This window comes from Bombina bombina, chromosome 1 (genome assembly GCF_027579735.1).
Source record: "Bombina bombina isolate aBomBom1 chromosome 1, aBomBom1.pri, whole genome shotgun sequence".
Classification (NCBI taxonomy): domain Eukaryota; kingdom Metazoa; phylum Chordata; class Amphibia; order Anura; family Bombinatoridae; genus Bombina; species Bombina bombina.
The window spans coordinates 1367318683-1367607040 of record NC_069499.1 but is presented as its reverse complement, the minus strand read 5'-3'; the positions used below and the strand labels follow the sequence as shown (position 1 = coordinate 1367607040).

Below are 288358 nucleotides of genomic sequence, written 5' to 3'. Positions count from 1 at the left end.
GCAGATTAGGGGTACATAAGGATAACGTAGGTGGCGGCGCTTTGTGGTCGGCAGATTAGGGGTTAATTATTGTAAGTAGCTGGCGGCGACGTTGTGGGGGGCAGATTAGGGGTTAATAAATGTAATATAGGGGTCGGCGGGGTTAGGGGCAGCAGATTAGGGGTACATAAGTATAACGTAGGTGGCGGTCGGCAGATTAGGGGTTAAAAATTTTTTAATCGAGTGGCGGCGATGTGGGGGGACCTCGGTTTAGGGGTACATAGGTAGTTTATGGGTGTTAGTGTACTTTAGAGTACAGTAGTTAAGAGCTTTATGAACCGGCGTTAGCCCAGAAAGCTCTTAACTCCTGCTTTTTTCAGGCGGCTGGAGTTTTGTCGTTAGAGCTCTAACGCTCACTTCAGAAACGACTCTAAATACCAGCGTTAGAAAGATCCCATTGAAAAGATAGGATACGCAATTGACGTAAGGGGATCTGCGGTATGGAAAAGTCGCGGCTGAAAAGTGAGCGTTAGACCCTTTAATCACTGACTCCAAATACCGGCGGTAGCCTAAAACCAGCGTTAGGAGCCTCTAACGCTGGTTTTCACGGCTAACGCCAAACTCTAAATCTAGCCGTAATTGAGGAAACAATGAACTCATGTGAATACAAATAGATTTGTACTTTGTCAATTAGAATTTAAAAATCAGATTGTTTGGGTCCATGGCCTGATTTGTATTAATGATATCCAATCCTCATTGAATATTTTACAGATATGGATGTTGGTGCTGGAACCTCAAGCCAGGGTTCGTCACAGCATGGTATGTCTCATTTTAATTTACCTTAGTCTTACAAACCTGGACATAACATTACATAATACATTCACATTGATCAATATTTATATGGATACTCTAATTCTCTTTTCTTGTTATTTTGAAATAAGAATCACAAATCAAAGTTGGGATTACACTGTAATACAAATCTCAAATTCTGAGTATTTGAAGATATCCCTTCTATTCTTGATATCTTCATTTTAATGTAATCTTAGGTTCCTGGTCAATTTATATTCTGTCCCTGTGTAGTGCTTGACATTTTTTGAATACATTTAGACAACACTAACACATTTTTGCATATGTGCAGATTAGAAAAATATACATCTCATATGTTTTGATTTTTTATTCTTATCAGTAAAGGGACATGAAAACAAACATTTCACTTTTAGGATTTAGACACGTGATTTACCACAAATTTCAAAGTTGATTTGATTATATAAATTGCTTCAGTCTATTATTATCCTTATTAGAAAATCATATCTAGGTAGGCTCAGGATCAGCAATTCATTACTGGGAGTAACCAGCTGATTATTTGATGCAGAAAATTGCCTATTTTCATTGGTTCAACTCATGTGTTAAAGGCTAATACTAAATAGCCAATTTTTGCTGAAGCTTTATACGAGTTTTTAAATAGCAAACTTTTGCTGAACCTCTGCTGAAGCTTTATTTGATTGAGTCAACCACATAAGGGAGTGGGTACAAGCCTGTCGGAGGGATGGAAAGAAAATTCCACCCCCACGGAAACTGTACCTACTCACTTATGAGGTGACTTTATGCAACCTCCTCAATCTCCAGGTCCCCCGCAGATTTAGATCATATCTCTCCTAGGCTTCTTCTTCTTCCCTCCCAGCTGCTGGATCTGAAAGTCCTGACCCGGGGGCCAGTGCAGCTGCTTCTGCGTCCGGTGGCCTGGGAGAAGAAGATAGAGACTCTGAACCAGGTAAATATCCGACTTCATATAATATATTAATATTTGAGTAGATTTTTAGGAAATGTGTATATAGTCATATATTCAACCTATATAGATCTCACAACACACGCTACATATGATGTTTAGATATCTGAATTTAGATTTGTCACACATGAAATAGGAATGATGTTTCTTGCGCTCTCCAGAATATGCGTCACAGAGCGAAAATGGTATTGCGCATCCGTGAAATCCCTATCATACCCCAGTTCTAAATATTAATTGTTATTGTTCAATATTAACAAATATCCGATTGGAATCTCGTAATACACCCAATTGCAAATATATTTGAAGTCTATATAAATGATACTCATCACACTACTATATCCAAATCAATTCTGAATCACGGATGCGCAATTCCGCTTTGAATTATTGCGCAATGATCACGAAAGATAGAATTGCGCACACACGTGAACATGTGTTTGCTGTAACTGGCATCGCTTTAGACATGTTGGTTAAATCACGGATGCGTAATTCCGCTTTGACTCTGCGCAATGATCATGAAAGATAGAATTGGGCACACACGTGAATATGTGTTTGCTGTAACTGGCATCGCTTTAGACATGTTGGTCAAATCTTGGATGCGCTATTCCGCTTTGAATCATTGCGCAATGATCATGAAATATAGAATTGCGCACACACGTGAACATGTGTTTGCTGTAACTGGCATCTCTTTAGACATGTTGGTCAAATGTATAAGTTAATTAGTATATATGGGAAGAATACAGTATCCTTATTTACAATCTTCTACATTATAAAAGCTATACTAGCAAGATCAAAATAAACAATGAACTATCTCTATCAATTGTTGAGAATACAAGAAGACACAAAATTAATTAAAGCTACAGTCAACAACATAAAAGATTGAAAATAAGAATACAGGATCTCTTTATTTAGACATTAATTGAGGAAACAATGAACTCATGTGAATACAAATAGATTTGTACTTTGTCAATTAGAATTTAAAAATCAGATTGTGTCCATGGCCTGATTTGTATTAATGATATCGAATCCTCATTGAATATTTTACAGATATGGATGTTGGTGCTGGAACCTCAAGCCAGGGTTTGTCACAGCATGGTATGTCTCATTTTAATTTACCTTAGTCTTACAAACCTGGACATAACATTACATAATACATTCACATTGATCAATATTTATATGGATTCTCTAATTCTCTTTTCTTGTTATTTTGAAATAAGAATCACAAATCAAAGTTGGGATTACACTGTAATACAAATCTCAAATTATGAGTATTTGAAGATATCCCTTCTATTCTTGATATCTTCATTTTAATGCAATCTTAGGTTCCTGGTCAATTTATATTCTGTCCCTGTGTAGTGCTTGACGACATTTTTTTAATACATTTAGACAACACTAACACATTTTTGCATATGTGCAGATTAGAAAAATATACATCTCATATGTTTTGATTTTTTATTCTTATCATTAAAGGGACATGAAAACAAACATTTCACTTTTAGGATTTAGACACGTGATTTACCACAAATTTCAAAGTTGATTTGATTATATAAATTGCTTCAGTCTATTATTATCCTTATTAGAAAATCATATCTAGGTAGGCTCAGGATCAGCAATGCATTACTGGGAGTAACCAGCTGATTATTTGATGCAGAAAATTGCCTATTTTCATTGGTTCAACTCATGTGTTCAGATAACAGTAGTACATAGTTGCTCCTTTAAAAAAAAGATTATAAGACAATGAAGCAAAGTAGACAAAAATAAGTCTATTTGAAAGGTTTTTTAAATCACAGACAGGATTTGAAAAATGAAAATTAATACAATTACACATTTTGAGCTTCATGTCCCTTTAAGAGAGAAGGATAATTAAAGAATCTTGATGATATCCTTAAATTACATATTTGATTGTAATTGCATGCTCCATCTCATTCATTACATCAACTTATGGACTAGACAATTCATTAACAGCGACCTTGTCAAATAAAGATATTTTAATATTAAAGGGACACTGAACACAAAATATTTATTTTGTCATTCAGATAGAGCATGCAATATTAATTAAACTTTCTCATTTACTCCTATAATCATATTTTCGTTATTCTCTTGGTATCTTTATTTGAAAAGCAAGAATGTAAGTTGAGATGCAGGTCCATTTTTTGGGAACAACCTGGGTTGTTCTTGCTTATTGGTGGATACATTCACCGACCAATATTTTCTGAACCAAAATATTGCTTAGCTGCCTTATTTTTTAAATAAATAAAGCAAGAGAACGCAGACAAATTTATAATAGGAGTAAATGTTAAATTTGCTTAAAATTGCATGTTCTATTTGAATTAATGAATTAAAAATTGTGGTCAGTGTCCCTTGATTAAAATAAATATCTTCATTCATCCTTACATTGTTTTGATGAAACAATATTGATATCTAAATCACATATTCACTCTTGGACTTACTTTATAGATATAAGCATACTCTAACAGCACCATGATGACATATTTTTACTAATAACTTCTGTTTTGCATTGTGATCAATATGTGTTGTGTCCTAAAAAAGATTACTGGACATTCCACAAATGGATCTATGTTTCACATGGCTTCAGTTCGATTTGTCACCAGTTGTTATTCAAAGTGTTGTTTGTGTGTATTATTTTAAAAACATTGATCAATAGGTATATTTAGATATGCCATAGAATCATATGAGATGAATTGTCTGTCTAATATAGTAAGAAATTAAACATATGTGAAAGACATCATTTTCTTTAGAATCACCTGATTAACTCATGCATTTATTGTTCATATTAATGCTCTATTCTTCACATTTATAAGTATATTATTTAGAATATTCTATACTGATGGGATTTAGTGATGTCAAAACTGTGTTCACTAATATATATCTATATCATTAATAGATGTAGTTGTTGTGGGGAGCCCAGAGGGATCCAGCACCAATGGTGACCTGCCTTTGTAGGCTTCGGGTAAGTCCATTGACTCATTCATATGTCATTGAAGGTGTATTTTTAATAAATATTATGATCATAATTCTGATGAAGCATTCCATTTGAATAAAACATATAATTTACTCCTCTGATTATATATCTATTTTTTTTTTAAGATTAAGATCTCAAAGCTTCTTAGTCTACACCTTTGTGCTTCAGAACATGGATAGCATATGTTTCTTTTTAGTATAAATTTAGACAACAATCATCAAGTGATTGTAACAATTCAGACATAAACATTTCAATATTGTTGTCTTGATATACATGAATAGCTGGAGTCATTCAGTAAATAAATATGTTATCCCAATTTGCACATATAAATAATGACTTGTATATATATGTATAACATATCAGGATGTTAATATAGTTAAGGATAGCTCAGCATATAGGTCTGTAAATATGCTTAGCTATCTGGTAACTTGAGATACAGATATGAACAACAGTATGAAATAGGAAGTAAATAGTAAACGAATAATGCTAATTCGTATGTAATTCAAATAGGTAAATGTTACAGGACAATGAAACAAATGGAAACGCTTACCAAGCGTAGGTAAAGGATATGTGGAAAAGATGAAGATTGTTTTTAGTAAAAAAGCAGATACTTGCAGAGCTGGTTTAAGCAGCGGTAGCAGCCAGAGAGGAAGTCAGTAGCGTGGCGTGAGCGGAGGAACACAACGGCCGTCGGTGACGTCACCCGCCTGTCAGCTGAGATCTCCGATGCTTGTACAGAAGAGCCAGGAGAATGGAGAGACGAATTAGGATGCAGCAGAGGAGTAGTTACAAGACACTCTCAGGTTCAGTAAACAGGGAGTCCTGGTGGCAGAAACTGAGTGGCTAGTACTTAGAGTAAGATCATCAATACCAAGCAAGGATAAGATGCAGAGGTGTGCCTTATAAAGCATAATGAGAATGAGAGAGAGGCTACAGACGTTAACCCTATAGTGCAGAGGAAGGATGTTACAGTGATACACACATGAGAACTCTTAAATGTTCCATGTACTCAGCTTTTGAGAAAAATTTTAAAAATACAGACACTAAAATGTAATTATTACTCATCGAAAATTACAAATCTAATTTCATTTGTATGCTCCATCAAAATTTTGTAATTCCTAACTTTAGTTCAGTATATCTTTAATGCAACATTGATGTGTGTCCTTGAGCAACAGTAGCATATGTTAGAATATTTGTTTTTAATATGTACACAACATATTATGTTTTACAGATATTGATGGAGCATGTGGGATGGAGGAGGAAGTGGCTCCCTTGGAGTCTAATGGTATGTGAAATATATATAACATGTATCGAACATGTGTAAGAAAAACAAAGTCTACAGCTTTGGCACTTTAAAAAATATTATTCCATTATTTTTACAATACACTACTGCCCCCTTTCTATATCATGCAGCATGAACATATGTTTTTATTTTTCTTTCATTTATGTATGATTTGTCATTAATGACATCATGATGTCACATGCATATTCCATGCAAAACCACAATAATCATCCTCTGATTGTACATACAGTCATTTCTATTCATCTGAGTGCCTATATGCATACCATATCCTTATGTCATCATTAAATTCAAAACCACTTCTAAGTATACATAAAACATAATCATGTTTAAATGCCTTGATTTGATTTCATGATGTATGAGATGTTAATATATTTTTATTATATTTATGTGTAGACTGTCCATTTCAATACATAAAACATTAATTTCTCCAACATTGGTGTGTCCGGTCCACGGCGTCATCCTTACTTGTGGGATATTCTCTTCCCCAACAGGAAATGGCAAAGAGTCCCAGCAAAGCTGGTCACATGATCCCTCCTAGGCTCCGCCCACCCCAGTCATTCTCTTTGCCGTTGCACAGGCAACATCTCCACGGAGATGGTTAAGAGTTTTTTGGTGTTTAAATGTAGTTTTTATTCTTCTATCAAGTGTTTGTTATTTTAAAATAGTGCTGGTATGTACTATTTACTCTGAAACAGAAAAGGATGAAGATTTCTGTTTGTAAGAGGAAGATGATTTTAGCAGACAGTAACTAAAATCGATTGCTGTTTCCACATAGGACTGTTGAGATGAAGTAACTTCAGTTGGGGGAAACAGTTAGCAGACTTTTTCTGCTTAAGGTATGACTAGCCATATTTCTAACAAGACTGTGTAATGCTGGAAGGCTGTAATTTCCCCTCATGGGGACCGGTAAGCCATTTTCTTAGTCAAACAAACAGAATAAAGGGCTTAATATGGGCTAAAAAACTGGTAGACATTTTTATGGGCTAAATCGATTGCTTTATTTGGGCATATTATTCAGATTTAGGCTAACAATTGGCATTTATAATCTTGGGGAACGCTTACAAAATGGCAGGCACTGTGTTGGTCACCTTTTTCAGTCAGGGGGCTTTGCTAGTTTTAGACTGAGCCTCATTTTCGCGCCATTAATGCGCAGTTGTTTTTTGAGAGCAGGGCATGCAGATGCATGTGTGAGGATCTAAAAATCTCTGAAAAAGCTTCTAGAAGGCGTCATTTGGTATCGTATTCCCCTCAGGGCTTGGTTGGGTCTTAGCAAAGACTATAGCTGGGACTGTATAGGGGTTAAATTTAAAAACGGCTCCGGTTCCGTTATTTTAAGGGTTAAAGCTCTGAAATTTGGTGTGCAATACTTTTAAGGCTTTAAGACACTGTGGTGAAATTTTGGTAATTTTTGAACGATTCCTTCATACTTTTTCACATATTCAGTAATAAAGTGTTTTCTGTTTGAAATTTAAAGTGACAGTAACGGTTTTATTTTAAAACGTTTTTTGTGCTTTGTTGACAAGTTTAAGCCTGTTTAACATGTCTGTACCTTCAGATACGCTATGTTCTATATGTATGAAAGCCAATGTGTCTCCCCATTTAAATTTATGTGAAAATTGTGCCATAGCGTCCAAACAAAGTAAGGACAGTACTGCCACAGATAATGATATTGCCCAAGATGATTCCTCAAATGAGGGGAGTAAACATGATACTACATCATCTCCTACTGTGTCTACACCAGTTTTGCCCATGCAGGAGGCCCCTAGTACATCTAGTGCACCAATACTTATTACCATGCAACAATTAACGGCTGTAATGGATAACTCCATAGCAAATCTTTTATCCAAAATGCCTACTTATCAGAGAAAGCGCGATTGCTCTGTTTTAAACACTGAAGAGCAAGAGGGCGCTGATGATAATTGTTCTGTCATACCCTCACACCAATCTGAAGGGGCCATGAGGGAGGTTTTGTCTGATGGAGAAATTTCAGATTCAGGAAAAATTTCTCATCAAGCTGAACCTGATGTTGTGACATTTAAATTTAAATTAGAACATCTCCGCACACTGCTTAAGGAGGTGTTATCTACTCTGGATGATTGTGACAATTTGGTCATTCCAGAGAAATTATGCAAGATGGACAGGTTCCTAGAGGTTCCGGTGCCCCCCGACGCTTTTCCTATACCCAAGCGGGTGGCAGACATAGTAAATAAGGAGTGGGAAAAGCCCGGCATACCTTTTGTTCCCCCCCCTATATTTAAGAAATTATTTCCTATGGTCGACCCCAGAAAGGACTTATGGCAGACAGTCCCTAAGGTCGAGGGGGCAGTTTCTACTCTAAACAAACGCACTACTATTCCTATCGAAGATAGTTGTGCTTTCAAAGATCCTATGGATAAAAAATTGGAAGGTTTGCTTAAAAAGATTTTTGTACAGCAAGGCTACCTTCTACAACCAATTTCATGCATTGTTCCTGTCACTACGGCAGCGTGGTTCTGGTTCGAGGAACTAGAAAAGTCGCTCAGTAGAGAAACTCCATATGAGGAGGTTATGGACAGAGTTCACGCACTTAAATTGGCTAACTCTTTTATTTTAGATGCCGCTTTGCAATTAGCCAGATTAGCGGCGAAAAATTCAGGGTTTGCTATCGTGGCGCACAGAGCGCTTTGGCTAAAGTCTTGGTCAGCGGATGTGTCATCCAAGACAAAATTGCTTAACATCCCTTTCAAAGGTAAAACTTTATTTGGACCAGAATTGAAAGAGATTATTTCAGACATCACTGGGGGAAAGGGCCACGCCCTTCCACAGGATAGGTCTTTTAAGGCTAAAAATAAGCCTAATTTTCGTCCCTTTCGCAGAAAAGGACCAGCCTCTAATTCTGCATCCTCTAAGCAAGGCTGGAACAATGGTAAGCAGGCCAAGAAGCCTGCCACTGCTAACAAAACAGCATGAAGGAGTAGCCCCCGATCCGGGACCGGATCTGGTGGGGGGCAGACTCTCTCTCTTTGCTCAGGCTTGGGCAAGAGATGTTCAGGATCCTTGGGCGCTAGAAATAGTTTCTCAAGGTTATCTCCTGGAATTCAAGGAACTACCCCCAAGGGGAAGGTTCCACAAGTCTCACTTATCCTCAAACCAAATAAAGAGACAGGCATTCTTACATTGTGTAGAAGACCTGTTAAAGATGGGAGTGATACACCCAGTTCCAATAAAGGAACAAGGAATGGGTTTTTATTCCAATCTGTTCGTCGTTCCCAAAAAAGAGGGAACGTTCAGACCAATTTTGGATTTGAAGATCCTAAACAAATTTCTCAGGGTACCATCGTTCAAAATGGAAACTATTCGAACGATTCTACCCACCATCCAGGAAAGTCAATTTATGACTACCGTGGATCTAAAGGATGCGTACCTACATATTCCTATCCACAAAGAACATCATCAGTTCCTAAGGTTCGCTTTTCTGGACAAACATTACCAGTTTGTGGCCCTCCCATTCGGATTAGCCACTGCTCCAAGGATTTTCACAAAGGTGCTAGGGTCCCTTCTAGCGGTTCTAAGACCAAGGGGCATTGCAGTAGTACCTTACTTGGACGACATTCTAATACAAGCGTCGTCCCTGTCAAAAGCAAAGGCTCATACGGACATCGTTCTAGCCTTTCTCAGATCTCACGGATGGAAGGTGAACAAAGAAAAAAGTTCTCTGTCTCCGTCAACAAGAGTTCCCTTCTTGGGAACAATAATAGATTCCTTAGAAATGAGGGTTTTTCTGACAGAGGTCAGAAAATCAAAACTTCTAAGCTCTTGTCAAGTGCTTCATTCTGTTCCTCGTCCTTCCATAGCGCAGTGCATGGAAGTAGTAGGATTGATGGTTGCAACAATGGACATAGTTCCTTTTGCACGAATTCATCTAAGACCATTACAACTGTGCATGCTCAAACAGTGGAATGGGGATTATACAGACTTGTCTCCAATGATTCAAGTAGATCAAAAGACCAGAGATTCACTCCGTTGGTGGCTGACCCTGGACCATCTGTCCCAGGGAATGAGCTTCCGCAGGCCAGAGTGGGTCATTGTCACGACCGACGCCAGTCTAGTGGGCTGGGGCGCGGTCTGGGAATCCCTGAAAGCTCAGGGTCTATGGTCTCGGGAAGAGTCTCTTCTTCCCATAAACATTCTGGAACTGAGAGCGATATTCAATGCTCTCAGAGCTTGGCCTCAACTAGCAAAGGCCAAATTCATAAGGTTCCAATCAGACAACATGACGACCGTTGCATATATCAATCATCAGGGGGAAACAAAGAGTTCCCTGGCGATGAAAGAAGTGACCAAAATAATTCAATGGGCGGAGGATCACTCCTGCCACTTGTCTGCGATCCACATCCCAGGAGTGGAAAATTGGGAAGCGGATTTTCTGAGTCGTCAGACATTCCATCCAGGGGAGTGGGAACTCCATCCGGAAATCTTTGCCCAAATAACTCAATTATGGGGCATTCCAGACATGGATCTGATGGCGTCTCGTCAGAACTTCAAGGTTCCTTGCTACGGGTCCAGATCCAGGGATCCCAAGGCGACTCTAGTAGATGCACTAGTAGCACCTTGGACCTTCAACCTAGCTTATGTATTCCCACCGTTTCCTCTCATTCCAAGGCTGGTAGCCAGGATCAATCAGGAGAGGGCCTCGGTGATCTTGATAGCTCCTGCGTGGCCACGCAGGACTTGGTATGCAGACCTGGTGAATATGTCATCGGCTCCACCATGGAAGCTACCTTTGAGACAGGACCTTCTTGTTCAGGGTCCATTCGAACATCCAAATCTGGTCTCCCTCCAACTGACGGCCTGGAGATTGAACGCTTGATTCTATCAAAGCGTGGGTTTTCAGATTCTGTTATAGATACTCTGGTTCAGGCCAGAAAACCTGTAACTAGAAAAATTTACCATAAAATATGGAAAAAATATATCTGTTGGTGTGAATCCAAAGGATTCCCATGGAATAAGATAAAAATTCCTAACATTCTCTCCTTTCTACAAGAAGGTTTGGAGAAAGGATTATCTGCAAGTTCTCTAAAGGGACAGATCTCTGCTTTATCTGTCTTATTACACAAAAGACTGGCAGCTGTGCCAGATGTTCAAGCTTTTGTTCAGGCTCTGGTTAGGATCAAGCCTGTTTACAGACCTTTGACTCCTCCCTGGAGTCTAAATCTTGTTCTTTCAGTTCTTCAAGGGGTTCCGTTTGAACCTTTACATTCCATAGATATTAAGTTACTATCTTGGAAAGTTTTGTTTTTAGTTGCAATTTCTTCTGCTAGAAGAGTTTCAGAGTTATCTGCTCTGCAGTGTTCTCCGCCCTATCTGGTGTTCCATGCAGATAAGGTGGTTTTGCGTACTAAGCCTGGTTTTCTTCTTAAGGTTGTTTCTAACAAAAATATTAACCAGGAGATAGTTGTACCTTCTTTGTGTCCGAATCCAGTTTCAAAGAAGGAACGTTTGTTACACAATTTGGACGTTGTCCGTGCTCTAAAGTTCTATTTAGAGGCTACTAAAGATTTCAGACAAACATCTTCCTTGTTTGTTGTTTATTCTGGTAAAAGGAGAGGTCAAAAAGCGACTTCTACCTCTCTTTCCTTTTGGCTTAAAAGTATTATCCGATTGGCTTATGAGACTGCCGGACGGCAACCTCCTGAAAAAATTACAGCTCACTCCACTAGGGCTGTGGCTTCCACATGGGCCTTCAAGAACGAGGCTTCTGTTGACCAGATATGTAAGGCAGCGACTTGGTCTTCACTGCACACTTTTGCCAAATTTTACAAATTTGATACTTTTGCTTCTTTGGAGGCTATTTTTGGGAGAAAGGTTTTGCAAGCTGTGGTGCCTTCTGTTTAGGTAACCTGATTTGCTCCCTCCCTTCATCCGTGTCCTAAAGCTTTGGTATTGGTTCCCACAAGTAAGGATGATGCCGTGGACCGGACACACCAATGTTGGAGAAAACAGAATTTATGCTTACCTGATAAATTACTTTCTCCAACGGTGTGTCCGGTCCACGGCCCGCCCTGGTTTTTTAATCAGGTCTGATGAATTGTTTTCTCTAACTACAGTCACCACGGTACCATATGGTTTCTCCTATATATATTTCCTCCTGTCCGTCGGTCGAATGACTGGGGTGGGCGGAGCCTAGGAGGGATCATGTGACCAGCTTTGCTGGGACTCTTTGCCATTTCCTGTTGGGGAAGAGAATATCCCACAAGTAAGGATGACGCCGTGGACCGGACACACCGTTGGAGAAAGTAATTTATCAGGTAAGCATAAATTCTGTTATTCCACAAAATTAAAGCATGCATTGATAAATGTCTCTTAATATTGTGATGACATACATTTAATGTAAAAGAGAGATTCACAACATTAATCTGAAAATTGAATCAGATGATAGAGAAGATTATATTATTAATAGATAATATGAATGGTAGTATCTACTGTGTAAATATTTTGAAGAGTAATTGATTGAAGCATCAAGCTTTAAATTAGAACATTAAAGATTACAAAGGCAATGCCGGAAATATATATGTCAATCAGTGTGTACCTGGTTTAAAAGGTTAGGTGGAGTGGACATTTCAATTTCAGAATATTACACACTACCATATTATTCAAATTTAAAATTTTCAGAAATCAATCCACGGGCATGTGTCTAACAGAACTCTATTGCATTTCAATATCAAATGCATACATGCATACCAAAATATTATCCAAAAGATAAATATATTATCAAATCCTAAATATTAGCACATAATGTTGCCTTTGATAAATATGATTTGTAATGTATTTATGAAATGTTACATGAAAAATAACAGGGAAGATTCAGAGTTGAAAGGATCAATGAAATCGTCAAAGTAATTATATTTGAGTCCAATCAATCAATAACTTAAAACATAGTAATTATTGTGACCTTGTATCAATATTTTATGAAAACAAGAATCCAGACTTTAACTAATGTTGAATCGTTGTTTCTTTAAAGATACTAATATTTTTTGATATCATATATGTTTATATATTTTTGTTATATATTTCAGATTGACCTTCCACTTCTGGGCATCAGCCTCCAGCCCCTCCCCAGGCAGAAGCCTCTCCCCAGGCAGTAGCCCCTCCCTAGGCAGAAGCCACTCCCGGCCCTTCCCATTCCTCCTGTCCCTCCCAAAAATCGCCCCTTTTCCCCCCCTCGCGACTCTGCCCGTATTTCCGCCTGTACAGCTCCCCCATCTGCCCAGACCCCAACTCACCAGGCCCCTGACTCCCCAGCTGTACGGGCTACCCCAGAGTGGCAGCCCAATCCCATCCCTCCCCCCTTCCCTCCCCAGCCAGACTTTCCCCCCAGTCCCCACCTTCATTGTCCTGGGTGTCGGATTGTCCATCCCAGCCACAGATGTAAATATCATTCGAAATCCACATTATAACATGAGATAACAGTTTATCTCATATAACTCCATATACCAATCACCACTACTTGGATAGAACAATAGAAAATTTACTTTTTAGTACCTTATCTCTTCTATAACCCATTGGGAGTGTAATTTCTTCTGCTTGCTGTGTTTACACAGCTTGGCTTCAAGGCCAAATGGTTTAAGGATAGGTGTGGATACCACAGGCAAAATAAACTATTTCCAATGCCAATGTAAGGACAATGTAAATACTAATAAACAATTTAATACACTCAAGCAGGTAAAGTGTATCACTGTGAACCAATTAAAGGGGAGATTATTTTTGAGTAAACTGTCCCTTTAATGGTTTATGTCTGAAGAACATATTTAATGTATAAATCTTCTATATAGAATATTTAATTATAATAATGATTAGTCTTGATTATTACAATGTCTCTTTGCTCTCTTTTTATTATATTCTGTAATTATCAATAATTTTCTTTATTTTAGGTTGTGACTCAGCATGGTTAACGCTAGAGGCTCTAGCACGTATAGAGCAGACCATGCTGAGGAACAGTCTGTTTCTGGGAAGGATGCATGACACCATGCATGCCCAGCTACGGATTCAGTGCTTGACTCTACTTCGTATGATGCGTTTAGAGTCAATGCTTGAATCCGCAGCTGGAAATGCACAGGATGATGAGGGTGATGCTGATGCCCCATAAGTGGAGGATCCGGAGATGCTCCGAGGGCGCAGATACAAATCTTCCATCCATGTGTTACTTTGTTTGTATTTATTGTTGCCATTTGGCCTTTTTTGTTTTTTGTTGTTGTGCCTGTTGCACTCTTTCGCCTTGTCAGATGGCTCCAATGGGTCTGTGTTGGCCCTTATCAACTCCCTCCAAGGACTGTGATGCACTATGGCACCTTGTCAAATGGCTCCAATGGGTATGTGTTGGCCCTTGTCAACTCCCTCCAAGGACTCTGATGCACTATGACACCTTGTCAAATGGTTCCAATGGAGCTGTGTTGGCCCTTGTCAACTCCCTCCAAGGACTCTGATGCACTCTTTCACCTTGTCAAATGGCTCCAATGGGGCTGTGTTGGCCCTTGTCAACTCCCTCCAAGGACTGTGATGCACACTTTCACATTGTCAGATGGCTCCAATGGGGCTGATTTATCAATATGACTTTTTTTAACGTTATCTTATTTCTTTCTTTTTCATGACATCATAATCAAATAAATGTCATTAAGATATTATTTGTCCTCTTTATTCATGTCCCTGATTAAAATCTATATTTTATGTGGTTAATCCTTAAAGGGACATGAATCAGATATATAATACATTTTTTAATAAATATATTATTTACATCTCTTATTTAATATGCTTAATTTTGTTGATATACTTTGCAGAAAGGTTTATTTTAGCAAGATCATGATTAGCAGAGAAGTGAGGTTCTAGATGTTGATTGTTGTTTGTGTGTATATATATATATATATATATATATATATATATATTGGTTGTTGTTGGCTCATCCATGTGTTCATTTCTAAATAATTTGTGAATTGATGCACCTTTAACAAATGATCCCAAGTTTATTAAACTGATATAATCTATGTAAATTATGAATTTGATCCTGAACTTAATTCTTTGTATTTCATGTCCCTTTAAGTGATGATGACCACAATTCTTTATGAATGGATATGCATTTATAAATGTTTTTGGTCCTTTTGACATCAACAATGACATATATTAATTTTTAAAAGACTATTTTTGAATGTTGACAGCACATGTATTCCAATTTCACTTATATCTTATAGTAGTAGTCTAACAAAAGCAATCACTGTGTGTAATGTGCAAATGTTAGCTGATTAATATATTTCTCTTATTATTGTTTCTCTTTAATTATCCAACGAGATATTGCTATAAGGTAGGCTGACCATATTTCAACTTGAACAAGTGACACATATGATAAATACATGTCATTATTCTTATTCAAAATAAATCTTAAAACATATCTGAAAACATCCCTGACATATGTATTTCTCATGTGTCCCTTTTTAAAGCGTAAAGATGGACACCATAGCTATAGTTAACATATAATGTATACCCAATCCCTATTTTCATAATGTATCTCATAGCATTATTTCTCATTTATGTCTAGTCTAACATACGATTATTTAGAATTTTTATTTACATAACTTCTAAAATTTTCAGAAGTCTCTTTGTATCATTGGTTTAAGGAGCAGCAGGGCACTACTGGTCTCTAAATGAACACATAGGTGAACCAATGACAATCGGTATCTATGTAGCCACCAATCAGCAGTTAGAACATCTTATTTTTCTGCTCTTGAGATTACCTCTAAACACATTTCATCAAAAGATAACAAGAAAAAGAAGCAAATTTAAATAATATACTTACATTTTCAAAAGTAGTTCAAATTTCAATCTCGTACATAATCGTGGAACATAAAATGTGTGTTTTATGACCATTTAAACCCTGCTGCTTCATAAATGGTTAATAATCCTCTTATTCTAATAAAATATATGCCTGTTACCAAGAATGGATTCTATTTCATATATCACAGAATTACGTTATCTAGCGTGATATTCATAGATAACAATATAGCACATACAAGTTTTTAAAATATAAATACGTTTCTTATTGACATGCAAAGCTGTAAAAGGAGTCCAAGTATTGGCTGACGTTTTCACGCGATATCAGATGCGCCATGTTGGTTAAGACGTCACATGCCAAGCTGTAAAATGTCAAGGATTGGGTGGCGTTTTTACGCAACCTCAGATGCGCCTTGGCTTGGCTGACATTTTTAAGCAATCTCGGATGTGCCATGTTGGTTAAGACGTCACATGCCAAGCTGTAAAATTTCAAGGATTGGCTGACGTTTTTACGCAACCTCGGATACGCCTTGGATTGACTGACGTTTTAACGCAATCTCAGATGTGCCATGTTGGTTAAGACGTCACATGCCAAGCTGTAAAATTTCAAGGATTGGCTGACGTTTTTGCGCAACCTCGGATGTGCCTTGGATTGGCTTTACGCAATCTCGGATGCGCCATGTTGATTAAGACGTCACATGCCAAGCTGAAAAATTTCAAGGATTGGCTGATGTTTTTATGCAACCTCGGATGCGCCTTGGATTGGCTGACATTTTACACAATCTCGGATGCGCCATATTGCTTAAGACGTCATATGCCAAGGTATTAAATCCGTCTGATTGGCTTACGTAGTCCCTCAATATTTGATTTTGCACGTAAACCACGTTTGTGAATGAGAATCCAAGTTTAAAACCATGGCGAGTATGGATTGTGTCAATCATGTACATTGTTGAACCACAGCTGATGAAGAACACAAAAATCTCTTTTGATGGCTGTCTCATTGAAGAAACGAATGTAGGCAATATGTTTTCATGTATAATATATTCCGAGGCAAGTGCAAATCCATGAATATAGTCCATCTTGTTTAATGTTTGTCAACAATAATTTCATTTTTATAAAAAATTACTGTGTTGTGTTGAATTTTCTACATATCGAATTGCTAAAGATGCGCTATTGTATTTGAATCAAGTAATCAATATGCATTGACCTTTATCATATGCTAAATATATGAGATGCCTACTTATTCTAGATGTTATGTCATGTTATTTTTTCTTAATGGGACATTATACACTCATTTATTCTTAGCATATATGTTTTGTACATGATCTATTTATATAGTCCTTATTTCTCTTAAATGTTTAGTTTTGCGTATTTTAAATACCATTGCTGTGATTTTCTGACTCCTAACCAAGCCTCAAAGTTTGATGTGAGTACCACCAGCTACCTTCTCCAGCTTGCTCCTGTTTGTGTAAAGGGTCTTTTCATATGCAAAAGAAGGGAATTGTATTATTTCCAACTTGCAATGGGCTTTCCAGCTAACTTTTCAACATAGCTAAAGTGAGAGTTTCTAAGTAAGTCTTTAAACCGTTTTATCATGGATTTTTATATCAGTATGTGGGCATCTTGTTCTTTATAGTAGTGTCTATTACATGCAGTTCTCTGAAAATGAGTGTATACTGTCCCTTTAATATAAATGCTCAGTATTGTGTCATGTATGAGTTCCACATTGTTAATCTCCAAATATATTACTGTGAGCATATATTTCTAATGTAACTCTTAAAATGACATGAAACCAGATTCCTTCTAAATGAAATGTCTTTATTTAATATGTCAATAGAAATATGGCATACAGGCTTAGTATCCTATTCAAATATTTTCTTGCTTGAACAAGTACATGTAGATATACCAACAATCCCTAATGATTAGTATATGTTAGCATATGTTCTTATTTAAAGGGACAGTCAAGTAAAGCAAAACAGTAATGATTTTAATCTCCAAAAATGCAATTTGTATAAAATATATCTCAAACGTTTATCACCAATTATTCTTATTTCTCTTGGTATTCTTAGTTGATAGTTAAACCTAGGAGGTTCATCTGCTCATTTCTTAGACCTTGAAGAGTGCATCTAATCTGAATGCATTTTGACCACTAGAGGGCATTATTTTTGTGTTTCATATAGTAAACATTGAGCTTATGCCGTATAGTTACCCTGGATTTATCAGTGATTGGCTGAAATGGCGGTCTGTCAAAAGAACTGAAATAAGTGGTCATTTTTCAGAGGCATAGATACAAGGTTAATCACAGAAGTAAAACGTTTATTTCTATAAGTCTGGTTTTTCCAAACGTGATAATTTGTAATAAAGTGTTTTCTTTGTAACCAACAATAATTAATGTTCTGAATGTCCCTTTAAGCTGTGTTGTTGGCATCAAAACAGTGATATGCCATCATGTATAATTGTAATGGTCATTTTGTTTGAGATTGGGGAAACAGTTTGGGCATCACATCACAGAAACCAATCAATGTAATGAACAAGGATATGTATGTGATGATGTGGTGTCCACACACTTGTAAAACACACTCTGCAAACAATCTGCCTCCATGGACTCCATGCGCTTCCCAGAGGACCTGCAATATATCTCTCAGAGTATGCAAGATCTCTCTTTGGTCATGTCATTAATTGCTTCTGTCAGCTGGATTCTGCTTTCCACATTTTCCCTCCGGGAGGCACGCATCTCTTCCAAAAAATCTCTTAATATCTGTACCTCTGCTATCTCCTCCTGAGAGGCTGCTGGTGCACGGTGGGCTGCTGGTGCAGGAGGGGCTGCTGGTGCATGGCCGGGCTTGCTGGTGCAGGAGGGGCTGTTGCAGGGATCTTTTCTGCAGTGGGGGCTTCTTCCGAGGATGAGGATAGAGGGATGTCTTCCATGTCTCCCAGAGGTGGCGAGTCATCTCCACCACTCTCATACCTGGGTGAAGGAGGAGCCTGTGGGTGCTTTGCTGCCTCCTCCCCAGGCTTAGACTCTGTATATTGTAAAAAGAAAGAAATTGAGATATTAGCACAGTTCCAAATAAAGATGTAAAAGCTTTTGCTTACAATAGAATTACAAAGGCAGCCTCATTAATACACTTTCATATACATACAACAATCAATACGATTTCCGCATTTTCCAAACCATGTTTCTGATATCTATCTGGTCAATCTGAATGTTTTTTTGCATTTGTTTTCAGTCTGATTAAATACACACCTAACCTGTAGCCTAGATACTAATGTGATGGCTTTTCGTGAAATGCAACTTTCGCAAGGTAATTGTGAATGCGTTTACGTAATAATGTCTAAAAATGCGTAATAGTGTTAATCATATCCTTAAATACATTAATTATTTTTGATGTAAAGAGATTATTAAATGAGCTTACCGGCAGATGAGAGTGGCAGATTCCTGGTATCGACTCCTCCGATACCTACTACGGCCACCTCGGAGATGCTGGGATGCAACATTTCCTTCCATCGGGAATACTCCACAATCATTTCAGGACCGCCACCGGTCCCTGTTAGATATTGGTTCTCCCTCGAGAGCTTTCTTTTGAGTTCCATTTTGCAGTCCCGGTAACGATGCTGTATGGACTTGATATCCCTGTTATGGACCCACACTGCATTAACGGCATCCATGATCTCCAGCCATAGCTTCCTCTTCTCCCTAGGGGTAACCTTCTGAGCCTGCAGCCTCCTAGCCCTCTCCATATAAGCCTCTATGAGGCCTCCTTCTCCTCCATAGTATATCTCGCCTCCCAAGTCAGCTTGGCTTTCCCCTGTGATGTGAGCCTCTGTTTCCCGGACTGTGAAGCTCTATGCTGGCCGCCACTGAACCCAGCCACTTGTTCATCTTGAACAAAGTGGCCGGGTCCACCCACCGCTTCCTCCCCCCTTCCTGTCCTGTTCCTCTCCCTCTCCCCCTCTCCTGCCTAACCTCCTCTACAATCTCCTCTCTACACTCCTAAAAGTAAGAAAGTTCCATCACCAAGATAACTCCCAATGTGGGACTCAGCAATATATGCAGGTATGCACGCTGCCCAAGACCAGCACCTTAGTCTCCAAATGTCAGTATTAAAAAAAAAATGGATAGCAGCACCACCATTGAAAGAGTTATAAATCTTTATTTAAGCCATCATAGCCCAATAAAATGACAACGTTTCGGTTAAACAACCTTAATCATGATTAAGGTTGTTTAACCGAAACGTTGTCATTTTATTGGGCTATGATGGCTTAAATAAAGATTTATAACTCTTTCCTTGGTGGTGCTGCTATCCATTTTCTTTGAATACTCTCTAAACTCCTGCCTAATCAGCTCTAATAGCTGCGGGCTAATCTGCCCCCTATCCAAACCTCCCGACATACTCCAACAAAAAGTGAATGTGCCCAAATGAAAGGGGGTCAAAATAAATAACAAAAATGAAAAAAAAAGAAAGTGCTCAAAGTGTGAAAGGGATATAAATAAAAGAGGGTAAGGCTTCTTAAACAGACACAAATGTATAAAAAGACTAAAATGAGGATATGTAAACCAAATCTAACTATGGGATGGGTATGGGCTTACAGGGAATGAGGTATGGGATTACAGGGAATGGGATGAAAGGGAATGGAATTACAGGGAATGGGGTATGGAGTGTAGTATGAGAGGGTATGGGGTATGGAGTGTATGTAGTGTTATTGATAAGTGTATGTATGTATTGAATGTGTTTGCGTGTAAATGTGTTAAGTATTCAGAAAAATCACTCGCACACTCACCCAAACAAACTCTCGTTCACTACTGCTCTCTCACTATCTCACACTACCACTAACTAACTCACGAAATCTCACACTACCACTAACTAACTCACTAAATCTCACAATGCCACTAACTATCTCACTCTCTCACACTACCACTACCTAACTCACTCACTAAATCGCACAATACCAACTCTCTAACTCTCTAATCTCCAAAAATTCTCCAGCAACACAGTCAAGGAAGCCATGCTTGTGGCGTGCTTATATACCCTATGTAAATGTTTAATGATTTACTGGTTTGCCAAGTAAAGTATATTCAGGTGTGCTTTGTTAGTAATTAGTATGTGTGCAATGTGTATTAGTTGTGTGAATTTGGGCAAGCTCATATTGAGTTAGTATTTGTGGAATGTGTATAATGTGATGATGTCATAGTGATCGTTTTCCATAACATTGTCCCCAAAAATTATCAGTAAATGTAAATCCATATTTGTGATGGTGTCGTATTTGTGAAGTGGTGTAAATGTTTCTTTGTACTAATGTTCCGTAATCTTGAATGCAAATGTTTTGTTTGTGTATGAGTGTGCAAATCTTTTTTCGTGTTGTTTTGTTCCGTGTTAAAAGATCGTAAGGTATTTCTGTATTCCTTGTTTAGTGTAAATCATGTTTATTGTTTTTCTTTTCTGATTGTGAATGTGTAATGCATATGTGCTATGTTGCTTGATTGTTGTTAGTACATTTGCTGTGTGTTTTTGTTGTGCATTATGTGGTATACGCAATATGACAGAGCAGTGCGTATTTCTCGCGAGATCGAGTGTTAGCTGAAAAATGCGTGCTTCTTTGATTTATCATTGATCTCTATGGGAGAATGTTTAACGCTGCCGTGATTACGCGTATAAAATAAACGCGGTAGTCATGTTACCGCGATGCGTTACAAGGTTGTTTTGAGACTCGTAATACCTACGTTAAGAAAAGTGCGCAAAGGAAATAAAGTACACGTAACTAACGCACCCCTCCTAACGCACAACTCGTAATCTAGGCAAGAGTCTTTTGACAAATGCTATCTTACAAGGGTAAGACCTTGTTTGGATAAAAAAAATTAAGAAGAAAAACAGAGACCCCACAACAGCACTCTAGTCAAATCAAACCTGATTAATCACAAAGGGAGATACCCCTTATAAAAGTGAATACAGACACCATCAACTAGTGATAAATCAAATCAGCAGTAGTGAATAAACAAACATGTGTGACAATACATAAAATATATTAAGAACACAATAGCTCAAGATAGGAAGGTACTCATGAAGTATTACACTTCAAAGCAAGATAATACTATCCAGGTATACTGTGTCATCCAAGATAGTTCTTTTAACACAAGGATAGTGCACTTTCCAAAGTTGTGTGGTCACAGTTCTTGAAATGAGATCTTTTAAAAGGAATCCGTCCGATTTGCATGAAGAGAATCCAACCGATGCTGGAAATAAGCAGGCACTGAAGAGATTGAAATATCCACTACTACCAAGGGCCGAAACCGGTAACATACACTGGTCTAGTACCCGCTTGTGTTATTTGTACTGAGGGGAGTGTGCTAATCTCAAACACAGTCAGTAGCCAACTCACCTCGGTCAATCCTAGCTGCAGAGAAATCAGGAAGTCTTACCCGATGCCTGCTCCCTGGAATACGGAACACAATATGCGGTACGTTCTAACAACCAGTGACAAAAGACACATACTTCCCTTCGGCATTGAATAAGTAGTAGGATTAGTCCTTCAGGGGACTCTTGTCTGTCGTCAGTGTCCTTAAAGGGACATGAAACCCAAATTTTTTCTTTCATGATTTAGAAAATAAATAACTTTCTAATTTACTCCTATTATCTATTTTGCTTCATTCTCTTGATATTCTTTGCTGAAAAGCATATCTAGATATGCTTAGTAGCTGCTGATTGGTAGCTGCACATAGATGCCTCCTGTGATTGGTCCACCTTGTGCATTGCTATTTCTTCATTAAAGTATATCTAAAGAATGAAGCAAATTAGATAATAGAAGTAAATTGGAATGTTGTTTAAAATTATATTCTCTACCTTAATCATGAAAGAAAATGTTTAGGTATAGTGTCCCTTTAAAGCTGAGAAAAGTCAACGTACGTTTCACCTGTAATAAGCTTCACCCGGGCATATATAACTTGCAGATAACACTTCCTGTTTTAAGGGAATTATCTGTGTAACGTCCTTCGGAAACTTTAGCCAGTGAATATAGGTTCCCCTCATTGCTTAGGGAAAAGTGACTATTTACATTTTTCATAGTTGCTAGTTTCATTGTATCGGTTATATACTTAGAAAAAATTAAGGGTTACATATAAATCACACTATAACAACAGTGGCATCATGGCTGTATAATATAAATACAATATACACAAATATTATATTAGATTTTGACAATAGAAAGCATGAGCAATTAACAATATAAATTAAATCTTTGCTGACATATACATGTGTATAGGTTACTCGAAGTGTAAATTAGTCTATAATCAAACAAAGCTTATTAGAGGAAGTGACCTAGATTGATTTGAATGCCTAGACGTGCTCGGTCAATTCCTATTACCTTTAAAACTCTTGTAGAGGAATTATGACAGAGTTTGAAATGTCTCGCTATATCTCTCAATATCTCTGAGGTGTTCAAGAACCCTATCGCGTAGTGCTCTCGCAGTTTTACCTACGTAATAAAGGGAACAACTGCATTTTGCTAAATACACTAAACCCTCAGTTCTACACGTTATACACTTTTCCTGTTCTGTCTGAAAAGAATCTAATTTTTTCAATATGGTTACAAGCCTTACATTGTTTAAATGGATAGCAGCCTAGTTCCATATTCACACTCTGTAACCAGTTTTGGAGGTTTGGGATTCTGACAAAATGACTGTGTACTAGACTGTTACGCAGGTTTGGTGCCCTGCGTGCTGTCATGTGTGGCTGTACTGTGAAAATAGAACTTAATTTGGCATCTGTATGTAGAATATGCCAATATTGTTTCATAATGTTACGTATGTCCTCCCAACCCTCATTGTACTGTGTAATATATCTCACTATAGATTGTTTGTTACCCTGTCTTTGTTTCTTATTAGTATGTGATATGAGTCTAATGAGACTATCCTGTTGGGACCTCTCATTTATACATTGAAGCATTACTAATGAGTTTCTTCGGGTAGCCTTGATCTTTAACCCTTTGAGTGTAAAGTACTTTCCCACCTGGGTGCTAAGATTTTTAAATGTTTTAAAAAATTTTGAACAAATTTTTTTAAACTTTTTTCTTCTACAAGATACGACGAGTCCACGGATTTCATCCTTACTTGTGGGATATTAACCTCCTGCTAACAGGAAGTGACAAAGAGCACCACAACAGAGCTGTATATATAGCTCATCCCTTCCCTCCAGCCCCAGTCATTCTCTTTGCCTGTGTTATTAATAGGAAGAGGTAAAGTGAAGTGTTAGTTTTAGATTATTCAATCAAGAAGTTTTTCTCCAACATTGGTGTGTCCGGTCCACGGCGTCATCCTTACTTGTGGGATATTCTCTTCCCCAACAGGAAATGGCAAAGAGTCCCAGCAAAGCTGGCCATATAGTCCCTCCTAGGCTCCGCCCACCCCAGTCATTCTCTTTGCCGTTGCACAGGCAACATCTCCACGGAGATGGTTAAGAGTTTTTTGGTGTTTAAATGTAGTTTTTAGTCTTCTATCAAGTGTTTGTTATTTTAAAATAGTGCTGGTATGTACTATTTACTCTGAAACAGAAAAGGATGAAGATTTCTGTTTGTAAGAGGAAGATGATTTTAGCAGACAGTAACTAAAATCGATTGCTGTTTCCACATAGGACTGTTGAGATGAAGTAACTTCAGTTGGGGGAAACAGCAGACTTTTCTGCTTAAGGTATGACTAGCCATATTTCTAACAAGACTGTGTAATGCTGGAAGGCTGTCATTTCCCCTCATGGGGACCGGTAAGCCATTTTCTTAGTCAAACAAACAGAATAAAGGGCTTATTATGGGCTAAAAAACTGGTAGACATTTTTATGGGCTAAATCGATTGCTTTATTTGTGCATATTATTCAGATTTAGGCTAACAATTGGCATTTATAATCTTGGGGAACGCTTATAAAACGGCAGGCACTGTATTGGACACCTTTTTCAGTCAGGGGGCCTTTCTAGTCATAGACTGAGCCTCATTTTCGCGCCATTAATGCGCAGTTGTTTTTGAGAGCAGGGCAGGCAGATGCATGTGTGAGGATCTAAGAATCTCTGAAAAAGCTTTTAGAAGGCGTCATTTGGTATCGTATTCCCCTCAGGGCTTGGTTGGGTCTTAGCAAAGACTATATCTGGGACTGTATAGGGGTTAAATTGAAAAACGGCTCCGGTTCCGTTATTTTAAGGGTTAAAGCTCTGAAATTTGGTGTGCAATACTTTTAAGGCTTTAAGACACTGTGGTGAAATTTTGGTAATTTTTGAACAATTCCTTCATACTTTTTCACATATTCAGTAATAAAGTGTTTTCTGTTTGAAATTTAAAGTGACAGTAACGGTTTTATTTTAAAACGTTTTTTGTGCTTTATTGACAAGTTTAAGCCTGTTTAACATGTCTGTACCTTCAGATAAGCTATGTTCTATATGTATGAAAGCCAATGTGTCTCCCCATTTAAATTTATGTGATAATTGTGCCATAGCGTCCAAACAAAGTAAGGACAGTACTGCCACAGATAATGATATTGCCCAAGATGATTCCTCAAATGAGGGGAGTAAACATGATACTACATCATCTCCTACTGTGTCTACACCAGTTTTGCCCATGCAGGAGGCCCCTAGTACATCTAGTGCGCCAATACTTATTACCATGCAACAATTAACGGCTGTAATGGATAACTCCATAGCAAATCTTTTATCCAAAATGCCTACTTATCAGAGAAAGCGCGATTGCTCTGTTTTAAACACTGAAGAGCAAGAGGACGCTGATGATAATTGTTCTGTCATACCCTCACACCAATCTGAAGGGGCCATGAGGGAGGTTTTGTCTGAGAGAGAAATTTCAGATTCAGGAAAAATTTCTCATCAAGCTGAACCTGATGTTGTGACATTTAAATTTAAATTAGAACATCTCCGCGCACTGCTTAAGGAGGTGTTATCTACTCTGGATGATTGTGACAATTTGGTCATTCCAGGGAAATTATGCAAGATGGACAGGTTCCTAGAGGTTCCGGTGCCCCCCGACGCTTTTCCTATACCCAAGCGGGTGGCGGACATAGTAAATAAAGAGTGGGAAAAGCCCGGCATACCTTTTGTTCCTCCCCCTATATTTAAGAAATTATTTCCTATGGTCGACCCCAGAAAGGACTTATGGCAGACAGTCCCCAAGGTCGAGGGGGCAGTTTCTACTCTAAACAAACGCACTACTATTCCTATCGAAGATAGTTGTGCTTTCAAAGATCCTATGGATAAAAAATTGGAAGGTTTGCTTAAAAAGATTTTTGTACAGCAAGGCTACCTTCTACAACCAATTTCATGCATTGTTCCTGTCACTACGGCAGCGTGGTTCTGGTTCGAGGAACTAGAAAAGTCGCTCAGTAGAGAAACTCCATATGAGGAGGTTATGGACAGAGTTCACGCACTTAAATTGGCTAACTCTTTTATTTTAGATGCCGCTTTGCAATTAGCAAAATTAGCGGCGAAAAATTCAGGGTTTGCTATAGTGGCGCGCAGAGCGCTTTGGCTAAAGTCTTGGTCAGCGGATGTGTCATCCAAGACAAAATTGCTTAACATTCCTTTCAAAGGTAAAACTTTATTTGGACCTGATTTGAAAGAGATTATTTCAGACATCACTGGGGGAAAGGGCCACGCCCTTCCACAGGATAGGTCTTTTAAGGCTAAAAATAAGCCTAATTTTCGTCCCTTTCGCAGAAATGGACCAGCCTCTAATTCTGCATCCTCTAAGCAAGAGGGTAATGCCTCACAACCCAAACCAGCCTGGAAACCAATGCAAGGCTGGAACAAGGGTAAGCAGGCCAAGAAGCCTGCCACTGCTAACAAAACAGCATGAAGGAGTAGCCCCCGATCCGGGACCGGATCTGGTGGGGGGCAGACTCTCTCTCTTTGCTCAGGCTTGGGCAAGAGATGTTCAGGATCCTTGGGCGCTAGAAATAGTTTCTCAAGGTTATCTCCTGGAATTCAAGGAACTACCCCCAAGGGGAAGGTTCCACAAGTCTCACTTATCCTCAAACCAAATAAAGAGACAGGCATTCTTACATTGTGTAGAAGACCTGTTAAAGATGGGAGTGATACACCCAGTTCCAATAAAGGAACAAGGAATGGGATTTTATTCCAATCTGTTCGTAGTTCCCAAAAAAGAGGGAACGTTCAGACCAATTTTGGATTTGAAGATCCTAAACAAATTTCTCAGGGTACCATCGTTCAAAATGGAAACTATTCGAACGATTCTACCCACCATCCAGGAAAGTCAATTTATGACTACCGTGGATCTAAAGGATGCGTACCTACATATTCCTATCCACAAAGAACATCATCAGTTCCTAAGGTTCGCTTTTCTGGACAAACATTACCAGTTTGTGGCTCTTCCATTCAGATTAGCCACTGCTCCAAGGATTTTCACAAAGGTGCTAGGGTCCCTTCTAGCGGTTCTAAGACCAAGGGGCATTGCAGTAGTACCTTACTTGGACGACATTCTAATACAAGCGTCGTCCCTGTCAAAAGCAAAGGCTCATACGGACATCGTTCTAGCCTTTCTCACATCTCACGGATGGAAGGTGAACAAAGAAAAGAGTTCTCTGTCCCCGTCAACAAGAGTTCCTTAGAAATGAGGATTTTTCTGTCAGAGGTCAGAAAATCAAAACTTCTAAGCTCTTGTCAAGTGCTTCATTCTGTTCCTCGTCCTTCCATAGCGCAGTGCATGGAAGTAATAGGATTGATGGTTGCAACAATGGACATAGTTCCTTTTGCACGAATTCATCTAAGACCATTACAACTGTGCATGCTCAAACAGTGGAATGGGGATTATACAGACTTGTCTCCAATGATTCAAGTAGATCAAAAGACCAGAGATTCTCTCCGTTGGTGGCTGACCCTGGATCATCTGTCCCAGGGAATGAGCTTCCGCAGGCCAGAGTGGGTCATTGTCACGACCGACGCCAGTCTAGTGGGCTGGGGTGCGGTCTGGGAATCCCTGAAAGCTCAGGGTCTATGGTCTCGGGAAGAGTCTCTTCTCCCGATAAACATTCTGGAACTGAGAGCGATATTCAATGCTCTCAGAACTTGGCCTCAACTAGTAAAGGCCAAATTCATAAGGTTCCAATCAGACAACATGACGACTGTTGCTTATATCAATCATCAAGGGGGAACAAAGAGTTCCCTGGCGATGAAGGAAGTGACCAAAATAATTCAATGGGCGGAGGATCACTCCTGCCACTTGTCTGCGATCCACATCCCAGGAGTGGAAAATTGGGAAGCGGATTTTCTGAGTCGTCAGACATTTCATCCGGGGGAGTGGGAACTCCATCCGGAAATCTTTGCCCAAATAACTCAATTATGGGGCATTCCAGACATGGATCTGATGGCGTCTCGTCAGAACTTCAAGGTTCCTTGCTACGGGTCCAGATCCAGGGATCCCAAGGCGACTATAGTAGATGCACTAGTAGCACCTTGGACTTTCAACCTATCTTACGTATTCCCACCGTTTCCTCTCATTCCCAGGCTGGTAGCCAGGATCAATCAGGAGAGGGCCTCGGTGATCTTGATAGCTCCTGCGTGGCCACGCAGGACTTGGTATGCAGACCTGGTGAATATGTCATCGGCTCCACCATGGAAGCTACCTTTGAGACAGGACCTTCTTGCTCAAGGTCCATTCGAACATCCAAATCTGGTTTCCCTCCAACTGACGGCTTGGAGATTGAACGCTTGATTCTATCAAAGCGTGGGTTTTCAGATTCTGTGATAGATACTCTGGTTCAGGCCAGAAAACCTGTAACTAGAAAAATTTACCATAAAATATGGAAAAAATATATCTGTTGGTGTGAATCCAAAGGATTCCCATGGAATAAGATAAAAATTCCTAAGATTCTCTCCTTTCTTCAAGAAGGTTTAGAGAAAGGATTATCTGCAAGTTCTCTAAAGGGACAGATCTCTGCTTTATCTGTCTTACTACACAAAAGACTGGCAGCTGTGCCAGATGTTCAAGCATTTGTTCAGGCTCTGGTTAGGATCAAGCCTGTTTACAGACCTTTGACTCCTCCCTGGAGTCTAAATCTAGTTCTTTCAGTTCTTCAAGGGGTTCCGTTTGAACCCTTACATTCCATAGATATTAAGTTACTATCTTGGAAAGTTTTGTTTTTGGTTGCAATTTCTTCTGCTAGAAGAGTTTCAGAGTTATCTGCTCTGCAGTGTTCTCCTCCTTATCTGGTGTTCCATGCAGATAAGGTGGTTTTGCGTACTAAGCCTGGTTTTCTTCCTAAAGTTGTTTCTAACAAAAATATTAACCAGGAGAGATAGTTGTACCTTCTTTGTGTCCGAATCCAGTTTCTCCTCCTTATCTGGTGTTCCATGCAGATAAGGTGGTTTTGCGTACTAAGCCTGGTTTTCTTCCTAAAGTTGTTTCTAACAAAAATATTAACCAGGAGAGATAGTTGTACCTTCTTTGTGTCCGAATCCAGTTTCAAAGAAGGAACGTTTGTTACACAATTTGGACGTTGTCCGTGCTCTAAAGTTCTATTTAGAGGCTACTAAAGATTTCAGACAAACATCTTCCTTGTTTGTTGTTTATTCTGGTAAAAGGAGAGGTCAAAAAGCGACTTCTACCTCTCTTTCCTTTTGGCTTAAAAGCATTATCCGATTGGCTTATGAGACTGCCGGACGGCAGCCTCCTGAAAGAATCACAGCTCACTCCACTAGGGCTGTGGCTTCCACATGGGCCTTCAAGAACGAGGCTTCTGTTGACCAGATATGTAAGGCAGCGACTTGGTCTTCACTGCACACATTTGCCAAATTTTACAAATTTGATACTTTTGCTTCTTCGGAGGCTATTTTTAGGAGAAAGGTTTTGCAAGCTGTGGTGCCTTCCGTTTAGGTAACCTGATTTGCTCCCTCCCTTCATCCGTGTCCTAAAACTTTGGTATTGGTTCCCACAAGTAAGGATGACGCCGTGGACCGGACACACCAATGTTGGAGAAAACAGAATTTATGCTTACCTGATAAATTACTTTCTCCAACGGTGTGTCCGGTCCACGGCCCGCCCTGGTTTTTTAATCAGGTCTGATGAATTATTTTCTCTAACTACAGTCACCACGGTACCATATGGTTTCTCCTATATATATTTCCTCCTGTCCGTCGGTCGAATGACTGGGGTGGGCGGAGCCTAGGAGGGACTATATGGCCAGCTTTGCTGGGACTCTTTGCCATTTCCTGTTGGGGAAGAGAATATCCCACAAGTAAGGATGACGCCGTGGACCGGACACACCGTTGGAGAAAGTAATTTATCAGGTAAGCATAAATTCTGTTTTTATTTTAAATGGTACCGGAAAGTACTATTTTCCTCAGGGAGATATGGAAGAAGAAGATTTCTGCCCTGAGGTTGATGATCTTAGCAGATGTAACTAAGATCCATGTTGGTTCCCACGGAGCTTCTGAAGGTAGTGAAAGAGAAATCTTCAGTGTTGAGAACGGTTTCATGCTACAAGCAGCATTGAGGTATGTTCAGTCTTTTATTTCTGAGGAGACTTGGTATATCAGAACTGGCTGACATTTTCTCCCTGCAAGGGAAGGGGTAAGCAGTAGACCTGTACACAGAGGGTATTACTGAAAATCCTGTGTTTGAAAATATTTTTACTTGACATTGTATTGGGCTAAGAAATATTCTATGGGACACTGGGAGAGGCAGCTTGACATTTTTTTTATATTTTATTTCAAAAGAGTCAATAGGGCTGCAGTGTTTTTAACAGTGTTTAAGGGGACAACATGGCTTAGTTTTCAAACCGCTTCCCATGCGGTTATACAGACTGTAAGGATGACGTCCATATATTTTTTGCTATAAAATGTCTCTTAGAGAGTAAATTCACTCTTTGCTTATAGGGTGCAATACTTTTTGGGCCAATTGAATCAGTATATTTAATTGTGTAGTGTTATTTAACATTTTAGGCAGTATAGGAAAAATTGTGCGCTTTTTTATTTCTTAAAGGCGCAGTACACATTTTTAAAAAAGTTGTTGAAATCTATAAATAAGGTGTTCTACGACTACGTGGAACCCCCTCTTACTTTGTGTACCTCTTGTACTGAAAGGGCCTTACAATGTAAAAAGCATATTTTAGGTAAAGAAAGGATGCCTAAGGATGATTCTCAGTCTGAAAAGAATCAGGATATGCCATCTAATTCTCCCCAAGTGTCACAACCTTTAACGCCCACATAAGTGACGCCAAGTATCTCAAGTGCGTCTAATTCTTTTATATGTCAACTACCCTTACAGAGGTATTATCTAAGTTACCAGTGTTACAGGGTAAACGCAGTAGGTCAGGTATTAATGTGAATACTGAATCCTCTGATGCTTTATTGGCTATTTCCGATGTACCCCCACAGGGCTCTGAGTTGGGGGTTAGGGAATTGTTGTTGTCTGAGGGAGAACTTTCAGACTCAGGAAATATGTTACCTCAGACAGAACACCTCCGCCTGTTACTTCGGGAGGTTTTAGCGACTCTGGATGATTGTGACCCTATTGTGATACCACCAGAGAAATTGTGTAAAATGGACAAATATCTAGAGGTACCTACTTACACTGATGTTTTTCCGGTTCCTAAAAGAATTTCAGAAATTATAAAAAAGGAATGGGACAGACTGGGTATACCGTTCTCCCCCCCTCCTAATTTCAAGAAAATGTATCCCATATCAGACACCATTCAGGACTCTTGGCAGTCGGTCCCTAAGGTGGAGGGAGCTATTTCTACCCTGGCTAAGCGTACAACTATAGCTATTAAAGACAGTTGTGCTTTCAGAAGTTAGAGGGTCTTCTAAAGAAATTATTTATTCATCAGGGTTTTCTTTTACAACCTACAGCTTGCATTGTTCCAGTTACTACTGCAGCAGCTTTTTGGTTTCATGCTCTAGAAGAATCTCTGAATGTTGAGACCCCTTTAGAGGACATTTTGGATAGAATTAAGGCTCTCAAGCTAGCTAATTCTTTTATTACAGATGCCGCCTTTTAAATTGCTAAATTGGCGGCGAAAAATGCAGGATTTGCCATTTTAGCTTGTAGAGCGTTATGTCTAAAATTATGGTCTGCTGATGTGTCATCAAAATCTAAGCTATTAGCTATTCCTTTCAAGGGTAAGACCCTATTCGGGCCTGAATTGAAGGAAATCATTTCTGACATTACTGGAGGTAAAGGTCACGCCCTACCTCAGGATAAGTCTGTTAAGATGAGGGGTAAACAAAATAATTTTCGTTCTTTTCGAAATTTTAAAGGAGTACCCTCTGCTTCCTCTTCCTCCACAAAGCAGGAAGGGAATTTTGCTCAGTCCAAGTCCGTCTGGAGACCCAACCAGGCTTGGAACAAAAGTAAACAACCCAAGAAGCCCACTGCTGCTACAAAGACAGCATGAAGGGGCGGCCCCCGATCTGGGATTGGATCTAGTAGGGGGCAGACTTTCTTTCTTTGCCCAGGCTTGGGCAAGAGATGTTCAGGACCCCTGGGCATTGGAAATCATGACCCACGGGTATCAACTGGAATTCAAGGATTTTCTCCCAAGAGGGAGATTTCTTCTTTCACGATTATCTGTAGACCAGATAAAAAGAGAGGCGTTCTTACGTTGTGTAAAAGACCTCTCTACTATGGGAGTAATTCATCCCATTCCAAGACTGGAACAGGGACAGGGGTTTTACTCAAATCTTTTCGTGGTTCCCAAAAAAGAGGGAACTTTCAGACCCATTTTAGATCTTAACTGTCTAAACAAGTTTCTCCGAGTCCCATCGTTCAAGATGGAGACTATCCGAACAATTTTACCAATGATCCAGGAGGGTCAATATATGACTACCATGGACTTGAAGGATGCATACCTTCATATCCCTATTCACAAGGATTATCATCAGTTCCTAAGGTTTGCCTTCCTGGACAAACATTTTCAGTTTCTGGCTCTTCCCTTCAGGTTGGCTACAGCACCCAGGATCTTCACAAAGGTTCTAGGGTCCCTTCTGGCAGTTCTCAGACCGTGGGGCATAGCAGTGGTGCCTTATCTGGATGATATTTTGATTCAGGCGTCAACTTCTAACGAAATCTCATACAGACACAATGTTGTCTTTTCTGATAACTCACGGTTGGAAGGTGAACCTAGAAAAGAGTTTACTAGTTCCATGGACAAGGGTTCCCTTTTTGGGAACTCTGATAGACTCGGTAGACATGAAAATTTTTCTGATGGAGATCAGAAAATCAAAGATTCTAAATACTTGCCCAAGCCCTTCAGTCCATTCCTCGGCCATCAGTGGCTCAGTGTATGGAGGTAATTGGATTAATGGTAGCGGCAATGGACATCATTCCGTTTGCTCGCTTTCATCTCAGACCACTGCAGCTGTGCATGCTCGGACAGTGGAATGGGGACTATGCAAATTCTCTTCTTTGGTGGTTGTCGCCGGATCATCTGTCCCAGGGGACATGTTTCCGCAGACCCTCGTGGGTGATAGTGACAACAGATGCCAGCCTCCTGGGCTGGGGTGCAGTCTGGAATTCCCTGAAGGCTCAGGGTGTATGGACTCAGGTGGAGTCTCTACTTCCAATCAATATTCTGGAATTGAGAGCAATATTCAATGCGCTTCAGGCATGGTCTCAGTTGGCTTTGGCCAAATTAATCAAATTCCAGTCAGACAACATAACGACTGTGGCTTATATAAATCATCAGGGGGGAACGAGGAGTTCCTTAGCGATGACAGAAGTATCCAAGATAATTCAATGGGCGGAGGCCCACTCTTGTTATCTGTTGACAATCTGCATCCCAGGAGTAGAGAACTGGGAGGCGGATTTTTTAAGTCGACAGACTTTTCATCCAGGGGAGTGGGAACTCCACCCGGAGGTGTTTGCCACACTGATTCTCCAATGGGGCAGACCGGAATTGGATCTGATGGCATCTCGACAGAATGCCAAGCTTCCAAGATACGGATCCAGGTTGAGGGTTTCCTCTTCTTCCACGCGTGATTGCTCAGATCAAACAGGAGAGAGCTTCGGTAATCTTGATCGCGCCTGCGTGGCCACGCAGGACTTGGTATGCGGATCTAGTGGACATGTCCTCTCTACCACCGTGGAAACTTCCTTTGAGACAGGACCTTCTCATTCAAGGACCTTTCCAACATCCAAATCTAAATTCTCTACAGCTGACTGCTTGGAGATTGAAAGCTTGATTTTATCTAAGCGGGGATTCTCAGATTCGGTCATTGATACTTTGATACAGGCACGTAAGCCTGTCACTCGAAAGATCTATCATAAGATATGGCGGCGTAAATATATTTTTTGGTGTGAATCCAAGGGCCACTCATGGAGTAAAGTTAGGATTCCCAGGATTCTGTCTTTTCTCCAAGAAGGATTGGAGAAAGGGTTATCAGCGAGTTCCTTAAAGGGACAGATTTCTGCTTGGTCAATTTTGCTTCACAAATGTTTGGCAGATGTTCCAGATGTTCAGTCTTTTTGTCAGGCTCTAACCAGAATAAAGCCTGTATTTAGACCAATTACTCCTCCCTGGAGTTTGAATTTAGTTCTTCGAGTTCTTCAAGGGGTTCCGTTTGAACCCATGCATTCCATAGATATTAAATTGTTATCTTGGAAAGTTTTGTTTTTGGTTGCTATTTGTTCTGCTCGTAGAGTTTCTGAGCTTTCAGCATTACAATGTGATTCGCCTTATCTTATATTTCATTCTGATAAGGTGGTTTTGCGTACCAAACCTGGATTCCTTCCTAAGGTTGTTTCAAATAAGAATATTAATCAGGAAATTGTTGTTCCTTCCTTGTGTCCTAATCCTTCTTCTAAGAAGGAGCGTCTGTTACATAACCTGGACGTGGTCTGTGTCTTGAAGTTTTACTTACAGGCGACTAATGATTTCCGTCAATCATCTTCATTATTCATTGTTTATTCTGGAAAGCGTAGGGGTCAGAAAGCTACGGCTACCTCTCTTTCTTTTTGGCTGAGGAGTATCATCCGCCTGGCATATGAGACTCCTGTTAGCAGGAGGTTAATATCCCACAAGTAAGGATGAAATCCGTGGACTTGTTGTATCGTAGAAGAAATTAATTTATCAGGTAAGCATAAATGTACTTTTTTTTTTCCCAGACCCCCAAGATTGACACTGTTAGGCGATTATCTTTCCAATGGTGGGTCTTGGAGGTCTGTAGCTGCTTAGATGCCTGAGATACAGGCTTCTAAGCAGCATGCCCCCTGCTCCTATGCTGAACATTGTTAAGTATAAATAAAGTTGCACGGTGACGTCATCACGTTATTGCGCGTGACGTCACCAGGCAAAACGGGAAGCCCTGGCGATGTTTGTCTCTCTACAGGCACAATCGCCGGGGTAGGAGCGGTTGGGAGCCCCCAGATCTCCCTCAAGGTGGGAGAGTGCTAGTGACGGCTCTGAGCCATCATTAGCATTCAAAGGGTTAAATCTCTGTGTCAGATTTTGGGATTCATTACGAAAGTCATGGTCAGTTGTGCAATTTCTGCATGCTCGGAAGAATTAAGAGACTGGGATCCGTCTAAATTGGTGTTTAGGATGAAAGCTTTCCGCTCTCAGCAAACTATTAGTTGATGTCGGTTTGCGATAAATTTTTGTCCGTAGTCCCTGTGGTGTTTAAATTATAGATAGATCCAAAAAATTGATCTCGCTTTCATCAAAGGTTAGAGTAAATTTTAAATTAAATTCCTCATTGTCCAGTGATTAAACAAATTCATACAAAATGATGAAAATTACCCAGCCACATCAGGAACACATAATCTATATAGCGTAGCCATACAGATATGTGTCGCTACTGTGGTGGAGTCCTGGACATAGATATGTTCCCAGAAACCAAGATAGAGGCAAGCATAGGAGGGGGCGAATTTTGCCCCCATCTCTGTGCCCCTAACCTGGAGGAAGTATCTATCATCGAATACAAATAAATTATTAGGGCAAATTCAAGAAGGTCACAAATAAAAGTCGTATGTTGCTGGAAATAATACCTAATTGCTTGTATCCCTTTTGCATGGGGGATACTTACACCCCTCCTTATGGACCTGTGGGTATCTTGGGTAATAGAAATTCATTTTAAGACCACACATTATTCGATCTAAGGGATTAGATTCTAATCTTTTGTATTGTATCTTGTAATTGCCTATAGCATTCCTCAATATATCTGGAGGTGTCCTGAATTACAATGTTGCCCCCCTTATCAGACGGCTTGATCACTATATTCTTGTTAGTACCAAGTTTGAATAGGGCTTTTCTTTCCCCTATTGTGAAATTGTCAGAAAGAGGGCCCTCATTGTTAAGACGTTTTATATCAGATTCAAGCAGTTTAACAAAAGTGTTACCTACAGGTACTTTACTTAGGTTAGGCATAAAAAATGATCGCATTCTAAGACCACTATTGAGTGTGATTTGCTCACGACATTCATCAGTGTCACCAGATTCTTTTTCTAGTGAAACTAGAGCATCAAGGACATCATCAGTGTGTGTATCTGGGGTTATATCTACCTCTCCAGCAAACGACTTATGACATGCTAGCTTCCTGGCAAATAGAGGTCTTTAATTGCTTCAACTTTGTCAAGACATTTAACTGGAGAGAATGATAGAACATTTCTGAGAACATTAGTCTGGTCATTTGTGAGGTTTGTGGAGGACAGATTGATTATCGTCAGTCTGTAGCTGTTGTTTCTCGTATTTATGCTCTTTTTCCTTTTCCCTCTCCCCCTTCTAGTTTTTGGGTGGATGTTACTCCCTCTTGTTGTTTCCCCAAAGGGGATGATCTTTTGTTTTAGTACCTGTTTTAGATGTCTGTTTCTTATCACCCTCATCCGAGTCACTGTTAGTGTTTCTATTTTTATTAAATGTATATACCTGTTTGGATTGATAATCTTTATCATTCCTAATATATTTCTTTTTCTTTTTGATTTAAATTTCTGATTGAGTACGTAAGATTTCATTTCTTTTACAAGATATGACGAGTCCACGGATTTCATCCTTACTTATGGGCTATAGCCTCCTGGTCAGCAGGAGGAGGCAAAGAGCACCACAGCAGAGCTGTATATATAGCTCCTCCCTTTCCTCCCACCCCAGTCATTCTCTTTGCCTGTGTTAGTGATAGGAAGAGGTAAAGTGAGGTGTTAGTTTAGATTCTTCAATCAAGAGTTTATTTTCAAATGGTGCCAGTGTGTACTATTTTACTCAGGGTACAGCTATAGGGTCTGTGCAGATTACATCCATTCCTCTGTGACTCCTAATAGGGGCTGCACTGATGAATATGGTCTTAGCAAATTTTATCTAAGACCCAGTTTGTTCCCACAGATTCCTGGAGGAGATGAAGGACCTCTTGCAGTGTGGGACGGGTCATGTTGTTACTCAACATGAAGGTATGTGCAGTTTTTTATTTTCAGTGACACTTGGTACTTCAGAAAAGGACTGGCTTTCTCTCTATAAGCTGACCTATGTCTGTGCGCTATTATTCTCGGAGCAGGATATGGCTGGGGGTAAACAGAGTAGGCTGCTATCATTATGGGACATAATGAAAATAGGGTGCGGTAGTATTGTAAGATACACTATTGTAACCTTTTCATGTGTGGGCTGATGCTGGGGGTTCTCGGAGCTCTTTGGATCGCATTAGTTTTATTATGTTTGCGGCATTAGGATGTGACATTAACAGGGGGACTGGCTTAATGTGGGGCACTTTTATGAGGTGCAACGCTACTCCGGCGACTCCATTTTTGTTTTTACTATAGAGTAATGAGCCGTGCGGGAGTTCCACTCTGTTACGCCCACGATGGGTGAGGCTATCTTTCGCGCGCAAGTAGAGGCAGTGCAGTGTCTGTCTGGGAGCCGGTTGGATACTTGACTCCGGTGTTCTGTCTGGACCGCATGGGTAGTTAGAACTCAGGCAGTCTAGACACTCTGCTGCACGGGTGACGTTCTTTTGTCTCAGAGAGGGGGCAGGTAAGCACCATAGCAGAGCTGTGGCGAGGTGTTTAAATTTGAAGTGAAATTTGAGGTGCATTTATCCTTTAAAAGTTAGTTAACTGTTCAGGGGTTACGTATAACTGCGACTTTTATTTTTCAAGGCCACAATTATAAAAGAGTTTTTTTCATTCACACAGAGTGCTGTGCAAAAGTTTTTATTTTTTAAAGGCCCAGTTGTTTATTCTATAACGAGTTTGTGCATAAAAAGTGTTTGATATAACTGAATACAATTTTCAGTTTTTTACTATGGATGACCTGGAAGCCAGTACTTGTTCCATGTGTTTAAATGCCGTTGTGGAACCCCCGCTTACTTTTTGTCCCTCATGTACCGAGAGGGCATTGCAATGTAGAGAGCAAATTTTCTTTAACAAAGATATAGCTCAGGATGTTTCTCAGACTGATGAGACTCAGGGTATGCCAATTGTTTCTCCCCAAGCATCACAGCCTTTAACACCCACTCAAGCGACACCATGTTCTTCAACTGCGTCCACTTCGTTTACTCTGCCGGATATGGCTGCAGTTATGTCATCCACTCTTACAGAAGTTTTATCTAAGTTGCCGGTGTTGCAAGGCAAACGCAGCAGGACAGAAGCCACTTTGGTTCCTGTGACTTCTGATGCTTTGATGACTATCTCCGATGTGCCCTCCCAGGGATCTGATTTTGGGGGTAGGGAGCTTCTGTCTGAGGGGGGAACTTTCTGACTCAGGGAGTTTCTGTCTGAGGGGGAACTTTCTGACTCAGGGAGTGCGTTACCTCAGACAGACTCGGACGTCATGTCCTTCAGATTTAAGCTTGAACACCTCCATCTGTTACTTCGGGAGGTTTTAGCAACTCTGGGTGGCTGTTCCTTCTTATTCTGACATTTTTCCGGTTCCTAAGAGAATTTCGGAAATTATTACGCGGGAATGGGAAAGACTGGGTATCCAGTTCTCACCTTCTCCTAATTTTAAGAAAATGTACCCTATAGCTGACTCTATTCGGGATTCTTGGCAAACGATCCCTAAGGTGGAGGGCGCTATCTCTACTCTGGCTAAGCGTACGACTATCCCTATTGAGGACAGTTGTGCTTTTAAAGACCCTATGGATAAGAAGCTGGAGGGTCTTCTGAAAAAGCTGTTTGTTCATCAAGGTTTTCTATTACAGCCGACAGCCTGTATTGTACCAGTTACAACTGCGGCTGCCTTTTGGTTTGATGCCTTGGAAGAGTCTCTTAAGACTGAGACTTCTTTAGAGGAAATACTGGATAGAATTAAGGCCCTTAAGCTGGCTAATTCGTTTGTTACGGATGCTGCCTTTCAGATCGCCAAACTGGCAGCTAAGAATGCAGGATTTTCCATTTTAGCGTGCAGAGCCTTATGGTTAAAATCTTGGTCTGCGGACGTGTCCTCTAAATCCAAGCTTTTGGCTATTCCTTTCAAAGGAAAGACCCTGTTCGGGCCTGACCTGAAAGAAATCATTTTGGGAGGTAAGGGTCAGGAACAGGAAAAAATATCTCTGAAGTCAAAAGTCACTGTGTCCAATACAAAACTATATATATGTTTGAGCGGATTAGCCCCAGAACCTGCAAACATCCATGCACACCAATATAATGTGAATAACAATATTCCAGGAGAGCACTTGTTACTGGCAAAGTGATGTGTGTAAGAGTCCACAAGCTTTGATTGTAAACAAAGCAGCACAATATGCTAGCACATTCTCCCCACCAGACTTCAAATCATACCTGGCCTCCAAGTACATCACATACAGCACTATTCGTAAATATGGCTCAATCATCCGGGTGAACCGCAGCTCCGGTGCGGGGTTATTCACTAGATGAGACTCTGTTCCGCTGTGTACACTGCATGCATGGCATTGAGTATGGCGTCTGACGTCATCAAGGGGGTGTGTGGTAACGAGGGTGTGTGAGTATACACCAATCAGCTCCGTATTCCAGTGCCGTATCTTCAGCTCTTTCCGGAAAGCAGGTAAAAGACTTCCCACATCAAAGTAGAGGCTGCTGAGGCTCCTTAAAGAAACTGGGATCCAAGTAGCCCAATAGAAATATACCAAAAAATGAGGAAAAGAGTCTCTTGGCAGATAAAAAATCTTCAAACTTTATTACAAAAATAGGATAAAAATACAATTGCACCAGCACAACAAACAGGAGACAGCTGATCCTACTAGTTTCGGCGTAGTGCCGTAATCTAAGACCTGCTGGATACTAAAACAAGAGGAGTTTAAAAGTATTACTCCAGACAGGCATTGGCTACTGGGGAACACAAATTAACTCCCACTTAACCCATTAGACAAGTAAAGGTGCAAAGTGAGGGAAGAGGAGGATTCTATTAGGAGAAAATATATACAAGGGGACATATCATAATAAACATCAATAAAATGTGATACTAGAAAAAGCCTTAAACATACAGATATAGTTAAATGGCAGCAAGGGCAATAAAATGTGCATAGTAAATGATTAATAAATAAATTGATTAAATAAATAAATTAGAAACCAATTAATAAATGATACATCAGAGCACTATGAAATCAAAAATATGTTACTTCATATCTGTAAGAACATGTGTAATATAAGACCAAAATAATTCCTAGTACCATGTGTCATAAGCTAACACGTGTCCAATACAACATGTTATGTAATATACCGATACATATGTGTATAAAAAGAGACAGAACAAATTCCGTAGCAAATGGCTTATCAATAAGAGAAACCAGTAACACTTAGAACAAGAGATCATGAAACTATGGAATAGATGGTCAAATATTAAAGCACCATAGGTTAGATAAATAAACTGCAATTCAAATATAATGTTGCATTAAACCATATATGTTAAGTTATACAAATAGAAATACATAGAAACAAACTGATGTAAATGAATAACAGATGCACACATAACCCTAAATACCCATCTAGTAATCATAGGGGTAGATAACATATAATGCCAGGTATATTCAAAACACGTTCTTGGCATGCTAGAATAACATTCTTATCGCCACCCCTATATTAGTATAATAAGGACAAATTCTAACTAACAGATGGAAATATAGAGATATTTGTATTCAACACCAATGGTTGATGAGGTAAAACTCAGAGTTGAAGACATTAGGAGTCTGGGTGCAGAGCTTAAAAATCCAAAAAGCTTCTTGACGTGCTAGAATAGCATTCTTCTCGCCACCCCTAGGAGGTCTCCTAATGGCTTCAACTACCCGCCACTTAAATGACCTGACATCACCCCCATGAACCTCAATAAAATGTCTGGATAATTCAGAGCAAGTCTTCTCATTCTTAATATAACCAAGATGTTCATGTATTAGTGTACGAACATCTCTAGTAGTCATACCAATGTATTGAAGATGATTATCAGTACATTCAATGAGATAAATCACGTAATGAGTGGAACATTTAATACAGCCACTGGTCTCATAAGTTTTGTTAGTGACACATGAGTGAGATAATCACAAGCCTTACACCTTGATACTCCACATTTGTAGGTACCATTTACCGACAGCCAAGTAGTGGCTCTCTGCTTGTGAGGTAACTGACTGGGGGAAAGAATATTACCCAATGTTTTGTTCCTAGAATAAACACATTTGAAGTCTTTTTCCACAATAGGCTTCAATTGTTTATCCCCATACAAAATGGGAAAATACTTTTTAAGAATATTGCAAACCTTATAGTAATCTGATGAATACTGAGTTATAAAATTAGTACGCTTATCAATGGTTTTTGAGGGGTTGCTTTGTAATGCATCTTCTCTTTTTGTTTTACTTACTTCATCTACATCATTATTAACTAATATGTGACTATAGCCTCTTTCTAGTAGCCTGTGTTTGATCTCATGGCTTTCCTGCCTAAAGTCAGATTCTTTGCTGCATATTCTCCTGGCCCTGAGCAGTTGCCCTTTTACAATGCCCTTGAAGACGTGTTTTAGATGAGAACTTTTACTGTGTAGAAGGGTGTTTCCTGCTATGGGTTTCAGATATAATTTGGAGATAATAGTACCTGTATCTACATCACCCACAAGGGTAACATCCAAAAAATTGATTTCCAACTTGTGCCATTCATTGGTAAAGTTTACTCCATTGTCACTTACATTAAGGTAGTCTATGAATGTATTTGCTGTTAAATCATCAGAGGACCAGATGATTAGCAAATCATCAATGAAACGCTTATACAGCTGGATATGTCTAACATAGGGGTTTCTGTCTACATAAACATAGTTAGTCTTGAGCCACCCCAAGAAAATATTTGCATATGAGGGGGCAAATTTTGCCCCCCATGGCTGTGCCCTGTTTTTGCAGGTAGAAAACCCCCTCAAACACAAAATAATTGTGTTTGAGTAAAGAAATGGTGACTCTGATGATAAATTCAATAGTGGTATCATTCATTGAATAAAAAGACTCCAAAAAATGTCTGATAGCCTGAATACCTAGATCATGGGGTATACTCGAGTATAAGGACACCACATCAACTGTGAGCCAACTCATAGTTAAAGTCCAAACAACTTCATCCAGAAGTTTAAGTACATGTGTGGTATCCTTAATGTGACTGTACAAAGATGACATAATAGATTGTAAGATGGCGTCCAACCATTCGGACAGTGGCTCTAACAAAGAGCCTGTCATGACCCAGCCTGGAATTGAACCTGGGACCTGTTTCTATTTCTGCTGCTGTTCGTTCTCAGCCTGTTGTCTTGCCTGTCTGCCACCAGATGGCTTGATCACACGCTAAGAATATTGGGTTTATCTGTTTGCTGCAACTTTGGCTCTCTGGCTCCACCTGCTTACCAGCTGAAACAAATCATTTAATCAGCAGCCTGCTATATCTGGGAGATTTGCTGGCAGTTCTGGGTCTTGACATTGAGTGTTATACTCTGAAAGACCCTCTGGTCCTGTTTCCTGAGTGAAATACAGATTTGTTGGATTTCCTGGTTCCTAATTTCTGCTTCATTTCCTGACTACTCTTCTGGATATTCCCTTGGCATTGTGTTTCATTTTTGGACTGATTTCCTGGCAATTGATCTTGCCTAATTCTCTATTTCCTAAAGACTGACTCAGGTACTTTTGCTTGCTTGTTACCTGATACCATAGAGTTCCAGTTTGCAGTATATGCAAGTTTCCTGTTTGTTTTTACACAGTTCCAGTCTACAGCATATGCAAGTATCCTGCCTGTTATACAAAGTTCTGCATTCCTGCCTGTTATTACACAGTTCCAGTCTACAGCATATGCAAATATCCTGCCTGTTATTACTCAGTTCCAGTCTACAGCATATGCAAGTATCCTGCCTGTTATACAAAAGCGTTGCATTCCTGCCTGTTATTACACAGTTCCAGTCTACAGCATATGCAAGTATCCTGCCTGTTATTACAAAGATCTGTATTCCTGCCTAATACTACAGCCTATAGACATTGTCTTATCTAATTGCATATCTCTGCATTGCTAATTATCCTATAAATAAAACCATCACCTTTTATTTCCTAAAACCTTGTACCTGTTTAATTATGCCAAAAAGGAAAGACACACACAGTCAAAACACAACTTTAACCCCAGAACCTGACACCTCTGCACAATAGCTCCCTTGCAGAGTATGACAGAATGTCAAGGCCTTACACCGGAGCTTGCAGAGGTGATTCACTCTTTGACTGAAATGTCAGAGAGAATTTTGTCTGTGGACTCTCATCTACTACAACTTAACCAAATTCTAAAATCCCTTCCGGATGCATTGAAGTCACTTATCCAAGATTTCACTGCAGGATTCCAGACTTTACAGGATAGCCTGAAAGACTTTATCAATAAAAACATTTCTGGGTTTGGCACTCCTACTCCTGTGTCCACTACCCCAAAGGCTGTATCCTTATCAATCCAAAGGAGGATATCAACCCCTCTTACCACTGATGAAATGGCCAGAAGGAGAACTAATGGCTTATGTTTCTATTGTGGAGCTACTGGGCATGTACAATCCTTTTGTCCAGTGAGACCCCCTAAGAAGTCTGTTCCGGGGTCTCCACCTCTAAATCCTAAATCATCAAGTGGACAGGATACAGAGAGGAAGTAAAACTTTAATGCCACTTCGGATTCCTCTGGCGATGAGCTCTGCATAGGTTCTATTTTACACCCCCACTTTGATCAGCCTAGGACTGCATCTTCCAAAGACTCTGATTCCTGTGAAGTACTAACATGTCATCCACAGAATCCTAGTACTACGAATCCAAAGATTTGCCTACCAAATGCAGCTACATTCTCATCTTTGTGCATTTCAGAAGAAATGTCTAACTATTCAACCATTGAAGATGATACTGATTCTGACACTGAAGGGACAGTGCTTCAAACTGCTGTTCGGTCAAAAGGTCCTTTACCTCCTCTTCCTCAGACCCACCTCTTCAGAACCTACAAGCCTAGAACTGCACAGAAACCAAAGATCAGTCCTGTTGGAGCCCTCTTTACTAATTCCAGTCCGCAGAATCCTCTTCTGGAGAGCCCTTCAAAAAAAGATAATACCCCCTGATTGTACTTATGCCTCTGATGGCACGGTAGTATGCATTAAACATCTGGAGCTATATGAGAATGCTAAGTCTGCCCAGAGGTCGTCCTTGAGGAGGGGGTACTGTCATGACCCAGCCTGGAATTGAACCTGGGACCTGTTTCTATTTCTGCTGCTGTTCGTTCCCAGCCTGTTGTCTTGCCTCTCTGCCACCAGATGGCTTGATCACAGGTTAAGAATATTGGGTTTTTCTGTTTGCTGCAACTTTGGCTCTCTGGCTCCACCTGCTTACCAGCTGAAACAAATATTTAATCAGCAGCCTGCTATATCTGGGAGATTTGCTGGCGGTTCTGGGCCTTGACATTGAGTGTTATACTCTGAAAGACCCCCTGGTCCTGTTTCCTAAGTGAAATACATATTTGTTGGATTTCCTGGTTCCTGATTTCTGCTTCATTTCCTTTATACAAAGCACTGCATTCCTGCCTGTTATTACACAGTTCCAGTCTACAGCATATGCAAGTATCCTGTCTGTTATACAAAGTGCTGCATTCCTGCCTGTTATTACACAGTTCCAGACTACAGCATATGCAAGTATCCTGCCTGTTATTACACAGTTCCAATCTACAGCATATGCAAGTATCCTGCCCGTTATTACAAAGATCTGTATTCCTGCCTAATACTACAGCCTATAGACATTGTCTTATCTAATTGCATATCTCTGCATTGCTAATTATACTATAAATAAAACCATCACCTTTTATTTCCTAAAACCTTGTACCTGTTTAATTATACCAAAAAGGAAAGACACACGCAGACAAAACACAACTTTAATGCCAGAACCTGACACCTCTGCACAACAGCTCCCAACTCCTGAACCTGCTCCCTTGCAGAGTATGACAGAGCCAATACCCGAAACGATTGGACGCCCCTTAACATTTAAGAGGCTCTTATGAACTTTAGGTAGGTGGTGGAAAATAGGGACCACCGGGTAATCAACAAATAGATACTTAACAGTATCATCATCAAGTAGGTCCAAATATTTTCCATCATCTAGCAAATTCAAAAGTTCTGTCTGAAATCTGATAGTGGGATCAGTGGACAAGATTGTGTAAGTAGCTGAATCATCTAGTTGTCTTTTCGCTTCAGTAATGTACATATCTTTATCTAAAAGAACCACGCTCCCACCCTTGTCAGAATTTCTGATGACCAAAGATTCATCCTTCTTAAGGGCACTAAGAGCCTCTTTTTCTCTCAATGACAAGTTGTGGTTGCCAGGTCTTTTAGAATGATACAGTGTACTAAGATCTTCAACTACCCTCTTATGGTAAAGTTCCAATGACTTCCCTCTACTCTGTAGGGGATATAAATTTGGATGCTTGTTTAAACTTGGGTAAAATATTAGATGTTGGATCAGCAGACATATTTGATTCAGCTTGTAGACTCTCCAACACAGTGATGTCATATACATCTTGAAAATCACTTAAACTAGGAATGGGAGCAACAGAATGTGTCATAGGGTTAATATTATCAACCTGTTCAAAAGCATGGTAGTTTTCACTTCTTAGAAAATGTTTTTGCAAGGTGAGTTTTCTAATAAATTTGTTTACATCGACTATTGTGCCAAACAGGTTAAAACCACTATTAGGGCAAAAGCCCAAACCATAATTTAACACCTTGGTTTCAATGGGAGTAAGTACATGTGAAGACAGATTTATAACACTGCCTAAACTGGTCATTTTATCTCTCTGAGTGAATATCTGTGTTTGCTCACAAGTTCTGTTCCTCCCCCTGTTGGTTGTTTCAGAACAGACCGAAAAACCTGACTGTTAATGGTGTTAGAACTACTAGACATAGCGTAGCACCTTCATCTTTGGTGTTTGTTTCAGTGTGTATAGAACTCTCACCTGTTTGATTCTTTACTACTTTAGGTCTGGCTCCCTGATCTCCCCCAGTAGGTGTGTTAGATATATTATCATAAACAAACTGGTTGGTATACTGGTGTCTGTGGATCAATAGATATAATCTGGGAGGTGACTTCATTTTTAGAACCTGAATTATCCTCACCAGATGTAGAAGCCATAAAGGATGATTGTTCATCAGTAGTGTCTATATCTGCGAAACTGACCTTTTTCTTATGTTTGTTTTTATTTTTATTATTATTTTTCCTGTGTTTGCGAGGAATACCACTTGATTCATCACTCCCTGAAGCTTCACTACCTTCTACATTGTTTGTGATTATGCTGTTAGATTTGTTTTTTCTGTTGGAGTTTCTACCCCTAAACCTAGCCTGTTTTTGCCAGATAAAGACCTTACCCTCATGGTAATCCCTTTGGTCCCGCAAAAATTTTGTATGTTTAGTTGAGATAAGTGTTTTCCTAGTATTTTCTACCACTTCAGCTAACAATTTGTCAAAGCTACTATACTCCTGAAGTTCCCTATATTTGGAAAGGTCATTTTGCAATTTAATTATGTCATTTCTCACTAATTGGAGTTGTGTGGATTTATATTTATCTAGCATAACCATCAACCTTAGGGAACATTCAGACAACACATCATTCCATTTACTGATAAAATCACTATCAGTGATTAAAAAAATTGGAAATTTCTTAACTCTCAGACCCCTAGGGATCATTTTGAGATCCAAATATTTGTTAATAATCCATGTGTCCAATTTTAGACATATCTCTTTTAATCTCAGAATTTCCAAGCTGTAAAACATGTCACCCAGTTTTATATCTCCAGATTCATTGATAAAGAAATCCTCCAGCTCCAACCCTTCAAGATCACAGTCACTTGTGGGTAGCAGTGAATAAAACTGTGTTGTTATATGTTCTTCCATTATGAATATGGTGTCAGTCACAAGTAAAAAGTTCAAGATTCAGCCCCCTTGGGGCCAATGACAGACTAAAGGGATCAAGGAAATAAAGCACAGGAACAAGAAAAAAGATCCCTGAAGTCAAAAGTCACTGTGTCCAAGACAATGAAAAAAAAATATATATGTTTGATTATCCCCAGAACCTGCAAACATCCATGCACACCAATATAATGTGAATAACAATATTCCAGGAGAGCACTTGTTACTGGCAAAGTGATGTGTGTAAGAGTCCACAAACTTTGATTGTAAACAAAGCAGCACAATATGCTAGCACATTCTCCCCACCAGACTTCAAATCATACCTGGCCTCCAAGCAGATCACAGACAGCACTATTCGTAAGTATGGCTCAATCATCCGGGTGAACCGCAGCTCCGGTGCGGGATTATTCACTAGATGAGCCTCCGTTCCGCTGTGTACACTGCATGCATGGCGTCGAGTATGGCGTCTGACGTCATCAAGGGGGTGTGTGGTAACGAGTGTGTGTGAGTATACACCAATCAGCTCCGTATTCCAGTGCTGTATCTTCAGCTCTCTCCGGACAGCAGGTAAAAGGCTCATCTCCTTCCTCAGGATAAAACATCTAAGCAAAGGGGTAAACAGAGTAATTTTCGTTCATTTCAAAATTTCAAGGGAGTCCCCTCTTCTTCTTCCGCTAAACAGGAAGGGAATTTTGCACAAGCCAAGTCCATCTGGAGACCCAACCAGTCTTGGAACAAGGGTAAACAACCCAAGAAGCCCGCTGCTGCTCCCAAGACAGCATGAAGGGGCGGCCCCCGATCCGGGACCGGATCTAGTGGGGGCAGACTTTCTCTCTTTGTCCAGGCTTGGATAAGAGACGTCCAGGATCCCTGGACACTAGAAATCGTGTCCCAAGGGTATCAGCTGGAGTTCAAAAATTCCCTCCCAAGCGTTCTTACGTTGTGTAAAAGACCTCTCCACTATGGGAGTAATTTGTACCGTTCCAATACAGGAACAGGGGCAGGGATTTTACTCAAATCTTTTCGTGGTTCCCAAAAAAGAGGGAACATTCCTACTCATTTTAGATCTCAAGAGTCTAAACAAGTTTCTCAGAGTCCCATCCTTCAAGATGGAGACTATTCGGACAATTCTTCCATTGATCCAGGAGGGTCAAGATAGGACTACCGTGGACTTATAGGATGCATATCTTCATATTCCTATCCATAAAGATCATCACCAGTTTCTAAGGTTTGCCTTCCTGGACAAACATTTCAGTTCGTGGCTCTTCCTTTCGGGCTGGCCACAGCACCCAGGATCTTCACAAAGGTTCTAGGGTCTCTACTGGTGGTTTTCAGACTGCGGGGCATTGCAGTGGCGCCTTATCTGGACAATATTCTGATCCAGGCGGTGTCTTACCAATTGACAAGATCTCATACAGACATGGTTCTGTCCTTTCTAAGGACTCATGAGTGGAAGGTGAATCTAGAAAAGAGTTAATTAATTCCACAGACAAGGGTTCCTTTCCTGGGAACTATAATAGATTCTATATCCATGAAAATCTCCTTGACGGAAGTCAGGAAGTTAAAGATTCTGAATACATGCCGAGCCCTTCAGTCCAATCCTCGGCCATCAGTGGCTCAGTGCATGGAGGTAATTGGATTGATGGTGGTGGCAATGGACATCATTCCGTTTGCACGTTTTCATCTCAGACCGCTACAACTGAGCATGCTCAGGCAGTGGAATGGAGATTATGCAAATTTGTCTCCTCAGATAGATCTGGATCAGGAGACAAGAGACTCTCTTCTTTGGTGGTTGTCGCCAGATCATCTGTCCCAATGGACGTGTTTCCGCAGACCCTCATGGGTAATAGTGACGACGGACAACAGTCTACTAGGTTGGGGTGCTGTCTGGAATTCCCTGAAGGCTCAGGGTGTGTGGACTCAGTCGGAGTCTCTACTTCCAATCAATATTCTGGTATTGAGAGCAATATTCAATGTGCTTCAGGCTTAGCCTCTGTTGGCTGCGGCCAAATTTATCCTTTTTCAGTCGGACAACATCACGACTGTGGCTTACATCAATCATCAGGGAGGAACAAGGAGTTCCTTAGCAATGACAGAAGTTTCCAAGATAATTTGTTGGGCGGAGGCTCACTCTTGTTATCTGTCAGCAATCTACATCCCAGGAGTGGACAACTGGGAAGCAGATTTTTTTGAGCAGACAGACGTTTCATCCGGGGGAGTGGGAACTCCACCCGGAGGTCTTTTCCACCCTGATTCGCAGATGGGGCAGACCGGAGCTGGATCTTAAGGCATCTGCCATAAGAATGCCAAGCTCCCGAGATACGGGTCCAGGGACTGGATAGATGCTGATAGATGCCTTGGCAGTGCCTTGGTCGTTCAACCTAGCTTATGTGTTTCTACCGTTTGCTCTCCTTCCTCGGGTGATTGCTCGGATCAAACAGAAGAGGGCTTCGGTGATTCTCATTGCTCCTGCGTGGCCTTGCAGGACTTGGTATGCGGATCTGGTGGACATGTCCTCTCTGCCACCGTGGAAGCTTCCATTGAGGCAGGACCTTCTCATTCAGAGACCCTTCCATCATCCGAATCTAGTTTCTCTGCAGCTGACTGCTTGGAGATTGAACGCTTGATTTTATCTAAGCGAGGGTTCTCTGACTCGGTTATTGATACCTTGATTCAGGCACGTAAGCCCGTTACTAGAAAGATTTACCATAAGATACGGCGTAAATATCTTTGTTGGTGCAAATCCATGGGCTACTCATGGAGTAGGGTTAGGATTCCCAGGATTTTATCTTTTCTGCAAGAAGGATTGGAGAAAGGGTTGTCAGCAAGTTCCTTAAAGGGACAGATTTCTGCTTTGTCTATTTTGCTACACAAACGTCTGGCAGACGTTCAATCTTTTTGACTAGAATCAAGCCTGTGTTTAGGCCAATTGCTCCACCTTAGAGTTTGAATTTAGTTCTTAATGTTCTTCAAGGGGTTCCATTTAAACCCATGCATTCCATAGATATTAAGTTGTTATCTTGGAAAGTCTTATTTTTGGTTGCTATTTCTTTTTTTTTTTTTTTTTTAATTGAATTTTTATTCAAGGTTTTGCAAATCCATAACATAGCAATTGGGGACTCGCAGGACCCCTTTTTCAACATTATAAACAGATAGAATAAAGGGTCAGCTGACCCTACACAAAATGTAAAGGAAATAATACAAACAAGAAGGACAATACAAATCCATTCGGATTCAGATACATCAAGTTATCTTCACCCTGCCTAGAGTCAGTTTACATGTTATTTCTTGTGTGGGTGAGCAGATCAGTGGTAGTACAGTAGAGCACTTCAGCTTAGATGTATTGAGTGTAGAGGGGAGCAAGGGGGGGAGGGTAGGGGGGGGCACATATGTGTGAGGTAGGGAGGGGTGGGGGGGAGGTATGTTACAGTCAGTACTTCTAGGTGACTGTACATGTTATCCAACAGGGAAAGTAGTCAGGTCATTAACTGTCTGTTGGGACGTCATTTATCAAGACCTGTGGGTGCCACATAGTATCATGGTTGTTCTTCCAGTCAGCCCAAGCCATCTCGAACAGGTCAGATTTGTTAAGATCGAAATATATCACCTTTTCAATAGTGTACAGATAGGCCATTGTGTGGGTAATGTCTTGCCAACTGGGGGGAGTATCTCTTTTCCAAGCCCGGGCTATATTAGTTTTAATCGAGGCCAAAAGATAGATTCCAAAGATTCCTTGGTGTTTGGGAAGGGTGTGAAGGCCTAGATGGAGGAGAGCAAGCGCTGGACCAGCAGAGACTCTAAAGCCGTAAGCAGAGAGGATACGTATTGCTCTTTCCCACAGAAGTCTAATAATGGGACACTCCCACCATATATGTAGCAAACTACCATGGAGGCCACAGCCTCTCCAACATAATGGAGACGTTCCTGGGAACATTTTAGACAAACGGGTAGGAACAAATTACCAGTGTGAGAGAACTTTGTAGTACGTCTCAAACATGGTTACGCAATGCAGAGTCTTCTTAGTCAGCTGGATGGCTCTTTGCCAAGAGTCGATAGGGGTATCAGAGCCTAGGAGGGCGTCCCATCTTAGAAGATGCGCAGCCAGAGTAGGCGGGGAGGTGCTGTCTAGTAAACAATAGTGTCTCGATAGTGGCCTGACGAGTTTACGTCCTCCCTGCCAGGTAGACTCCCAAGGAGTGGAAGGACGGGAGGTGGTCGGAAGAAAGCTCCAGCTTCTCAGAAAGCTCTGTATCCTAGTGATTTCAAAAGTGAGGTACTTAGGGGCGGCTACTTGCTGGCCCAGCTGTGTTAAAGTTATGAATTCGTCTGGTTGTGTGGCAGACCAAAAGTCTGAGACTTTGGTAACTCCTAACCGGGCCCACGTGTTCGGATGAGTATCAGGCAAGCTCGTAAGCAGTCCGGCTACCGGGGTTATAGGGGAAGGATGGGGAGCAATGAGTTGACGATGCCTGAGCCTGTCCCAGACCGATAGGCACTCTAGGATGACCAGATTACCAATACCCAGCGTTCTGCGGCTATATGGCGGGATCCATATAACATCTCAAAGAAGAACATTGGATGGCAGTGACGCCTGTTCAAGTTCTCTCCATCTGTCGCAAGACTGGAGTACTCCCCATTGGGAGATATGCATTAGCATAGCTCTTTCGTAGTATTTCACTACTGATGGTGATGCAAGTCCGCCTAAGGGAACAGGGAATTGCAACGTCTTCTGAGCTATTCGGGGGGTTTTGCCTTGCCAGATGAACTTTGTGATCTCACTCTGAAATTGGAGGAGGAGATGCATAGGGACTTTTATTGGTAGACAGCGGAATAAATATGTCAACTTAGGGAGGAAGGACATTTTAAGCGACGCTATTCTTCCCATCCATGAGATGGACTTATGGTCCCATGTATTTTTCAGGTTGTGTAATTCTCTTAGTAGAGGGGAGTAGTTGTCCTTTATCATTTGTTGGGCATTAGAAGACAGCTTTACTCCTAAATGGGTAATCTGCTCAGTCAACCACTTGAATTTATATTTATCTTTCAAATCCCGAATATAGGGTTGTGGGTATCCCCACCAAAAGATTTCGGTTTTATGCGAGTTAAGTTTGTAGAAGGAGAGATCTCCAAATATCTTCAGGTTCTCCATCAATCTAGGGATGGCTCTGGCGGGGTCTGCAGTGAATACGGTAACATCATCCGCAAACAGTGCTATTTTGTGCAGTGTGCCCGAAAGCCTGATCCCTGGAAGAGACGCGTCTGAACGGATTGTTGTGGCCAGAGGTTCAATCGCTAGGGCAAACAACAGGGGTGAAAGTGGACACCCCTGTCTAGTGCCGTTGGATATACTGAACGGTGGGGTCCGAAATCCTAAGCCTCTGACATATGCCGTGGGAGCCGAGTACAAAGCTTTAATAGCCACACAGGTTTCTGGTGGGAAATTAAAAGCTTGGAGTGTTTCCCAAAGATATTCCCATCGAACTCGATCAAAAGCTTTCTCAGCATCTAGGGAGATAACTGAGAAGGGCTTATTCATCCTGGTTGACTCGCTCATGATATTAATGAGACGTCTGGTGTTATCAGGACCCTCTCTGTTGTAAATAAACCCCACCTGATCAGGGCCAATTAGATCTGGCAGCAGTTTACCGATACGGGTGGCTAAAATCTTGGAATAAATCTTGATGTCCAAGTTAATCAGGGAAATCGGTCTATAATTTAAACAAAGAGATGGGTCCTTAGCCGGTTTGGGTATCGTAACAATAGCATCTTGTAGGAATTCTGCTTTGAGAGACCCGTCTCTGCTTGCGAAGTCGAAAAACCTGAGTAAATATGGAGCCAGTTCATGGACATACTGTTTGTAAAACTGGGCAGGGAACCCATCAGGGCCCGGAGCCTTAAAAGGCTTTAGGCGTTTGATGGTTTGCTTAATTTCGAGCAACGAGAATGGCATGGTAAGCGCGGTTTGCTGCTCTGTATTGAGCGCGGGCAGATTCAAAGAGGACAGGTACTTTTTAATTTCAGATATGGGGGATGGTTTTGAGAATTCCGCCGTGCCGATGTTATATAATTTGGAGTAGAAATCTGCAAAGCTTTCACCTATCAAAGATGGTTTGTTGTGTAGCTTATTATTATGAAGGATTTGTGATACGCGGGTTGCACTGTGTTTGTTCCGTAGTTTGTTGGCTAAAAGAGTATCAGCCTTGTTTCCCTTATGGTAAAATAATTGTTTTAGTTTGGAAAGGGTGCATTGAGTTCGCTTCAATTCTAGCTGGTTGATATGGTCTCTAATCACTCTGATCTGCTCGGCCAGGTCTGCTGAGACAGAGGCCCGATTACATGATTCTAGATGCCCGAGTTTAGTATGTGCCTGCGCAAGTGTTAGGCCGGCCTGCTTCCTCAGTTGGCTCTGTTTGCGGATTATAAGCCCTCGAGCCATTGCTTTGATGGCTCCCCATAGGATATCATCTGAAGTCTGCCCATTATCGTTTTGTCTGAGCAATTCAGATAGGTCGCATCTCAGTTCCTCTCTAAACACGATGTCTGTCAGGATATAGCGTGGAAGTCTCCAATCTGCCTGAGGAAATGGCTTGTCCGAGGGGTGCAAGTCAGTTAGTAGTAAGTCGTGATCTGACCAGGAGCTTATAGCAATCTCCGATCGAGTGACGGAGTCAAAGGTCTCCGCTTGACAGAACATGTGGTCTAGTCGAGAATAAGTTTTGTGGGAGTGTGAGTAATGGGTAAAGTCTCTTTCTCTTGTATGTAAGGCTCTCCATATGTCAAAATAGCCATAGTGAGACATGACACTCCGAAACCTAGCGGAGATGCTGCTTGCCTGGGGGTTGATCTTGTCGGGAGTCTTAGTTTTACGGTCTAAGAAGGGATCTCAAGTCATGTTGAAGTCGCCCGCCAGAATAACTCGTCCCTGTCTGTACTGGTCAACTAATTGAAGGATTTTGCGGAGGCATGCGGGTTGGTGAGAATTAGGGAGATAGATGGATACTAGAGTGTGTAGTACGTGATTTCGCTTACAAACTAAGATAGTGTACCTGGCCTGCGGGTCTCTAAGAGCCTGAATGGGTTCATAAGCCACTCTATTGTGTAGAAGTATGGCCGTGCCTCTAGCTTTTTTGGTAAAGGGAGAATGGTCAGGTATCCAGTAGGAATGGGATTGAAAGCGTTGAGGGGAATCTAGCTTCCAGTGAGTCTCTTGCATGAAAACAACATCAGGGTTATGATGTTTGAGCTCTCTGACCAAGAGACTCCGTTTGTGAGGAGAGTTAAGACCTCTCACATTATGAGTAAGGAGTCTAAATCGGTTCGCCATTGTCATGGGGGGGGGGGAGGGGAAGGAAGGATGGGAATACAGTTATGTGGGAAATTAGAATTAAATTTTATGTTATTGAGTGTCGTACTGGGTTTTGGGGTGGAAAACATAATTTATGCTTACCTGATAAATTCCTTTCTTCTGTAGTGTGATCAGTCCACGGGTCATCATTACTTCTGGGATATTACTCCTCCCCAACAGGAAGTGCAAGAGGATTCACCCAGCAGAGCTGCATATAGCTCCTCCCCTCTACGTCACTCCCAGTCATTCGACCAAGGACCAACGAGAAAGGAAAAGCCAAGGGTGAAGTGGTGACTGGAGTATAAATTAAAAAATATTTACCTGCCTTAAAAACAGGGCGGGCCGTGGACTGATCACACTACAGAAGAAAGGAATTTATCAGGTAAGCATAAATTATGTTTTCTTCTGTTAAGTGTGATCAGTCCACGGGTCATCATTACTTCTGGGATACCAATACCAAAGCAAAAGTACACGGATGACGGGAGGGATAGGCAGGCTCTTTATACAGAAGGAACCACTGCCTGAAGAACCTTTCTCCCAAAAATAGCCTCCGATGAAGCAAAAGTGTCAAATTTGTAAAATTTGGAAAAAGTATGAAGCGAAGACCAAGTTGCAGCCTTGCAAATCTGTTCAACAGAGGCCTCATTCTTGAAGGCCCAAGTGGAAGCCACAGCTCTAGTAGAATGAGCTGTAATTCTTTCAGGAGGCTGCTGTCCAGCAGTCTCATAAGCTAAACGAATTATGCTACGAAGCCAAAAAGAAAGAGAGGTAGCGGAAGCTTTTTGACCTCTCCTCTGCCCAGAGTAAATGACAAACAGAGAAGACGTTTGTCGAAATTCCTTAGTTGCCTGTAAGTAAAATTTTGGGCATAAAGAAGGAACAACAATCTCTTGATTGATATTCCTGTTAGTAACTACCTTAGGTAAGAACCCAGGTTTAGTACGCAGGACTACCTTATCCGAATGAAAAATCAAATAAGGAGAATCACAATGTAAGGCTGATAATTCAGAGACTCTTCGAGCCGAGGAAATAGCCATTAAAAATAGAACTTTCCAAGATAACAACTTTATATCAATGGAATGAAGGGGTTCAAACGGAACGCCCTGAAAAACGTTAAGAACAAGGTTTAGACTCCATGGTGGAGCAACAGTTTTAAACACAGGCTTAATCCTGGTCAAAGCCTGACAAAAAGCCTGGACGTCAGGAACTTCTGACAGACGTTTGTGTAACAGAATGGACAGAGCTGAGATCTGTCCCTTTAATGAACTAGCAGATAAACCCTTTTCTAAACCTTCTTGTAGAAAAGACAATATCCTAGGAATCCTAACCTTACTCCAAGAGTAACCTTTGGATTCACACCAATATAGGTATTTACGCCATATCTTATGGTAAATCTTTCTGGTAACAGGTTTCCTAGCCTGTATTAAGGTATCAATAACTGACTCAGAAAACCCACGTCTTGATAAAATCAAGCGTTCAATTTCCAAGCAGTCAGCTTCAGAGAAGTTAGATTTTGATGTTTGAAGGGACCCTGTATCAGAAGGTCCTGTTTCAGAGGTAGAGACCAAGGTGGACAGGATGACATGTCCACCAGGTCTGCATACCAAGTCCTGCGTGGCCACGCAGGTGCTATTAGAATCACTGATGCTCTCTCTTGTTTGATTCTGGCAATCAATCGCGGAAGCAACGGGAAGGGTGGAAACACGTAAGCCATCCTGAAGTCCCAAGGTGCTGTCAGAGCATCTATCAGGACTGCTCCTGGATCCCTGGATCTGGACCCGTAACGAGGAAGCTTGGCGTTCTGTCGAGACGCCATGAGATCTATCTCTGGTTTGCCCCAACGTCGAAGTATTTGGGCAAAGACCTCCGGATGAAGTTCCCACTCCCCCGGATGAAAAGTCTGACGACTTAAGAAATCCGCCTCCCAGTTCTCCACTCCCGGGATGTGGATTGCTGACAGGTGGCAAGAGTGAGACTCTGCCCAGAGAATTATCTTTGATACTTCCATCATAGCTAGGGAGCTTCTTGTCCCTCCCTGATGGTTGATGTAAGCTACAGTCGTGATGTTGTCCGACTGAAACCTGATGAACCCCCGAGTTGTCAACTGGGGCCAAGCCAGGAGGGCATTGAGAACTGCTCTCAATTCCAGAATGTTTATTGGCAGGAGACTCTCCTCCTGACTCCATTGTCCCTGAGCCTTCAGAGAATTCCAGACGGCACCCCAACCTAGAAGGCTGGCGTCTGTTGTTACAATTGTCCAGTCTGGTCTGCTGAATGGCATCCCCCTGGACAGATGTGGCCGAGAAAGCCACCATAGAAGAGAATTTCTGGTCTCTTGATCCAGATTCAGAGAAGGGGATAAGTCTGAGTAATCCCCATTCCACTGACTTAGCATGCACAGTTGCAGTGGTCTGAGGTGTAAGCGTGCAAAGGGTACTATGTCCATTGCCGCTACCATTAAGCCGATTCCCTCCATGCATTGAGCCACTGACGGGTGTTGAATGGAATGAAGGGTGCGGCAAGCACTTTAAAGGCTTGTTAGCCTGTCCTCTGTCAGGTAAATCTTCATTTCTACAGAATCTATAAGAGTCCCCAGGAAGGGAACTCTTGTGAGTGGAACGAGTGAACTTTTCTTTTCGTTCACCTTCCATCCATGTGAACTTAGAAATGCCAGCACTAACTCTGTATGAGACTTGGCAGTTTGAAAGCTTGAAGCTTGTATCAGAATGTCGTCTAGGTATGGAGCTACCGAGATTCCCCGCGGTCTTAGTACCGCCAGAAGAGCACCCAGAACCTTTGTGAAGATTCTTGGAGCTGTAGCCAATCCGAATGGAAGAGCCACAAACTGGTAATGCCTGTCTAGGAAGGCAAACCTTAGGTACCGATAATGATCTTTGTGAATCGGTATGTGAAGGTAAGTATCTTTTAAATCTACAGTGGTCATGTACTGACCCTCTTGGATCATAGGTAAAATTGTCCGAATAGTCTCCATCTTGAACGATGGAACTCTTAGGAATTTGTTTAGGATCTTTAAGTCCAGGATTGGTCTGAAAGTTCCCTCTTTTTTGGGAACCACAAACAGATTTGAGTAAAACCCCTGTCCCTGTTCCGATCGTGGAACTGGATGGATTACTCCCATTAACAAGAGCTCTTGTACGCAGCGTAGAAACGCCTCTTTCTTTGTCTGGATTGTTGACAATCTTGACAGATGAAATCTCTCTCTTGGAGGAGAGTATTTGAAGTCCAGAAGGTATCCCTGAGATATTATCTCTAGCGCCCAGGGATCCTGAACATCTCTTGCCCAAGCCTGGGCGAAGAGAGAAAGTCTGCCCCCCAATAGATCCGATCCCGGATCGGGGGCCCTCAATTCATGCTGTCTTAGGGGCAGCAGCAGGTTTCCTAGTCTGCTTGCCCTTGTTCCAGGACTGGTTAGGTTTCCAGCCTTGTCTGTAGCGAGCAACAGCTCCTTCCTGTTTTGGTGCAGAGGAAGTTGATGCTGCTCCAGCTTTGAAATTACGAAAGGAACGAAAATTAGACTGTCTAGTCTTGGCTTTGGCTTTGTCCTGAGGCAGGGCATGGCCTTTACCTCCTGTAATGTCAGCGATAATCTCTTTCAACCCGGGCCCGAATAAGGTCTGCCCTTTGAAAGGTATATTAAGCAATTTAGACTTAGAAGTAATATCAGCTGACCAGGATTTTAGCCACAGCGCCCTGCGTGCCTGAATGGCGAATCCTGAATTCTTCGCCGTAAGTTTAGTAAGATGTACTACGGCCTCCGAAATGAATGAATTAGCTAGTTTAAGGACTCTAAGCCTGTCCGTAATGTCGTCCAGAGTAGCTGAACCAATGTTCTCTTCCAGAGACTCAATCCAGAATGCCGCTGCAGCCGTGATCGGCGCAATGCATGCAAGGGGTTGCAATATAAAACCTTGTTGAACAAACATTTTCTTAAGGTAACCCTCTAACTTTTTATCCATTGGATCTGAAAAAGCACAGCTATCCTCCACCGGGATAGTGGTACGCTTAGCTAAGGTAGAAACTGCTCCCTCCACCTTAGGGACCGTTTGCCATAAGTCCCTTGTGGTGGCGTCTATTGGAAACATTTTTCTAAATATCGGAGGGGGTGAGAACGGCACACCGGGTCTATCCCACTCCTTAGTAACAATTTCAGTAAGTCTCTTAGGTATAGGAAAAACCTCAGTACTCGTCGGTACCGCAAAATATTTATCCAACCTACACATTTTCTCTGGTATTGCAACTGTGTTACAATCATTCAGAGCCGCTAACACCTCCCCTAGTAATACACGGAGGTTTTCCAGTTTAAATTTAAAATTTGAAATATCTGAATCCAGTCTGTTTGGATCAGAACCGTCACCCACAGAATGAAGTTCTCCGTCCTCATGTTCTGCCACCTGTGACGCAGTGTCTGACATGGCCCTAATATTATCAGCGCACTCTGTTCTCACCCCAGAGTGATCACGCTTACCTCTTAGTTCTGGTAATTTAGCCAAAACCTCAGTCATAACAGTAGCCATATCCTGTAATGTGATTTGTAATGGCCGCCCAGATGTACTCGGCGCTACAATATTACGCACCTCCCTCTGAGCGGGAGATGTAGGTACTGACACGTGAGGCGAGTTAGTCGGCATAACTCTCCCCTCGTTGTTTGGTGAAATTTGTTCAATTTGTACAGATTGACTTTTATTTAAAGTAGCATCAATACAGTTAGTACATAAATTTCTATTGGGCTCCACTTTGGCATTGCAACAAATGACACAGGTATCATCCTCTGAATCAGACATGTTTAACACACTAGCAAATAAACTTGCAACTTGGAAATACAATTCAATTAGAATAATATTAAAACGTACTGTGCCTTTAAGAAGCACAGAAGATCTATGACAGTTGAAAATTAATAAATTGAAACAGTTATAGCCTCAATCCTTGTAAACAACACAACTTTAGCAAAGGTTTAATCCCATTAGCAAAGATAACAAATTCTGAAAGCAGGAAACAAATTACAGAATAAACGTTTTTTATCTCAGTCAAACTATAATTCTCACAGCTCTGCTGAGAGAAATTACCTCCCTCAAAATAAGTTTTGAAGACCCCTGAGCTCTGTAGAGATGAACCGGATCATGCAGGGAATACAATGAGTTGCTGACTGAAATATTTGATGCAGTAAAAGCGCCAAAAAAACGGCCCCTCCCCCTCACACACAGCAGTGAGGGAGAACAGAAACTGTCAGAAAAACAGATTAAGCAACTGCCAAGTGGAAAAATAGTGCCCAAACATTTATTCACTCAGTACCTCAGTAAATGAAAACGATTTTACATTCCAGCAAAAACGTTAAACATAATCTCTAGTTATTAAACAGCTTTATGTATTTCTTACAGTGTAATTCTAGTGAAGTACCATTCCCCAGAATACTGAAGTGTAAAGTATACATACATGACATTATATCGGTATGGCAGGATTTTCTCATCAATTCCATTGTCAGAAAATAAAAACTGCTACATACCTCTATGCAGATTCATCTGCCCGCTGTCCCCTGATCTGAAGTTTACCTCTCCTCAGATGGCCGAGAAACAGCAATATGATCTTAACTACTCCGGCTAAAATCATAACAAAAACTCTGGTAGATTCTTCTTCAAACTCTGCCAGAGAGATAATAACACACTCCGGTGCTATTTTAAAATAACAAACTTTTGATTGAAGATATAAAACTAAGTATAATCACCATAGTCCTCTCACACATCCTATCTAGTCGTTGGGTGCAAGAGAATGACTGGGAGTGACGTAGAGGGGAGGAGCTATATGCAGCTCTGCTGGGTGAATCCTCTTGCACTTCCTGTTGGGGAGGAGTAATATCCCAGAAGTAATGATGACCCGTGGACTGATCACACTTAACAGAAGAAATAGTCCACCTAGTTGGAACCCTGGTGTGGGCTACCTATATGGGGGGGGAGCTATATGAGAAGGGGCCGGGTTTTCTGGCCCCACTCCATGTATTGATAGAATAAATCTCGTGTGTTTCTGCGGTAACGAGGCATCTAATTACTGGTGCCCTAAGAGATTAGTGTAATGTTTGTGTGTCTCTATGATGTGGAGGCATCCAAGTAGTAGTGCCCTGGTGAAGCAATGTGTAAGCATAAACAACAAAAATAAAACATTAGCTAACTCAACTAGAACAGCATTAACTGTATCATCATCATTAACAGTTTTTCTCCCCCAGCGGGGAATAGACGCTCAACCTGTGCTAGGGTGACCCTTCTTGACCTTTTAGTGAAACATAGCCAAAAAGCAATCAACAACAAAAAATAAGATATCTAGATACATCAGCAACAGCTTGTTGTTAATTTGGGTAGTACAAGAGAGTGAGGTCAGTTTTTATTTAGGTTGAATTAGACGCTGCTTATGTCAGAGGTTTCCTTCTCTGACTGCGCTGGAGAGAGAGAGCAGAAAAAAAGAAGAAGCAGATATTCAAGTAAGGGGCAACATTACTCACTGGTGCTGTCCAATGGTCAGGATAGAGCTTCCGGAGGTTCTTGAGAGTCCTGTACTGCTTGGGTTTTCAATCTTTTGACCAGCTGATCTCTGGGAGGCCAGTCGGGCGCCGTAGCTCTCAGTCTTGCCTTGACGGGAGCAGGTTCTATTGTACTACCTTTTGTGAGGCCCCATTGTGCAAGTAGAGTTGAGCCTTGGGCTAGTGAGGATACAATATGAGTTTGATTGTCCTTGGTGATAATCAGCTTGGCTGGGTAGCCCCATCGGTATTTAAGACCCGCCTTTCTCAGCTCAGAGGTGACTGGTTGGTATAGTCTGCGACTTTGCAAAGTATGAGCCGATAGATCAGGTAATAATTGGAGATTTTGGAATTTCTCTGCCAGTGGTGGTTTACGGAAGGCGGCCTGCATGAGCTTATCTTTAAATAGGAAACTGTGAAAGCAAACAATAACGTCTCTAGGTTTGTCTTGCGAGACAGATCTTGGCCTTAGAGCTCTGTGGGCTCTCTCCATTGTGGTAGTCATACCTTCAGTAGAATCCAACAGATTATTGAAAAGTTCTGACAGGTAGCTCTGCAGGTCCGCGGGAGAAACATCTTCTGGGATGCCCCGGAATCTAATATTATTCAGCCGGGCGCGATCCTCGACATCCGCCAATTTGAATTCAAGTTGGCTCAACTGGTCAGCTAGTGACTCAGAGTATGCAAGTAAATTTGATCTGTGGTGATATCGTCTTGTCTTCTTTCTAGGGAGTCTACTCTGTCACCAATTTCTCCAATATCTTTTTTTGAGCTCGGCATGGCTTATTTGGATATCTTTTGTAATGGAGCGTGTTTGCTGCGCAAACATTTTTTTAAGAGTCTCCTCTGTAATGTAATGCTGGGATCTGGATTGTGTAGTAGCATCAGGTTGGGACCTCTCCTCAACTGATTCTGGTTCACTAAGGTCATCATGTGAATCCTCCTCCGGTCTCCTAACTGAGTAAAATGGTCTAAGACTGTTTTCTTAGTTGGACCTGGGGTTTTAGACTGTCGCCTAGCAGTATGAGGCATTTTCGCTATGTGTGAGCGACCGTCTGGTCACCCAAGGAGCAATCCTAGAAGCAAAATATTAAACAGACCAGGTAGTGAGCGGTTAAGTTAGGCTGTCAAATTTAGCTATGTTACATTGATATGCATTAGTTACAAGTACAAACAAGAATAAGTATGTACTTAAGGAGTGAGGCCTAGAAGTTCCATCTGGCCCCTACCCCCGCATGTTTATGGTCTAAATCAGACCAGAACACTTCCTACAATAGAGGGAGCAAAGAAGATCGCTACGCGAAGGCAGGAGCCCGCCAGAACTCCCCGGCACAGGTTGAGCAACCTGATTACAAGCACCTACACACCTCCAGCTGGCCCAGGAACAGTGGATACAACCCGGAGGAAGGGAAAAAGGAAAGGGGAGGTGACCAACTCAGACAAACTGAGTCGGAAAGGGTGGGCCAACTGGTGGTCTTCTTGCAGTAAATACCAAAGATGTGTGGCCACAGACAGTAAAGTTTGTTTGAGTAATTATACAGAGACAAATAGTACACAAAAATCTGGTTACAGCACCTTTGTAGGAGAAGGTTAAGATTAGACACCAGGTTAATATTACAGCTTAGTGAAATAAACCAATTGTATAGAACTGGTGTGGTAACTATATAATTAGAGAGTTTATGAGGTATGGTAGGTAGGGCATCAGGTTACTATTTCTTCTGCTCGCAGAGTTTCTGAGCTTTCAGCTTTACAATGTGATTCTCCTTATCTTATTTTCCATTCTGATAAGGTGGTGTTACGTACCAAACCTGGTTTCCTTCCTAAGGTTGTTTCTAATAAGAATATTAATCAGGAAATTGCTGTTCCTTCCTTGTGTCCTAATCCTTCTTCTAAGAAGAAGCGTCTGTTGCATAACTTGGATGTGGTCCGTGCCCTGAAGTTTTACTTGCAGGCGACTAAAGAATTTTGTCAATCATCTTCATTATTTGTTGTTCTTTCTGGAAAACATAGGGGCCAGAAAGCTACGGCTACCTCTCTTTCTTTTTGGCTGAAGAGTATCATCCGTTTTGCATATGAGACTGCTGGACAGCAGCCTCCTGAAAGAATTACGGCTCATTCTACTAGGGCTGTGGCTTCCTCATGGGCATTTAAAAATGATGCTTCTGTTGAACAGATTTGCAAGGCTGCAACTTGGTCGTCTCTTCACACTTTTTCCAAATTTTACAAATTTGATACTTTTGCCTCGGCAGAGGCTGTTTTTGGGAGAAAGGTTCTTCAAGCAGTGGTGCCTTCCGTTTAGGTTCCTGTCTTGTCCCTCCGTTTCATCCGTGTCCTATAGCTTTGGTATTGTATCCCATAAGTAAGGATGAAATCCGTGCACTCGTCATATCTTGTAAAAGAAAACAGAATTTATGCTTACCTGATAAATTACTTTCTCCAACGGTGTGTCCGGTCCACGGCGTCATCCTTACTTGTGGGATATTCTCTTCCCCAACAGGAAATGGCAAAGAGTCCCAGCAAAGCTGGTCACATGATCCCTCCTAGGCTCCGCCCACCCCAGTCATTCGACCGACGGACAGGAGGAAATATATATAGGAGAAACCATATGATACCGTGGTGACTGTAGTTAGAGAAAATAATTCATCAGACCTGATTAAAAAACCAGGGCGGGCCGTGGACCGGACACACCGTTGGAGAAAGTAATTTATCAGGTAAGCATAAATTCTGTTTTCTCCAACATTGGTGTGTCCGGTCCATGGCGTCATCCTTACTTGTGGGAACCAATACCAAAGCTTTAGGACACGGATGAAGGGAGGGAGCAAATCAGGTCACCTAAACGAAAGGCACCACAGCTTGCAAAACCTTTCTCCCAAAAATAGCCTCCGAAGAAGCAAAAGTATCAAATTTGTAAAATTTGGCAAAAGTGTGCAGTGAAGACCAAGTCGCTGCCTTACATATCTGGTCAACAGAAGCCTAGTTCTTGAAGGCCCATGTGGAAGCCACAGCCCTAGTGGAGTGAGCTGTGATTCTATCAGGAGGCTGCCGTCCGGCAGTCTCATAAGCCAAACGGATAATGCTTTTAAGCCAAAAGGAAAGAGAGGTAGAAGTCGCTTTTTGACCTCTCCTTTTACCAGAATAAACAACAAACAAGGAAGATGTTTGTCTGAAATCTTTAGTAGCCTCTAAATAGAACTTTAGAGCACGGACAATGTCCAAATTGTGTAACAAATGTTCCTTCTTTGAAACTGGATTCGGACACAAAGAAGGTACAACTATCTCCTGGTTAATATTTTTGTTAGAAACAACTTTAGGAAGAAAACCAGCCTTAGTACGCAAAGCCACCTTATCTGCATGGAACACTAGATAAGGAGGAGAACACTGCAGAGCAGATAACTCTGAAACTCTTCTAGCAGAAGAAATTGCAACCAAAAACAAAACTTTCCAAGATAGTAACTTAATATCTATGGAATGTAAAGGTTCAAACGGAACCCCTTGAAGAACTGAAAGAACTAGATTTAGACTCCAGGGAGGAGTCAAAGGTCTGTAAACAGGCTTGATCCTAACCAGAGCCTGAACAAATGCTTGAACATCTGGCACAGCTACCAGTCTTTTGTGTAGTAAGACAGATAAAGCAGAGATCTGTCCCTTTAGAGAACTTGCAGATAATCCTTTCTCCAAACCTTCTTGAAGAAAGGAGAGAATCTTAGGAATTTTTATCTTATTCCATGGGAATCCTTTGGATTCACACCAACAGATATATTTTTTCTATATTTTATGGTAAATTTTTCTAGTTACAGGTTTTCTGGCCTGAACCAGAGTATCTATCACCGAATCTGAAAACCCACGCTTTGATAGAATCAAGCGTTCAATCTCCAAGCCGTCAGTTGGAGGGAGACCAGATTTGGGTGTTCGAATGGACCTTGAACAAGAAGGTCCTGTCTCAAAAGGTAGCTTCCATGGTGGAGCCGATGACATATTCACCAGGTCTGCATACCAAGTCCTGCGTGGCCACGCAGGAGCTATCAAGATCACCGAGGCCCTCTCCTGATTGATCCTGGCTACCAGCCTGGGAATGAGAGGAAACGGTGGGAATACGTAAGCTAGGTTGAAAGTCCAAGGTGCTACTAGTGCATCTACTAGAGTCGCCTTGGGATCCCTGGATCTGGACCCGTAGCAAGGAACCTTGAAGTTCTGACGAGACGCCATCAGATCCATGTCTGGAATGCCCCATAATTGAGTAATTTGGGCAAAGATTTCCGGATGGAGTTCCCACTCCCCCGGATGAAATGTCTGACGACTCAGAAAATCCGCTTCCCAATTTTCCACTCCTGGGATGTGGATCGCAGATATAAGCAACAGTCGTCATGTTGTCTGATTGGAACCTTATGAATTTGGCCTTTGCTAGTTGAGGCCAAGCTCTGAGAGCATTGAATATCGCTCTCAGTTCCAGAATGTTTATCGGGAGAAGAGACTCTTCCCGAGACCATAGACCCTGAGCTTTCAGGGATTCCCAGACCGCACCCCAGCCCACTAGACTGGCGTCGGTCGTGACAATGACCCACTCTGGCCTGCGGAAGCTCATTCCCTGGGACAGATGGTCCAGGGTCAGCCACCAACGGAGTGAATCTCTGGTCTTTTGATCTACTTAAATCATTGGAGACAAGTCTGTATAATCCCCATTCCACTGTTTGAGCATGCACAGTTGTAATGGTCTTAGATGAATTCGTGCAAAAGGAACTATGTCCATTGTTGCAACCATCAATCCTATTACTTCCATGCACTGCGCTATGGAAGGACGAGGAACAGAATGAAGCACTTGACAAGAGCTTAGAAGTTTTGATTTTCTGACCTCTGTCAGAAAAATCCTCATTTCTAAGGAATCTATTATTGTTCCCAAGAAGGGAACTCTTGTTGACGGGGACAGAGAACTCTTTTCTTTGTTCACCTTCCATCCGTGAAATGTGAGAAAGGCTAGAACGATGTCCGTATGAGCCTTTGCCTTTGACAGGGACGACGCTTGTATTAGAATGTCGTCCAAGTAAGGTACTACTGCAATGCCCCTTGGTCTTAGAACCGCTAGAAGGGACCCTAGCACCTTTGTGAAAATCCTTGGAGCAGTGGCTAATCCGAATGGAAGAGCCACAAACTGGTAATGTTTGTCCAGAAAAGCGAACCTTAGGAACTGATGATGTTCCTTGTGGATAGGGATATGTAGGTACGCATCCTTTAGATCCACGGTAGTCATAAATTGACTTTCCTGGATGGTGGGTAGGATCGTTCGAATAGTTTCCATTTTGAACGATGGTACCCTGAGAAATTTGTTTAGGATCTTCAAATCCAAAATTGGTCTGAACGTTCCCTCTTTTTTGGGAACTACGAACAGATTGGAATAAAATCCCATTCCTTGTTCCTTTATTGGAACGGGGTGTATCACTCCCCTCTTTAACAGGTCTTCTACACAATGTAAGAATGCCTGTCTCTTTATTTGGTTTGAGGATAAGTGAGACTTGTGGAACCTTCCCCTTGGGGGTAGTTCCTTGAATTCCAGGAGATAACCTTGAGAAACTATTTCTAGCACCCAAGGATCCTGAACATCTCTTGCCCAAGCCTGAGCAAAGAGAGAGAGTCTGCCCCCCACCAGATCCGGTCCCGGATCGGGGGCTACTCCTTCCTGCTGTCTTGTTAGCAGTGGCAGGCTTCTTGGCCTGCTTACCCTTGTTCCAGCCTTGCATTGGTTTCCAAGCTGGTTTGGGTTGTGAGGCATTACCCTCTTGCTTAGAGGATGCAGAATTAGAGGCTGGTCCATTTCTGCGAAAGGGACGAAAATTAGGCTTATTTTTAGCCTTAAAAGACCTATCCTGTGGAAGGGCGTGGCCCTTTCCCCCAGTGATGTCTGAAATAATCTCTTTCAAATCAGGTCCAAATAAAGTTTTACCTTTGAAAGGAATGTTAAGCAATTTTGTCTTGGATGACACATCCGCTGACCAAGACTTTAGCCAAAGCGCTCTGCGCGCCACAATAGCAAACCCTGAATTTTTCGCCGCTAATTTTGCTAATTGCAAAGCGGCATCTAAAATAAAAGAGTTAGCCAATTTAAGTGCGTGAACTCTGTCCATAACCTCCTCATATGGAGTTTCTCTACTGAGCGACTTTTCTAGTTCCTCGAACCAGAACCACGCTGCCGTAGTGACAGGAACAATGCATGAAATTGGTTGTAGAAGGTAGCCTTGCTGTACAAAAATCTTTTTAAGCAAACCTTCCAATTTTTTATCCATAGGATCTTTAAAAGCACAACTATCTTCGATAGGAATAGTAGTGCGTTTGTTTAGAGTAGAAACTGCCCCCTCGACCTTGGGGACTGTCTGCCATAAGTCCTTTCTGGGGTCGACCATAGGAAATAATTTCTTAAATATAGGGGGAGGAACAAAAGGCCAGGCTTTTCCCACTCTTTATTTACTATGTCCGCCACCCGCTTGGGTATAGGAAAAGCGTCGGGGGGCACCGGAACCTCTAGGAACCTGTCCATCTTGCATAATTTCTCTGGAATGACCAAATTGTCACAATCATCCAGAGTAGATAATACCTCCTTAAGCAGTGCGCGGAGATGTTCTAATTTAAATTTAAATGTCACAACATCAGGTTCAGCTTGATGAGAAATTTTTCCTGAATCTGAAATTTCTCCCTCAGGCAAAACCTCCCTCATGGCCCCTTCAGATTGGTGTGAGGGTATGACAGAACAATTATCATCAGCGTCCTCTTGCTCTTCAGTGTTTAAAACAGAGCAATCGCGCTTTCTCTGATAAGTAGGCATTTTGGATAAAAGATTTACTATGGAGTTATCCATTACAGCCGTTAATTGTTGCATGGTAATAAGTATTGGCGCACTAGATGTACTAGGGGCCTCCTGCATGGGCAAAACTGGTGTAGACACAGTAGGAGATGATGTAGTATCATGTTTACTCCCCTCATTTGAGGAATCATCTTGGGCAATATCATTATTTGTGGGTTTACTGAATATGTGAAAAAGTATGAAGGAATTGTTCAAAAATTACCAAATTTTCACCACAGTGTCTTAAAGCCTTAAAAGTATTGCACACCAAATTTCAGAGCTTTAACCCTTAAAATAACGGAACCGGAGCCGTTTTTCAATTTAACCCCTATACAGTCCCAGATACAGTCTTTGCTAAGACCCAACCAAGCCCTGAGGGGAATACGATACCAAATGACGCCTTCTAAAAGCTTTTTCAGAGATTCTTAGATCCTCACACATGCATCTGCATGCCCTGCTCTTAAAAAACAACTGAGCATTAATGGCGCGAAAATGAGGCTCAGTCTATGACTAGAAAGGCCCCCTGACTGAAAAAGGTGTCCAATACAGTGCCTGCCGTTTTATAAACGTTCCCCAAGATTATAAATGTCAATAGTTAGCCTAAATTTGAATAATATGCACAAATAAAGCAATCGATTTAGCCCATAAAAATGTCTACCAGTTTTTTAGCCCATAATAAGCCCTTTATTCTGTTTGTTTTTGACTAAGAAAATGGCTTACCGGTCCCCATGAGGGGAAATGACAGCCTTCCAGCATTACACAGTCTTGTTAGAAATATGGCTAGTCATACCTTAAGCAGAAAAGTCTGCTAACTGTTTCCCCCAACTGAAGTTACTTCATCTCAACAGTCCTATGTGGAAACAGCAATCGATTTTAGTTACTGTCTGCTAAAATCATCTTCCTCTTACAAACAGAAATCTTCATCCTTTTCTGTTTCAGAGTAAATAGTACATACCAGCACTATTTTAAAATAACAAACACTTGATAGAAGAATAAAAACTACATTTAAACACCAAAAAACTCTTAACCATCTCCGTGGAGATGTTGCCTGTGCAACGGCAAAGAGAATGACTGGGGTGGGCGGAGCCTAGGAGGGATCATGTGACCAGCTTTGCTGGGACTCTTTGCCATTTCCTGTTGGGGAAGAGAATATCCCACAAGTAAGGATGACGCCGTGGACCGGACACACCAATGTTGGAGAAAAGGAAATTTATGCTTACCTGATAAATGTATTTCTTTTACGATATGACGAGTCCACGGCCCACTCTGTCATATTTAAGACAGGTATTTATTTTTGTTTAACTTCAGTTACCTCTGCACCTTTGCCTTTTCCTTTCTCTTCCTAACTTCGGTCGAATGACTGGAGTGGGAGGGAAGGGAGGAGCTATATATACAGCTCTGCTGTGGTGCTCTTTGCCTCCTCCTGCTGACCAGGAGGCGATATCCCATAAGTAAGGATGAAATCCGTGGACTCGTCATATCGTAAAAGAAATAAATTTATTAGAAGCATAAATTTCCTTGTTTCATATTATCATTCAATTCTTTGAATTCACTATTATCTTCCCACTTATTTAAGGTCTCTGTCAAGTCTTTGTTAATCTTCTCTAGTTTAAGTCGATCCTCTTTAAGTATAAGTGTCATTATGTTATTGGAGCACTCTGTCAGTATCTCCTCCCAATGCTCCCTAAAATAAGGAATGATAGTCTCTCGTAGGCTGCTCCCAGGAAGTTTAAGAAATCTTAGTCCCCTAGGGATCATCTCTGCTGTCTGATAGATAAACTAGAGGTTTCCCATTTAACTCTTCGCTGTTTATATAGTAGCGTTTTTTGTTCTTTAAATGCTTTCTATATGTTAGTGTCTGCAAATGATCCCTCCTCCCCTGTTTCATTAAGAGAAAACGTATCTTTAACATCTGAATCCCAATCGCTGTCACTAAAAGTAAACGCCACTGGATATATAAACATCACACAGAAGATAGTGTCTTGAAGTAAATATATATATATATATATAGATTAAGTCCGAGCCAGAGTTAAAAGAAAAAGCAGCATATCAATGTTGCTTAGAATAAAGTAAGTGATAAAAAAATTAAACTCTATTTTGGACATTACAGGTTAGACTATAGGTATATGGTAATACCGGTGCTAGGGTCTAGGTATGTAATAATAAAAAAAGGAATAAGAACAACAGAGACCCCACAACAGTACTCTAGTCAAATCAAACCTGATTTAATCACAAAGGGAGATAGCCCTAATAAAAGTGAATACAGACACTATAAACTAGTGATAAATTAAATCAGCAATAGTGAATAAACAAACATGTGTGACAATACATAATACAATACAATACATAAGACTTTGTTTTGACCTGTTCTGGCAGAAATAATTTCTGATATTACTGATGGGAAAGGGGTCTTTTCTACCACAAGACAAGAAGAACAGACGTAAAGGATGTCAGTCATTTTCGTTCCTTTCGTAACGTCAAAAGTCTTCCTCTCCCTTTTCCAAGCAGGAACAGTCCAAGTCTTCTTGGAAGCCCAATCAATCTTTGAATAAGGGGAAGCAATTAAAGAAATCCTCAGCTGAGTCTAAGTCAGCTGAAAAGATACAAGGGAGACAGCGCAATCCTCGATTCCAGGTAGTATTTATTTATTCCAGATGAACACAAGTCACGCAAGTAGAAATATACTCACTAGATAATAAAAAACAATATGCCCATAAGTGTTGATGAATCCGACCTGGATGCACAGCGATCGCATAGGTAAAGTCAGCTTCCAATGAAGCTGACGTCACAGCACCTTCCTACGGATCCTCAGCAAGGTCAATAACTGTAAGGATTCCACTCCTGGTTTTCCTTTTTTCTTATACAGCTCACCTTACACCTCTATTTAAGTCATGTCTCCGCCCCAAACAAGTGCTTAGTTATTAACTTCATATCAGCTAAGCTCTATGCATCCATTTCTTAAACCTGTGCATTATTTCATGAATTGAAGATATTTGCTACTACAAGTTATTGGATTACAATTACCAGCAGGAACTGTTACTACAAGCTGCTACCCAGTGAACGAATTTAATTCATCTAAGTTACTTTTACCCTGAGGATTGGATCTGTTTCATCAGACACCTGCAAGCAGTACAAACCGGGACTTTCAAGGAGTAACCGCAAGTAACATAAAATCTTAAGTTGCTGCCACACAGTTAACTGATCTAATTGCTGCATATATTATAATATCGCTACTTCTGTTTCAATATAACATTTGTAACAAACCAGTTTCACTGTAACGCTACGGATCAGCTCTGACGTCATCTGCAGGGGAACTCCTGTGTACTTGACACGCCCCTGTCAGCAGCTGCAGCTTTCTGTGTTCTCTCTCACTACATATTACTCAGTTACTACTACAATCAGGTTTAACGCTGGTTAGTCCACATATCACTTGCTCCCTAACTAAACAAAAAGTATCAATACTGGAATTTACTGCTTATCTTTCCTGAATATTAATTCAAAGTTCTTGTACTTCCTTTTCAGTTATAGTTTGGAATATTGCTACACATTAATTGTAGCTTATCACTACAAATATATACTCATACTTCAATTCATCATATATTAAAACTCACTCTGAATCATCACAGCCTATGCTGAAATAATAGTCTGTATTTTAGAGTGAAACATTCACACTTTACGGCAGTTGAGATCCAACAAAATAAAACACATTACAATAACTCAACGCGTTTCGCTGGTAGAACGCCCCGGCTTTCTCAAGAGTGAATACACTTACTTGGAGAGTATCTGCATACAGCTGGCGAGACAAATCAGTGAGACCAGACTTGTGAAAGAGCTTCAGGACCTCCCAATTTCTGAGTCAGTACATAAATGGATAACTGGGGACACATTTTTTAGTTGTAAACATTTTTTTTTTTATTGTCAAAGAAGTCTCAACATTTGCTAAACAAAGCATTTGCAACAAATAGTTAGGTTACATCACATAATTGAGCAATACATATTAGCCGCCCACCACATAACAGACATGGAATGGTGGTACTGTATACAATATTGTTGCTAAAAGACAATATATATTGGTCTTCTGGCTTTTTATGATAAGCATGAAAAGACCTCCCCAACAATCAATCGCGTTTATAATATAAAGGAGAAGAGACGTAGTGGTAAGAGGACCTCTGGAGAAGAGGAGGAAAGAAGAGAGAGAGAGAGGAGGAAAAGGGGTTTGAGCACCTGAGGGGTAGTTTACCCAGAGAGTCTGGTATTTTATAATACTAGGGATCTCCTGGTTTGCATTCTGACTGAGTCTTCCCATACTGTCCACTCCTCCCATATCTGCAGGAATTCCTGCCTTTTATCTAATAGATTAGATGCTATGCTTTCCATCTGATGGTAGAATCTGATTTTATTTAATATGATATCATAGTGGGGTACAGTTGTTTTCCAATGGGGACACATTTTTTAACGTGCCCCCAGTTATCCATTTATGTACTGGCTCAGAAAGTGGGAGGGACAGGGGAGTTTCCTGGACTGAACAGTGGAGTTCCTGAAGTATGTCTGAAGCTCTTTCACAAGTCTGGTCTCACTGATTTGTCTCGCCAGTTGTATGCAGCTACTCTCCAAGTAAGTGTATTCACTCTCTTGAGAAAGCCGGGGCGTTCTACCGGCGAAACGCATTGAGTTTATTATTGTCCTTGCTGAGGATCCGTAGGAAGGTGCTGTGACGTTAGCTTCATTGGAATCGTCGTTGGCTGTGATTTTGAAATGGATCCGTCTCATTGTGCTCCAATAGAGAACTTTACCTGTGCGATCACTGTGCATCCCAGTCGGATTCATCAATACTTATGGGCATATTGTTTTTTATTGTCTAGTGAATATATTTCTACTTGCGTGACTTGTGTTAATCTGGAATAAATAAATACTACCTTGAATCGAGGATTGCTCTGTCTCCCTTGTATCTTTTCAACTTCTACATGTTTTCCTATCGGTGGCAAGAAACCCACGGATTACTGAACAGCTGCATTCTATACTGATTGAACTGATTGATTCACTACCATTCACATGGTTTTTATCATACTTCAAGGTATACGTCGGCAATTGTCATTAGCGCTGCATTCATTTTTCTGTTTTAATTTGAGTCTAAGTCAGCATGAAGGGTCGGCCCCCGATCCAGGATCGGATAAAGTGGGGGGCAAACTTTCCCTGTTCTGTCAAGCGTGGATACGAGATGTGCCAGATCCTTGGGCTGTGGACATAGTATCTCAGGGTTACAAAATAGAATTCAAAACTTTCCCTCCCAGGGGCAGATTCCTCCTCTCAAGATTATCTGCAGACCAGGTAAAAAGAGAGGCATTCTTAAACTGCGTTCAGGACCTTTCCTCCCTGGGAGTGATTGTTCCAGTTCCAGTAAGGGAACAGGGTCTAGGATTCTATTTGAATCTGTTTGTGGTTCCTAAAAAAAAGAGGGAACCTTTCTACCCATTTTAGACCTAAAGTGTCTCAACAAGTTTCTCAGGGTACCGTCCTTCAAAATGGAAACCATTCGTTCCATTCTTCCTTTGGTCCAAGAGCGTCAGTTCATGACGACCATAGACCTGAATGATGAGTATCTTCATGTTCCCATCCACAGGGTTCCTGAGATTTGCCTTTCAAGACAAACACTTTCAGTTTGTGGCTCTTCCGTTTGGCCTTGCCACAGCTCCCAGAATTTTCTCAGAGGTTCTGGAGGCTCTCTTGGCACTGATTAGGTCTCGGGGAATTGCAGTAGCGCCCTACCTGGACGATATATTGGTTCAGGCGCCATCTTTTCAACAACAAACTCTCATACAGAGATCTTGATGTCTTTTCTACATTCCCACAGATGGAAAGTGAAACTGGAGAAGCGTTACCTTGTTCCAGCTACAAGGGTGATTTTCTTAGGACCATAATATATTGCCTATCTATGAAAAATTTTCTGACAGAGGTCAGAAAATCCAAGATTCTTTCCTCTTGCCTCTCTCTTCAGTCTACTTTTCGGCCATCAGTAGCTCAATGTATGGAGGTAATTGGTCTGATGGTCGCTTCTATGGACATCATTCCTTTTTGTTCGATTCCATTTGAGAGCTCTGCAGTTATGCATGCTCAGAGAATGGAACAGAGACAATTCGGAGGTGTCTCAGAGGATAGATCTAGGATAGATCTAGACCAGAGACTCTCTCCCGTGGTGGCTTGCTCAGGAGCATCTGTCTCAGGGCACATGCTTCCGGAGACCTTCCTGGGTGATTGTAAACACGGACGCCAGCCTGCTAGGCTGGGGAGTAGTCTGGGACTCGTTGAAGGCGCAGGGACTATGGACTCGGGAAGAGTCTGCTTTCCCCAGAAACATCTTGGAGTTGAGAGCGATTTACAATGTTCTGATGGGTTGGCCTCAATTGTCTTTAGCCCGGTTTATCAGGTTTCAATCAGACATCACCTCAGTGGTTTACATCAACCACAAGGGAGGAACTCTGAGTTCCTTAGCCATGAAGGAGTGTGCACGGATTATTCAGTGGGCGGAACACAATTGTTGTCTATCTGCCATCCACATTACTGGAGTGGACAACTGGGAAGCGGATTTCCTGAGCAGACAGCCATTTCATCCCGGGGAGTGGTCTCTCCATCCGGAGGTGTTCTCCAGGTTAATCCTCAAATGGGGGGTGCCAGAGTTGGATCTGATGGCGTCTCGGCAGAACGCCAAGCTTCCAAGGTACGGTTTAAGGTGAAGAGATCCTCAGGCCGCTCTGATAGATGCTCTGGCAGTTCCTTGGGATTTCGGTCTAGCATACATGTTTCCTCCGTTTATGCTCCTTCCATGAGTTATTGCTCATATCAAACAAGAGAGAGCATCGGTAATTCTAATGGTTCCTGCATGGCCTTGCAGGATCTGGTGTGAAGACCTTCTCAGAGTCCATTACTCCATCAAAATCTCGTTTCTCTGAAGCTGACTGCTTGGAGATTGAACGCTTAGTTCTGTCTAAACGTGGATTTTTGTGAGTCGGACATTGAGACCATGATGCAGGCTCGCAAGCATGTTATTGGAAAAATGTACCATAAGTTATTGCATAAATACCTTTATTGGTGTGAATCTAAGGGCTACTCTTAGAGTAGGGTCAGGATTCCTATAATTTTGTCTTTTCTCCAGGAAGGTCTGGAGAAAGGGTTGTCAGTCAGTTCTCTGAAAGGTCAGATTTCGGCATTATCTATTTTGTTACACAAAGCATCTGGTGGATGTGCCAGATGTTAAATCATTTTGTCAGGCTTTGGTCAGACTCAAGCCTGTGTTTAAACCTGTTGCTCTCCTCCTTGGTGCCTTAATTTTGTTCTTAAAGTTTTGCAGCAGGCTCCGTTTGAGCCAATGCATTCCATAGATATTAAGTTTCCTGCGTCTTTGTTGACGCTAGTTGTTTTGGCGTGCAATCGTGTTTGTTATGACGCAAGTTGTGTCATTTCCTGGTGTTAGTTTTGCGGCAAAATTTTTTTAAACTTTTTGCGTAATCCGTTATTCTTGCCGCCAAATTTTAGTTATTTTACCCCTCTCCCTCTATTGTTCGCTGATTTCATGAAGTTTGAAAGCTATTATGCCTGCTTTTGTTTTTCTCTACTGAAACGGTTACATTGTGGAAATTGAATGTTTTGCCTAATGTTATTTTTCTTTTTCTGTTACATTTTGCGAGATGTCTCATTCTGATTCTGACTCTGATGTTACTGTAGAAACTATAATGCCCTGGAACACAATTCTACAAAGCTAAGTGTGTTCTTTTCATTTTTATGCTGTTGTTATTTCTTCAGCTCAATTATGTGGCATTTATTTATCATGTTTTATGCTAGCAATGTGTCAGGGTGCCAGGAATCAGACTGAGACGGGAAGTGCAAAAATAATCACACCTTTATTAAAAGCAAAAAATAATAAAAAGTCCACAAGTCAAATAACAAGCTGGGAATCAAAACCAGAGCTGGTAGTCAGACGAGCCGAGTCAGGAGCCAAAGCGAGTAGTCAGACGAGCCGGAATCAGGAACAAGGAGAACAGCAGAGTCAGGAACAAGCCAGGGATCAGGAACCAGTAGGAACGTCAGACAGCCAGGTAATACACAGGAGCTCTCCCAAACAGGTCTGAGACAAAGCAAGTGCAAAGCATACTGAACAGAGGCCCTTTAAACAGTAAGTGATGACATCACAATTTTGAGACTGCATCCTGTCTCACACGGATGATGTACACCAGTCTGGCCATAAAAGGAAGTGCAGGAAATGAGCAGCATCACACAGTATGCACCAGAGTCAGCAAGAGAGGTGAGTAAAATGGCTGCCAGCAGCACATGGCAAACAAAACAGGGAAAAAACCCTGACACAATGTTTCTACATGTACAATAAAATGTACTGTTTTTTTATATATTCAGTTCATGTACTTGATTTCATCTGCAAACATCACATGTTGTTGCTTATATCATAAAAGGTTATGACTGCTATTATGCTTTTAAGTAAACTTACGAGGTCTTTTCAAAATTGTTAAGATTTAATTAATTTTGCACTGACCGACAGCATACTTTAGTTTATTCTACTGATGAAGGTTTCTTTGGCACAAAGGATCTGTATCAGACAGTTTGTTAAAAAATCTCCTTATTTTCAATTTGAACATTTTTTGTTCTTTGTTAAGGAAATTTATTTATTTATAGTTTTTAGGAGTCTAGTCCTCCTATTAACTATCGCCTAGATTTAGAGTTTTGCGGCCAAAGGGGTGCGTTAGCTATGCATGTTTTTTTTTCCCCTGCACCTTATAAATAACGCTGGTATTTAGAGTTCTCTGAAGGGCTGCGTTAGGCTCCAAAAAGGGAGTGTACAGGCATATTAACCGCAACTTCAACTCTCAATACCAGCGTTGCTTACGGTAGCGGCTAGCTGGAAAAACGTGCTTGTGCACGATATCCCCATAGGAAACAATGGGGCAGTTTGGGCTGAAAAAAAACCTAACACCTGCAAAAAAGCAGCGTTAAGCTCCTAACGCAGCCCCATTCTTTCCTATGGGGAAACACTTTCTAAGTCTACACCTAACACCCTAACATGTACCCCGAGTCTAAACACCCTTAACCTTACACTTATTAACCCCTAATCTGCCGCCCCCACTATCGTTGACCCCTGCATTATATTATTAACCCCTAATCTGCCGACCGGACACCGCCGCAACCTACATTATACCTATGTACCTATAATCTGCTGCCCCTAACATCGCTGACCCCTATATTATATTTATTAACCCCTAATCTGCCGCCTCCAATGTCGCCGCTACCTACCTACACTTATTAACCCCTAATCTGCCGACCGGACCTCGCCGCCACTATGATAAATGTATTAACCCCTAAACCGCCGCACTCCCGCCTCGCAAACCCTATAATAAATAGTATTAACCCCTAATCTGCCCCCCCTAACATCGCTAACACCTAACTTCAAGTATTAACCCCTAATCTGCCGACCGGACCTCGCTGCTACTCTAATAAATGTATTAACCCCTAAAGCTAAGTCTAACCCTAACACCCCCCCTAAGTTAAATATAATTTTAATCTAACTAAATAAATTAAATATTATTAACTAAAGTCTTCCTATTTAAAACTAAATACTTACCTGTAAAATAAACCCTAATATAGCTACAATATAACAAATAATTATATTGTAGCTATTTTAGGATTTATATTTATTTTACAGGCAACTTTGTATTTATTTTAACTAGGTACAATAGCTATTAAATAGTTATTTACTATTTAATAGCTACCTAGTTAAAATAATTACAAAATTACCTGTAAGATAAATCCTAACCTAAGTTACAATTAAACCTAACACTACACTATTAATAAATTAATTAAATCAATTAACTACAAGTACCTACAATTAAATAAACTAAACTAAATTACAAAAAAAAACAAACACTAAATTACAAAAAATAAAAAAAGATTCAATTTCTTGTAATCTAATTACACCTACTCTAAACCACCTAATAAAATAACAAAGCTCCCCAAAATAAAAAAATTCCCTACCCTAATCTAAATTAAAATAGTTAACAGCTCTATTACCTTACCAGCCCTTAAAAGGGCTTTTTGCAGGGCATGCCCCAAAGAAATCAGCTCTTTTTCCTGTAAAAAAAACAACACAATACCACCCCCAACATAACAATCCACCACCCACATACCCCTACTCTAACCCAAACCCCCCTTAAATAAACCTAACACTACCCCCCTGAAGATCTCCCTACCTTGAGTCATCTTCACTCAGCCGAGCACCGATGGACAAAAAGAAGACATCCGGAGCGGCAGAAGTCTTCATCCTATCCGGGCAGAAGAGGACATCCGGACCCGCAGACATCTTCATCCATCTTCTATCTTCATCCATCCGACGAGGAGCGGCTCCATCTTCAAGACCTCCGGCGCGGAACATCCTCTTCCTACCGACGACTACCGACGAATGAAGGTTCCTTTAAGTGACGTCATCCAAGATGGCGTCCCTCGAATTCCGATTGGCTGATAGGATTCTATCAGCCAATCAGAATTATGGTAGGAAAAATCTGAAAAAATTGAATCAGCCAGTCAGATTCAAGTTCAATCGGATTGGCTGATCCAATCAGCCAATCAGATTGAGCTTGCATTCTATTGGCTGTTCCGATCAGGGTTTGGGTTAGAGTAGGGGTATGTGGGTGGTGGGTTGTAATGTTGGGGGGTGGTATTGTGTGTTTTTTTACAGGCAAAAGAGCTGATTTCTTTGGGGCATGCAACGCAAAAAGCCCTTTTAAGGGCTGGTAAGGTAATAGAGCTGTTAACTATTTTAATTTAGATTAGGGAATTTTTTTATTTTGGGGGGCTTTGTTATTTTATTAGGGGGCTTAGAGTAGGTGTAATTAGCTTAAATTTCTTGTAATCTTTTTTTATTTTTTGTAATTTAGTTTAGTTTATTTAATTGTAGGCAAAGATTTTTCAACACCTCTTCAGTGAAACAAAATAGAACCCAATACTCGAAAGAACAGTAAGGCTGATGAGATACGTTTAAAACTTCACCTTTATTTAGACTCCGTGAGTAAAAAGACAAAGGCACAGTACACAGACCTGACTAACGCTGACGCGTTTCCTGCCCTATTGGGCACTTCATCAGAGCTACCTGACAGGTGTGTGAAGGCTCCTTAAAACAGGATATGAGCCCTACACAACTGTTGCATAATTAAATATAACAACAGAAAAATAATATAAATAAACACCAAATCTAATGTGTGAAATAATAATATAAATTATGCATGTTAAATAAACTTGAAAAAATTATATACATAAGAAAAAAAAAAATATATATACAATTGTAAATACTAAGAAAAAATGATGCCTGAGGAAACGGTTGATTCCGAGAAACGCGTTGCATGTCACTTACATATTGCACATGAGGGATATATGTATTTTTAATTGTTTTTATTTTTATTAAATCATATATCCTCATTTCAATCGATTATTTCTGAGCTACCTGTCTAATCCTGAGTATTGCGGAGGCTCCTGCTTCATACCCCACACAGCCAGCTGGTTTGCTGAGAAAGCCAGCCTGCCTCCATTGGCACAATTGAGTGCCGCCACAGAATGTGAGTACACTGCACAGATTGTAAATTTACCAGTGTACTCCTACAGATTCACACAGTGGTGTGCCTTTGTTTGCACCTAGCTCCTGTCTCCATATCGTTGGACCCAGATTCAGAGTCTCTCACCTTGGTTATCCTGGATTGCCTGTCCAGCCAGCTGGTTTGCTGTCAATACCAGCCTGCTCCTATAGGCACATTGGAGTGCCTTTCCATATTGTGAGTACCCTGCACATGTTTTATATCTGACGTCACACACCTGTCAGGTAGCTCTGATGAAGTGCCCAATAGGGCAGGAAACGCGTCAGCGGTAGTCAGGTCTGTGTACTGTGCCTTTGTCTTTTTACTCACGGAGTCTAAATAAAGGTGAAGTTTTAAACGTATCTCATCAGCCTTACTGTTCTTTCGAGTATTGGGTTCTATTTTGTTTCACTGAAGAGGTGTTGAAAAATCTTTGTTTACTTATTGTCTTAATCGAGGGCTTAGCAGGGGAGCCCTTCCCAACACTTGTGAGACAATCCGGGATGCTGCTGTGAACTCAGGCAGTATCTGTAACTGTTGCAACTGACTGCACTACTAAAGAGTGGATACAACAGTTCCGTTTTCCTGGATCTCATCGAATATTGGACATCATTCTCAGAATCAAGTGAGTTTGTTTACATATTTTATATTTGCTAGAATTGTCTGGCTTATGTTCATTTATTTCCAAAGATGAGTCTTGCAAATGTAAGGGGTTAACGGATCTTGCAACCAGCTGCTACAGTATAACACAGGTTTATTACAATTGTTTCTAAACTGGACAAAGCGATACATTGTCTCAGCCAGTACTCATCGATATATTGTGCTGTCTATTCACCATTGCTATTTGCTTTTGATCCTCACATTGAATTACACAGTCTAAATTGTTTGTATTTAATTGTAGGTACTTGTAGTTAATTGATTTAATTAATTTATTGATAGAGTAGTGTTAGGTTTAATTGTAACTTAGGTTAGGATTTATTTTACAGGTAATTTTGTAATTATTTTAACTAGGTAGCTATTAAATAGTAAATAACTATTTAATAGCTATTGTACCTAGTTAAAATAAATACAAAGTTGCCTGTAAAATAAATATAAATCCTAAAATAGCTACAATATAATTATTTGTTATATTGTAGCTATATTAGGGTTTATTTTACAGGTAAGTATTTAGTTTTAAATAGGAAGACTTTAGTTAATAATATTTAATTTATTTCGTTAGATTAAAATTATATTCAACTTAGGGGGGTGTTAGGGTTAGACTTAGCTTTAGGGGTTAATACATTTATTAGAGTAGCGGCATGGTCCGGTCGGCAGATTAGGGGTTAATACTTGAAGTTAGGTGTCGGCAGTTTTAGTGAGGGCAGATTAGGGGTTAATAATATTTATTATATGGTTTTTGAGGTGGGAGTGAGGCGGTTTAGGGGTTAATACATTTATTAGAGTAGCGGCTAGGTCCGGTCAGCAGATTAGGGGTTAATAAGTGGAGGTAAGGTAGCGGCGACGTTGGGGGGGCAGATTAGGGGTTAATAAATATTATGTAGGTGTTGGCGATGTTAGGGGCAGCAGATTAGGGGTACATAGGGATAATGTAGGTGGCGGCGGTGTGCGGTCGGCAGATTAGGGGTTAAAAAAAATTATTATAGTGGCGGCGATGTGGGGGGAGCTCGGTTTAGGGGTACATAGGTAGTTTATGGGTGTTAGTGTACTTTAGAGCACAGTAGTTAAGAGCTTTATAAACCGGCGTTAGCCCAGAAAGCTCTTAACTACTGACTTTTTTCTGCGGCTGGAGTCTTGTCGATAGAGGCTCTACCGCTCACTTCAGCCAAGACTCTAAATACCGGGGTTAGAAAGATCCCATTGAAAAGATAGGCTACGCAATTGGCGTAAGGGGATCTGCGGTATGGAAAAGTCGCGGCTTAGAAGTGAGCGTTAGACCATTTCCTGGCTGACTCTAAATACCAGCGGGCGGTAAAAAGCAGCGTTAGGAGCCCTTAACGCTGCTTTTGACGGCTAACGCAGAGCTCTAAATCTAGGCGTATGTTAATAATCCTTTTCAAATCTGGATTTTAACATTTTTGCTTTTGAGGTTTTTTTCCTATGCAATATACTATCTGTATTATGTTCTAGAGAATGGTTATTCTGATTCCCTCTTGGGACTGTACTACTATTTCTATGGAAATTGGTACTTATTTTCAGGATTCTTTAGAATTTGAATATAACCTTAGTGAAGCAAATTCATGTACTGTTTATATTTTTAGCTCAGCTTTATCTGTGGCTGTTCAACCTTTGTTGAACAGTTAGCATAAGCAGTTTCAGATTCTCAAGTATATAACTCTGTTTATTTACTTTAGATGTATTTATTTAATTGTTTACTATATCTATTATTATGATTTCAAATATATTTTATTATTTGTATCTTGTTAGGATAATAATTTGTTTGATTTGTATTATCTCCACTATTTCTGGAGGATTAGAGTTTTTTTCTGCCCTACTTTTAGTCCGGTGATGTAGATCAGTTGGTGAATGTCCTAACTACAAACACTTGTTCTAGATCCAAGGGTCATAGATTAATTTCCTGGAAGCGTTAATAAAGACCTTTTGGCCTTTGAGGTCAATTTATTGTGTACCATTTATTTGGGTAATAATAACTGGTTTTATCAGCTACTAATTTGGTTAACTCCGAGTGTAAGCACTGAAGAAGCGGTTTTTGGTATCCTTCTGGGAGAAAAACGCTATATAATTACTAGTTATTAGACTGCATGAAGATGCGGTTCTCAAACCAGTTCTTCTGGTGGGGGGGGGGGGAGGGGGCAGATTAAATTGTTTTTGGATGAACTCCAAATTCTATATTATTCTTAGGGTTTGAATAGATTTTTAGAATGAGACCGCCTATGGGAAGAATCTTTCTTTCTCAGTACACTCTGATTTTTTTTTCACGAGTAATTATGCCAGTTCTTTTTGCAGGAACAGGATTTGGGTTTCTATTCAATTCTATTCTTTGTCCCAAAGAAGAAAGTCCATTTTTGGATCTGAAGACTTTTTATATTGTTTTGTTAGAGTCTCAACTTTTAAGTTGGCGATTATAAGGACTATTATGCCTTTTTGTTAAGGTCATTTCATGTCCACTACATTTTTCATGATGTTTAAAGCTGGAAAAAAGTTACCCTGGAAAAAATTCTATTATTGTATCAATGTGCTTTATTTAAAATACAAACACTGTTACATTTATGGGGATTGTATTTATCATTTTTTATTTATTAGACTATGTTGTAACATTTATTGTGAAAGTGTTTTGTTACGCACTATATTATTATTATTATCATTTATTTGTATAGCGCCGCCAAATTCCGTAGTGCTGGGTACAATGATAGGGGTATACAGTGACAAAGATTTGTGATAAAATACAAAACATAACAAGATTAAACAAATCTAGCACAGGAGGAAGAGGGCCCTGCTCCGGAGAGCTCACAGTCTATAGGTTTAGGGTGCAGAGACATAAGGTTGGGGTAGCTTGTTACATCGGTTGTATTTGCAGCAGTGAGTCAGGCAGTTCATGTACATGTATTAGCTTGGTTCAGATGCGGGATGGAGGAGAGATGGTAAGCCTCTCTGAATAGGTGGGTTTTCAAGGATCGTCTGAAGCTATAAATGGTTGGAGACAGTCTGATGGAGCGGGGTAGAGAGTTCCAGAGAACAGGAGCAGCACGTGCGAAGTCTTGGAGGCGGGGGTGGGATGTAGAGATAACAGGAGTGTAGAGACGTAGGTCAGAGGTTGATCGAAGAGGACGGGATGGGGAGTATTTCACGATGAGAGACGAAATATAGTTGGGAGTTAGACTGTTGAGTGCTTTGTAGGTTAGGGCTAATACTTTAAATTGTATTCTTGAGTGTATGGGGAGCCAGCGTAGAGACTGGCAGAGGGGAGCAGCTGATGTAGATCGTCGACTTAGGTGGATGAGTCTAGCAGAAGCATTCATAATAGATTGGAGGGAGGAGAGGCAGTGTTTTGGAAGGCCATAAGAGTAGATTGCAATAATCAATGCGTGACAGGATGAGGGAATGAATAAGTATTTTTGTAGTTTTTTGAGTAAGGAAGGGACGAATTCTGGAAATGTTGCGTAGGTGTGAACGGCAGGATTTGGTAAGCGTTTGTATATGTGGGTTGAATGTGAGTTCTGAGTCTATATTATGTATAGTAGTTTCATAAGTTGCCAGTACTAATGCCTTATATTATATCTGACTACTGTATATAAGTTGTTGATGTTAATGCTCTCGAGACACGAGTCCCATTATCATTAATTTTATGATGTTTTGTACTATTTGATGTTATGTATCTATCCCAACCTGGGGGCCGTCCCTTCACACATCTCTATACCAGATATTGGATGAGATATTTTGGGTTATTATAGCCCCGCCTGAGTCATTACTGCCCCTTGATACTACTTAGGGTATTTAATGAGTAAAAGGTGTGAGATAATTACAGTCTAATGAAACAGCTTTTAATGAGCTGAGAAACGCGTTGCTGTGTGTTCTTAAACTTTTAATAAATGGTCTTTTATATTATATTATACACACCTACTTTGTGACTTTTGTTACTACCCTACTGCTTGAGGCATCTTTGCTCTCTCTCTTGGAGTTTGTGTACCTATACCGGTACTCTTAGCGGAACACCATCAGTGCAGGAACCGGAGGATTGTGGATCCCTTGGATTGGCTGATCTTCCGTGACGATATCAGTGACGTATCTGACGTTCCAGTGTGTCTGTCGGGCGACTCATAGTCCCGATCAGCTGTGTCTGGCAGCCTGGCTGTGCCGCTGCCCCTGTCCTGTGGACTCTCTCCTTTGGTGTCTAGTTGTCTCAGACGATATTGTCCTATGGTGGCGCCTCTCTTTTTCTGTTTCTCATAGGAAATTTCACCACATATAAATTGCGATTGCGGAAAGAAAAGCTCTGTAACGCAGCCCCATTGATGTCTATGGGGAAAGAAAACTACTGTGTAAACCTAACACAAACTCCACGTCTAAACATCCCTAATCTGCTGTCCCCGACATTGCCGAGGCCTGCCTAGTTATTAACCCCTAATCTGCCGCTCCCGATATCACCGCCACTATACTAAAGTTATTAACCCCTATTCCGCCGCACCCCAAAATCGCTGACACTATATTGAAGTTATTAACCCCTATTCCACTGCTCCCTGACATCGCCGCAACTAAATAAAGCTATTAACCCATAAACCTCTGGCCTCCCACATCACTACCTCTAAATAGACCTATTAACCCCTAAACCGCCAGCCCGCAACATCGCAACAACCTAAATTAAGCTATTAACCCTTAACCCTAAGGTAACACTAACAACCCCTCACTTTAACATAATTAAAATAGAGCTAAATTAAAGTTACAATTATTAACTAAATAATACCTATTTAAAACTAAATACTTACCTGTGAAATAAAACCTAAGCTAGCTACAATATAACTAATAATTATAATGTAGCTAGTTTAGGTTTTATTTTTATTTCACAGGTAAGTTTGTATTTATTTTAACAAGGTAGACTAGTTAGTAGTTATTAACTATTTACTAACTACCTAGTTAAAATAAAGTCAAAATTACCTGTCAAATAAAACCGAAGCTACTTTACACTAAAATCTAAAATGACAAAAAATAAAAAACCTACCATTACAAAAAATAAAAAAACAATACAAAATTATCCAAAAAAATTAATTATTCCTATTCTAATACCCTTTAAAATAAAAAACACCCCAAAATAAAAAAGACTAATCTAAAATAAACTACCAAGGGCCCTTAAAAGGGCATTGCCCTAAGTTAAACAGCTCTTTTGCTACAAAAAAAACCCAAACCGTATACAAACCCCCACCCCCCAAACTACCCAGGGCCCTTTAAAGGGCCTTTTGGGGAGCCCTTAAAAGGGCCTTTTGTAGGGCATTGCCTACAAAAGAAAAACAAACACCCCCTAAAAAAATACATTACACAAAATAACAAATTATCAAAAATAATAAAAATTATTCCTATTCTAATAACCATTAAAAAAGAAACACCCCAAAATAAAAAACCCTTTGTAGGGCATTGCCCTAAGTTAAACAGCTCTTTTACCTGGAAAAAATACAAAGTCCCACTAACATTACAACCCCCCCCCCCCAAACCCACAAAATAAAAAAAACCTATCTAAAACACCTAAGCTACCCATTATCCTGAAAAAGGCATTTGGATGGGCATTGCCCTTAAAAGGGCATTTAGTTCTTTTACTGCCCAAATCCTAATCTAAAAATAAAACCCACCCAAAAACCCTTTAAAAAACACTAACCCTAAGACTATCCACTTACAGTTTTTGAAGTCCCACTTGAACGATCTTCATCCCGGCGTAAAAGTTTTCAACCAGGCGGACTCTTCAATCTTCATCCCGGCGGAGAAGTCCTCATCCAAGTGGCGAGAAATCTCCATCCAGGCGACCTCTTCAATCTTCATCCAGGTCAATAGAATGAGAGCTTCTTAAATCCTATTGGCTGATTTGAACAGCCAATAGGATTTTATCAGCTCTAATTCCTATTGGCTGATTCAAATTTTTCAGCCAATAGGAATGCAAGGGACGCCATCTTGGATCGCGTACCTTGCATTGAAAATTTAGTATACAGCGGCGACCGTATGAAGAGGATGCTCCGCGCCAAATGTCTTCAGGATGGACCCGCTCCGCACCCCCGGGATTAAGATAGAAGATGCCCCCGGGATGAAGATCGTTCAAGCGGGACTTCAAAAACTGTAAGTGTATCTGTTTATGGGGGTATTTGAGGAAAAGTACATCTATTCCACTCCTCATAGGGCAAGCCTGGTCTTCCATGGCCGTTTCATAGACGATTTGCTATTTATCTGGGAGGGAAAAAAACTAGAAGCAGTTAATTTTGTTAATTCACTTAATAAGAATGATATGGGAATTGATTTCACCTGTCAGATGGATGACCAATCCATTGAATTTTTAGATTTGGTCCTAGGATGGGACACATATGGGAATATTGTCACAAAGAAACACTTTAAAACTGTAAACACCAACAGCTACCTCAATTATAATAGCAACCACTATAAACCTTGGAAACATAACATTCCATTCAATCCGTTTTGTAGAATAAGAAGGAATTGTACCGATCTAGAAACTTTTGATGAACAATCAATGCTTTTGAAAGAAAGATTTGTGGAGAAACAATATCCAAGAGAATTAATTGAGGAAAGCTATATTAGAGCCCGAGATAAAGATAGAAATTATTTGATAAATAAGAATATGATACATAATAACAATAATAGGGAAACTATGGTGTCAAATGATATCAACAATGAAGACCTTATAAAGTCTATAAACAACAAGAAGGAGGGAAATAATATAAATTTAAATAAAAACAACAACAAGAATGGCTTGAGATTTATTACTCAATATAATAACTTTAGAAAAATTAAAAATATACTCAATAAATATTGGTTTATTCTTAAAGGAGACCCACTATTAAAAAACTGTCTAGATGAAAGACCGATTTGTACTTTTAAAAGAGCTCCAACTATTAAAAACAAATTGGCCCCCAGTAAGATCCTGATGAAAAAACGACAAATAGGATCCAGAGTGAATAATAAAAGTAAGAATAGTATGGTTAAATTTGTTTTTTATCAATGTAAAAGAGCCCTATGTGGTCTCTGTGAGTTTACATTAGGGAAAAAAGTGAATGTGACCTCCTATACTACTAAAGAGACATTCAAGATAGATACACATTTCACTTGTGATTCGTGTTTTGTTGTATATCTTTTAGAGTGTAAATGTGGGGTCCAATATATTAGAAGGACCTCTAGACCCATCAAAAAGAGATGGGGGGAACATATGAGAAACCTCAAAAATAAAATAAAAAACCATAGTATTCCTAGACATGGAAATAAATGCCATTTAGGGGAAACCAATATTTTTAGAATTTACCCACTTGAACAGATTCTTCCTAAATGGGGTAGAAATAGATTTCTCTACCTCAGACAGAGAGAAACATATTGGATCTGTAGGATGAAGACTCAGAGTCCATATGGGTTAAATGAGAATATCGATATGGCTGCTTTTAACCACTAGGGGTATATGATACGACTCTCATTCAGAAGGGTATACACACTTTCTCTTGTAAGGTGTATCCAGTCCACGGATTCATCCATTACTTGTGGGATATTCTCCTTCCCAACAGGAAGCTGCAAGAGGATCACCCACAGCAGAGCTGTCTATATAGCTCCTCCCCTAACTGCCACCTCCAGTCATTCTCTTGCAGCTCTCGACAAGGGAAGTAGCTAGAGAGATGTGGTGAATTAGTGTAGTTTATCTTCAATCAAAAGTTTGTTATTTTTAAACGGTGCCGGCGTTGTACTGTTTTTTTACCTCAGGCAGAAATTAGAAGAAGAATTTGCCTGAGGTTTTTGATGATCTTAGCAGGTTGTAACTAAGGTCCACTGCTGTTCTCACACATAACTGAAGAGTATGGGGAAACTTCAGCTGGGAGAACGGCCTGCAGAATTAACTGCCCTGAGGTATGTTCAGTATATTTTTTTCTAGAGGATGATAAGAACTAGAAAATGCTGACAGTGCCTGATATAGTTAAGGTAAGCCTGATTGCAGTGATTTAATAACGACTGGCATCATGCTTGCAGTAAAGGGTAATTTTCATATTACTTTCTATTATGGCTTAGTATGTAAAACATTATATATATAAGGAACGTTTTTTACTGTGGTGATAAATCTTTATTTGGGGCCTAGTTCTCCACATGGCTGTTATTTTACTCCTAGGAATAGTTTTTTAAGGCCCTCTGACTTTGAGTGCATGGTGGGAGGGGCCTATTTTCACGCTCTAATTGCGCAGTTGTTTCTTACATTTGAGACATCCAGCTTCCCTGAAGGAGTCCCCTGACATATTGGACCTCTGTAAAGGGTTTTTGTGCCTAAAAAAGTAGTTTTATGGGAAGGTAGGAACCACAGTAGAGCTGTGGCAGTTTGCTTGTGAGTGTTATAACGTTTTTTACCGTTTTTTTGCTTCGTTTTTGAACCTGAGGGGTTAATCATCCATTTGCAAGTGGGTGCAATGATATTTTAGTCTATTATATACACTGTAAAAATTTCATAGAGTTAACTGCTTTTTTCACTGTTTTTGTGTTTGTTTTTCTCCCTTAAAGGCACAGTACCGTTTTTTATATTCTGCTTTTTCACATTAAAGTGTTTTCAAAGCTTGCTGGTCTCATTACTAGTCTGTTAAACATGTCTGACATAGAGGAAACTCCTTGTTCATTATGTTTAGAAGCCATTGTGGAACCCCCTCTTAGAATGTGGACCAAATGCACTGATCTTACTATAAGTTATAAAGACCATATTCTGGCTTTAAAAGATTTATCACCAGAGGAAATTGACAAGGGGGAAGTTATGCCGACTAACTCTCCCCACGTGTCAGAGCCTTTAACTCCCGCTCAAGAGGCGCCAAGTACATCTAGCGCGCCCATTGCGTATACTTTACAAGACATGGCGGCAGTTATGAATCATACTCTTACAGAAGTATTGTCCAAACTGCCAGGGTTACAAGGAAAGCGAGACAGCTCTGGGACTAGAAAAAATACAGAGCTCTCTGACGCTTTAGTAGCTATGTCCGATATACCCTCACAATGTGCAGAAGCCGAATAAGGAGAGCTTCTATCTGTGGGTGATTTTTCTGACTCAGGGAAAACACTTCAACCTGATTCTGATATGTCTACATTTAAATTTAAGCTTGAACACCTCCGCATGTTGCTCAGGGAGGTTTTAGCAACTCTGGATGACTGTGACGCCATTGTAGTCCCAGAGAAATTGTGTAAATTGGATAAATACTACGCAGTGCCTGTTTTACACTGATGTTTTTCCAATCCCTAAGAGGTTTTCAGAAATTATTACTAAGGAATGGGATAGACCAGGTGTACTGTTCTCTCCCCCTCCTGTTTTTAAAAAGATGTTTCCCATAGATGCCGCTACACGGGACTTGTGGCAAACGGTCCCTAAGGTGGAGGGAGCAGTCTCTACTCTAGCGAAGCGTACAACTATCCCTGTCGAGGACAGTTGTGCTTTTCTAGACCCAATGGATAAAAAATTAGAGGGTTACCTTAAGAAAATTTTTATTCAACAAGGTTTTATTCTCCAGCCCCTTGCATGCATTGCCCCTGTCACTGCTGCTGCGGACTTCTGGTTTGAGTCTTTAGAAGAGGCTCTACAGGTAGAAACCCCATTGGATGATATCCTTGACAAGCTTAAAGCTCTTAAGCTAGCCAATTCATTTGTTTCTGACGCCGTTGTTCATTTAACCAAACTAACGGCTAAGAACTCAGGTTTTGCTATTCAGGCGTGTAGGGCGCTATGGCTTAAATCCTGGTCAGCTGACGTTACTTCAAAGTCTAAGCTTCTCAACATTCCCTTCAAGGGGCAGACCCTATTCGGGCCTAGACTGAAGGAGATCATTTCTGATATTACTGGATGAAAAGGTCACGCCCTACCTCAGGATAGGTCCAACAAATTAAGGAACAAAAAGCCTAATTTTCGTGCCTTTCGAAACTTCAAGAGTGGCGCAGCTTCAACTTCCTCTAATGCAAAACAAGAGGGAAATTTTTCCCAGTCCAAGCTGGTCTGGAGACCTAACCAGGCTTGGAACAAAGGAAAGCAGGCCAAAAAACCTGCTGCTGCCTCTAAGACAGCATGAAAGATCAGTCCCCGATCCGGTAACGTATCTAGTAGGGGGCAGACTTTCTCTCTTCGCTCCAGGCTTGGGCAAGAGATGTCCAGGATCCCTGGGCGTTGGAAATTGTGTCCCAGGGATATCTTCTGGACTTCAAAGCTTCTTCCCCAAAAGGAAGATTTCATCTCTCACAATTATCTGCAAACCAGATAAAGAGAGAGGCATTCTTACATTGTGTTCAAGACCTCCTAGTTATGGGAGTGATCCACCCAGTTCCAAAGGAGGAACAGGGGCAAGGCTTCTATTCAATCTGTTTGTGGTTCCCAAGAAAGAGGGAACCTTCAGACCAATCTTAGATCTCAAGATCCTAAACAAATTTCTCAGGGTCCCATCCTTCAAGATGGAGAATATTCGAACCATCCTACCTATGATCCAGGAGGGTCAATATATGACTACCGTGGACTTAAAGGATGCTTATCTGCACATTCCGATACAGAGATCATCATCGGTTTCTCAGGTTCGCCTTCCTAGACAGGCATTACCAGTTTGGTGGCTCTTCCCTTTGGGTTAGCTACGGCACCAAGAATCTTTACGAAGGTTCTGGGGTCACTCCTAGCTGTCCTAAGGCCGCGGGGTATAGCAGTAGCCCCTTAAAAAAACGTATTTTTTAAGAGTGTGGTACTGGCGTTGCGTTACAGGCTAAAAGGTTTGCGGTACACCTATACCGACAAGGCTCGTAATGGCTGCGATGCCGTTTTAACGCTGAAATTACCATATTTCTCCAACATTGGTGTGTCCGGTCCACGGCGTCATCCTTACTTGTGGGATATTCTCTTCCCCAACAGGAAATGGCAAAGAGTCCCAGCAAAGCTGGTCACATGATCCCTCCTAGGCTCCGCCCACCCCAGTCATTCTCTTTGCCGTTGCACAGGCAACATCTCCACGGAGATGGTTGAGTTTTTTGGTGTTTAAATGTAGTTTTTATTCTTCTATCAAGTGTTTGTTATTTTAAAATAGTGCTGGTATGTACTATTTACTCTGAAACAGAAAAGGATGAAGATTTCTGTTTGTAAGAGGAAGATGATTTTAGCAGACAGTAACTACAATCGATTGCTGTTTCCACATAGGACTGTTGAGATGAAGTAACTTCAGTTGGGGGAAACAGTTAGCAGACTTTTCTGCTTAAGGTATGACTAGCCATATTTCTAACAAGATTGTGTAATGCTGGAAGGCTGTCATTTCCCCTCATGGGGACCGGTAAGCCATTTTCTTAGTCAAACAAACAGAATAAAGGGCTTAATATGGGCTAAAAAACTGGTAGACATTTTTATGGGCTAAATCGATTGCTTTATTTGGGCATATTATTCAGATTTAGGCTAACAATTGGCATTTATAATCTTGGGGAACGCTTATAAAACGGCAGGCACTGTTTTGGACACCTTTTTCAGTCAGGGGGCCTTTCTAGTTATAGACTGAGCCTCATTTTCGCGCCATTAATGCGCAGTTTTTTTTTTTAGAACAGGGCATGCAGATGCATGTGTGAGGGTCTAAAAATCTCTGAAAAAGCTTCTAGAAGGCGTCATTTGGTATCGTATTCCCCTCAGGGCTTGGTTGGGTCTTAGCAAAGACTATAGCTGGGACTGTATAGGGGTTAAATTTAAAAACGGCTCCGGTTCCGTTATTTTAAGGGTTAAAGCTCTGAAATTTGGTGTGCAATACTTTTAAGGCTTTAAGACACTGTGGTGAAATTTTGAACGATTCCTTCATACTTTTTCACATATTCAGTAATAAAGTGTTTTCTGTTTGAAATTTAAAGTGACAGTAACGGTTTTATTTTAAAACGTTTTTTGTGCTGTTGACAAGTTTAAGCCTGTTTAACATGTCTGTACCTTCAGATAAGCTATGTTCTATATGTATGAAAGCCAATGTGTCTCCCCATTTAAATTTATGTGATAATTGTGCCATAGCGTCCAAACAAAGTAAGGACAATACTGCCACAGATAATGATATTGCCCAAGATGATTCCTCAAATGAGGGGAGTAAACATGATCCTACATCATCTCCTACTGTGTCTACACCAGTTTTGCCCATGCAGGAGGCCCCTAGTACATCTAGTGCGCCAATACTTATTACCATGCAACAATTAACGGCTGTAATGGATAACTCCATAGCAAATCTTTTATCCAAAATGCCTACTTATCAGAGAAAGCGCGATTGCTCTGTTTTAAACACTGAAGAGCAAGAGGGCGCTGATGATAATTGTTCTGTCATACCCTCACACCAATCTGAAGGGGCCATGAGGGAGGTTTTGTCTGATGGAGAAATTTCAGATTCAGGAAAAATTTCTCATCAAGCTGAACCTGATGTTGTGACATTTAAATTTAAATTAGAACATCTCCGCACACTGCTTAAGGAGGTGTTATCTACTCTGGATGATTGTGACAATTTGGTCATTCCAGAGAAATTATGCAAGATGGACAGGTTCCTAGAGGTTCCGGTGCCCCCCGACGCTTTTCCTATACCCAAGCGGGTGGCGGACATAGTAAATAAGGAGTGGGAAAAGCCCGGAATACCTTTTGTTCCCCCCCTATATTTAAGAAATTATTTCCTATGGTCGACCCCAGAAAGGACTTATGGCAGACAGTCCCCAAGGTCGAGGGGGCAGTTTCTACTCTAAACAAACGCACTACTATTCCTATCGAAGATAGTTGTGCTTTCAAAGATCCTATGGATAAAAAATTGGAAGGTTTGCTTAAAAAGATTTTTGTACAGCAAGGCTACCTTCTACAACCAATTTCATGCATTGTTCCTGTCACTACGGCAGCGTGGTTCTGGTTCGAGGAACTAGAAAAGTCGCTCAGTAGAGAAACTCCATATGAGGAGGTTATGGACAGAGTTCACGCACTTAAATTGGCTAACTCTTTTATTTTAGATGCCGCTTTGCAATTAGCCAGATTAGCGGCGAAAAATTCAGGGTTTGCTATCGTGGCGCGCAGAGCGCTTTGGCTAAAGTCTTGGTCAGCGGATGTGTCATCCAAGACAAAATTGCTTAACATCCCTTTCAAAGGTAAAACTTTATTTGGACCAGAATTGAAAGAGATTATTTCAGACATCACTGGAGGAAAGGGCCACGCCCTTCCACAGGATAGGTCTTTTAAGGCTAAAAATAAGCCTAATTTTCGTCCCTTTCGCAGAAACGGACCAGCCTCTAATTCTGCATCCTCTAAGCAAGAGGGTAATGCCTCACAACCCAAACCAGCCTGGAAACCAATGCAAGGCTGGAACAAGGGTAAGCAGGCCAAGAAGCCTGCCACTGCTAACAAAACAGCATGAAGGAGTAGCCCCCGATCCGGGACCGGATCTGGTGGGGGGCAGGCTCTCTCTCTTTGCTCAGGCTTGGGCAAGAGATGTTCAGGATCCTTGGGCGCTAGAAATAGTTTCTCAAGGTTATCTCCTGGAATTCAAGGAACTACCCCCAAGGGGAAGGTTCCACAAGTCTCACTTATCCTCAAACCAAATAAAGATACAGGCATTCTTACATTGTGTAGAAGACCTGTTAAAGATGGGAGTGATACATCCAGTTCCAATAAAGGAACAAGGAATGGGATTTTATTCCAATCTGTTCGTAGTTCCCAAAAAAGAGGGGACGTTCAGACCAATTTTGGATTTGAAGATCCTAAACAAATTTCTCAGGGTATCATCGTTCAAAATGGAAACTATTCGAACGATTCTACCCACCATCCAGGAAAGTCAATTTATGACTACCGTGGATCTAAAGGATGCGTACCTACATATTCCTATCCACAAAGAACATCATCAGTTCCTAAGGTTCGCTTTTCTGGACAAACATTACCAGTTTGTGGCCCTCCCATTCGGATTAGCCACTGCTCCAAGGATCAGTCAGGAGAGGGCCTCGGTGATTTTGATAGCTCCTGCGTGGCCACGCAGGACTTGGTATGCAGACCTGGTGAATATGTCATCGGCTCCACCATGGAAGCTACCTTTGAGACAGGACCTTCTTGTTCAGGGTCCATTCGAACATCCAAATCTGGTCTCCCTCCAACTGACGGCTTGGAGATTGAACGCTTGATTCTATCAAAGCGTGGGTTTTCAGATTCTGTTATAGATACTCTGGTTCAGGCCAGAAAACCTGTGACTAGAAAAATTTACCATAAAATATGGAAAAAATATATCTGTTGGTGTGAATCCAAAGGATTCCCATGGAATAAGATAAAAATTCCTAAGATTCTCTCCTTTCTACAAGAAGGTTTGGAGAAAGGATTATCTGCAAGTTCTCTAAAGGGACAGATCTCTGCTTTATCTGTCTTACTACACAAAAGACTGGCAGCTGTGCCAGATGTTCAAGCTTTTGTTCAGGCTCTGGTTAGGATCAAGCCTGTTTACAGACCTTTGACTCCTCCCTGGAGTCTAAATCTAGTTCTTTCAGTTCTTCAAGGGGTTCCGTTTGAACCTTTACATTCCATAGATATTAAGTTACTATCTTGGAAAGTTTTGTTTTTAGTTGCAATTTCTTCTGCTAGAAGAGTTTCCGAGTTATCTGCTCTGCAGTGTTCTCCGCCCTATCTGGTTTTCCATGCAGATAAGGTGGTTTTGCGTACTAAGCATGGTTTTCTTCCTAAAGTTGTTTCTAACAAAAATATTAACCAGGAGATAGTTGTACCTTCTTTGTGTCCGAATCCAGTTTCAAAGAAGGAACGTTTGTTACACAATTTGGACGTTGTCCGTGCTCTAAAGTTCTATTTAGAGGCTACTAAAGATTTCAGACAAACATCTTCCTTGTTTGTTGTTTATTCTGGTAAAAGGAGAGGTCAAAAAGCGACTTCTACCTCTCTTTCCTTTTGGCTTAAAAGTATTATCCGATTGGCTTATGAGACTGCCGGACGGCAACCTCCTGAAAGAATCACAGCTCACTCCACTAGGGCTGTGGCTTCCACATGGGCCTTCAAGAACGAGGCTTCTGTTGACCAGATATGTAAGGCAGCGACTTGGTCTTCACTGCACACTTTTGCCAAATTTTACAAATTTGATACTTTTGCTACTTCGGAGGCTATTTTTGGGAGAAAGGTTTTGCAAGCTGTGGTGCCTTCCGTTTAGGTGACCTGATTTGCTCCCTCCCTTCATCCGTGTCCTAAAGCTTTGGTATTGGTTCCCACAAGTAAGGATGACGCCGCGGACCGGACACACCAATGTTGGAGAAAACAGAATTTATGCTTACCTGATAAATTACTTTCTCCAACGGTGTGTCCAGTCCACGGCCCGCCCTGGTTTTTTAATCAGGTCTGATGAATTATTTTCTCTAACTACAGTCACCACGGTACCATATGGTTTCTCCTATATATATTTCCTCCTGTCCGTCGGTCGAATGACTGGGGTGGGCGGAGCCTAGGAGGGATCATGTGACCAGCTTTGCTGGGACTCTTTGCCATTTCCTGTTGGGGAAGAGAATATCCCACAAGTAAGGATGACGCCGTGGACCGGACACACCGTTGGAGAAAGTAATTTATCAGGTAAGCATAAATTCTGTTTTTTAGCGTTAGAAGACGAATGCACAAACTTGTAATCAAGCTGATTGTTAATTAAAATAAAAAGTTTAATTTAATATGTGAATATTTAATGAATTCTTATGCTTTTAAATTGTATTGTGTTAGCTTCTTTACAGGTTGTGCACTGCTATTCTAAATAAAACATTTATAGAGTAAGATGGTGGTGCTGATAGTGAGTTTATGGAACTAGGGGGACAGGTGCCGGAAAAAGTTTGGGGACCACTGCTCTAAATCATTAGAGCACCTCATTTTAGCACTACTGACCCTGCAAGTCTATGTAATTTAAGCCTTTGTGAGTAATTTAAGCCTAGTCGTGAGTCAGAACACTGCATGGCTTGTGATAGTTTGGGGTTGTGAGACTGCCAGAGCGGATTTTCTCACAGGCTGTATCTTTTCAGAATCAACAGGTCTCTGCAGCTTCCAGGCAGGACTTCAACTAAGTGTTTAACCCATTTTTGGGAGTTAAAACACACATACTTATAGGATCAATAGTGCTAAAATGGCACACCCTAAAGAATTAGAGCACGTCCTTTTTTGCACTGCAATATCCCTTTAAAGGTTTCCTATAGTTCATCTTGTGTGCTGCTTGTTGATCTTATACATCAAAGACTTCACTCTTAACAAAACACGAGAAAAAAATGAAACCTCCAACTCAGAATTGATTCGGTGTTCTAATGTTTAATCCCTATGTAATTTACTTCACATTTGTATATATTTTTTTATTTTAAAAATTGCATGCATTTTAAACCTCCCATACAAAACAAGACACCTAACTTTTCTCTGCAAAAAACAGAATTTATGTTTACCTGATAAATTACTTTCTCCAACGGTGTGTCCGGTCCACGGCGTCATCCTTACTTGTGGGATATTCTCTTCCCCAACAGGAAATGGCAAAGAGCCCAGCAAAGCTGGTCACATGATCCCTCCTAGGCTCCGCCTTCCCCAGTCATTCGACCGACGTAAAGGAGGAATATTTGCATAGGAGAAATCATATGATACCGTGGTGACTGTAGTTAAAGAAAATAAATTATCAGACCTGATTAAAAAACCAGGGCGGGCCGTGGACCGGACACACCGTTGGAGAAAGTAATTTATCAGGTAAACATAAATTCTGTTTTCTCCAACATAGGTGTGTCCGGTCCACGGCGTCATCCTTACTTGTGGGAACCAATACCAAAGCTTTAGGACACGGATGAAGGGAGGGAGCAAATCAGGTCACCTAGATGGAAGGCACCACGGCTTGCAAAACCTTTCTCCCAAAAATAGCCTCAGAAGAAGCAAAAGTATCAAATTTGTAAAATTTAGTAAAAGTGTGCAGTGAAGACCAAGTCGCTGCCTTACATATCTGATCAACAGAAGCCTCGTTCTTGAAGGCCCATGTGGAAGCCACAGCCCTAGTGGAATGAGCTGTGATTCTTTCAGGAGGCTGCCGTCCGGCAGTCTCGTAAGCCAATCTGATGATGCTTTTAAGCCAAAAGGAGAGAGAGGTAGAAGTTGCTTTTTGACCTCTCCTTTTACCAGAATAAACAACAAACAAGGAAGATGTTTGTCTAAAATCCTTTGTAGCATCTAAATAGAATTTTAAAGCACGAACTACATCCAAATTGTGCAACAAACGTTCCTTCTTTGAAACTGGATTCGGACACAAAGAAGGCACGACTATCTCCTGGTTAATGTTTTTGTTAGAAACAACTTTCGGAAGAAAACCAGGTTTCGTACGCAAAACCACCTTATCTGCATGGAACACCAGATAAGGAGGAGAACACTGCAGAGCAGATAATTCTGAAACTCTTCTAGCAGAAGAAATTGCAACCAAAAACAAAACTTTCCAAGATAATAACTTAATATCAACGGAATGTAAGGGTTCAAACGGAACCCCCTGAAGAACTGAAAGAACTAAATTGAGACTCCAAGGAGGAGTCAAAGGTTTGTAAACAGGCTTGATTCTAACCAGAGCCTGAACAAATGCTTGAACATCTGGCACAGCCGCCAGCTTTATGTGAAGTAACACAGATAAAGCAGAAATCTGTACCTTCAAAGAACTTGCAGATAATCCTTTCTCCAAACCTTCTTGAAGAAAGGATAGAATCTTAGGAATTTTTATCTTGTCCCAAGGGAATCCTTTAGATTCACACCAACAGATATATTTTTTCCATATTTTGTGGTAGATTTTTCTAGTTACAGGCTTTCTGGCCTGAACAAGAGTATCAATGACAGAATCTGAGAACCCTCGCTTTGATAAGATCAAGCGTTCAATCTCCAGGCAGTCAGTTGGAGTGAGACCAGATTCGGATGTTCGAACGGACCTTGAACAAGAAGGTCCCGTCTCAAAGGTAGCTTCCATGGTGGAGCCGATGACATATTCACCAGGTCTGCATACCAAGTCCTGCGTGGCCACGCAGGAGCTATCAAGATCACCGATGCCCTCTCCTGATTGATCCTGGCTACCAGCCTGGGGATGAGAGGAAACGGCGGGAATACATAAGCTAGTTTGAAGGTCCAAGGTGCTACTAGTGCATCTACTAGAGTCGCCTTGGGATCCCTGGATCTGGACCCGTAGCAAGGAACCTTGAAGTTCTGACGAGAGGCCATCAGATCCATGTCTGGAATGCCCCACAACTGAGTAATTTGGGCAAAGATTTCCGGATGGAGTTCCCACTCCCCCGGATGAAATGTCTGACGACTCAGAAAATCCGCTTCCCAATTTTCCACTCCTGGGATGTGGATTGCAGACAAGTGGCAGGAGTGAGTCTCCGCCCATTGAATGATTTTGGTCACTTCTTCCATCGCCAGGGAACTCCTTGTTCCCCCCTGATGGTTGATGTACGCAACAGTCGTCATGTTGTCTGATTGAAACCGTATGAATTTGGCCTTTGCTAGCTGAGGCCAAGCCTTGAAAGCATTGAATATCGCTCTCAGTTCCAGAATATTTATCGGGAGAAGAGATTCTTCCCGAGACCAAAGACCCTGAGCTTTCAGGGGTCCCCAGACCGCGCCCCAGCCCACCAGACTGGCGTCGGTCGTGACAATGACCCACTCTGGTCTGCGGAAGCTCATCCCCTGTGACAGGTTGTCCAGGGACAGCCACCAACGGAGTGAATCTCTGGTCCTCTGATCTACTTGTATCGTCGGAGACAAGTCTGTATAATCCCCATTCCACTGACTGAGCATGCACAGTTGTAATGGTCTTAGATGAATTCGCGCAAAAGGAACTATGTCCATTGCCGCTACCATCAAACCTATCACTTCCATGCACTGCGCTATGGAAGGAAGAGGAACAGAATGAAGTACTTGACAAGAGTTTAGAAGTTTTGATTTTCTGGCCTCTGTCAGAAAAATCCTCATTTCTAAGGAGTCTATTATTGTTCCCAAGAAGGGAACCCTTGTTGACGGAGATAGAGAACTTTTTTCTACGTTCACTTTCCACCCGTGAGATCTGAGAAAGGCCAGGACAATGTCCGTGTGAGCCTTTGCTTGTGGAAGGGACGACGCTTGAATCAGAATCTCGTCCAAGTAAGGTACTACTGCAATGCCCCTTGGTCTTAGCACCGCTAGAAGGGTCCCTAGTACCTTTGTGAAAATTCTTGGAGCAGTGGCTAATCCGAACGGAAGTGCCACAAACTGGTAATGCTTGTCCAGAAATGCGAACCTTAGGAACCGATGATGTTCCTTGTGGATAGGAATATGTAGATACGCATCCTTTAAATCCACCGTGGTCATGAATTGACCTTCCTGGATGGAAGGAAGAATTGTTCGAATGGTTTCCATTTTGAACGATGGAACCTTGAGAAACTTGTTTAGGATCTTGAGATCTAAGATTGGTCTGAATGTTCCCTCTTTTTTGGGAACTACGAACAGATTGGAGTAGAACCCCATCCCTTGTTCTCCTAATGGAACAGGATGAATCACTCCCATTTTTAACAGGTCTTCTACACAATGTAAGAATGCCTGTTTTTTTATGTGGTCTGAAGACAATTGAGACCTGTGGAACCTCCCCCTTGGGGGAAGCCCCTTGAATTCCAGAAGATAACCTTGGGAGACTATTTCTAGCGCCCAAGGATCCAGAACATCTCTTGCCCAAGCCTGAGCGAAGAGAGAGAGTCTGCCCCCCACCAGATCCGGTCCCGGATCGGGGGCCAACATCTCATGCTGTCTTGGTAGCAGTGGCAGGTTTCTTGGCCTGCTTTCCTTTGTTCCAGCCTTGCATTGGCCTCCAGGCTGGCTTGGCTTGAGAAGTATTACCCTCTTGCTTAGAGGACGTAGCACTTGGGGCTGGTCCGTTTCTGCGAAAGGGACGAAAATTAGGTTTATTTTTGGCCTTGAAAGACCTATCCTGAGGAAGGGCGTGGCCCTTGCCCCCAGTGATATCAGAAATAATCTCTTTCAAGTCAGGGCCAAACAGCGTTTTCCCCTTGAAAGGAATGTTAAGCAATTTGTTCTTGGAAGACGCATCCGCTGACCAAGATTTTAGCCAAAGCGCTCTGCGCGCCACAATAGCAAACCCAGAATTTTTCGCCGCTAATCTAGCCAATTGCAAAGTGGCGTCTAGGGTGAAAGAGATAGCCAATTTGAGAGCATGAATTCTGTCCAAAATCTCCTCATAAGAAGAATCTTTATTGAGCGCCTTTTCTAGTTCATCGAACCAGAAACACGCTGCTGTAGTGACAGGAACAATGCATGAAATTGGTTGTAGAAGGTAACCTTGCTGAACAAACATCTTTTTAAGCAAACCCTCTAATTTTTTATCCATAGGATCTTTGAAAGCACAACTATCTTCTATGGGTATAGTGGTGCGTTTGTTTAGAGTAGAAACCGCCCCCTCGACCTTGGGGACTGTCTGCCATAAGTCCTTTCTGGGGTCGACCATAGGAAACAATTTCTTAAATATAGGGGGAGGGACGAAAGGTATGCCGGGCCTTTCCCATTCTTTATTTACAATGTCCGCCACCCGCTTGGGTATAGGAAAAGCTTCGGGGGGCCCCGGGACCTCTAGGAACTTGTCCATTTTACATAATTTCTCTGGAATGACCAAATTCTCACAATCATCCAGAGTAGATAACACCTCCTTAAGCAGGGCGCGGAGATGTTCCAATTTAAATTTAAATGTAATCACATCAGGTTCAGCTTGTTGAGAAATTTTCCCTGAATCTGAAATTTCTCCCTCAGACAAAACCTCCCTGGCCCCCTCAGACTGGTGTAGGGGCACTTCAGAACCAATATCATCAGCGTCCTCATGCTCTTCAGTATTTTCTAAAACAGAGCAGTCGCGCTTTCGCTGATAAGTGGGCATTTTGGCTAAAATGTTTTTGATAGAATTATCCATTACAGCCGTTAATTGTTGCATAGTAAGGAGTATTGGCGCACTAGATGTACTAGGGGCCTCCTGTGTGGGCAAGACTGGTGTAGACGAAGGAGGGGATGATGCAGTACCATGCTTACTCCCCTCACTTGAGGAATCATCTTGGGCATCATTTTCTCTAAATTTTGTGTCACATAAATCACATCTATTTAAATGAGAAGGAACCTTGGCTTCCCCACATACAGAACACAGTCTATCTGGTAGTTCAGACATGTTAAACAGGCATAAACTTGATAACAAAGTATAAAAAACGTTTTAAAATAAAACCGTTACTGTCACTTTAAATTTTAAACTGAACACACTTCATTACTGCAAATGTGAAAAAGTATGAAGGAATTGTCCAAAATTTCACCACAGTGTCTTAAAGCCTTAAAAGTATTGCACACCAAATTTGAAAGCTTTAACTCTTAAAATAACGGAACCGGAGCCGTTTTTATATTTAACCCCTTTACAGTCCCTGGTATCTGCTTTGCTGAGACCCAACCAAGCCCAAAGGGGAATACGATACCAAATGACGCCTTCAGAAAGTCTTTTCTGTGTATCAGAGCTCCTCACACATGCATCTGCATGTCATGCTTCCCAAAAACAAGTGCGCAATAGAGGCGCGAAAATGAGGCTCTGCCTATGATTAGGGAAAGCCCCTAGAGGATAAGGTGTCCAATACAGTGCCTGCCGGTTATTTTACATAATTCCCAAGAATAAAATAATTCCTCAAAGCTATGAAGTATTAAAATATGTTTATATATCAATCGTTTTAGCCCAGAAAATGTCTACAGTCTTAAAAGCCCTTGTGAAGCCCTTTTTTTCTTATGTAATAAAAATGGCTTACCGGATCCCATAGGGAAAATGACAGCTTCCAGCATTACATCGTCTTGTTAGAAATGTGTCATACCTCAAGCAGCAAAAGTCTGCTCACTGTTTCCCCCAACTGAAGTTAATTCCTCTCAACAGTCCTGTGTGGAAACAGCCATCGATTTTAGTAACGGTTGCTAAAATCATTTTCCTCTTACAAACAGAAATCTTCATCACCTTTCTGTTTCAGAGTAAATAGTACATACCAGCACTATTTTAAAATAACAAACTCTTGATTGAATAATAAAAACTACAGTTAAACACCAAAAAACTCTAAGCCATCTCCGTGGAGATGTTGCCTGTACAACGGCAAAGAGAATGACTGGGGAAGGCGGAGCCTAGGAGGGATCATGTGACCAGCTTTGCTGGGCTCTTTGCCATTTCCTGTTGGGGAAGAGAATATCCCACAAGTAAGGATGACGCCGTGGACCGGACACACCTATGTTGGAGAAATGTACTTTTTTAATTACCAACAAGTAACAAATGTTGGTCTTTGCAGAGTTAGCTCAGAGCCACATAACACTATTTCATATAAGAATACATATTTAAAATGGTAGAACAGGATATAATCTTTAAATTCTCTTCAAAAAGATGACAGCTTGTTTTGTGGTATCAAGTCTGCTTTAAAACTGTGCAGATTTTATTTTTATAGTTCAGCTACAGACATCTTTTAATACAGGTTCCTGTAATCTATTTTATAAATCTATTTATAACCTACTTATTATGGAATATTGTGCATTTGTTAAAATAAATCGAAAAACCCTCTTGACATTATAGTAAGGCACCAATCTTTTTGAATAATGTTCAGTCATTTCTAATCTAAAACTCAGCTGTGATATTTTGAAAATAATTACTGAATTCCATTAGTATTAAACAGAGTATGAAAAATATAATTGTTATAGAGGACGGACTTTGATTTCCACTTCTTTTACACGCCTCAAAATGATCAAAATATAAAAAACACTCAAACACATATACGTATAAACATACAAAGGCATACACAACTGGAAGTAGAAAAAACAGAATTTATGTTTACCTGATAAATTTCTTTCTCCAACGGTGTGTCCGGTCCACGGCGTCATCCTTACTTGTGGGATATTCTCTTCCCCAACAGGAAATGGCAAAGAGCCCAGCAAAGCTGGTCACATGATCCCTCCTAGGCTCCGCCTACCCCAGTCATTCGACCGACGTTAAGGAGGAATATTTGCATAGGAGAAACCATATGGTACCGTGGTGACTGTAGTTAAAGAAAATAAAATATCAGACCTGATTAAAAAAACCAGGGCGGGCCGTGGACCGGACACACCGTTGGAGAAAGAAATTTATCAGGTAAACATAAATTCTGTTTTCTCCAACATAGGTGTGTCCGGTCCACGGCGTCATCCTTACTTGTGGGAACCAATACCAAAGCTTTAGGACACGGATGAAGGGAGGGAGCAAATCAGGTCACCTAAATGGAAGGCACCACGGCTTGCAAAACCTTTCTCCCAAAAATAGCCTCAGAAGAAGCAAAAGTATCAAACTTGTAAAATTTGGTAAAAGTGTGCAGTGAAGACCAAGTCGCTGCCCTACATATCTGATCAACAGAAGCCTCGTTCTTGAAGGCCCATGTGGAAGCCACAGCCCTAGTGGAATGAGCTGTGATTCTTTCGGGAGGCTGCCGTCCGGCAGTCTCGTAAGCCAATCTGATGATGCTTTTAATCCAAAAAGAGAGAGAGGTAGAAGTTGCTTTTTGACCTCTCCTTTTACCTGAATAAACAACAAACAAGGAAGATGTTTGTCTAAAATCCTTTGTAGCATCTAAATAGAATTTTAGAGCGCGAACAACATCCAAATTGTGCAACAAACGTTCCTTCTTTGAAACTGGTTTTGGACACAGAGAAGGTACGATAATCTCCTGGTTAATGTTTTTGTTAGAAACAACTTTTGGAAGAAAACCAGGTTTAGTACGTAAAACCACCTTATCTGCATGGAACACCAGATAAGGAGGAGAACACTGCAGAGCAGATAATTCTGAGACTCTTCTAGCAGAAGAAATCGCAACTAAAAACAAAACTTTCCAAGATAATAACTTAATATCAACGGAATGTAAGGGTTCAAACGGAACCCCCTGAAGAACTGAAAGAACTAAATTGAGACTCCAAGGAGGAGTCAAAGGTTTGTAAACAGGCTTGATTCTAACCAGAGCCTGAACAAAGGCTTGAACATCTGGCACAGCTGCCAGCTTTTTGTGAAGTAATACCGACAAGGCAGAAATCTGTCCCTTCAGGGAACTAGCAGATAATCCTTTGTCCAATCCTTCTTGAAGGAAGGATAGAATCCTAGGAATCTTAACCTTGTCTGCCGATATTATTATATCAAAATACCCAGATAAAATGATTCCTCAGGGCTAAATATGTGTTAATAATCAATCGATTTAGCCCAGAAAAAGTCTACAGTTTAAATAAGCCCTTGTGAAGCCCTTATTTACAATCGTAATAAACATGGCTTACCGGATCCCATAGGGAAAATGACAGCTTCCAGCATTACATCGTCTTGTTAGAATGTGTCATACCTCAAGCAGCAAGAGACTGCAAACTGTTCCCCCAACTGAAGTTAATTGCTCTCAACAGTCCTGTGTGGAACAGCCATGGATTTTAGTTACGGTTGCTAAAATCATTTTCCTCATACAAACAGAATTCTTCATCTCTTTTCTGTTTCTGAGTAAATAGTACGTACCAGCACTATTTGAAAATAACAAACTCTTGATTGAATAATGAAAAACTACAGTTAAACACTAAAAAACTCTAAGCCATCTCCGTGGAGATGTTGCCTGTACAACGGCAAAGAGAATGACTGGGGTAGGCGGAGCCTAGGAGGGATCATGTGACCAGCTTTGCTGGGCTCTTTGCCATTTCCTGTTGGGGAAGAGAATATCCCACAAGTAAGGATGACGCCGTGGACCGGACACACCTATGTTGGAGAAATTCCTAGTAAGGAATTCAACTTTTCCTTAAGTTTAACACTGAATTGACTAGTAACTTTTTTCTCCTAACAAGTAATATATAGTGTAGCTATAGTATACAGTGATGGTAAATGCAAGCTTAAAAAAAAAAAATGCTATGATTCACCATCACTGAAAATAAAGTGGACTTTCAGTAATGAAAAGGGTGCTAAACTCACTTGCTCTTTACCAATGAGGCGAGACTTCCACCTCTAAACCAATAGCTGTGCTACCATACAGAACAGATGAATAGCACGGCTATTGGTTTAAAGGTGGAAACGTCACCTGATAGAAAGAAGAGCACTTTTTTTTTTTTTTTTAGAAACTCATTACTGAAAGTCCACTTTATTTTTAAAGATAGCAAACCCTAGTGTTTTTTAAACGCTTGGATTTACCATCACTTTAAATCAAAATTAAACTTGCAGGCTTCATATCAGGCATGCCCTTCTGAGCAGCGCAAGAGGGGATTCAGCCCCAGGCCCACACTGTTATCAGGATGTAAGGGTATGAGAAGGTGCAATATACATCCTGTATTTAGTTCATGAAGAAGTGTTTATAGTATCAGGTGGGTGATATTTATATATATCTATCTTAATTTATATTGTTTATATAGGACACATAGTAGGGTAATAAATTGGCTGGGCTGAGGGACCCCACAAATGCACTGGTCATTTTAAGAGACTTTTCAATTGACTTCTATTTGTGCTTTTGGTATCCTCAGGTACTACTGGGATTTAGCTGGTATTGGTGTATACACATATTTTTCATTGGCTCAATGGATGTGTTCAGCTAGGTCCCAGTAGTAGATTGCTGTTGAGGTGGACTTTAACTATTTTTTGCAGGATTTAAACACATTGTAATATGCAAACGATGGTGCAATAAGAAAATGCTACAACACGGAGCATTTTCGTTTTGTACTTTATCTCTCTTTAAAATAGACAGTTAAGTCACAATCAAACAGTCAGGGTTCCGATATAGCATGCAATTTAAAACAACTTACCAATATCCTTTTATTATCAAATTTTTTTCTCTCCTCTTGTTATTCATTGTTGAAGAGTAAAGCTAGGTAGGTTGATAGGAGCACAGGAACATGCACAAGTCTTCAGCAGTCTATGGCAGCAGTTTGTGCAACTACGTATAATATTGCTATAAACATTGTTGGAAACTCTGCTGCCAGATGGCTAGACACGTGCACTCTCCTAAGCTCTCCTAGGATTACTATTTAACAAAGGATATCAAGAAAAAGCAAAATTGATAACAAAAGTAAATTGGGAAGTTGTTTAAAATGTTATGCTCCATCCACTCCATTAAAGTTTAATTTTGACTTTACTGTTCCTTAAGTTTGTTGAGATCATATACAAATACAGTAGCATTGCAAATTAACAAATGCATATTAAAAAGACAATGCAATAACACTAAGTTCAAAGTTACCTTTGCTTTACCTGTACCCTGTATCATGTGAGAGCCACCAGCCAATCATAGACTAACATACATAAATAAGCTGTGAACATGCAACAGCTGGTGCCTTAGAAAGTGTGCACATAAAGACCTCTAAGAATGAGCAGCAGTTTCTTTACAATGGTTTGTTTGCATTAGCACTTGTACAGACAAAAACTTCAACAACTAAACTAAACTCCTCTAAGTGTATTAGGTGTGATGAAACTTTCATGATTCAGATAGAGCATGCAATTTTAACCCCTTCACCCAAATAGACGTATTTATACACATCATGAGGTACTTTGGCTATCAAACAGCATGGCTTACATATATATATATGTCTGAGCTCCAGGCATCTGCCACCATATGTAACCAGAGCGCGATTGGTGCTCCGGTTCCATATGAGGGTAGATGCCTAATTATCCCCTTCGCTTCTGGGAATAATAGAAGCAGACTTCTAATTACCAAAAAGCAATGGCAAAGCCAAATATGTCTGCTATTTCTGAACAAAAGGGATCCCAACTAAGATTTTACAACCATTTGTGCCATGATTGCACAAGTGGTATGTATTTAATTTCAGTGAGAAACCCAAAGTTTGTGAATTTTTTTTTTTTTTTTTTTATTTGATAGCATTTGACGGTGAAATGGTGGCATTAAATATACCAAAATGCTCCTAGATCAATACCTTGGGTTGTCTACTTATATATAGTTCTGACAGGTAAATAGAAAAAGAAACAAGGCTCTATTTCTGTTTAAAAGGAGTGATAGCAAAAATACGCAAAATTCTCGGGTATTTTGGGCACGTTTTTCTCTGAAAGTACCAGTAGTGAAGAGGTTAAACAACTTTCCAATTTACTTTTATCATCAAAATTGTTTTGTTCTCTTGGTATTCTTTGCTGATTTCTAAGCCCTTGAAGGCCACCTCTTATCACAGTACATTTCCACAGTTTTTTCTAGCTAGACAGTGCTAGTGTGCCATATAGATAACATTGTGCTCACTCTCATGGAGTTATCTAGGAGTCAGCAACATGCAAGTCTGTCAAAAACTGAAATAAGGGGGCAGTCTGCATAGATCCAAGGTAATCACAGAGGTAAAAAGTATATTAATATAACTGTGTTGGTTATGGAAACTGTGGAATGGTTAATAAACATGAACTCTCCTAATCCTTCAAAAAAGGATGCCAAAAAAACAAAAGTACTTTTGATAACAGAAGTAAATTAGCATGTTTTTTAAATACTGAATATTCTGAACCAGGAAAATTTCAATCAATTTTAACTTTAACACCACCTTTTTTCCAGGTGCTTGTAACTTTGGGTTTAGTAAACAAATTTCAAAATTGGTTAAATAATGTGAAATTATACCTATTTCTTAAAATTGAAGATGATTAGCCAAACCCCCAGCAAAAAGTGCTGCACTAATGGTCATTAAACAATAAAATCTATTTGTATGCCGAATTTCATAAGTACTTTTTTTGCGGACATAAACCGGTTTAAAAACATAGGTAAAGACATGCTCAGTAGCTGCGTTTGGCAGCAGAGGATTGCGAGTTGTACTCCCAGATTTTGGTCTGTAAGGTACTATAGTTGTGCCTGTGTGCTTGGCTTACTGTTCAAATTTTTTTCAGTCAAAAAGGTAGGTAAAACAGTTGTGTAATCCATCAAGACTACATCTTCATGAAGAGGATGCCAGTAATTACAGAGAAGCCGCAGAGCTGGACAATAACCTTAGGAATCCTCTGTTTAGAAGAGCCAAGGTCATGTGGTAGAATCTCCATGAATGTGATATAAACAAATGTTCCTGTAACCATTCCTGAAATAACACTGTGAGCAAGCTGGTACACAGGATCAACAATAGCGGTTTGAACCAGTCCTAACCCAATGCCAAGGGGTAACATGAAGGAGAAGAATAGGAGGCAGCAAAGCACTGCCCGTGGCTTAAGGTGACCTTGACCAAGTTTTAGGGTCATGCTAAAGGAGAGAATGCACTTGTGAAGAAGAAGCGCAAAGCACATCTCAAGGACCTTGCTGCTCTCCTGCTGTTGCCCTACCTTCAAGCCCTCTAGAACTGCATGTAGCGAGAGGGAGAGAACCAGAATCATACACCGCATTGCAGAATGAGAGTTTATGTCAACATGGATATGAGGTGAATCTTGACGCCACTGAGACGAGTGAGAGAAACTTGGGCCAACATGTCCATCCTTAGAAGATCCCAGTAGAGCATGCGTGTCCTCAGAGGAACTGGATGAATCCTTGTAGCTCTGAACAATCTGCTCCAAAGCCAGAAACAGAAATAAGCCCATAGACAAAATGAACTCCTGCAAGGGAAACTGGAGCTGTGAATAAAGAGCAGATACAAAATGGGTAGAAAGCCAGCAACATGGATACGGTCAAAGGCAAACGTAGAAAGCAGACAGAAAAAGGATGCCACATCTACATTTTTTTCATTGAGTCAGGCAGTTTTTTTTATAGGGTTAAAACACAATTATATGCAAGTAACAGTGCAATAACACAATGCTATAACACATTAGACCATTTTCTTTTTACACATTTCATTTTAATTTGCACCAGCATTGCTGCTCTGGGGCTTATGTTAACTATGTTAAACACATAGTTATATGCAACCAACAGTGAAATCATAACTGATGGAACACATTTTCTTTTTACCCTTTTATGTCCCTTTCATTGCTTTTTTATAGCGCTTATGATATCACCTGTATCAATATCATTACACATCAAAGGTGGCATCAGGGACATAACTGTTGACATCACATATGAAAACTACTAAAATAAAAAATAAAAATAAAATTAAAAAAAAGTTATGTTTTGGAAATATTTTTGTGAACGCAAATATGAAACAAGCTTAAAGGGCCATTATAGTAAAAATCTAAATAAATACATGCTATAATCTGTCAGAGCCTGTCATTTTAAAACTATCGACCCTAGACTTCTGTGTGTTTACTGCATACCCCCCCACCCCTGCAAAGGAGTTAAACACACATTAGAAATACCACTCGCAGAGCGCTGCTGGCCCTGATTCGAAAAAGCAGCTAATCTAATCAACATCGCTAGTTGCAAAACTCAGATGTGGAACTAGCCTTTTCTCTTGTAAGGTGTATCCAGTCCACGGATCATCCATTACTTGTGGGATATTCTCATTCCCAACAGGAAGTTGCAAGAGGACACCCACAGCAGAGCTGTAATATAGCTCCTCCCCTAACTGTCATACCCAGTCATTCTCTTGCAACTCTCAACAAGCTAGGATGTTGTAGGAGAGAGTGGTTAAATATAGTTAGTTTATTTTCTTCAATCAAAAGTTTGTTATTTTTAAATAGTACCGGAGTTGTGCTATTTTATCTCAGGCAGTAAATAGAAGAAGAATCTGCCTGAGGTTTCTATGATCTTAGCAGGTTGTAACTAAGATCCATTGCTATTCTCACATATGTCTGAGGGGATTACACAGATGAGGTAACTTCAGCGAGAGAATGGCGTGCAGTTTATTCTGCTATCAGGTATGTGCAGTTATATTTTTTTCTAGAGATGGAAAACACTAGAAAATGCTGCTGATACCGGATTAATGTAAATTAAGCCTGAATACAGTGATTTAATAACGACTGGTATCATGCTTACTCCCAGGGGTAATACCCTTATGATATTGCAATATAAACGTTTGCTGGCATGTTTAATTGTTTTTATATATGCATTGGTGATAAAACTTTATTGGGGCCTAGTTTTTTTCCACATGGCTGGCTTAAATTTTGACTAGAAACAGTTTTACTGAGGCTTTCCACTGTTATAGTATAAAAGTTACAGTTGGTGCAGTTAAAATTACAAACTGTGACATCCAGCTTCCCTCAGGAGTCCCCTGTATGCTATAGGACATCTCTAAAGGGCTCAAAGGCTTTCCAAAGTCGTTTATTGGGGAAGGTAGGACCACAGCTTGCTGTGGCAGTTGGTTGTGACTGTAAAAAACCCCAAAAAACCCCCCCAAAAAACCCCGTCTATTTCGTTTTTTGGATCCGTTTTTTGAACTAAGGGGTTAATCATCCATTTGCAAGTGGATGCAATGCTCTGCTAGCCTATTACATACACTGTAAAAAACAGAATTTATGCTTACCTGATAAATTACTTTCTCCAACGGTGTGTCCGGTCCACGGTGTCATCCATTACTTGTGGGATATTCTCCTACCCCACAGGGAAAGGCAAGGAGAGCACACAGCAAGAGCTGTCCATATAGTCCCTCCCAGGCTCCGCCCCCCCAGTCATTCAACCGACGGTTAGGAGAAAAAAAGGAGAAACTATAGTGTGCCGTGGTGACTGTAGTGTATAGAGAAAGAAATTCTTCAAACCTGATTAAAAAACCAGGGCGGGCCGTGGACCGGACACACCGTTGGAGAAAGTAATTTATCAGGTAAGCATAAATTCTGTTTTCTCCAACATTGGTGTGTCCGGTCCACGGTGTCATCCATTACTTGTGGGAACCAATACCAAAGCATTAGGACACGGATGAAGGGAGGGAGCAAATCAGGTTACCTAAACAGAAGGCACCACGGCTTGCAAAACCTTTCTCCCAAAAATAGCCTCAGAAGAAGCAAAAGTATCAAATTTGTAGAATTTGGACAAAGTGTGCAGAGAAGACCAGGTCGCTGCCTTACATATCTGATGAACAGAAGCCTTGTTCTTGAAGGCCCATGTGGAAGCCACAGTCCTAGTAGAGTAAGCTGTGATTCGTTCAGGAGGCTGCCGTCCGGCAGTCTCGTAAGCCAATCGTATGATGCTTTTCAGCCAAAAGGAAAGAGAGGTAGCAGTAGCTTTTTTGGCCTCTCCTCTTGCCAGAATAAACTACAAACAGAGAAGACGTTTGTCTGAAATCCTTCGTTGCTTCTAAATAGAACTTTAAAGCACGGACTACATCTAAATTGTGTAACAAGCGTTCCTTCTTTGAAACTGGATTCGGACACAAAGAAGGCACAACTATTTCCTGGTTAATATTCTTGTTGGAAACAACCTTTGGAAGGAAACCAGGTTTAGTACGCAAAACAACCTTATCTGAATGGAACACCAGATAGGGCGGATTACACTGCAGAGCAGATAATGCAGAAACTCTTCTAGCAGAAGAATAGCAACCAAAAACAGAACTTTCCAAGATAACAACTTGATATCTATGGAATGTAAGGGTTCAAACGGAACCCCTTGAAGAACTGAAAGAACCAAATTTAGACTCCAGGGAGGAGTCAAGGGTCTGTAAACAGGCTTGATCCTGACCAAAGCCTGAACAAAAGCTTGAACATCTGGCACAGCTGCCAGTCGTTTGTGTAACAAGACAGATAAAGCAGAAATCTGTCCTTTTAGAGAACTCGCTGATAATCCCTTATCCAAACCTTCTTGGAGAAAGGAAAGGATCCTAGGAATTTTAATCTTACTCCATGAACAGATATATCTTTTCCATATTTTATGGTAATCTTTCTAGTCACAGGTTTTCTGGCATGTACCAGAGTATCTATCACAGAATCCGAAAACCCACGCTTAGACAAAATCAAGCGTTCAATTTCCAAGCAGTCAGCTGGAGAGAAACTAGATTTGGATGTTCGAATGGACCTTGTACTAGAAGATCCTGTCTCAAAGGTAGCTTCCATGGTGGAGCCGATGACATATTCACCAGGTCTGCATACCAAGTCCTGCGTGGCCACGCAGGAGCTATCAAAATCACAGAGGCCTTCTCCTGTTTGATCCTGGCTACCAGCCTGGGAATGAGAAGGAACGGTGGAAACGCATAAGCTAGGTTGAAAGTCCAAGGCGCCACTAATGCATCCACTAGAGTCGCCTTGGGATCCCTGGATCTGGACCCGTAGCAAGGAACCTTGAAGTTCTGACGAGACGCCATCAGATCCATGTCTGCCCAGTTGACCCAATTATGGGGCATTCCAAACACCTCCGGGTGGAGTTCCCACTCCCCCGGATGAAAGGTCTGACGACTCAGATAATCCGCCTCCCAGTTTTCCACTCCTGGGATGTGGATCGCAGACAGGTGGTAGGAGTGATCCTCCGCCCATTTGATGATCTTGGTCACCTCTCTCATCGCCAGGGAACTCCTTGTTCCCCCCTGATGGTTGAAGTAAGCAACAGTCGTCATGTTGTCTGATTGGAATCTTATGAATCTGGCCTTTGCTAATTGAGGCCAAGCCCGGAGAGCATTGAATATCGCTCTCAGTTCCAGGATGTTTATCGGGAGAAGAGACTCTTCCCGAGACCATAGACCCTGAGCTTTCAGGGAATCCCAGACCGCGCCCCAGCCTAATAGACTGGCGTCGGTCGTGACAATGACCCACTCTGGTCTGCGGAAGCTCATTCCCTGGGACAGGTGATCCTGAGTCAGCCACCAACGGAGTGAGTCTCTGGTCTTCTGATCTACTTGAATCACTGGAGACAAGTCTGTATAGTCCCCATTCCACTGTTTGAGCATGCACAGTTGTAATGGTCTTAGATGAATTCGCGCAAAAGGAACTATGTCCATTGCTGCAACAATCAACCCTACTACTTCCATGCACTGAGCTATGGAAGGCCGTAGAACAGAGTGAAGAACTTGACAAGCGTTTAGAAGCTTTGACTCTCTGACATCTGTCAGGAAAATCTTCATTTCTAAAGAATCTATTATTGTTCCCAAGAAAGGGACTCTTGTTGACGGAGACGGGGAACATTTTTCTATGTTCACCTACCACCCGTGAGATCTGAGAAAGGCTAGAACAATGTGTGAGCCTTTGTCTTTGAAAGAGACGACGCTTGAATTAGGATGTCGTCCAAGTAAGGTGCCACTGCAATGCCCCTGGGTCTTAGAACCGCTTGAAGGGACCCGAGCACCTTTGTCAAAATCCTTGGAGCAGTGGCTAGTCCGAATGGGAGAGCCACAATAGGTAATGTTTGTCCAGAAAGGCGAACCTTAGGAACTGATGATGATCTTTGTGGATAGGAATATGCAGATACGCATCCTCTAGATCCACGGTAGTCATAAATTGACCCTCCTGGATTGTAGGTAAAATCGTTCGAATAGTTTCCATTTTGAACGATGGCACTCTGAGAAATTTGTTTAGAATTTTTAAATCCAGAATTGGTCTGAAAGTTCCCTCTTTTTTTTTTTTTTTGGGAACTACAAACAGATTTGAGTAAAACCCCTGACCTTGTTCCACAGTTGGAACTGGGAGTATAACTCCCATCTTTAACAGGTCTTCTACACAATGTAAGAATGCCTGTCTCTTTACTTGGTTTGAAGATAAGTGAGACATGTGGAACCTTCCCCTTGGGGGTAGTTCCTTGAATTCTAGAAGATAACCCTGAGAGACTATTTCTAGTGCCCAGGGATCCTGAACATCTCTTGCCCAAGCCTGAGCAAAGAGAGAGAGTCTGCCCCCTACTAGATCCGGTTCCGGATCGGGGGCTACCTCTTCATGCTGTCTTGGTAGCAGCAGCAGGTTTCTTGGCCTGTTTACCCTTGTTCCAGCCTTGCATTGATTTCCAAGCTGGTTTAGTCTGGGAAGCGTTACCCTCTTGTCTAGAGACTGCCGAGTTGGAAGCCTTTCCGTTCCTGAAATTGCGAAAGGAACGAAAATTGGACTTATTCTTAGCCTTGAAAGGTTTATCTTGTGGGAGGGCATGGCCCTTTCCCCCAGTGATGACTGAAATAATCTCTTTCAATTCTGGCCCAAAAGGGGTCTTACCTTTGAAAGGGGTATTAAGCAATTTTGCCTTGGAAGATACATCCGCCGACCAAGACTTTAGCCAGAGCGCTCTGCGCGCCACAATTGTAAACCCTGAATTTTTTGCCGCTAACCTCGCTAACTGCAAAGCGGCGTCTAAAATAAAGGAATTAGCTAACTTAAGTGCGTAAATTCTGTCCATGACTTCCTCATACGGAGTCTCCCTACTGAGCGACTTTTCCAGTTCCTCGAACCAGAACCACGCCGCTGTAGTGACAGGAATAATGCACGAAATAGGTTGAAGGAGGTAACCTTGCTGTACAAAAATCTTTTTAAGCAAACCCTCCAATTTTTTATCCATAGGATCTTTGAAAGCACAATTGTCCTCAATAGGAATGGTTGTGCGCTTGGCTAGAGTAGAAAACTCCCCCTCGACCTTAGGGACTGTTTGCCATGTGTCCTTCCTGGGGTCGACCATAGGGAACAATTTCTTAAATATAGGAGGAGTGACAAAAGGTATGCCTGGCTTCTCCCACTCCTTATTCACTATGTCCGCCACCCGTTTAGGTATCGGAAAAGCATCAGGGTGCACCGGGACCTCAAGGAACTGTCCATCTTGCACAATTTTTCTGGGTTGACCAGATTGTCACAATCATCCAGAGTAGATAGTACCTCCTTAAGTAATGCGCGGAGATGCTCTAATTTAAATTTAAATGTCACAACATCAGGTTCTGCCTGCTGAGAAATTCTTCCTGTATCAGAAATTTCCCCATCTGACAAACCCTCCCTCACTGCCACTTCAGATTGGTGTGAGGGTATGACAGAAAAATTATCATCAGCGCCCTCCTGCTCTACAGTGTTTAAAACAGAGCAATTGCGCTTTCTCTGAAATGCTGGCATTTTGGATAAAATATTAGCTATGGAGTTATCCATTACTGCCGTCAATTACTGCATAGTAACAAGCATTGGCGCGCTAGAAGTACTAGGGGTCGCCTGCGCGGGCATAACTGGTATAGACACAGAAGGAGATGATGTAGAACTATGTCTACTCCCTTCATCTGAGGAATCATCCTGGGCAACTTTACAATTTGTGACAGTTCTGTCCTTACTTTGTTTGGACGCAATGGCACAATTATCACACTATATTTGAATGGGGAACCACATTGGCTACCATACATACAGAACATGATCTATCTGAAGGTACAGACATGTTAAACAGGCTTAAACTGGTTAATAAAGCACAAAAACCGTTTTAAAACAAAACCGTTACTGTCTCTTTAAATGTTAAACAGGGCACACTTTATTACTGAATATGTGAAAAACTATGAAGGAATTATCCAATCTTTACCAAATTTTCACCACAGTGTCTTAATACATTCAAAGTATTGCACCCCAATTTTCAAGCTGTTAACCCTTAAAATGTGGAAACCGGAGCCGTTTTTAATTTTAACCCCCTTACAGTCCCAGCCACAGCCTTTGCTGCAACTTCACCAATCCCAGGGGGGTATAAGATACCAAATGAAGCCTTCTAAGAACGTTTTTAGTGGATTCCAGACCCTCACACATGCAGCTGCATGTATTGAACTCAAAATTAACTGCACAGTAATGGCGCGAAAATGAGGCTCTGCCTACTACAGAGAAAGGCCCTTCCTGACTGGGAAGGTGTCTTAACAAGTGCCTGGTGCTAAAAACGTTCCCCAATGTTATAAAAGTGTGAAATACAACTTCAAACTGCATATAATACTTAAATAAAGCAATCGATTTAGCCCCTAAAAGTGTCTACCAGTTTATAGCCCATAATAAGCCCTTTATTCTGTTTGAGACTAAGAAAATGGCTTACCGGTCCCCATGAGGGGAAATGACAGCCTTCCAGCATTACACAGTCTTGTTAGAAAATGGCTAGTCATACCTTAAGCAGAAGAGCCTGCTAACTGTTTCCCCCAACTGAAGTTATCTCATCTCAACAGTCCTATGTGGGAAACAGCAATCGATTTTAGTTACTGTCTGCTAAAATCATATTCCTCTCACAAACAGAACTCTTCATCTCTTTCTGTTTCAGAGTAAATAGTACATACCAGCACTATTTTAAAATAACAAACTCTTGATAGAAGAATAAAAAAACTACAACTAAACACCACAAACTCCTCACCATCCCCGAGGAGATGCTACTTGTTCAGAGCGGCAAGGAGAATGACTGGGGGGGGGCGGAGCCTGGGAGGGACTATATGGACAGCTCTTGCTGTGTGCTCTCCTTGCCTTTCCCTGTGGGGGAGGAGAATATCCCACAAGTAATGGATGACACCGTGGACCGAACACACCAATATTGGAGAAATTTCATTTGATTTACTGCATTTTTTCACTGTTTTTCAAATTCTGACAAAATTTGTTTCTCTTAAAGGCACAGTACCGTTTTTTATATTTGCTTGTTAACTTGATTTAAAGTGTTTTCCAAGCTTGCTAGTCTCATTGCTAGTCTGTATAAACATGTCTGACATAGAAGAAACTCCTTGTTCATTATGTTTAAAAGCCATGGTGGAACCCCCTCTTAGAATGTGTACCAAATGTACTGATTTCATTTTATGCAATAAAGATCATATTCTGTTTTTAAAAAAATTATCACCAGAGGAATCTGACGAGGGGAAAGTTATGCCGACTAACTCTCCCCACGTGTCAGACCCTTTGACTACCGCCCAAGGGACTCACGCTCAAATGGCGCCAAGTACATCTAGGGCGCCCATAGCGTTTACTTTACAAGACATGGCGGCAGTCATGGATAATACACTGTCAGCGGTATTAGCCAGACTACCTGAACTTAGAGGTTAGCGAGATAGCTCTGGGGTGAGACAAAATGCAGAGCATACTGACGCTTTAAGAACCATGTCTGATACTGCCTCACAATATGCAGAAGCTGAGGAAGGAGAGCTTCAGTCAGTGGGTGATGTTAATGACTCAGGAAAGATACCTGATTCTAATATTTCTACATTTAAATTTAAGCTTGAACACCTCCGCGTGTTACTTAGGGAGGTTTTAGCTGCTCTGAATGACTGTGATACCATTGCAGTGCCAGAGAAATTTTGTAGACTGGATAAATGCTTTGCAGTGCCGGTGTGTACTGATGTTTTTCCAATACCTAAAAGGTTTACAGAAATTATTAATAAGGAATGGGATAGACCAGGTGTGCCGTTCTCTTCCCCTCCTATTTTTAAAAAAATGTTTTCCAATAGACGCCACCACACGGGACTTATGGCAGACAGTCCCTAAGGTGGAGGGAGCAGTTTCTACTCTAGCAAAGCGTACTACTATCCCTGTCGAGGACAGTTGTGCTTTTTTAAGAGCCAATAGATAAAAAATTAGAAGGTTACCTTAAGAAAATATTTATTCAACAAGGTTTTATCCTACAGCCCATTGCATGCATTGCCCCTGTCACTGCTGCTGCGGCGTACTGGTTTGAGTCTCTGGAAGAGGCTTTACAGGTAGAGACTCCATTGGATGACATACTTGGCAAACTTAGAGCACTTAAGCTAGCCAATTATTTTATTTCTGATGCCATTGTTCATTTGAATAAACTAACGGCTAAGAATTCTGGTTTTGCTATACAGGCGCACAGAGCGCTATGGCTTAAATCATGGTCAGCTGACGTGACTTTAAAATCTAAGCTACTTAACATTCCCTTTAAGGGGCAGACCCTATTCGGGCCTGGTTTGAAGGAGATTATTGCGGATATCACGGGAGGAAAAGGTTGTGCCCTTCCTCAGGACAGGTCCAAATCTAGGGCCAAACAGTCTAATTTTCGTGCCTTTCGAAACTTCAAGGCAGGTGCGGCATCAACTTCCTCTAATAATAAACAAGAGGGAACTTTTGCTCAATCCAAGACGGTCTGGAGACCAAACCAGACCTGGAAAAAAGGTAAGCAGGTCAAAAAGCCTGCTGCTGCCTCTAAGACAGCATGAAGGAACGACCCCCTATCAGGTAACGGATCTAGTAGGGGGCAGACTTTCACTCTTCGCCCAGGCGTGGGCAAGAGATGTTCAGGATCCCTGGGCGTTGGAAATTATATCCCAGGGATATCTTCTGGACTTCAAAGCTTCCCCCCCCAAAAGGGAGATTTCACCTTTCACAATTATCTGCAAACCAGATAAAGAGTGAGGCATTCTTACACTGTGTACGAGACCTCCTAGTTATGGGAGTGATCCATCCAGTTCCAAAGGAGGAACAGGAACAGGGTTTTTACTCAAATCTGTTTGTGGTTCCCAAAAAAGAGGGAACCTTAAGACCGATTTTGGATCTAAAGATCTTAAACAAATTCCTCAAAGTTCCGTCGTTCAAGATGGAAACTATTCGTACCATCCTACCACTGATCCAGGAGGGTCAATATATGACTACAGTGGATCTAAAGGATGCTTATCTTCACATTCCGATACACAAAGATCATCATCGGTTTCTCAGGTTTGCCTTTCAAGACAGGCATTACCAGTTGTAGCTTTTCCCTTTGGATTAGCTACAGCCCCAAGAATCTTTACAAAGGTTCTAGGGTCGCTTTTGGCGGTCCTAAGGCCGCGGGGCATAGCAGTAGACCCTTATTTAGACGACATCCTGATACAGGCGTCAAACTTCCAAATTGCCAAGTCTCATACGGACGTAGTACTGGCATTTCTGAGGTCGCATGGGTGGAAAGTGAACGAGGAAAAGTGTTCTCTATTCCCACTCACAAGAGTTTCCTTTCTAGGGACTCTGATAGATTCTGTAGAAATGAAAATTTACCTTGACGGAGTCCAGGTTATCAAAGCTTCTAAATTCCTGTCAGGTTCTTCATTCCATTCCACGCCCTTTGGTGGCTCAGTGTATGGAAGTAATCGGCTTAATGGTAGCGGCAATGGACATAGTGCCGTTTGTACGCTTACATCTCAGACCGCTGCAACTATGCAGGCTCAGTCAGTGGAGCGGGGATTACACAGATTTGGCCCCTCAACTGAATCTGGACCAAGAGACCAGGGATCCTCTTCCCTGGTGGCTATCTCGGGTCCATCTGTCCAAAGGTATGACCTTCGCAAGCCAGATTGGACTATTGTAACAACAAATGCCAGCCTTCTAGGTTGGGGTGCAGTCTGGAACTCCCTGAAGGCTCAGGGATCGTGGACTCAGGAGGAGTCTCTCCTTCCAATAAATATTCTGGAACTAAGAGCGATATTCAAGGCTCTTCAGGTTTGGCCTCAGTTAGCAACTCTGAGGTACATCAGATTTCAGTTGGTCAACATCACGACTGTAGCTTACATCAACCATCGAGGGGGAACAAGAAGTTCCCTAGAGATGTTAGAAGTTTCAAAAATAATTCACTGGGCAGAGATTCACTCTTACCACCTATCAGCTATCCATATCCCAGGTGTAGAGCACTGGGAGGCGGATTTTCTAAGTCGTCAGACTTTTCATCCGGGAGAGTGGGAACTCCATCCGGAGGTATTTGCACAGCTGATTCTCCGTTGGGGCAAACCAGAACTGGATCTCATGGCGTCTCGCCAGAACGCCAAGCTTCCGTGTTACGGATCCAGGTCCAGGGATCCCAAGGCGACACTGATAGATACTCTAGCAGCGCCCTGGTCTTTCAACCTGGCTTATGTGTTTCCACCATTTCCTCTGCTCCCTTGACTGATTGCCAAGATCAAGCAGGAGAGAGCATCGGTGATTCTGATAGCACCTGCGTGGCCACGCAGGACCTGGTATGCAGATCTAGTGGACATGTCATCCTTTCCACCATGGTCTCTGCCTCTGAGACAGGACCTTCTACTTCAGGGTCCTTTCAGCCATCCAAATCTAATTTCTCTGAGGCTGACTGCCTGGAGATTGAATGCTTGATTTTATCAAAGCGTGGCTTCTCCGAGTCAGTTATTGATACCTTAATACAGGCACGAAAGCCTGTCACCAGGAAAATTTACCATAAGGTATGGCGTAGATATCTTTATTGGTGTGAATCCAAAGTTTACTCATGGAGTAAGGTCAGGATTCCTAGGATTTTATCTTTTCTCCAAGAAGGTTTGGAAAAAGGATTGTCAGCTAGTTTCTTAAAGGGACAGATTTTTGCTCTGTCTATTCTTTTGCACTAGCGTCTGGCAGATGTTCCAGACGTTCAGGCATTTTGTCAGGCTTTAGTTTGAATCAAGCCTGTGTTTAAACCTGTTGCTCCACCATGGAGCTTAAACTTGGTTCTTAAGGTTCTTCAAGGAGTTCCGTTTGAACCTCTTCATTCCATAGATATCAAACTTTTATCTTGGAAAGTTCTTTTTTTTTTTTTTGGTAGCTATTTCCTCGGCTCGTAGAGTCTCTGAGCTATCTGCCTTACAATGTGATTCTCCTTATCTGATTTTTCATACGGATAAGGTAGTCCTGCGTACCAAACCTGGGTTCTTACCTAAGGTGGTATCTAACAAGAATATCAATCAAGAGATTGTGGTTCCATCCTTGTGTTCCACAATCTGGACCTGGTCTGTGCTTTAAAGTTTTACTTACAAGCTACAAAGATTTTCGTCAAACATCTGCTTTGTTTGTTGTCTACTCTGGACAGAGGAGAGGTCAAAAGGCTTTGGCAACCTCTTTTTCTTTTTGGCTAAGAAGCTTAATCCGCTTACCCTATGAGACTGCTGGACAGCAGCCTCCTGAAAGGATTACAGCTCATTCCACTAGAGCTGTGGCTTCCACTTGGGCCTTTAAAAATGAGGCTTCTGTTGAACAGATTTGCAAAGCGTCGACTTGGTCTTCGCTTCATACTTTTTCAAAATTTTACAAATTTGATACTTTTGCTTCGTAGGCTATATTTGGGAGAAAGGTTTTACAGGCAGTGGTTCCTTCCATTTAAGTTCCTGCCTTGTCCCTCCCTTCATCCGTGTACTTTAGCTTTGGTATTGGTATCCCACAAGTAATGGATGATCCGTGGACTGGATACACCTTACAAGAAAAAACACAATTTATGCTTACCTGATAAATTTATTTCTCTTGTGGTGTATCCAGTCCACGGCCCGCCCTGTCATTTTAAGGCAGGTAATTTTTAAATTTAAACTACAGTAACCACTACACCCTATGGTTCCTCCTTTCTCGGCTTGTTTTCGGTCGAATGACTGGCTATGACAGTTAGGGGAGGAGCTATATTACAGCTCTGCTGTGGGTGTCCTCTTGCAACTTCCTGTTGGAAATGAGAATATCCCACAAGTAATGGATGATCCGTGGACTGGATACACCACAAGAGAAATAAATTTATCAGGTAAGCATAAATTGTGTTTTCTTCTCCGGACCAGCACTGCTCTGCAAGTCCAGAGAGGTATTTCTACTGTGTATTTAACCCCTTTGCAGTGTTTAAACACACAGCAATATAGGGTTGATCGTCTTAAAATTACATGCACTACCGGATTAGATCATGTAGTTATTTTTTAATATAATATTTGTGCAACCTATGTAGTTACTAGCATGATATTATTTTATTAAGGTATTTAGCCGGAAAATCCCACACAATGGTTGTAATATAGCACCCACACTTATGACAGTTAGTTGTTTTTTGGTGGAGCATTGGAGGGAAAGAAGAATACACTTTGAAAACAATCACTGCCCTTTACATGCAACAACATACAGTAATTACCATCATTCAAGTAATTAAACTTTTTAAGTGTCCGTTTACTATTTACTCCGTGGGTTCATGAATGCAGAGAAAGCTAGCTATTAGTAGCTAACATACATTAGCGCTGAGAGTTTATGATTAGACATAACAAGATGATCTAAGCAGAGCACAGACGCATCCAGTCTGTTTGTTACTAAGACCTGCAATAAGCACTGCGCTCGCAGACCCACCACAGCTGACAAGAGAAGGCAGCATATCGGCACAAGGTCTTCTCCAGCCTCACCTTGTAAGCATATCCATGGGAAAATTTCTCACCAAGAACGCTTCCACTGCAAAAATGCTGGCGGCTCTAAATGAAGCTATGGTTTAAAGGAGCACTGCCTGTGAGGAGCGACATTAATCAGTGCACGTGCCTTGTCTTCTCTGTAAAAGCCTGCACTTTATCGCACACTGTACTGTGTGTTAGAGAGAGGATAGGGCAGATGTGCTGCCCCTCCCAAATCTGCTGCCCTAAGCACCGACCTTAATGGCCTAGGCCACAATACAGCCCCTGATATAAGTGCATTGGAACCCCTATGCACTCAAGTAGCTGAAAACATCAAAAATCCTTTTTATGCAATATTCATTTTAAATAGTGTTTAACTATGTATTTACTGTAAATATTTCACATTCCATTATTCTTCAGAGAGAAAGAGATTTCACCAAAAAAAAATCATGAAATATATAAATAAATATGTATTTAAGAATAAAAAAACATTCTTCTATGTGAAGAACATTGGAATGTGAAATATTCATACTGGGTTAGCGTACTTTGGTTAAACTCTATCGGGTTTGCACGCAAGTAGGGTGTTTGGTCCCCCCCCACTTTTCCTGCTCCATTGAAGTCTATTTTGTAATACGTTAATGTGGTTGCAATATTCAAAGTACTGCTTTTTGCATGCATCAGGTTAGCATTTGGGTGAAAACATTTTACTTTGAACGCATACAAAAAGCTTACTTCAAGCAAATTTATTGTTCGAGCGGGAGTGCTAAAGAGCGCTTTATTTGTAATCTAGCCCTAAATGTAAAATGTATTAATTTATTCTTTAGAAAAATCTACCGCATTTAACTATTCCGTTACTATAGGTAAAGGTGTGCGCATGCACACTTCCCCCCCAAGACAGCGCACACAAGTGTTTGAAGTGTGCAAAGCTAATTCTGAAGCCTGCCAAGAGTTTCCTGAAAACTAGCTACTGATCAAATGGGGACGGCCTGGGAGCTACAGCAGCCTACAGAGTTCCTCAGAGGGAGAGGGTGTTGCAAGTAGTGCCTTGCGTGCAGGCAGCACAACAGTCATAAAGTGTTAGTCATAAAGTGTTTTTTGTGGAGGGAGCAGAGTAGGGAGGAAATTAACCGTAAAATGCAGCTATTTTTTATGTGGAGCAGAAGAGCACAACAGTACAGGCAGACTGATAGAATACAATGATAAAGCGTGCTTACAAAAACACAGATGCTTAGATAAATGTAGAATGCAAAGAACTCTACAAATACAGGAAGCTAATCTAACCATCTAAGGTTCAGTTAAATAATATATAACATAACGATGCAATGTTATATATGTCACTTTCTCTTTCATTCCTTGGCCTCTAGTTATCAAAGTCTGGCGGACCTGAATACGCTCGCCGTATTCAGCATTGCACCAGCAGCTGACAAGAGCTGCTGGCGCAACGCCGCCCCCTGCTGACTCGCGGCCAATAGGATGCCAGCAGGGGGGTGTCAATCAACCCGATCGTACTAGATCGGGTTGATTTGCGGCGATGTCTGTCCGCCTGCTCAGAGCAGGCGGACAGGTTATGGAGCAGCAGTCTTTGTGACCGCTGCTTCATAACTGCTGTTTCTGGCAAGCCTGCAGTCTCGCCAGAAACACGGGGCATCAAGCTCCATACGGAGCTTGATATATATGGCCCCTAATCTCTTATTTCTCTCTCTATATTTCTCTTTATTTTCCTCTCTCTATTTTCCTTTTTTTCTTTGTCTTTTTTCTCATTTTCCTTTATCTTTTTCCTCTTCTTCCCCCCTCCTCGTGTCTCTTTTCCTCTCTCCTGTTGTCTCTGTTTCTATTTTTATATTTCTCTCACATTCTCCCTATACCATCTCTTTGTATTTCTCTCTCTCTATTTTCTATCCTTTTTTTCTCTTTCATGCTTTCATTTCTCAATTTTTTCGAAATGCTTCTAATAATAGCGTCATTCTTGGCGCAGTTTTTTTTGGGCGCAAAGGTTGCGTTTGTTGTGACGTGAGTCACGTCATTTCTTGCGTCTATGACGCGATTTGTGTCATTTCCTATTAACCCTTGGCGCCAAAAGTTTTTTTCTCAGCATTTGTGTCATCTTTGTTGGCGTCATTTTTGGCGCCAAATTTTTATTGTTATATTAAGTCTCTCCCTCTTTTGCTCTCTGCTTTCATTTTTTTCAGAGGGATATGATATTTGCTTTTGTTTTTCATATAAGCATTTTTTTCCATTCCTGAAACTGCTATTTTGTGGAAATTGGATATTTTGTTTAAATGTTATTTTTTCAAGATGTCTCAAACTGATCCAGCATTTGATGTTACTGTAGAAACTATGCTGCCTGTACACAATTTCTATCAAATATGTGGCACTTGTTATGTTTTATTATTCATACTGATAATGTTTCTATAGTACATATACATCTACTGTTTTACTTTCACAGTCTAATGTACATGAAATTACTGTTGATATAAAGGACTATATTGCAAAAGATATAAAGAAGGCTATGACTGCTATTCCGCCTTCAAATTAACATAAACAATCTCTCTTAACTTCTCATAAACCTTTGAAGTTTGTAATAAAAAGAATTCAGATATTTATATTAATTTTATTGTCTTAGTAGATGCATATTGATTGAGGGCTTATTTTAAAGGATAATTATTTAAATATATTGTGTTATAACCCTGCCATAGGCTGATATATTATTTGGAGAGCACTACTGAAGATTTTTTATAAATATACTGACATACTGTATGGAGGCACTTGCATGAGATCTATTAATATTTATCATATTGATATCATATATTTGTAGTAAATAGAAATTATTATAAAAGAGAGAAAAAAAATTCATATTTCAAAATTAATATTTTGAAAGATTGAAATATTGATGTTCAGATTTCGAGATTGATATTGATATTTTCAAATATTGTTAGATTAATTTTTGAAAAATTAATAAAAAATATTAATTTTTCATATATCAAAATTAATCAAAAATATTTTTCAAATTTCAAAATTCATAAAAATATGAATTTTTTTCATATTTCAAAATTAATATTAATTTTTTTTTGAAAATTATTTTTTTCTTCTATCTTTTTATTGGTAAAAATTGTATTAGCGTTTTAATTTAACTAAATACTAAACCAATATAATAATGTCTGTAGCCAGAAGTGACTCATTTAATTCTTTACATAGCATTGAAAATGGTCTCATCACAATACCCCTTACTAAAGGTCAGGTCCTTAAAAAAGACATTATAGGCCACATTAAAGAGAATTTTAATATTCCGGGTGAAATAAATGATTTTATGGATATGCTTGAAAACAGAATTTATGCTTACCTGATAAATTTCTTTCTCTTGTGATGTATCGAGTCCACGGATTCATCCATACTTATGGGATATTCTCCTTCCCTACAGGAAGTGGCAGAGAGAGCACACACAGCAGAGCCGTCCATATAACTCCTCCCTTAGCTCCACCCCCCAGTCATTCGACCGAAGGCTAGGAAGAAAAAGGAGAAACTATAGGGTGCAGTGGTGACTGAAGTTTTTTTAAATAAAAATATACTACCTGTCTTAAATAGACAGGGCGGGCCGTGGACTCGATACATCACAAGAGAAAGAAATTTATCAGGTAAGCATAAATTCTGTTTTCTCTTGTAAGATGTATCGAGTCCACGGATTCATCCATACTTATGGGATACCAATACCAAAGCTTAAGGACACGGGTGAAGGGAGGGACAAGACAGGTACCTTAAACGGAAGGCACCACTGCTTGTAGAACCTTTCTCCAAAAAATTTGGAAAAAGTATGAAGTGAAGACCAAGTCACCGCCTTACAAATCTGTTCAACAGAAGCCTCATTTTTAAAAGCCCATGTGGAAGCCACTGCTCTAGTAGAATGAGCAGTAATTCTTTCAGGAGGCTGCTGGCCAGCAGTCTCATAAGCCAAACTGATGATGCTTTTCAGCCAAAAGGAAAGAGGTAGCCGTAGCCTTTTGACCTCTCCGTTTACCAGAATAAACAACAAACAATGAAGATGACAGTTGCTTGTAAGTAGAACTTTAAAGCACGAACTACATCAAGATTGTGCAACAGACGTTCCTTCTTTGATGAAGGATTAGGACACAGAGAAGGAACAACAATCTCCTGATTGATATTCCTATTAGAAACAACCTTAGGAAGAAACCCAGGTTTGGTACGCAAAACCACCTTATCTGCATGGAAAACTAGGTAAGGTGAATCACACTGTAAAGCAGATAACTCAGAAACTCTTCGAGCCGAAGAGATAGCTACTAAAAACAAAACTTTCCAAGATAGAAGCTTAATATCTATGGAATGCATAGGTTCAAACGGAAACCCTTGAAGAACATTAAGAACCAAATTTAGGCTCCATGGTGGAGCAACAGGTTTAAATACAGGCTTGATCCTGACCAAGGCCTGACTAAACGCTTGAACGTCTGGGACATCTGCCAGACGTTTGTGTAAAATAATAGACAAAGCAGATATTTGTCCTTTTAAGGAACTAACTGATAATCCCTTCTCCAATCCTTCTTGGAGACTAGGAATCCTAATCTTACTCCATGAGTAACCCTTGGATTCACACAAACAAAGATATCTGCACCAAATCTTATGATAGATTTTCGAGAAATCATGCTTTGATAGAATCAGGCGTTCAATCTCCAAGCAGTCAGACGCAGAGAAGTTAGATTTGGATGCTTGAATGGACCTTGGATTAGAAGGTCCTTTCTCATTGGCAGAGTCCACGGTGGAACAGTTGACATGTCCACCAGGTCTGCATACCAAGTCCTGCGTGGCTAAGCAGGCGCTATCAGAATCACCGAAGCTCTCTCCTGCTTGATTCTGGCAACCAGACATGGAAGGAGAGGAAACGATGGAAATAAATAAGCCAAATTGAAGGACCAGGGCACTGCTAAAGCATCTATCAGTACCGCCTGGGGATCACGGGACCTGGACCCGTAACAAGGAAGTTTGGCGTTCTGTCGGGACGCCATCAGATCCAATTCTGGTGTGCCCTATAGCCGAGTCAGCTGGGCAAATACCTCCGGATGGAGCTCCCACTCCCCCGGATGAAAAGTCTGACGACTTAGGAAATCCGCCTCCCAGTTCTCTACCCCTGGGATATGGATTGCTGAGAGATGGCAAGAGTGATCCTCCGCCCATCGGATTATTTTGGTTACCTCCATCATCGCTAGAGAACTCCGTGTTCCTCCTTGATGATTGATATAGGCTACAGTCGTGATGTTGTCCGACTGAAATCTGATGAATTTGGCCGCAGCTAGCTGAGGCCATGCCTGAAGCGCATTGAATATCGCTCTCAGTTCTAGAATGTTTATCGGGAGGAGAGATTCCTCCTGAGACCATAAGCCCTGTGCTTTCAGGGATTTCCAGACTGCACCCCAGCCTAGCAGGCTGGCATCTGTCGTTACTATGAGCCACTCTGGCCTGCGTATACACATTCCCTGAGACAGGTGGTCCTGAGACAACCACCAGAGAAGAGAATCTCTGGTCTCTTGGTCCAGATGCAGTTGAGGAGATAAATCTGCATAATCCCCATTCCACTGTTTCAGCATGCATAGTTGCAGTGGTCTGAGGTGTAGGCGGCCATAAGGAACTATGTCCATTGCCGCTACCATGAGTCCGATTACCTCCATACACTAAGCCACTGATGGCCGAGGAATGGAATGAAGAGCTCGGCAAGTGATTCAAAGTTTTGATTTTCTGACCTCTGTCAGAAATATTTTCATTTCTACCGAGTCTATCAGAGTCCCTAGGAAGGAAACTCTTGTGAGAGGGACGAGAGAACTCTTTTTTTATGTTCACCTTCCATCCGTGAGATCTCAGAAAAGCCAACACAATGCCCGTGTGAGACTTGGCTAGCTGGAAAGTCGACGCCTGAATTAAGATGTCGTCTAGATAAGGCGCCACTGCTATACCCTGCAGTCTTAGAACCGCCAAAAGGGACCCTAGCACCTTTGTGAAAATTCTGGGAGCCGTGGCCAACCCGAAAGGAAGGGCCACAAACTGGTAATGCCTGTCCAGAAAGGCGAATCTGAGGAATTGATGATGATCTCTGTGAATAGGGATGTGTAGATACTCATCCTTTAAATCCACGGTAGTCATATATTGACCCTCCTGGATCAGAGGAAGAATAGTCTGAATAGTCTCCATCTTGAAAGAGGGTACTCTGAGGAATTTGTTTGGAATTTTGAGATCCAAGATTGGTCTGAAAAGTTCCCTCTTTTTTGGGAACCACAAACAGGTTGGAGTAAAAACCTAGCCCTTGTTCCGCTCTTGGAACTGGGCGGATCACTCTCATGGTATGTAGGTCTTCTACACAGCGTAAGAACGCCTCTCTCTTTGTCTGGTTTGCAGACAATTGAGAAATGTGAAATCTCCCCCTTGGGGGGGGGGGGGGAGTCTTTGAAGTCCAGAAGATATCCTTGGGACACAATTTCTAAAGCCCAGGAATCGTGAACATCTCTTGCCCAAACCTGAGCGAAGAGAGAGAGTCTGACCCCTACTAGATCCGGTCCCGGATTGGGTGCTACCCCTTTATGCTGTCTTAGAGGCAGCAGCAGGCTTCTTGGCCTGTTTACCTTTGTTCCAAGCCTGGTTAGGTCTCCAGACTGACTTGGGTTGGACAGAATTCCCCTCTTGCTTTGCTGCAGGGGAAGCTGAAGCGGGACCTTTGAAGATCCGAAAGGAACGAAAATTATTTTGTTTGGTCCTCATCTTATTTGTTTTATCCTGAGGGAGGGCATGGCCTTTCCCTCCAGTGATGTCTGAAATAATTTCTTTCAGTGTAGGCCTGAATAGGGCCTTTCCTTTGAAAGGGATTTTCAACAACTTAGATTTTGATGACACATCAGCAGACCAGGACTTAAGCGATAACGCCCTGCGTGCTAAAATGGCAAAACCTGAATTCTTTGCCGCTAATTTAGCCATTTGGAAAGCGGCATCTGTAATGAAAGAATTAGCCAACTTAAGGGCCTTAATTCTATCCATAATATCCTCTAATGGAGTCTCCACCTGGAGAGCCTCTTCTAGAGCCTCAAACCAGAAAGCAGCTGCAGTAGTTACAGGAACAATGCATGCAATAGGTTGGAGAAGAAAACCTTGATGAACAAAAATTTTCTTTAGGAGACCCTCTAATTCTTTATCCATAGGATCTTTGAAAGCACAACTGTCTTCGATAGGTATAGTTGTACGCTTAGCAAGAGTAGAAATAGCTCCCTCCACCTTAGGAACAGTCTGCCACGAGTCCTGTATGGTGTCAGATATGGGAAACATTTTCTTAAAAACAGGAGGGGGAGCGAACGGAATACCATGTCTATCCCACTCTTTAGTAACAATAGTCACAATCCTCTTAGGGACTGGAAAAACAGAATTTATGCTTACCTGATAAATTAATTTCTATTGCGGTGTATCCAGTCCACGGATTCATCCTTACTTGTGGGATATTCTCATTCCCTACAGGAAGTGTCAAAGAGAGCACACAGCAGAGCTGTCCATATAGCTCCCCCCCTAGCTCCACCCCCCAGTCATTCGACCGAAGGTTAGGAGAAAAGGAGAAACCATCGGGTGCAGTGGTGACTGTAGTTTAAAACAAAAAAATTTAGTAACCTGACCTAATTGCCAGGGCGGGCCGTGGACTGGATACACCGCAAGAGAAAGTAATTTATCAGGTAAGCATAAATTCTGTTTTCTCTTGCAAGGTGTATCCAGTCCACGGATTCATCCTTACTTGTGGGATACCAATACCAAAGCTTTAGGACACGGATGAAGGGAGGGATGAAGGGAGGGAACAAGACAGGTAACCTAAATGGAAGGCACCACTGCTTGCAAAACCTTTCTCCCAAAAATAGCCTCCGAAGAAGCAAAAGTATCGAAGTTGTAAAATTTGGCAAAAGTATGCAGTGAAGACCAAGTCGCTGCCTTACAAATCTGTTCAACAGAAGCCTCATTCTTGAAAGCCCATGTAGAAGCCACAGCTCTGGTGGAATGAGCTGTAATTCGTTCAGGAGGCTGCTGTCCAGCAGTCTCATAAGCCAATCGGATGATGCTTTTCAGCCAGAAGGAAAGAGAGGTAGCAGTAGCTTTCTGACCTCTCCTCTTATCAGAAAAGACAACAAACAAGGATGATGTTTGTCTGAAATCCTTAGTTGCTTGCAAATAGAATTTCAAAGCACGAACCACATCAAGATTGTGTAATAGCCGTTCCTTCTTTGAAGCTGGATTAGGACACAGGGAAGGAACAATGATTTCCTGGTTAATATTCTTATTAGAAACAACTTTAGGAAGAAAACCAGGTTTGGTACACAAAACTACCTTATCTGCATGGAACACCAGATAGGGTGAATTACACTGCAAAGCAGACAATTCTGAAACTCTTCGAGCAGAAGATATAGCTACCAAAAACAAAACTTTCCAAGATAATAACTTAATATCTATGGAATGTAAAGGTTCAAACGGAACCCCTTGAAGAACTGAAAGAACTAAATTTAGACTCCATGGCGGAGCCACAGGTTTATAGACAGGCTTGATTCTGACTAAAGCCTGAGCAAACGCTTGAACGTCTGGTACCTCTGTCAGACGCTTGTGTAAAAGGATAGACCGAGCAGATATCTGTCCCTTTAAGGAACTAGCTGACAAGCCTTTCTCAAATCCTTCTTGGAGAAAAGACAATATCCTTGGAATCCTAATCTTACTCCACGAGTAACCCTTGGATTCACACCAACAAAAGATATTTCCGCCATATCTTATGGTAAATTTTCCTGGTGACAGGCTTTCTAGCCTGGATCAGAGTATCTATAACTGATTCAGAAAAACCACGCTTAGATAGAATTAAGCGTTCAATCTCCAAGCAGTCAGCTGCAGAGAAACTAGATTTGGATGCTTGAATGGACCCTGTATTAGAAGATCCTGCCTCGTTGGCAGTGTCCAAGGTGGGACAGATGACATGTCCACTAGGTCTGCATACCAAGTTCTGCGTGGCCACGCAGGCGCTATCAGAATTACCAAAGCCTTCTCCTGTTTGATTCTGGCTACCAGACGAGGGAGAAGGGGAAACGGTGGAAAGACATAAGCCAGGTTGAAGGACCAAGGCGCTACTAGAGCATCTATCAATGCCGCCTTGGGGTCCCTGGACCTGGATCCGTAGAGAGGAAGTTTGGAGTTCTGACGGGACGCCATCAGATCCAATTCTGGAATGCCCCATAGTTGGGTCAGCTGAGCAAAACCTCTGGGTGGAGTTCCAGTCTGACGACTTAAAAAATCCGCCTCCCAGTTGTCTACACCTGGGATGTGAATTGCAGATAGATGGCAGGAGTGATCCTCCGCCCACCTGATTATTTTGGTTACTTCCTTCATCGCTAGGGAACTCTTTGTTCCCCCCTGATGATTGATGTACGCCACAGTCGTGATGTTGTCCGACTGAAATCTGATGAACTTGGCCGCCGCTAGTTGAGGCCATGCCTGAAGCGTGTTGAATATCGCTCTCAGTTCCAAAATGTTTATCGGGAGAAGAGACTCTTCCCTAGACCATAGGCCCTGAGCTTTCAGGGAGTCCCAGACCGCGCCCCAGCCTAACAGACTGGCGTCGGTCGTGACAATGATCCACTCCGGTCTGGGGAAGCACATTCCCTGAGACAGGTGATCCTGAGACAACCAACAGAGAAGAGAATCTCTGGTTTTCTGGTCCAGTTGTATCTGAGGAGACACATCTGCATAATCTCCATTACACTGTTTGAGCATGCACAGTTGCAGTGGTCTGAGATGTATTCGAGCAAAAGGGACCATTGCCGCTACCATTAATCCAATTACTTCCATGCACTGAGCTACAGACGGCCGAGGAATGGAATGAAGAACTCGGCAAGTAGTTAAAAGCTTTAACTTTCTGACCTCCGTCAGAAATATTTTCATTTCTACCGAGTCTATTAATGTTCCCAGGAAGGGAACCCTTGTGAGCGGGGACAGAGAACTTTTTTCGATGTTCACCTTCCACCCGTGAGACCTTAGAAAGGCCAGAACAATCTCTGTATGAGCCTTGGCTCTGTGAAAAGACGACATCTGTATTAAGATGTCGTCCAAATAAGGTGCTACTGCAATGCCCCACGGTCTTAAAACCGCCAGAAGGGACCCTAGCACTTTTGAGAAAATTCTGGGAGCGGTGGCCAACCCGAAGGGAAGGGCCATGAACTGGTAATGCTTGTCCAGAAAGGTGAACCTTAGGAACTGATGATGATCTTTGTGTATAGGAATATGTAGGTATGCATCCTTTAGATTCACGGTAGTCATATATTGACCTTCCTGGATCATAGGTAAGATTGTCCGGATGGTCTCCATCTTGAATGATGGAACTCTGAGGAATTTGTTTAGAATTTTTAGATCCAGGATTGGCCTGAAAGTTCCTTCCTTTTTGGGAACCACAAACAGGTTTGAGTAAAAACCCAGTCATTGTTCTGCAATTGGAACTGGATATATCACTCCCATCTTGAGTAGAACTTCTACACAGCATAAGAACGCCTCTTTTCTGGTCTGTAGACAGACGAGAAATGTGGAACCTTCCCCTTGGAGGGGAGTCCTTGAATTCTAGAAGATATCCCTGAGTAACGATCTCTAATGCCCAGGGATCGGGAACATCTCTTGCCCAAGCCTGAGCGAAGAGAGAGAGAGTCTGCCCCCTACCAGATCCGGTCCCGGATCGGGGGCTACCCCTTCATGCTGTCTTAGTAGCAGCTGCAGGCTTCTTGGCCTGTTTACCCTTGTTCCAGCCCTGCAAAGGCTTCCAGGTTGCCTTGGGCTGTGAAGCGTTACCCTCTTGCATTGCGGTTGCAGAGGTTGAAGCAGGATCGCTCCTGAAGTTGCGAAAGGAACGAAAATTAGCCTTGTTTTTAGCCTTAAAAGGCCTATCTTGCGGGAGAGCATGGCTCTTTCCCCCTGTGATATCCGAAATAATCTCTTTCAACTCGGCCCGAAAAGGGTCTTTCCTTTGAAAGGGATATTCAGTAATATTGTTTTGGACGACACGTCAGCCGACCATGACTTGAGCCAAAGCGCTCTGCGCGCCATAATGGCGAAACCAGAATTTTTCACCGCTAACTTAGCTAATTGCAAAGCGGCATCAGTGATAAAAGAATTAGCCAGCTTTAAAGCATTAATTCTATCCATGACCTCGTCATATGAAGTCTCCCTCTGGAGCCACTCCTCCAGAGCCTCAAACCAAAAAGCCGCTGCAGTAGTTACAGGAATAATGCAGGCAATAGGTTGGAGAAGGAAACCTTGTTGAACAAATATTTTCTTTAGTAAACCTTCTAACTTTTTATCCACAGGATCTTTAAAAGCACAACTGTCTTCAATTGGGATGGTTGTGCGCTTAGCTAGTGTCGAAACTGCCCCCTCTACCTTAGGGACCATCTGCCACGCGTCCCACCTGGGATCAGTTATGGGGAACATTTTATTAAAGATAGGGGGGGGGACGACAAAAGGTACACCTGGTCTCTCCCACTCCCTAGCAACAATATCCTCCACCCTCTTAGGGATCGGAAACGCATCAGTGTATACAGGGACTTCTAGATATTTGTCCATTTTACACAATTTCTCTGGGACCACCATAGGGTCACAATCATCCAGAGTTGATAAAACCTCCCTAAACAATACGCGGAGGTGTTCCAATTTAAACGCTAGTGAATCTGATTCTGCCCGCTGAGAAACCTTTCTGAGTCAGAAATTTCTCCTTCAGACATCACATCCCTCGCCCCTACGTCAGAGTGTTGTGAGGGTACATCAGATAAACCTTGCAAAGCTTCCGACTGCTCCTCATCTGTTCTTAAAACAGAGCTATCGCGCTTTTTAGTGAAAACTGGCAGTTTGGATAGAAAGGCCGCAAGGTAATTATCCATGACTGTCGCTAGTTGTTGCAATGTAATAGGTGCCAATGCACTAGAGGTACTAGGTATCGCTTGAGCGGGCGTAACTGGTGATGACACATGGGGAGAGGAAGGTGGACTATCCTCATTACCTTCAGTCAAAGAATCATCTAGGGCTATATTTTTAAGTGACACAATATGATCCTTGAAGTGTATAGACACATTAGTGCACTTGGGACACATTTTGAGTGGGGGTTCCACCATGGCTTCTGAACACATAGAGCAAGGCTTTTCCTTAGTGTCAGACATGTTTAACAGATTAGTAATATACACAAGCAGGCTTGGAAAACACTTTAAAAAATAAAAAATACAATTTGAAATAAACTGTACTGTGCCTTTAAGAAATAAAAAGCGCACACAATTTTACAAAACGGTGAAAAATGAACCAAATCACTTGAAATTTTCACAGTATGTGCCTAATGCTTCGATATGATTGCACAGCAAGTTTCAGCCTGATTAACCCTTTAATGCCCAAACCGGAGCAGTTTAAAGTCTGCAACCGGATAATAAACTACAGCACCTTGCCACAGCAGCCTGCCGTGGCCCTACCTGCCCTTAGGGATTAGTTTTGTGAAAGTCAAGCCTCTGGAAGTCCTCAAACAGTCTCTGAACCCTCCATGTGAAGCAGCATGAGTAATCTGTCAGGATTAGCTGCGCAACTGAGGCGCGAAATTAGGCCCCTCCCACTGCACTCCGGAGTTGTGAGGCCTTCAAAATCCCCATTTTAGGTGACTAAAATAATGCCATGTGGAATAAAAACCCCGTAATAAACACACCAAAAGTGTTTAAAAACAGAATTTATGTTTACCTGATAAATTACTTTCTCCAACGGTGTGTCCGGTCCACGGCGTCATCCTTACTTGTGGGATATTCTCTTCCCCAACAGGAAATGGCAAAGAGCCCAGCAAAGCTGGTCACATGATCCCTCCTAGGCTCCGCCTACCCCAGTCATTCGACCGACGTTAAGGAGGAATATTTGCATAGGAGAAACCATATGGTACCGTGGTGACTGTAGTTAAAGAAAATAAATTATCAGACCTGATTAAAAAAAAAAAACCAGGGCGGGCCGTGGACCGGACACACCGTTGGAGAAAGTAATTTATCAGGTAAACATAAATTCTGTTTTCTCCAACATAGGTGTGTCCGGTCCACGGCGTCATCCTTACTTGTGGGAACCAATACCAAAGCTTTAGGACACGGATGAAGGGAGGGAGCAAATCAGGTCACCTAAATGGAAGGCACCACGGCTTGCAAAACCTTTCTCCCAAAAATAGCCTCAGAAGAAGCAAAAGTATCAAACTTGTAAAATTTGGTAAAAGTGTGCAGTGAAGACCAAGTCGCTGCCCCACATATCTGATCATCAGAAGCCTCGTTCTTGAAGGCCCATGTGGAAGCCACAGCCCTAGTGGAATGAGCTGTGATTCTTTCGGGAGGCTGCCGTCCGATTAACCCTTTAATGCCCAAACCGGAGCAGTTTAAAGTCTGCAACCGGATAATAAACTACAGCACCTTGCCACAGCAGCCTGCCGTGGCCCTACCTGCCCTTAGGGATTAGTTTTGTGAAAGTCAAGCCTCTGGAAGTCCTCAAACAGTCTCTGAACCCTCCATGTGAAGCAGCATGAGTAATCTGTCAGGATTAGCTGCGCAACTGAGGCGCGAAATTAGGCCCCTCCCACTGCACTCCGGAGTTGTGAGGCCTTCAAAATCCCCATTTTAGGTGACTAAAATAATGCCATGTGGAATAAAAACCCCGTAATAAACACACCAAAAGTGTTTAAAAACAGAATTTATGTTTACCTGATAAATTACTTTCTCCAACGGTGTGTCCGGTCCACGGCGTCATCCTTACTTGTGGGATATTCTCTTCCCCAACAGGAAATGGCAAAGAGCCCAGCAAAGCTGGTCACATGATCCCTCCTAGGCTCCGCCTACCCCAGTCATTCGACCGACGTTAAGGAGGAATATTTGCATAGGAGAAACCATATGGTACCGTGGTGACTGTAGTTAAAGAAAATAAATTATCAGACCTGATTAAAAAAAAAAAACCAGGGCGGGCCGTGGACCGGACACACCGTTGGAGAAAGTAATTTATCAGGTAAACATAAATTCTGTTTTCTCCAACATAGGTGTGTCCGGTCCACGGCGTCATCCTTACTTGTGGGAACCAATACCAAAGCTTTAGGACACGGATGAAGGGAGGGAGCAAATCAGGTCACCTAAATGGAAGGCACCACGGCTTGCAAAACCTTTCTCCCAAAAATAGCCTCAGAAGAAGCAAAAGTATCAAACTTGTAAAATTTGGTAAAAGTGTGCAGTGAAGACCAAGTCGCTGCCCCACATATCTGATCATCAGAAGCCTCGTTCTTGAAGGCCCATGTGGAAGCCACAGCCCTAGTGGAATGAGCTGTGATTCTTTCGGGAGGCTGCCGTCCGGCAGTCTCGTAAGCCAATCTGATGATGCTTTTAATCCAAAAGAGAGAGAGAGGTAGAAGTTGCTTTTTGACCTCTCCTTTTACCGGAATAAACAACAAACAAGGAAGATGTTTGTCTAAAATCCTTTGTAGCATCTAAATAGAATTTTAGAGCGCGAACAACATCCAAATTGTGCAACAAACGTTCCTTCTTTGAAACTGGTTTCGGACACAGAGAAGGTACGATAAGCTCCTGGTTAATGTTTTTGTTAGAAACAACTTTTGGAAGAAAACCAGGTTTAGTACGTAAAACCACCTTATCTGCATGGAACACCAGATAAGGAGGAGAACACTGCAGAGCAGATAATTCTGAAACTCTTCTAGCAGAAGAAATTGCAACTAAAAACAAAACTTTCCAAGATAATAACTTAATATCAACGGAATGTAAGGGTTCAAACGGAACCCCCTGAAGAACTAAATTGAGACTCCAAGGAGGAGTCAAAGGTTTGTAAACAGGCTTAATTCTAACCAGAGCCTGAACAAAGGCTTGAACATCTGGCACAGCTGCCAGCTTTTTGTGAAGTAACACAGACAAGGCAGAAATCTGTCCCTTCAGGGAACTTGCAGATAATCCTTTTTCCAATCCTTCTTGAAGGAAGGATAGAATCTTAGGAATCTTAACCTTGTCCCAAGGGAATCCTTTAGATTCACACCAACAGATATATTTTTTCCAAATTTTGTGGTAAATCTTTCTAGTTACAGGCTTTCTGGCCTGGACAAGAGTATCGATAACAGAATCTGAGAATCCTCGCTTCGATAAGATCAAGCGTTCAATCTCCAAGCAGTCAGCTGGAGTGAAACCAGATTCGGATGTTCGAACGGACCCTGAACAAGCAGGTCTCGTCTCAAAGGTAGCTTCCAAGGTGGAGCCGATGACATATTCACCAGATCTGCATACCAAGTCCTGCGTGGCCACGCAGGAGCTATCAAGATCACCGACGCCCTCTCCTGATTGATCCTGGCTACCAGCCTGGGGATGAGAGGAAACGGCGGGAACACATAAGCTAGTTTGAAGGTCCAAGGTGCTACTAGTGCATCCACTAGAGCCGCCTTGGGATCCCTGGATCTGGACCCGTAGCAAGGAACTTTGAAGTTCTGACGAGAGGCCATCAGATCCATGTCTGGAATGCCCCACAGCTGAGTGACTTGGGCAAAGATTTCCGGATGGAGTTCCCACTCCCCCGGATGCAATGTCTGACGACTCAGAAAATCCGCTTCCCAATATTCCACTCCTGGGATGTGGATAGCAGACAGGTGGCAGGAGTGAGACTCCGCCCATAGAATGATTCTGGTCACTTCTTCCATCGCTAGGGAACTCCTTGTTCCCCCCTGATGGTTGATGTACGCAACAGTTGTCATGTTGTCTGATTGAAACCGTATGAACTTGGCCCTCGCTAGCTGAGGCCAAGCCTTGAGAGCATTGAATATCGCTCTCAGTTCCAGAGTATTTATCGGTAGAAGAGATTCTTCCCGAGACCAAAGACCCTGAGCTTTCAAGGATCCCCAGACCGCGCCCCAGCCCATCAGACTGGCGTCGGTCGTGACAATGACCCACTCTGGTCTGAGGAATGTCATCCCTTGTGACTAAGGTTGTCCAGGGACAGCCACCAACAGAGTGAGTCTCTGGTCCTCTGATTTACTTGTATCTTCGGAGACAAGTCTGTATAGTCCCCATTCCACTGACTGAGCATGCACAGTTGTAATGGTCTTAGATGAATGCGCGCAAAAGGAACTATGTCCATTGCCGCTACCATCAACCCGATTACTTCCATGCACTGAGAAATGGAAGGAAGAGGAACAGAATGAAGTATCCGACAAGAGTCTAGAAGTTTTGTATTTCTGGCCTCTGTCAGAAAAATCCTCATTTCTAAGGAGTCTATTATTGTTCCCAAGAAGGGAACCCTTGTTGACGGAGATAGAGAACTCTTTTCCGCGTTCATCTGAGAAAGGCCAGGACAATGTCCGTGTGAGCCTTTGCTTGAGGAAGGGACGACGCTTGAATCAGAATGTCGTCCAAGTAAGGTACTACAGCAATGCCCCTTGGTCTTAGCACAGCTAGAAGGGACCCTAGTACCTTTGTGAAAATCCTTGGAGCAGTGGCTAATCCGAAAGGAAGCGCCACGAACTGGTAATGCTTGTCCAGGAATGCGAACCTTAGGAACCGATGATGTTCCTTGTGGATAGGAATATGTAGATACGCATCCTTTAAATCCACCGTGGTCATGAATTGACCTTCCTGGATGGAAGGAAGAATAGTTCGAATGGTTTCCATCTTGAACGATGGAACCTTGAGAAACTTGTTTAAGATCTTGAGATCTAAGATTGGTCTGAACGTTGCCTCTTTTTTGGGAACTATGAACAGAATGGAGTAGAACCCCATCCCTTGTTCTCTTAATGGAACAGGATGAATCACTCCCATTTTTAACAGGTCTTCTACACAATGTAAGAATGCCTGTCTTTTTATGTGGTCTGAAGACAACTGAGACCTGTGGAATCTCCCCCTCGGGGGAAGTCCCTTGAATTCCAGAAGATAACCTTGGGAGACTATTTCTAGCGCCCAAGGATCCAGAACATCTCTTGCCCAAGCCTGAGCGAAGAGAGAGAGTCTGCCCCCCACCAGATCCGATCCCGGATCGGGGGCCAACATTTCATGCTGTCTTGGTAGCAGTGGCAGGTTTCTTGGCCTGCTTTCCCTTGTTCCAGCCATGCATTGGTCTCCAAGCTGGCTTGGCTTGAGAAGTATTACCCTCTTGCTTAGAGGACGTAGCACTTTGGGCTGGTCCGTTTCTACGAAAGGGACGAAAATTAGGTTTATTTTTTGCCTTGAAAGGCCGATCCTGAGGAAGGGCGTGGCCCTTACCCCCAGTGATATCAGAGATAATCTCTTTCAAGTCAGGGCCAAACAGCGTTTTCCCCTTGAAAGGAATGTTAAGTAGCTTGTTCTTGGAAGATGCAGCAGCCGACCAAGATTTTAACCAAAGCGCTCTGCGCGCCACAATAGCAAACCCAGAATTCTTAGCCGCTAACCTCGCCAATTGCAAAGTGGCGTCTAGGGTGAAAGAATTAGCCAATTTGAGAGCATTGATTCTGTCCATAATCTCCTCATAAGGAGGAGAATCACTATCGACCGCCTTTATTAGCTCATCGAACCAGAAACATGCGGCTGTAGCGACAGGGACAATGCATGAAATTGGTTGTAGAAGGTAACCCTGCTGAACAAACATCTTTTTAAGCAAACCTTCTAATTTTTTATCCATAGGATCTTTGAAAGCACAACTATCCCCTATGGGTATAGTGGTGCGTTTGTTTACAGTGGAAACCGCTCCCTCGACCTTGGGGACTGTCTGCCATAAGTCCTTTCTGGGGTCGACCATAGGAAACAATATTTTAAATATGGGGGGAGGGACGAAAGGAATACCGGGCCTTTCCCATTCTTTATTAACAATGTCCGCCACCCGCTTGGGTATAGGAAAAGCTTCTGGGAGCCCCGGCACCTCTAGGAACTTGTCCATTTTACATAGTTTCTCTGGGATGACCAACTTGTCACAATCATCCAGAGTGGATAATACCTCCTTAAGCAGAATGCGGAGATGTTCCAACTTAAATTTAAATGTAATCACATCAGGTTCAGCTTGTTGAGAAATGTTCCCTGAATCAGTAATTTCTCCCTCAGACAAAACCTCCCTGGCCCCATCAGACTGGGTTATGGGCCCTTCAGAAATATTATTATCAGCGTCGTCATGCTCTTCAGTATCTAAACCAGAGCAGTCGCGCTTACGCTGATAAGTGTTCATTTTGGCTAAAATGTTTTTGACAGAATAATCCATTACAGCCGTTAATTGTTGCATAGTAAGGAGTATTGGCGCGCTAGATGTACTAGGGGCCTCCTGAGTGGGCAAGACTCGTGTAGACGAAGGAGGGAATGATGCAGTACCATGCTTACTCCCCTCACTTGAAGAATCATCTTGGGCATCATTGTCATTGTCACATAAATCACATTTATTTAAATGAATGGGAATTCTGGCTTCCCCACATTCAGAACACAGTCTATCTGGTAGTTCAGACATGTAAAACAGGCATACACTTGATAACCAAGTACAAAAAACGTTTTAAAATAAAACCGTTACTGTCACTTTAAATTTTAAACTGAACACACTTTATTACTGCAATTGCGAAAAAACATGAAGGAATTGTTCAAAATTCACCAAATTTTCACCACAGTGTCTTAAAGCCTTAAAAGTATTGCACACCAAATTTGGAAGCTTTAACCCTTAAAATAACGGAACCGGAGCCGTTTTTATATTTAACCCCTTTACAGTCCCTGGAATCTGCTTTGCTGAGACCCAACCAAGCCCAAAGGGGAATACGATACCAAATGATGCCTTCAGAAAGACTTTTCTATGTATCAGAGCTCCACACACATGCAGCTGCATGCCATGCTGTTCTCAAAAACAAGTGCGCCATACCGGCGCGAAAATGAGGCTCTGACTATGATTAGGGAAAGCCCCTATAGAATAAAGTGTCTAAAACAGTGCCTGCCGATATTATTTTACAAAAAATACCCAGATTAAATGATTCCTCAAGGCTAAATATGTGTAAATATGATCGATTTAGCCCAGAAAAAGTCTACAGTCTTAATAAGCCCTTGTGAAGCCCTTATTTACGATCGTAATAAACATGGCTTACCGGATCCCATAGGGAAAATGACAGCTTCCAGCATTACATCGTCTTGTTAGAATGTGTCATACCTCAAGCAGCAAGAGACTGCTCACTGTTCCCCCAACTGAAGTTAATTGCTCTCAACAGTCCTGTGTGGAACAGCCATGGATTTTAGTGACGGTTGCTAAAATCATTTTCCTCATACAAACAGAAATCTTCATCTCTTTTCTGTTTCTGAGTAAATAGTACATACCAGCACTATTTCAAAATAACAAACTCTTGATTGAATAATAAAAACTACAGTTAAACACTAAAAAACTCTAAGCCATCTCCGTGGAGATGTTGCCTGTACAACGGCAAAGAGAATGACTGGGGTAGGCGGAGCCTAGGAGGGATCATGTGACCAGCTTTGCTGGGCTCTTTGCCATTTCCTGTTGGGGAAGAGAATATCCCACAAGTAAGGATGACGCCGTGGACCGGACACACCTATGTTGGAGAAAAGTGTCTATAATGAGTATTTTGTTCAATAAAATAATCGATTGCCCTGTAACAGTGTCAACCAGCCTATTGAGCCCTCTTAAAGGACCAGTCAACACAGTAGATTTGCATAATCAACAAATGCAAGATAACAAGACAATACAATAGCACTTAGTCTGAACTTCAAATGAGTAGTACATTTTTTTTCTGACAATTTTAAAAGCTATGTCTATTTCCACTCCCCCTGTACCATGTGACAGCCATCAGCCAATTACAAATGCATACACGTACCATGTGACAGCAATAAGCCATTCACAAATGCATACACGCTTATTCTTGCACATGCTCAGTAGGAGCTGGTGACTCAAAACGTTTAAATATAAAAAGACTGTGCACATTTTGTTAATGGAAGTAAATTGGAAAGTTGTTTAAAATTGCATGCTCTATCTGAAAAATGAAAGTTTAATTTTGATTGAGTGTCCCTTTAAATAAGCCTTCAGTTCTATACTGAGTCTCAGAACATGGCTTACCCTTCCCACATGGGGATTCTTGTCAGTCTTCTAGCATTATCTTGTCTTGACTAGAAAAAGATGACTGAACATACCTTAATGCAGTTAAGCCTGCAAACTGTTCCCCCCAACTGAAGTTTCATGGTACTCCTCAGTCCTGTGTGGGAACAGCAATGGATTTTAGTTACAACATGCTAAAATCATATTCCTCTCAGCAGAATTCTTCATCACATTTCTGCCAGAGAGTAAATAGCACAAACCGGTACTATTTAAAAATAACAAACTTTTGATTGAAGATATAAAAACTACATATCTAACACCACATTCACTTTACCCTCCCGTAGAGAGGCCCTGCTGCCAGAGCCGGCAAAGAGAATGAGTGGGGGGTGGAGCTAGGGGGGGATCTATATGGACAGCTCTGCTGTGTGCTCTCTTTGCCACTTCCTGTAGGGAATGAGAATATCCCACAAGGATGAATCCGTGGACTGAATACACCTTGCAAGAGAAAACATCATTGCAAACAGGAACCTCTAAGTATCTGTCCATTCTACACATTTTCTCTGGGACCACTACAGGGTCACAATCGTCTAGAGTAGCTAATACCTTCTTGAGCAATAAGCGGAGGTGTTCAAGCTTAAATTTAAAGGCCGTCATATCAGAATCTGTCTGAGGGAGCGTCTTTCCTGAATCAGAAATCTCTCCCTCAGATAACAAATCCCTTACCCCTACTTCAGAACATTGTGAGGGTATATCAGATACGGCTACTAAAGCATCAGACGGCTCAGCATTTGTTCTTAACCCAGAGCTGTCACGCTTTCCTTGTAAACTAGGCAGTTATGAATAAAACCTTCACAGAGGTTTTCTCTACCTATGGCCATGTCTTGTAAAGTAAATGAATTCAACGCATTAGAGGTAATTGGCGTCACTTGTGCGGGCGTTACTGGTTGTGACACTTGGGGAGAGCTAGATGCTAAACCCTCATTTCCTTCTAACTGAGAATCATATATTGCAATATTTTTATAAGTGCTAAAATATGCTCTTTATAATTTTATACATATTAGTGCAAGTGGGACACATTCTAAGAGGGGGTTCCACAATGGCTTCTAAACACAAAGAACAAGGATTTTCCTTGGTGTCAGACATGTTAAACATGCTAGTAATGAAACAAACAAGCTTGGAAAATAACAATTTAAACAAAAACGGTACTGTGCCTTTAAGAGAAAAAAGCTGCACAAACTCTGCAAAACAGTGTAAAAAAGCAGTAAACAAAACAAACATTTTTACAGTAGCATCATAAAGCCTTAGTAACTTTGCACCACTATGCAAATAAACAATTAACCCCTTAATGTAAAAACTGGATTGAAAAAACTTCAAAACCGGTAAAATAACGTTCAGCACCTTGCCACAGCTCTGCTGAGGCACCTACCTGCCCTTTAGGAACGATTTGTGGGGAAAAAAACCTCTTTACAGCCCTCAAATACAGCAGGAATCTCTGGAGAAGTAGCTGGATGCTTCTGAGGTAAATAAACTGTGCAACTGAAAATAGGCCCCTCCCACCTCACTCGAAGTTATGGGGCATAAAAAACACCACAGAGTGTTTCTTAAACTAGCCATGTGGGTTAATAACCCTTAAACAAGCCACAAAGACCCCTTAAAGTCCCTCAAAAAACGTTTTATTTGTAACTAAACCAAAACGTTTTTTCCTATTAGTGTCACCAGTAACTATGAGCCCTTTATGCAAGCTTGGATTCCTCTTTTACTGAATACAGCTTACCTTTCCCTCATGGGGATATTGCCAGCCTTTTCTAGAAATAACAGTCTGTCTAGAAAAAAATAGACTGAACATACCTTAATGCAGTTTAGCCTGCAAACTGTTCCCCCAACTGAAGTTTTCCTGTACTCTTCAGCCCTTGTGAGAACAGCAGTGGATCTTAGTTACAAAATGCTAAGATCATTATCTTCCTTGCAGAAATCTTCATCCCTTTTCTGCCAGAGAGTAAATAGTACACACCGGTACTATTTAAAATAACAAACTTTTGCTTGAGAAAATAAAAACTAACATTTTTGTCACCACACTCCCTTTGTCCTTCCTAGCAGTTAAGCAGGCAGAGAGAATGACTGGGGGGTGGAGCTAAGGGAGGAGCTATATGGACAGCTCTGCTGTGGGTGCTCTCTCTGCCACTTCCTGTAGGGAAGGAGAATATCCCATAAGTATGGATGAATCTGTGGACTCGATACATCTTACAAGAGAAATTAGGGCTAAAAATATTACCGTAAATAATATGTTGAATGAAAAAAATGAATTTTTCCAAGAATTATTAATGATTAATCAATGCAAGACTCTCAAAAAGCGAGACAAACTAATACTAAAATCTTGGCCCCTTATGGATATGCATTATTGACGAAATGTTGCTTTGTGTCATAGACAAACAATTGCAGATACAGGAGCTAGAAAGTAGTATTCGTTCCTCACGCAGATGCGAAGAGGATTTAAAAATAGCCAAAAATAAAATGGATGAATTTGCCCAAAACCTAACCGCCTTAGATAAGCATAACATAGACCTACTCGCACAGATACAATAACTAAACAGCTTGCGCACAGCCAGAGAGAATTAAGTGATTTAAAAAGGTCATATCGCCATAATGAAAACCCTTATATTAACAGTGAGAATAATGCAGATATTACTAACTCCTTTAGAGAACGCGTTAGGGATGAAGTGCAAAAATATATGGAAGAGTATAGACAAATGACCCATAATGGGTCAGAAATAGATTTCCCAAATAGGCAGTCACCTCATGATGTAAATCCAGGAAACTGCTGTAACTCAGCCGGTGAGGGTGAGGGAAACTAATAGAGAATCCCAAAGTAAGTCTAATAAGGTCTACCACTCCCATAAAATAATTAACTTTCATACAGGGTACAGTACCTATATTCTCCAATAAAGGAACAAAATCTGTAATTGATCACTTAGAGGCTTTTGAAAATGCATTAGCTATAAAGAATGTAACAAGTGAGAAATTAAAAATTGAATTTCTGCCCTAGGTATTTGACAGTAAACATCATAAATTCTTTACTTCACTAAAGGATATGAATATTCATTCCTGGTGTGAACTAAAACGACATTGCAGAAAAGAATTCTGGCAACATCGCACTAAAACTGCCGCGAAAATAGCGGTATATGGTTTAAAATGTAGTGTGAATCAAAGTCCCATCGAGTTCCTTTCTGAATTGAAAAATGCGTACAGTATGGCTGAAGATAATCCCAGATTTGATTGCTCAGAATTTGTAAATTTATTTTTTGAAGCACTGCCTACACCCATCAAAATTAATTTAGTTGAGATTTTGATGAGGACTGCTCATTGGAGGGGCTGGGGGTTAAAAAGGAATCAAAACCCAAAATTGTAGCAGAAACTAGGGTGTCACCTAGCCCCCTCAATTTGGAGTCTAAAAAGAAAACCTACCCCGAGGTGGCCAGTAAAAACAGACCATCTCCACAGAGGTTTAACTCTGCCCCTTCCCCTACACAGGCTGAGGCGCAGAGAGACTATAACCAAAGTGGGGGGACATAATCAGGTGAATAATTACTCACAAAGAGAATACTCACCAAATAATTGGTACCCACGCAAAGGTAGATACAATAGATGGTGAAGATATTCTCAGGGTAACCAGACACCCCAAGTATATAATGCTCACCAAAGTAATAATACTGAACAAGCTGAACCCCAGGGGCAACCACGCCAAAAACAAAATTTATGCCTACCTGATAAATTTATTTCTCTTGTGGTGTATCCAGTCCACGGATTCATCCATTACTTGTGGGATATTCTCCTTCCCAACAGGAAGCTGCAAGAGGATCACCCACAGCAGAGCTGTCTATATAGCTCCTCCCCTAACTGCCACCTCCCAGTCATTCGACCGAAGACAAGCAAGAGAAAGGAGAAACTATAGGGTGCAGTGGTGACTGTAGTTTAAAAATTAAAAAAAACTTGTGGGATACCAATACCAAAGCTATAGGACACGGATGAAGGGAGGGACAAGGCAGGCGCTTAAACGTAAGGCACCACTGCCTGTAAGACCTTTCTCCCAAAAATAGCCTCCGAAGAAGCAAAAGTATCAAATTTGTAGAATTTAGAAAAAGTATGAAGTGAAGACCAAGTCGCCGCCTTACAAATCTGTTCAACAGAAGCCTCATTTTTAAAGGCCCATGTGGAAGCCACCGCTCTAGTGGAATGAGCTGTAATTCTTACAGGAGGCTGCTGGCCAGCAGTCTCATAAGCTAAGCGGATTATACTTCTTAACCAAAAAGAAAGAGAAGTTGCTGAAGCCTTTTGGCCTTTCCTCTGTCCAGAGTAGACAACAAACAATGCAGATGTTTGACGAAAATCTTTAGTAGCTTGTAAATAAAACTTTAAAGCACGAACCATGTCAAGATTGTGTAATAGACGTTCCTTCTTTGAAGAAGGATTAGGACACAGTGACGGAACAACAATCTCTTGATTGATATTCTTATTGGATACCACCTTAGGAAGAAACCCAGGTTTGGTACGCAAAACTACCTTATCTGCATGGAAGATCAGATAAGGGGAATCACACTGCAAGGCAAATAACTCTGAAACTCTTCGAGCCGAAGAGATAGCTACCAAGAACAGAACTTTCCAAGATAAAAGCTTGATATCTATGGAATGCAGAGGTTCAAACGGAACCCCTTGAAGAACTTTAAGAACTAAATTTAAACTCCATGGCGGAGCAACAGGTTTAAACACAGGCTTGATTCTAACTAAAGCCTGACAAAACGCCTGAACGTCTGGAACATCCGCCAGACGCTTGTGCAAAAGAATAGACAGAGCAGAAATCTGTCCCTTTAAGGAACTAGCTGACAATCCCTTCTCCAATCCTTCTTGGAGAAAAGACAATATCCTGGGAATCCTGACTTTACTCCATGAGTAACCCTTGGATTCACACCAATGAAGATATTTACACCATATCTTATGATAGATTTTCCTGGTGACAGGCTTTTGAGCCTGAATTAAGGTATCAATGACCGACTCGGAAAAACATAATTTATGCTTACCTGATAAATTTATTTCTCTTGAAGTGTATCCAGTCCACGGATCATCCATTACTTGTGGGATATTCTCCTTCCCAACAGGAAGTTGCAAGAGGATCACCCACAGCAGAGCTGCTATATAGCTCCTCCCCTAACTGTCATATCCAGTCATTCGACCGAAAACAAACAGAGAAAGGAGAAACTATAGGGTGCAGTGGTGACTGTAGTTTAATTAAAATTTAGACCTGCCTTAAAAGGACAGGGCGGGCCGTGGACTGGATACACTACAAGAGAAATAAATTTATCAGGTAAGCATAAATTATGTTTTCTCTTGTTAAGTGTATCCAGTCCACGGATCATCCATTACTTGTGGGATACCAATACCAAAGCTAAAGTACACGGATGATGGGAGGGACAAGGCAGGATTAAGCGGAAGGAACCACTGCCTGAAGAACCTTTCTCCCAAACACAGCCTCCGAAGAAGCAAAAGTATCAAATTTGTAAAATTTTGAAAAAGTGTGAAGCGAAGACCAAGTCGCAGCCTTGCAAATCTGTTCAACAGAGGCCTCATTTTTGAAGGCCCAGGTGGAAGCCACAGCTCTAGTAGAATGAGCTGTAATCCTTTCAGGGGGCTGCTGTCCAGCAGTATCATAGGCTAGGCGTATTACGCTCCGAAGCCAAAAGGAAAGAGAGGTTGCCGAAGCTTTTTGACCTCTCCTCTGTCCAGAGTAAACGACAAACAGGGAAGATGTTTGAAGAAAATCCTTAGTAGCTTGTAAGTAAAACTTCAAGGCACGGACTACGTCCAGATTATGTAAAAGACGTTCCTTCTTTGAAGAAGGATTAGGGCACAACGATGGAACAACAATCTCTTGATTGATATTCTTGTTAGAAACCACCTTAGATAAAAACCCAGGTTTGGTACGCAGAACTACCTTATCTGCATGAAAAATCAGATAAGGAGAATCACATTGTAAGGCAGATAGCTCAGAGACTCTCCGAGCCGAGGAAATAGCCATCAAAAACAGAACTTTCCAAGATAAAAGTTTAATATCAATGGAATGAAGGGGTTCAAACGGAACTCCTTGAAGAACCTTAAGAACCAAGTTGAAGCTCCACGGGGGAGCAACAGGTTTAAACACAGGCTTAATTCTAACCAAAGCCTGGCAAAATGCCTGGACGTCTGGAACCTCTGCCAGACGCTTGTGCAAAAGAATAGAGAGAGAGCAGAAATCTGTCCCTTTAAGGAACTAGCTGATAATCCTTTGTCCAAGCCCTCTTGGAGAAAAGACAATATTCTAGGAATCCTAACCTTACTCCATGAGTAATTCTTGGATTCACACCAATAAAGATATTTACTCCATATCTTGTGGTAGATTTTCCTGGTAACAGGCTTTCGTGCCTGTATTAAAGTATCAATGACTGACTCGGAGAAGCCACGCTTTGATAGAATCAAGCGTTCAATCTCCATGCAGTCAGTCTCAGAGAAATTAGATTTGGATGATTGAAAGGACCTTGTATCAGAAGGTCCTGTCTTAGAGGCAGAGTCCATGGTGGAAAGGATGACATGTCCACTAGGTCTGCATACCAAGTCCTGCGTGGCCACGCAGGTGCTATCAGAATCACGGATGCTCTCTCCTGTTTGATTTTGGCAATCAGTCGAGGGAGCAGAGGAAACGGTGGAAACACATAAGCCAGGTTGAAGAACCAAGGCGCTGCTAGAGCATCTATCAGCATCGCTTCTGGGTCCCTGGACCTGGATCCGTAACAAGGAAGCTTGGCGTTCTGCCCCAACGATGAATCAACTGAGCAAACACCTCCGGATGGAGTTCCCACTCCCCCGGATGGAAAGTCTGACGACTTAGAAAATCCGCCTCCCAGTTCTCCACGCCTGGGATATGGATTGCTGACAGGTGGCAAGAGTGGTACTCTGCCCAGCGAATTATTTTTGAGACTTCTAACATCGCTAGGGAACTCCTGGTTCCCCCTTGATGGTTGATGTAAGCCACAGTCGTGATGTTGTCCGACTGAAATCTGATGAACCTCAGTGTTGCTAACTGAGGCCAAGCCAGAAGAGCATTGAATATCGCTCTTAACTCCAGAATATTTATTGGAAGGAGTTTCTCCTCCTGAGTCCATGATCCCTGTGCCTTCAGGCAATTCCAGACTGCACCCCAACCTAGAAGGCTGGCATCTGTTGTTACAATTGTCCAATCTGGCATGCGAAAGGTCATACCCTTGGACAGGTGTACCCGAGACAACCACCAGAGAAGAGAATCTCTGGTCTCTTGATCCAGATTTAGCAGAGGGGACAAATCTGTGTAATCCCCATTCCACTGACTCAGCATGCATAATTGCAGCGGTCTGAGATGAAGGTGCGCAAATGGCACTATGTCCATTGCCGCTACCATTAAGCCGATTACCTCCATACACTGAGCTACCGAAGGGCGCGGAATGGAGTGAAGAACACGGCAAGCATTTAGAAGTTTTGATAACCTGGACTCAGTCAGGTAAGTTTTCATTTCTACAGAATCTATAAGAGTCCCTAAGAAGGAGACTCTTGTGAGTGGGGATAGAGAACTCTTTTCCTCGTTCACTTTCCACCCGTGCGACCTCAGAAATGCCAGAACTATCTCTGTATGAGACTTGACAACTTGAAAGCTTGACGCCTGTATCAGGATGTCGTCTAGATACGGAGCCACCGCTATGCCTCGCGGTCTTAGAACTGCCAGAAGTGAGCCCAGAACCTTTGTAAAGATTCTCGGGGCTGTAGCCAACCCGAAGGGAAGAGCTACAAATTGGTAATGCCTGTCTAGAAAGGCAAACCTTAGAAACCTATGATGATCTTTATGAATCGGTATGTGAAGGTAGGCATCCTTTAAGTCCACTGTGGTCATGTACTGACCTTCTTGGATCATGGGTAGGATGGTCCGAATAGTTTCCATTTTGAAAGATGGAACTCTGAGGAATTTGTTTAAGATATTTAGATCCAAAATTGGTCTGAAGGTTCCCTCTTTATTGGGAACCACAAACAGATTCGAATAAAAACCCTGTCCTTGTTCCGTCCGCGGAACTGGATGGATCACTCCTATAACTAGGAGGTCTTGCACACAGCGTAGGAATGCCTCTTTCTTTATCTGATTTGCAGATAGCCTTGAAAGATGAAATCTCCCTTGTGGAGGGGAAGCTTTGAAGTCCAGAAGATATCCCTGAGATATGATCTCCAACGCCCAGGGATCCTGAACATCTCTTGCTCACGCCTGGGCGAAGAGAGAAAGTCTGCCCCCTACTAGATCCGTCGCCGGATAGGGGGCCGTTCCTTCATGCTGTCTTAGAGGTAGCAGCAGGCTTTCTGGCCTGCTTGCCTTTGTTCCAGGACTGGTTAGGTTTCCAGGCCTGCTTAGATTGAGCAAAAGTTCCCTCTTGTTTTGAAGAGGAGGAAGTTGATGCTGCACCTGCCTTGAAATTTCGAAAGGCACGAAAATTAGACTGTTTGGCCTTTGCTTTGGCCCTGTCCTGAGGAAGGGTGTGACCCTTACCTCCAGTAATGTCAGCAATAATTTCCTTCAAACCAGGCCCGAATAAGGTCTGCCCCTTGAAAGGAATGTTGAGTAATTTAGACTTCGAAGTCACGTCAGCTGACCAGGATTTAAGCCATAGCGCTCCAAGGCGCTTGGATGGCGAATCCGGAATTCTTAGCCGTTAGTTTAGTCAAATGAACAATGGCATCAGAAACAAATGAGTTAGCTAGCTTAAGTGTTCTAAGCTTGTCAATAATTTCAGTCAATGGAGCTGTATGGATGGCCTCTTCCAGGGCCTCAAACCAGAATGCCGCCGTGACAGGCGCAATGCATGCAAGGGGCTGTAAAATAAAACCTTGTTGAATAAACATTTTCTTAAGGTAACCCTCCAATTTTTTATCCATTGGATCTGAAAAAGCACAACTGTCCTCAACCGGGATAGTAGTATGCTTTGCTAAAGTAGAAACTGCTCCCTCCACCTTAGGGACCGTCTGCCATAAGTCCCGTGTAGTGGCGTCTATTGGAAACATTTTTCTAAATATAGGAGGTGGGGAAAAAGGCACACCCGGTCTATCCCACTCCTTGCTAATAATTTCTGTAAGCCTTTTAGGTATAGGAAAAACATCAGTACACAACGGTACCGCATAGTATTTATCCAGCCTACACAATTTCTCTGGTACTGCAACTGTGTTACAGTCATTCAGAGCAGCTAATACCTCCCCAAGCAACACACGGAGGTTCTCAAGCTTAAATTTAAAATTAGAAATCTCTGAATCAGGTTTCCCCGAATCAGAGATGTCACCCACAGACTGAAGCTCTCCGTCCTCATGATCTGCATATTGTGACGCAGTATCAGACATGGCCCTTACAACATCTGCGCGCTCTGTATTTCTCCTAACCCCAGAGCAATCGCGCTTGCCTCTTAATTCAGGCAACCTGGATAATACCTCTGACAGGGTATTATTCATGATTGCAGCCATGTCCTGCAAGGTAATCGCTATGGGCGTCCCTGATGTAATTGGCGCCATATTAGCGTGCATCCCCTGAGCGGGAGGCGAAGGGTCTGACACGTGGGGAGAGTTAGTCGGCATAACTTCCCCCTCATCAGAATCTTCTGGTGATATTTCTTTTATAGTTAAAAAAGACTGATCTTTACTGTTTAAGGTGAAATCAATACATTTAGTACACATTCTCCTATGGGGCTCCACCATGGCTTTCAAACATAATGAACAAGTAGTTTCCTCTGTGTCAGACATGTTTAAACAGACTAGCAATGAGACTAGCAAGCTTGGAAAACACTTTAAACAAGTTTACAAGCAATATAAAAAACGTTACTGCACCTTTAAGAAACACAAATTTTGTCAAAATTTGAAATAACAGTGAAAAAAGGCAGTTACACTAACGAAATTTTTACAGTGTATGTAACAAGTTAGCAGAGCATTGCACCCACTTGCAAATGGATGATTAATCCCTTAATACCCAAAACAGAATAATAACAGACAAAAACGTTTTTTTGTTTTTTTTCTTCAGTCACAACAACTGCCACAGCTCTACTGTGGCTTTTTACCTCCCTCAAAAACGACTTTGAAGCCTTTTGAGCCCTCCAGAGATGTCCTGGATCATGCAGGAAGAAGCTGGATGTCTGTGTCTGTAATTTTTGCTGTGCAAAAAAACAGCAAAATAGGCCCCTCCCACTCATATTACAACAGTGGAAAGCCTAAGGAAACTGTTTCTAGGCAAAATTCAAGCCAGCCATGTGGAAAAAAACTAGGCCCCAATAAGTTTTATCACCAAATACATATAAAAACGATTAAACATGCCAGCAAACGTTTTATATTACATTTTTATAAGAGTATGTATCTCTATTAATAAGCCTGATACCAGTCGCTATTACTGCATTTAAGGCTTTACTTACATTAGTTCGGTATCAGCAGCATTTTCTAGCAAATTCCATCCCTAGAAAAATATTAACTGCACATACCTTATTGCAGGAAAACCTGCACGCCATTCCCTCTCTGAAGTTACCTCACTCCTCAGAATATGTGAGAACAGCCATGGATCTTAGTTACTTCTGCTAAGATCATAGAAAACGCAGGCAGATTCTTCTTCTAAATACTGCCTGAGATAAACAGTACACTCCGGCACCATTTAAAAATAACAAACTTTTGATTGAAGAATAAACTAAGTATAAAACACCACAGTCCTCTTACGACCTCCATCTTGGTTGAGGCTTGCAATAGAATGACTGGATATGACAGTTAGGGGAGGAGCTATATAGCAGCTCTGCTGTGGGTGATCCTCTTGCAACTTCCTGTTGGGAAGGAGAATATCCCACAAGTAATGGATGATCCGTGGACTGGATACACTTAACAAGAGAAAACCACGTTTTGACAAAATCAAGCGTTCAATCTCCAAGCAGTCAGACGCAGAGAAATTAGATTTGGATGTTTGAAGGGACCTTGAAGTAGAAGGTCCTGCCTCAGCGGCAGAGTCCAAGGTGGAAAGGATGACATGTCCACCAGATCTGCGTACCAAGTCCTGCGTGGCCACGCAGGAGCTATCAAAATCACTGAAGCTCTCTCCTGCTTGATCTTGGCAATCAGACGAGGGAGCAGAGGAAACGGTGGAAACACATAAGCCAGGTTGAAAGACCAAGGCGCTGCTAGAGCATCTATCAGCGCTGCCTTGGGATCCCTGGACCTGAACCCGTAACAAGGAAGCGAGACGCCATGAGATCCAGTTCTGGTTTGCCTCAAAGTTGAATCAACTCTGCAAACACCTCCGGATGGAGTTCCCACTCCCCCGGATGAAAAGTCTGCCGACTTAGAAAATCCGCCTCCCAGTTCTCTACTCCTGGGATATGGATAGCTGATAGATGGCAAGAGTGAACCTCTGCCCATAGAATTATTTTTGAAAACTCCAACATTGCTAGGGAACTCCTTGTTCCCCCTTGATGGTTGATGTAAGCTACAGTCGTGAGGTTGTCCGACTGAAATCTGATGAACCTGACCATAGCTAGCTGAGGCCAAGCCTGAAGAGCATTGAATATCGCTCTTAGTTCCAGAATGTTTATCGGAAGGAGTGTCTCCTCCTGAGTCCACAAGCTCTGAGCCTTCAGGGAGTTCCAGACTGCACCCCAGCCCAGAAGGCTGGCATCTGTAGTTACTATTGTCCCATCTGGCCTGTGGAAGGTCATACCCTTGGACAGATGGACCCGAGATAACCACCAGAGAAGAGAATCCCTGGTCTCTTGATCAAGATTTAGTAGAGGGGACAAATCTGTGTAATCCCCATTCCACTGACTGAGTTGCAGCGGTCTGAGATGTAGGCGGGCAAACGGCACTATGTCCATTGCCGCTACCATTAAGCCGATTACTTCCATACACTAAGCCACGGAAGGGCGAGAAGTAGAATAAAGAACACGGCAGGAATTTAGAAGTTTTGACAACCTGGCCTCTGTCAGGTAAATCTTCATTTCTACAGAATCTATCAGAGTTCCTAGGAAGGAAACTCTTGTGAGAGGGGATAGAGAACTTTTTTCTTCGTTCACTTTCCACCCATGCGATCTCAGAAATGCCAGAACAATGTCCGTGTGAGACCTGGCAACTTGAAAAGTTGACGCCTGTATCAGAATGTCGTCTGAGTAAGGGGCTACTGCTATAGCCTGCGGCCTTAGGACCGCTAGAAGGGACCCTAGAACCTTTGTAAAGATTCTTGGTGCCGTGGCCAACCCGAAGTGAAGAGCCACAAACTGGTAGTGCCTGTATTGACCCTCCTGGATCATAGGACGGATGGTTCAAATAGTCTCCATCTTGAAGGATGGGACTCTGAGAAATTTGTTTAAGATCTTGAGATCTAAGATTGGTCTGAATGTTCCCTCTTTCTTGGGAACAAAAAACAGATTTGAATAAAAGCCCTGTCCCTGTTCCTCCTGCGGAACTGGGTGGATCACCCCCATAACTAGGAGGTCTTGAACACAATGTAAGAATGCTTCTCTCTTTATCTGGTTTGCAGATAAAAGTGAGAGATGAAATCTCCCTTTTGGGGGAGAGGTTTTGAATTCCAGAAGATAACCCTTGGACACAATTTCCAATGCCCAGGGATCCTGGACATCTCTTGCCCAAGCCTGGGCAAAGAGAGAGAGTCTGCCCCCTACTAGATCCGTTTCGGGATCGGGGGCTGCTCCTTCATGCTGTCTTAGAGGCAGCAGCAGGCTTTTTGGCCTGTTTCCCCTTGTTCCAAGCCTGGTTAGGTCTCCAGACCGGCTTAGACTGGGCAAAAGTTCCCTCTTGTTTTGTGTTAGAGGAAGTTGAAGCTGCGCCACTCTTGAAGTTTCGAAAGGGCCGAAAACTAGACTGTTTGGTCCTTAATTTGTTGGACCTGTCTTGAGGAAGGGCGTGACCTTTTCCTCCAGTGATGTCAGAAATGATCTCCTTCAGTCCAGGCCCGAATAGGATCTGTCCTTTGAAGGGAATGTTGAGAAGTTTAGACTTTGAAGTCACGTCAGCTGACCAGTATTTAAGCCATAGCGCCCTACGCGCCTGAATAGCAAAACCTGAATTTTTAGCCGTTAGCTTGGTTAAATGAACAACGGCGTCAGAAACAAATGAATTGGCTAGCTTAAGGGCCATAAGCTTGTCAATAATATCTTCCAACGGGGTTTCAACCTGTAGAGCCTCCTCTAGGGAATCAAACCAGAAAGCCGCGGCAGCAGTGACTGGGGCAATGCATGCAAGAGGCTGGAGAATAAAACCTTGTTGAATAAAAATTTTCTTAAGGTAACCCTCTAATTTTTTATCCATTGGATCTAGAAAACCCCAACTGTCCTCGACAGGGATAGTGGTACGCTTAGCTAGAGAAGAAACTGCTCCCTCCACCTTAGGGACCGTCTGCCATAAGTCCTGTGTAGTGGCGTCTATAGGAAACATCTTTTTAAAAACAGGAGGGGGAGAGAATGGTACACCTGGTCTATCACATTCCTTACTAATAATTTCAGAAAACTTTTTAGGGATTGGAAAAACATCAGTGTAAGTAGGTACTGCATAGTATTTATCCAATCTACATAATTTCTCTGGGACTACAATAGTGTCACAGTCGTCCAGAGTTGCTAAAACCTCCCTGAGCAATACGCGGAGGTGTTCAAGCTTAAATTTAAATGTAGACATATCAGAATCAGATTGAAGTATCTTACCTGAATCAGAAAAATCACCCACAGATTAGGTCAGCTTCATTATATTGTGAGGGTGTATCAGAGATAGCTACTAAAGCGTAGAGAGCTCTGTATTTATTCTAGTCCCAGAGCTGTCTTGCTTTCCTTGCAATAAATGCAGTTTAGATAATACCTCTGTAAGGGTATGATTCATAACTGCCGCCATGTCTTGCAAGGTATACGCAATGGGCGCGCTAGATGTACTTAGCGTCCCCTGAGCGGGATTTATAGGATCTGACGCGTGGGTTGAGTTAGACGGCATAACTTCCTCCTTGTCAATTTCTTCTGGTGATAAATTTTTTAAAGCCAGAATATGGTCTTTGTAATCTATAGTAAAATCAGTGCATTTGGTACACATTCTAAGAGGGGGTTCCACAATGGCTTCTAAACATAATGAACAATGAGTTTCCTCTATGTCAGACATGTTTAAACAGAGTAGTAATGAGACCAGGAAGCTTGGAAAACACTTTAATAACTGTGAACAAGCAAAAAATAAAAACGGTACTGTGCCTTTAAGAGAAAAAAACAATCACAGAAACTGCTAAAACAGTTAAAAAAGCAGTAAATCTTACGAAATATTTACAGTGTGTATAATAGGCTGAAAGAGCATTGCACCCACTTGCAAATGGATGATTAACCCCTTAGTTTCAAAACTGGATAAAAAAAACGATATAAACGTTTTTAAACAGTCACAACAAACTGCCACAGCTCTACTGTGGCCCTACCTGCCCATACAACGACTTTGGAAGGCACAAAACCCCTTAGAGAGAGGTCCTATATGTTCAGGGGACTCCTTCAGGGAAGCTGGAAGTCTCAAGCTGCAAAAACTACTGCACGATTTAAGCCTGAAATTAGGCCCCTCCCAACCTGTACTCACAGTGAGAGGGCCATAAAAAACTATCCCTAGGCAAAATCTAGCCAGCCATGTGGAAAAAACTGGGCCCCAATAAAGTTTTATCACCAATATGTAGAAAAAAACGTTTAAACACTTCCAGCAAACGTTATCTTATTTTCAGTAATGTGAGAAAGTAATAAGAATATTACCTTTTACAGCAAGCATGATACTAGTCGTTATTAAATCACTGTAATAAGGCTTACCTTACATAAATCCGGTATTAACAGCATTTTCTAGCATATTCATTTCTCTAGAAAAATTTAACTGCACATACCTCATAGGAGACCCTGCACGCCATTCCCCCAGCTGAAGCTATCTCATCTCTTCAGTTATGTGTGAGAACAGCAATGGATCTTAGTTACAACCTGCTAAGATCATCAAAAACCACAGGCAGACTCTTCTTCAACTTTCTGCCTGAGGCTAAAACAGTACAACTCCGGTACCATTTGAAAATAACAAACTTTTGATTGAAGATAAACTAAATAAAACACCACATCTCTCTAGCTACTTCCTTTTTTGTCGAGAGCTGCAAGAGAATGACTGGTAGTGGCAGTTAGGGGAGGAGCTATATAGACAGCTCTGCTGTGGGTGATCCTCTTGCAGCTTCCTGTTGGGAAGGAGAATATCCCACAAGTAATGGATGATCCGTGGACTGGATACACCTTACAAGAGAAACCAAAGTTGTATATTAATGTGTTAAATAATAATAATAATGACTAGTGATTAGTTGATAAGTAAAAAATAAATCCTAAGGAAGGTGGCACTGGCTAACAATTCACAAATTCACTACTAGATCACTGTCAAGAACAGCAACTCAAAAATTAAAACCAGCTCAGAGAGGCAGAGAAAATAGTTTAACTTGATGATGAAATAAGAAGAAGCTGTAGACCCCAAAAAGGTGCACTATATCTGCTCCCATACATTAATACAGAAAGATAATATGGCAAGGTGTAAGCTGGTGTGGGTTCCTGTTACTATTTTCTGATAATATAGTAGTACCAATAAAAAGCTAAAAAGGAATCGTTTCCAAACTTTGTAAATCAGCAATGCTACGTTGCAGCAAGTTAAGTACATGCGTATGTTATTATAAGATCTAAAGTGTATAGATAACTTTAACTGTTCCCTGACAGTGACTATGGTACAAATTAGCAGATTTTGGGTGAGTATATTATTTCCAGTAGGCATACAATATGACGTAGGGTACACTAGCCAGAACAGCATTTATTTGGAAAAGCATCTGAAGTTACATTGTAATAGGAGCATACTCAAGATCCATCTCAGAATAGAACCTAAAGCTATATTTAAAAAAACAAACAAAAAAAAACACATGGTACAATCAGGTACAAAAGCAATAGGAAGAGGCTTTGTTCCCGCAGTGACTTCCATAGAGAATGGTATTACCGCCCTCTCCACTTCTACTCGCAGCAGTTCATATTTATGAATAAGATTATCCAATGCAGGAGTCAGCAACACTGATAACTCCTGAACTATGATATTCAAGCTAGCCATTATAATTCACAGTCTTAAGATCTTCTTTCCGCGACTGTAGGCTTTGTAGAGAGCTCTATCTATCTATTGGGTTCTTGTAAAGCGCGGCTATTCACCCGTAAGGGTCTCAAGGCGCTGAGGGTTGCAGTTCAGTCGAAGAGCCAGGTCTTGAGGTCCTTTCTGGACTTAGTTAGGGCGGTAGCTTGTCTAAGGTGCAGCGGGAGGGGGTTCCAAGTCTTGGCAGCCAGGTGAGAGAAGGATCTGCCTCCCGCTGTGGTTTTCCTGATGCGGGGCATGACAGCGAGGGCTTGGTCGGCCGATCGAAGTTGTCTGGCAGGGGTGTAGAAGGTAACGCGGTGGTTCAAGTATTCGGGACCGATGTTGTGGAGGGCCTTGAATGCGTGGGTGAGAAGCTTGAAGGTTATTCTTTTGTTGATGGGGAGCCAGTGCAGGTCTTGCAGGTATTTGGGGATGTGGCATTGACGAGGGATGTCAAGGATTAGTCTGGCCGAGGAGTTCTGGATGCGCTGTAGTCTCTTTTGGAGCTTGATGGTGGTGTCGGCGTAGAGTGCGTTACCATAGTCCAGTCGGCTGCTTACGAGGGCGTGAGTGACAGTCTTCCTGGTCTCGGTTGGGATCCATTTGAAGATCTTTTGCAGCAGGTGAAGTATGTGGAAGCATGCAGAAGAGACAGCGTTGATTTGCCAGTCCATGGAAAGCGATGAGTCCAGGATGACGCCTACATTTCGTGCATGGTCGGTGGGGGTTGGAGGGTGTCCGAGGGCTGTGGGCCACCAGGAGTTATTCCACGCGGATGTGGTGGGACAGAGGAGGAGGACTTCGGTGTTGTCTGCGTTCAGCTTTAGGCAGTTGAAGTTCATCCAGGTGGCGACTGCTGTCAGCCCTTCGTGGACGTTTCTCTTGGCGGTGGTGGGGTCACTGGTGAGTGAGATGATTAGCTGGGTGTCGTCGGCGTAGGAGACGATGTTGAGGTCGTGTCGTCGGGCGATGGCGGAGAGAAAGGCCATGTAGATGTTGAATAGGGTGGGTCTCAGAGAAGAGCCTTGGGGTACACCGCAGCTGATTTCTGTGGGCTTGGAGGTGAAGGGTGGGAGTCTAACTTTCTGGGTTCTGCCGGTGAGGAAGGAGGTGATCCATTCCAGGGCTTTGTCACGTATGCCGGCATCGTGTAGTCGGTTGCGGAGGGTGAGGTGGGAGACAGTGTCGAATGCTGCTGAGAGGTCTAGGAGAATGAGGGCGGCGGTCTCTCCTCGGTCGAGTAGGGCGAGGATATCGTCTGTGGTGGCGAGGAGGGCGGTCTGGGTGCTGTGGTTGCTCCTGAAACCGGATTGGGAGGGGTCCAGGGTGTGGTTGGCTTCAATGTAGTCAACGAGTTGCGCATTGATGGACTTCTCAATGACTTTGGCCGCAAAGGGGAGCAAAGAGATTGGGCGATAGTTCTTCGGATCATTGGGGTCAGCCGTGGGTTTTTTCAGTAGGGGTTTTAATTCTGCGTGCTTCCAGTCATCCGGGAAGATTCCGGTTTCGATGGAGCAGTTGATGGTGCTGCAGAGCTCGGGGGCGATGGTGTCAAACGCTTTGTTGAAAATGTGATGCGGGCATGGGTCCGAGGGTGCTCCGGAGTGGATCGATTTCATGATCCTGATGGTGTCCTCTGTGGTGAGGGGGCTCCAGATGGTCAGTGGGGGGTAGGCGGTGGTGTATTTGGGTGAGGTATCGGTGGGAGTTGATGGGTAGGCGGTGGTGGGTGAGTTCTGGGGCACGAAGCTGTCATAGATGTCGACAATCTTGCGGTGGAAGTACATTGCGAGATTATCGCAGAGGTCATGGGAGGGCGGGATGTCGGTGTTGCTGTTGGGATTGGAGAATTCCTTGATTACTGTTTACAGCTCCTTGCTGTTGTGGACGTTGGCATTGATTCTATCTTGGATGGCTGTCTTCTTGGTGGTTTTGATGAGGTGGTGGTGGGTAGTGATGGCTTCTTTGTAGGCTGTTTTATTTGAGGGGGTCTTGCTGGATCTCCAGGTCCTTTCTAATCGCCTGCAGTGGCGTTTGGAGTCCTGGAGGGCAGGGGTGAACCAACTAGCCTTGTTGGTGGGTTGGCGGTTGGACGGTTTCTTGAGAGGGGCGAGGGTGTTGGCACAGTCTGTGAGCCAGTGGTGGAGGTTGCGGGCGGAGGAGTTGGCATCTGTGGAGGTGGCTGGGGGGCACTTGTTCAGGGTGGAGTGCAGTTGGTCTTCGGTAATGTTGTTCCAGTTTCTGCGGGGTGGGTGTTGCTGCCGGAGGTGTGCGGTGGGTTTGTTGAAGGAAAAATGTATGCAATGGTGGTCGGTCCAATGGAGTTCGGTGATGTGGTTGACTGAGATGTGGTTGCCTGCAGAGAAGATAGGGTCGAGTGTGTGTCCGGCTGAGTGGGTTGGGGAGTTGACGAGTTGCTTTAGACCGATGGTTCCAAGGTTTTCTAAGAGGTTGGCAGTGTTGTGGTCATTGGGGTTGTCTAGGTGGAAGTTGAGGTCACCGAGGAGGATGTAGTCTGTTGAGGGGAGGGTGTGGGGTGCGATGAGGTCGGTGATGGAGTCACAGAAGGCAGGTCGAGGTCCGGGAGGTCTGTAGATGAGGGTGCCACGGAGGGTAGTGTTGAGGCTGACCTGGATCTTGAAGTGTAGGTGTTCCAGGCCTGGTGAGTGGTAGTCGGAGCTGGTTGTGACGTGGAGGGAGTGTTTGTGGGCGATGCCTCCTCCCGGTCGGTTGCTGCGGTCCTTGTGGGAGATCTTGTATCCGTCGGGGATGGCGATGTCCGGCATTGATGTGGGGTTCAGCCAGGTTTCAGTAAGGAAGGCAACGTCCGGGGAGGTGGAGTTGAGCAGGTTCCAGATTTCGACGGCGTGCTTGCGGACGGAGCGGGTGTTGAGGAGGATGCAGTTGAGGTGGTTGCGGTTGTTTTTGCGTAAGGTGACTGGCAGGTTAGTGGTTCGGAGGGAGAAGGCGTGAGAGGTGACTGGCAGGTTAGTGATTCGGAGGGAGGAGAAGGCGCAGTTGCGGCAGGTGAAGGGTCCGATGGTGTTCGTCGAGGATGCGTGGTGGCATGCAGATGATCTACCGGTGTTGAGATGGAGGAGGGTGCTGGCGTTGTAATGGCGGTGGTTGTGCGGCAGCAGCGCCGCAACTTCCATTAAATAGGTGGTGGGAGGGCTGGGAGGCGTGGGGCAGGGCAGTGGCTGTAGGAAGAAAGTTAAACAAAGGAGTTACCTGTGCTGTGCTGGTAGGCGGGGGGAGGGCAGTGGCTGTGGCATGGGAGAGACAAGCATGAAGGAGAGCAGGCTGGAAACCTAATCCCAGATCTAGACACTGCAGTTGAATTCATTCGATACACTGTCGATCAACGTAGAGGCCAATATGGCCGCCGTAGGTAGGTTATTGCTGCACACTTTCTAGTTGGTTTCCAGCATCAGTAGTGTCCAGACACGAACCCTGTTATAGACCAATATGCTCCGGCCAAGTTTAGCTCCTCAATTGTAGGGTAAATTACAAGTCTCACGGAGCTCTAAAGATGAGCTGCTTACTCAGAGCCCGCATACCGGAAGTCCAAGTGCCCCTGTTTTTAATAGTATTTTTAAAAACCGGGCACTCATTCATTCAACTTTACATTCACTTTATAAACTACTTTATATGACATCATGTCTAATGACATTATTATATCATTTTGTATATGCAAATTAGTTCACACTATGAAAAAAATCCAATTGGGCAGCTCTGTTTATATGTGAAGGGTGCAACGGTTTTTAGCAGAGGTATGGAAAGTCCTTATGAGATTGCTCCTTCTTATTCACAGAAATATTATATTTATAGTGTACTGCGTGCGCAAAATAAAGGCAACTAAATCCTCTCCCAAGGTTAAAATCACCAGGTCCTTCAAAAAATTGAATCCCGACACAGATTAAACCTAATCCCAGAGCTAGACACTGCAGTTGAATTCATTCAGTGCGAACTTCTACAACTTTGGAATTTACATGCCCCGCTGCGTAAGGTGAGAGTAAAAGGAGCACACTTGAATTGGATCACAGCTGACCTCATTCAAATGTACCAGTTTCGAGATTCATTGTGGTCAAAGTTCAAGCATACTGACTCTATGAATGATCCTGAAACTACAAATGTGGATCAGGCCACACTAAATCAGCAAAAACCCAATATAAGTACAATTTTAGACCTGTACCCATCAATGTCATTAAGAAATACCTTAATAATCTAAAAATGAAAAACCAGTCTGGACCTGATCAAATCCCAGCAATGCTCTTGAAGCTCAGTGCGCCGGCAATTGCTAAACCTGTCACAACCCTAATTAACAAATCCTTGGTGTCTGGATACATACCCAAACTTTGGAAGACTGAAAGAGTAGTGCCTATCCATAAAAGTGGGGAGATAACCTTGGTTTCTAACTATCGCCCAATATCATTGCTCCCAGTATTGTCAAAAATGTTAGAAAAATGTGTCCATGCGCAATTATGTGAATATTACCAACAATCTAACTATCTGACCTCTGATCAATCAGGTTTTCGCCCGAATCACTCCACTACAACTGACCTCCTAAAAGTTTGCAACGACATCCAAACTGGCATGGAACAAGGAGACCTAACTGGATGTAGTTTCCTTGATTTTGCAAAGGCCTTTGACACAGTAGACCACGACATACTACTGTTCAAACTAAAAAAACTCAGGTATTGCTGATCGTCCACTAACCTGGTTTCGCTCATATGTATCGGATCGATCATAATATGTCTCCATTTCTGACAGCGACTCCCACCCTCTCCCAGTCACTTGTGGTGTTCCCCAAGGTTCCATTCTCGGCCTCCTACTATTCACATTATTTATAAATGATCTGCCTAATGTCTGCAAATCCTCAACTGTACACATGTACGCAGATGAAACGGTAATCTATGCAAACAATTCCGATCTGCCGCAGCTTGAAGCAGTGCTCCAAGACCAGTTCACAGAGGTAGAAAAGTGGATCTCAAAAAACAAACTCTTCCTAAACACTGACAAAACTGTCACAATGATCTATGGAACGGGACCTAAATTACACAAACTACAAAATTCCCATCCATGCATAAAAACAAAATCCAAGTGCACACTGACCGCAGTGCACCCTTTCAAATACTTGGGTATGTTAGACTCCAATATATTTTTTGGCCTCCACATAGAAAAACTTGCATCTAAACTCTATCCAAAACTAGGTGCCCTGTACAGAAACAAATCCTGCCTCAGCCCTACAGTAAAGGAAAAGACTGTACAGCAAATGCTGATGCCAACCATGGATTATGGGGACGTAGTATATGCACCAGCACCACAAACTCACCTTAATAAATTGTATAACTTGTTCTGCCACTTTGTGCTACAATGTAACTACAGGACCCACCATTGTGACATGCTAAAAACTAAACTTGCTGTCGCTGGAATCCAGACGCACCCTCCATCTTTCCTGCCTTGTGTTTATGAGCTTTTCTAAGAAGCTCCCACCCTACCTGAGCAGAATGCTCTCCCCGGCTATTACCACCTCCAGGGCCGGACTGGGAATGAAAAGCAGCCCTGGAAAATTTGTAGACCAGCCCTAAATTTTGCCGCAGCCATAGAATGCACATGCCAGATTTTTCACAGCTATTATGTTTGAATCCTTTGTTGAAAAGCAGGAAGGTAAGTTCAGGAGTTTACATGTGTCTGCACATGTAAACTCCTGAACTTACCTTGTATCTAATCCTTTGCAAATTGTCCCCTTATTTCAGTTCTTTTGTTAGACTTGCATTTTAGCTAATCATTGCTGACTCCTAGGTAATTCCATGTGTGTAAGCACAGTGTTATCTATATGACACACATGAACTAACATCCTCTAGTGGTGGAAACCTGTCAAAATGCATTCAGATAAGAGGCAGCCTTCAAGGTCTAAGAAATTAGCATATGATAATTAACCTCCTAGGTTTAGCTGTCTACTAAGAATACAAAGGGAACAAAGCAAATTCAGTTATAAAACCACCCATTGGGGATTTATTATAGTTTTTATGTGCCCATTCCTAACACAGAATGTGACATTTCAACTGCTATGAATAAAAGCCATATACAACCCATATTCCATCTCTGTTTGTCCTTATAAAATTATCACAAGCACAACTGGAAACAAGTTTTACACAGAACTGCAGAAGAAAACAAATGTTTATTTTCCAGTTTGTCTTTATTAAGATTACCACAAGCACAACTGTAATCTAGATTTACAATTAAAGCCTTGGCTTTAAAGGGATAGTAAACATTAGGTAAAAATATTTCCTTCTGTTTGGCCTGCTCATAGAATCTGAGATACATTCAACCTGTTACAGGACAGGCTTAAAAAAAAAATCAAAAATAAAATTTATGCTTACCTGATAAATGTATTTCTTTTTTGACACGATGAGTCCACAGATTATCTTAATTACTAATGGGATATTCACCTCTTGGTCAGCAGGAGGAGGCAAAGAGCACCACTGCAAAGCTGTTGAATAGGTCCTCCCTTCCCTCCCACTCCAGTCATTCGACCGAAGTTAAGGAAAGAAAGGAAAAGCCAAGGTGCAGAGGTGTCTGAAATTTATATAACCCACAACCTGTCTAAAAGAACAGGGCGGGCCGTGGACTTATTGTGTCAAAAAAGAAATACATTTATCAGGTAAGCATAAATTTTCTTTTCTTTTTAATGAGACAATGAGTCCACAGATCATCTTAATTACTAATGGGATTCAATACCCAAGGGACAAGACAGGGAACTAAATGAAAGGCACCACTGCTTGAAGAACCTTTCTCCCAAAAACGGCCTCAGCCGGGGCAAAAGTGTCAAATTTGTACAACTTATGAAGAAAGTACCAAGTTGCAGCCTTGCAAATATGTTCAACAGAAGCTTCAATTTTGAATGCCCATGAGGAAGCAACAGCCCTTGTGGAATGAGCCGCAACTCTCTCTGGAAACTTCTGCCCAGCAGTCTTATATGCAAAGCGTATGATACTCTCCAGCAAAAAAGAGAAAACCACAAAGAAAAAGACTGAATAAATCCCTTAGTCGCCTACAGTTAAAACTTTAAAGCACTGAGCAAGTCCAAATTGTGCAGAAGTCGTTCCTTCTGAGAAGAAGGATTAGGACACAAGGAAGGAATAACAATTTCCTGATTAATGTTCCGATCCGAAAACAACCTTCGGAAGAAATCCTAATTTAGTATGTAAAACTACCGCATCTGAATAAAATATAAGGCAAGTAGACTCACGCTACAAAATCGAGAGCTCTGACACTCTACGGGAAGAAGAAATAGCAACAAGAAACAAATCTTTCCAAGATAACTTAATATCTAAGGAATGCATAGGCTCAAACGGAGCCCCTTGAACAACCTTAAGAATTAAATGCAGACTCCATGGAGGAGTAACCGATCTGTACAGAGGCCTGATACTGACCAAGGAATGACAAAATGATTGTACATCTGGAACATCCGCCAGACGTTTGTGAAATAAAATAGACAAAGCCGAGATTTGACCCTTTAGGGAACTTATCGATAAACCTTTCTCCAATCTTGGAGAAAAGACAAAAAAGGAAATTTATGCTTACCTGATAAATTGATTTCTTCTACGATACGAAGAGTCCACAGATTCATCCTTACTTGTGGGATATTATCCTCCTGCAAACAGGAAGTGGCAAAGAACACCACAGCAGAGCTGTATATATAGCTCCTCCCTTCTCTCCACCCCCAGTCATTCGACCGAAGGTATAGGAAGAGAAAAGAAAAGCTAAAAGGTGCAGCGGTGACTGAAGTTTTGAAAACAAAAATATAATCTGTCTAATATGACAGGGAGAGCCGTGGACTCGTCGTATCGTAGAAGAAATCAATTTATCAGGTAAGCATAAATTTCCTTTTCTTCTACTAGATACGACGAGTCCACAGATTCATCCTTACTTGTGGGATACAATACCAAAGCAACAGGACACGGATGAACGGGAGGGACAAGACAGATACCTAAACAGAAGGCACCACTGCTTGAAGAACTTTTCTCTCAAAAATAGCCTCAGAAGAAGCAAAAGTATCAAATTTTGAAAATTTGGAAAAGGTATGAAGGGAGGACCAAGTCGCAGCCTTACAAATCTGTTCAACAGAAGCATCGTTTTTAAAGGCCCATGTGGAAGCCACCGCTCTAGTAGAATGAGCTGTAATTTTTTCAGGAGGCTGCGGTCCAGCAGTATTGTATGCCAAATGGATGATGCTTTTCAGCCAAAAAGAAAGAGAGGTAGCCGTAGCTTTTTGACCTCTACGTCTTCCAGAATAGACAACAAACAGAGAAGATGTTTGACGGAAATCCTTGGTCGCTTGCAAATAAAACTTCAAGGCACGAACCACGTCCAAGTTATGTAACAGAGGCACCTTCTTGGAAGAAGGATTAGGACACAGAGAAGGAACAACAATTTCCTGCTTAATATTCTTATTTGAAACAACCTTAGGAAGGAATCCAGGTATAGTACGCAAAACTACCTTATCAGAATGGAATATAAGATAAGGCGAGTCACATTGTAACGCAGAAAGCTCAGAAACTCTTCGAGCAGAAGAGATAGCAACTAAAAACAAAACTTTCCAAGATAAAAGCTTAATATCTATGGAATGCATGGGTTCAAACGGAACCCCTTGAAGAACATTCAGAACTAAATTCAAACTCCATGGCGGAGCAACAGGTTTAAACACAGGCTTGATTCTGACTAAAGCCTGACAAAAAGACTGAATGTCTGGGACATCCGCCAGACGCTTATGTAGTAAAATTGACAAAGCAGAAATTTGTCCCTTTAAGGAACTAGCCGATAATCCCTTTTCCAATCCTTCTTGGAGAAAAGACAACATCCTGGGAATCCTAACCCTACTCCATGAGTAGCCCTTAGATTTGCACCAATAAAAGATATTTACGCCATATCTTATGGTAAATTTTCCTAGTGACAGGCTTCCGAGCCTGAATCAAGGTATCAATGACCGACTCAAAGAATCCCCGCTTAGATAAAATCAAGCGTTCAATCTCCAGGCAGTCAGCTGCAGAGAATTTAGATTTGGATGTTGGAACGGACCTTGAATGAGAAGGTCCTGTCTCAGTGGCAGTTTCCACGGTGGCAGAGATGACATTTCCACTAGATCTGCATACCAAGTCCTGCGTGGCCAAGCAGGCGCTATCAAGATTACCGAAGCCCTCTCCTGTTTGATTCTGGCAATCAGTCGAGGTAGGAGAGGAAAAGGAGGAAACACATAAGCCAGGTTGAACGACCAAGGTACTGCTAGAGCATCTATCAGTACTGCTTGGGGATCCCTTGAACTGGACCCGTAACAAGGAAGTTTGGCATTCTGACGAGATGCCATCAAATCCAATTCCGGTGTGCCCCATTGACGGATCAATGCCGCAAACACCTCCGGATGGAGCTCCCACTCCCCCGGATGAAAAGTCTGACGACTTAGAAAATACGCTTCCCAGTTCTCTACTCCTGGGATATAGATTGCTGATAGATGGCAAGAGTGATTCTACGTCCATCGAATTATCTTGGAAACCTCTATCATCGCTAGAGAACTCTTTGTTCCCCCTTGATGATTGATATATGCTACAGTCGTGATATTGTCCGACTGGAATCTTATGAATTTGGCCAAGGCCAACTGAGGCCACGCTTGAAGCGCTTTAAATATTCCTCTCAGTTCCAGAATATTGATTGGAAGTAGGGACTCCTCCTGTGTCCAAACACCCTGAGCCTTCAGGGAATTCCAGACTGCACCCCAGCCCAAGAGGCTGGCGCCCGTCGTCACTATGATCCATGCTGGCCTGCGGAAGCACATTCCCTGGGACAGATGATCCTGTGACAACCACCAAAGAAGAGAGTCTCTGGTCTCTAGATCCAGATTTATCTGAGGAGATAAATCCGCATAATCTCCATTCCACTGTCTGAGCATGCACAGCTGCAGTGGTCTGAGATGTAAGCGAGCAAACGGAACGATGTCCATTGCCGCTACCATTAATCCAATGACCTCCATACACTGCGCCACTGATGGTCGAGGAATGGACTGAAGTGCTGGGCAAGTAGTTAGGATTTTTTACTTTCTGACCTCCGTCAGAAATATTTTCATGTCTACCGAGTCTATCAGAGTTCCTAAGAATGGAACTCTTGTCAGTGGAACTACTGAACTCTTTTGTATATTCACCTTCCACCCGTGAGTTCTTAGAAAAGCCAACACGATGTCCGTGTGAGATTTGGCTAGTTGGTCAATTGACGCCTGAATCAAAATGTCGTCCAGATAGGGCGCCACTGCTATGCCCGCGGCCTTAGAACCGCCAGAAGGGACCCTAGCACCTTTGTAAAGATTCTGGGAGCTGTGGCCAACCCGAAAGGGAGGGCCACAAACTGGTAGTGTTTGTCCAGGAAGGCGAACCTGAGAAACTGGTGATGATCTTTGTGGATAGGAATGTGAAGATACGCATCCTTTAAGTCCACGGTAGTCATATATTGACCCTCCTGGATCATTGGTAAAATAGTTTGTATGGTCTCCATCTTGAATGATGGGACTCTGAGAAATTTGTTTAGGCATTTCAGATCTAAAATCGGTCTGAAGGTTCCCTCTTTTTTGGGAACCAAAAACAGATTTGAGTAAAACCCCTGCCCCTATTCTAGTTTTGGAACTGGGCAGATTACACCCATGGTATATATGTCTTCTACCCAGCGTAAGAACGCCTCTCTTTTTGTCTGGTCTACAGACAAACGTGAAAGATGAAATCTTCCCCTTGGGAGAAAATCCTTGAACTCTAGTCGATACCCCTGGGTCACGATTTCTAATGCCCAGGGATCCTGAACGTCAATTGCCCAAGCCTGAGCGAAGAGAGAAAGTCTGCCTGCCCCCTACTAGATCCGGTCCCGGATCAGGGGGCTGCCCCTTCATGCTGTCTTAGTAGCAGCAGCAGGCTTCTTGGCCTGTTTACCTTTATTCCAGGTCTGGTTAGGTCTCCAGACTGACATGGATTGTGCAAAATTCCCCTCCTGCTTTGTGGCGGAGGAGGAAATAGAGGGTCCACCTTTAAAATTTCTCAAGGAACAAAAATGATTTTGTTTAGCCCTCATTTTAACCGTTGTGTCCTGAGGAAGGGCATGACCTTTACCTCCAGTAATGTCGGAAATGATCTCCTTTAGTTCAGGCCCGAATAGGGTCTTACCTTTAAAAGGAATAGCTAAAAGTTTAGATTTTGATGACACATCAGCAGACCAAGACTTAAGCCATAACGCTCTACGCGCTAAAATGGCAAAGCCTGCATTTTTTGCCCCTAATTTAGCCATTTGAAAAGCGGCATCTGTAATGAAAGAATTAGCTAGCTTGAGAGCCTTAATTCTATCCAAAATATTATCTAATGGGGTCTCAACCTTAAGAGACTCGTCTACAGCCTCAAACCAAAAAGCTGCTGCAGTAGTTACAGGAACAATGCATGCTATAGGTTGTAGAAGAAAACCCTGATGAATAAACAATTTCTTTAGAAGACCCTCTAATTTTTTATCCATAGGATCTTTGAAAGCATAACTGTCCTCAATAGGTATAGTTGTACGCTTAGCCAGGGTAGAAATAGCTCCCTCCACCTTAGGGACCGTCTGCCAGGAATCCCGAATGGTGTCAGATATGGGAAACATTTTCTTAAAAGTAGGAGGGGAGGAGAACGGAATGCCTGGTCTATCCCATTCCTTAGTAACAATGTCCGAAATCCTTCTAGGGACTGGAAAAACATTAGTTAAAGTAGGGACCTCTAGATATTTATCCATTTTACACAATTTCTCTGTTGGTATTACAATAGGGTCACAATCATCCAGAGTCGCTAAAACCTCCCGGAGTAACAAGCAGAGGTGTTCAAGCTTAAACTTAAAGGCCGTCACATCTGAGTCTGTTAGAGGGAACATCTTTCCTGAGTCTGAAAGCTCTCCCTCAGACAGCAAATCTGGCCAATAAAGCATCAGAGGGCTCAGCATTTACTCTAATACCTGACCTACTGCGCTTACCCTGTAAATCTGGCAGTTTAGATAATACCTCTGTAAGGGTAGTAGATATTACTGCAGCCATATCTTGCAGGGTAAAAGAATTAGACGCACTAGAAGTACTTTGCGTCGCTTGAGCGGGCGTTAAAGGTTGTGACAATTGGGGAGAATTAGATGGCATAACCTGATTCTCTTCAGACTGAGAATCATCCTGAGACATACTTTTATCACCTAAAATATGTTATTATTATGTTCTTTGCAATGTAAACACATAGAGCATTGACTTTCCTTAATGTCAGACATGTTGAACAGGCTAGTAATAACCACAAAAAGTCTTGAAAACACTTTATTTAATGAAAAACACAAGAATCTGAAAAACGGTACTGCGTGTACAATTTTTCCCAAAACTGCTTTAAAAAGTTATAACACTCACAATTTTAGCATATATGTGTCTTATCTGGCAGCCTAAGATTGCACCACAAGTAAGGGACAATTAACCCTCTATGAGAAAAAACGTTACCCAAAACGTTATGAAAAATAAAATAGCAACCTACCTGCCCTCTGGGGTCTGAGAATTACACTCTCACTTCGATAAGGCTATCTCTTCAGTTTAGGCCCACCGGAGCTTGCTGCCTTCATGTGAAATACAACAGCGCATCTAAGGCGCGAAATTAGGCCCCGCCCATCTTATACGATGTCTCTGCCTAGTAAAAAACCGCTGTAAAGCGGTATAGGAACTAGCCATGTGCGTTTTCATATACCCAATACAATACTGTCAGCCATGTGAAACCCTCCAGTGCCATCAAACACACAAACGTTAGTTCATAAAAACGTTATTTGCCCCTGCACATAAAATCGTTTTCACACAAACATTATGCAACCAGTGTCATTCAATTTTTAGCCCATAATATAATAGGTCCCAGTAACATCCCTTCATTGCATGTAGGATTACTGCTTACCCCTTCCCTCATGGGAACTATGTCAGCCGGTTCTGAAATACCACAGTCTCTCCAGAAAAAAATGACTGAACATACCTCAATGCTTGTAGCATGAAAAACGTTCCCCACACTGAAGATTCTCAAGTACTCCTCAGCCATTCTGTGGGAACTCCTCTGGATCTTAGTAACCACTGCTAAGATCATCAACCTCCAGGCAGATTTCTTCCATCTGCTGCCTAAGGAAAAATAGCACTCATCGGTACCATTTAAAATAAAAGTCTTGCTTGAAGAAAATAAAAAATATCATTTTATCACCTCTCTCACTTTACCTCTTCCTATTACTAGTATAGGCAAAGAGAATGACTGGGGGTGGAGAGAAGGGAGGAGCTATATATACAGCTCTGCTGTGGTGCTCTTTGCCACTTCCTGTTAGCAGGAGGATAATATCCCACAAGTAAGGATGAATCCGTGGACTCGTATCTAGTAGAAGAAATATAGGAACCCTAACTCTACTCCATGATTAGCCCTTGGAGTCATACCAATAAAGATATTTACGCCATATTTTATAGTAAATCTTTCTAGTTACAGGTTTACAAGCCTGAATCATGGTCTCTATGACCGAGTCAGAAAAACCTCGCTTGGATAGAATTATCAAACAGTCAGCTTCAGAGAAACTACAATTAGGAGAAATAATGACCCTTGAATTAGAAGGGCCTTCCTCAACGGAAGTCTCCAAGGTGGCAGAGAAGACATGTCCACCAGATCTGCACACCAAATCCTGCAAAACCAGGCAGGGGCTGGATCAGAGATGCCCTCCCCTGCTTGATTTGAGTAATGACCCGAGGAAGAAGCGCAAACGGAGGGGACAGGAATGCTATACTGAAAATCCAAGGAACCTCCAGATCATCTGTCAGTTCCGCCCAGGGGTCCCTGGACCCTGCCCCGTATCTCGGGAACTTGGCATTCTGTCAAAATGATCCAATTCTGTCTCACTCCACTCGAGAATCAGGCTGGAGAACACTTCCGGATGGAGTTCCCACTCCCTCGGATTAAAGGTCTGCCTGCTCAGGAAGTCCGCCTTCCAGTTGACCACCCCTAGGGTGTGGATTGCCGACAGGTAGCAAGAATGGGCCTCCGCCCACTGAATTATATTGGTAACATCTGTCATCGCTAAGGAACTCCTCGTTCCTCCCTGATGAGTGACGTAAGCCACTGAAGGTATGTTGTCCGACTGGAACCTAACAAACTGGACCGAGCCTAATTGGGGCCAGGCCAGAAGAGCATTGAAGATCGTTCTCAGTTCCAGGATGTTTATAGGATGAACCAACTCTGACTGAGTCCAAACACCCTGAGCCGTTAGGGAGCCCCAGACAACTCCGCACACGAGAAGACTGGCATCTATTGTCACAATCACCCGAGGCGGTCTGCGAAAGCAGGTTCCCTGGGATAGATGAGCCAGAGACTACCACTATTGAAGAAAGTCCCTTGTCTCCTGCTCCAGAATTATTCAAGGAGACAAGTCTTTATAATCTCCGCCCCATTGCCTGAGCATGTTTGACTACAGAGGTCTGAGGTGGAACCGAGCAAACAGGATGATGTCCATTGCCGCCACCATCAGCCCGATTACCTCCATCATGCACTGGACCACTGACGGCCGAGGAGTGGACTGAAGGACTAGATGAGTATCGAAAATCTTTGATTTCCCGACTACTATCAGAAATATCTTCATTGATGGGATCTATTATTATTCCCAAGAAAGAAACCCTTGTACTTGGGACTAAGGAACTCTTTCCTAAATTTACCTTTTATCTCTGAAATCTCAGGAAGGATAACACCATGTCCGTGTGGAAACTTGCTTGTTGTAAGAATGGCACCTGGACTAGTGATATCGTCCAATTAAGGTGCCACTGCAATGCCTCGTGGCCGAAGCATCGCCAACAGCGATCCCAGAACCCTTTAAAGAAAGAGCTTTTAGTTGAACACAAGCATCCTTACTTCCAAGGACAGCCATACATGGTACAACACAAAGTACCTGCACCTGGGGGTGGGTTTGAAGAAACTTGTAATGATCCTAGTGAATAGGAACATGTAAGAACGCGTCCTCCAATCCACCATTGTCAATAAATTGACCATCCTGGACCGAAAAGTTCCCTCTCTATTTGAGAACGTGATTGGAAAAAAATTCCGGACCCTGATTTTAAGTGGAAGAGGAATTATCACTCCCAGGTCGGAGAGGTCTCCTACGTAGTGTAAGAACGCTTCTCCTCTTGTCTGGTCTGCCGACAATATTGAAAGCAGAAACCTGCACCTGGGAGAAAGTCTTGAACTCTAATTTGTATTCCAGGGACACAAAATTCCCAAGTGATCATGAAATCACAAACCCCAAGCTTGATCGAAAAAGGAAAAACCTGCTCCCTTACGTATCAGTCACACACCCCTCATGCTGTCCTTGATTTAACAGCAGGAATCTTGGGCTGTTTTTCCCTATTCTAAGTCTGGCTGGGGGTACCAGCAGGCTTAGACTGCTCCTGCTTGGGAGAAGGAGTGCAAGTATTTCCCCAGAAAACTCGGAAAAACTGAAATTATCTCTGACGTCCTCACGCTTAATTCTTATTCTGTAGATGAAACAACCGCAGACCAAGATCTTAAACATAATGCTCTGCGGGTCAGTATGGTAAAGCCTGAATCCTAGTGCCCATCACTCCTCTATATTAAAGGAGATTACTCACTTAAAGGCCTTTACACTTTTCATTCGAAGGAGAGAGTGTCTGTCCAATAGAAACAGACAACACATCAAACCAGTACTCCGCCGCACTGGAGACAGTAGCCCTACCAACCGCAGGTTGTCCATTTAAACACTCAAACTTCCCTTCGTAGGGTTCTTTTCCTGCATCAGTTCCAAAAAGAACTACTATCCACTATGGGAATAGTATCTCTCTACTGCAAAGACTCTTTTATAGAGTCTACTATATAAAACATCCTATTTAATATAGGAATGGAGAACAAGGAAATAACCAGATTATTCGATTCCTGGGCAAATATCATTATAGCCCTATCTGGTATAGGAAATACATACACCATGAAGGGCACCTCACAATATTAGTATAACTAACAGGACTCTCTAGGATAGACCACGCCAGTAGAGACGGAGTCGCCCATGGTAGCTAAAAACCTCTTTAAGTAATCAATAGAAGTAATCAAGCTACAACTGAAAGAAAAACAACCTAAGAATCAGATAGGGGAACTACCCCATCTGAGTTTAAGAATTCCCCCTCAGAAACTACCGAAGTTACTTCCTCTTTCAGGTTACAGGGAAAAAATCTTTGTAATAGCTACTACGAAATCAATCACACTTAACTGATTGAAAATATATCCTCTTGCACTTTTCCCTACAGTGTGAAAAACAGACAATGTTTGAAATACAAGGTAACTCCAAATGGCGAGTGAAAGGAACCGCAGGGCACTGCATGTGGGCTATAAATTTTGTGGTACTCTACGGGAGAAATTTGTGGCATAGCTTGACCCTTGACAATAGACTCCTAAACAGCATGAGCCTTAGAAGGAGAAAGTCTATTTTTATAAAATAATTTTCTCAAAATAGATGAGAAAACATAACGGATTGAAGGTACCATTATAAATCAAGCTCAAGACAAGAGAGCCTCTTGGTCCATCCTGTCTACAGGATGAGATAATCAAGTAAACAGTTTAATTTTTTAAAAGAAAAAAAATCACATAAAAACGTTACTGTTTATTTAAATTTTATAACACAATTTTTTTATTTTTATGTGCAGCAGGAAGGTAACTTAGCACGCAGTTACTGCCCAACCTGTCAACACCTCAGCATACCCTGCTGAGGTACCTATCTGAAAACGTTACTGTTTCTTTAAATTTTAAAACACAATTTTTTATTTTTATGTGCAGCATAGCCTGCTCCTGTCACTCCCCCTCTTGCTGAATTTACTGCTTGCATTTATTGCTTGTTAGTACCGGAGCCCTCACTAATCAGACAGTCCGGTGTCTTCTGCCCCTTCAACCTTCCTGTCATAGAATGGGATCTTGTGAGTGAGATAAAATGTCAGATAAGTGGGAATTTGTAGTAAATCAATCATTGACTATTGCTCTTTTTTAAAAGTTTTTTTTCCCCTTACATTATTTTTAATTCCTTCTATTTAACAGTTACATGAGATAAATATAAGGTATTAAAAATAATGTAAGGGGGGAAATTTTTTTTTATAAAAAAAGAGCAGTAATCAATGATTTACTAGAAAATTCCCACTTATCTGACCTTTTTTTGTGACCATCGTAATTGTTTTTTAAATCTGCCTGAAGTGTGTTTATTTTTGTTATTTTTAAACTGTTTACATTTTTTTATTATTATTTTTTTTAAAAAACATGATGATCCTGACATTTCTGGATTCTTAATAGTAAATAAGCTTTATGCTTAGGTTAGATTTCAGAGAATTTTATAGTTTTTCAGCCCACCTAGTTGTAGGTAACATTACAAAATGCTTACCATCTGTGTGAAGTTCTAAAGTCCAGCTGCAGAAAGTACTGTATCCAGTGGTAAGCCCAACCAGTGCTGAGCACATTATAGCAAAGGATATAAAGCACGAATATACCAACAACCCAACAGGAGTAGGCTAAGGGACAGGCCCCTGCAACACCTGTGGTAGGCTTATGACCAACTCCCCACTGTGAGTAATTGTGTCGCTGCCTTATATCTTTCCCTCTGATACTCAAATTTCATACCTCATGTCTTCACCCATCTCCTGGAAGGCAAAGATTTAGACTGGCATACCAGTGAGGTGGGAGAATGGAGTACTCTTGAAAGTTTGGGCGTCTTTGCCTCCTCCTAGTGGTAGGAATTGTCATCCCATGTGTAATGGATTATGGACTCTCACTACCTTATGAAAGAAAAATCTGCACAAAAAAACAAAACAAAAAACGGGAATAGTTTCTTCCTCACCAAAATAAAACCCCATGATAACTAGATCAGCCAAGCCAACGCAAACCAGCGATGCATCCTGGTATTTTCTTGAAATTTGACCCCTTTCTATAGTAAACATTGTGGAATTCATTAAGCAGAAAGCTATCAAAACCATACACCAAACATTTCCAGTAACAAAGTTATATTTGATAACAAGGCAAAGAAAAATAACCTGAGCAAGCTTATCATTAGTTTTAGACTACATTAAGGTGACCAAGGGCTCAAGGAAAGATGAAACTAGATTTCAAATTGAATCTTCTAATATGCTTTGGTAGCATCTAGCAGCTTCACCCACGTCGACAACTCTAGAGTCAGCATGATACTATACTGAAAGTTTTTTCCCAGTTTGAGTCATCAGTTATGTAACAATGCCAAAACTTTATCGTTTTTATTTTGTTCCCCGATTACTGGATGGTGAGGTAGTTGAATTCCGTTCCTGCACAAACATTACAGAACATCATGGCTTCTCATTACTGGGCTCACTCAACTCACCAGCATAAGCCCAAAAGGTTTCTGGTAGTTGTAGGGCTGAATGAGTAACATCAATAGAAACCCAATACGTTTCAAGTTGCGTATATACAATCTCCAACTTCAGCAGCCTATCATAGCCACCACCCAAATTAAATTAGGAGTTTCATTATGCATAATAAAGTTTTTCCACTGCTACCATATATTTTGTTTTGCAAACCAAAAAACAAAATTACCCTTGGTTTCTAGCATGCTTTTATTTCTGACACTGGATATATTAGGCCAACACTTAAACGCAAAATAACTATTTTCACAAATGTCACTCTTCTGTTCTAATTAGTTTTGCAAAGCAATGATAAAATACAAAATTTTACCCATGACTAGTTTTAAAGAGAAATTTTATTTACTCATACAAGAGCAACTTTTCAGGGCTGTCTGCCCTTTTTACAAACTTGAAAAAGGGGGACAGCCCTGAAATGTTGCTCTTGGTTTAGTGAATAAAGTTTTCACGTCCAGTAAAAATCAAGTGGAGTGTCGTCCCATTATTTCTCCTATTTAAAAGGTGTTTGGGCTCACTGAGGGGAGCCTGGGGATTGTGCACCTTGACCGATTTACACTGATGCTTAATCCCTAGAGTGCTGGTCACAATTTGCACAATATCTAAAGCATTCATTTTGGATGTAGGGCTTAATTGCAGCAGGAAAAAGTAAAGTTAAATCCATATATTTAAAAACACATTAATAGAATACTTCAGAGTGCTTAGTCATAAAGGGAACCTAGGTACAAATATATATATATATATATATATATATATATATATATAAAAAAACTCATTGTGTAGTTCATTAACAAATCTAGACAGGCCAGAAGGCTTGTTTTTCCCACAGAAAACTTCTGAATTACATTGTTTCCAATGCAGCAAAGGATTCTGGGTAATATATGCAAATTAGGTTCACAATGACACACCTTTTTACTTCAAAGTATCAATGTTCACACAGCTTATAAAAATTTAGCTAGGGTTAGTGCAGTGATTCATATCATCCCAGGACAGACTGTTTCGTAGGTATTGCTATTCATCAGCTGGGAGAAGGTTTGAATCATTGCTGGGTGAAGTTGATTTCAGGCAAAATACAACATTTAAAATTAGGGGGAGGCAAAAGGTGAGTTTAAAATCCTCCACTACGCACAAAATATAGAGAAAATAACTCATTGTGTAGTTCATTAACAAATCTACACAGGCCAGGCGGCTTGTTTTTCCCACAGAAAACCTCTGGAATACATTGTTTCCAATGCAGCAAAGGATCCTGGGTAATATATGCAAATTAGGTTAACAATGACGCAACTTTTTACTTCAAGCCTGCTTTTCAGTAGATTCCCTTAACGCCAAAGCAATCGCTGTTATATATAAATATATATATATATATATATATATATATATATATTCCGGAACAGAAGAGGGAAGGGCGCACAGCAAAGGAAAACTCCTGGTGTAGTATATCTAGACACTTGTTAAAAATACTGTAGTGCAGTGACAAATGCAAACTCACGTGTTTCCACCTCAACCTTATGAGGTATAGATAAGACTCTGAGTGGTGAATGTCCACTAAGGAAGGCAATCCAATACCCTTGCGCTTGCCTTTCACTCCTCATATACAGTCCTCACCTCTCCGGCAGAAACTTAACCACTTCAAGAAAGGGGGGGCTGTAATAGCTATCATGGAGGAAATCCTTCTCACAAGCGTTGTTAATTTGGGGGATAAAGGAATAGGTGTCGCACACCACAAAGTTTTTAAAAGTGTGCTTTTATTTGGATATATGAGTCATAAATGAAACATGAAGAACTCTCATAAAAAACCGCATATGCCTCACAAGCCGAGATTGAATAACGAAGTGCTACAGCACGGCTTGTTAAGCACCCAGACCCACTGGGGATTTTACAACCAGCCACATTGTTTTATACAAAACGAGTGAGTTTCCCATAGCCACCTTTTGTATGTATACATATTTTAATTGAACCGGCATATGCGTTTTTTTATGAGAGTTCTTCATGTTTCATTTATGACTCATATAGCCAAATAAAAGCACACTTTTAAGAACTTTGTGGTGTGCGACACCTATTCCTTTATCCCCCAAATTAACAATGCTTGTGAGAAGGATTTCCTCCGGGATAGATATTACAGCCCCCCTTTCTTGAAGTGGTTAAGTTTCTGCCGGAGAGGTGAGGACTGTATATGAGGAGTGAAAGACAAGTCGCAAGGGGATTGGATTGCCTTCCTTAGTGGACATTCACCACTCAGAGTCTTATCTATACCTCATAAGGTTGAGGTGGAAACACGTGAGTTTGCATTTGCCACTGCACTACAGTATTTTTAACAAGTGTCTAGATATACTACACCAGGAGTTTTCCTTTGCTGTGCGCCCTTCCCTCTTCTGTTCCAGAATTTCTTGTCCTAAGGAGCTTTCCTGTATACAGGGGGACTTCTCTTACCTTTGGGATTAGGCTGCAGGTGGAAGAAATCAACTTTGACTCCTTCCAGACATCATTATTGGTGTTATTGGAAGAAAATAAAGGGAGACCTATACACATAGGACAATACTGGTATATTTATTCATAAATTGGGACTGTCCAGGTTTATAGCGCTGTATCACTCTGTTTGTGTATATATATATATATATATATATATATATATATATATATATATATATATATATATATATATATATATAATGTTTTTGAGAGAGAAAAAAACAAACAAAAAAGATAAACCCTTTCACCCTTAACGATAAAACAGAAAAAAAAAATATTACAGTTTGCAATGAACACAGAACTTCTCTAACACTTAATGTGTTAAATACAGATCAATGAGAGGATGACCCAAAGAGGAAGAATGTAAGCCCTTTAGAAATTAAAAAGGAAGAAAATAAATCTACACTTCCTAGCTAGATTTGCATAAAAGTAAGAAATGACTGACTGCTTACATTTGTGCATATCTTTATAGAGGTTGCTTGGCCATAGCCAGAAAATCCACCCACAGAAGACCAACAAAACTCAAGCAGCAAAAATATAGCAGAGTGAATTAAATAGAAACAAAAATAAGAGAAAAGTATCGGGAAGTCATAACAAAAATCCCCTGAAGTTACCTCAAAATACACCCACTTTGGCTATAAAAAGACAAGTGAAACAACTAAATGTATATAAAAAAAAAAAGAAGGTTTTAACAGTAACCACCACTGCAAAAAAATATATATGATTTCCCTCCAAAATACTGTATATGTCAACTTAAAAAGGGACAGTGTACCCTAATATTTTCATTAATGTGTTCCCAGTTATGCATTTCACCTACTATAGTGTAAAAAATAGTTTATAAATAGCTCTTAACTTTTATTTTCACATTTGAAATAGTTGATTTTGCCTTTTGTATTCCCACCTTTACTGAACATTTCTGAACTTAAAGGACAGTGTACTCTAATACTTTCTCCTTTTTAACGTGTACCCAATTCATTTTAACTACTGGAATGTATTAAAAGGATAGGAAATTCAGGATTCAGATAGGGCATGTCATCTTAAATTCACTTCTATTTTGAAATGTGCTTTGCTTTCTTGGTATCCCTTGTTGAAAAAGAATACGCACATATCCTACACTAGTGGGAGCTAGCTGCTAATTGGTGTCTGCACACATTTGTCTCTTGCGATTGGCTCACTAAATGTGTTCAGCTAAGTGAAAGTAGTGCAATGCTGTTCCTTCAGCAAAGGATAACAAGTGAATGAAGCAAATTTGATAATAGAAGTAAAATGGAAAGTGGGTTAAAATTGTATGTTCTATACAAATCATGAAAGAAAATCATGGGGGTTTCTGTCCCTTTAAATTGTTTAGCTTGTTCACCTTTACAATAGCTAATTTGCCTAATGTATCCCTTCCCCACCCATACTAAACATTTCTGAGCTTAAGTTTTGCTTACAAAAGAAAAGAAAAAAGGTATAGATAAAAATAATGCCCCCGTAAGAGGCTGCGACAGGGAGGTACTCAGAGGTCATTTTCAATTGCTCTCTCTAAGTACTGACCTTTAAAAAGGGACAGTCTAGTCAATATTAAACTTTCATGATTCAGATAGGGCATGTCATTTTAAACAACTTTCCAATTTAAAAGACACGAAACCCAACATTTTTCTTTCATGATTCAGATAGAGAATACAATTTTAAACAACAACATTGCAATTTACTTCTATTAGCTAATCCTTTATTGAATAGCAATGCACATTGGGTGAGCCAATCACATGAGGCATCTATGTGAAGCCACCAATCAGCAGCTACTGAGCCTATTTAGATATGATTTTCAACAAAGAATATCAAGAGAATGAAGCTAATTAGATAATAGAAGTAAATAGGAATGTGGTTTCAAATGGAATGTTCTATCATGAGAGAAAAAAATGTTGGTATTATTGCCATTTAATTTAATCATCAAATGTGCTTTGTTCTCTTGGTAATCTTAGTTGAAAGCTAATCCTAGGCATGCTCATATGCTAATTTTTAAGCCCTTGAAGGCTGCCTCTTATCTGAATGCATTTGACAGTTTTTTACAGCTAGAGGGCATTAGTTCATGTATGCCATATAAATAACATTGTGCTCACACCTGTGGAGTTACTTATGAGAGGGCACTGATTGGATAAAATGCAAGTCTGTCAAAAGAACTGAAATAAGGGGGCAGTCTGCAGAGGCTTAGATACAAGATAATCACAGAGCACAGAGGTAAAAAGTGTATTAATATAACCCTGTTGGCTATGCAAAACTGGGGAAAATGGGCAATAAAGGGATTATCTTTTTAAACAATAAAAATCCTGTAGTAGACTGTCCTTTTAAGTAAACAATAATAAAGAAGATAAGGAGGACTTTGTGTAAATAATTAGATAACATGGTATTCTCTCCATAAAAGATTAGCCCACTGTATTGGGTTGTGGTTTCAGTTATTTCATATACAAAAATATACCTAAAGGAAAAAAAAATCCCATACATTTTAACCCTTTTGCTGAGCGGTTTTTCACCCAGTACTGAGCCAATTTTGAGTTTGCTACCTACTGTACATTTAAAACCTATTGGGTGAATGACCCAAACAAATTATATATTTTTTTTTTTCAGCAGGCCCAGCAGATTCACAATACACCATTATTACATTTATAATTCATGGCATATGAGATAGCTGCGGCAAAAAATGTAAAAAAAAAAAATTGTATAATTTGTTTTTAGATTTTAGTAAATAAATTGCAAGTGACCACTGCTGTTACTTTGATCACATTACTAAATTGTCATCACAGGTAGCCACATGTGAAATAGGGGCCCATACAGGCCTTTGGGGGTTATAATATAGAATAGAGAGGCCCAATTGTTCAGTACAGAAACAAAAGCACTTTTGTTTTTTCTTGCAAGGTGTGCACAGTTGTCTATACAGACAAAATGCATATATTTTTTGAGAGGGACTTGTCTACAAGAAAGTTTATTACGTTTTTTTTTTAATTGCACATATAATGAATGACCCATTGAGAAGCAAATCCCCATTGTGTTCTTTCTACTTTATTTGTAAAAGAATTGTTGTGTAGTACTGCTCCAAGACCACCATCATTTGAAAGACCAGACAATCATCTTTAAAATGAGGGATCTTGGAAGTTTATAGCTGCTATGGGAGCTAAGATCAAGGGGGTTGAAGGACCTCCCCCCATCCAGTTCCCTTGAAGCTACACTGAACTTCCCATTTCTACCCCCTTTGTGAAATCACCACGAGCATACAAAGGATACCAAAACAACAAAGCTAATTAGATAATAGAAGTAAATTGGGAAGTTGTTTAATATCTGGATCACAACAGTTTCATTTTCACTTTACTGTCCCTCTAAAGAACATTAAACAAATCTTGCTTTCGTAAAACAAATTAAAAAAATGTTTACTTACATTCTCCCTAGAATAACCAAAAAAAAACAAAACAAAAAAAAAACCTGTACCTTAGGCTTTCAAAATGCTGCAGCTTTAGGTGAATGTAAACTTGACCGCATTCGGTAACGTCACAGCACAGATTTTAAAAAATAAGGCAGACTTTCATTCATGATTTTTTTACATTTTCTATAAGATTTGACGTGTCATGAAAGGGGCTGAACGACCCGGGGGGGGGGGGGGGGGGGGGTTTAAATGATTAGTAGATTGAATATTGGTCATCTGTCAATCAAGTAACCAGTATGGCAGGGGGAGGAATGGCGCTAAATGTTAGTGCATAAAAAGGCAGAATTTGGAATAAATATAGAAAATGCAAAAAAAATGCTGTGACGTTACTGGATGCGGGAGAGTTTACATTCACTTTAAACCATCTGTTTGAAAATTTGTATTTTGGCCTCTATAGGGGCCATGTTTTTACACAAAAACAAGATTTAGTGTCCTTTTAAATGTCTGCATCACCGAATGCAGCTTGATTTATGAAAACCATCGTACATTATGAAATAGACAATAGACATAAAAATCGTTTCTAAATAAAATATTCTCAGACAATATCTGCTAGGGCAGTGCAAGCCAGGCGAATATTATATGCAGTCACTGTTACAGGATCAAAAAGATCAGACTAGAGAGGTGTAGTGTTTTTGGTTAGTTTCTACATGCTGTCTCTGATTGTAAATATGTTACATATTATCATTGGTGCAATGTTTTGACTGATTTAGAACCCATAGGCAGGTGCCCCATGAGAAGTAGTTAACAGAAGTGTCAGTGCCAGCTTGTGTGAATTAAAATTACATAAAGTGCATAAAGGAAATGTGTAACGCTATTTTATCATTGCACTGTTGCTTGCATGTAATAATCTGGGGCTCACACCCTAGTGCCAACCCTTTGTCAGGGTTAAGGGGTTGGGCTCACTTCTTACTCTGTTTATATTGAGTAGCAGTTACTATAGCAACGTACATCAGCACGCCTACAGCAGCTGTGTAGGCCGCTGCTCAAACTGGCAACAAATTAAAATCGTACTGAAATAAAGAATCTTTTCTATAGTGGCTTTCTATCCAATGATCCAATAGATCCAGCATCTCTCTCTACTGGCAAATGTTTAATCATATCGCTTGTAAGATTTACATAGAAAGTTGATTTAATATTTATTGGTAAGTATTTATCAGAATGTCTGACTATATTTGGTATCAAAACAAATCACAGCAGCGGATTGTATTTCATAATAAATTATATGTTGGAAAGGGAAGATATTTTATTTGTTTAAAAGACTGCAGTCCTTTAACAAAATATTTTTTTTTATTTTGCTTTCATGATTCAGATAGAGAATACAATTTTAAACAACTTTCCAATTTTACATCTATTATCAAATTAATTCTCTTGATTTCCTTTGTTGAAGGATCAGCAAAGCACTACTAGAAACCAGCTGAGCCAATAAAAAAGTAACCAATCAGCAGCTAGCTCTCAGTAATGCACCTCTGCTCCTGTCCTTAGCCTACCCAAGTATACTTTTCTGCAAAGGATACAAGAGAGCAAAGCAATATAGATAACAGAAGTAAATTGGAAAGTTGTTTAAAATTGTATGCTCTGTCTAAATCATGAATGTCTAATTATGACTTTACTGTTCCTTTAAAAGGATACTAAACCAACATTTGTTCTTTCATGATTCAGATAGAGCATGCAATTTTAAGCAACTTTCTAATTTATTCCTATTATCAATTTTTATTCGTTCTGATCTTAAAGCTTACAGAAATGCTGTCATTCACATTTGTGAAAAAAAAGCTTGCATTTCAAATTTGCTTACAAATGTTATGCTAGCTCAAAATAGCCCAAAAGCAGGCTATATTGGAATATCTCTTTAAAATGAAATTACATGAAGGTAAAAATGTGAATTCTGCCTCTGTTTCACAATTACCTCATTGGACTTTGAATAAAAGTACATCTGACAGTGATCAAGAGCAGGGCCTCTTCTTATGTCTCGTTTTATTTAAGTATTACAACTTTTTTGTGTAATGTACCCATGTACTGCATTATATAAATGATAATCATAATTTTTCTAACATAGGGGATTTCTTCACTGAATACTATGGTATTTCCTAATGAGAAAGCAGGTATGTCTCAGGGCTGACAGACAGGAATTAGGAAACACCCACTCACAAGTTTTAGGAGTACAGGTGAACGCTTATACTGCAATGGGTCTAGAAAATTAGAAATTAAGACTACTTGGTTTACCACTTTTCATTCCTAGTCCTGTCCATTTAACGATAAAGGTCCAGGGAGGGATCTTGGTAAGATTTGGATAGGATACAGACCAAGATATAGAAATGTCTACTGTTAATTATATCATTTATTATTATCTTGGCCCATCCAATACTTACCATGTCAGATGATTAAAAAACAGTATTAAAAACAATGGGTGGGAAAGATAAAGACAACCAACTCAATGCAAAAAGTAAGAAATTATTTTGAGATTACAGAGTTACGTATCTTCTTGCTGAACCTGGCTAAGGTAGACTGAAATACATCTAATTTGAAACTGGATAGAAAAATGTGAAGTGTTTTCCAGACTGCAAATATCAAAGATGCATCGGACTGAAATAACCAGGGTGCGATTACTGCTCTTGTAGAATGTGCCCTGAGCCCCTCTTTGCCAGGCAATTAATTCAGTAGATATGCATCAGTGATGCATTGAAAAATCCAAGAGGCAATTTTGTTTTTTGTCGGTGGGTAACCTTTACGGTGTCCCAGAGGAATAACAAACAGCCAAGATGTTTTCCTTCTCATTCGCCTATCCACATAATAATGTAGACAACAGACATAGCCCAAAGTGTACAAGGGATTACCATCTACAAGCTTCTTATGGGAGCAAAAAGAAAGGAAAAATAATATATTTTGATGAATGAAAATGTGTTACAAACTGATGTAAAAATTTAGGAATTGTTTAAGGGTTGACATTGTCCTGATGAAAAACTAGAAAAAGCTTATCCACAGACATAAATTGTAATTCAGATACCCTTCTCACATAACAATGCTACCAGAAAAAAAGAAGAAGCAGACTTTAAAGGTTCAAATTGCAAAGTCATCAATGCATCCAAGACTAAAAGCAAATCCAAGGCAGGAAATTGAAGGCGCTTAGCAGGCCAAATGTGAGACAATGCTTGAAAAAAAAAAAATGGAATAACAGAATGATGTGCACTTTTAATGCCAAAGATGACTGAAATAGCAGATACTTGTACCTTAAAGATTAGCACAGGAAAGCCCATTTTGTTTTAAAGGATTTGGGTGACATAATTCCTGATGCAGAACCCCTGGGTGACTTGGCAGAAGTCATGGAGACTCAACTGCCAACTTCTGGAGTAGTGAAAAACAAAGTCGTCTTGGCCAATATGGAGCAATCAGGATTACGGTTTTCTCTGTCTTGATACTGTTGAGCAGACAAGTAATGTGAGCCAGAGCTGGAAAAGAATATCCTAGTCTAAAATCCAATGACTGTGAAAACCCCCCATCCAACCCCATTGTTTGAGGGGACAAAAAAAAAAAAAAAAAAAACTTGCCACTTGCTGCCCATCATGTCCATTTCTGGAATTCTCCACTTGCTTATCATAAGCAAGAGATCCATCTTCTTTAACAAAATCTGCCTTCAGATTCACCTGTCCTGGAAGATGAATGGCTGTAAGATGTAAAACATACTGTTGTGGCCACAAAGAATGGTTACACTTTTTATTCTCTGTGCCCACAAATAATTGTTAGACTTTTTGTTCACCCTTGGTAGTTGACGTACGACACAGCTGTCCTAGTGTCTGATCAAAATGTCACTACCTGCTCCTGAAGTACAGTCTGAAAAGCTTTAAGAGATTGAAAGAAGACTGACTCCTTTGAGCTCCATCTGCCCTGAGCATGTCTTTGTTGACAAACTAATCCCAAACCATATTTTCTGTCATTTGTGATTACTGCTATAAACTCTGGTTGCACCAATGGAGTTCCTTGGCAAATATTTGAAGCAACCATTGTAGCTGTTTTTACAGGAGGTTAAGGGAAGTTTTTTTGGACAGTGACAGATTTATTTTTTAATGTTTGTGGAACAACAACTGAATTAGTCTTATTCCTTAACTGACCCATTGGTTGGACAAAATGCATAGTTGATGCCCACTGCCTGGATGTTAAGAAAAGAAAAAAAAATATTAGATGTCACAATTCTTTAAAAAAAAATGATCAATTTGAAGGCTTTCTATTGAGAAAGATACAGCATTCCTTTTTTCTGTTTTGTTGACAAGGGCCACCAGAACGATAGCCTGGTGGATGGGCTGCATGATTAGCCAACCAAAGGGTTGGAGAACTTGCAAAACTTGCTGGGTTTAAATAATACTTTATTGTTCTGAGTTTGCAGCTAGAAGAATGCTGTCTAAATAAAGAAACAGATAAATTCCTACTGCTACTACAGGAATCAACACTATTGTGAATATTCGTGGAGCCATTTATATTCCAAACCACAGGGCTTGAAACTGAAAAAGACTGTTACCCAGTGCAAATCTCAGGAACTGGACACTGAAAAAAAGATTCCCTGAGGAACAAAATTTATCAACAAGGATTCCATTTTGAACTTCTGGGTTTTAAATATAGATTCAGGGCCCTTAGATCCAGCACTGACCTTCAGGAACCATCTTTATTCATTATCAGAAATGGACAATAGAAAAATCCATAAATAACATTGGGCATGTCCTGACCTACTTGCAAGTGAAGAAGTTGGCTGACATACTGCAGGATCTCCATCTTTTTCCACATGTCCTTTGGCATTGAGGACTTAAACTGGTAGGAAGGTTATTTGCCATTAAATTCCAGATAATAACCTTGACTAAGAATATCAAGAACCCATCAGTCTGAAATAGTTTTTGCCCAAACATCCTTCAACTGGGCTAACTTTGCTCCCATAGGAACTGCTTGGGCAGCGAAACCATCACTGTTATTTGGCATACTGCAGAGTGGTAGATTTTCCCCTACTCCTCCCTCTCTCAAGATTGAGCATGAAAGGACTCTTTGGAAGATGAAGTAGATCTGGAGGAACAAACGGAGACCTTTGTTTATATTCAAAATTCACTGTCCTATTAACTTTAGAAACTTGTGGAAGAAAACAAATTTTACCCCCAGTTCTCTTGGAGAGAAAATCTAATTATTTTTCAAACAGTTTAGTTGAATCAAAAAGGTAGAATAAACAAATTAACATTTGAAGCTGCTTCCCAAAGTGATCTTCTTAATAAATAATATGTGCATTAAGGTGTAAAAGATTATCCAGCACTTTAGAATAAAAATATAAAATTTGTTTGCAAAAAAAGTACCAGAAATGCGATTTGCATCGGAATTTGAAAAGGAAGTCTTAAAAGCTGACAAACAATTTTCTGCTGCTCTAGTTTCTGAAACATGGCAAGAATAGGATGGAACATTGCCCCGTAAAAGTGTATTCATATCTAAAAATGCCCCTGAATCCTCAGTAGGGAACAACATATTCTTGGATAATCTTGTTACAGATACATCAACTTAAAGGAACATGAAACCCATGTGCAAATAGAGCATTCAATAAAAAATAAATAAACTTTACAGTGTACTTCTAAATTTCACATTTTCTTCCTTCTCTTAATATTCTTTAATGAATAGCAGGGAAGTAAGCTCAGGAGCATGCACGTGTCTACAGAACTATATGGCAGCAACTTTGCTAGAATGTTATTCATTTGCCAGAGAACTAGATGTCAGCTGAACTGAAATATAAATTGAGGAATAGGAAATATAATTTATGCTTACCTGATAAACTTATTTCTCTTGTAGTGTATCCAGTCCATGGATCATCCATTACTTATGGGATATTCTCCTCCCCAACAGGACGTTGCAAGAGGATCACGCACAGCAGAGCTGTTATATAGCTCCTCCCCTCACTGCCATATCCAGTCATTCGACCGAAACAAACCGAGAAAGGAGAAACCATAGGGTGCAGTGGTGACTGAAATTTTATTAAAATTTAGACCTGCCTTAAAAGGACAGGGCGGGCCGTGGACTGGATACACTACAAGAGAAATAAATTTATCCGGTAAGCATAAATTATGTTTTCTCTTGTTAAGTGTATCCAGTCCACGGATCATCCATTACTTATGGGATACCAATACCAAAGCTAAAGTACACGGATGATGGGAGGGACAAGGCAGGAACTCAAACGGAAGGAACCACTGCCTGAATAACATTTCTCCCAAAAATAACCTCCGAAGAAGCAAAAGTATCAAATTTGTAAAATTTTGAAAAGGTATGAAGCGAAGACCAAGTCGCAGCCTTGCAAATCTGTTCAACAGAGGCCTCATTTTTAAAGGCCCAGGTGGAAGCCACAGCTCTAGTAGAATGAGCTGTAATTCTTTCAGGGGGCTGCTGTCCAGCAGTCTCATACGCTAAACGGATTATACTCCGAAGCCAAAAAGACAGAGAGGTTGCCGAGGCCTTTTGACCTCTCCTCTGTCCAGAGTAAACAACAAACAGGTTAGATGTTTGACGAAAATCTTTAGTAGCCTGCAAGTAAAACTTCAATGCACGGACTACGTCTAGATTATGCAAAAGACATTCCCTTCTTTAATGAAGGATTAGGGCATAATGACGGAACAACAATCTCTTGATTGATATTCTTGTTAGAAACCACCTTAGGTAAGAACCCAGGTTTTGTACGCAGAACTACTTTATCTGAATGAAAGATCAGATAAGGAGAATCACAATGTAAGGCAGATAACTCTGAGACTCTTCGAGCCGAGGAAATAGCCATCAGAAAAAGAACTTTCCATGATAGAAGTTTGATATCAATAGAATGAAGGGGTTCAAACGGAACTCCTTGAAGAACTTTAAGAACTAAGTTTAAGTTCCATGAGGGAGCAACAGGTTTAAACACAGGCTTAATTCTAACTAAAGCCTGACAAAATGCCTGAACGTCTGGAACTTCTGCCAGACGCTTGTGTAAAAGAATAGACAGAGCAGAAATCTGTCCCTTTAAAGAACTAGCTGATAATCCTTTATCCAAACCCTCTTGGAGGAAGGACAATATTCTAGGAATCCTAACCCTACTCCATGAGAAATTCTTGGATTCACACCAATGAAGATATTTACGCCATATCTTGTGGTAAATTTTCCTGGTGACAGGCTTTCGTGCCTGTATTAAGGTATCAATTACTGACTCGGAGAAGCCACGCTTTGATAGGATCAAGCGTTCAATCTCCATGCAGTCAGTCTCAGAGAAAGTAGATTCGGATGATTGAAAGGACCTTTTATTAGAAGGTCTTGTCTCAGAGGCAGAGTCCATGGTGGAAAGGATGACATGTCCACTAGGTCTGCATACCAGGTCCTGCGTGGCCACGCAGGCGCTATCAATATCACCGAAGCTCTCTCCTGTCCGATTTTGGCAATCAGACGAGGGAGCAGAGGAAACGGTGGAAACACATAAGCCAGGTTGAAGAACCAAGGCGCTGCTAGAGCATCCATCAGTGCTGCTTCTGGGTCCCTGGACCTGGATCCGTAACAAGGAAGCTTGGTGTTCTGGCGAGACGCCATGAGATCCAGTTCTGGTTTGCCCCAACGGAGAACCAATTGAGCAAACACCTCCGGATGGAGTTCCCACTCCCCCGGATGAAAAGTCTGGCGACTTAGAAAATCCGCCTCCCAGTTCTCTACCCCTGGGATATGGATCGCTGACAGGTGGCAAGAGTGAGTCTCTGCCCAGCGAATTATCTTGGAGACTTCTGACATCGCTAGGGAACTCCTGGTCCCCCCTTGATGGTTGATGTAAGCCACAGTCGTGATGTTGTCCGACTGAAATCTGATGAACCTCAGTTTTGCTAACTGAGGCCAAGCCAGAAGAGCCTTGAATATTGCTCTTAACTCCAGAATATTTATTGGGAGGAGTTTATCCTCCTGAGTCCATGAGCCCTGAGCCTTCAGGGAGTTCCAGACTGCACCCCAACCTAGAAGGCTGGCGTCTGTTGTTACAATGGTCCAATCTGGCCTGCGAAAGGTCATACCTTTGGACAGATGGACCCGAGATAACCACCAGAGAAGAGAAGCTCTGGTTTCCTGGTCCAGATTTAGTAGAGGGGACAAATCTTTGTAATCCCCATTCCACTGACTGAGCATGCATAATTGCAGCGGTCTGAGATGCAGGCGCGCAAATGGCACTATGTCCATCGCCGCCACCATTAAGCCGATTACTTCCATGCACTGAGCCACCGTGGGGCGCGGAATGGAGTGAAGAACACGGCAAGCATTTAGAAGTTTTGATAACCTGGACTCCGTCAGGTAAATTTTCATTTCTATAGAATCTATCAGAGTCCCTAGGAAGGAAATCCTTGTGAGAGGAGATAGAGAACTCTTTTCTTCGTTCAATTTCCACCCATGCAACCTCAGAAATGCCAGGACTATCTCTGTATGAGACTTGGCAATTTGAAAGCTTGACGCCTGTATCAGGATGTCGTCTAGGTAGGGAGCCACCGCTATGCCTCGCGGCCTTAGAACCGCCAGGAGTGAGCCCAGAACCTTTGTAAAAATTCTTGGGGCTGTAGCCAACCCGAATGGGAGAGCTACAAACTGGTAATGCCCGTCTAGAAAGGCAAACCTCAGGAACCGATGATGATTCTTGGGAATCGGAATGTGAAGGTAAGCATCCTTTAAGTCCACTGTGGTCATGAACTGACCCTCTTGGATCATGGGTAGGATGGTTCGAATAGTTTCCATCTTGAATGATGGAACTCTGAGGAATTTGTTTAGGATCTTTAAATCCAAAATTGGTCTGAAGGTTCCCTCTTTTTTGGGAACCACAAACAGATTTGAATAAAATCCCTGTCCTTGTTCCGTCCGCGGAACTGGATGGATCACTCCCATTACAAGGAGGTCTTGCATGCAGCTTAGGAATGCCTCTTTCTTTATCTGGTTCACAGATAATCTTGAAAGGTGAAATCTCCCTTGTGGGGGAGAAGCTTTGAAGTCCAGAAGATATCCCTGAGATATGATCTCCAACGCCCAGGGATCCTGAACATCTCTTGCCCACGCCTGGGCGAAGAGAGAGAGTCTGCCCCCTACTAGATCTGTTGTCGGATAGGGGGCCGCTCCTTCATGCTGTCTTGGAGGCAGCAGCAGGCTTTCTGGCCTGCTTGCCCTTGTTCCAGGCCTGGGTAAGTTTCTAGGCCTGCTTAGATTGAGCAAAAGTTCCCTCTTGTCTTGAGGTAGAGGGAGTTGATGTTGCCCCTGCCTTGAAGTTTCGAAAGGCACGAAAATTAGACTGTTTGGCCTTTGATTTGGCCCTGTCCTGAGGAAGGGTATGACCCTTACCTCCAGTAATGTCAGCAATAATTTCCTTCAAACCAGGCCCGAATAAGGTCTGCCCCTTGAAAGGAATGTTGAGTAATTTAGACTTTGAAGTCACATCAGCTGACCAGGATTTAAGCCATAGCGCCCTGCGCGCCTGGATGGCGAATCCGGAATTTTTAGCCGTTAGTTTAGTCAAATGAACAACGGCATCAGAAACAAAAGAGTTAGCTAGCTTAAGTGTTCTAAGCTTGTCAATAATTTCAGTCAATGGAGCTGTATGGATGGCCTCTTCCAGGGCCTCAAACCAGAATGCCGCCGCAGCAGTGACAGGCGCAATGCATGCAAGGGGCTGTAAAATAAAACCTTGTTAAATAAACATTTTCTTAAGGTAACCCTCTAATTTTTTATACATTGGATCTGAAAAAGCACAACTGTCCTCAACCGGGATAGTGGTACGCTTTGCTAAAGTAGAAACTGCTCCCTCCACCTTAGGGACTGTCTGCCATAAGTCCCCTGTAGTGGCATCTATTGGAAACATTTTTCTAAATATAGGAGGTGGGGAAAAGGGCACACCGGGTCTACCCCACTCCTTACTAATGATTTCTGTAAGCCTTTTAGGTATTGGAAAAACATCAGTGCTAGCTGGCACTGCATAGTATTTATCCAGCCTACACAATCTCTCTGGCACTGCAATTGTGTCACAGTCGTTCAGAGCAGCTAATACCTCCCCAAGCAATGTACGGAGGTTTTCAAGCTTAAATTTAAAATTAGAAATCTCTGAATCAGGTCTCCCCGATTCAGAGACGTCACCCACAGACTGAAGCTCTCCGTCCTCAAGTTCTGCATATTGTGACGCAGTATCAGACATGGCTCTTACAGCATCTATGCGCTCTGTATCTCGTCTAACCCCAGAGCTATCGCGCTTGCCTCTTATTTCAGGCAATCTGGCTAACACCTGTGACAGGGTATTATTCATGATTGCAGCCATGTCCTGCAAAGTAATCGCTATGGGCATCCCTGATGCACTTGGCGCCATATTAGCGTGCGTCCCTCGAGCGGGAGGCGAAGGGTCCGACACATGGGGAGAGTTAGTCGGCATAACTTCCCCCTCGACAGACCCCTCTGGTGACAATTCTTTTATAGATAAAGACTGATTTTTACTGTTTAAGGTGAAATCAATACATTTAGTACACATTCTCCTATGGGGCTCCACCATGGCTTTTAAACATAATGAACAAGTAGTTTCCGCTGTGTCAGACATGTTTGTACAGACTAGCAATGAGACTAGCAAGCTTGGAAAACACTTTAAACCAAGTTAACAAGCAATATAAAAAACGTTACTGTGCCTTTAAGAGAAACAAATTTTGCAAAATTTGAAATAACAGTGAAAAAAGGCAGTTACACAAACAAAATTTTTACAGTGTATGTAACAAGTTAGCAGAGCATTGCACCCACTTGCAAATGGATGATTAACCCCTTAATACTAAAAACGGAATAATAAGTGACAAAAACGTTTTTAAACACAGTCACAACAACTGCCACAGGTCTACTGTGGCTGTTACCCTCCTCAAACACGACTTTTGAAGCCTTTAGAGCCCTTCAGAGATGTCCTGTATCAAGCAGAAGGAAGCTGAGCGTCTCTGTCTGTAATTTTAGCTGCGCAGAAAAGCGCTAAAATAGGCCCCTCCCACTCATATTACAACAGTGGAAAGCCTCAGGAAACTGTTTCTAGGCAAAATTAAAGCCAGCCATGTGGAGAAAAAACTAGGCCCCAATAGGTTTTGTCACCAAACATATATAAAAACGATTAACATGCCAGCAAAGGTTTTATATTACACTTTTATAAGAGTATGTATCTCTGTTAATAAGCCTGATACCAGGCGCTAATAAATCACTGCATTTAGGCTTAACTTACATTAATCCGGTATCAGCAGCACTTTTCTAGCAAATTGCATCCCTAGAAATATGTTAACTGCACATACCTTCTTGCAGGGAAACCTGCACGCCATTCCCCCTCTGAAGTTACCTCACTCCTCAGAATATGTGAGAACACCAATAGATCTTAGTTACTTCTGCTAAGATCATAGAAATCACAGGCAGATTCTTCTTCTAATGCTGCCTTTGATAAAACAGTACACTCCGGTACCATTTAAAAATAACAAACTTTTGATTGAAGTTAAAAACTAACTATAATACACCACACTCCTCTTACTACATCCATCTTTGTTGAGAGTTGCAAGAGAATGACTGGGTATGGCAGTGAGGGGAGGAGCTATATAACAGCTCTGCTGTGGGTGATCCTCTTGCAATGTCCTGTTGGGGAGGAGAATATCCCATAAGTAATGGATGATCCGTGGACTGGATACACTTAACAAGAGAAAAGGTCTTATAAATCTTGTCAGGGGCTATCTTTTTTTTTTTTTTTTTTTTTTAAATCAAGCCAATCAGTAGACACAGCACACAAGCTCATTTGCAATACCCAAGGCAGCAGAAACGCAAGCAATACAATTAGAGAACATAGATAATAAAATGTATGCTTACCTGATAAATGTCTTTCTTTCCAGACATGGAGAGTCCACAACGTCATTCCTATTACTAGTGGGATATTCACTCCTGGCCAAAAGGAGGAGGCAAAGAGTACCCCAGCAAAGCTGTTTAGTGTCACTTCCCTTACCAATAACCCCCAGTCATTCAGCCAAAGGGAAATGGAAAAAGAAGATAACACAAAAGTGTAGAGGTGCCTGAGGTTTAACAAAAAATACTGTATAATCTTAAGGGTGGGGTTGTGGACTCTCCATGTCCGGAAAGAAATAAATTTATCAGGTAAGCATACATTTTATTTTAATTCCTAAGACATGGAGAGTCCACAATGTCGTTCCAATTACTAGTGGGAATCAATACCCAAGCTAGAGGACACGGAATGAACAGGGAGGGAGAACAAGACAAAAGCAGACCTAAACAGAAGGCACCACCGCTTGAAGAACCTTTCTCCCAAAGAGGCCTCAGCCGAGGCAAAAGTATCTAATTTGGAAAAAGTATGCAGAGAGGACCATGTTGCCGCCTTGCAAATCTGTTCCACGGAAGCTTCATTTTTGAAAGCCCAAGAAGAGGAGACAGCCCTAGTGGAATTAGCCGTTTCCTTACTCTTGGCTTATTACCCTAACTACGTCATTAAACTATTTGCAGTGACTCTTATACCTCTTTGGCTGAATCCCTGTGAAGATGTCAATTTACACCCGTACAAGAATACACACAAGGGAAGACGTGAACTTTTAATTTGAAAGTTTCATTCTATTTTTGTGATTCCCATATATGTTTGGTGACCCAGATTGGGTCAGAAAGCTACACTGGCTTCTGCTGTTTATTATATACAAGAATAGGAAATGTATTGCTGAACCACAGAAGTTTTTTCTGTGCAGAATCACATAGATTTATATACCTCTTTATTGTACTGTAATTAAACTGCCACCTGGTTTATTCTTTATAAGATTGTGTATATTGATAATTCTGAGTTCTTAACTTGGAATTATTGCAGTACGTATATGTTTTGTATGCTACTTTGGGCAGGAGAGCTTTACTAATTGTTGCTGTTTATTACACATAAGAATTGAAAATGTCAGGCAACTATTTTGCTTACATTGTATAAGTTTATATATGTAGAGCTTTGAGCGATTGCTTGAGATTTTTATAACAACGTGATGTTTAGGGTTTATCTATACTATGCTCTTCTCTTAGAACTAGTATTTATTTCATCTAAACCTATATCCCAGCTCTGCTTTTCATTTTATATATCAAACTAGACACTGTCCTCTCTTATACTTACTTACTTTTTTATAAAGGGTTAATATTATTATTACTCTTTATTATTTAAATTATTTTTATGGAGAAATTTCTCTCCCCTACTTTGCAGTCTAGTGAAATCTCCAATTATAGCTTCTAAAAGAGATAAGAAAAACAAACAACCTTCAGAGTCCTTAGTTGAACCACTTTCTGATACTACCTTATCTGTATCAAATTACCCTATTGTCAGACAACTCCAAGTAAAGGACATTGTTGAATCTTTATAACCTTATTTTGAATATCTAAAAATGGAATTTAAATCAGAGATATCTTCTTTGAGACAGGAGGTTAGAGAATTCTCTACCCAAGTATCAGAATTAGAACAGCGAAATCTGATCTTGAAGATACTAATGTTTTACAGAAAGCACATTTGGCAGAGAATAAAAGTATGACCCTAAAACGTCAAACCAAGTTAGAAGATCTTGAAAATCGTAGTAGAAGGAACAATTTCAGACTAATTGGGATTCTTGAATCAAAGGAATCTGAAGATTTAATAAAATTTGTTTCTGTAACATTCCCCTAACTATTGGAAATTCCTCCATCTTCTATTCCAAGTATTGTGAAGAGAGCACATAGAGTGGCTAAAATATTTACTAATAGCGATGGGAGTAACAGACCTAGACCAGTTGTTGATAAAATTTAAAATTTTTCAGGAGAAAATACTTCTTCAATACTTTCGTAAAAAAACAAAATTGTTCAAATAGAGAATGCCCATATTAAAATATTTCAAGATTTTTCTTACAAAAAACTCTTAATAAAAGAAAAGAGCTGTAGTAAAATGTTAAAAGAAGGTATTGGGGCTACAGTCGTTTATCTTGCTAAGTTGAAGGTCTCTGATGGTAATACAATATATTTTTTGATAGTGTAACAGAAGATGAACAATTCTTTAAATCCAAAAAAGACTCCTGTTAATTGTCCTCAGACTTGTTCCAATGGGGTTTAACCGGTTTTTCATTTTCCCTTATTTTTTTCCCTCTCTCGCTTTCTCGTATATTCCATGGATTTAGCAAGTTAAGACATGGATAAAGCTAGGAAACTTACTATACGGTCTTGGAATATAGGGGGTATTACTTCACTCATTAAAAGGAAGTCCATTCTTCGTCACTTAAAGAAATTACATACTGATATAGCTTTTCTTCAGGAAACACACTTATAATTAGAAGAAGGTTTAAAACTTAAGACCCAATGGGTAGGAGAGGCAATAGTCTCTCCTTCACTTGCTAGGAGGAGGGGAGTGGCTATCCTGCTTGGAAAATCTTTTAAATATGAGATTATTGATTCCTATATGGATCCTGAGGGGAGAATTATTATTATATTAAAAATAAAAACTATAAATGGTTTATTTACTTTATGCAACATATATGCACCTAATTATTTTACTCCATTATTTTGGACTCTCCTCCAAACTAGGATATTAAAAATAGTAGAAGGCCACCTAATTTTAGGAGGATATTTCAATATGATTCCACAGTAGCCCTTAGACAGGGTCAGACAGGGTAAGAGTTGTGCCAAGACCAATAGAGACAAACAAGAGAATAAACCGTTTCGAAAACGTTTTTGTAATCTGGGAATCAGATGTCTGGAGAGAACAGAACCCCGATATCAAAAATTATACATGTATGTAAAAAAAATATGGCTCGTTCTCCAGGATTGATATGTTTCTTATTAGCAATAGCTTAATAAATATGGGAGTTGATACATTGATCTCTCCCTTTTGTCTTTCGGACACGCACCTATTATACTGAAAATTTCTCTTTTTTTCTTTTAATTCTTTTTTTCGTTGTTTTCATTTCCCAACTTACATGTTCAATGATGTCAAATTCAGAAACTACCTTGTTAGAAAATGGGAGGAATATTGTTTTTTTTTAATCAAGCACACAGATAATCCTGAGCTGTTCTAAAAGACTGCCAAGGCAGTCTTAACTGGTGATATTACTTCTTTTATGATTAATATGAAGAAAAGACTTAGGAAGAGAGAAAAATAAACTATAAATCATTTAGTTAATACATACAATGCTTATCTCTTAAACTCTTCCAATGAAAATTGGGTTAAAGTGATGGTCAATTTTGATGAATTAGTGCCCGGGTTTTAATAATCCTATTAAAAACAAGGGCACTTTAATTCATCAAAATTGACATTTTACGTGTGTTCTTAAAAAAAAACAAAAACAAAAAAAAAAACTTACCTTTTAATCCTGGCAGCCGCTCCAGCACTTCCTCCACCCAACGCAAGCCGTATTCGCGGGTCCGAAATGACGAATCCGGCTTCCTCCAATAACTGCGTTGCATCATGCCAAGATTCCTCCGGGGGGGGGGGAGCCGTGATTGGAGGAAGCCAGATTCGTCATTTCTGACATCTGCAGAGGTTTCCGACGGCCGGGGGAATCGCTGGAGCGGCTTCCAGGATTAAAAGGTACGTTTTTGAAGAAAAGAAGTGAAATGTCAATTTTGATGAATTAAGAGTGCCCTTGTTTTTAATAGGATTATTAAAAACCGGGCACTAATTCATCAAAATTGACCTTCATGCTAAGAAAGAACGAGATATTTTACTTCTTCATTCTACAACACTGAATGAGTTAAAAGCCCAGGCTAAATATTATAGATATGGGAATAAGATGGGTAAACTCTTAGTTAGAGTAATTAAAAATTCCTTTAGTTCTCAAGGTACTGAAGCGATTAAATTAAATGGCAATATTCATAAATATAAAAAAAAAGATTTTATCTTTTTCTTCTTATTATTCTGATTTATACTCATATAAAGAATCCAATTTAGACTATAAAGCAAAATTCTGGGATAGTATCTCGGTCCCGAGTTGCCCAGAACATTTACTATCCTTGATTAATACTCCTATTTCTAATTAAGAAATTTCGGATAGTATACATTCTATATCCTTACATAAAACATGGAGTTCAGATTTAATTCTGAACGAATTTTAGAAAATGTTGAAACTTAATAGTATTCCATATTTAAAAAAGCTTTTTAATCATTATTTTGTAAACAAATCACCATGTTCGGACGCCTTCTCTGCATCCTGGACTACTTTGATTTTAAAGAAAGGTAAGGATCCTCTTGAAATGGGTTCCTATAGGCCGATAGCTCTATTAAACTCTGATTACAAAATCTTAACTACTTCAGAGCCCTTTAAATCAAATAATCCAGTCTGATCAGGTTGGTTTTCTTAAAGGCAGAAATGCTTCTGCTAAAATTAGAGAATTATTTCTTACAATAGATTATTGTTCATCTAAAGAAGCTGTATCTACTGCAATACTTAGAACGTATGAGGATATGGCTGTTCTTTCACTGGATGCGGAAAAGGTGTTCGACTCGGTGCACCACAATCATACTTTTTATTTTCTCTGGAAAGATTTGGTTTGCACTGGCTTTTTCTGCGCTTCGTGAAGAATATTTATAAAACTTCCAAAACAGCTTTGTTAATCAATGGTCAATTGACAGAGAACATTACCTTAAAACAAGGGACTAGGCAGGGCTGCCCGCTTTCACCTCTTCTATTTATCATAGCTATAGAATCTTTAGCTATTGCTATCCGTCAAAGAATTAAAGGGATTAAAATTTGTAAAAGAGAAATTAAGGTTGCCCTCTATGCCAATGATCTCTTAATCTATATTTCTTATCTTTCGAGAAATATCCCGCAACTCTTACAAGAGATTGAAATATTTAGCGCGTTCTCTGGCTATAAAGTAAATAGAACAAAATCAGACATTTTCTGGCTCAAGGAACATCATCCCTCTATAGTATCTATACCATTTAAAGTGGCAACACATTTACATATCTTGGTATTAGTATCTCAAGAGATCTGTGTACTGGTATACCTTAAACATTACAAATATACTTTCTAAGGTCAAGGAAGACTTGCACCATTGGCATAACTTGCCGCTCAACATTTCGGGAAGGGTTGCCATGTTAATCTCTCTTTTCCCAAGATTCTTTATGTAATTCAGAATATTCCTATAATTCTTAATAAAAAAGATCTTCGTAATTTTTATTCTTCATTATCGCATTTTATATGGCAAGGGAAAATACCCAGAATTGCCCTGAAAAGATTCTTTCTGGGAAAAAAGACATGGTGGTTTGGCACTTACAGATTTGGAATTATATAGCTTAATTTCTTTGGCGAGATTTGTTGTAGGTTGGCTCAGGAATTCAAACTATTTCTCTCAAGTTATGCAGCAGACGTTCCTTATGAAAAGAAGGATTAGGACAAAGAGAAGGAACAACAATTTCCTGATTAATATTTCTATCCGAAACCACCTTAGGGAGAAATCTCAATTTAGTACAAAGGACCGCCTTATCCGCATGAAAAATAAGGTAAGGCAAATCGCACTGCAGAGCCGAGAGTTCAGAAACTCTGCGAGCAGAAGAAATAGCAATAAGAAACAAAACTTTCCAAGATAACATCTTAATACTACAGAATGTATTGGCTCAAACAGAGCCTGCTGCAAAACTCGAAGAACTAGGTTAAGGCTCCAAGGAGGAGCAACAGGTTTAAACACAAGCCTGATTCTGACCAGGGCCTGACAAAAGGCTTGAACATCTGGCACATTCACCAGAGGCTTATGTAAAAGAAAAGATAAAGCAGAAATCTGACTTTTCAGAGAACTGACTGACAACCCTTTCTCCAGACCTTCCTGGTGAAAAGACAAAATTCTAGGAATCCGGAATCCAAGAATAGCCCTTAGATTCACACCAATAAAAAAAGGTATTTATGCCATACGTTAGGGTAAATTTTACGAGTAACAGGCTTGCGAGCCTGAAGCATGGTATAAATGACTGACTCAGAAAACCCATGCTTAGCCAGAACTAAGCGTTCAATCGCCATGCAGTCAGCTTCAGAGAAACGAGATTTGGATGGAGGAAAGGTCCCTGAGTTAGAAGGTCCTTCCTCAGAGGTAACCTCCAAGGGGGAAGAGATGACATCTTCAATAGGTCTGCAAACCAGATCCTGCGAGGCCATGCAGGAGCTATTAGAATTACAGATGCTCTCTACTGCTTGATACGAGCAATGACTCATGGAAGGAGCGCAAAACGGAGGAAACAGGTATGCTAGACCGAAATCCCAAGGAACCGCCAGAGTATCAGGGCGGCCTGAGGATCTCTTGACCTTGAACCATATCTTGGCAGCTTGGCGTTCTGACGAGACGAGTCCATAGGCCCTGAGCCTTTAACGAGTCCCAGACTGCTCTCCAGCCTAGCAGGCTGGCGTCTGTGGTCACCATCACCTAGGAGGGTCTCCAGAAGCATGTGCCATGAGACAGATGATCCTGAGAAATCCACCACGAGAGAGTCTCTTGTCAACTGATCCAGATCTATCCTCTGAGACAGATCCGAATTATCTCCGTTCCATTGTCTGGGCATGCATAATTGCAGAGCTCTCAAATGGAATCAAGCAAAAAGAATAATGTCCATGGAAGCGACCATCAGACCAATTACCTCCATGCATTGAGCCACTGATGGCCGAACAGTAGACTGGAGAGAGAGAGGCAAGAGTAGAGAAGTTTGGATTTTCTGACCTCCGTCAGAAAAATCTTCATAGATAGGGAATCTATGATGGTCCCTAAGAAACACACCCTTGTAGCTGGAACAAGGAAACTCTTCTCCAGATTCAGTTTCCATCCGTGGGAACATAGAAAAGACAAAAAGATCTCTGTATGAGAGTTTGCTAGTTGAAAAGATGGCGACTGAAACAATATGTCGTCCAGGTAAGGCGCCACTGCAATTCCCTGAGACCTGACAACTGCCAAGAGAGCTCCCAGAACCTTTGTGAAAATTCTGGGAGCTGTGGCAAGGCCAAAACGGAAGAGTAACAAATTGAAAGTGCTTGTCTAGAAAAGCGAATGTCAGGAACTGGTGATGATCCCTCTGGATGGGAACATGAAGATACGCGTCCTTCAGGTTTATGGTCGTCATGAACTGACCCTCTTGGACCAAGTAAAGAATGGAATGTATGGTTTTTATTTTGAAGGACAGTACCCAGAGAAATTTGTTGAAACACTTTAGGTCTAAAATGGGTCGAAAAGTTCCATCTTTTTTGGGAACCACAAACAGATTTGAATAGAATCCTAGACCCTGTTTCCTTACTGGAACTGGAACAAATTACTCCCAGGGAGGAAAGGTCCTGAACGCAGCTTAAGAATGCCTCTCTTTTTACCTGGTCCACAGATAACCTTGAGAGGAGGAATCTGCCCCTGGTAGGACGAGTCTTGAATTTTATTTTGTTAACCTGAGATACTATGTCTACAACCCAAGGGTCTGGGACATTGCGTATGCAAGTTTGCAGAAACAAGAAAAGTTTGCCCCCCCTACTTGATCCAATCCCGGACCAGGGGCAGACCCTTCATGCTGACTTAGTCTCAGATGAAGGCTTCTTTGATTGCTTCCCCTTATTCCAAGTCTGATTGGATCTCCAAGAGGACTTTGACTGCTCCGGCTTGGAGGAGGGAGAGGAAGACTTTTGACCTTTGAAGTTATGAAAGGAACAAAAATTAGAATTTTGACGTCCCTTAGGTCTATTCTTCATGTCTTGTGGTAGAAAGGGCCCCTTTCCACCCATAATTATAGAAATTATCTCCGCCAGACCAGGACCAAACAGGGTCTTACCCTTATAAAGGTAGCGACAGGAGCTTGGACTTGGAGGTAACATCAGCTGACCAAGATTTTAGCCACAGAGCCCTGCGGGCTAGGATAGTGAAGACAGACATGTTGGCTCCCAGTCTAATGACTTGCATGTTAGAATCAGAGATAAAGGAACTGGCTAGTTTGAGAACCTTAATCCTATCTTGGATCTCCTCTAAAATCAATTTGGACAAAGCATCACACCAATACGATGCTACACTTGTTACTGTGGCAATACAAACTGCAGGTTGCCATTGTAGACCCTGATGAACATACATTTTCTTTAAATAAGCCTCCAGCTTCTTGTCCATGGGATCCTTAAAAGATCAGCTATCCTCTATAGGAATCTTGATTCTCTTGGCCAGAGTAGAAATAGCCCCTTCTACCTTAGGCACCGTGCACCATGAGTCTCGAATGGAGTCAGCAACAGGAAACATCTTTTTAAAGACAGGGAAAAACATAATTTATGCTTACCTGATAAATTCCTTTCTTCTGTTGTGTGATCAGTCCACGGGTCATCATTACTTCTGGGATATAACTCCTCCCCAACAGGAAATGCAAGAGGATTCACCCAGCAGAGCTGCATATAGCTCCTCCCCTCTACGTCAGTCCCAGTCATTCGACCAAGAATCAACGAGAAAGGAGTAACCAAGGGTGAAGTGGTGACTGGAGTATAATTTAAAAGATATTTACCTGCCTTAAAACAGGGCGGGCCGTGGACTGATCACACAACAGAAGAAAGGAATTTATCAGGTAAGCATAAATTATGTTTTCTTCTGTTATGTGTGATCAGTCCACGGGTCATCATTACTTCTGGGATACCAATACCAAAGCAAAAGTACACGGATGACGGGAGGGATAGGCAGGCTCATTATATAGAAGGAACCACTGCCTGAAGAACCTTTCTCCCAAAAATAGCCTCCGAAGAAGCAAAAGTGTCAAATTTGTAAAATTTGGAAAAAGTATGAAGCGAAGACCAAGTTGCAGCCTTGCAAATCTGTTCAACAGAGGCCTCATTCTTAAAGGCCCAAGTGGAAGCCACAGCTCTAGTGGAGTGAGCTGTAATTCTTTCAGGAGGCTGCTGTCCAGCAGTCTCATAGGCTAAACGTATTATGCTACGAAGCCAAAAAGAGAGAGAGGTAGCAGAAGCTTTTTGACCTCTCCTCTGTCCAGAGTAAACGACAAACAAGGAAGAAGTTTGGCGAAAATCTTTAGTTGCCTGTAAGTAGAACTTGAGGGCACGAACTACATCCAGATTGTGTAGAAGACGTTCCTTCTTTGAAGAAGGATTTGGACACAAGGATGGTACAACAATCTCTTGATTGATGTTCCTGTTAGTGACTACCTTAGGTAAGAACCCAGGTTTAGTACGCAGAACTACCTTGTCTGAGTGAAAAATCAGATAAGGGGAATCACAATGTAAGGCTGATAACTCAGAGACTCTTCGAGCCGAGGAAATAGCCATTAAAAACAGAACTTTCCAAGATAACATTTTTATATCAATGGAATGAAGGGGTTCAAACGGAACACCCTGTAAAACGTTAAGAACTAAGTTTAAACTCCATGGTGGAGCAACAGCTTTAAATACAGGCTTGATCCTAGCTAAAGCCTGACAAAAGGACTGGACGTCTGGATTTTCTGACAGACGTCTGTGTAACAAGATGGACAGAGCTGAAATCTGTCCCTTTAATGAACTAGCTGATAAACCCTTTTCTAAACCTTCTTGTAGAAAAGACAATATCCTAGCGATCCTAACCTTACTCCAGGAGTAACCTTTGGATTCGCACCAGTATAGGTATTTCCGCCATATTTTATGGTAAATCCTTCTGGTAACAGGCTTCCTAGCCTGAATCAGGGTATCAATAACCGACTCAGAAAAACCACGTTTTGATAAAATCAAGCGTTCAATTTCCAAGCAGTCAGCTTCAGAGAAGTTAGATTTTGATGTTTGAATGGACCCTGTATCAGAAGGTCCTGTCTTAGAGGTAGAGACCAAGGCGGACAGGATGACATGTCCACCAGATCTGCATACCAAGTCCTGCGTGGCCATGCAGGTGCTATTAGAATTACTGATGCTCTCTCCTGTTTGATTTTGGCAATCAATCGAGGAAGCAGCGGGAAGGGTGGAAACACATAAGCCATCCTGAAGTTCCAAGGTGCTGTCAAAGCATCTATCAGAACTGCTCCCGGATCCCTGGATCTGGACCCGTAGCGAGGAAGTTTGGCGTTCTGGCGAGACGCCATGAGATCTATCTCTGGTTTGCCCCAACGTCGAAGTATTTGGGCAAAGACCTCCGGATGAAGTTCCCACTCCCCCGGATGAAAAGTCTGGCGACTCAAGAAATCCGCCTCCCAGTTCTCCACTCCCGGGATGTGGATTGCTGACAGGTGGCAAGAGTGAGACTCTGCCCAGCGAATTATCTTTGATACTTCCATCATTGCTAGGGGGCTTCTTGTCCCTCCCTGATGGTTGATGTAAGCTACAGTCGTGATGTTGTCCGACTGAAACCTGATGAACCCCCGAGTTGTTAACTGGGGCCAAGCCAGAAGGGCATTGAGAACTGCTCTCAATTCCAGAATGTTTATTGGAAGGAGACTCTCCTCCTGATTCCATAGTCCCTGAGCCTTCAGAGAATTCCAGACAGCGCCCCAACCTAGTAGGCTGGCGTCTGTTGTTACAATTGTCCAGTCTGGCCTGCTGAATGGCATCCCCCTGGACAGGTGTGGCCGATGAAGCCACCATAGAAGAGAATTTCTGGTCTCTTGATTCAGATTCAGAGTAGGGGACAAATCTGAGTAATCCCCATTCCACTGACTTAGCATGCATAATTGCAGCGGTCTGAGGTGTAGGCGTGCAAAGGGTACTATGTCCATTGCCGCTACCATTAAGCCGATCACCTCCATGCATTGAGCTACTGACGGGTGTTGAATGGAATGAAGGACGCGGCATGCATTTTGAAGCTTTGTTAACCTGTCTTCTGTCAGGTAAATCTTCATTTCTACAGAATCTATAAGAGTCCCCAAGAATGGAACTCTTGTGAGAGGAAAAAGAGAACTCTTCTTTTCGTTCACCTTCCATCCATGCGACCTTAGAAATGCCAGAACTAACTCTGTATGAGACTTGGCAGTTTGAAAGCTTGAAGCTTGTATTAGAATGTCGTCTAGGTACGGAGCTACCGAAATCCCTCGCGGTCTTAGTACCGCTAGAAGGGCACCCAGAACCTTTGTGAATATTCTTGGAGCCGTAGCCAGTCCGAATGGAAGAGCTACAAACTGGTAGTGCCTGTCTAAGAAGGCAAACCTTAGGTACCGGTGATGATCTTTGTGGATCGGTATGTGAAGGTAAGCATCCTTTAAATCCACTGTGGTCATGTACTGACCCTCTTGGATCATGGGTAAGATTGTCCGAATAGTTTCCATTTTGAACGATGGAACTCTTAGGAATTTGTTTAGAATCTTTAAATCTAAAATTGGCCTGAAAGTTCCCTCTTTTTTGGGAACCACAAACAGGTTTGAGTAGAACCCTTGTCCTTGTTCCGACCGTGGAACCGGATGGATCACTCCCATTAATAACAGATCTTGTACGCAGCGTAGAAACGCTTCTTTCTTTATCTGGTTTGTTGACAACCTTGACAGATGAAATCTCCCTCTTGGGGGAGATAATTTGAAGTCTAGAAGGTATCCCTGAGATATGATCTCTAGAGCCCAGGGATCCTGAACATCTCTTGCCCAGGCCTGGGCAAAGAGAGAGAGTCTGCCCCCCACTAGATCCGGTCCCGGATCGGGGGCTCTCGGTTCATGCTGTCTTTGGGGCAGCAGCAGGTTTCCTGGCCTGCTTGCTCTTGTTCCAGGACTGGTTAGGCTTCCAGCCTTGCCTGTAACGAGCAACAGCTCCTTCCTGTTTTGGTGCAGTGGAGGTTGATGCTGCTCCTGTTTTGAAATTCCGAAAGGGACGAAAATTAGACTGTCTAGCCTTAGCCTTGGCTTTGTCTTGAGGTAGGGCGTGGCCCTTACCACCTGTAATGTCAGCGATAATTTCTTTCAAACCGGGCCCAAATAAAGACTGCCCCTTGAAAGGTATATTAAGTAATTTGGACTTAGAAGTCACATCAGCTGACCAGGATTTTAGCCACAGCGCCCTACGTGCCTGTATGGCGAATCCTGAGTTCTTAGCCGTGAGTTTAGTTAAATGTACTACGGCCTCCGAAATGAAAGAATTAGCTAGTTTAAGGACTCTAAGCCTGTCCGTAATGTCGTCTAGCGTAGATGAACTAAGGTTCTCTTCCAGCGACTCAATCCAAAATGCTGCCGCAGCCGTAATCGGCGCGATACATGCAAGGGGTTGTAATATAAAACCTTGTTGAACAAACATTTTCTTAAGGTAACCCTCTAACTTTTTATCCATTGGATCTGAAAAAGCACAGCTATCCTCCACCGGGATAGTGGTACGCTTAGCTAAAGTAGAAACTGCTCCCTCCACCTTGGGGACCGTCTGCCATAAGTCCCTAGTGGTGGCGTCTATTGGGAACATCTTTCTAAATATTGGAGGGGGTGAGAACGGCACACTGGGTCTATCCCACTCCTTAGTAACAATTTCAGTTAGTCTCTTAGGTATAGGAAAAACGTCAGTACTCGCCGGTACCGCAAAGTATTTATCCAACCTACACAGTTTCTCTGGTATTGCAACGGTGTTACAATCGTTAAGAGCTGCTAAGACCTCCCCTAGTAATACACGGAGGTTCTCCAATTTAAACTTAAAATTTGAAATATCTGAGTCCAATTTGTTTGGATCAGAACCGTCACCCACAGAATGAAGCTCTCCGTCCTCATGCTCTGCGAGCTGTGACGCAGTATCAGACATGGCCCTAGCATTGTCAGCGCACTCTGTTCTCACCCCAGAGTGATCACGCTTGCCTCTTAGTTCTGGTAATTTAGACAAAACTTCAGTCATAACAGTAGCCATATCTTGTAATGTTATCTGTAATGGCCGCCCAGATGTACTAGGCGCCATAATATCACGCACCTCCCGGGCGGGAGATGCAGGTACTGCCGCGTGAGGCGAGTTAGTCGGCATAACTCTCCCCTCGCTGTTAGGTGAAATTTGTTCACATTGTACAGATTGACTTTTATTTAAAGTAGCATCAATACAGTTAGTACATAAATTTCTATTGGGCTCCACCTTGGCATTGGAACAAATGACGCAGATATCTTCCTCTGAGTCAGACATGTTTAACACACTAGCAAAAAACTTACAACTTGGTTATAATCTTTTTTAGCAAAAAAATACTGTGCCTCAAAGAGGTACTAAACGATTAAATAACAGTTGAAATAATGAAAAACAGTTATAGCATCAAACTTTAAAACAACACAACTCTTAGCAAAGGATTGTTCCCATTAGTAAAATAACAATAATTAAATTTGATATAAAAAGTACAAAGCAACGTTTTTATGCACAGTCACTATAAGAATTCTCACAGCTCTGCTGAGAGAAGTTACCTCCCTTCAAAGAAGTTTGAAGACCCCTGAGATCTGTCAGAGATGAACCGGATCATGCAGGAAAAATAAAAGTGACTGACTGGAATTTTTTGATGCGTAGTAAAGAGCGCCAAAAACGGCCCCTCCCTCTCCCACACAGCAGTGAAGAGAAACGAAACTGTCACAATTACAAGCAAAAAACTGCCAAGTGGAAAATAATGCCCAAATATCTATTCACACAGTACCTCAGCAATGTAAACGATTCTACATTCCAGCAAAAACGTTTAACATGATAAATAGTTATTAAAAGTATTAGTGACCTTTAGCAGAGTAGTTCCGGTGAAATACCATCCCCAGAATACTGAAGTGTATACATACATGTCATTTTAACGGTATGGCAGGATTTTCTCATCAATTCCATTCAGAAAATAAAAACTGCTACATACCTCAATGCAGATACATCTGCCCGCTGTCCCCTGATCTGAAGCCTTTACCTCCCTCAGATGGCCGAGAACAGCAATATGATCTTAACTACTCCGGTTAAAATCATAGTAAAAAACTCTGGCAGATTCTTCCTCAAACTCTGCCAGAGAAGTAATAACACGCTCCGGTGCTATTGTAAAATAACAAACTTTTGATTGAAGTCATAAAAACTAAGTATAATCACCATAGTCCTCTCACACATCCTATCTAGTCGTTGGGTGCAAGAGAATGACTGGGACTGACGTAGAGGGGAGGAGCTATATGCAGCTCTGCTGGGTGAATCCTCTTGCATTTCCTGTTGGGGAGGAGTTATATCCCAGAAGTAATGATGACCCGTGGACTGATCACACATAACAGAAGAAAAGGAATCCCTAGCTTATCCCATTCCTGTGCAATGATCTCCGACACACGGTCTAGAACAGGAAACACTTCCACAGAGGAAGGAGCATCATAGTAATTTGTTAAGCTTACTAGATTTCTTAGGGTTGACAGCGACAGAAGAATCAGAGTCATCAAAAGTAGCCAGTACCTCCTTTAACAGTAAACGAAGGCGTTCAAGCTTAAATCTAAAGTTTACTTCTTCAGAATCAGTCAAAGAATTTATAATGTCAGAGTCTGATATTTCACCCTCAGAAGCTACCGAGGTATCCTCCTCATCAGACTTATGGGAGCAGCAGATGGGACAGACACCTTACTATCAGAAAAATGTTTAGATTTCCTCTTGCGCTTTCCCATCATGGGAAAAGCATATAAAGCCGCAGAAGATATATGAGCAGCAAAATCTATTGGCAAATACACTCCTCCAGGAGGCTGAGAAGAACTGCAGGGCATTCTATGTGAAGCCTTAGAACGTTTGTGGAGAGAGCTGTGGCATTGCCTGAACAGCATCATCCTGAGAGACATTAGGCTCAGAAACAAGTAATTTATCTTTACATTTTAAGTTTTTTTTTTCTAAACATGAGGAACAAAATTGCATAGGTAAGACAATTTGAGCCTCCAAACATAATAAGCATTTATCAAAACAAACAGACTCCTGTTCATTATCCATAGCTGATAAAGTAGCCAAAAAGTAAGGATTGTCACTTTAAGAAAAAAACTAGACTTTTCTTCAAAACGCTAGGCTAAATAAATAAAAAATACACCTCTACGCCTCAGAAGCTGAGGTGCCCTACTGTAACCTTCAGAAGCCGAATTAACTAAGGACTCTCCAGTCGGCCAGGCGATATCTCATAGACGCAACGAAGAAAAACTCACAGAAATGACATCACTTCGCTCAGAAGATTGGGAGGTCACGTGAGCGGCATCAAAAGAAACTGTGCCATAAGTAAAAAGCGTGCGTTTCTAGACCCTGAAGTAAAAACGGAAGTAACCTTTTAAAACATCCCCCACATAAAAAAACACAATCCCATCACTAGAGATGCTTGTTGAAAATAAAAATCATATAGCCATAAGGTAAGAAGCCATCCCAAACCTATAAGGAAAGCCGTTAACCCCTTAGTCTCTCACATACAAATAGTGCCTGCAAACTGCCCCAAAGAATCCTCAATAAAGGATTATAAATGTCCCATGAAAATTAATGCAGAATTACAATAAGATAGTGCAAGTCTCCAGTACCTAGAAGACACGTGGCACTTACCTGCATTTGCAGCTGTCGGGCAGGAAGACAGCTCACAAGGTGTGAAAGGACACATACTCCTATCAGAGACCTGTAGAAAAAGAAATAACAGAGTAACCAACTTTGGCTTTCTATATCTAGGGCAGCAAATATGTTAGAAAACAAATCAAGAACCACCTCACCACTTTCTAACTGCTTAAAAGCCACCACTACTCTTACTCAAGAGATTGATGTGGACACAGCTAAACCCAAATCCTTGCTTGCAGGGAAAAGTACCCAAAAAAGGAATAATATCTTCAGACACCAACTTCACGTCCTCCATTGGCAAAGAGAATGACTGGGGGTTATGCGTAAGGAAAGTGACACTTAAAAGCTTTGCTGGGGTGCTCTTTGCCTCATCCTGCTGGCCAGGAGTGAATATCCCACTAGTAATTGGAATGACGTTGTGGACTCTTCATGTCTTAGGAAAGAAAACATTTGAGCCTCCACAAAATCAACTTCAGGTTTTTAATGGTCTAGATAAACAAACAATTTCCTGCAAATACTTGATATTGTACTTAATACTTAATATTAAAACGAGTTTGTATCTTCCCATGTTGAGTTGTTACATAGAACACAATCTGAGGCTGAGGAATGAAACAGAAATGAGAGAGAGAAAAAAGGAAAACAGTAAGATAGACTGAAATAAAGGGAAAACTGCCAAGTCGAATACAATTTTTTCCCTTTAAACATGAGACAGAAGGCTGCACATCCCAGGCATTGTCAGTAGATCCTATACTTTCCATATTAAATATAGTGGTAATCAGCCTTCAGATGCAGTCATAAAAAGCCAGACTGCAGAGGTGCAACACACACAAAAGGATTTCAGGCAACTTATCTGCCTAGTAACTCCAGACGACAGCACACTGTAATGCTGGAAAACGGTCATGGAGCCCTTACTGTGTCACCAGGGAAGATGGCGGTGCCTATAGGAAGCAACCCTCAGCTAAAATGGGAGCACTGCAAGTCAGCCTGAAGCTTGCAACATTTGTCCTCACCAACCCAATGTTGGTAATTACCACTAATCTGGGGAAACACTGTAGTGCCACATAGTAAGTACCAGCAAACTTTATATGCATGAAGGGAACCCAGTCCTGTTCATTGTATGACAGTGACTAGGAATGAAGGGGAGTAGGCCAGGTACTATTCTTAGAGGTAAAAGGGGCGTGATATACTTGTGTCCACCCCACCTGCATTGAAGGGGTTCTCCCTTCATAAGTATTGGTAGGATGGGCCAAGATATAAAATTTGCTTTAATTTTATATTTAACCCCCCCCCAAAAAAAAAAAAAACAAACAAAAAAAACACAACTAACTTGGCTTGTAAGATTAAATTGAATATTATTATTTATAATGTAAAGTAACTTGAATATACAATGTATCTTTATAACAGGTATATAAACAACTTTCCAATTTACGTTTATCATCAAATTTGCTTTGTTCTCTTGGTATTCTTTGTTGAAAGCTAAACCTATTTTTTCACAGCTAGAAAGCACTAGTTCATGTGTGCCATATAGATTACATTGTGTTCACTCTCGTGGAGTTTTTTTATGAGTCAGCACTGATGGGCTAAAATGGAAGTCTGTCAAAAGAACTGAAATAAGGGGGCAGTTTTGCACTTTGCAGAAGCTTTTATTCAAGGTAATCACGGAGGTAAAAATCATATTAATATAACGATGTTGATTATACAAATCTGTGTGATGTGTAATAAAGGGATTATCAACCTTTTTAACAAGAGCAGACTGTCCCTTTCAATTAGCATTTCACAGGGGTTCATAATATTCTAGCATCTCGACTAAGTCCATGTGCACACTTCCTTGTGGCAACCCATAAAAGTAAAAATTATTTTTCTACAAATTGAAGTGATTAGAAAAATTACAAATATTTTTTCTGTGAGAGGGAAATAAGGACAAACTGATCTACTCAGATGCCAGCTACCAACCAAACTAGAGCCCAGGGATTCAACGTTCAATTAAAAATTAGAAGGAATCTTTTTCCTTAAAAGAAAGTAACAAAAATAATCCTCACGTTGAGAGAGGATGGCTCTCTTAAAGTTGGCGAGTATGTGTTTCTTAGTTCCTGTCTGTCTGCTTAAATGCAGTCATGACCTCTTGTTTAATTAGTGTCTACTTTTAAAGGGGCAGGAACTTGTATGCATATTGAAAGCCTGGAAGTTCTATACATTTTAAATACAAAAAGTAGAGTAAGCTAGCTCATACATACCACAATATTCAACCTCTGCAGAGCATCATTAATACCAGAAAGGTAATTGGGCACTAAATCCAAAAGACAGGTAGCCAGGAACACCCCACTAGAGAAGCAGCTAACAAGACTCAGTATCCTGTGATGCTTGCCTGGGATGGAGATAAAACAACCAGCAGTTACAAGTATGCTAAGGATGAACATGAAGCATATTACAGGTGTTTTAAATATTAAATTAGAATTGTCTTATCAATGAAAAACATTTCTCAAGTCTGTTTAGAGTATCACATTTATAAATGCTTTCTTAAAGTGACAGTAAATCTTAGAGTTTGTGGAACACTAGGATTTACTAATGTAGCAAATAAAGGGGACTTTCAGTCATGAAGTAGGAAATACTTCATGCTGAGAGTTCCTTTATTTGTCTGCAGCGTTTGCTGCACTGAGCGCCTCAGGCCGACCACGGCAGAACACTATTTTATCCCTGAGGTGATTTTAGTCAATAGCGTGCTAGCTATAAAGGGATAATGCCAACTGGCCCGCACGGCTAGTGGCTAAGAGGTGGAAACTTTACCTCACTGAAAAATAGCGTTCTGTCATGGGCTACCTGAGGAGCTCAGCGCAGCGTACTCTTCAGGCAAATAAAGGAACTTTCAGCACGAAGTATTTTATACTTTATGACTGAAAGTTCCCTTTCTTTGTTCCACTGGTAAATCCTAGCATTTCACAAACGCTAGGATTTACTATCACATTTTCTCATTCACATAAAAGCCTTTGAAATCCCAGCTGGATTAAGACATTCTAAAGTAAGGGATATTTTAAAGCATCTGATATGATGATAGCTGGATAAAGATATTTTTGGGGGAAAACGGTAGGTAGTCCAGTTATTTAAAAACAACCCCATTGTAGCATAAATGCTAACAAGGGTATGATTTTTGTTCATGATAAATCCAAATAGCAAAACATTTTAATTATATACATTTTAAAAGATTAGATAGAACCTTAAAAAAATGGCACATACCCTCCTACCAGACCATGCCCACTAGTCCTATAGTAATATAACCCTCTTTACAAATGCATTCAGGGAACAAATCACAGTACTTTTACCTGAAGAGTCTGTGCTCCCAGGGCGCCTAAATATAAAAAGGGGAGCTAGGCCACTTATAAAGGTAAGCAGCAGCAAAGTAATCACTGATCCAAGCTTCAGTTCCAGGGCAGCCACAGAGAGAGGGGTAACATCCAGGCCAGGGCTCCAGACCAGCTTCTCAGAATCAGGAGACTGTGCCATGTCTGCAGCAAGATCCTGGGAGACCAACCTTTCTATACTGCCCTAAAACATGGAATAAGAGAACAAATATTGGATTGCAGGCAGATATCAAGAATAAATAAGGAGAAAAAGGCAGAACAGAGAGTGATACAACACATAAAGGGACAGTAAAAACTACTTATATAATTACCTCAATCAAAAGATTTAATCTTGGTGATACGTTTGCAACCTTTCAAATATACTAGGTCACATCGTATAGTGCTGCATTCTATGTTCAAACTGTGAATCCGGACCGTTAAAAATGGCACCCAAACTCAGCCCCTAAAGCTATATCTTCTTAACATGATTCCATATGCCCCTCAAGTAACCGACTCGCAAATAATTTTTTCTGTCCATGCACGGACTGTTGTGCTTGCATCATCAGATCGTCAGCCACATGACTTGCTGAATTTGCGCATGTGCAAAGTCTATAGGAATGAAAAATCCAGAACCTTCATATAACTACTTTTCTGTGTTGTGTTTGACGGACAGTGCAGAAAAGTAAACAGGTTATTGAAGTACCGTTTTTTGGAAAACATAATACAGAACCTAAATAATAACAAACATAATTTCTCCTACATAGGTGTGTCCGGTCCACGGCTTCATCCTTACTTGTGGGAATATTCTCTTCCTTAACAGGAAATGGCAAAGAGGCACCCAGCAAAAGCTGTCCATATAGCCCCTCCTCTGGCCCCGCCCCCCAGTCATTCTCTTTGCCGCTCTGAACAAGTAGCATCTCCACGGGGATGGTAAAGAGTTTATGGTGTTTAGTTGTAGTTTTTATTTCTTCTATCAAGAGTTTGTTATTTTAAAATAGTGCCGGTTTGTACTATTTACTCTACAACAGAAAAGTGATGAAGATTTCTGTTAAAGAGGACTATGATTTTAGCACAAGTAACTAGAATCCATTGCTGTTACCACGCAGGACTGTTGAAACCAGAGAACTTCAGTTGGGGGTAACAGTTTGCAGACTCATCTGCTCCAGGTATGACCAGTCTCCTTTCTAACAACACATGCTATTGCTAGAAGACTGTCATTTTTCCCCTTAGGGAAACGGTAAGCCATTTTCTTAAAACTCAGTAAACAGATAACAGGCTTACTTTTCTTGGGCTTTGTGCTGGTAGACACTGTTGTGGGCCAAATCAATTGATTTATATCACATTTTAATAGCATTTGACATGTTTTGTGAACATATATACACTTGGGAACGTTTTAATTAGATCAGGCATTGGTATTAGACGCCTAATCTAGCCAGGAAGGCCCCTTCACTCTAGTATGCTGAGGGAGGAGGCCTCATTTTCGCGCCAAAGTTGCGCAGTTAATTTCAAAGGCAGTGCATGCAGCTTCATGTGAGAGGGTCCTGTGTCTCAGAAACAGACTCCGGAAGGCTTATTTCTGTGGTGGATAACCCCTAAGGAAGGTAAAAGCTACAGCAAAGGCTGTAGCAGGGACTGTAGTGTGTAAAACCGGTTAATTTGAACAATTAGCTCCGGTTTGCTTATTTAAGGGTCTAGAGAGCATTAAGACACTGGGGTATAAATTTTATAAAAATCGGACATTGCCTTCATAGTTTTTTCAACATTCAGAAATAAAGTGTGTCATTTTATTATTTAAAGAGACAGTAACGGTTTTGCTTAAAATCGTTTTTATTACATTAATAGCCTGCCTAAATCTGTTTAACATGTCTGTGCCATCAGATAACTTATGTTCTGTGTGTATAGAGGCCAATGTGGTCCCCCCTTCGAGTGTATGTGATAATTGTGCCATAGCGTCCAAACAAAGTAAGGACAGTACTGTCACATTTCATAAAGTTGCCCAAGATGATTCATCTAATGAAGGTAGTGGGGATAGTTCTACATCCTCTCCTTCTGTGTCTACACCAGCTTTGCCCACGCAGGCGACACCTTCTAGCGCGCCAATGCTTGTTTCTATGCAGCAATTAACAGCAGTAGTGGATAATTCTATAGCAAATCTTTTATCCAAACTGCCAGCATTTCAGAGAAAGCGTGATTGTTCAGTTTTAAATACAGATAAAAAGGATGAACAATTAGACGCTGACAATGCCTTATCTATTTTACCATCACATCAATCGGAATTGGCTGTGAGGGAGGGGCTGTCTGAGGGAGAAATTTCTGACTCAGGAAAAATTTCTCAACAGGCAGAACCTGATATAGTAGCATTTAAATTTAAGCTAGAACATCTCCGCGCCCTGCTTAAGGAGGTATTAGCTACTCTTTATGACTGTGATTCTATGGTAATCCCAGAGAAGTTGTTCAAGTTGGACAAATTCTTAGAGGTTCCAGTGCACAATGACGCCTTTCCAATACCCAAGAGGGTAGCGGACATAGTGAATAAGGAGTGGGAGAAGCCGGGTATACCCTTTGCCCCACCTCCTATATTTAATAAAATGTTTCCTATTGTAGACCCCAGAAGGGACGCATGGCAGACGGTCCCGAAGGTAGAGGGAGCAGTTTCAACGTTAGCGAAGCGCACAACTATTCCTATAGAGGACAGCTGCGCTTTCAAAGATCCTATGGATAAAAAATTGGAAGGATTGCTTAAAAAGATTTTTATTCAGCAAAGCTTCATTCTTCAACCAGTTACGTGCATTATTACTGTCACCTCAGCGGCGTCTTTTTGGTTCGAGGAATTAGAAAGTTCGCTCCAGAAGGAGACTTCATATGAAGAAGTAATGGACAGAATTCACGCACTTAAGTTAGCTAATTCCTTTATATTGGATGCCGCTTTCAAATAATGAAATTAGCGGCGAAAAACTCAGGTTTTGCTATAGTGGCGCGTAGGGCGCTTTGGCTAAAATCCTGGTCGGCAGATGTGTCGTCCAAGACTAAATTACTTAATATTCCTTTCAAAGGTAAGACCCTTTTTGGGCCGGAATTGAAGGAGATTATTTCAGACATCACTGGGGGTAAGGGCCATGCCCTCCCACAAGATAGGCCTTTCAAGGCTAAGAACAAGTCTAATTTTCGTTCCTTTCGCAATTTCAGGAACGGACTGGCTTTTAACTCCACAGCCTCTAGACAAGAGGGTAACGCTGCCCAGCCCAAACCTGCATGGAAGCCTGTGCAAGGCTGGAACAAGGGTAAACAGGCCAAGAAGCCTACTGCTGCTACCAAGACAGCATGAAGGGGTAGCCCCCGATCCGGGACCGGATCTAGTAGGGGGCAGATTATCTCTCTTTGCTCAGGCTTGGGCAAGAGATGTTCCGGATCCCTGGGCACTAGAAATAGTCTCCCAGGGATACCTTCTAGAGTTCAAGGGACTTCCTCCAAGGGGAAGGTTCCACATGTCTCGCTTATCTTCAGACCAGATAAAGAAACAGGCATTCTTACATTGCGTAGGAGACCTAGTAAAGATGGGAGTGATAAACCCAGTCCCCTCAGGGGAACAAGGTCTAGGGTTTTACTCGAACCTGTTTGTAGTTCCCAAAAAAGAGGGAACTTTCAGGCCAATTCTGGATTTAAAGATATTAAACAAATGCCTCAGAGTTCCATCTTTCAAAATGGAAACCATTCGGACGATTTTGCCAACAATCCAGGAAGGTCAATACTTGACTACCGTGGACTTAAAGGATGCGTATCTGCATATCCCTATCCACAAAACTCATCATCAGTTCCTGAGGTTCGCCTTTCTGGACAAACATTACCAGTTTGTGGCTCTTCCATTCGGTTTAGCCACCACTCCCAGAATTTTCACAAAAGTGCTAGGGTCCCTTCTAGCGGTCCTAAGGCCGAGGGGCATTGCTGTAGCACCTTACCTAGACGACATTTTAATCCAAGCGTCGTCTCTTTCCAAAGCAAGGGCTCATACAGACACTGTTTTAGCCTTTCTCAGATCTCACGGGTGGAAGGTGAACATAGAAAACAGTTCCCTGTCCCCGTCCACTAGGGTTCCTTTTCTGGGAACTATAATAGATTCGGTGGAAATGAAGATTTTCCTGACAGAGGTCAGAAAGTTAAAGCTTCTAAACGCTTGCCGAGTTCTTCATTCTATTCCTCAGCCCTCCATAGCTCAGTGCATGGAAGTAATAGGACTAATGGTTGCAGCAATGGACATGGTTCCTTTTGCTCAAATTCATTTAAGACCATTGCAGCTGTGCATGCTCAATCAGTGGAATGGGGATTATGCAGACTTGTCTCCCCAAATTCAAGTAGACCAGATAACCAGGGACTCACTACTCTGGTGGCTGACTCAGGATCACCTGTCTCAGGGAATGAGTTTCCGCAGACCGGAGTGGGTCATTGTCACGACCGACGCCAGCCTCTTGGGTTGGGGCGCGGTCTGGGACTCTCTGAAAGCTCAGGGTCTATGGTCTCGGGAAGAGTCTCTTCTCCCAATAAACATTTTGGAACTGAGAGCGATATTCAATGCGCTCCTAGCTTGGCCCCAACTAGCGGAGGCCAGGTTCATAAGATTTCAGTCGGACAACATGACGACTGTAGTGTACATCAATCATCAGGGAGGAACAAAGAGTTTCTTAGCGATGAGAGAGGTATCCAAGATCATCAAATGGGCGGAGGATCACTCCTGCAATCTATCTGCAATTCACATCCCAGGAGTAGACAACTGGGAGGCGGATTATCTGAGTCGTCAGACTTTCCATCCGGGGGAGTGGGAACTTCACCCGGAGGTCTTTGCCCAGTTAACCCAACTATGGGGCAATCCGGATATGGATCTGATGGCGTCCCGTCAGAACTCCAAGGTTCCTCGCTACGGGTCCAGATCCAGGGATCCCAAGGCGGCACTGGTGGATGCATTAGTGGCGCCCTGGTCGTTCAATCTGGCTTATGTGTTTCCACCGTTCCCTCTCCTTCCCAGGCTTGTAGTCAGGATCAAACAGGAGAAGGTCTCGGTGATTCTAATAGCTCCTGCATGGCCACGCAGGACTTGGTATGCAGACCTGGTGAATATGTCATCGGTTCCACCATGGAAGCTACCTTTGAGGCAGGATCTTCTAGTACAAGGTCCATTCAGACATCCAAATCTAGTCTCTCTGCAACTGACTGCTTGGAAATTGAACGCTTGATTCTATCTAAGCGTGGGTTTTCTGATTCGGTTATAGATACTCTGGTTCAAGCCAGAAAACCAGTGACTAGGAAAATTTATCATAAGATATGGCAAAAATATATCCGTTGGTGCAATTCCAAAGGATTTTCTTGGAGTAAAATCATAATTCCTAGAATACTTTCCTTTCTCCAAGAGGGTTTGGATAAAGGTTTGTCAGCTAGTTCTTTAAAAGGACAGATATCTGCTCTGTCTGTTTTGTTACACAAACGACTGGCAGCCGTGCCAGATGTACAGGCGTTTGTACAGGCGTTAGTTAGAATCAAGCCTGTCTACAGACCTATGACTCCTCCTTGGAGTCTAAACTTAGTTCTTTCAGTTCTTCAAGGAGTTCCGTTTGAACCCTTACATTCCATAGATATTAAGTTACTATCTTGGAAAGTTCTGTTTTTGGTTGCTATTTCTTCTGCTAGAAGAGTTTCTGAATTGTCTGCTTTGCAGTGTTCTACTCCCTATCTGGTGTTCCATACAGATAAGGTAGTTTTACGTACCAAGCCTGGTTTTCTTCCAAAGGTGGTTTCCAACAGGAATATTAACCAGGAAATAGTTGTTCCTTCCCTGTGTCCGAATCCAGTTTCAAAGAAGGAACGTTTGTTGCACAACCTAGATGTGGTCCGTGCTCTAAAATTCTACTTAGAGGCAACTAAGGATTTCAGACAAACTTCATCCTTGTTTGTCGTTTATTCTGGTAAGAGGAGAGGGCAGAAAGCTACTGCTACCTCTCTTTCCTTTTGGCTGAAAAGCATCATCCGATTGGCTTATGAGACTGCCGGACGGCAGCCTCCTGAAAGAATTACAGCTCACTCTACTAGGGCTGTGGCTTCCACATGGGCTTTCAAGAACGAGGCTTCTGTTGATCAGATCTGTAAGGCAGCGACTTGGTCCTCACTGCATACTTTTACAAAATTTTACAAATTCAATACTTTTGCTTATTCGGAGGCTGTTTTTGGGAGAAAGGTTTTGCAAGCCGTGGTGCCTTCCGTTTAGGTCGCCTGACTTGTTCCCTCCCTTCATCCGTGTCCTAAAGCTTTGGTATTGGTTCCCACAAGTAAGGATGAAGCCGTGGACCGGACACACCTATGTAGGAGAAAACAGAATTTATATCTTACCTGATAAATTCCTTTCTCCTACGGTGTGTCCGGTCCACGGCCCGCCCTGGCTTTTTTGTCAGGCTTAAATTTTTTTATCTCTATACACTACAGTCACCACGGCACCCTATAGTTTCTCCTTTTTCTCCTAACCGTCGGTCGAATGACTGGGGGGGCGGGGCCAGAGGAGGGGCTATATGGACAGCTTTTGCTGTGTGCCTCTTTGCCATTTCCTGTTAAGGAAGAGAATATTCCCACAAGTAAGGATGAAGCCGTGGACTGGACACACTGTAGGAGAAAGGAATTTATCAGGTAAGATATAAATTCTGTTTTTAATGATATAAAATGATATTACATGTTTTAATACAGTATATTTTAGCGCTGGGTATATAGTGTGTATATTTGTATATATATATATATATATATATATAAAATATAAATATAATACCATATTGAACAATATTGCAGAGGAGCAACGGGTTGAACAGGAAGTGGAACACTTCGGACTCTGCTACTCCGGTAATGAAGACAGGGAAACAAATTGCGGTGCGCATGTGTATTGCCTTGTGAGTAGCGTTTCTTTGTCATCTGCACTGCGTGATGACACAGTTGAAAGCCTCGGGAACGAGCCGAGGCATTGAAAAAAATATTGAATGTTGAGAAAGAAGGTAGAGGAAGGAGGAGTTTGGGGGCCATTTTGGAGACATTGAAAATGACTATTACATTAGGTATAATTATGGCTATAGCTCTTCTTTATTACTGGGTGTATGTGAATAGTGATTAAATGGTTATGCATTTTTAGAATAGATATTGATGTTAGTGGGGTTAACTGTCCCTTTAAGACACTGTTCAACTATAGGAGTTTGGTGGCTGCAAAAGAACAGTTGAGGATACCAGCTACGGGTAGTCAGGAAAGGGCAGACTTTGTGTAGGGTAACTGCTATGAGATGTGTACCCAGTGTTTTGTGTAAAGAGTAGTTATTTTTAGGTTATGCCTAAGGACAAGTCTCCACAAACCCACATGTATAGCATATCTCACAGGGATGGCCAAAAGTCATTTTTCCCCTACTATAAAGATTAAAATCCAAAAACACAAACTGGCAAAATTCTATCTAAAAAACCCCCATAGTGTTAATATATTACTAGTTTCTTTCAATAACATGGTTCAAACATTAGACAAAGGCAAAACTTAAGATAGTCTAGTCAAATGTAAACTGTCATGATTCAGATAGAGCATGCAATTTTAAGCAACTTTCTAATTTATTTCAATTATTATTTTTTTCTTCGTTCTCTTGATATTTTTATTTGAAAAAGCAAAAAACTAAGCTTAGGAGTCGGCACATTTTAGTAGTTCCATCTGTGTAGTATTTGACCTATATTTGCTATGAAGTACTTGAAAACCTAGACATATGAGGTATTCTTTTGACTTTAACCAATTTTTCAGTACTAAATCCCTATTTATTGTTATTTTACAAAATATAAAGGTATCACAAGAAAGGCCTGTTTGTCTGTTACAAAAAGATGTATAATATGTTTGAGTGCACTTAACAAGAGAGCGGATAATTATGATGAAACCAATACTGAGCAAAAATTCAAAATGGCTTGTCATTTAAGAACAGAAACTTGGAAAAAATCTCTGTCCTTAAAGGGACAGTATACACTCATTTTCATATAACTGCATGTAATAGACACTACTATAAAGAATAAGATGCACAGATACTGATATAAAAATCCAGTATAAAATGGTTTAAAAACTTACTTAGAAGCTTTCAGTTTAGCTCTGTTGAAAAGGTAGCTGGAAAGCCCACTGCAAGTGGGAAATAAGACACTCCCCCCCCTCCCCCTTCTTTTGCATATGAAAAGACCCTTTACACAAACAGGAGCAAGCTGGAGAAGGTAGCTGACGGTATTCAAATAACACTTTGGGGCTTGGTTAGGAGTCTGAAAATCAGAGCAATGTTATTTAAAAATAAGCAAAATTATACATAAAAAAAAAAAAAAAAAAAAAAAAAAAAAAAACTTTATGGGCTTTATAAATAGATCATCTACAAAACATTTATGCAAAGAAAAAAAATGAGTGTATAATGGCCCTTTAAGCGGTTAAAAATAAAATGCCCTAACAAAAGATCAATGTATTGCTACAGTAGAATGCCCCATTAAAATAGTTTTGTGCTGGTATTAAACGTTTATGCAAAGAGGGAGTTTCCGGTGGGCGGTAACATCGGAGTGGCGCGCAGTCAGCGTTTGCTCCGAGTATACTCCAACCGCCAGTCACAGGCTCTAGGCCAAAAAAGAGCCAAGCAAATAGTACCAGACAGGGAGCGCTCTTCACCGACTACCGTGAAGCCTTAGCAGGCTACGCTCAGTGGGTACGTGACACAGAGGTAACAAAGGTACTCCACCGAATATCTCCCACAGCCAGTAAAGCTCTCTGGCGGGAGCAACGCTGCTCATGGAAATGCTCATGGATATGGACATGGAGTTACAAGGCTGACGATATATCAGAGGAAAAAGCCATCCTTCAAGATAAGTACTTATACATCAGACTATGTGTTGTAAAAGCCGCTGCAAGGTTATTCTCTTTTTCTGACTATAAGGATGTGAGTAGATTGTGTGCAGTTTGATTAGTCTGGGTGCAGGGAAGATTGTGACTGATACCTGGTAATAATCGAGATAATACCAAGGCCTGAGGCATTTATTTGTTTCACCTGCCTAATTTTTGTCACCGTTGGGTGGAAAAAAAAAACCAGACAAATAACTCAGCTGGAAAACGTGATCCCTGTTTTGGGTACTATATAGGGGGAAGCTGATGTGAAGGCCCATAGCTGTGTGATATTGCAAAGAGAGTCACTGACCTAGGTCTCTGGAATCCAGCAGGCTTTTTCTGTCCCTGATAGGCAGGTGCTATACATTGTTTGCCCCAGTGAAGAAAACTGTTACACATAAAATTGAGTCAACAAACCTCACATTGATATATCTGATCTTATTATATTTGCTGTAAAAAAGGAAAAGAAAAGAGAAAGAATACAGATATAAAAGGAAAAGAAAACCCTGGGGCTAACTATATAACTATATAAAAGTGTAACCCTACAGATATAAAGCAAAGTCTGAGCTTGAGGGGACTTAACTGCAATATACCATAATACATTATAAGGAAGAATATATTGAGTGCCTAGTGTGTAAGTCTGGGACAAGTGTGCAAGAGGTCTGTGCCGTGTTTGAGGTCTAAAGTTCCCAGTGAAGAAACTGGTACTAGGTGGCATCTGGAAAATACTGATAGCGGACACTGATCTTGAGATGGAATACCAAACTGATTAAAAGTCTCACTATATTAATACGAAGAAAACTCAGATCGCCTAGTGTGCAAGTCTGGGATTAGCATGCAAGTGGACTGTGCTGTGCTTAATATGTTTAGAACTAGGTACCTGGTGACACCTGGAAAGACTGATAGTTTCGTTTGATAAAGATATATGTTAGAAATTAATCTATGACCAATTGAGCTGTTTTTGATTCAGAGTTTGTTATCTGTTGTAAACACCTATGTCTTTACCATTGTGAATATTATACAGTGTGTCTAGGGTATAAGTCTGGGACCCTGATTCAGAGGGTATGTGTTGTGAACAGAATGCAAAGATTCTAGTGGAATATCTGGCATCTGGTTTAAATTGGTTTTTGGAAGGCTTGTTAGGCCAGGTTGTTAAAACAGAAGAGTGCAAAGTGAATTGAATTCTGTTTTCTCTAAGATTGAATGTTCCGCATTGAAGAAGTTCTATAGCACTGAAAAACTCATATAGAATCCGGTTCTTGAATGTATTTGAGCAACAAGTGCAAACAGAATTAATAAACCTATAGAATTTCCTTCTGCAGTGACAAAAAAAAAAAACACAAAAAAAACTGCTTTTAAAAGTAGTTAAGAGATTAAATTCAAAGAAATAAAATAGTTCAGAAAATTGCATATTGCCTAACATCATAAACTATCCCTTGTTGGGTATTTGATATATAGATTTTCTTTTTTTTTTCCTTTCTCCCCCCACACATTCTTACACTAACTATTCACTGTTGACCTTAGACACTTTTCCACACCTTTTATTTTTTATCCTTTTTGTAGAGTCTGGCTTAGTGCCTGATCACTTAGATTTACACCTGCCCGAGAGGCTCATACTCACTACTAACACTTTTCCACATTAGTTTTTATCTTCACACTCTCCCTTTTTTTTTTTTTTCTCTGTGGTATCTTTTCACAATAACAAGAAAAAGTGATTCTTAATGGATAAGTTTATTCAGAATTCAAAAGATAAGTCCCCAGCTGTAATGTCAGCCAAAACTAGGGAAAGAAATAAGAACAAGAATATAACTGAACCCATACAAGAGAATTTAGACAGCTTGAACACACCACATATAAATATAGAAACACAAATGTTAATAACTGAAAATTTCTGCTTTACTGATGCCGCAGTTTGATAATCTCAGGCTAGAAATTTCAACGGTATCAAATGAGTTAAAACATTTTAATGCACGAATAGGAGAAATAGAGAATAGAATTTCGAACCTAGAGGATCAACTGACTATTAAAAGTAATAGGATTGAAGAATTAACCGGACAAATTGCAAAACTACAAGACAGAGCAGATGTTGCAGAAGATAGATCAAGAAGAAATAACCTAAGATTCATAGGCATATCTGAAAAATATGTAAATAGAGATTTAGAAGTACTTATCACCAAAGAAATACCAAGGAAATTGGGTATGCAAAGGGAAGGATCAGAAATTATAGCTGAGCGGCTACACAGACTGGGTTTAAGTAAGCAATACTTGGGTGAAGACCTTACGGGTAGATCCCGCACTAGGCCAGTGATAGCAAAATTCTTGAACTATAAGGACAAAGTTGAAATCTTAAAATATCTTAAAAAACTTTCAGAACCCCTCCTGTTGGATGACAGGAAAGTCCTTATCTTTCAAGACTTTTCACCGGAAACCTCGAATAAAAGGAAAATAATGTCACAATCGTGTTCGCAATTCATTCAAAAGGGGCTACAGGCATTTGTAGTCTATCCTGCTATGTCACAGTTTGTCAGGATTTATGACTTAAAGGAGAACAGCGTTAAATTTTTAATTTGTTTGGGTATGTATTTTTTTTTTTTTTCTCTTCTCTTCTTATCAGCCTTCACAAAATTTAAGATATTTCTAGTAGTTATGGAAAAATGGTGGTTGGTAGTCTGTATAGAATAAAATTAGGATACGGGGTATAAGGAATTCACTAGGTCTTACATCATGGAATGTCGGTGGTATTGTGTCTCCTATCAAAAGAAAGACAATCTTAAAGCATCTTAAAAAATTAAATACTGATATTGCCTTTCTTCAGGAAGTCAGGTTGTCGGCAACAGAACTAGCTAAATTAAAAAAGTTAATTGGGTAAAAGAAGTAGTTGCCACTCCATGTCTAGAAAGGAAAAAGGGCGTAGCTATACTACTTGGTAAGAATCTAGAATACAAAATTCTTGAAGTTATAAAAGATGACAATGCACGTTATATTATTATTGAAATAGAAATAAAAAAAAAAAGATTTATACATTGTGTAATGTCTATGGCCCAAATAATTTGGACCCGGAATTTTGGAATAAATTGCAGGTATTATTGTTAAAATATAATGAAAAAAATTTAATAATTGCTGGTGATTTTAATTTAACACCTAGATTCCCATTAGATAGGAAAAGCACAAAAGGTAGGAAAAAGGATTCTAGAATATCAAAGGAAATGAGAATCCTGCATACATTTAAAAAAAATCACTTAAAGTCCATGATATTTGGAGACTCCAATATCCAGATCTAAAAAGATTCACATGCTTATCAAAATCACTAGAATCACTATCGAGGATTGATTTTTTCCTGATATCTGAGCCCTTATTGTTGGTTAACCCAAAGGCAGACATAAAAGATGTAATTATATCTGATCAAGCTCCTATTACTCTAGAACTTACCCTTACTTCACTTCCCGAAATACATGCTGAAAAATGCAACTTTTGTAGGTATGTTAAGAGAAAAATTCAATATTTTTTTAAATTTGAACAGAGAATATTTAGATAGGATAGAAATACTGTGGGAAACAGCTAAAACGGTGTTAAGGGGAGAAATAATAAGCTATATGGCCACATTTAAAAAGAAAAGAAAAGAGAAGGGAAGAACAATTAACGAATCAAGTTATAAATTCCTACAATAGATACCTATCAAGTACTACAAAAAATAATTGGTTCAGATACACCCAGGCAAAACAAGAAAGGGACACATTTTATACACAAGAAACTATTAGAGAAGATCTCAAAAGTAAAGCAAAGTTTATGAAATTTGGAAATAAAACAGGTAGTCTTCTAGCGAAAGTAGTTAAATCTGAAAAAAAAACTAATATAATTTCGGCAATAAAAGTGGAAGATACATATATACATGACCCGTCAGAAATAAATGAGATCTTTTACCAAATATATAGCAATTTCTATGATGCATGTGAGTTAGACAGCTCGAATAAGAAGCGGTTTTGGGATTCAATAACTACCCCCAAAATAACATTGGAAGAAGCTAATACAATTAATCAGCCTATCACGGTAGAAGAAGTAGAAACAACAATTAATAAGATTAAATTAAATAAAGCACCTGGGCCGGATCATTTACCAGCCGAGTTTTATAAAATTTTAAAAAAAGAAATTGCACCATATTTGACTAAATTATACAATTGGTATTATTCCGAGAATTCTAGAATGTCAAAGAACTTCACTAAAGCAAATACAATTTTGATATATAAAAAAGGAAGGGACCCTGAGAAGCCAGACGCGTATAGACCTATTTCCCTACTAAAAGTGGACTATAAGATTTTAGCAATAATAGTCGCGGAAAGATTAAAAAAAATTTTTGGTAATATCATACATATAAATCAGGTAGGGTTTATGAACAATCGAAGTTCTGTGGTTAATATACGCAAAGCTTGCATTATTATTGAATATTTTAATGATCTGGTAGATAAACATCAGGAGATAAGTGTCATGAACCAAGCCTCCAGACTAAAAAGAAAAAGAAAAGGTCTGGGAGGCATTCTGCCAAGAAGGGCTGTATAGGGATTTGAACCTGTGGCTCTGTGGTTGCTATTTCTGTTTGCTTACATGTTGAGCCACAGCCAGTTCCAACAATAGTATGGATCTTAAAAGATCTGATAAATAACTATTTGCCTTACTTGTTGTTACACCTGTGCAACACACAGGTGTTCTCAATTCTGGAATTAATCAGAACCAACCCTGTGCAAAACCTCCCTATTTAAGGAAGGCTTTTAGTCTGCATTTTTGTCTTCACATTGGATCTGTTTTGTCAAGTCAGAACCTGTTTCCTGTACTTCTTTGGAGAAAGATTTCACCTTTGCACCTGTTTACAAGGTATTACCAGGAGAAAGCCTTTACCTTTAAACCTGTTACCAATCTACAAGTTTGTTTCATGCTTTATGCAATTCCTGCACCAAGCTATTGCCAGGAGACAGACTTCACCTTTGCACCTGTTTACAAGGTATTACCAGGAGAAAGCCTTTACCTTTAAACCTGTTACCAGTTTGCAAGTTTGTTTCCTGCCTTGTGCATTTCCTGCACTCAGCAATTACAAGGAGAGAGACTTTACCTTTAAATCTGTTACCAGTTTGCAAGTTGTTTCCTGCATTGTGCAATTCCTGCACTCAGCAATTACAAGGAGAAAGACTTTACCTTTAAACCTGCTACCTGTTCACAAGTTGTGTTCTGCCTTGTGCAAATCTTACATTTCAGTTATTACCAGGAGAAAGACTTTCCTTTTTGAATCTGCATCTCTGCTTACTAGTTTTCTTTCTTTTCACTCCTGCTGTATGTGGTCTTAACATACCTGAGTAGCATATTTAAATATCCTGCAAGTATTTGCTTAAACAAAGTATTTTGTTGTTTAAATAAATTTGTTTTCATTTTCAATCAGTATGGCTTCTACTAATCTTCCTTTAAAGCAACTGTTCCAGACAATGAGGCTCTCACATGATATCCTGAGACAGAACATGACAGAATGTGAAGACCCTAAAAGAGAGCCCTCTGGGATTATTGCTATATTGGATTCAGTGTTAAAGTTTATTAAGGACATACTCATTAACTTTATGGAGCTGGTGGAAATGTTATCTCTCCCAACCGAAACCTTGTCTAAAGTTACCTCCCAAACAAGGAAAGGTTTTAAAGAACCCTTAACAGAAGAGGAGAAAATTCGGCGAAGACAGCTTAACCTCTGTTTCTATTGTGGGGGAACTGGTCACCACATCACAGGGTGTCCAGTAAGACCCCCTAGAGGATCAAGTCGAGATATAGCCAAGTTTAAAATGGACTCTGATGTTAAGGGAACAAATTATTCTTCCACTAGCAAACTTAAAGATGCTCCTGGAGAGGATCCAGCTACTGAGAATACATCAATTCTACAAACAACCGTTTCTAACACGCTTCAAGAAATGGTACCTGATTTGAAACAGATGGTCATTGGGAGTACAACTCCAACTACATCCATTACCCATACCACTGCATCTGTTTCTGCATCAACCACATTGGGGAACTCTGCAAAAATACCTCCTGGAAATCCTGCACATTACCTTGTTTCTGCCCTGGCTGGAGATCCAGCTAACAAATGTCACTCATCAGACATAAAAGTGACAAACCTTCCAGCTAAATCAGACTCTGCCAATTCTAAAGATCCACACCTCCTTGCACCACCTTCACCCAGCTACTCATTGACTGAGAAAGAATTGGATGAGATGGTTGAATTGGATATAAATGGCACAGAAAATGAATTCCTGGACTCTGAAGGAGAGGTCATACTTTACCCGGAGGTACTCTACCCATCAGGCAGATATGACCCAGATAACAAATTCCTTGACTCTGAAGGAGAGGTCTTTTCCTACCCGGAGGTACTCTGCCCATCAGCCAGTCCATTGCAAGCTGCTGGGTATAATCAGGAACCTCTAAATCAAAACTGTCTTGGTTTTTCAGCTCTTGTTATGCCTACAGGGATATCTTCTAAGGGTCCCCAATCTCAGGCAGCTGTTCCAAGCGAAGAATCAATTCCATCTGATTGTATTAGGGCTTCAAATGGAACACTTGTTCGTAAATCCCACCTTCAGATGTTTGATCAGGCTTTGAGCGCCCAGAGTGCGCTCTTTGGAGGGGGCATCTGTCATGAACCAAGCCTCCAGACTAAAAAGAAAAAGAAAAGGTCTGGGAGGCATTCTGCCAAGAAGGGCTGTATAGGGATTTGAACCTGTGGCTCTGTGGTTGCTATTTCTGTTTGCTTACATGTTGAGCCACAGCCAGTTCCAACAATAGTATGGATCTTAAAAGATCTGATAAATAACTATTTGCCTTACTTGTTGTTACACCTGTGCAACACACAGGTGTTCTCAATTCTGGAATTAATCAGAACCAACCCTGTGCAAAACCTCCCTATTTAAGGAAGGCTTTTAGTCTGCATTTTTGTCTTCACATTGGATCTGTTTTGTCAAGTCAGAACCTGTTTCCTGTACTTCTTTGGAGAAAGATTTCACCTTTGCACCTGTTTACAAGGTATTACCAGGAGAAAGCCTTTACCTTTAAACCTGTTACCAATCTACAAGTTTGTTTCATGCTTTATGCAATTCCTGCACCAAGCTATTGCCAGGAGACAGACTTCACCTTTGCACCTGTTTACAAGGTATTACCAGGAGAAAGCCTTTACCTTTAAACCTGTTACCAGTTTGCAAGTTTGTTTCCTGCCTTGTGCATTTCCTGCACTCAGCAATTACAAGGAGAGAGACTTTACCTTTAAATCTGTTACCAGTTTGCAAGTTGTTTCCTGCATTGTGCAATTCCTGCACTCAGCAATTACAAGGAGAAAGACTTTACCTTTAAACCTGCTACCTGTTCACAAGTTGTGTTCTGCCTTGTGCAAATCTTACATTTCAGTTATTACCAGGAGAAAGACTTTCCTTTTTGAATCTGCATCTCTGCTTACTAGTTTTCTTTCTTTTCACTCCTGCTGTATGTGGTCTTAACATACCTGAGTAGCATATTTAAATATCCTGCAAGTATTTGCTTAAACAAAGTATTTTGTTGTTTAAATAAATTTGTTTTCATTTTCAATCAGTATGGCTTCTACTAATCTTCCTTTAAAGCAACTGTTCCAGACAATGAGGCTCTCACATGATATCCTGAGACAGAACATGACAATAAGAGAAGATGCAGCTTTAATAGCCATAGATGCAGAAAAAGCTTTTGATGCGGTACAGTGGGATCATCTTTTCACATCACTATCGAAGTTTGGTTTCTCGGGCTCCTTTCTAAATTATATCAAAGCAATATAAAAAATTCCGATATCTGTAATTTCAGTGAATGGAGTGGAATCTGCAGAGATTGCTCTGAAAAGAGGTACAAGACAAGGTTGTCCCTTGTCACCTTTCTTGTTTAATTTGTCTATCGAATCATTAGCTATTAAAATTCGTCAAGAGATGCAAGGGATTGTTTGTAATAATATAGAGGAAAAGATCTTGCTATATGCTGATGATGTCTTGATATTCTTGAGAAATAGCAAACAGAGTATCCCACAACTAATGGATATAATAGAATTAATCTTAGTAAGAACCCTAAGTTATGGTATGACTTGAATGTTAAACCAATTTTACAAAAAAATTCTGACCAGTTAAATGTATGGAAATATATTCCCCTGGCCTTGTCAGGCAAAATTAGCTTAATTAAAATGATTATTTTCCCAAAAATACTGTATAAAATGCAGAATCTACCGCTACTCATTAAGTCCACAGATATTAAAGTATTCAATAAAAATATAATCGATTTTCTGTGGGGTAAGAAAAGAAAAAAAATCTCTCTTAAAATACTTTCTCTTTTAAAGGAATCTGGAGGATTTGCACTTCCAGATATAGGAAAATATAACTTAGCATGCCTTGTTAAAATTGCAGCTGAATGGCTGTTAGATAAGGAATATTATACAGCAAGGCCACTGGAAGAGGGAATAGTGAAACCCTACTCTCTAAAGGCTCTCTTGCATACTAAAGTTGCAGATATACCTAAGAAGATCAAAAAACATAATTTATGTAAGAACTTACCTGATAAATTCATTTCTTTCATATTAACAAGAGTCCATGAGCTAGTGACGTATGGGATATACATTCCTACCAGGAGGGGCAAAGTTTCCCAAACCTTAAAATGCCTATAAATACACCCCTCACCACACCCACAAATCAGTTTAACGAATAGCCAAGAAGTGGGGTGATAAGAAAAAAAGTGCGAAGCATATAAAATAAGGAATTGGAATAATTGTGCTTTATACAAAAAAATCATAACCACCACAAAAAAGGGTGGGCCTCATGGACTCTTGTTAATATGAAAGAAATGAATTTATCAGGTAAGTTCTTACATAAATTATGTTTTCTTTCATGTAATTAACAAGAGTCCATGAGCTAGTGACGTATGGGATAATGACTACCCAAGATGTGGATCTTTCCACACAAGAGTCACTAGAGAGGGAGGGATAAAAATAAAGACAGCCAATTCCTGCTGAAAATAATCCACACCCAAAATAAAGTTTAACAAAAAACATAAGCAGAAGATTCAAACTGAAACCGCTGCCTGAAGAACTTTTCTACCAAAAACTGCTTCAGAAGAAGAAAATACATCAAAATGGTAGAATTTAGTAAAAGTATGCAAAGAGGACCAAGTTGCTGCTTTGCAGATCTGGTCAACCGAAGCTTCATTCCTAAACGCCCAGGAAGTAGAAACTGACCTAGTAGAATGAGCTGTAATTCTTTGAGGCGGAATTTTACCCGACTCAACATAGGCAAGATGAATTAAAGATTTCAACCAAGATGCCAAAGAAATGGCAGAAGCTTTCTGGCCTTTCCTAGAACCGGAAAAGATAACAAATAGACTAGAAGTCTTACGGAAAGATTTCGTAGCTTCAACATAATATTTCAAAGCTCTAACAACATCCAAAGAATGCAATGATTTCTCCTTAGAATTCTTAGGATTAGGACATAATGAAGGAACCACAATTTCTCTACTAATGTTGTTGGAATTCACAACTTTAGGTAAAAATTCAAAAGAAGTTCGCAACACCGCCTTATCCTGATGAAAAATCAGAAAAGGAGACTCACACGAAAGAGCAGATAATTCAGAAACTCTTCTAGCAGAAGAGATGGCCAAAAGGAACAAAACTTTCCAAGAAAGTAATTTAATGTCCAATGAATGCATAGGTTCAAACGGAGGAGCTTGAAGAGCTCCCAAGACCAAATTCAAACTCCATGGAGGAGAAATTGACTTAATGACAGGTTTTATACGAACCAAAGCTTGTACAAAACAATGAATATCAGGAAGAATAGCAATCTTTCTGTGAAAAAGAACAGAAAGAGCGGAGATTTGTCCTTTCAAAGAACTCGCGGACAAACCCTTATCTAAACCATCCTGAAGAAACTGTAAAATTCTCGGTATTCTAAAAGAATGCCAAGAAAAATGATGAGAAAGACACCAAGAAATATAAGTCTTCCAGACTCTATAATATATCTCTCGAGATACAGATTTACGAGCCTGTAACATAGTATTAATCACGGAGTCAGAGAAACCTCTATGACCAAGAATCAAGCGTTCAATCTCCATACCTTTAAATTTAAGGATTTCAGATCCGGATGGAAAAAAGGACCTTGAGACAGAAGGTCTGGTCTTAACGGAAGAGTCCATGGTTGGCAAGATGCCATCCGGACAAGATCCGCATACCAAAACCTGTGAGGCCATGCCGGAGCTATTAGCAGAACAAACGAGCATTCCCTCAGAATCTTGGAGATTACTCTTGGAAGAAGAACTAGAGGCGGAAAGATATAGGCAGGATGATACTTCCAAGGAAGTGATAATGCATCCACTGCCTCCGCCTGAGGATCCCGGGATCTGGACAGATACCTGGGAAGTTTCTTGTTTAGATGAGAGGCCAACAGATCTATCTCTGGGAGCCCCCACATTTGAACAATCTGAAGAAATACCTCTGGGTGAAGAGACCATTCGCCCGGATGCAACGTTTGGCGACTGAGATAATCCGCTTCCCAATTGTCTACACCTGGGATATGAACCGCAGAGATTAGACAGGAGCTGGATTCCGCCCAAACCAAAATTCGAGATACTTCTTTCATAGCCAGAGGACTGTGAGTCCCTCCTTGATGATTGATGTATGCCACAGTTGTGACATTGTCTGTCTGAAAACAAATGAACGATTCTCTCTTCAGAAGAGGCCAAAACTGAAGAGCTCTGAAAACTGCACGGAGTTCCAAGATATTGATCGGTAATCTCACCTCCTGAGATTCCCAAACTCCTTGTGCCGTCAGAGATCCCCACACAGCTCCCCAACCTGTGAGACTTGCATCTGTTGAAATTACAGTCCAGGTCGGAAGAACAAAAGAAGCCCCCTGAATTAAACGATGGTGATCTGTCCACCACGTTAGAGAGTGCCGAACAATCGGTTTTAAAGATATTAATTGATATATCTTCGTGTAATCCCTGCACCATTGGTTCAGCATACAGAGCTGAAGAGGTCGCATGTGAAAACGAGCAAAGGGGATCGCGTCCGATGCAGCAGTCATAAGACCTAGAATTTCCATGCATAAGGCTACCGAAGGGAATGATTGAGACTGAAGGTTTCGACAGGCTGTAATCAATTTTAGACGTCTCTTGTCTGTTAAAGACAAAGTCATGGACACCGAATCTATCTGGAAACCCAGAAAGGTTACCCTTGTTTGAGGAATCAAAGAACTTTTTGGTAAATTGATCCTCCAACCATGATCTTGAAGAAACAACACAAGTCGATTCGTATGAGACTCTGCTAAATGTAAAGACGGAGCAAGTACCAAGATATCGTCCAAATAAGGAAATACCACAATACCCTGTTCTCTGATTACAGACAGAAGGGCACCGAGAATCTTTGTGAAAATTCTTGGAGCTGTAGCAAGGCCAAACGGTAGAGCCACAAATTGGTAATGCTTGTCTAGAAAAGAGAATCTCAGGAACTGATAATGATCTGGATGAATCGGAATATGCAGATATGCATCCTGTAAATCTATTGTGGACATATAATTCCCTTGCTGAACAAAAGGCAATATAGTCCTTACAGTTACCATCTTGAACGTTGGTATCCTTACATAACGATTCAATAATTTTAGATCCAGAACTGGTCTGAAGGAATTCTCCTTCTTTGGTACAATGAAGAGATTTGAATAAAACCCCATCCCCTGTTCCGGAACTGGAACTGGCATAATTACTCCAGCCAACTCTAGATCTGAAACACAATTCAGAAATGCTTGAGCTTTCACTGGATTTACTGGGACATGGGAAAGAAAAAATCTCTTTGCAGGAGGTCTCATCTTGAAACCAATTCTGTACCCTTCTGAAACAATGTTCTGAATCCAAAGATTGTGAACAGAACTGATCCAAATTTCTTTGAAAAAACGTAACCTGCCCCCTACCAGCTGAACTGGAATGAGGGCCGTACCTTCATGTGAACTTAGAAGCAGGCTTTGCCTTTCTAGCAGGCTTGGATTTATTCCAGACTGGAGATGGTTTCCAAACTGAAACTGCTCCTGAGGACGAAGGATCAGGCTTTTGTTCTTTGTTGAAACGAAGGAACGAAAACGATTGTTAGCCCTGTTTTTACCTTTAGACTTTTTATCCTGTGGTAAAAAAGTTCCTTTCCCACCAGTAACAGTTGAAATAATAGAATCCAACTGAGAACCAAATAATTTGTTTCCCTGGAAAGAAATGGAAAGTAGAGTTGATTTAGAAGCCATATCAGCATTCCAAGTCTTAAGCCATAAAGCTCTTCTGGCTAAGATAGCCAGAGACATAAATCTAACATCAACTCTAATAATATCAAAAATGGCATCACAGATGAAATTATTAGCATGCTGGAGAAGAATAATAATATCATGAGAATCACGATTTGTTACTTGTTGCGCTAGAGTTTCCAACCAAAAAGTTGAAGCTGCAGCAACATCAGCCAATGATATAGCAGGTCTAAGAAGATTACCTGAACATAGATAAGCTTTTCTTAGAAAAGATTCAATTTTTCTATCTAAAGGATCCTTAAACGAGGTACCATCTGATGTAGGAATGGTAGTACGTTTAGCAAGGGTAGAAATAGCCCCATCAACTTTAGGGATTTTGTCCCAAAATTCTAATCTGTCAGGCGGAACAGGATATAATTGCTTAAAACGTTTAGAAGGAGTAAATGAATTACCCAATCTATCCCATTCCTTAGCAATTACTGCAGAAATAGCATTAGGAACAGGAAAGACTTCTGGAATAACCGCAGGAGCTTTAAAAAACCTTATCCAAACGTATAGAATTAGTATCAAGAGGACTAGAATCCTCTATTTCTAAAGCAATTAGTACTTCTTTAAGTAAAGAGCGAATAAATTCCATCTTAAATAAATATGAAGATTTATCAGCATCAATCTCTGAGACAGAATCCTCTGAACCAGAAGAGTCCAAAGAATCAGAATGATGGTGTTCATTTAAAAATTCATCTGTAGAGAGAGAAGATTTAAAAGACTTTTTACGTTTACTAGAAGGAGAAATAACAGACAAAGCCTTCTTTATGGATTCAGAAACAAAATCTCTTATGTTATCAGGAACATTCTGCACCTTAGATGTTGAGGGAACTGCAACAGGCAATGGTACATCACTAAAGGAAATATTATCTGCATTAACAAGTTTGTCATGACATTTAATACAAACAACAGCTGGAGGAATAGCTACCAAAAGTTTACAGCAGATACACTTAGCTTTGGTAGATCCAGCAGGCAGAGGTTTTCCTGTAGTATCTTCTGGCTCAGATGCAACGTGAGACATCTTGCAATATGTAAGAGAAAAAACAACATATAAAGCAAAATAGATCAAATTCCTTATAAGACAGTTTCAGGAATGGGAAAAAAATGCCAAACATCAAGCTTCTAGCAACCAGAAGCAAATGAAAAATGAGACTGAAATAATGTGGAGACAAAAGCGACGCCCATATTTTTTGGCGCCAAATAAGACGCCCACATTATTTGGCGCCTAAATGCTTTTGGCGCCAAAAATGACGCCACATCCGGAACGCCGACATTTTTGGCGCAAAATAACGTCAAAAAAATGACGCAACTTCCGGCGACACGTATGACGCCGGAAACGGAAATGAATTTTTGCGCCAAAAAAGTCTGCGCCAAGAATGACGCAATAAAATGAAGCATTTTCAGCCCCCGCGAGCCTAACAGCCCACAGGGAAAAAAGTCAAATTTTTGAGGTAAGAAAAATATGATAATTAAAGCATAATCCCAAATATGAAACTGACTGTCTGGAAATAAGGAAAGTTGAACATTCTGAGTCAAGGCAAATAAATGTTTGAATACATATATTTAGAACTTTATAAATAAAGTGCCCAACCATAGCTTAGAGTGTCACAGAAAATAAGACTTACTTACCCCAGGACACTCATCTACATGTTTGTAGAAAGCCAAACCAGTACTGAAACGAGAATCAGTAGAGGAAATGGTAAATATAAGAGTATATCGTCGATCTGAAAAGGGAGGTAAGAGATGAATCTCTACGACCGATAACAGAGAACCTTATGAAATAGACCCTGTAGAAGGAGATCACTGCATTCAATAGGCAATACTCTCCTCACATCCCTCTGACATTCACTGCACGCTGAGAGGAAAACCGGGCTCCAACTTGCTGCGGAGCGCATATCAACGTAGAATCTAGCACAAACTTACTTCACCACCTCCCTTGGAGGCAAAGTTTGTAAAACTGATTTGTGGGTGTGGTGAGGGGTGTATTTATAGGCATTTTAAGGTTTGGGAAACTTTGCCCCTCCTGGTAGGAATGTATATCCCATACGTCACTAGCTCATGGACTCTTGTTAATTACATGAAAGAAAGATCAGCTCAGTTATGGGTATTATAAAAGCGTGGCAGCAGTATTGCAAAAAATTAAAAGCTAATTATACAATATCTAATTATTTAACAATAACTGGATACCCCCTTTTTCCGGAAGCGTTAAAATCTGCAGTCTTCCACAGGTGGAAAAGTAAGGGATTGATATATATTGGTCAAATGATTAATTTCAATACAGAAAATCCACAGATTAAAACGTTTGAGGAATTAAGAGTTGAATATGATTTACCCAATAATTTTTTTTTTTGCCTATTTACAAATAAGGAGTCTAGCTAATAAGCTATTACACCTCCAAAAAATGGACTGGGACTGGTCCTCACTTATGCTGAACCTCAATTTAAGTAAAGCAGGAGATTTCTCGATTAGAAAATGGTATAATGAGTCTTTGAGACAGGAGGGTAGTTTAAACTTAAAACTTATTGTCAAAAAATGGCAACTGAAGGGGTTTAGAGAATGTAACGAAGACCACATATATAATAGTATCAATAAAATAAAACAAGATTTTCACTTCTTCCAATTTTAGAGAAGCACATATCTTCTTGCTTAATCAAACATACCTGACACCCTGTGCTATGTCAAGATGGAATACTCAAATTAAGGATAAATGCGCGAAATGTGGTGACAGAGGGGCAGATATTGTACATTATTTCTGGGAATGTACATTAGTTAGACAGTACTGGAATAAAATAAGTTTTCTACTCTCAAGGATATTAAAAACAGGGATATCAGTCTCCCGAGACACAGTCTTTTTTTTATTTCAAGCAGACTCCAGAATAAAAAATAAATTATTCATTGAATTAGTTATAGGGGTGGCTAGGTTCCTGTTGCTGAGAACTTGGATCTCAAAAAAACTACCATCCATAGCAGAAGTGAGTAACTTTATTTTTAAACAAATGACACTAGAACAATGCACGATAGAACAAGATAAAAGTAATGAAGTTGAGAATTTTTTCAAAAAATGGGAAATCTTTATATACTCCCAGGCAATAGATACACAGAAGAAAATTATTTATCCGCTAAGATCGACAGAATATGTTATGAATGCAATATTAAGAGGGGAACTGCCGCAGGTATAACAAGTTATTACTAGAGCGAACAGATTGTGAATGTAAATTTGAAGGCTGATATGAATTTACTTTTTTTTTTTTTTTCTTTTTTGTTCTGTGTTGTCCTGTTGCTGGGTTTTTTTTTTTTTTTTTTGTGTTGTCTTTGTTTTGCACTTATTTAGTCTTGCGTGTCGTCCAGCAATCTTTATTAGAAAATAAGTTCACAGATGAGACATATTGAAAGACACAGTGGGGACAGATAGTTAAGAGCTCAGTTTATTTTAGCTATAGAGTCAAATGCTATGATTTGATTAATGTCTGGTTTTTGGTGTTCCTGTCAATGTCTATGGTCTCCTTTTCCTTTTAGATGGGAATGCCATGACAGATATTTCTTTTGTTGTTATGTTTTTGATACTGTTCCCCGCTGCTATTGTTTTTTCCTTTTTCTTTTTTGTATCCCATCTGTTTTCTTAATAAAAATATTATAAAAAAAAAAAACAAAAAAAAAAAACGTTTATGCTTTTTTAACCCTTTGTCACATGAAAAGATATAATAAAATGTGTACAAAAATGTGAGGGGTGTACTCACTTTTGTGAGATACTGTATATACATACACAAAAACAGTCAGCTATCCTGTACTGAGCTCAGGCTTCCTCTTTTTCTGGAAGTGACTTGGGTGACATTAAAAATAAATAATAAAATGTAGCTGAAGCATGTTGCACTGCACTGAGGTGTATAATGTGTGTACTGTGTTGCCATCACTTCTTTGCCCTTTTCATATTACATCAGAGCTCAGATCATAGCATAAACACCAAGATGATCTTTGCTAAACGGAAATAAAGCAATAATAAGTATGAGATGGGTTCACTCACGGGTTTCAGGTAGTAAACAAAACAATAGGGAATAACTGCGCAGCCTGCATCACTAAAACCAACTAAACAGAATACCTAGAAAACTGATAGATTTCTGGACCGAGCTTTCTTTTTAATTTCCGGAGGTTTTTTTCTCAGTCAGCACAGCAGTGAGCAGTCACAAGTTTAGTGACCTCGAATGGAGAATAGAAAAACTGCTGCTCTATAAATAAGGGGCTTTAAAATCGATGGTAAAAAAAGCGATGGGCCCAGTCGCAGTGGGCCTATAGTTACGCTCCTGCCGTGATTATAATACAGTAGATATATGCTCTATCAGAGATGTTTAAGTGGTATAGCTTAGTAAAATAAACAGCGTCTAACAATTTAAACTTACCTCCTGTTGCTGTTTCATAAAATTCCTTTTCTACCACTGCGCATACTCACAACCACCGCCATAATGCTACACCCGGATATTAGTCTCCACCCTCAATAACACACAGCTGAAAGCATCCCTCTCACATCCTAGCGTAAGGTGCTTGATTTGTTACACGGAAAAATATACCGGTAAAGCAGGAAGGTAATGCGGTGTGAGACTGTCTGACTCGTGAGTACATTGACTGCCATTTAACCGTCTCGACTGAGCTTTACATACACAATAACATTGTTGGACAATTTGACAGTTTACAATATTTTGTTTTCTTAATTTGTGTAATCCTTTGAACTCCAGTATTTAATATACTCCAAACCTTTGTATTTAATTTATTTAATTGGGAAAACCTGAATATAGATTTGTGTTTGTATTGTGTTTTCACAGATGCCTCTTATAGTAATTTTTTTTGGTAATAATAATTGAACCATTAAATTTTTTTTATAAATTGTCTTGAAAAATGCAATGATTGTGTGTATGTGATACCTAGTACACTATTTGTGAGAGAATATATATGTGTATATAACATAAATTTGTATATCTATACACACCCCTCCCCCCCACCAGATCCACCATAAGGGGCTAGATTTATCAAGGGCTTGGAGAATTCTCTTTTGTATTCTCCTTCAAGTTATCTGCAACTTGGCCTTGGAGAGGCGTACCGGTGCGCGCAAATTTATCAAAAAAATATGAATTAATTTGCGCTGTTTGTAAAGTGAGCTGGGGCAGATTAAGATTAATTTCTACACGCGAAAAAAGGTAGTGTTCCTGATTTATCATTAGTTTTTTTTTATATTATTAGGTTATAATAATGACCCTATATAACCGTAACACATTCAAATTAATACAATGTTCGTTCTTTTTTGGGGGGGCAATTTTGCATTCTATATTTGGCATAATATGTATCTAGCCAAGGATAGACCTGCTAGAATCAGAAAGTATTCCATTAGAAATAGATGTGAACATAACACAAGCTCAGACATCATTTATAATGCTGTTCTCCACAGTACCTATGGAAAACTATAACATGCACATTTGTAGATTGCATTCTCCAAAGGTGCATAAAATTGATAAATGGTAACTGGGCATAATGCTAAGGCAGACTCTAGGAAATGCGACTAAAACTAGCAAATTTAACCCTTTTTTTTTTAAGCGCACCTGTGCGTTTTGGCAAACGTAAACAAAGCAAGAGGAATGTATAGTTGTACTTGCCCAATTTTGGGTGCATTTTGCATTAATAAATCAAGATTTTCAGTTGTTTTTTAAGGCACAATTTTAGGAGAATTGGTTTGATAAATCCTGCTCAAGTTGTTAAAGGCACAGTGTACTCCCAGAATTTTTATTGTTTAAAAAGATAGATAATCCCTTTACAGTATTACCAATTCCCCAGTTTTACATAACCAGCAATGTTATATTAATACACCTTTTACCTCTGTGATTACCTTGTATCTAAACCTCTGCAGAATGCTCCCTTACCTTAAAGCGAAGGTAAAGTTACCTTGACGCTGATCCACAATCCAATTCTTTGTTACAAATAAATAGGAGTTTCATTAATGATTTTTTAAATATTTATTACAAATACAGTAATCTTTGTTTTAATTCCCCTTTTTCAGCTCAGCAAAATCAACCCTTTTTTTTTTTTTTTTTTTTTTTTTTTTTTAATGTCCTGGTCACGTTTTTAGATCAGCCAGTTGAAAATCTGACCGTTAGGCGGCCGTGACCCCACGTCATCCGCCTACTTGATGCTATGCTCATGCGCTACAGTCTTCATCTCTTAGTAGAAGCGCGTTCCCGTTTGCTCTGTTTCGCCGACTATCGCATGCGGGATTGCTATGTCATATTTGCGCATGCGCATTTAGAATGTTCATTGTGAACACGCTTCTGATATTACGTATAGAGCGGGTGGGATTGCTCTATACGTTACAGCACCTATTATCCGGAAATAGAGGTTGGGAGGAGATATCTTTGAAACGGTAGGGAAATATATAGACATAAATACAAGAACAATAAAAAAATATATATAAAATAAAGTTAGAGATTAGCTTATTCTTTGGTGAAATAATTAATTGATATATTCAAATTTAATAAACTTTACCTTCACTTTAATTCTTTTGACAGACTTGCATTTTAGCCAATCAGTGATAACTCATAAATAACTCCGGGAGTGAGCAGTAATATTTATATGGCACACATGACCTAGCACTGTCTATCTGTGAAAAACTGGCAAAATGCACTTAAATAAGAGGCTGCCTTCAAGGGCTTAGAAATTAGCATATGAGCCTACCTAGGTTGTTGACTGTCCCTTTAAAATTTAGAAGCAATTACAAATATTTAGGAGCCAGAGAGTGATATTTGCATATACATATATGGAGAATATCACAAAGAGTTAAGAACCAGGGGAAACATTCTAGGAGGCAGTGACTCCCAGGCTCCTGGGTTTGTCGAGCTTTGAGTTAGAAGATATATAATTGTAAAAATACATCTCCATATTGTTCATAAGGTTAATTTGGTTTGAATACATTACTATTTCTTGCATGTTTAAAGGGATAGTAAAGTCCAAATTAAATTTTCATGATCCAGAAAGGGCATGCCATTTTAAACAACTTTTTAATTTACTTTTAATATCAAATTTGCTTTGTTCTCTTATTCTTAGTTGAAAGCTAAACCTAGATAGGTCTCATATGCTAATTTTTAAGCCCTTGAAAGCCGCCTCTTATCTAAATGCATTTGACAGTTTTCACAGTTAGATGGCGCTAGTTCATGTATTCCATATAGATAACACTGTGCTCATGCACATGAAGTTATTTAAGAGTCAGCACTAATTGCCTAAAATGCAAGTTTATCAAAAGATCTGAGATAAGGAGGCAGTCTGCAGGAGTTTAGCTACAAGGTAATTAGAGGTAAAAAGTATATTTCAGTGTTGGTTATGTAAAACTGAGGAATGGTAAATAAAGGGGTTATCTTTCTTTTTAAACAATAAAATTTTTGATGTTTACTATCCCTTTAATATCTGTTCCAATGTGTAACTGCCGCTGATCCAATCAGAAGCGCATGTTACACAGCAGGGTTGTGTAGGTAGCACTGCTGATTAGGTAAGCAACAGTTTCCACTCTAGACAAGAAGTGCTGTGTGAGTCCCAGGGTGGATGAAAATCAATTATTAAAAAAATAAATACAAAAATCAGATTTTTTAAAAAAATTTTTTTTATTTAAATTAGATTTTTTAATTTTATTTAAATAAAATGCAGATAGTTTTCTGTTTGATACATTATAAAGAATAACGGGATGACGTCACCGCGCAACTTTATTTATACTTAACAATGTTAATTATAGGAGCAGGAGGCATGCTGCTTAGAAGCCTGTGTCTCAGGCATCTAAGCAGCTACTGACCCCCAAAACCCACCATTGGAAAGGTAATTGCCTAACATTTCAAACAGTGTAAGTCTTGGGGGTCTTAAAAAAAAAAAAAAAAAAAAAAAAAAAGTTCAAAAAATAAAAAAAACCTTAAAAAATCTTAGCACTCAAAGGGTTAATATATGCATGGCTGTAATATTTAATTTACTTGATAAATATCAAGTAAAGTTCCATTCACAATGTCATGCTCTCCCAGAGGATTCTGTAAGGTTATTTGGGGCATTTTGTTATTTGTAGAAGATATTATCACATATTCTTGGGTTTGCAGTTCACAAAACTGTGAATTTGTGTCTGCAGAAATATATCGTGCCTCCTTCTTTACAGCAACAAATTTATAAAATAAACATACTGAGTTGAGAAATAAACCTTAAAGGGGCATAAATCCAACAAGTTAACTTTAATGATTCAGATAGAGCATACAATTTTAATTAACTTTCAGATTTAAAGTTAAGGTTAAGTTTTCATGTTTTCAAGACATTAATGCATCATTGGCTAACATAATAAGCTGTTCGCTAAATTTATTCCATTTTATATCACATATTTCTATTTTTTTTATTATAGTAAGCTGCCTACCGTTAGCGTGTAAACTCCACCCCACCTCAGCTTCTGGATTTTTTTATGCTGTTACGTATAGAGCGGTCCCACCCGCTCTATGCGCATCTCCAAAGCTCGTACATGACGATCGTAAGCATTGCGCATGCGCAAACCTCCGATTTCTATGACCAATGCGCATGCGACACTCCTCAATCTCAAACTACAATGCGCATGCGTTAATCGCCGTTTGCAACATAGCGCTGAAGGAACAACTATACAGTGTTCATTCAGTGCTATGTTGTGCGATTGAGAGATCAGCTTTTTTTTTTTTTGACCTGACACGTTTGTAACAATTTTTGCTGTAGGTGGTCCGAATTAAAGCTACTACGCATGCGCGAACGGGAGCGCGCGCTGGAGTACAAGATGTAGAATAGGACAGTAGCGCATGCGCTTTTTGAATAGTAGGCGGGTGACGTAGATCCACGGCCGCCTAACGGCCAGAATTTCAGTTGGTAGTTTGAAGAACGTGATCAAGAGGGAAAAAAAAAAAAAAAAAAACGGGTTGATTGTTATCATCTTAAAATATAGCTTTTATATGGCTATAACTTTATTTCTAAGATCATTTCATACAGGTTGATGAATGAAACTCATATTTATTTGTGACAGATAATTGAATTCTATTTCGATATACAGGTAAGTTTACCTTCACTTTAATGATCACATTTGCTTCATTCTCTTGGTATGCTTTGTTGAAGGAGCATCAATTGACTAATGTTGACTATCTGAACACACTAGATGAGGCAATAACGAGGTATATATGTACAGCCACCAATTGACATCTAGCTCCCAGTAGTGCTTGCTGTTCCTGAGCCTACCTAGGTGCACTTTTTAACAAAGGATACCAATAGAACAAAGGAAAATATATATTAAAGTACATTTTAAAGTTGTTTAAAATGACCCGTTCTATCTAATTAATGAAAGTTTCATTTTAACGTTACTGTCCCTTTTCAATCCAATTATTACCCTGAAATTCTATGTACACAGAATCAACCCCTTAATAAGTTTCAGGAAGCTCAGTGAATAGAATATTGTTTGTAGTGGAATAGATCTGCACAAGGACCCAAGTGTGAAGAAGGGAGGGGAAAGCAGTAAAAATAAATTGAAACCTGTAATTTTTACAAAATAGGGCCCTCAATTCCTCCTTTATGTGTTTGTCAAATTTTGTCTTTTCTCTTTGTTGTATTTAAATGAATTGTACCCATGGACAGCCCTGCAGAATTTGTTGGCGCTTCATAAATAAAGTATAATAAAATAAAACTATTTAAATAATTTTTTTTCCCCTCCTTCTAATAAAGCACTGTACAGCTGAATAGTTGATCAAATATGAATAACCTATTAAAGGGACTTGAAACCCAAAATTTTTCTTTCATGATTCAGATAGAGCATGCTATTTTAACCCTTTGAGTGCTAATGACGGCTCTGAGCCGTCGCAGAGTTTCCCACACTGGTGCTAATGACGGCTCTGAGTCGTCACTAGTCCTCTCCCACCTTAAAGGGACACTGAACCCAGATTTTTTCTTTTGTAATTCAGAAAGAGCATGCAATTTTAATCAACTTTCTAATTTACTCCTATTATCAATTTGTCTTCGTTCTCTTGCTATCATTATTTGAAAAAGAAGGCATCTAAGCTTTTTTGGTTTCAGTACTCTGGACAGCACTTTTTTATTGGTGGATGAATTTATCCACCAATCAGCAAGGACAACCCAGGTTGTTAACCAAAAATGGGCCGGCATCTAAACTTACATTCTTGCATTTCAAATAAAGATACCAAGAGAATGAAGAAAATTTGATAATAGGAGTAAATTAGAAAGTTGCTTAAAATTTCATGCTCCATCTGAATCACACATTTTTTTTTTTATTTTTTTTTGGGTACAGTGTCCCTTTAAGGGAGATCTGGGGGCTCTAACCGGCTCCTACCCCGGCGATCGTGCCTGTAGAGTGACAGGCATCGCCGGGGCTTCCCGTTTTGCGTGGTCAAAGCCCAACTTTATTTATACTTAACAATGTTAAGTATAGGAGCAGGGGGCATGCTGCTTAGAAGCCTGTATCTCGGGCATCTAGGCAGCTACAGACCCCCCAAGAAAAATATAAAAAAAAAGTTTAAAAAAAAATTGTTCAAAAAATAAAAAAAAAAACATTAAAAAAGCTTAGCACCCAGCTGGGAAAGTGCTTAGCACTCAAAGGGTTAAACAACTTTCCAGTTTACTACCAATATCAATTTGGTTTCATTCTCTTGGTTTTCTTTATTGAAGGAGGAGCAGTGCACCTCTGGGAGCTAGTTGAACACATGGGTGAGCCCATCACAAGAGGCATATATGTGCAGCCACCAATCAGCAGCTATCTCCGAGCTTCTGAGAATACCTAGGTATGATTTTCAACAAAAGATACCAAAAGGATTAAAAAAATTAGATAATAGAATTAAATTGGTAAGTTGTTAACAATTTCATGCTCTCTCTGAATCGTGAAAGAAAATTTTTAAGTTTCATGTCCCTTTAAACTGGAGTTGCTGAGAAGGTATAGTCTTCGAATGTGGTGCACGAGGCACTCAGAGTATGTGTGCATTTTGCTAAAACAGTACAATATTTTAACTAGAAGCATTTAGTGTTCTCCACAGGAAAATTTTCTAGCGGGAGGCATTATTAAGTAGCTGGGTGGGGCCAGTGTAATATTTTGCAATATTTATAGCCTTTTCTGTTATTTAAAGGGACAGTAAACTTATTTTACTATTAGGTTTAAAAATCTTAAAGATTTGATAGATTTTAGCTCTCAAAGTTGCACTTACCTGGTCTCCTCACCAGGCTCTTCTGATCATGTCTTCTTTTTCAAAAGTGACTCACAGACGCACTTTCTAATCACTGCGCGCCCGATTGTATTATTGAACTGAATGTAGCTCGCTCCCACTACCAGACCAGACTGTCCTTTTTAAGCTTTCCAATGTACAAGTTCATTTCATAATTTAACGTAAAGTGATTAAATGATAATTTAAGCAACAAACATTGAAAACATTTAAAGGGACACTGAACTCAAATTTTTTTTCTTTCATGATTCAGATAGAGCATGCAATTTTAAGCATTTTTCTAATTTACTCCTATTATCAATTTTTCTTCGTTCTCTTGCTATCTTTATTTTAAAAGCAGGAATGTAAATCTTAGCAGCCAGCCCATTTAAGGTTCAGCACCATGGATAGCGCAAGATAGCAAGAGAACGAAGAAAAATTGATAATAGGAGTAAATTAGAAAGTTGTTTAAAATTGCATGCTCTATCTGATTTATGAAAGAAAACATTTGGGTTTATTAGCTTAAATTTTAGCTGGGTAGTGCTCCCACTAAAAAGTCCCTGGGGAGAATGCTAATGCAAGTATATTGCAAAAATGCTTCTATTTAAAGTTGAAATGCACCACTACACATTTTAAATTGTGACCTTTCTATTCCTTTAACGACTATTTAAAATATGACTTGTATACAGGCAACCCTGGCTGTATGTGGTAATCACATGGGCAATAGCAGGAGGCAGCCAATTAATAAAACCTAGAACATGCAGCTAATTAACTAATGTGCATTTATGCTGGGCTGCTCATAATTTGTTTGTAATTGGCACTTCAAGTTTACTACACAAGAATAAATATTAAAGGGATACTTAAACTAATTTTTTTTCTTTAATGATTCAGATAGAGCATTCAATTTTAAGTAACTTTCTAATTTACTCCTTATCAATTTTTCTTTGTTCTTTTGCTATCTTTATTTAAAAAGCAGGATTGTAACGCTTAGGAACCGGATCATTTTTGGTTCAGAACCTTGATTATGTTTGCAAGCGCTATTTAGGTTGTTGAACCTAAAATGGTCCAGCTCCTAAGCTTTACATTCCTTCCTTTTTAAATAAATATAGCAAGAGAACGAAGAAAAATTAATAATGGGAGTAAATTAGAAAGTTGCTTAAAATGGCATGCTCTATCTGAACCATGAAAGAAACAATTTGGGTTTAGTATCCCTTTAAACTATCTGAGCTGTCACTGGGATGAGCTGTGTAGTGCAGTGCATCAGAAGTCAAGCATAGTCATTTTTGGCTCCAATACACATGAATTGTTTATGAAGTTAGCAGTAGCACTTAGTATCAGATTGTATTTGTGTAATAAACTCTGATACAGTGATGAGCAGTGCTGCACATCAGTACTCAATCAACATGTAATTCCTGTTGCCCTGTTTATTTGTAGTTGACAATTGTGAATTATTATTCTTCCCCTCCAGAGTAATGAGCAATATAGTTATTAAAAAAAAAAGTCATGCAGCTTAAGAACCGATTCCTTGCCCTGTGCATCTCACCACAGTTTCTGCTCTGATAGGTTCAACATGTATTTTGTGTAGTAAATTTGCATTATATAATATCATGCAGCTTATTAACAGGATCTCTCATTCTTGCAGTCTGATCCGCTGTGGATTGCTGTGTTTAGAGGACGGTGACGATGATGTCACTAGTTCACAGTGAGCCTGCACATGAGCTGTGTGTGCTCAAAAATTTCTACCTAGGTAGCCCTCCATGATAGGACTCGCATAATGAGTCCAATGGAGGGCTTGGAAATTGATTCAATTTTTAAATCAAATCATTTTAACAAAAATGAGCTTTTTCACATAGTGTCTAAGTGGGATATAAACCCATTGATGTTCTGGAGTTAATGCATATAACATCTGGAGAGTCTGAAAAGTTATTAAACAGCAGTTTGTACAGTTAATTGGACTCCTACATTCTAAGTATTAGGTTTATTTCCCCTGCTGGAAATAGCAATTCCTGTTAAGTGGCAAATATCTTGATAATCTGTAATCTCCATTCTTACGGTAGTTGATTGAACTGGCACACTTTATTTCTGTAAATGGACTTCCTTCTGCATCAACTACAGCAACATTGTTCCTGTGATATGTCTTTCAGCTCCATGTTCTGTCCCAAAATGTATTGTTGGACAAAGGCTTCTAATTTACATCACAATTCTGGAAGCATTTCTATGCTTGCCTTTGCATCACCTGTTCTCTCACGTCATTGTATCACCCACAAACAAATGGGCAGACTGAATGAACCAATCAGCCCTTGGAACGTTACCTAAATTGTTTTTGCTCATATCTGCAGTATGCAGCTGAATAAGCTTATAACAACCATGTGCATTATTTCCTGAAGATGTCCCCATTCTAAACTACTTCCAGGTGTTCCTGTTGCCACTCTATTTCCTGATTTGGCTCTAAGGTTGTTTCAATTGACCTCAAACTGCTATCTCCTGCAACAGACTTTATTACATGAGCTGGGTCACCAGAAGTTCTGCACCAACAAGACTTGGTCGCCTGCCCCCTCTTAAAGCTGTTGCGACAAAGTATGACTTTCTCCAACATTGGTGTGTCCGGTCCACGGCGTCATCCTTACTTTTGGGATATTCTCTTCCCCAACAGGAAATGGCAAAGAGTCCCAGCAAAGCTGGCCATATAGTCCCTCCTAGGCTCCGCCCACCCCAGTCATTCTCTTTGCCGTTGCACAGGCAACATCTCCACGGAGATGGTTAAGAGTTTTTTGGTATTTAAATTTACCATAAAATATGGAAAAAATATATCTGTTGGTGTGAATCCAAAGGATTCCCATGGAATAAGATAAAAATTCCTAACATTCTCTCCTTTCTACAAGAAGGTTTGGAGAAAGGATTATCTGCAAGTTCTCTAAAGGGACAGATCTCTGCTTTATCTGTCTTACTACACAAAAGACTGGCGGCTATGCCAGATGTTCAAGCATTTGTTCAGGCTCTGGTTAGGATCAAGCCTGTTTACAGACCTTTGACTCCTCCCTGGAGTCTAAATCTAGTTCTTTCAGTTCTTCAAGGGGTTCCGTTTGAACCTTTACATTCCATAGATATTAAGTTACTATCTTGGAAAGTTTTGTTTTTAGTTGCAATTTCTTCTGCTAGAAGAGTTTCAGAGTTATCTGCTCTGCAGTGTTCTCCGCCCTATCTGGTGTTCCATGCAGATAAGGTGGTTTTGCGTACTAAGCCTGGTTTTCTTCCTAAAGTTGTTTCTAACAAAAATATTAACCAGGAGATAGTTGTACCTTCTTTGTGTCCGAATCCAGTTTCAAAGAAGGAACGTTTGTTACACAATTTGGACGTTGTCCGTGCTCTAAAGTTCTATTTAGAGGCTACTAAAGATTTCAGACAAACATCTTCCTTGTTTGTTGTTTATTCTGGTAAAAGGAGAGGTCAAAAAGCGACTTCTACCTCTTTCCTTTTGGCTTAAAAGCATTATCCGATTGGCTTATGAGACTGCCGGACGGCAGCCTCCTGAAAGAATCATAGCTCACTCCACTAGGGCTGTGGCTTCCACATGGGCCTTCAAGAACGAGGCTTCTGTTGACCAGATATGTAAGGCAGCGACTTGGTCTTCACTGCACACTTTTGCCAAATTTTACAAATTTGATACTTTTGCTTCTTCGGAGGCTATTTTTGGGAGAAAGGTTTTGCAAGCCGTGGTGCCTTCCATCTAGGTGACCTGATTTGCTCCCTCCCTTCATCCGTGTCCTAAAGCTTTGGTATTGGTTCCCACAAGTAAGGATGACGCCGTGGACCGGACACACCAATGTTGGAGAAAACAGAATTTATGCTTACCTGATAAATTACTTTCTCCAACGGTGTGTCCGGTCCACGGCCCGCCCTGGTTTTTTTAATCAGGTCTGATGAATTATTTTCTCTAACTACAGTCACCACGGTACCATATGGTTTCTCCTATATATATTTCCTCCTGTCGGTCGAATGACTGGGGTGGGCGGAGCCTAGGAGGGACTATATGGCCAGCTTTGCTGGGACTCTTTGCCATTTCCTGTTGGGGAAGAGAATATCCCACAAGTAAGGATGACGCCGTGGACCGGACACACCGTTGGAGAAAGTAATTTATCAGGTAAGCATAAATTCTGTTTTCTACGGCTAATCTGCGACTAACATGTCCCACCAAGAAGCTGGGTCCTGGATAAGTGAGCCCCTTTCCCATTGTCCAGATCTTAAACCCTGTGACAGTTTGTTTAAAGCTCCCAAATACCTATGACATCCACACAGTATTTAATATATCACAGTTGAAGCCCTTCACAAAGAATCCTTTTCCTAAACACACTCCTCCTCCCCCAGTGGTGGTACAGGGCAGGAAGAAATAGGACATTTTAAAGCATCCTGGATGTAGGCATACATAGGGCACATCTCCAGTACTTGGCTCACTGGAAAAGTTATGGCCCTGAGGAACGCTCCTGTAAATCTCCACCTTAATGCCTTGCTCAAACATTTTTTTTTCTGATGCATTCAGCTCACAATGATCCTTCTTCAGAACTAGAAGCAAACTTTCTAAGTGTACCTGTGCACTGTGGCAACCATGTTTAATTGGCCCCTATTTTTACTCCTCTACATTTTTAGCTGGAGCTCTTTACTGATCAAGCAACATATAAAAACCTGCATTTTCCAAACTTAATAAAATGTTCCCTACTTGCTCTTCATTATGTTGGCGGGGCTGTTCACAGATTGGAGACCCACAACATCCCTGGTGGTCATGCTACTCACCCTATGCCAACTCATTCACCTGATTGAGTCTGCCCCCTGAAATAGCACTCCTCCATCTCAACCTTCATAAACGGACTTTACCCCAGCGATGTCTATTGATCCCAATTCTAATGGCGGCAAAACTCCTAATAGCCAGGAATTGGAAGAAGCCTAATCCCCCGAGCTGGCTGAGTCTGATAAATCTAATCACATACCTTGGAGCAATGGAAAGCTATGTCTACACCGTTAAATTACAGCACAGCCTTCACTTTCTAATCTTGGAGCCCTGGGATGCCATTGGAGAGACAAGATTAGTCAATAATTAGTATATCTCTTTCTTAAGGCCCGACCCATCATCATCCCCTGAATGGTGTTACTCCAACCAACTCTAACATTTTAACATTTCCTCCCCCCCCCATATCTCCTTTTTAAACAGTCCCCCTGTTTAGACTCTAACGTATACACTCTTTCAACTGCAACATTGGTTAATGTATACCTAATTCTTGTTATTGTTATATAATGCTTGTCCTATTGTATATCTCTGTACTAAGTGGTACAACGATGTGTGTTTCAATTCAATTCTTCAATAAAAAGAAACTTAAAAAAATCTGCATTTTCTTTAATTTGTTTGGTTGCTTTTTGTATGAAGGACCTAGTAACGTTTGATCCTGGACTTGTACTAAATAGTCAAGTTAGTATTCTTTATTCTCATGCTGTTTAATTCTGCTATTAACTCTAAATTTAAATATCACTTGTAATAAACGGCTTCAGAAATACATTGTTACTTATATATTAAATGCACATTACACACAAAATACATTTTATAGGCATAATATTGAGGTAAGACCATGCCTCCCTGTAGTCATGAGTGCTGCCAAGTTTAAATTTAGCTATCATTGCATTTCAGTGCTAACATGTTTGCACATGTGCAGAAACTCTCCTTTAGATACCTGTTGTATAACCTAGGTTCCAAAATGGCAGCTCCTATAATTAGATGGAGGTGCATGAAAAGGGTTTAAGTCCAAATTAAGCATAAATTAATTATACTTTCTAGACATAGAAAATTGGGGGTGGGGGGGGGGGATTGGGGCACCAAATCTTAGACACTATTATCAGGCGGCTAGGCTGGCTCAAACCACCCTCATTAATAAAATGGAAGACGAAATCAGGTGGACAGATGGTAACAATGCACAACCACAAGAACTAGTTTTATGGAACCCACAGCGTTTTTAAATCAAAATTACAATAAATTCCAAATCACAGACTCTATGCTTGAAACGTGGTCCAAATCCACCTCTTCTCTCAAGTTAATTCCTAGAGGCTCTCTCAAGACTCCAATTAAGTGTATATCAACACTAGACCAAACTCCAATTTATAAAGTAGTGGGAAAATAGAGGATTGTATAGGATAGCAGATTTGTTAGATAGGGGCAAAATATTAACCTACACTCAGTTACAAAATCCACTGATTCCTATACTTCCCACTCATCTCTACCATACAAACTATATATCTTCTTCAAAAGGTAATCAATTCACTACATTATAGATTATGTGTAGTTCTACAACTAGACCTAGGAAAACTCTCACACAACTACACCAAGCGATCCAATCAGCCACACATAACACCGAAACGCAACTGCAACTTAAGTGGGAAGCTGACCTCAATGTAGAATTAGACATCCACAACTGGAATAATATTTTATTCAACGCATGTAAGGGACTGTTGAGTGCGGACATGTTGGAGAGCTGTATTAAAACTAACTTTAGATGGTATCTCACTCCTATGATAACCTCACACACCATCAGAAACGGATCCAAACTTTGCTACAGAAGTTGTGGTCTGGAGGGCACTTAAACACATGTGGTGGGACTGTTCACACTCAAAAGGAATTTGGAATAAACTTTCACAATTTTTAAGTTCTATTCTAGACAGCCCCATAAAACTATCCATTAGCCAAGCGCTACTACACAAAAGATTAAGGGAATTCAATAAACACATTAACCAATTCATTAAGATTACATGCACAGCCACATGAGTGTGTGTATAGCCCACCATTGGAAAGAAGAGGTCCCATCCTGGGATGAAATATTACTTAAGATCAGAGACTACTACAACATGTCAGCACAAGCAGCTATAATACAAGACAACCAAGAAACCTTTCAGAAGGTTTGGTATTGGATCTTATTCTAATCTATATAATACCGAAATCCTAGATACTATACTCCTCCCACCACATATCTCCTCGCTCCCAATTATTAAAAGCTACCTTGTGGCCTTCAAGAGGTACAGGAAATCTCAACAGGTGTGTCTCGGTCAGAGGGCATTTCTCTCTCTAATTACTTTTTATTTCTCTTTTGTGTTTCTTTCTATCTACCTTTCTCTCTTTCTACCTTTCTCTTCTCCATTCAAGGAGGTCTTGCATTACTTTATTTGGAAGAGCTTGGGGTTTACCCTGACCTTTCCCTACGCATCTTGGTATGGAACCAAATAACGCTACCTAGCTAGAGTTAAGTAGAGAATTTCTACCAAATATAAGTATATTACAGACTCAACCAATATATCATTCATTATAATCCTTTTTAGCCACTTACTGCAAAATGATGTAGTTTGATGTTTTTCAATACTGTTTTTGTGTTATGGCCTTATACCGCAATGTACTCAAGACTTTCTTGTATTTTCTTAAGCAATTATAATATTTCAATAAAAATCATTTCATCTAAACATAAATTTAATTAGATTGAGCATGAACTTTTAAGTTTACTTCTATAATCAATTTTACTTCTCCTTTTTATCCTTATGTTAAAGTGACAGTAAATCCGAGCATTTGTGAAATGCTAGAATTTACTGGTGCAACAAATAAAGGGAACTTTCAGCCATGAAGTATAAAATACTGCTTGTTGAAAATGCCTTTATTTGTTTACAGCGTTCACTGCTCTGAGCGCCTCAGGCCATCACTGCAGAACACGATTTTGCATTGAGGTACTCATAGCCGTGCTGGCATTATGCTGGGTAGCTAGCATGCTATTGGCTAAGATCACCTCAGTGCAAAATAGCATTCTGAAGTGGGTGGCCTGAGGCGCTCAGCACGGCGAATGCTGCAAACAAATAAAGAAACTTTCGGTAACTAAGTATAAAATACTTAATGTTGAAAGTCCCCTTTATTTGTTGCACTGATAAATCATAGTGTTTCACAAACGCTAGAATTTGCTATTACTTTAAAGAGTAATCTAGGAGAGCTCAGGATATTGTACGTCTTTAGCCATCTGGCTGTAATATTTGCAACAATGTTTATAGAAATACAATACATAGTTGCAAACACTTAACTGCTGCCATAGAATATTAGACACATGCACACTCCTAAGCTCCTATCAGCCTACCTAGATGTACTACTTTTTTTTAAAAAAAGATACCAAGAGAAAAAAGCACATTTGATAAAAATTAGTAAATTTAATGGAAAGTTGTTTAAAATGGCATGGTCTTTTGGAATCATGAATGTTTAATTTTGCTTTTACTGTCACCTTAACATGTGATAGAATGATTACTTGAAATAAGCTTTAGGAACAGTACCCATATATTTATAGAATTTACCAACTTCCAAACCACCTCCCCGGTAAACCCTCAAAATTGTTTTTTAAAATACTGAGCCTAGTTTAGGAAATCTTACTAGCCATTTGTACTCTACCTTAGTGCATTGTATTTTCATCCTAACTAACTTCCAAAGCTATTATGCCAGCTCTATGAAGTAGCTGTTACTGTATTAGTACGTTGTTGCAAGCTTAATTCATCAAAGTTTTGTTTCTTAATCTGATGTTATGATGGCGGTTTTTGCAAAAGTTGCTTATAGCTTTCTACTTCTTTATTTTTGCCAATGTTCTCTTGCTTGAAGTTTGTTTTACTACAAATCTACTGCCTTGGTTGATGAGTATGCATGGGTTTGTATAATCAGACGCAGTGTTTTTGGGAAAATTTATACATATGGAGCACCTTCTCAGAGCAAGTATTTTCCTGTGTGTTTGTTTTTTTTTTTCCTTTAAATCTTTTATTGAGTATTTTAAGCAAGGATAACAGCATAGGTCTGTGTACATTTATAATGAAAATACAGTCACTGGATAAATGTTTATGTGGGAGAAATGACAAAAGTGAGCTGTAAGCTAAACATAATTCAGTCTTAGCTATTTACTAAGTGACATAAATATCAGTTAGTGCAGTGTAGGTATATCACTGAAACTTTATTTTTCTCATGTGAAACCCTCATGGGCATTGTAAGGTCACTCTTGGACCCATCTATGCTCATAGGTCTAGAGAGAGGGTATCTATCAGCTGATATATCCATAATTAAAGCAAAAATGGCAGAGGCATAACTAGAAACCACAGAGCCCAGGTGCAAGAATCTAAGAAGGGCTCCCCTTACCCCCCCCCCCCCCAAAAAAAAAATAAAAAATAAAAAAAAAATGAATTTGATACGTATCTATTTTTATTTTATTTTTTTATATTTTATTTTTACATTTAAAACGGAAAAAAGAAAATGTGAATCGGATTACATGTCTGCAAAAGGAGGTACTCTGTGCCCACAGTCTGTGAGATGGTCTGACCCCCTAATACTGTATATAGTGACACTATTTAACCCACCAGTACTGTATATAGTGAGTCCGTGACACAGTCTGTAATCTGCTGGTGAGATGGCTGACCTGACCCTACCTACCCCAGTACTTTATAAAGTGACCACAGTAGTCTGTGACATAGTCCAGCCCCCCCATACTGTATATAGTGGTACTGTATAGTGACACGGTTTACCCCCTCCCCCCATGCTGTAGTAACAAGGTCTGTAATTTGCTGGTGAGATGGCTGGCCTGACCCTACCCGCCCCAGTAAAACTAAAGTTACCACAGTAATCTGTGACATGTTTCAGTCCCCCTGTACTGTATATAGTGACACTGTTTACCCCCTGCCTCCATGCTGTAGTAACAAGGTCTGTAATTTGCTGGTTACACACACACACCAATGGGTAAAACAGAAATACTAACCCCTGTAGTCAGAGACACTAGTGAGGCATCATGTCACACTCACATGATATCAGTGCAGGCAATGGCAGGTCAGCTTTTTTTTTTTTTTTTTTTAAGCTAGGCCCAGTCGCAGTGGCACCCCCTGTAAAAATGGATATAAGTTAATAGCAAGAAATCATAACATAATGTAATTTAACCTAGAGTGAAAACTTAGACAATTAAACAGGTAACGTGAAACTAGTGAGTCTCAATGGTCACTCTTGAACTGTAGCATATTGTAGGGATTAAACACAGCAATACACTAAAATGTAGAAGAGATACTAGTAAGAACAAAGCTGACTCGTAGCAAACTGCACAATATATAATATGTTTGGTGTCTAGGTTCAGAGTGTCCTCAGCCAGCCAGTTATATTGACCTCTTAATTATGTAGGTAAGCATATAAGACAGTAGGCATGATGTCTATGCATTTCAGCTCCATATTATAGATTTATAACTGAGAAAGGGAGCAACGCATATAAAGTGCTTACAGTCTGTGGTGGAACAGCAGCTAGATGAATATATTTTGCATTATTATATAGATGGGGCTATGTAATCAAATAGATGAGGGGAACTAAGTATTTGTCAACATCATGATCAGAGATTTCACTTTTTGTTTAAGCGCTAGTGGTAGGTGAGACCTTATGACTAGGGTAAAGCAAGCTGTACCTTCTATGCTATATACCACCTATCTATATATTAGATGGTAAGAAAAATCATAGAGGGAAATACATTTCAGTCAGCAGTTAAGCATGCCTCCTGCTATACAGATCTAGGAGGATTGGATGGACAGCTGGTGACCGAAAAATTATTATAAATTCTAATCTCCTCAGAATAGCAAGTAAAGACATATGCAAAATGATACTAAGATTAACAGCTAAGTAACAGTTGTATCTGGAGTAGAAATTTCACATAAGAAAACCAAAGTGATTTTGTTAATCTCCATGATTTGTATCACCTAACTGGAAAGGTTCTCCTCCGTAAGTATTCTAGGAAATAATCTGAGCTGTATAATTTAAACAGGACAGGTTGCAAGCCTCCATTTAGATCAGCGGTTCCCAACCTGGGGTACGTGTACCCCTGGGGGTACTTGGCAGGCCGGTTGGGGGTACACAAAAATATTGTTGGTAATGGCTGAAGATGCGGGGGGAGGGTCGGGGGGCACTCTCAATGGGTCCTCAACTAATAAGCATCGTGGAACTGTGGAAGGAAGGAGCATTTAGCCGGAAAGTGACAAATGAAGTCCTGGCCTGGCATATAGGCAGATGGGAGCCCCTGCACCTGAAATATGTGGACCGGGTGTGGATGACTCCGGTCCACATATTAATGATCACCCTGTGTCACCAGACATCTTAGCCTCCTGCTCCACCCACCTCTGTCCCATGCACACAATTTTGACTGCAAGTGCTCAAATAGAAGCGGCACTGCAGCATAGCTACGTGGACACGTGTGATAGAGCCGTTGAGATTGCGAGTGACACAGGCGAGGCAGGTCTGCATCCCCAAATAAGTTATAGTCAGTTCCGGTAAGTAAAGTACTGCTTCTAGTGCTTGCTTGATTCAGACTGCTTCACTTCCAACTAAAAACGTTCATAGTGGCTGGGTGGTTTAATATCGATCTGATCTCACAAATTTAAATATTTATTTTTATGATCATTACTCCCCCCCAGGGCCTTGTTTAGGAGCAACCAGCCACACAGCAGGACTCCTTAGAATAAGATCTGAGCTTTAATCCTGTTGATACACGTACAGTCGTATGCAATTCAGGTATAGCTTACCTCCCCTATAAAAAAGTGCTTCCTTTATTTTGAGGGATGAGTGGGGGTAATGAAGAGAGGGGGTACTCATAAATGAAAAGCCTAATCAAGGGGTACAGGAGAGAAAAAAGGTTGGGAACCGCTGATTTAGATAATAGTTAACCATACTGAAACATTACATCTCTCTGGGGCTTAAAGGGACATAATACTCATATGCTAAATCACTTGAAACTGATGCAGTATAACTGTAAAAAGCTGACAGGAAAATATCACCTGAGCATCTCTATGTAAAAAAGGAAGATTTTACCTCACAATTTCCTCAGCTCAGCAGAGTAAGTTCTGTGTAAAAAGTTATACTTCACCTGCTCCCAGCTGCAGGTAAAAATAAAAAAAAAATTAAGAAATGAACAGCAGCCAATCGGCATCAGCAGTGCTGAGGTCATGAACTCTTACTGTGATCTCATGAGATTTGACTTAACTCTCATGAGATTTCATAGTAAGCTTCCTTTACCTGATTGGTGAATTAATATGAGAGTGCACAAGGCTCATCCCCTAAGCTTTCCTAGGACAGACACACTAAAATGCTGCTTAGAAATCCTTTAAAATGGGAGGTGGCTACGGAGGAACTTTTGAGGTAAAATATCTTTCTTTTTTACATAGAGATGTTCAGGAGATCTTTTCTAGTCCGCTTTTTACAGCTATGCTGCATCACTTTCAAGTGTTTAAACATTTGGGTATTATGGCCCTTTAAATTGTCTTTGGTGTACAGTTACATATTAGCATAGATTTTTAAGTAAACTGTTTCATAGTGGGAGATATTGTAGATAAATTATACTTCAGGAATGAAACAAGTCCTTGTATTTATAGTAAAAAGTCCATCTATGGCAAAAGGGAGCAGTCTGGTTTCTTATAAGAGATTTTAACTATTAGTATATAACTTGTAAAATAGAATAAACCACCTTATTTATACATGAAACAAGGAGAGTGGTATTGCCAATTTAGGGCAGACTCAAGCACATTGCTATCATAATAAATAACACTTTGGGATATATATACAGGGAGTGCAGAATTATTAGGCAAGTTGTATTTTTGAGGATTAATTTTATTATTGAACAACAACCATGTTCTCAATGAACCCAAAAAACTCATTAATATCAAAGCTGAATAGTTTTGGAAGTAGTTTTTAGTTTGTTTTTAGTTATAGCTATTTTAGGGGGATATCTGTGTGTGCAGGTGACTATTATTGTGCATAATTATTAGGCAACTTAACAAAAAACAAATATATACCCATTTCAATTATTTATTTTTACCAGTGAAACCAATATAACATCTCAACATTCACAAATATACATTTCTGACATTCAAAAACAAAACAAAAACAAATCAGTGACCAATATAGCCACCTTTCTTTGCAAGGACACTCAAAGGCCTGCCATCCATGGATTCTGTCAGTGTTTTGATCTGTTCACCATCAACATTGCGTGCAGCAGCAACCACAGCCTCCCAGACACTGTTCAGAGAGGTGTACTGTTTTCCCTCCTTGTAAATCTCACATTTGATGATGGACCACAGGTTCAGATCAGGTGAACAAGGAGGCCATGTCATTAGATTTTCTTCTTTTATACCCTTTCTTGCCAGCCACGCTGTGGAGTACTTGGACGCGTGTGATGGAGCATTGTCCTGCATGAAAATCATGTTTTTCTTGAAGGATGCAGACTTCTTCCTGTACCACTGCTTGAAGAAGGTGTCTTCCAGAAACGGCAGTAGGACTGGGAGTTGAGCTTGACTCCATCCTCAACCCGAAAAGGCCCCACAAGCTCATCTTTGATGATACCAGCCCAAAACCAGTACTCCACCTCCACCTTGCTGGCGTCTGAGTCGGACTGGAGCTCTCTGCCCTTTACCAATCCAGCCACGGGCCCATCCATCTGGCCCATCAAGACTCACTCTCATTTCATCAGTCCATAAAAACCTTAGAAAAATCAGTCTTGAGATATTGTCTTGGCCCAGTCTTGACGTTTCAGCTTGTGTGTCTTGTTCAGTGGTGGTCGTCTTTCAGCCTTTCTTACCTTGGCCATGTCTCTGAGTATTGCACACCTTGTGCTTTTGGGCACTCCAGTGATGTTGCAGCTCTGAAATATGGCCAAACTGGTGGCAAGTGGCATCTTGGCAGCTGCACGCTTGACTTTTCTCAGTTCATGGGCAGTTATTTTGCGCCTTGGTTTTTCCACACGCTTCTTGCGACCCTGTTGACTATTTTGAATGAAACGCTTGATTGTTCGATGATCACGCTTCAGAAGCTTTGCAATTTTAATAGTGCTGCATCCCTCTGCAAGATATCTCACTATTTTTGACTTTTCTGAGCCTGTCAAGTCCTTCTTTTGACCCATTTTGCCAAAGGAAAGGAAGTTGCCTAATTATGCACACCTGATATAGGGTGTTGATGTCATTAGACCACACCCCTTCTCATTACAGAGATGCACATCACCTAATATGCTTAATTGGTAGTAGGCTTTCGAGCCTATACAGCTTGGAGTAAGACAACATGCATAAAGAGGATGATGTAGTCAAAATACTAATTTGCCTAATAATTCTGCACTCCCTGTATATATGTGTGTATGTATGTGTGTGTATGTGTGTGTATGTATGTATGTGTATATATATATATATATATAATCTATTAGGGCTTGGCGATATGGGGAAGAAATGAAAATATGCAATTTTGGACCCAAAAACAGCAGTTTGCGATTTTAATCGTAATAAAAATAAAATAACTCAAACACTAAAAAATGCATTAAACTGTACAGAATCTTAAAGTACATATTTCTCATTGACCAATACAGGCTTAGAGCATTTAAAATACGCACAACAAAACTAGTTTAAATAAAATGTAAGTGCAAACAGATACCTGACGTGCAAGTAATACGTTTATATAGATGTGTGGATAAATTGTATATATACACATTTAGAGTTTACTGTCCTTTAATTAAATTTGTCAATTTATTTTGTTTACAGACATTAACTTTTAAATAATATTGGTTTGGTTTTATTATTCATAAAGACTTAAAAAATTTGTATAATTATTACTCTACTAAAAGGCAATTATTAGCGACCCTTTAATTCTAAAGGGTTAGATACTACATAATTAAAGTACTGCTTAGGGGCTGCAGAGAAGTGCTGGTGCCAAACCGAAACACTGGATAACCTATACGCAGCAGCACTATCCACTTCCATGCATGATGGGAAAATATTGTTTTTAACATTCACTATCTTAGGAGTAGAAAACAAGTGAATAAGGTTATTTTGTTGTAGGATTAGAAAGTGTCATTATTTTTTTGATATAATACAAAAATGTCAAAGCAAAGCTTGACAGAGAGGCCATCTGAAGTTACTGTATATGTTACGCTCCTTTGATTTGACTTATCAGTGCTCACTACAAAGTGTAAGGTGCTGTGAAGCTGCATATTACCCAACTGACGTGGCTTTGCTACGGGAACGTTGCTTTGTGTTAAGCACACAGACTCCTGTACCATGCCATGCCTAGCACACAATCTCTGCTCTGCCTACCTATACAGCATAGGGGATATGAGTAAGCCCACCGAGTACCATACAGAAGTAATCACATGGTCAGTCACTGCTCCTCCTCCAGTTCTCTTTTCTTTACACAAGGGGCTCCACCACTCTCTTTCAATAAAGGAAGACGATATGGGGCATAGCGCAAGCACAGATTCACAGCCTCTTCCTCATGCCCGTAAATTTCTGAATGCGTCACAGCAGAGATCAGAGGTACTTTAGTGGCATTTGTACGTTCTACGGGGCGAGGCAAAAAATCGTGTACTCTCGCGGTTTTTAAATTGCGGGGGTTAATCGCGATTTAAAACCGCATATGTGGTTAATCGTTCAGCCCTAATATATATATGTGTGTGTGTGTGTGTATGTATGTATGTAGCACAAAGGTGGATGCTTTTGGGAGGTACCCCCATGTTTGGTCTGTTTACGGTAGTTAGCTGGCCAGCTTAATTAGCAGAAGTTTGTTTGCTATTATTTGTATACATATTTACCGTATTAGCCTCTCTACCCTGGGAGTTAGTATCCTCCTGAATTTGTTCCAATTTCTTTTGTATATATGTTTGTTTTGTTTTCATACTGTTTGCTTATTTGTATGTCACATATATCACTTTTATCCTTGTAAATGATATCCAATTCTGACAACTGCAAGCTGCAGCAAATAAACATGGGGAACTTTGTTCTCTCTAAAACGTTTTTGTGTGCAAATTTCCCTTTCTTTAAAGTGACAGTAATGTATGTCATTTAGTCCTTCTTTATTCATAGTGTGCATATTATTTTAAAGGGTTGCACTTTAAACTAATTATTTTCTGGTATTATCTTCTCATATATATATATATATATATCATCTCTATCCTCGCTGAATTTAAGAAATATATACTTTATTGTGGTAATGTTTCGGGGTTCACAGACCCTTCCTCAGACCAGAACAAAAGTGCAAGTTAACACTGTGCATTATACAGGTACTAAGCCCCACCCATCAAACATTTACTGAGAATTGCGCCAAAACTGTGTTGTCATAGTAACAACCATACATATTTCTATATGTCTCAGCTTATAATCATCATGTGTATCAACCTGTGTATATACATTATGCCTATATAAGAAATGCATATATAGAGCAAAACATCATCCATAATTAGTGACAATAGTGTCACAGGTCAATAAATCAGTGTAACATATAATACAAATATATACAGTGAATCTATGTACATACATTCGTGCATACATATCATAGAAAAATACCAAAACACATATCTGCATATCGTCGGGATTAAATTAATTTAAGCAGTTCCTGGTATTTCTACTTTCTTGATTTATAATACACCAAGTTCGTATAGTTCAACTGCACTACTGATAAATCCACTGAGCAGGCTAATAACTTAGATCAGAGTCCCAGAATATTATGATCATGTTTGCTTATTCATAAACTGTCGTCCTTAGGCTAGTACATATTTTATCATCAATATTAGATTTATATCATCGTTTTGTACTCACTGTTTGGTGTTAATCTAGGATTACTTAGTGGGAGCATAATACGTGGCTAAGCAACAGTCACAAATGTTTTTTGAAAAACAGGCGCAGAGAATTAACCTCCGACGTCTGCAGCGTTCCCTGTTTGCCAGCATGGCTAATTTGCATAGGAGAATGACGTAAGCGGCTGGGCGTGAGCGCTGTATCTAGCAAAAGTATTCACAGGGCTACAGATACGGTCTTGCGTCTCAGGGATTTACTATAATAGAGAACAGTGTATTGAGTCACTAATACTAGCATAATTATATTGCTATATCTACAACTCTGCTAGCATTATTTGTATAGCATCTGATAAAATTATTAGCGCAATGGAGTTTATATAGCAGTGTAAACCGTGCCTATAAATGTGACCATATTAGTACAGTGTACAGAGGTCTGAGAAAGTAAAATATAAGTGTATATGAGTATGTACTTGTTACCCAGTAGATTATGGTTATGGTATAGGGCGTCACAGGGTTAGCATTTAGATCAATATATCAAGTGGAGGTATCCTAGTCATTCAAGAGTTAATAAATTGGGACCCATGATTTATCTATCTCCTTACGTCATATAGTGGTCTATAAGGCTTGCAAACTTCTATGTGTATATATCTTATTTTCAAGTCCATGTTCATCTCTGCTATACATCTCACTGTCATTCTTAGTCAATGCGCATCCCTATATATATATATATATATATATATATATATATATATATATATATATATATATATATATATATATATATATATATATATATATATATATATATATATATATATATAATATATATATATATACACATATGCACTCAAATCCATACTTTTATCTGTACACGTATGTCCAAAAGCTCATCAATGTGTATATGACAACGTATTAACACCTTTAAGTTACCCAACTACCTCGTGCCTGAGTGTGGCTATACTCATACAGTGAGACCTCAGTCAATAATATCATTGGTCCCCTGTTATAAGTGGCAATCACTAATTGTCCCTGATATGAGTAGAAAAGGATCATAGGGAATGTTAAAAAAATAGGTCAATAGATCATAGTCACTGTTAATTGTATCAATGGTTCCAATATTAAGGCAAGCTACCCTATCCATTACGCCATTGTAATTATGTAACCAGCCCCTTACTGTGTGCTTATAATGTGGGTGTGCCAGATAAAGACTTCCATGTGCATGAAATGCTTAGACTGGCCCAACCTAGTGTGTATCCCACTATTACATGTGACCCCCCACTGGTTAAGCCATCCAGAATCTAGTATGACATTAAGTATCTCATGGTCACTTACCCATCCACAGTAATTAGAGGAAGCAGTGCCAATCGTTTGACATATTCAGGCCTTTTGGATATAGGGTACCTAGCCGATGGATCCATTTCGATTCCATCTGGAGTAAGGTTCTGTCGCGATCCCCTCCCCGTTTGAGGGGTGGAACGTGGTCTATAAGGATAAACCTCAGATCAGTTACTTTGTGTTTGGCCAGTAGGAAGTGTCTCGCCACAGGTTGGTCAGACACCCCCTTGTCAAGTGCACTCCGAATCACTGAACGGTGGTTAGCCATCCTGAGTTGTGCATTTTCAGTCGTTTTGCCCACATAGAATTGTCCACAGCAACAGCTGAGCAGGTACACTACATGGCTTGTGCATGTGATGTAGTGTCTAATAGAATATTTCTGAGCTGTGTGTGGGTTTTGGAAAACTTTACATGGAATCATGCCGTTACAGTAAGTGCAACCTGAGCATCTAAAACAGCCAGTTTTCCTGGTCTTGAGCCACTGTTGTTTCATGTAGCACTGTTGTGGGTCTGTGGATATCAGTAAGTCCCTCAAGCTCCTACCACGTTTATTCCCCATAATTGGGGGGTTCATTTGTCCAAATAGGGTTGTGTCAGTTCCAAGGATCTCCCATCTGTTTTGTATGGTCTCGGCTAATTTCCTCTTTCCTTTGTTATAAGTAGTGGTGAAAACCATCCTGGCCTTCTTCACGTTCTCTGCTTGGTTATCCTGTTGACCTTCCTGGGTTATAACTTTCTGTATCACCTTTTCTATGAGGCCAATCTTATAGCCCCTTTGTAGGAACTTATTGGTCATCATATTCAGCTGCACTTCACGGTTTGTTGTTTCAGTGTTATTTTGCAACACCCTAATCATTTGGAGATTAATAATTGCCTTCTGGTTATGTGGAGGGTGATTGCTAGAGGCCTCAAGTATCGAATTCCAATCTCTGGTTGAGTTCAAATTTAATCAGAGACTCCTGTATGTTAAGTTGTGTAACCCAATCGACCAGTGTTATCTTCAGGACCCTGCCATATGAAAAAAACATCTATGTATCTTTTGTAGTATTTAACCATCCCATGGTTATATATGGTCCATGATGTCACGCTCATAGTATTCCATATAGAGGTTAGCATAAGATGGGGCCATATTTTACACCATAGCCGTCCCCATAAGTTTGTTGATAGAATGTGCATTCGAATCGAAAATAGTTTAATTTCAGACATTTTTCTAGACTATCCAAGATGAAAGAGATGGGTGGGCCTACATATTGAAAGCGTGCCAGGGCTGATGCGACAGCCTCTAGCCCGCCCAGAGTGTGGGAACAACTGTGTAAAGGCTTTTTACGTCCATGGTTGACCAGTAAGTTCTCCTCCTCAATAGTTTGTACAGTGTTAAGCATAGTGATGAGGTTGCCTGAGTCCTCTAATATAGGAATCCTATGATCTAACCACCGGTTGTAGGAGGGCATCAACAAACTGCGGCCAATGGTTGTAACAAGGAGCCCCTAGCTGATATAATTGGCCTTCCCGGGGGATTCACTTGGTCCTTATGTATCTTTGGGAGAGTATATAGTATAGGGTGGACTGTATGAGTTGTACTAAGAAATTTGTATTCATCCTGGTTGATCTAGTTAAGCCGGAATGCTTCTGCCAATGTGACATAGATTTCTCTCTTGAAGTCCTTTGTTGGATTCCAGGTCAATTTCTTGTATGTGAGGTCATCACTTAGATTGTCGCAAGATCTCAAATGCGGTATTGAGCCTCTAGCAATCACCCTCCACATACCCAGAAGGCAATTATTAAATCTCAAATGATTAGGGTGTTGCAGAATAACACTGAAACAACAAACCGTGATGTGCAGCTGAATATGATGACCAATAAGTTCCTACAAAGGGGCTACAAGATTGGCCTCATAGAAAAGGTAATACAGGAGGTTTATAACCCAGGAAGGTCAACAGGATAACCAAGCAGAGAACGTGAAGAATGCCAGGATGGTTTTCACCACTACTTATAACAAAGGAAAGAGGAAATTAGCTGAGACCATAAGAAACAGATGGAGATCCTTGGAACTGACACAACCCTGCATTTGGACAAATAGACCCCCCAATTATGGGGGTATAAACGTGGTAGGAGTTTGAGGGACTTACTGATGTCCACAGACCCACAACAGTGCTACATGAAACAGTGGCTCAAGACCAGGAAAACTGGCTGTTTTAGATGCTCAGGTTGCACTACCTGTAGCGGCATGATTCCATGTAAAGTCTTCCGAAACCCACACACTAGTCAGAAATATTCTTAGACACTACATCATATGCACAACAAGCCATGTAGTGTACCTGCTCAGCTGTTGCTGTGGTCAATTCTATGTGGGCAAAACGACTGAACAATGCACGACTCAGGATGGCTAACCACCGTTCAGGCGATTCGGAGTGCACTTGACAAGGGGGGTGTCTGACCAACCTGTGGCGAGACACTTCCTACTGGCCAAACACAAGTAACTGATCTGAGGTTTATCCTTATAGACCACGTTCCACCCCTCAAACGGGGAGGGGATCGCGACAGAACCTTACTCCAGATGGAATTGAGATGGCTACATCGGCTAGGTACCCTATATCCAAAAGGCCTGAATATGTCCAAACGATTGGCACTCGCTTCCTCTAATTACTGTGGATGGGTAAGTAACCCATGATATACTTAATGTCATACTAGATTCTGGATGCTTAACCATTGGGGGTCACATTCATAGTGGGGACACACACTAGGTTGAGCCAGTCTAGCTTCAAACATAAGGCACTCTGACCGTGGGTGTCACATGTAATAGTGGGATACACACTAGGTTTGGCCAGTCTAAGCATTTGATGCACATAGAAGTCTTTATCTGGCACACCCGCATTATAAGCACACAATAAGGGGCTGATTCCATAATTACATGGCATATGGATAGGGTACCTTGGCTTAATATTGGAACCATTGATACAATTAACAGTGACTATGATCTATTGACCTATTTTTTGAACATTCCCTATGATCCTTTTCTACTCATATCAGGGACAATTAGTGGACTTATGCCTTTATGTAAAACCTTGATTGCCACTTATAACAGGGGACCAATGATTGTTATTGACTGAGGTCTCACTGTATGAGTATACCCACACTCAGGCACAAGGTAGTTGGGTAACTTAAAGGTATTAATACATTGTCATATACACATTGATGGAATTATATTGATATGTGTATGTGTATATGTATAGAGATATAGAGATATATAGATGAACATGGACTTGCAAACTATGTGTATATCTTATTTTCAAGCCTATATAGACCACTATATGACGTAAGGGGATAGATAAATCATGGGTCCCAATTTATGAACTCTTGAATGACTAGGATACCTCCACTTGATATATTGATCTAAATGCTAACCCTGTGACGCCCTATACCATAACCATAATCTACTGGGTAACAAGTACATACTCATATACACTTATATTTTACTTTCTCAGACCTCTGTACACTGTACTAATATGGTCACATTTATAGGCATGGTTTACACTGCTATATAAACTCCATTGCGCTAATAATTTTATCAGATGCTATACAAATAATGCTAGCAGAGTTGTAGATATAGCAATATAATGATGCTAGTATTAGTGACTCAATACACTGTTCTCTATTATAGTAAATCCCTGAGACGCAAGACCGTATCTGTAGCCCTGTGAATACTTTTGCTAGATACAGCGCTCACGCCCAGCCGCTTACGTCATTCTCCTATGCAAATTAGCCATGCTGGCAGACAGGGAACGCTGCAGACGTCGGAGGTTAATTCTCTGCGCCTGTTTTTCAAAAAACATTTGTGACTGTTGCTTAGCCGACGTATTATGCTCCCCACTAAGTAATCCTAGATTAACACCAAACAGTGAGTACAAAACGATGATATAAAATCTAATATTGATGATAAAATATGTACTAGCCTAAGGACGACAGTTTATGAATAGCAAACATGATCATAATATTCTGGACTCTGATCTAAGTTATTAGCCTGCTCAGTGGATTTATCAGTAGTGCAGTTGAACTATACGAACTTGGTGTATTATAAATCAAGAAAGTAGAAATAGCCAGGAACTGCTTAAATGAATTTAATCCCGACGATATGGCAAGGATATGTGTTTTGGTATTTTTCTATGATATGTATGCACGAATGTATGTACATAGATTACTGTATATATTTGTATTATATGTTACACTGATTTATTGACCTGTGACACTATTGTCACTAATTAGGATTGATGATTGCTCTATATATGCGATTTTTTATATAGGCATATGTATATACACAGGTTGATACACATGATGATTATAAGCAGAGACATATAGAAATATGTGGGGTTGTTACTATGACAACACAGTTTGGCGCAATTCTCAGATAAATGTTTGATGGGGCTTAGTACCTGTATAATGCAGTGGTTCACCTTTGCACTTTTGTTCTGGTCTGAGGAAGGGGTCTGTGAACCCCGAAACGTTACCACAATAAAGTATATATATATATATTCTTAAATCCAGCGAGTGCAGTCCTTTACTGGAATTGACTGTGAATACTACTGACCGTGCACCCTGTTTGATGAGACTCCAATGGTATTGTGAGTGCAGATACACATGGAGTATATATATGATATTATATATATATCTATGTAATGATATATATATATATAATATGTATATATATGTATATGTATATAATATGTATATATATATGTATATATATATGTATATATATATGTATATATATATAGTGTATGTATATATGTATATATATATATATATATATATATATATATATTTATATATATATATATATATAAATATATATAATTATAGTGTGTGTGTATATATTCTACAAGATATGACGAGTCCACGGATTCATCCTTACTTGTGGGATATTATCCTCCTGCTAACAGGAAGTTGCAAAGAGCAACCACAGCAGAGCTGTCCTATATAGCTCCTCTCTGACTCCACCCCCCAGTCATCTCTTTGCCTATGCTAGTAATAGGAAGGGTAAAGTGAAAGTGGTGATAGAATAATGTTTTTCTCTTGTAAGGTGTATCCAGTCCACGGATCATCCATTTCTTGTGGGCTATTCTCATTCCAACAGGAAGTTGGAAGAGGAAACCGCACAGCAGAGCTGCAATATAGCTCCTCCCCTAACTGTCATAGCCAGGTCATTTCTATTGCAACTTCTCAACAAGCAAGGAGGTCGTAAGAGAGAGTGGTTAAATATAGCTAGTTTATTTTCTTCAATCAAAATTTGTTATTTTTAGAATAGTACCCTGGAGTTGTGCTATTTTATCTCAGGCAGTAAATAAGAAGAAGAATCTGCTGAGGTTTCTATGATCTTAGCAGGTTGTAACTAAGATCCATTGCTGTTCTCCACATATGTCTGAGGGGATTACACAGATGAGGTAAAACTTCAGCGAGAGAATGGCGTGCAAGTTTATTCTGCTATCAGGTATTTGCAGTTATAATTTTTTTCTAGAGATGGAAAACACTAGAAAACTGCTGCTGATACCCGGATTAAATGTAAGTTAAGTCTGATTCAGGGATTTAATAACGACTGGTATCATGCTTACTCCCAGGGGTAATACCTTGATGATATTGCAATATAAAAGTTTGCTGGCATGTTTAATCGTTTTTTTATATATGCTTTGGTGATAAAACTTTATGGGGCTAGTTTTTTCCACATGGCTGGCTTAAATTTTGCCTAGAAACAGTTTCCTGAGGCTTTCACTGTTGTAGTATGGAGTGGGGAGGGGCATATTTTAACGTTTTTTTTGTGCAGTTAAAATTACAACTAAGACATCCAGATTCCTCAAAGGCCCTCTGAAATGCTATAGGACATCTCTAAAGGGTCCAAAGGGCTTTCCAAAGTAGTTTATTGGGGGAAGGTAGGGTTACAGCTTGCTGTGGCAGTTGGTTGTGACTGTTTAAAAACGTCTATTTCGTTTTTTTTGATCCGTTTTTTGAACTAAGGGTGTTAATCAACCATTGCAAGTGGGTGCAATGCTCTGCTAGTCTATTACATACACTGTAAAAATTTCGTTTGATTTACTGCATTTTTCACTGATTTTTATCACGTTTTTCAAATTCTGACAAAATTTGTTTCTCTTAAAGGCACAGTACCGTTTTTTATATTTGCTTGTTAACTTGATTTAAAGGTTTTCCAAGCTTGCTTAGTCTCATTGCTAGTCTGTATAAACATGTCTGACATAGAAGAAACTCCTTGTTCATTATGTGTAAAAGCCATGGTGTAAACCCCCTCTTAGAAAGTGTTCCAAATGCACTAATTTTCTTTTAGGCAATAAAGATCATTTTCTGTCTTTTAAAATTTTTATCACCAGAGGGAATCTGACAAGGGGGAAGTTATGCCGACTAACTTTCCCCACGTGTCAGACCCTTTGACTCCCGCTTATGGGACTCACCGCTCAAATGGCGCCAAGTACATCTAGGGGCGCCCATAGCGTTTACTTTACAAGACATGGCGGCAGTCATGGATAATACACTGTCAGCGGTATTAGCAAGACTACCTGAACTTAGAGGTTAAGCGAGATAGCCTCTGGGGTGAGACAAAATAGCAGAGCATACTGATGCTTTAAGAACATGTCTGATACTGCCTCACCATATGCAGAAGCTGAGGAAAGAGAGCTTCAGTCAGTGGGTGATGTTAATGACTCAGGAATATACCTGATTCTAATCATTTCTACATTTAAATATTAAGCTTGTACACCTCCGTGTGTTGCTTAGGGAGGTTTTAGCTGCTCTGAATGACTGTGATTCCATTGCAGTGCCAGAGAAATTGTGTAGACTGGATAAATACTTGCAGTGCCGGTGTGTACTGATGTTTTTCCAATACCTAAAAGGTTTACAAAAATTATTAATAAGGAATGGGATAGACCAGGTGTGCCGTTCTCTTCCCCTCCTATTTTTAGAAAAATGTTTCCAATAGACGCCACCACACGGGACTTATGGCAGACAGTCCCTAAGGTGGAGGGAGCAGTTTCTACTCTAGCAAAGCGTACTACTATCCCTGTCGAGGACAGTTTTGCTTTTTTAGATCCAATGGATAAAAAATTAGAAGGTTACCTTAAGAAAATATTTATTCAACAAGGTTTTATCCTACAGCCCCTTGCATGCATTGCCCCTGTTACTGCTGCTGCGGCGTACTGGTTTGAGTCTCTGGAAGAGGCTTTACAGGTAGCGACTCCATTGGATGACATACTTGGCAAACTTAGAGCACTTAAGCTAGCCAATTCTTTTGTTTCTGATGCCATTGTTCATTTGACTAAACTAACGGCTAAGAATTCTGGTTTTGCTATACAGGCGCGCAGAGCCCTATGGCTTAAATCATGGTCAGCTGACGTGACTTCAAAATCTAAGCTGCTTAACATTCCCTTCAAGGGGCAGACCCTATTCGGGCCTGGTTTGAAGGAGATTATTGCTGATATCACTGGAGGAAAAGGTCATGCCCTTCCTCAGGACAGGTCCAAATCTAGGGCCAAACAGTCTAATTTTCGTGCCTTTCAAAACTTCAAGGCAGGTGCGGCATCAACTTCCTCTAATAATAAACAAGAGGGAACTTTTGCTCAATCTAAGGCGGTCTGGAGACCAAACCAGACCTGGAAAAAAGGTAAGCAGGCCAAAAAGCCTGCTGCTGCCTCTAAGACAGCATGAAGGAACGCCCCCCTATCCGGTAACGGATCTAGTAGGGGGCAGACTTTCACTCTTCTCCCAGGCGTGGGCAAGAGATGTTCAGGATCCCTGGGCGTGTGAAATTATATCCCAGGGATATCTTCTGGACTTCAAAGCTTCCCCCCCAAAAGGGAGATTTCACATTTCACAATTATCTGCACACCAGATAAAGAGAGAGGCATTCTTACACTGTGTACGAGACCTCCTAGTTATGGGAGTGAACAGGAACAGGGTCTTTACTCAAATCTGTTTGTGGTTCTCAATAAAGAGGGAACCTTCAGACCAAAGATCTTAAACAAATTCCTCAAAGTTCCGTCGTTCAAGATGGAAACTATTCGTACCATCCTACCACTGATCCAGGAGGGTCAATATATGACTACAGTGGATCTAAAGGATACTTATCTTCACATTCCGATACACAAAGATCATCATCGGTTTCTCAGGTTTGCCTTTCAAGACAGGCATTACCAGTTGTAGCTCTTCCCTTTGGATTAGCTACAGCCCCAAGAATCTTTACAAAGGTTATAGGGTCGCTTATGACGGTCCTAAGGCCGCGGGGCATAGCAGTAGCCCCTTATTTAGACGACATCCTGATACAGGCGTCAAACTTCCAAATTGCCAAGTCTCATACGGACGTAGTACTGGCATTTCTGAGGTCGCATGGGTGGAAAGTAAACGAGGAAAAGAGTTCTCTATCCCCACTCACAAGAGTTTTTTCTTTTCTAGGGACTCTGATAGATTCTATAGAAATGAAAATTCACCTGACGTAGTCCAGGTTATCAAAGCTTCTAAATTCCTGCCGGGTTCTTCATTCCATTCCGCGCCCTTCGGTGGCTCAGTGTATGGAAGTAATCGGCTTAATGGTAGCGGCAATGGACATAGTGCCGTTTGCACGCTTACATCTCAGACCTCTGCAACTATGCATGCTCAGTCAGTGGAGCGGGGATTACACAGATTTATCCCCTCAACTGAATCTGGACCAAGAGACCAGGGATTCTGTTCCCTGGTAGCTATCTCGGGTCCATCTGTCCAAAGGTATGACCTTTCGCAGGCCAGATTGGACAATTGTAACAACAAATGCCAGCCTTCTAGGTTCGGGTGCAGTCTGGAACTCCCTGAAGGCTCAGGGATCGTGGACTCAGGAGGAGTCTCTCCTTCCAATAAATATTCTGGAACTAAGAGCGATATTCAAGGCTCTTCAGGCTTGGCCTCAGTTAGCAACTCCTGAGGTACATCAGATTTCAGTCGGACAACATCACGACTGTAGCTTACATCAACCATCAAGGGGGAACAAGAAGTTCCCTAGAGATGTTAGAAGTTTCAAAAATAATTCGCTGGGCAGAGATTCACTCTTGCCACCTATCAGCTATCCATATCCCAGGTGTAGTGCACTGGGAGGCGGATTTTCTAAGTCGTCAGACTTTTCATCCGGGAGAGTGGGAACTCCATCCTGAGGTATTTGCACAACTGATTCATCGTTGGGGCAAACCAGAACTGGATCTCATGGCGTCTCGCCAGAACGCCAAGCTTCCGTGTTACGGATCCAGGTCCAGGGATCCCAAGGCGACACTGATAGATGCTCTTGCAGCGCCCTGGTCTTGCAACCTGGCTTATGTGTTTCCACCGTTTCCTCTGCTCCCTCGACTGATTTCCAAGATCAAGCAGGAGAGAGCATCAGTGATTCTGATAGCACCTGCGTGGCCACGCAGGACCTGGTATGCAGATCTAGTGGACCATGTCATCCTTTCCACCATGGTCCTCTGCCTCTGAGACAGGACCTTCTACTTCAGGGTCCTTCCAACCATCCAAATCTAATTTCTCTGCGGCTGACTGCCTAGAGATTGAACGATTGATTTTATCAAAGCGTGGCTTCTCCGAGTCAGTTATTGATACCTTAATACGGGCACGAAAGTCTGTCACCAGGAAAATTTACCATAAGGTATGGCGTAGATAATCTTTATTGGTGTGAATCCAAGGGTTACTCATGGAGTAAGGTCAGGATTCCTAGGATATTATCTTTTCTCCAAGAAGGTTTGGAAAAAGGATTGTCAGCTAGTTAAGCGGTCTGGCAGATGTTCCAGACGTTTAGGCCTTTTGTCAGGCTTTAGTTAGAATCAAGCCTGTGTTTAAACCGGTTGCTCCACCATGGAGCTTAAACTTGGTTCTTAAGGTTCTTCAAGAAGTTCCGTTTGAACCTCTTCATTCCATAGATATCAAACTTTCTATCTTGGAAAGTCCTTATTTTGGTAAGCTATTTCCTCGGCTCGTAGAGTCTCCGAGTTATCTGCCTTACAATGTGATTCTCCTTATCTGATTTTTCATACGGCTAAGGTAGTCCTGCGTACCAAATCTGGGTTTTTACATAAGGTGGTATCTAACAAAAATATCAATCAAGAGATTGTGTCTCCATCCTTGTGTTTCACAATCTGGACGTGGTCCGTGCTTTAAAGTTTTTACTTACAAGCTACTAAAGATTTTCGTTCAAACATCTGCTTGGTTTGTTGTCTTCTCTGGACAGAGGAGAGATCAAAAAGGCTTCGGCAACCTCTCCTTCTTTTTGGCTAAGAAGCCTTAATCCGCTTAGCCCTATGAGACTGCTGGACAGCAGCCTCCTGAAAGGATTACAGGCTCATTCACTAGAGCTGTGGCTTCCACTTGGGCCTTTAAAAATGAGGCTTCTGTTGAACAGATTTGCAAGGTGGCGACTTGGTCTTCGCTTTATACTTTTTCAAAATTTTGCAAATTTGATACTTTGCTTCTTCGGAGGCTATATTGGGAGAGAGGTTTTACAGGCAGTGGTTCCTGCCCTTGTCCTCCCCTTCATCCGTGTACTTTAGCTTTTGGTATTGGTATCCCACAAGTAATGGATGATCCGTGGACTGGATACACCTTACAAGAGAAAACATAATTTATGCTTACCTGATAAATGTATTTCTCTTGTGGGTGTATCCAGTCCACGGCCCGCCCTGTCATTTTAAGGCAGGTAATTTTTAAATTTAAAACTACAGTAACCACTGCACCCTGTGGTTCCTCCTTTCTCGGCTTGTTTTCGGTCGAATGACTGGCTATGACAGTTAGGGGAGGAGCTATATTGCAGCTCTGCTTGTGGGTTTTCCTCTTGCAACTTCCTGTTGCGGAATGAGAATATCCCACAAGAAAGGATGATCCGTGGACTGGATACACCACAAGAGAAATAATTTATCAGGTAACGCATAAATTGTGTTTTTTAGTCCTTCAATCAAGAAGTTTTTTATTTTAAATGGTACCGGGGAGTACTATTTTTTCCTCAGGCAGGAGATAGAAGATTACTGCCATGAGGTTGATGATCTTCGCAGATGTCACTAAGATCCATGTTGGTTCCCACAGAGTTGCTGAGGAGTACAGGAGACATCTTCATTTGTGGGGAACGTTTTCATGCTACAAGCAGCATTGAGGTATGTGCAGTCATTTATTCTGAAGAGACTATAGAATATCAGAAATGGCTGACATGTTTCCCAAGTGGGAAGGGGTAAGCAGTAGACCTATGTGTAACAGGGTGGTACTGAAAAGCTATGGAGTTTAACTTTGTCATGATGCAAAGAAATTCTGGGCTGATTATTAGACACTGGGGCAGCCTAACGTTTATTTTTGTATATAAAACAGTTCATAGCTGGTTACAGTTTGCGGTTCTCTGGGGTTTCACATGGCTATGTTTGTTTGCTTGTTTCACTTTGATATCCCTCATGGCTGTGCTAAAACAGTTTCCCATGCGGTTACTGAGGCAGGCCAGGACGGTCGTCCATGATGGGCGGAGCCTCTGTTTGGTGCTTCTAGTGCGCAGTTCTTTCTGAAAAACAGCAGCCATCAGCTCCGGTTGGGCCCAGATTTGGATACCGGATCGTTGGTTTACCAATTGAGGACAGGTAGGCGCCACAGTAGAGCTGTGGCGAGGTGCAGGGGCAGTTTTTAGAAAACTTTTTGTCTCCATAACGTTTTGTGCTTACATTAACCTAAAATAGAGGTTTGATTGTCCTGATTACTTGTGGTGCAATATTCGATTGCACTTTAGGACCTATACTGTTAAAACTGAGCAGTTATATAACGTTTTGAGCAATTTTGGAAAAAAGTGTACTTCTTTTATTTCTTAAAGGCGCAGTACCTGTTTTTGATGAACGACTGGTATTGTTATTATTAGTCTGTTCAACATGTCTGACATTGAAGAGAGTCAGTGTTCTATGTGTTTAGAAGCCATTGTGGAACCCTCTTACATTGTGTCCTCCTTGTACTGAAAGGGCGTTACTCTGTAAAGAACATATTTTAAATAAAGAAAGTGTGTCTAAGGATGATTCTCAGTCTGAAGAGAATCAGGATATGCCATCTAATTCTCCCCATGTGTCACAACTTTTAATGCCCACTCAAGCGATGCCAAGTACTTCTAGTGCGTCTAATTCTTTTACTCTGCAAGATATGGCTGCAGTTATGTCAACTACCCTTACAGAGGTATTATCTAAACTGCCAGTTTTGCAGGGTAAACGCAGTAGGCCAGGTATTAATGTAGATACTGAACCCTCTGATGCCTTATTGGCCATTTCCAATGTACTCTCTCAGTGCTCTGATTTAGGGGTCAGGGAATTGCTGTCTGAGGGAGAACTTTCAGAATCAGGAAATGTATTACCTCAGACAGAATTCAGATGTCACATCCTTTAAATTTAAACTTGAACACCTCCGCCTGTTGCTCAGGGAGGTTTTGGCGACTCTGGATGATTGTGACCCTATCACAATTCCCCCAGAAAAATTGTGTAAGATGAACAAGTATCTAGAGGGAGCTATATCTACTCTAGCTAAGCGTACAACTATACCTATTGAGGACATTTGTGCTTTTAAAGACCCTATGGATAAAAAATTAGAGGCCCTTCTAAAGAAGCTATTTGTTCACCAGGGGTTTCTCTTACAACCTACAGCCTGCATTGTTCCAGTAACTACTGCAGCTGCTTTTTGGTTTGACGCCCTGGAGGAGTCCCTGAAGGTAGAGACGCCTTTAGAGGACATTTTAGACAGAATAAAGGCTCTTAAAATAGCCAATTCATTTATTACTGATGCTGCTTTTCAAATTGTAAAATTAGCGCCGAAAAACGCAGGCTTTGCCATCCTGGCGCGCAGAGCGTTATGGCTAAAATCGTGGTCTGCTGACGTTTCATCTAAATCTAAGCTTTTAGCTATTCCCTTCAAGGGTAAGACCCTATTCGGGCCTGAGCTGAAGGAAATCATCTCTGACATTACTGGAGGTAAGGGTCACGCCCTACCTCAGGACAAGTCTCTCAAGATGAGGGGTAAACAAAAGACTTTTCGTTCCTTTCGAAATTTTAAAGGAGTACCCTCTGCTTCCTCTTCCTCCAGTAAGCAGGAAGGGAATTTTGCTCAATCCAAGTCGGTCTGGAGACCTAACCATGTCTGGAATAAAGGTAAACATACCAAGAAGCCCGCTGCTGCTACCAAGACAGCATGAAGGGGCAGCCCCCGATCCGGGACCGGATCTAGTAGGGGGCAGACTCTCTCTCTTTGCTCAGGCTTGGGCAAGGAATGTACAGGATCCTGGGCATCTGGAAATTGTGACCCCAGGGGGGTTACCAGCTGGAATTCAAGGATTTTCTCCCAAGGGGGAGATTTCACCGTTCAACGTTTGTCTGTAGACCAGACAAAAAGAGAGGCCGTTCTTACGCTGTGTAAAAGACCTCTATACAATGGGTGTAATTTGCCCAGTTCCAAAGCTGGAACAGGGTCAGGGGTTCTACTCAAATCTATTTGTGGTTCCCAAAAAAGAGGGAACCTTCAGACCAATCTTAGATATCAGAGTCCCATCGTTCAAGATGGAGACTATTCGTACAATTTTGCCAATGATCCAGGAGGGTCAATACATGACCACCGTGGACCTGAAGGATGCGTACCTTAACATTCCTATCCACAAGGATCATCATCGGTTTCTAAGATTTGCCTTTCAGGACAAACATTATCAGTTTGTGGCTCTTCCTTTCGGGTTGTCCACAGCTCCCAGAATCTTCACAAAGGTCCTAGGGTCCCTTCTAGCGGTTCTTAGGCCGCGGGGAATAGTGGTCGCGCCCTATCTGGACGATATTTTGATCCAGGCGTCGACTTATCATCTGACCAAATATCATATGGACATCATGTTGTCATTTCTAAGAACTCATGGTTGGAAAGTGAATGTAGAAAAGCGTTCACTAGTGCCACAAACAAGAGTTTCATTTCATTCTTGGTACACATAAAAAAAATTCTGACGGAGGTCAGAAAATCAAAAATTCTAAATACTTGCCGAGCACTTCAGTCCATTCCTCAGCCATCAGTGGCTCAGTGTATGGAAGTCATTTGATTAATGGTAGCGGCAATGGACATCATCCCGTTTGCTCGCTTTCATCTCAGGCCACTGCAGCTGTGCATGCTCAGACAGTGGAATGGGTATTATGCGAATTTATCTCCTCTGATAAAACTGGATCAAGAGACCAGAGACTCTCTTCTGTGGTGGTTGTCACAGGATCATCTGTCCCAGGGGATGTGCTTCCGCAGGCCATCTTGGGTAATAGTGACGACGGACGCCAGCCTCCTGGGCTGGGGTGCAGTCTGGGATTCCCTGAAGGCTCAGGGTGTGTGGAGTCTCAACTGCCAATCAATATTCTGGAACTGAGAGCAATATTCAACGCGCTTCAGGCGTGGCTCAGTTGGCTTCGGCCAAATTCCTAGATTCCAGTCGGGACAATATCACGACTGTGGCATATATCAATCAGGGGGGAACAAGGAGTTCTCTAGCGATGATAGAGGTATCAAAGATAATCCGATGGGCGGAGACTCACTCTTGCCATCTATCAGCGATCTATATCCCAGGAGTAGGGATATAGGGAGGAGTGGGAACTCCATCCGGAGGTGTTTGCAACTTTGATTCATCAATGGGGCACACCGGAATTGGATCTGAAAGCATCTCGACAGAATGCCAAACTTCCAAGTTACGGGTCCAGGTCAAGTGATCCCCAGGCGGTACTGATAGATGCTCTAGCAGTACCTTGGTCCTTCAACCTGGCTTATGTGTTTCCACCATTTCCTCTCCTGCCTCGTGTGATTGCAAGAATCAAACAGGAGAGGGCTTCGGTAATTCTAATTGTGCCTGTGTGGCCCACGCAGGACCTGGTATGCAGATATAGTGGACATGTCGTCTCTGCCACCGTGGAAACTGCCATTGAGACAGGACCTTCTCATTCAAGGTCCGTTCCAACATCCAAATCTAACTTCTCTGCAGCTGACTGCCTGGAAATTGAACGCTTGATTTTATCCAAGCGGGGATTCTCTGAGTCGGTCATTGATACTCTGATTCAGGCTCGCAAGCCTGTCACTAGAAAGATTTACCATAAGATATGGCGAATCCAAGGGCTACTTATGGAGTAAGGTTAGGATTCCTAAGATTTTGTCCTTTCTCCAAGAAGGATTGGAGACGGGATTATCAGCTAGTTCCTTAAAGGGACAGATTTCTGCTTTTGTCAATTTTACTTCACAAGCGTCTGGCAGATGTCCCAGACGTTCAGGCCTTTTTGTCAGGCTTTAATCAGAATCCAAGCCTGTGCTTTTTAAACCTATTGCTCCGCCATGGAGTTTGAATTTAGTTCTCCAATGTTCCTTCAAGGGGTTCCGTTTGAACTATGCATTCCCTAGATATTAAGCTGTTATCTTGGAAAGTGTTGTTTTTAGTGACGATCTCTTCTGCTCGAAGAGTTTCCGAGCTTTCTGCGTTACATTGTGCTTCCCCTTATCTTATTTTTCATTCTGATAAGGTCGGTTTTGGTACTACAACCTGGATTCTTTCCTAAGGTTGTTTCCAATAAGAATATAATCAGGAAAGTTGTTGTTCCTTCCTTGTGTCCTAATCCTTCTTCCCTAAGAAGGAATGTCTGTTACATAACTTGGGCGTGGTTCGTGCCTTGAAGTTCTACTTACAAGCGACAAGGATTTCCGTACAAACGTCTCTCAATATTTGCTTGTTTATTCTGGGAAGCGTAGGGGTCAAGAAGCTACGGCTAAGCTCTCTCTTCTCTTTGGCCTGAAAAGCATTATCCGCCTGGCTACGACGACTGCAGGACAGCAGCCTCCTGAAAAGATTTACGGCTCATTCCACTCTGGCTGTGGCTTACACATGGGCTTTTAAGAACGATGCTTCTGTTGAACAGATTTGTAAGGCTGCGCACTTGGTCCTCCTTCATACTTTTTCCAAATTTTCCAAATTTTATACTTTTGCTTCTTCTGAGGCTAATTTTTGGGAGACAAGGTTCTTCAAGCAGTGGTGCCCTTTGTTTAGGTATCTGTCATTGTCCATCCCGTTCATCCGTGTCCTGTTGCTTTGGTATTGTATCCCACAAGTAAGGATGAATCCGTGGACTCGTCGTATCTTGTAGAAGAAAGGAAATTGATGCTTACCTGATAAATTGATTTCTTCTACGATTACGACGAGTCCACGGCCCCCCCCTGTCTTTTTTTAGACAGATTTTAGTTTACTTTTCAAACCTTACAGTCACCTCTGCACCTTTTTTTAGTTTCTCCTTTTTCTTCCTATACCTTCGGCTCGAATGACTGGGGGGTGGAGTCAAGGGCAGGAGTATATAGAAGCTCTGCTGTGGTGCTCTTTGCCACTTCCTGTTGGCAGGAGGATAATATCCCACAAGTAAAGGATGAATCCGTGGACTCGTCGTATATCGTAGAAGAAATCAATTTATCAGGTAAGCATACATTTCCTTATATATATGTATGTATGTGTGTGTATGTATGTATATGTGTATATATATATATATATATATATATATATATATATATATATATATATATATATATGTCAATAGAATGCACTCACTGGGTCTTATAATACCTTAGAAATTTATTAACAATTAATTATTGACTGTTAATACATTTCTAAGGTATTATAAGACCCGGTGAGTGCTTACTATTGACTTTGGCTATTGTACTTTTTAATGCACCCTGGGCAGTTGCTATAAGCAAAGTGAGTGCAGAGAGCTACGTGGGATTTCTATCTGTTAACAGATAAATATTTATGAAGTTCTGTGGCAGACATTCACTTGCGCCTTTATAGTTATATCTTAGCCAATTCCTCTTTTGCTTGGGGACCATTGTGCCTGTTTTTAGCTTAGGGGTGAGACTGGGTCCAGTCTCCAGTTTGATGTCCACAAATTTCTCTCTCTCATCTACTGTAAGTTGGAATCGAATCCCGCTTTTGCAGCTTAACAGTCCCTCAGAGTTGGCTGCCATAGTTTCCCTCTGTTTCTCTTTCGGAATGATTGAGGCGGTGTTCCCATGACCGACTTGGGCGAGGTCTTCTGGAGTGTTAGCTTTCCTCAGCATCTGGCTTAAGGCTACCAGCGACTCGTAAGTATGACTGAGTGTCAAACTCCCAGCAGCTGACTTATGAGAATAAGTCGTCACTATCATTAAGATTGTGGTTGTGACCGTGTGCATCGACGCAGTCAGCGAGTTGCCATGCTCTTTTTATTGCTCATCCAGTGAGTCGCTCAATTCTTTTTAGAGCGATAGTAATGATTTCTATGTCTGACATAGCTCAGTTTGCTTGATATAGTGCAGGAGTTGGTGTGTACCTGCTCGTTTGCAGCATAACCCAGGTGCCGGGGGGGGGGGTATGAAGTGCTCTAGATAGGCTGCCGTCTATTCGCTTAACAGTCCAGAACAGCACGAAAAGGACATAGAGACAGCAATTTTTTTTTATATGATTCTGTTCTGCAGATTGCCAGGAATCAAAACAGTTGATGCTCTGAATTCCAAGGGATAATCGGGGGATTATTTGGATCTCTGTTCCAGACTCAGATTTTGTGACTGGCCATGGTCGCTGCCTAGACACGCCCCCAGTTTCCTGTTTTTCAATAGAACCCCAAAACCACAACCTAGTTAAAATAGTTTTTTGTTTTATTTCAGTACACTGTTTTCCATGGTTATCAGTGATTCATTACCTTGTGAAGATTACATCATTTGATTTGTTTAAGATCTTTAGACTCGGTATAATCAGCTGGGTGGTACGCGGTCCTGGGGAGAACACCGGATAATGTGGATGAAGAAGACTGCTATTCCTTAAAAGGACACTGAACCGCAATGTTTTTTCTTTTGTGATTCAGATAGAGCATGCAATTTTTTTATTTTTTTTTATATATCTTTATTATTTAGAATGACAACAATGAAACATGTTTCATGGTAAAGCAAACATAAAGTACAAATTATAAATGCAGATAGCTACATGTATTACATGGGACAACAGATTATGTACCGAATGAGTCATCACTGTCTCTCTTCTAATGGTAAAAGAATGTATAAGGGGATCTATTGATATATGTCATAGGAAACAAAATAAAACAAGGCTCCCCTTAAGGGCGTAACTTTTTAAGTTTTATAAATGTTAAACAAGAGTATGTAAGAACGAATAGAAAAGCTCTTCTGAGAGAAAAAGAGGGAAGTAAAGAGAAAGATACCCGAGAGGAGGAGGAGGGAAAAAAAAGGGGGGGGGTTGACACATTCCTGTCAGGGAGGAGGAGCGGGCATTCGGGGCCTGTGTTGTAGTGGTTAAATAGTTTTAAGCCAGATCGCCATTTTCAGATCATGGACCTCTAATCTATGAGTTTTTAAGTAATGATATCTCTCAAGGGTCAGGAGATCAGAAACCAAATTTCTCCATTCCTCTATTGAGGGGATTTTTTGAGTTTTCCAGTATTTTGGTATAAGTTTTTTGTTTTTTTTTAGCAGCCTTGAGCATTATTGATAACAATGGTTGCTTGCCTAGGCAAATCATCTTGGGCAGAGAGAGAAATAAAATAGCTTCCGGGTTGTAAGGGATCTGAGTCAAAATAATCTCAGAGATAACTGTGAAGATATCTATCCAGAACCTGTCCAGTTTTGAGCATGTTCACCATATATGAAGAAGAGAGCCCTCTTCCCCGCAGCCTCTCCAGCATGTGCTGCTAAGCGAAGAATAAATCTTATGTAAGTGTGTGGGAGTTAGTTACCACCTGCATAGGAATTTTAAATGAATTTCTTGGATTGCTGCGGAGACTGTTGACTGGTTAGCTTGAAAGCTTTAAGCCAAGTCTCTGCCTCAATGTCGTGGCCGAGTTCCCTATTCCAGGAGTGGGTGTAGGCTGGGAGATTTACTGGTTCTGGGTTACTTATTATTTTGTAAAGTTTGGAGCTAAGGTGAGCTGGGGTTGCTGACAAGATGCATACATTTTCAAAGGCCGTGAGATCCCTACCAAGATCTTTTTTATACTTGTGGTGGGAAATAAAGTGTAGCATTTGGTGGTAAGGGAGCCACGAGGAGATCTCCCCGTGGGCCTCCTCTAGAGCGGCTTGTGTTTTAATTACACCATTTTCCATGGCGAATTGGATGGATCCCATTTTAAGGCTGTAAGGTTGCTTTATAGAAAAATCCAGACGGTGGTTAGGAAGTTCTACGTGCTCAATGAGTGGAGTGAGCGGGGCATGTATGGATGATATGAGCGTGTTGGTGGACAGGACTCTATCCCATTCTGACAAAATGCCAGCTGTAACATGGTATTTGTGTACTATTTTTGGTCTTTTTTTGAGGTATAGTCCATGCTATCGTGGCTGCATTGTTTAATCTAAAGATTTGCCTATCAATTTGTATCCATGCCTTACTGTTAGTATTGTGAGCCCATTCAACTATATGTTGTAGTGTTATTGCGTGTTTGTATGCCTGCAAACATGGAACACCCAATCCCTCACTATCTCTAGAGAGATACATATTTTTTTGGGGGATTCCAGGTCTGGATCCAGCCCAAATATACTGTTCAAATGCTTTTTGTAATTGAATAAGATATCCATCAGGCAGCAGAATGGGCAGGGTCTGTAGTAGATACAAGATTCGCGGGAGGACGTTAATTTCTCTTGTAAGGTGTATCCAGTCCACGGATCATCCATTACTTGTGGGATGTTCTCATTCCCAACAGGAAGTTGCAAGAGGACACCCACAGCAGAGCTGTAATATAGCTCCTCCCCTAACTGTCATACCCAGTCATTCTCTTGCAACTCTCAACAAGCAAGGACGTTGTAGGAGAGAGTGGTTAAATATAGTTAGTTTATTTTCTTCAATCAAAAGTTTGTTATTTTTAAATAGTACCGGAGTTGTGCTATTTTATCTCAGGCAGTAAATAGAAGAAGAATCTGCCTGAGGTTTCTATGATCTTAGCAGGTTGTAACTAAGATCCATTGCTATTCTCACATATGTCTGAGGGGATTACACAGATGAGGTAACTTCAGCGAGAGAATGGCGTGCAGTTTATTCTGCTATCAGGTATGTGCAGTTATAATTTCTCCAACATAGGTGTGTCCGGTCCACGGCGTCATCCTTACTTGTGGGATATTCTCCTCCCCAACAGGAAATGGCAAAGAGCCCAGCAAAGCTGGTCACATGATCCCTCCTAGGCTCCGCCTTCCCCAGTCATTCTCTTTGCCGTTGTATAGGCAACATCTCCACGGAGATGGCTTAGAGTTTTTTGGTGTTTAACTGTAGTTTTTATTATTCAATCAAGAGTTTATTTTAAAATAGTGCTGGTATGTACTATTTACTCTGAAACAGAAAGGTGATGAAGATTTGTGTTTGTAAGAGGAAAATGATTTTAGCAACCGTTACTAAAATCGATGGCTGTTTCCACACAGGACTGTTGAGAGGAATTAACTTCAGTTGGGGGAAACAGTGAGCAGACTTTTGCTGCTTGAGGTATGACACATTTCTAACAAGACGATGTAATGCTGGAAGCTGTCATTTTCCCTATGGGATCCGGTAAGCCATTTTTATTACATAAGAAAAAAAGGGCTTCACAAGGGCTTTTAAGACTGTAGACATTTTCTGGGCTAAAACGATTGATATATAAACATATTTTATACTTCATAGCTTTGAGGAATTATTTTATTCTTGGGAATTATGTAAAATAACCGGCAGGCACTGTATTGGACACCTTATCCTCTAGGGGCTTTCCCTAATCATAGGCAGAGCCTCATTTTCGCGCCTCTATTGCGCACTTGTTTTTAGGAAGCATGACATGCAGATGCATGTGTGAGGAGCTCTGATACACAGAAAAGACTTTCTGAAGGCGTCATTTGGTATCGTATTCCCCTTTGGGCTTGGTTGGGTCTCAGCAAAGCAGATACCAGGGACTGTAAAGGGGTTAAATATAAAAACGGCTCCGGTTCCGTTATTTTAAGAGTTAAAGCTTTCAAATTTGGTGTGCAATACTTTTAAGGCTTTAAGACACTGTGGTGAAATTTTGGTGAATTTTGAACAATTCCTTCATACTTTTTCACATTTGCAGTAATAAAGTGTGTTCAGTTTAAAATTTAAAGTGACAGTAACGGTTTTATTTTAAAACGTTTTTTGTACTTTGTTATCAAGTTTATGCCTGTTTAACATGTCTGAACTACCAGATAGACTGTGTTCTGTATGTGGGGAAGCCAAGGTTCCTTCTCATTTAAATAGATGTGATTTATGTGACACAAAATTTAGAGAAAATGATGCCCAAGATGATTCCTCAAGTGAGGGGAGTAAGCATGGTACTGCATCATCCCCTCCTTCGTCTACACCAGTCTTGCCCACACAGGAGGCCCCTAGTACATCTAGTGCGCCAATACTCCTTACTATGCAACAATTAACGGCTGTAATGGATAATTCTATCAAAAACATTTTAGCCAAAATGCCCACTTATCAGCGAAAGCGCGACTGCTCTGTTTTAGAAAATACTGAAGAGCATGAGGACGCTGATGATATTGGTTCTGAAGTGCCCCTACACCAGTCTGAGGGGGCCAGGGAGGTTTTGTCTGAGGGAGAAATTTCAGATTCAGGGAAAATTTCTCAACAAGCTGAACCTGATGTGATTACATTTAAATTTAAATTGGAACATCTCCGCGCCCTGCTTAAGGAGGTGTTATCTACTCTGGATGATTGTGAGAATTTGGTCATTCCAGAGAAATTATGTAAAATGGACAAGTTCCTAGAGGTCCCGGGGCCCCCCGAAGCTTTTCCTATACCCAAGCGGGTGGCGGACATTGCAAATAAAGAATGGGAAAGGCCCGGCATACCTTTCGTCCCTCCCCCTATATTTAAGAAATTGTTTCCTATGGTCGACCCCAGAAAGGACTTATGGCAGACAGTCCCCAAGGTCGAGGGGGCGGTTTCTACTCTAAACAAACGCACCACTATACCCATAGAAGATAGTTGTGCTTTCAAAGATCCTATGGATAAAAAATTAGAGGGTTTGCTTAAAAAGATGTTTGTTCAGCAAGGTTACCTTCTACAACCAATTTCATGCATTGTTCCTGTCACTACAGCAGCGTGTTTCTGGTTCGATGAACTAGAAAAGGCTCAATAAAGATTCTTCTTATGAGGAGATTTTGGACAGAATTCATGCTCTCAAATTGGCTAACTCTTTCACCCTAGACGCCACTTTGCAATTGGCTAGATTAGCGGCGAAAAATTCTGGGTTTGCTATTGTGGCGCGCAGAGCGCTTTGGCTAAAATCTTGGTCAGCGGATGCGTCTTCCAAGAACAAATTGCTTAACATTCCTTTCAAGGGGAAAACGCTGTTTGGCCCTGACTTGAAAGAGATTATTTCTGATCACTGGGGGCAAGGGCCACGCCCTTCCTCAGGATAGGTCTTTCAAGGCCAAAAATAAACCTAATTTCTCCAACATAGGTGTGTCCGGTCCACGGCGTCATCCTTACTTGTGGGATATTCTCTTCCCCAACAGGAAATGGCAAAGAGCCCAGCAAAGCTGGTCACATGATCCCTCCTAGGCTCCGCCTACCCCAGTCATTCTCTTTGCCGTTGTACAGGCAACATCTCCACGGAGATGGCTTAGAGTTTTTTAGTGTTTAACTGTAGTTTTTCATTATTCAATCAATTCCTTCATGTTTTTTCGCAATTGCAGTAATAAAGTGTGTTCAGTTTAAAATTTAAAGTGACAGTAACGGTTTTATTTTAAAACGTTCTTTGTACTTTCTGATCAAGTTTATGCCTGTTTAACATGTCTGAACTACCAGATAGACTGTGTTCTGAATGTGGGGAAGCCAGAATTCCTATTCATTTAAATAAATGTGATTTATGTGATAATGACAATGATGCCCAAGATGATTCCTCAAGTGAGGGGAGTAAGCATGGTACTGCATCATTCCCTCCTTCGTCTACACGAGTCTTGCCCACTCAGGAGGCCCCTAGTACATCTAGCGCGCCAATACTCCTTACTATGCAACAATTAACGGCTGTAATGGATAATTCTGTCAAAAACATTTTAGCCAAAATGAACCCTTGTCAGCGTAAGCGTGGCTGCTCTGTTTTAGTTACTGAAGAGCATGACGACGCTGATATTAATATCTCTGAAGGGCCCCGAACCCAATCTGAGGGGGCCAGGGAGGTTTTGTCTGAGGGAGAAATTACTGATTTAGGGAACATTTCTCAGCAGGCTGAATCTGATGTGATTACATTTAAATTTAAATTGGAACATCTCCGCATTTTGCTTAAGGAGGTATTATCCACTCTGGATGATTGTGAAAATTTAGTCATCCCAGAGAAACTATGTAAAATGGACAAGTTCCTAGAGGTGCCGGGGCTCCCAGAAGCTTTTCCTATACCCAAGCGGGTGGCGGACATTGTTAATAAAGAATGGGAAAGGCCCGGTATTCCTTTCGTCCCTCCCCCCATATTTAAAAAATTGTTTCCTATGGTCGACCCCAGAAAGGACTTATGGCAGTCAGTCCCCAAGGTCGAGGGAGCGGTTTCTACTTTAAACAAACGCACCACTATTCCAATAGAGGATAGTTGTGCTTTCAAAGATCCTATGGATAAAAAATTAGAAGGTTTGCTTAAAAAGATGTTTGTTCAGCAGGGTTACCTTCTACAACCCATTTCATGCATTGTCCCTGTCACTACTGCCGCATATTTCTGGTTTGATGAACTGCTTAAGGTGCTTGATAGTGACTCTCCTCCTTATGAGGAGATTATGGACAGAATCAATGCTCTCAAATTGGCTAATTCTTTCACTCTAGACGCCTCTTTGCAATTGGCTAAGTTAGCGGCTAAGAACTCTGGGTTTGCTATTGTGGCGCGCAGAGCGCTTTGGTTGAAATCTTGGTCGGCTGATGCGTCTTCCAAGAACAAGCTACTAAACATTCCTTTCAAGGGGAAGACGTTGTTTGGTCCTGACTTGAAAGAGATTATCTCTGATATCACTGGGGGTAAGGGCCACGCCCTTCCTCAGGATCGGCCTTTCAAGGCAAAAAATAGACCTAATTTTCGTCCCTTTCGTAAAAACGGACCAGCCCAAGGTGCTACGTCCTCTAAGCAAGAGGGTAATACTTCTCAGGCCAAGCCAGCTTGGAGACCAATGCAAGGCTGGAACAAGGGAAAGCAGGCCAAGAAACCTGCCACTGCTACCAAGACAGCATGAAATATTGGCCCCCGATCCGGGACCGGATCTGGTGGGGGGCAGACTCTCTCTCTTCGCTCAGGCTTGGGCAAGAGATGTTCTGGATCCTTGGGCGCTAGAAATAGTCTCCCAGGGTTATCTTCTGGAATTCAAGGGACTTCCCCCAAGGGGGAGGTTCCACAGGTCGCAGTTGTCTTCAGACCACATAAAAAGACAGGCGTTCTTACATTGTGTAGAAGACCTGTTAAAAATGGGAGTGATTCATCCTGTTCCATTAAGAGAACAAGGGATGGGGTTCTACTCCAATCTGTTCATAGTTCCCAAAAAAGAGGGAACGTTCAGACCAATCCTAGATCTCAAGATCTTAAACAAATTTCTCAAGGTCCCATCGTTCAAGATGGAAACCATTCGAACTATCCTTCCTTCCATCCAGGAAGGTCAATTCATGACCACGGTGGATTTAAAGGATGCGTATCTACATA

At 40.9% G+C, this 288358-nt stretch overlaps 1 protein-coding gene across 1 annotated transcript; it reads right to left on the bottom strand.

Annotated features, from left to right (window-relative positions):
• Positions 1-105846: 105846 nt before the first annotated feature.
• On the bottom strand, positions 105847-238981 carry SLC39A1 (solute carrier family 39 member 1). Its single transcript, XM_053704087.1, has 4 exons — positions 238920-238981; positions 213274-213496; positions 212191-212321; positions 105847-108712 (listed from the first exon to the last, which is right to left on the bottom strand). Exons 1-4 carry the CDS (start codon positions 238935-238937, stop codon positions 108044-108046), a joined length of 1041 nt encoding a protein of 346 aa, XP_053560062.1. The 5' UTR covers positions 238938-238981; the 3' UTR covers positions 105847-108043.
• Between the last annotated feature and the right edge of the window lie 49377 nt (positions 238982-288358).

Excerpts from the sequence above, each read along its gene's own strand:
- SLC39A1 (XM_053704087.1), bottom strand. Across the intron at positions 212,322-213,273 it reads TGGGAGCACAGACTCTTCAG|GCAAGCATCACAGGATACTG; the intron begins GTAAAAGTACTG and ends TCTCCATCCCAG. Across the intron at positions 108,713-212,190 it reads TGCAGAGGTTGAATATTGTG|CTCCAGTTTCCCTTGCAGGA; the intron begins GTATGTATGAGC and ends CTTTATTCACAG.